The sequence below is a fragment of the Cherax quadricarinatus genome, chromosome 45 (genome assembly GCF_038502225.1).
Source record: "Cherax quadricarinatus isolate ZL_2023a chromosome 45, ASM3850222v1, whole genome shotgun sequence".
Classification (NCBI taxonomy): domain Eukaryota; kingdom Metazoa; phylum Arthropoda; class Malacostraca; order Decapoda; family Parastacidae; genus Cherax; species Cherax quadricarinatus.
In genome coordinates, this window is record NC_091336.1 from 25,810,164 (window position 1) to 26,025,776 (window position 215,613).

Here is a 215,613-nt window from a genome sequence, read left to right on the forward strand (position 1 = left end):
TTACCTCCATGACAGTGTGATGTTACCTCCATGACGATGTGATGTTACCTCCATGACTGTATGATGCTACCTCCATGACGGTGTAATGTTTCCTCCATGACGGTGTGATGTTACCTCCATGACTGTATGATGTTACCTCCATGATGGTGTAATGTTACCTCCATGACGGTGTGATGTTACCTCCATGACTGTATGATGTTACCTCTATGACGGTGTAATGTTACCTCCATGACGGTGTAATGTTACCTCCATGACGGTGTGATGTTACCTCCATGTCGGTGTAATGTTACCTCCATGACTGTATGATGTTACCTCCATGACGGTGTGATGTTACCTCCATGACGGTGTAATGTTACCTCCATGACGGTGTAATGTTACCTCCATGACGGTGTGATGTTACCTCCATGACGGTGTAATGTTACCTCCATGACGGTGTGATGTTATCTCCATGACTGTATGATGTTACCTCCATGACGGTGTAATGTTACCTCCATGACGGTGTAATGTTACCTCCATGACTGTATGATGTTACCTCCATGTCGGTGTGATGTTACCTCCATGACGGTGTGATGTTACCTCTCTGACGGTATGATGTTACCTCCATGGCGGGATGATGTTACCTCCATGACGGTATGATGTTACCTCCATGACGGTGTGATGTTACCTCTCTGACGGTATGATGTTACCTCCATGACGGTGTGATGTTACCTCTCTGACGGTATGATGTTACCTCCATGACGGGATGATGTTACCTCCATGACGGGATGATGTTACCTCCATGACGGAATGATGTTACCTCCATGACGGGATGATGTTACCTCCATGACGGGATGATGTTACCTCCATGACGGTATGATGTTACCTCCATGACGGGATGATGTTACCTCCATGACGGGATGATGTTACCTCCATGACGGGATGATGTTACCTCCATGACGGGATGATGTTACCTCCATGACGGAATGATGTTACCTCCATGACGGAATGATGTTACCTCCATGACGGGATGATGTTACCTCCATGACGGTATGATGTTACCTCCATGACGGGATGATGTTACCTCCATGACGGGATGATGTTACCTCCATGACGGAATGATGTTACCTCCATGACGGAATGATGTTACCTCCATGACGGGATGATGTTACCTCCATGACGGGATGATGTTACCTCCATGACGGGATGATGTTACCTCCATGACGGGATGATGTTACCTCCATGATGGGATGATGTTACCTCCATGACGGGATGATGTTACCTCCATGACGGGATGATGTTACCTCCATGACGGGATGATGTTACCTCCATGACGGGATGATGTTACCTCCATGACGGGATGATGTTACCTCCATGACGGGATGATGTTACCTCCATGACGGTATGATGTTACCTCCATGACGGAATGATGTTACCTCCATGACGGGATGATGTTACCTCCATGACGGGATGATGTTACCTCCATGACGGGATGATGTGGTTGCTGCCAACCAACTTACACCCAACACCTCAAATCATAGTACAGCATCTCCTACTGTGTTGCTTTCTACCAAACGACTTACTACGATAATAATTTAGTGATTTCGCTCTATTATTGGGCGTGGTTTCCGGCCACAAAGCTTCAATGTTACAACTAATTATGAAGGTCAGATTCTTATGATTTCTTCACAACTGGATTTACGCAAACTATTAACGTATGCTATTTTCGGTTAGATATAGTTAAATAATAATAACGAAATTAAAAAGTTGGTGTTTTACGTCTGGCAGCGTGGGATGTATGTTGATATTTTGAACGTGCATTTTCACACGCACGGAAGCAAATGACCTTAATTTTTAAAGGAGCCGGCCGGTAAGCCAGAGGAAGGCCTCTGTCAGATGACCAAAAGCTCAAGTGGAGGGTCATAGTTTGACTAAAACCCGCATAGTAGTAGTGATACATGTGGTAGAAAAAAGTCAGCTTTTACATGAATAAAAAGGTATCAAAGCTATTGCTTGGGTAGCATAAAAATAGGTTGAGCAAAAATTTCTGGATGAATTTGAGAAGACCTGTTTCAGTGGTCCTCCTCTTTTATGTTCTTATGTGGTATCAGCAGCAACTATGTGATGGCTGGGTTTATTGTTTTGAGGAGGATTCTTGCTGATGCTTTAGAGATGATGAAGCACTCGACATTGGTGAGAGGAACCGGCAGTCGACAGTGGTGAGAGGAACCGGCAGTCGACAGCGGTGAGAGTAACGACTGAAAGACCTCTTCTGTATAGACACATACAGTGTATAAGTGGATACTCCTTGGTCGACTGACTAGCATACTCTAACCCCCCTTGCGGTGTGTGGTGAAAGGTACACAGAAAACAGTCTCGCGCATTGGGTAGCATTGGTGAGACGTGATCCATCAACTGTGTTATTACTGCTAAATCAAAGGTACAAAATAACAACACGGTGGCGATCAAGACACGTATGAAACACCTGGATGTCTTTAATTAAGAGACTTTTCACGCACCAGGGGCTTTAGCAACTCAGTACAGACTTCAAAGGAAGGAAACTGTATATAAGTAGCAATGTAATGATGATGGTGATGAATATGGTGAAGATGATGATGACAATGATTAATGATGACTATTGATGAAGATGATGATGTTGATTGATGATGATGACGATTATTGATGATGATAATTGTTGATGATGATGATGATGTTGACTGATGATGATGATGATGGTGACTGATGATGATGGTAACTGATGATGATGTTGATACAGAGCCCATGTAGGGTTGAGCAGTGACACACCACTGGACAAGTGATTGTACCTGTCTGTTGTGTTTTATTACTTCAAGATAACCAATAGCGAAGCTTAGAAACATTAAATCTCCCTGTGATTGGCATTACAGGGTTTAATATATATAATAAGTCATTCCAAACAACAGCGTGTCTGAGGTTCTATACGAACATTTTGGCACCTTTCTCTTTCATGTATATCCAGATACACTTCTGTAAACCCTTCTAGGGCCTAGTTCCTAGGACTTTCGTGAATGCATATGCTCTTGCGCAACCGTCCACAGGATAGATATGGAGTGCACAATAAACTAGCCACTTGCAAAATCTACTCTAATCTAAATGTCGTTCATAGTGTGTTCTTGCGAACTTCTATGCACAATGCAGGCCCCTCAAGGGAGGATCCTTGACACTGGTGAGGGGCTCTTGATCTAGGGAATTGGATCTGTGCTCCGGTTCCCTGAATTAAGCCTGAATGCCTTCCATCCCTCCCCATGCGCTGTATAATCCTACGGGTTTAGCGTTCCCCCATGATTATAATAATAATAATAATAATAATAATAATAATAATAATAATAATAATAAGCACAATGCATACGTGGTTCATGTCTTCTTTCGTACATGAATGCGCGTGTTCACTGGCCATTTTTGTCCAAACATCTAAAGGTTTTCCCAATGTAATTCACATCTCAGCCCCCACATGGGATCAGTTTTAAACTTCTGCATTTTCTTTCACATGTATCATTCAGTATTACAAGAGAACGCGTTAGAAAATAAACTATATATATTTTGACACCGGGGGTTCCAGGAAGAGAATGAGTGTCATCTATGACACATAATATTGCGGATGTTGACTGAAAGTACCTTATGTATAGAAATTAGTGAAAATTTATTGTGAATAACATGTATATTGTGATTTAAGTCTTAGAGCACTTGCTTGCGAAAACAGAGGCAAGTGACATGAAGTGATGGAATCTACCAGTCATTCCACTGTGTGTGAACTGAATCTCTGGTAGCCTTCCCACAGGCAGTTAGCGTCTTAAGAGTCGACTACTGCAGTCTAGACATCGAAACAGAGATGGAGCTATGTAAGGTTAGGAGAACTGCTTGATAACGAGGGAATGCAGAAGACACGTCTCACCCTCCACGGGAATAGAAACTGAAATTTCATGGATCTGAACATGCTACATCATTTACAAGGCTGCCACCAGTGAAATCTTTTCAACTGAAACACACTAACGCAATACAACCACTTAATAACACAACCGTTTCACGTTGTGTTCATAGCTTCTTAGCCCATATGAAAGTAAGGAACACAAAATCATTACCTTTATGATTTAAATTGCTTAGCTATGTTTATCCACACAACTTACGGTGCTGTCGACAAAATAGTTGAAGTTTAGGATTGGCACTTAAGATGGCTATTTCTAGGCCTGCAAGCAACTCAGGAAAACTGTTGTGAAGTCAAATGCATCCTCGTAGGACGGTCCCAAAGGTCAGCTGATGTAGCTTTTGTGAGGCGGGGCGAGACCGTAGCCACAGATGCTAAGAGGCCCACATTATATGCTTTACCTTAATGATGTTACCAATGTGTATAGCAGAAGAACAAAACCCAGATCCTATTGTCTTTAAAAATTTCTTCAGATATATTGACCTGTTTGTTATCGTGAAAACAGGAGAATGTTGGAGATCTTTTCTTTTCTATAGCGCACTGTAAATTGCTTGCGTATCAGAACTTTAGAAGATACTTGAAGACGATGTAATCAGTCCATCACCCTTAAAGTTTTGAGGTGATCAGTCCCTCAGTCTGGAGAAGAGCATTGTTCCATAGCATTTTAATGTTCAGAACTTTAGAGCCCAGTACCTGGACCCATTATGTACCTCTGTAATCATTTAACTACCACCCACAGGGATGGGCACAGAGTGCAAAGTGAAAATATTAAATTAATTAAACTAACACACATAATATAGAATAGCTGCATTTGGCATAGGGTTTTTTAGTTAACAGATATTCTGTGTAACTAGATACACTCGTTTAAAAATCTCAGCTTCATATCTTTCAAACTTCTAATCCAAAACTCAGTCCGATTCCAAGCGAAATACATTTCTTTACTTAACGTCGCCTCCCGTCTGCTTGTTTTCCACCTGCACTCACTCTCTTCACGCCTCCCTCTCACGTTCCCTCGCATATTCCTAATAAGTTAAATCTCCCTCGGTCCACTCATGCAGTCTCTACTCTCAGTGCTAACATAAACCTCTGCTTCCATCAGCCTCAACTACCCGTCCTTCATCCCTGCTGACCCAGTAGTGCCATTCTCCTTGACATATATTAGGCACTGTCTCAGTCCTTAATTCACAGTTGCAGTGTGACAGCTTGGGAAAGAAAAGGAGGAAGTTGGACAAAGAGTAATTAAGAGGACCATGGCAATGATGATCAAGAAGAAGAAGAAGAAAAAAAAAAAGAAGAAGAAGAAGAAGAAGAAGAAGAAGAAGAAGAAGAAGAAGAAGAAGAAGAAGAAGAAGAAGAAGAAGAAGAAGAAGAAGAAGAAGAAGAAGAAGAAGAAGAAGAAGAAGAAGAAGAAGAAAAAGAAGAAAAAGAAGAAAAAGAAGAAAAAGAAGAAAAAGAAGAAGAAAAAGAAGAAAAAGAAGAAGAAAAAGAAGAAGAAAAAGAAGAAGAAAAAGAAGAAGAAAAAGAAGAAGAAAAAGAAGAAGAAAAAGAAGAAAAAGAAGAAGAAGAAGAAGAAGAAGAAGAAGAAGAAGAAGAAGAAGATGAAGAAGAAGAAGAAGAAGAAGAAGAAGAAGAAGAAGAAGAAGAAGAAGAAGAAGAAGAATGACTGTTATCTTCAGAATGTGAGGACCAGAACGTGATCTGCACAAAATTTGTAACTCGAATTTTTGGATGAGATATGTTTGGTTCCCCAAATTTAAAGATGGAAGGCAGACTTTAAGAGGTCATCATAGACTAGAAATAAGTAAATAATGTTACTTGGGTAACTTTATACACAATCCACAGTTCGGAAACGAAACATCATGATAGTGGATAATAAAAACGAGATGTTTAAGTGATCTAATGATAGTGAAACTTCCTCCTGATAAAAGAGGAAAAGTGAGGATAGGAGCGAATCACGGAACGGTTTGGGTTCGAACCCATGGCGAGTGAGTTCTAAAACTCACAGGCCAGTGCGTTAACCACTCGTCCAGCTGGCTTTAAAAAGATTCATCTAACTAGGTTAAAGCACTGGCCTGTGAGTTTTATGGTCATTGCCATGGTTCGACCCCCACCTGTTCCGTGATTTGTTTGTAATCATGTTATTATGTTACGATTTCATGAGTCAGGATATGAGCGTTCAGGGTGTAACTGGTCTGTGGAAAATTTACAAGTCAGTAATCTAATTTAACCTTCAAGCTTGGCTTGAAGGTCAGATTAGGCAAAATTCGCCATGAAACAGGACAATTGTTCCCTGACGCGGGTCTTAGTCATGTGATGACCCGCCCTCCCTTCCAACCATTCCTGAGAGCTGGCCATGGATCGGGCTGCGGGGGCGTTGACCCCCGGAGCGCCCTCCAGGTATAACCATTGTGTAGTCAAATAAGTATGAAATAGAAACCCGTTAAGTGTTTTGCGCTCTGGCTGGCTTGTTGATCATTTCTTTCTGTCTTACGAACACGTCAAGATGACAAGTTTTCTTATAGACTTCTACTTACTTTTGGTATATTCGTAGCTTTGTTATGTGCTTCTTAATAGTTATTAATCCGGCAATATTTCCCATCTAACCTAGGAGGGCTGGTCCGAGACCTGGACCTGGGGAAGATAATCCCCAGGACCACTAACAGGTAACAATGAAAGGCTTTAAACCCCATTAATACCAATATTTTGGAGTTCTGCTGTTAGCTGTACCTTCAATGGTTCTTGATCTGATTCCAGCTGCCATTCTGTGCCTGTGTTCAGCTGTACTACGCAGTTTTATTACAAATCCCTTTAAACGTTCTTAAAATAGTTTAGTATAAACCTTGGCAATAGATACCGACAAATTGGTCGAGAAAGACACGTAAGCAAAAACTAGGATATATGTATTAGAAAACGTTTCTGCCCTGAAACATTGATCACTTCTAATACACAGAGGTTAAAAAGACAGTATATATGGGCAGAGTGAGGTGCGAGTAACACATTCTGTAGGGTATTTATAGGGGCTGGAGAAAGAGGTCCTGAGGTGAAGAATGGGGTCATGAGGTCACATGTGAATAGCCAGCCAAGTGAGGCTAGGTGATTCCTGTATCAGGTATTGGGAGAATAAGACTCGCTAAATCTTCGGAGATTGTAAATGATTCTGAGTTTTGATTAATGTTATTGACTGTAAGTATTACTGGAGATTCTCTACATAATCTGCTGCGACTAACACCTTCTTATTTGGTATCTAATTCTTTGAAGGTTTCAGTGAATGACGCGGGTCTTAGTCATATGATGACCCGCCACTGGAGTGTTGGGTCATCTGACCAAATATTTACACCCGCCTTTCCTTCCAACCATTCATGAGGCCATGCCACAACCTGCTCATGGTATGGTACAGGTGGCGGCAGTGATCATTGACACAATTAAGCTCTACAGAGTGAAATATTTGCCAAAATAAAAACTGCTTTTACTACGTATGTTTTCTTCACTATTGTCTGCACTACGTCATTTAATTTCACAGATTTTATAGACTACAATATTAAGAGAATACGCAAGGGAGTGTCTTGGTTTCCATAAGATTTATATAAATAAATATATCCTAACTCTTATAGCATTCATGTATATATTTTTTTCAAGCAGAATAAAAAAAATCAGATTCTGAAAAAAAAAGATATTTATAGAGTATGACGCACGAATGTCGAAGTAATTGAGATTAAAATATTAGTTGTAAATATAATTACTAGAATTTGCTTGGGAGGAATCAACAATTTTTTTTTCATGTCATGTTGCACATTGCTTGTCACATAATCTGTCACCACACACGTCATCTGTCACCACACACGTCAACTGTGACGTCTTACGCCACCTGTCACCACACAGGCCACCTGTGAGGTAATCTTTCATAACAAACACCAGCTGTGACTTTATAAATAGTATACGATGCCAAAAACTTGATGAGTAAGACACATGTACAACTATAAGAGCGGTATTAAGGAACCTGGACAAAGAGATTCACTCAATATGCGACCATTCTTGAGTATGCAGAGCCAGTGGAAAACCCTTCCCAGCAAAACGGAGTGAAACTCGAAAAAGATCAAAAGCATTCGGAGTAACATAAGAGCAGAGAGAACTGTTTTTCTTTTTTTTCAGAAATAATGACAGATATACTTTCCATCACTGGAATAACAAGAAAGGTTGTAATAACAATGTTGCATAGGCTCTTTAACTGTTAAATTACGTGGACAAGAGAACGCAGATGTTGGAAATTACACACGTAAATGAGTCACATGTTTATCTGAGAGAAAATTCTTCAGAATATATATATATGCAATAAGATCACAGTAAACAGGTGATTTCAGAATATGCAAAACAACCACTCTGAAAGAATAGAGAAATTCCAAGCGCTTTCGTGACTACTCACATTATCAAGGAACTATGATAGTTCCTTGATAATGTGAGTAGTCACGAAAGCGCTTGGAATTTCTCTATTCTTTCAGAGTGGTTGTTTTGCATACATATATATATATGTATATATATATACATATATATATATATGTATATATATATATATATATATATATATAGATAAATAGATAGATAGATAGATAGATAGATAGATAGATAGATAGATAGATAGACGGATAGATAGATAGATAGATAGATAGATAGATAGATAGATAGATAGATAGATAGATAGATAGATAGATAACCTCAAACACGCACTTCCGAATTGGTGATTGCACACGCAATGGCTCCACCCTTTTTCACCAGAAACATGACTACATTTGATATTTATAACAGCTCGCTCTTGGGCCCTTGACGACGAGAGCATTGTATAATGGAAACGCAAACCCGGAGTGCTAGTGGTCAAGGTCCTCATGCATTTTCAGCTGAATCATAGCCATTAATCTACACTAACTAGATAGATTTGGATCTGCTAAATGTGCTATAGTGTGTTGTGTGCACTCATGTGCTAAGAAGTAAGGTGCACTTATCTCCAAAATGTACTCGTGTGCTAGGTGGACGCATATGTACTATGAGTAATCGTAAGTGTAAGCGTATGTGATGTGTGTACTCGCATTTGGTACTGTAAATTCAAGCATGATAAATGCACAAGGTGTACTCTGATGCACACTAATATTATTTATATGTATACTTAATGTACTGCATCCTTCCAAAAATTTGAAGTGGGTGAAATATTAATTTTTCATTCTAAGTTCTACTTTGCTAGTGATGGTACCTGATGAGCTAGTGATGACACTTTATGAAATTATAAAACCTTATGTGTTATGGATATAAACTTCTAAACTAGTTAAGTGTTAGTGTAAGTGCCTAATGAATTAATGAAAGTTGCTTATAAGCTAGTGAAAGTTCCTAGTTTAAACTAAGACATGTTATTTCTTTTCCACCATAGGATCACTGTTTATTTCTCCCATACCTGAGGTATCCACAGTAAAGACCACATCCCGTATAGCCAGTTTATTTCCTCCTAGCATAAATTTCTCCGCGTGTCTGGGTCCCCTGCACAATCCAGGATTGTCCACACTGCCACTCTTTCTTTGGATCTCCAAGTCGTGATTTCCTATCACTCTCTCTTGTCCTTGAAGCTCCAGTGGCTTCTTATTTGCTATTTCTTCACGCCTTCGTTAGTACCTAATATGCAATTGGAAGTACGTACTGTGATCGATAATGTCTGTTAATGTCTGTGAGGATTATGAAATCTGTTTCATTCATATCACTAATCTATTTTGCGAGAACAATCTAAATTTGTGTGACTTTGACGTCTCTATGTTTCTCAAATAACGAGTTGATTATTATTATAATCAGGGGAAAGGTAAGTCCATAGGGGATATATAGTGCCTAGGGAATTGGAAGCAATCATGTTCGATCTGTGGAAGGGAAAGGTAAGTAAAATTTCTTTATCACGAGCCTCTTGCAGTGGGCAATTTATGAAGATCGAAGACTTTAGCTTCCTTCTAAAATAGTTATCATCTCTCGATCTAAACAGGCCTGCTGCAGTGTTCCTTCTTTCTTATAAGTCCACCAATGCAACTCTTGTTCGTTGTGACTTGAAAAATCGTAATAACGCTATTCTGAACATGGGTCATTGATCAAAGCTTGCCCCAGCCATGTTTGTGTGAGATTCCTTCTAAATGTATAAATAAATACATATAGTGGGATAAATCTTACTAGGGCGGCATGCTATATGGATCAACACACTAGCCTGTTAGAGTTAGAACTGGCTTGCCATGGGTTCAAATCCAATCCGCTCTGGAAAATCTTATTTTTTTTTATCTTGCATCGATACTTGATCTGTTGATCTACGAATTTAAGGGAGTTACACGACTACCCGGCTTTCTGATAGTTGTGCTGCCTAAGTGGCTAGTTTATTGTGCACCCTCAAGCTCATCCTGTGAGCGGTAGCGCGCAAAAAAGCAGGATTACAAAGGTCACAATGGGTCTTTGTCAGAGCCACTGAGCATTGTTACGTCACTAGAAAGGAATATTGATTATTTTATATTTTACAATTACTGCTATATCATATTGTTGACATACACAGTACAGTAAGGAATACAATCTCAGATATCGTGAGCATTCATGCTTCTGTGCGTTTATTGTGTTTGTCTGTGTTTCTTACAGCTGTTATCTATCTTGAGTTTGTCTAGCCTTAGTTTTTTTTTAACAAATTTACTTAATTTCCTCTCATCCGTCTTTAAAACCTTCAGCTTATCGAGTGAATTACTTGTCGTGAGCGTAACTGCAATGTGTATATTTCTTCCTCATCCCGGGTGTTTGGAGTGGGCCAGCGGAACCTTGATGGATTTGGCAAAAAATCTGAATTATTCCTCTTCATTTAATATGTTGTTACTGTGGAAATCAACCCCCTTGTATGTGACTCGGTCATTCTGGGAGCGGTGCTTTTCCTCTGCCTATTCGTCACCTTGCATCTGTATTCTACTACTCTACACCATGTTGACGTGCATTCCTCATTTGGGCTTAGTCCTATTCGGCCACGGATGTCCAGATCTTAGTCTTCTTTTTAGAGGTGACCGAACCTTCTGCTTTTATCTTCCGTGGCTATTCAATTTACGTCACATTGGACCACAGTGGACCAGGCCCAGACTACAGCTAAGACAAAGCTAAGACATACTTCCAGCTGAATACCTGATGCTGGAGGTATGTCTTAGCTTTGATTCACTTTCAGTTTGTATTACCTTTTCATTGTTTGATTCATTCGTGTAATATTTCATATCTATTTTATACGAGTAACCTTCATAAATTTCTTGTGTCCATTGTAATTTTATATTTGTTTATGTTGTCTGATAATTAATATTTTTTTTTTTATGTTTATATTTTTCTCAGCAGGGAATGAAGTCTTTGAAACTACAAATGAGGATCGTCAATATCATTCATAAGTCAACTAAATCCTAGGCATCCATTTACTGCTAGGTGAACAAAGGCAGCAAGTGAAGGGAAACTTGCCCGTAGGTCTCGTGCACCTCAGGCATCACACAGTCTCCTTTCTTTTATAGAGTGGGGTCCCAAGCCTCACTTGAGGCTTTGTGACTCAAGAGAAGATCATGACTTCCTCTGAAGGACACTCACGCCCTCGTCCCACACCCTTGTTCGCTGCGCATTCTTTGGTAACTGGGAATAACGGCAGCTTTTTTATAATTCGTGTAGGACAGCCAAACATGAGTCAAAGATAATCTCTTCAGGGATAAAGGTAATGCATTAAATCATGTAACTAGGCTAATCAGAACCCATATAGTGCAACTTCATTACAAAATCTTTCAAACTATGTACATAATTTTGCTTTATTTTCACCGAAGTAGAACAAAACATTTGTTTTACGTTTGTTAGATTTAGATATCACTGCAGTTCTCCATTTCAAAGGGCAAGAATTTAGCATAGTGTTCAAGACATTAACCACTTGATGTTCCATACACCTGAAGCACAATGATTAAAATCCTGTTAATACATAAACTTTAGAAATGATGTTAATTAAGATTTACAATATAATATGTTTGGATTGAATCCAGTTAAGGAATTTAGGAACCAAGGTTGGCAAAAATATTACAAAAGCTAAAAGTGTTTAATCTTTAAGTTTGAGAGAGAGGGAGAGAGAGAGAGAGATCGTAGTCGTTGAAATAATCACCAAACAAACTTAAGATGTATCATTTACTAACCTATCTCTTATCAAGGTCATTGAGCAGAAAATACTGCCAGAATTATACTGCAAGAGATAAATTCCTTGGAAGTAGTTTTAACCAGATCATTACACAACAAGAAGATAATCTTGTAATTGGTAAAATGGTCTGTTATTATCTGTCATTAGCTGTCGTGTGCCCTGGATGACAGCTGCTCTAAGCAATGGTGTGACAGCTGCAGCCACACTCAGCACGTAGTGTGTAACAATATGAAAAGTTAGGAGAAATACAGCAGAATTTTTTTCAGTTTAAAAAGGTGCGTAAGCAAAGACTGGTAGATATCGGATGAATAAGACACAGATGCAACAGTTACATATCTTTATTTCTAAAACGTTTCGGCTACAGAGAAGCTTACTCTCATGGCGAAACGTGCGTCTCGCTCATCTACTTGTCGGTATTGTATCCCATTCTCATGACTTACTGTATTTATTACAGAACATTTCGGTCCTGGTGCCGTCATCACTTCTAATATACTTAGTTTTTGCTCGTGTATATTTTCAAATCACTTGTTGACATTCATTACCAAGTTTTTATACCACAGATTATGTTTATTGTTACGTGCGACCTTCCAAAAATTTCACAGTTATTCTTCATACAGAGACAGCGCACAAAACACCCACCAAAAATACAATAAATGCAAAAACACTCAGTGGGAAAAGACACTTAACGCAAAGACACATAACACATAGAAATTCCTAGCATAAAAGCACACTCTCAGCTTAAAGAGACTCTCAGTGCAACTCAGTGGCCCGGTGGCCTGGTGGCTAAAGCTCCCGCTTCACACACGGAGGGCCCGGGTTCGATTCCCGGCGGGTGGGAACATTCCGACACGTTTCCTTACACCTGTTGTCCTGTTCACTTAGCAGCAAATAGGTACCTGGATGACTTAAGAAATCGTAATGACACGATTGCAAATAAACCATACCCCCGGCCGGGATTGAACCCGCGGTCATAGTCTCAAAACTCCAGCCCGTCGCGTTAGCCACTAGACCAGCTAGCTGGTCTAGTGGCTAGCGCGACGGGCTGGAGTTTTGAGACTCTATGACCGCGGGTTCAATCCCGGCCGGGGGTATGGTTTAGGTACCTGGGTGTTAGTCGACTGGTGTGGGTCGCATCCTGGGGGACAAGATTAAGGACCCCAGTGGAAATAAGTTAGACAGTCCTCGATGACGCACTGACTTTCTTGGGTTATCCTGGGTGGCTAACCCTCCGGGGTTAAAAATCCGAACGAAATCTTATCTTATCTTATCTCTTCACACACAAACATTCAGTGAAAAATCGCTCTACCAATACACTCTCAGGACACAACACAAACACTAAGCAGAAAGAGGTACTCTTAGCACAAAATCTCAACGCAAAGACTCTTCACTCATATTTAAAACGAAAATCCGACACAGAAACACTCATTACAAACAGTCACCCAACAAAACAAAAAACCTCAATACAAAACTACTTCCAGCACAGATACTCAGAAGAAAAACCACACTCTCAGCACAACTAATAAAAGCATGAATCACTCATCGCAAGGAGTGTGGGAGCTCGATCCTCTGTTCCGTTAACGGGAAACGGAAGCTCAGCTCTCAGCCAGATTTCCACTACAAAGACTCATCATAACCTTGTGTCACCTCCCCACAGTAAGTGGAATTTAGGATATGAAATATCTCATTGTTTTGTACACTCATATAACGTACAGTGGGTAGTTACCACATAAGGAACATCAATAGTACAGTTACCACATGGTGAATATAATGCACAATGAGATAGTTACCGCATGAGAGACAGCGCACAACGGTACAGTTACCACATTAGAAACATAACGCACAACGAGTACGTTAATAACCTTAGTAGAGCATAACGTACTATAGAGCAGCTTGTGTGTGTGTGTGTGTGTGTACTCACCTAGTTGTACTCATCTAGTTGTACTCACCTAGCTGAGGTTGCAGGGGTCGAGTCCAAGCTCCTGGCCCAGCCTCTTCACTGGTCGCTACTAGGTCACTCTCCCTGAACCGTGAGCTTTATCATACCTCTGCGTAAAGTTGTGTATGGATCCTGCCTCCACTATATCGCTTCCCAAACTATTCCACTTCCTGACTACTCTGTGGCTGAAGAAATACTTCCTAACATCCCTGTGATTTATCTCTGTCTTCAACTTCCAACTGTGTCCCCTTGTTGCTGTGTCCCATCTCTGGAACATCCTGTCTTTGTCCACCTTGTCAATTCCTCTCAGTATTGTGTGTGTGTGTGTGTGTGTGGTGTTTGTTCGTGTGGAGGCACATTCACGCTCTTGCAAGTGTACAATCACATCAACAACAATCTGATGTATCAGTTAAATAGCATGAGATAATTTCCATTCCACAGCGGAACATTTTTCAGGTGTAGGAAGCAACAGTTAACAATCTTTTTTCGCCCCGCCGGAGCAGATTATATCAGTAGTGTCCCCCGGACTGTGATCTGGTAGCGCGACTCGAGAAAACAGAACAAACATCTGTACTTGACCTAGTTCAAGTAAAATCTGTTTTGCAGAATTTCATATGCATATTCAGGCTAAGTTAGGTAAGGTTTGTCAGGAAGCAGGACAAGTGTTTCGTGACGCTGGTCTTAGTTATGTGACGACCCGCATCTGGAGCTTTTGGTCATCTGATGGAGGTGTTCCGCTGGCTTGCCGGTCCACCCCCCTTTAAAAATTATATTTATAATTACAATCATTTTGATTATATATACTATACATATTTCCCACACACTGTTAATATATATACGAACTCATTTAAAATTAAGTCAAACACGACACTGGCTTTTCTGTGTATGTTAGCAACATACTGAGTGTACATTCTCAGAATCTCATTCCAGTAAGCTCTCTTTGTCCATGGATTTCTGCGAAGGAGTGCAAGATATACTGAACCTGGTCAGAATATTTTAAAGGAAACTTCAGTTGTTGAATACCACAGACTGTCAGCTACATTAGCTTTATTTCCTTCTTCCATTGTAGCTTTTGATTCAAACAATGCAAATTAATCTGAGCAAACCTCTTTTTTAAATAAATCTGTCAATTCATCACATTTAGTGTAAGGATTTACCAGACGCTAGTAGAGACTCGGGGGATCTCCGCTACACTGACGTTACCACTTGTCTTCGCTGCATTTTTTGTGTCCATTGAAACCATTATTCTCCCTGAATGTGTAGTCAACCACCAATTTGCTCGTCATTGATTGCAGAATTTACTGACCCACATGTTTGACAGTCGCACGGTTCACAAGAGCAGTAGCAATTTACCGTCATAATGTTTCTCAGAGACTTTTGACCCTCTGTTCTTAAGGGGTTTTCGTGCACCAACTATTGCAAGAGGTCTTGAATATCACGAGAACCTTAGCCATTCAGGCACAGGTGCTTTCATTGTGCTGTTTAATGATGGTGAATGTCACTCTAGTAAATCTCTACTTTGTGTTATTGGCCTCTGCAGAGGAATGGGGGTATACCTGTAGTATACCTGGAGGGTATTCCGAGGGTCAACAACCCTGCGGCCCGGTGCATGACCAGGCCTTGTGTTGGGTCAGGGCCAGATCAACCAGGCTGTTACTGTTGGCTGCACGTAAACCGACGTACTAACCACACCCCGGCTGATCAGGTACTGACTTTAGGTGCCTGTCCAGCTCCCTCATGAAGACAGCCAAGGGTCTATTGATAACCTCCGTTATGTATACTGGAAGGCAGTTGAACAGTCTTGGGCCCCTGACACATATTGTATTTTTTTTTCAGCGTACTCATGGTGCCCCTGCCTTTCATTGGAGGGATGTTGCACCGCCTGCAGTGTCTTTTGCTTTCGTAAGGTTTGATTTCCACGAGCAGATGTGGGACAAGTCCCTCTAGGATTTTCCAAGCATCTTTCTCGCCAGAATTCCAAGGAGTACAGGTCATGGGACTTCAACCGTTCCCAGTAATTTAGGCGTTTTATTGTACTTAAACGTGTAGTAAAAGTTCTGTGCACATTCTCCAGGTCTGCAATTTCACCTGCCAAGAAAGGGTCCGTTAGTGTACAGCAATATTCCGGCCCAGAGAGATCAAAACGATTTGAAGAGAGTCATCATGGGCTTGGCGTCTCTAGCTCTGACTTTTTTGGGTTGTCTTAGGTAATCTACACATATGCTGTTATGTATGATAATTTATGTAACTGTTTTTATGTGTACCTGTACCTAATAAACTTACACACTTACAGCTGGTTTTCCCCAGGGCTCTTGTCTGAGTCCTATCCTCTTCAACAACTATGTGAATGGCCTCCACCAGCCTGAATGTAGAGACACTATCATGACACAATTTGTCGGCAGGAATGACATATGCCAAGGGCGGAGTTCAGATATCTGGGTCTAGGATGGGAACATTGGCCAATGCTGTGGAGGGAGCTGTGAATGCATTCGACTCATGAGCAATCCACTAATGAAAGATATTTTCTTTGTTGAGGGCTTTAGACCCTGTATATTTACAAAGATACTTGTATTGATGGTATGTAGGGATGTTTTGTTTGCTGGCACTAATGTCTGTTGTTCTGGATTATATGCCACTAACTGTGCCTTTACTCCAGACTTGAGAAGTCTTGTGCTACCTGTGTCAACAGTGATTACCAGAGTGGGCATCTCACGAATTCTCACACCCTTGCTCACTTAGCAGAATGTGTGTATCTAGATGTCAGGCGTCTGTTGTTGTTCTCATACTGGGGGAAAGATTAAAAGACTGATTAAAAGACTTTTATGAGGCTTTATGAGCCAGAGTAGAAACATGGGGCGTGTTTCTTTACATCTGTTGTCTGTTTCCCATCAGTAAAATGGGTACCTGGGTGTCAGTCGACTGGTGTGGGTCGCATCCTGGGACATTGACCTAAATTGCCCGAAATGCTCAACATAACAAGGGGCTTCCTAAATAGCAGTATGCACTGATATCAGCTAGGCCTCTATACTATGTGCATGTACTTGTAATAAATAAATATATTAATACTACATACTATAGTAGTGTTCTACAACAGTCTACCCAGTGAGATGTACATTTTCTCTAGTGTCGGTAGACCAGAGAGAGTATATTATGAGCATATACTATTTTTTATTTTATTTTATTTTATTTTATTTAGAAATTTAGCATACAAACAGAGGTACAAAAAATACAGGTAAGAGCAGCATGCCAAAGCCACTTATATGCATAGCATTACGGGCTGGCTTAAAATTAACTTAAGATTAACTAAGCAATGATGAAATCAGTGATAAGACATTATTGTAAACAGATAACTATAAAATACAAATGAGTATTACAAAGACAGGCCCTATGCTTGCATGCATTGCATGCATAGAATGGAGTATTCTGTTAGGTAGTGTATTTAAAAAAAATAACAAAGTTAGGTTTAACATTTGTGTGATATAATGTGAGTAACATTTAGGATATACAATTTATATGGTTCAGTTACTCAGTATTTATTTGGTTTTGAGTGAGTAAGTGAACTTTGAGAAGAGACTTGAATTTATAAACAGGTAGTGTTTCTTTTATATTTAAAGGTAATGAATTCCAGATTTTAGGGCCTTTTATGTGCATTGAGTTTTTGCATAGTGTGAGATGGACACGAGGAACATCAAAGAGTGATCTGTGCCTTGTATTATGTATTATATACCTCTATTTACGTTCGCTTCTTGGAATTTCATTTTGTTCATTAGTAAGTAACTTTATTCAGGTATACACAAATACAGTTACATAGATTATCATACATAGCAGCATATGTGTAGAGAACCTGGAATAACCCATAAAGAGGTCAGACAAAGCGACTTATTTCCATTGGCGTCTATATTATATTTTTATGGTATGTATTGTATATCTAGTATAATTTTGAAGGAACTGTGATGGATAAATAGAGGCAATTATCAGTAACAGTGTGTAAAAATATGTCAGTCTCTAAACATAATAAGTGAAAATTACCTAGGATAACCAGGAAAAAAAAGGTCATTCCACTTGGGACGGGGATGGCAGACCAGAGAGGCCTAGCTTGTGGCTAGGCCTGGGGACAGTTGGTCCCGAAGATGAGGAGGTACTTGTGCCTCCTCCCATGGAAGACTTAGGTCTCAGACACTCCCTAGACAGGGAGCCAAGGCCGGGCCACCACTTGGAAAAGGCCCGGGCCGGGAGAATACCGGCGAATCTAAAAAATAATAAAATAAAATAAGCCAAATAAATGATAATGAATTACAAGAACATAAAAAAGACGAAATCAGCTGAATGTAAGTTACACGATGGATTTCGAAATCAAGGACCCCAACTGAAATAGGCCACTTTGACTTTTTTTGGGGTTATCCTAGGTAATTTACACATATGTTACTAGATATGGTTTAGTAGTTAGTTTAATATGTTTATTATGCACCCCATACCCATCCTGTGGGCGGTAGTCAAAAGATTACAGAGGTACATAATTGGTCCAGGGACTGGACTCCAAAGTTTTGATAGCTGAGCAAGTTACAGAGGTAAGGAACTCACAATTTACAAAGGTAATGAACTCACAATTTACAAAGGTAATGAACTCCAGGTAGGTCTGGTCACAATCATGACAAGTTACAAAGGTATTTACAGATTACAGAGGTACGTAATGGGTCCAGGGACTGGGCCCCCAAAGTTTTGATAGCTGAACTAGGTACAAGGTAATGAACTCACAAGTTACAAAGGTAATGAATACTGTAAGAATGGTTACTTACGTTTATACATGGCTACAATCATGAACAAATTATAGTGTAATGAGCAATTCACACTTCCACACCCGGTCACAACTGTAATGAGTTATTGGTGCAAATATTGATTGTTGAGTCACACACACACACACACACACACACACACACACACACACACACACACACACACACACACCACACCCACACACACACACACACACACACACACACACACACACACACACACACACACACACACACACACACACACACACACACACACACACACACACACACATGGTAATGCATTATTTACAGCTAGCAAAGTCAGGGTATTTCTCCAGAATGGTCTGTAATATACCACTGTGGATAAAATACTTTGCCATTTCTTGAACATTTCTGAGTGAATTGTTTCTAAATTCATTAATTTGATCACACTCCAGTACATAATGACGCAAGGTGTGACAATAGTCCATCTGGCAAAGTTTACATTTCGTTTGGTCTACATCTGGTGGTGGTGATTTAACCTGCCATAGATACTTGTAACCCAGCCGGAGCCGGGCAGTAGTGACAACCAAGAGTCTGCTGGGTGTTAGTCGACTGGTGTGGGTCGCATCCTGGGACACTGACCTAATTTGCCCGAAATGCGGAGCATAACAAGGGACTTTCTATATAGTAGTATGTCATTGTTGTCAGCTAGGACAGTATACCTTGTACATGTACTTGTAGTAAATAAAGATATTATTATTATTATTCTAGGGTAGGGTAGGAGCCAGAGCTTGCAGCTCACAAGCCTGTCATTCCCATTAGCCTCTTTGGGGCTGAGATGGCAGACCAGAGAGGCCTAGCTTCTCCCTACGAGAAGCTAGGCCTGGGGACAGTTGGTCCCCTAAGATGAGGGGGTACTTGTGCCTCCTCCCATGGGAGACTTACGTCTCAGACACTCCCTAGAGAGGGAGCCAAGGCCGGACCACCACTTGGAAAAGGCCCGGGCCGGGATAATACCGGTTAATATTTAATAATAATAATGGTTATAACTAATCGACACCATGCCCAGCCCTTCTAGAGTAGGGTAGGTGCCTGAGCCAGCGCTTGCTACCACCTGCAGCTCACAAGACTGCCATTCCCATTAGCTTCCCTGGGACGGGGAAGATGGCAGGCCAGAGACGCCTAGCTTCTCCCTACGAGCCCCTTGAGGGTGGGGAATGTGGCTAGGTCTGGAGACAGTTGGTCCCAACGATGAGGAGGTCCTTGTACCTCCTCCCATGGCAGACATTAGTCGGAGATACTCCCGAGAAAGGGAGGCCGGGCCACCACTTGGAAAAGGCCCGGGCCGGGAAAGTACCGACGAATCAAGAAGGTTATAACTATGACCATCATTTTTAAAGGGGTGGATGGTAAGCCAGTGGAAGGCCTTGGTCAGATGGCCATAAGCTCCAATGGCGGGTCGTCATCTGAATAAGACCCGCGTCAGGAACCACTTGTCCTGTTTCCTGACAAGCCTTACCTAACTTAATAAAGGAGATATAACAGGAATAAGGTAAAATAAGTTATTTATATTTACATAAGTGTTAGCTAAAAAAAATGAAAAATAATTCTCCTTTTCTGTCCCTACATTCAGTGGGCACCTTTTGGTTCTCTACTTGAACTGGTTCATACTGTGACTGGCTTTGACATGTGCAGGCAGTCTGTTCCATTCCTTTATTGCTGTACAATAAAAGGTGTTTGAAACCTGGCCACTGACTGTGGGCACTATAAAGTAGTGCTCTCTCCCCCTAGTAATGTGATTGCTTTGGCTCACAGCCATGGCAAAATTGGCAGCAAGATATTCTGGACACTGTTTGTGAGCTATTTTATAAACTTGATAAAACTTTAATTGTTTTACTCTGTGTTCAACATTCAGCATATCCAATTGTTGTAATTCAACCTATCCAATTGTTATAATTCATCCTGGTCTACATGCTCTCTTGGACTCAGGTCCGGGATAAATCTTATCATTTTGTTCTGAGTGAGTTGCAGTCTATCTTTCAGTTTTTTTTTTTTTTTTTTTTGCCAAAACAGAGTACCATGAAGAGTAAGGGTAGTCCATATGGCATTGTATAATGGCTAGACATAGCGTCCTGCGATCCTCAGTAGACAGACACTGTGCTTGTCTGTAGAGGAACTTCATTCAACAACAGACGGTGAGAAGGCAGGACAACATATTACGTGATCATCATCGAGATTGGATATGGAACACCGGTGTGGAAAGATCGTAGTACAAAGTGTGTTGTGTTCGCCTGGAATATATATCTGTGTTAGTTTACACACAGATTGGCGACGTTTCTAGTGGTCCTTGGACTGTGTTCAGTGTTTCAGGGCAGTGAGCCACGTGCGGGTGGCTACGGGCCCTGACTGGGGCACTGAGCCTCACAGCTCTGCACCCAGTGTGGGCGGCTGTGAGGTCACAGGCAGCAGCTCTGCTGCTGGCTCTGTCCCCACACCTACAGTCACCATGACAGACCCAGGAGAGCGGCCTAAACGTTCATTGGAATGCGGGGACGAGTTGGAGGACGACGTGGGGCAGGTGGGAGCCCCCACCAAGAAGGCCAAGGATGCAGTAGAGACTATTGTATCTGCCATTAGATCCGTCGGCAGCCACTACCCAAGGAGACTTGCACCCCCAGATGGCCATAGGGATTGTGGAAGGAAGCCAGGAGGCTGTAGCTCCACAATTGGTGCCCCGGTGGCCTGGTGGCTAAAGCTCCCGCTTCACACACGGAGGGCCCGGGTTCAATTCCCGGCGGGTGGAAACATTCCGACACGTTTCCTTACACCTGTTCACCTAGCAGCAAATAGGTACCTGGGTGTTAGTCGACTGGTGTGGGTCGCATCCTGGGGGACAAGATTAAGGACCCCAATGGAAATAAGTTAGACAGTCCTCGATGACACACTGACTTTCTTGGGTTATCCTGGGTGGCTAACCCTCCGGGGTTAAAAATCCGAACGAAATCTTATCTTATCTTAACTGGCAAGGATAGAGCCATCCCAGGTCCCTACATCAGTTGTGCTGGCCTCCAAAGTGGACGGGGACTGGCTGACTCCACGTGGACGGAGGAATTCCCGCTCAGCTCGGACACAAGCAACCAGGGCCTTCAACAAATTCAAGGTTCCGGATTACAGGTTTGTAAGGTATCTGGAAGGTCTACCCCACCTCAAGTTCCACTGCGAGTTCACTCTCAGGAACGAGGTTTTGGTCATTCCTCGGGATGAGGATTCTTACGAGGAATTGAAGGGGCTGGTTGTGATGCATCCCAGCATGGTGGAACTGGTTGCTTTGGAGAAGATGTACAAGGGGGTGCTCTTACACGTCCCTGTGCCCCTCCCACTGGACCCCATTTTGGAAGTGCCCAATATTGTCAAGGCGGAGCGACTCACTGCAACAGTGAACAAGGTGCCCACCCACCAGGTGCTGATCCACCACAAAGGTCCACTTCCCACGCACCTGGACCTTGGGGCCTGGGGAAGATTCAAGACCCGACCATACCTGTTGGGCCCAGTACAATGCTTCAATTGTCAGGGGTTCAATCATATTGCAGCCACCTGCCAGCGAGAGAAGAAGTGTGGTGTGTGCAGCAAGGCACACGACTCAAAGGACTGCATTGCCATCCTCAAACAGCCAACCGACAAAGCCCTTCGGCCAGAGCCCAAGTGTGCCAACTGCTCAAAGAGGCACCATGCCTGGAACCGGAGCTGTCCTGTGATTGTGCAGCACTGACAGCAGGTTCGTCATCAGAATGACCCGACAGCCCTGACTCCACCCAGCCTTGAAACCACCCAGCAACAGTCGGTATGGGCTCCGACCTCGGTTCCCCAGATACCGCAGGAGGGCAATACCAGCAAGTTCCCGCACTGGGCTCCTGGCAGTTGCATCAGGGGGCACGCACTGGCTTGCAGCAGTGCGGTCAACTACGGGGTCAGATGGTAAGGTGGCCAAGAAGACAGAATCATCGGGAAAAACAGCCACAGGCCAGGCACACTGCCCAGCAGGTCCCAGCTGGGCACCAACATTCCTTGGCATACCGCCAGCAGGCCTCTTCCCAAGGGCAGGCCCCTACTGTGAGTGGCCAGAGTCAGGCAGAGGTTCCCCGCCAGGGAACCCAGAAGCCCATGGCTAGTCAGGCCGGGCCCAGGGTGCACCCAGCTTATGTTGCTGCAGTGTCAACAGCCACCCAGACATACCCAGTGACCCAGCACCGACTTGACGGGTCGTCCAGCTCAATGCCTGCAGAGGTAATGGTCGAATCATTTCCCAATCGACTGAAGAAAACCATCGGGGTCATCTCACCACTCCTCTGTCTCCTGCTGCCGTCGGCGGAGGACAGGGGCGCCTGCAGACAGCTCCTGTCATTGATGCTGGGCATGGTCCTACTGGACAGGAAGGACTCAATGGAACTTTAAAGGCCATCATCCAGGAGTCCTTCCAGTCCGTGATGGAGGAGGCCCCGGAGTCGCCAACAACGGATGACAAGTCCCAGGCAGAGATGGAATCAGAGGGCCACTTCTGTGGCCCTTGAAGATCCTCCAGTGGAACATTTGCGGGCTGCAGCGGAAAATTCACTTAGTGATTGAAGCGCCTGGAAGGGACTGGCAGGGGCACAGCGATCTACGTCAGGACCACTATCCCTCATTCAATCTCCAATGACCCCATCAACTGTGGGGAGGGCGTAGAGGTTCAGACTGTCACCCTACACCTACTGGATGGACCTCTTGTGGTTTACAATATTTACAGAAGCTCTCGGTACACCCTTGACATTTCAGAGGTGGCAGCACTCGCCCCACGGGAGGGTCTTGTTGTGGCTGGGGATGTCAATGCCCACCACGCAATACTTTCTTCTGTCTCTCCTACCAACGCAGCTGGAAGGCACCTTGCGGCTGTGCTGGAGGAGGTCGATGAGATCGCCCTCCTCAATAATGGTGAGCCAACCCATCACTACGGTGGCCGCTTGGACATCACACTCATCTCTAGGCGGTTGCTCTCGAGTGCAAGATGGGAGGTCCACCCCCGTCTCACCAGTGATCACTTTGCAGTGGTCACCACACTGATGGTCCAGCGGTGCCCGCTCCCCACACCTACCCCCAGATGGAATCTAAAAAAGGCCGACTGGCAGTGCTTCCAGGAGGTCATTGAGCGCTGGTGGGCAGTCTCCTCTTCGGAAGACCCAGATGAGGCGGCTCAAAGCTTGCAGGTGGCCTTCACATGTGCAGCTGAGGCAGCCATACCTAAGATTACAGGCGGAGGGTCATATAAACGTGACTGGTGGTTTTACAATGAGGACAACAGGGAGCAGAACCACCGCATCAATGTCGTATGCAAGATACACAGGCAAGATACACAGGCGTAATCCCACGGTTGAGTCCATGCGTCTGCTCAGGGAAGTGGTGCGGCTGACCGAATGGTTCCAAAGCCCTTGGTGCATTACCTGTTAGACTGCCCTACTACGATGCCCCTTCGCCTTAGACACTTCCCAATGACCCCAGTGGGCCGAGAGGATGAGGCAGCACATCTTGTGTAATTAGCTGTCAGGGACTTGGAAACCTTACTTCCAGTCATTGCACGTCATCCGCCCCCGTCCCCGCTGAAGTTGCTGCGAGGGCCTGCTTTGGGCCTCCATTGCACTGCACACCAGCCGCTGTTAGTGCACACTAATGTTTGGTATGTCATCTGGCCATAGAGCCAGTGAGGTATACCCCTTCCTGCTGAAGACCTGCCACGCAGGTGCAAGTAAAGATAAACGACACTTCCCTACCCGGGGAGCCAATGCCGGGTTACCAAAATGGAAGAGACCCGGGCCGGGATACCATACTGGCGAATCAAATAGAATAGAATAAAAGAATAGAACTTCACTCCGGCATTCGTGTTCTTTACTACACTGTTTCCTATCGATCGCTAGCCAGTACGGCTGGAAAACATTAGGACGTGTTTCCTTACGACACCTGTTGCCCATGTTCACCCATCAGTATAAAATGAGTACCAGGGTGTTAGTCGACTGGTGTGGTTCGCATCCTGGGACAAAACTCACCTAATTTGCCCGAAATGCTCTGCGTAACAAGTGGCTTTCTATATAGTAGTATGTCATTGATGTCAACTATGATCTGCATACCTTGTATATGTACTTATACAGATGAAGATATTATTATTATTATCAATATTATTATTATTATTATTATTATTATTATTATTATTATTATTATTATTATTATTATTATTATTATTATTATTATTATTATTATTGTTAATCGATTCATTTACACGCTGTTGAGTTACGTAGCTGTTTTAACTTTCAAGGTTAAATCAGATATTACAAGGACTCCAATGGAAGTAAGTCACTTTGTCTATTTTTCGGGGGATATTCTAGGTATTTATTATTATTATTAAAGGTTCGCCGGTATTCTCCCGGCCCGGGCCTTTTCCAAGTGGTGGCCCGGCCTTGGCTCCCTCTCTAGGGAGTGTCTGAGACCCAAGTCTCGCATGGGAGGAGGTACAAGTACCTCCTCATCTTTGGGACCAATTGTCTCCAGGCCTAGCCACAAGCTAGGCCTCTCTGGTCTGCCATCCCCGCCCCAAGGGGGCTAATGGGAATGACAGTTTTGTGAGCTGTAAGCTCGGGCTCAGGCACCTACCCTACCCTAGAAGGGCTGGGCATGGTGTCGATCTATTCTAGGTAATTTGTTTATTATTAAAGATTAGCCGGTATTCTCCCGGCCCGGGCCTTTTTGCAAGTGGTGGCCCGGCCTTGGCTCCCTCTTTAGGGAGTGTCTGAGACCTAAGTCTCCCATGGGAGGAGGCACAAGTACCTCCTCATCTTTGGGACCAACTGTCCCCAGGCCTAGCCACAAGCTAGGCCTCTCTGGTCTGCCATCCCCGCCCTAAGGGAGCTAATGGGCATGACAGTCTTGTGAGCTAAAGGCTCGGGCTCAGGCACCTACCCTACTCTAGAAGGGTTAGGCATGGTGTCAATGGAGGCAATTTGCACTCTGTATGATAGTTGTACTTATGTGTACCTGTGCCTAAATAAACTTATTTAATTAAATACAAACTTTAAACTAAGAACCACAACATTATTCTACTTATTTTCTTTAACTGAACGCAAAACTTGTACTCAGATTTTTTACAAAGCTAACGAGTTGCTTACTATGCTAATGCCGAATAGGAATCTGAAAACATAATAATGTATACATAAACCCAGATGAGCTGAGGTAGCGAGTAAAAAAAAATACGTATACGGTTATACTGGTAAGAAAGTAATAGTTTCCCCCATATATACATAGTTTATCTGCTGTGGGATAAAAAAAAATGAACTTACATCTTTATAGTATCTGGTATCAATTGCATTGAGTTATTTATGCATTATTATTATTATTATAATCAAGGGGAAGAGCTAAACCCGGAGGATTTTCCAGTGGTCTGCAATATACCACTGTGGATAAAATAATTTGACATTTCTTGAATACTTTTGAGTGAGTCAAGGTGACAATTGTCCATAATACACCTTAAAATGTGGAATATTTTTTTAACATCTTAGACTAGTGAGCCGAAGTAAAGGTTTCGGGTAAATGATCAAAAGATTTGTAGTCCTTCATGAATATCAGATATCAGTGGTGGAAAAATAATTGATCGCTTACCAAAAAAAGGAAAAAACATTTAAAAATGCAACGCATCTTTAACTTATTCAATAACTAAATTCAATAAATTTGTTGGAAAAAATAAAACTAATATTTTACATTTCTATTGTTTGCGACTATAATTTTATAGAAATTTACATAAATATAACTGAGGAGCTAAGTTATGTTCAGTCTTATGTGGTAGGGTTAGCAGCAAGAGTCGATAAGTCAGATCGATACCATGCCTAACCCTTCTAGGGTAGGGTAGGTGCCTGAGCCCGAGCCTTTAGCTCACAAGACTGTCATTCCCATTTGCCCCCTTGTGGCGGGGATGGCAGACCAGAGAGGCCTAGCTTGTGGCTAGGCCTGGGGACAGTTGTTCCCGAAGATGAGGAGGTACTTGTGCCTCCTCCCATGGGAGACTTAGGTCTCAGATACTCCCTAAAGAGGGAGCCAAGGCCGGGCCACCACTTGGAAAAGGCCCGGGCCGGGAGAATACCGGCTAATCTTTAACTAACTCGATAAGTCATCATCGACACCATGCCTAACCCTTCTAGGGTAGGGTAGGTGCCTGAGCCCGAGCCTTTAGCTCATAAGACTGTCATTCCCATTTGCCCCCTTGGGGCGGGGATGGCAGACCAGAGAGGCCTAGCTTGTGACTAGGCCTGGGGACAGTTGGTCCCAAAGATGAGGAGGTACTTGTGCCTCCTCCCATGGGAGACTTAGGTCTCAGACACTCCCTAAAGAGGGAGCCAAGGCCGGGCCACCACTTGGAAAAGGCCCGGGCCGGGAGAATACCGGCTAATCTTTAACTAACTAACTAACTAACCTGAAGATCATACTTACCTGGCACAGGAGATACCGTGATCACGAAGGCGGTTTTCCCAGGGCGAGGCTCACCATTGCACTCCGGTGGTGCTGACCCCTGCGATTAACCCAAATGTGGTTAACTCGAGTGCGAAATTTTTGTTAGCAGGGGACTGCGTTCGCGCTATCCTCTTAATGAATTTATAATATCTGGTTTAGGGAAGGTTTTTATGCCAATAATTTTCTTGTTGATTATCCGACACTATCCCGGTCCGGGTCTTTTCCAGATGGTGACCCGGCCTTGGCTCCCTGTCTTTATGGGAGGAGGTACAAGGACCTTCTCATCTTTGGGACCAACTGTCCCCTGGCCTAGCCCCAATCAGTCCCTGCCCTCACGGGGCTCGTAGGGAGAAGCTAGGCCTCTGATCTACCATCTTCCCGCCCTACCTGGAGGTTATTCCGGGGATCAACGCCCCTGCGGCCCGGTCCATGGCCAGGCCTCCCGATGGAGAAGGGCCTGATCAACTAGGCTGTTACTACTGGCCGCACGCAGTCCAACGTACGAACCACAGCCCGGCTGATCCGGCACTGACTTTAGGAGGGCTCGTGGAAGTGGCAGTCTTGTGAGCTGCAGGTGGTAACAAGCTCTAGCTCTAGCACCTTCCCCGCCCTAGGAGGGCTCGTAGGAGTGGTGTGGCCTTTCTCCAATAATTTTTCATGATCTCAGGAAAGTATATAACACATTTGGAGTGTGCACATCAACGTAATATTGTAACAGTTAGCCGTGTTAATCTTTAGGGAGTGTCTGAGACCTAAGTCTTCCATGGGAGGAGGCACAAGTACCTCCTCATCTTTGGGACCAACTGTCCCCAGGCCTAGCCACAAGCTAGGCCTCTCTGGTCTGCCATCCCCGCCCTAAGGGAGCTAATGAGCATGACAGTCTTGTGAGCTAAAGGCTCGGGCTCAGGCACCTACCCTACTCTAGAAGGGTTAGGCATGGTGTCAATGGAGGTAATTTGCACTCTGTATGATAGTTGTACTTATGTGTACCTGTGCCTAAATAAACTTATTTAATTAAATACAAACTTTAAACTAAGAACCCCAACATTATTCTACTTATTTTTTTTTTTTTTTATATTCGCCGGTATTCTCCCGGCCCGGGTCTTTTCCAAGTAGTGGTGACCCGGCCTTGGCTCCCTATCTGGGGAGTGTCTCGAGACTTAAGTCTCCCATGGGAGGAGGTACAGTACCTCCTCATCTTTGGGACCAAGTGTCCCCAGGCCTAGCCACATTCCCCGCCCTCACGGGGCTCGTAGAGAGAAGCTAGGCCTCTGGTCTGCCATCTACCCCGCCTCAAAGGGGCTCGTGGGGATGGCAGTCTTATGAGCTGCAGATGGTAGCAAGCTCAGGCCTCTCTTGACCTTCATCTACTCTACTTATTTTCTATTCTATTCTATTTGATTCGCCGGTAATCCCGGCCCGGGTCTCGTCCATTTTGGTGACCCGGCATTGGCTCCCCGGAAGGGAAGTGACATTTATCGTTACTTGCACCTGTGTGGCAGGTCTTCAGCAGGAAGGGGGTGGGGTGTACCTCACCGGCCCTATGGCCAGATGACGTACCAAACGTTAGTGTGCACTAACAGTGGCTGGTGTGCAGTGCAATGGAGGCCCAAAGCAGGCCCTCGCAGCAACTTCAGCGGGGAGGCGGATGACATGCAAGGACTGGAAGTAAGGTTTCCAAGTCCCTGACAGCTAAGTACACAAGATGTGCTGCCTCATTCTCTCGGGTCTGCCCTACTGGGGTCATTGGGAAGTGTCTACGGCGAAGGGGCATCGTAGCCGGGCAGTCTAACAGGTAGTGCACCAAGGGCTGCGGAACCATTCGGTCACAATGGGCACAGAGCTCCTCTCGTGCCTGTTCAACAATCCGCGCAGTGGTGGGATACCCTAAGCGTAGGCGGTGGATATGCACCCTCAGTTCCCTGGATTGTGTCCGAAGACTTGGAGGGGGCACCCTGTGGGTCGCCCTGACATACCAACAGAGGCTCCGTGACTCCCCAGGGTCAGGGAATAGGCGCCTCGCCGCACCAGCAGCCAACAGCGCAATCTGGCTGAGGCTGATGGAGATCGCAGCATGTGGCTGTGCCTCGAGGGTTGCAGTCCTAGCAGCCTCATCTGCAGCATCATTGCCAGGGATACCCACATGGCTCGGGATCCAGTTGATGGTAGCCCTGCGACCCTGGGCCATGAGAGTTTGCAGGTCACCCCGGATGGATGTGATTAAGTGTATGTTGTCCTTTGGCTCTCTGTGCATAAGCGCTTGGATTGCTGCCTTGGAATCAACGTGGATGATGGGGGGGGTGCTGATGGTCTGCAAGAGCATGCCGCAGAGCATGTTGGATGGCAAAGAGTTCGGCCTGGAGGATGGTGCAATGGTCTGGGAGGCGCCAACCTGCTGTCAGATTGCTGTGGAACATCCCAGCAGCTGTGCAGCCTGCCACTGGGTCTCTGGAGCCATCAGTGTAATATGGCACACACCCTGGGCCTTCCGCACCCACAATGCTAGCCGAGGCAAGGTGGTGCAGAATGTCCCGGGTGCAATGCCTCTTGCTGTCTGGTAGGGTTGTCCAGCTCACCGCAAACAGCTCTGGTGCCCAAGGGGGTGGCACCGTGTAGTTCGCTGCCAGTCTGTCGCAGCCTCCCTCCTGGAGCAATGTCATGGCAAGAGCTTCTGTGTGGCATCTGCTACCGACCACATCCATCGGCGGCCGGGATGCAGTGGAATGACCTGTCCCTGGCGGACCCGTAAATCTCTCATCAATTTGTCAGCCCCTGGGAGTCGGAGATACTTTGCAATCCTCCTGGCAGCTACCAGTTGGATCCTGTCTTCAAGAGGCTGTAGCTGCACCTCAAGGTTCAGAGCCACTGCATTGGCCCACCTAGGAGCCCCCAGCATGGCCCGTACAGCTGTGTTCTGGATGACACAGAGGGATTTGATGTTTGTGGGTCTGGCGTGAACCAGAGCAAGTGCCCCATAGTCAACGAGGGAACGTATTGCCTGGATGTAGAACAACCTCATGACCTCGAGGCTGGCCCCAACCCTAGGGTTGGCCATGGCACTCAATGCCCTGACCCTCTGCAGATGTGGCGCACATGTTTCTGGAAGGTGAGGTGCCTGTCAATGTAGATTATTATTAAAGATTCGCCGGCATTCTCCCGGCCCGGGCCTTTTCCAAGTGGTGGCCCGGCCTTGGCTCCCTCTTTAGGGAGTGTCTGAGACCTAAGTCTCCCATGGGAGGAGGCACAAGTACCTCCTCATCTTTGGGACCAACTGTCCCCAGGCCTAGCCACAAGCTAGGCCTCTCTGGTCTGCCATCCCCGCCCCAAGGGGACTAATGGGAATGACAGTCTTATGAGCTAAAAGCTCCGGCTCAGGCACCTAGCCTACCCTAGAAGGGCTGGGCATGGTGTCGATGTCAATGTAGATGCCAAGGTACCTATAACTGTGAACCCACTCCAGGTCGATGCCCAGGACCCGCAGCCTCTGACTGGGCACCTTGGTGCGAAGGATCATGGCTTTGGATTTTGCTGCAGATATCTTGAGTCCCTACTTATTTTCGTTAGTTAGTTAAAGATTAGCCGGTATTCTCCCGGCCCGGGCCTTGTCCAAGTGGTGGCCCGGCCTTGGCTCCCTCTTTAGGGAGTGTCTGAGACCTAAGTCTCCCATGGGAGGAGGCACAAGTACCTCCTCATCTTTGGGACCAACTGTCCCCAGGCCTAGGCACAAGCTAGGCCTCTCTGGTCTGCCATCCCCGCCCCAAAGGGGCAAATGGGAATGACAGTCTTATGAGCTAAAGGCTCGGGCTCAGGCACCTACCCTACCCTAGAAGAGTTAGGCATGGTGTCGATCACTTATTTTCTATTATTAAAGATTAGCCGGTATTCTCCCTGCCCGGGCCTTTTCCAAGTGGTGGCCCGGCCTTGGCTCCCTCTTTAGGGAGTGTCTGAGACCTAAGTCTCCCATGGGAGGAGGTACAAGTACCTCCTCATCTTTGGGACCAACTGTCCCCAGGCCTAGCCACAAGCTAGGCCTCTCTGGTCTGCCATCCCCGCCCGAAGGGGGCAAATGGGAATGACAGTCTTATGAGCTAAAGGCTCGGGCTCAGGCACCTACCCTACCCTAGAAGGGTTAGGCATGGTGTCGATCACTTATTTTCTTATTATTATTATTATTAAAGATTAGCCGGTATTCTCCCGGCCCGGGCCTTTTCCAAGTGGTGGCCCGGCCTTGGCTCCCTCTTTAGGGAGTGTCTGAGACCTAAGTCTCCCATGGGAGGAGGCACAAGTACCTCCTCATCTTTGGGACCAACTGTCCCCAGGCCTAGGCACAAGCTAGGCCTCTCTGGTCTGCCATCCCCGCCCCAAAGGGGCAAATGGGAATGACAGTCTTATGAGCTAAAGGCTCGGGCTCAGGCACCTACCCTACCCTAGAAGAGTTAGGCATGGTGTCGATCACTTATTTTCTATTATTATTATTATTATTAAAGATTAGCCGGTATTCTCCCGGCCCGGGCCTTTTCCAAGTGGTGGCCCGGCCTTGGCTCCCTCTTTAGGGAGTGTCTGAGACCTAAGTCTCCCATGGGAGGAGGCACAAGTACCTCCTCATCTTTGGGACCAACTGTCCCCAGGCCTAGCCCCAAGCTAGGCCTCTCTGGTCTGTCATCCCCGCCCCAAGGGGGCTAATGGGAATGACAGTCTTGTGAGCTGTAAGCTCGGGCTCAGGCACCTACCCTACCCTAGAAGGGCTGGGCATGGTGTCGATGCTTATTTTCTTAGTTAGTTAGTTAGTTAAAGATTAGCCGGTAGTCTCCCGGCCCGGGCCTTGTCCAAGTGGTGGCCCGGCTTTGGCTCCCTCTTTAGGGAGTGTCTGAGACCTAAGTCTCCCATGGGAGGAGGCACAAGTACCTCCTCATCTTTGGGACCAACTGTCCCCAGGCCTAGGCACAAGCTAGGCCTCTCTGGTCTGCCATCCCCGCCCCAAAGGGGCAAATGGGAATGACAGTCTTATGAGCTAAAGGCTCGGGCTCAGGCACCTACCCTACCCTAGAAGAGTTAGGCATGGTGTCGATCACTTATTTTCTATTATTATTATTATTATTAAAGATTAGCCGGTATTCTCCCGGCCCGGGCCTTTTCCAAGTGGTGGCCCGGCCTTGGCTCCCTCTTTAGGGAGTGTCTGAGACCTAAGTCTCCCATGGGAGGAGGCACAAGTACCTCCTCATCTTTGGGACCAACTGTCCCCAGGCCTAGCCCCAAGCTAGGCCTCTCTGGTCTGTCATCCCCGCCCCAAGGGGGCTAATGGGAATGACAGTCTTGTGAGCTGTAAGCTCGGGCTCAGGCACCTACCCTACCCTAGAAGGGCTGGGCATGGTGTCGATGCTTATTTTCTTAGTTAGTTAGTTAGTTAAAGATTAGCCGGTAGTCTCCCGGCCCGGGCCTTGTCCAAGTGGTGGCCCGGCTTTGGCTCCCTCTTTAGGGAGTGTCTGAGACCTAAGTCTCCCATGGGAGGAGGCACAAGTACCTCCTCATCTTTGGGATCAACTGTCCCCAGGCCTAGCCACAAGCTAGGCCTCTCTGGTCTGCCATCCCCGCCCCAAGTGGGCTAATGGGAATGACAGTCTTATGAGCTAAAGGCTCGGGCTCAGGCACCTACCCTACCCTAGAAGGGTTAGGCATGGTGTCGATGCTTATTTTCTTTAACTGAACGCAAAACTTGTACTCAGATTTTTTACAAAGCTAACGAGTTGCTTTACTATGCTAATGCCGAATAGGAATCCGAAAACATAATACATAAACCCAGATGAGCTGAGGTTTTTTTTTTATATTTTATTTCAAACAATACAATACATTAAATAGATAAAAGAGCACAGTATCAATTCTTACACAGAATTATAAATTTCATTGTCAAAATCACACAGACGTTTAACTTAGTGCTGATACAAACTGTCCCTCATCCCCTAAGCATTATATCCCATGCACCTATGTTAAGCAAGATTGTATTTAAAATAGTACAGAACAGTTAATAAATAAAATACAAGACCTATCCGGCAACTGATGTGATAACCTTCCATCGCCTAATGAACCACACAACTCCGTGTGGCTTCCAACACTCCCCCCCCTTTTACCCCCCTATTAAGATAAGATAAGATTTCGTTCGGATTTTTAACCCCGGAGGGTTAGCCACCCAGGATAACCCAAGAAAGTCAGTGCGTCATCGAGGACTATAACTTATTTCCATTGGGGTCCTTAATCTTGTCCCCCAGGATGCGACCCACACCAGTCGACTAACACCCAGGTTCCTATTTTTGCTGCTAGGTGAACAGGACAACAGGTGTAAGGAAACGTGTCGAATGTTTCCACCCGCCCGGAATCGAACCCGGGCCCTCCGTGTGTGAAGCGGGAGCTTTAGCCACCAGGCCACCGGGCCTATTGACATATATGACATATTGACATATTGACATATATACATTAATATAACAGTTGTCATGCTTGTCCACAAAGTGTATTAAACGACCACAAGACTGCCTGAACAGTGTACTAACAAGATATATATCACAACAAACATTACATTGCTACAACATAAAAGGTATGTAGCACACATAAGTATTTCACTACAGGAAAGACACCTATCCTAAAAATTATCACCAACACAAACGTGTTTGAAGCCTCAACCCTTCCCCCTTGCATGTCCCACCCAAACCTATTCACAACCAAACATACAAATTATACAGTAAAGAAAAAGAATACAACATCGTAACACATTGATACAGTACATGTATATACACAACCCATTTCACAAATATCCTCAAGTAATTACAAAGGGTCTGTCCTTGTGCATACAAGAGGCCTCATAACAGCAGGTCCTGCACAAGTAACACTACCAGTGTTTTTATACATTGTGTATGCATAGGTATAAAATACATACCCAATACTTGACATAGAACATAAGAATGCTCCTCAAACCTCCACCATACAGACCCCACCCACTATCATACAACATATAGTCCAAGATTCATATACACAGCAGCAGCATACGCCACCTCAACCGCACCAGCGTACCTTAGGCGCACACAGGCGCAGGCAGCAACACCTCTAACCAGAACCTAACACTACTCACATTCCACAATTTGCAGACACATCTGAACACTGGGCACATGCCCCTCTCTCAAGGAGCACGCTATCTGGTGCCCCCAGACACACACGCCATTAACCGTCGCTGCCATCAAGCAGCAGACCTCATCACACCTTCCACGACTATTCCCGCCCCTGTCTAAACCCCCCCTCACACCTGGCTAAGGTTTTCTCCCGCGCTGCCCCACTTGTACTTTTGCATGCCCACTTGGGCTCTGGGGGCCACGTTTGCCATGCTCTCCACGCACGACACCCGTGCCACCTGGCACCACCTGCTTATAAGCTAAAGGCTCGGGCTCAGGCACCTACCCTACACTAGAAGGGTTAGGCATGGTATCGATCAGACTTAAGAGATAGGAAGAGCTGAGGTAGGGAGTAAAAAAAAAATACGTATACGGTTATACTGGTAAGAAAGTAATAGTTTCCCCCATATATACATAGTTTATCTGCTGTGGGATAAAAAAAAATGAACTTACATCTTTATAGTATCTGGTATCAATTGCATTAGTTATTTATGCATTATTATTATTATTATAATCAAGGGGAAGCGCTAAACCCGGAGGATTTTCCACAGTGGTCTGCAATATACCACTGTGGATAAAATAATTTGACATTTCTTGAATACTTTTGAGTGAGTTATCCTTGAATTCATTTATTGTATTACATTCCAGAGCCTAATGACTCAAGGTGACAATTGTCCATAATACACCTTAAAATGTGGAATATTTTTTTAACATCTTGGACTAGTGAGCCGAAGTAAAGGTTTCGGGTAAATGATCAAAAGATTTGTAGTCCTTCATGAATATCAGATATCAGTGGTGGAAAAATAATTGATCGCTTACCAAAAAAAGAAAAAACATTTAAAAATGCAACGCATCTTTAACTTATTCAATAACTAAATTCAATAAATTTGTTGGAAAAAATAAAACTAATATTTTACATTTCTATTGTTTGCAATTATAAGTTTATAGAAATTTACATAAATATAACTGAGGAGCTAAGTTGTGTTCAGTCTTATGTGGTAGGGTTAGCAGCAAGAGTCGGTAAGTCATACTTACCTGGCACAGGAGATACCGTGATCACGAAGGCGGTTTTCCCAGGGCGAGGCTCACCATTGCACTCCGGTGGTGCTGACCCCTGCGATTAACCCAAATGTGGTTAACTCGAGTGCGAAATTTTTGTTAGCAGGGGACTGCGTTCGCGCTATCCCCTTAATGAATTTATAATATCTGGTTTGGAGAAGGGTTTTTATGCCAAACTATACCGAGGTCTGGGTCTTTTCCAGATGGTGACCCGGCCTTGGCTCCCTGTCTTTCATGAGAGGAGGTACAAGGACCTTCTCATCTTTGGGACCAACTGTCCCCAGGCCTAGCCCCAGTCAGTCCCTGCCCTCACGGGGCTCGTAGGGAGAAGCTAGGCCTCTGGTCTACCATCTTCCCGCCCTACCTGGAGGTTATTCCAGGGATCAACGCCCCTGCGGCCCCGTCCATGGCCAGGTCTCCCGATGGAGCAGGGCCTGATCAACTAGGCTGTTACTACTGGCCGCACGCAGTCCAACGTACGAACCACAGCCCGGCTGATCCAGCACTGACTTTAGGAGGGCTCGTGGAAGTGGCAGTCTTGTGAGCTGCAGGTGGTAACAAGCTCTAGCTCTAGCACCTTCCCCGCCCTAGGAGGGCTCGTAGGAGTGGTGTGGCCTTTCTCCAATAATTTTTCATGATCTCAGGAAAGTATATAACACATTTGGAGTGTGCACATCAACGTAATATTGTAACAGTTAGCCGTGTTAATGAACATTAAAATGGTATAAAATACCGACAGGTTGTTAGGTAAGACACATATGCAACAGTTAGGTATCTTTATTATGAAACGTTTCGCCTACACAGTAGGCTTCTTCAGTCAAGTACAGAAAAGTTGATAGTATCTTCTGCTTCTAAAGTTGATAGTATCTTCTGCTTCTATCAACTTTTCTGTACTTGACTGAAGAAGCCTACTGTGTAGGCGAAACGTTTCATAATAAAGATACCTAACTGTTGCATATGTGTCTTACCTAACAGCCGTGTTAATCTTGAGCAAGTCGTGATGTGAAGGGTAATAATATATCTTTATTTCCACAAGTACATGTACAAGGTATACAGGCCTAGTTGACATCAATGACATACAACTATATAGAAAACCTTTTGTTATGCCGAGCATTTCGGGCAAATTGGGTCAGTTTTGAAACAGGATGCGACCCACACCAGTCGACTAACATCCAGGTTCCCATTTTACTGATGGGTGAACATGGACAGCAGGTGTTTTAAGGAAACATCCTAATGTTTTCCAGCAGTACCGGGGATTCGGTCTCCCGACCTCATTGTATGAGCTGAATGCGCTAGTGATCGAGCTACGGCTCTGTGTAAATAGAAGAGATAAGATGACCCCATGTGATAAAATTTAGTGCTGAGTAGGAGCCTACCGGGAAATTCTATACGCATTTGGAATCGGGACTCTGTTTGAGGTATCTCATAGATGCCCGGCCCATTGTAGAATATAATTTTGCTTGGATTTTATATATATATATATATATATATATATATATATATATATATATATATATATATATATATATATATATATATATATATATATATATGTATATATATATATATATATATATATATATATATATATATATATATATATATATATATATATATATATATATATATATATATATATATATATATATATATATATATATATATATATATATATATATATATATATATATATATATAACCCTATACTGCACGAATATGACAGTATTCTGAGGCAGATTTTTACGAAAGTACTTAACCTTACTCTAGAAGACGGGCAGTGGAACCAAGCTACACTTCCAGTCAGACTAGGAGGCACTGGTGTCCGCAAGTCATCACAGATTGCGTTACCTGCTTTTCTGTCCTCGTGTATTGCATCCAGAGAGCTTGTAACAGCGATTCTCCCTGAACATCTTAGGGACAAGATTGGAGTCCAGGACCAAAAATTCATTGACGGAGCAATGATCTGGGATAATCTAACGGGTAAGTAAGTAAGTAAGTAAATAAGTAAATTTATTCAGGTATACACAATACAGTTACATAGAATTATCATACATAGCAGCATATGTGTAGAGAACCTAGGATAACCCAAAAAAGTCAGACAGAGTGACGGGCTCTGAAACCAGACCTGCTCCCCCCAACAACTACAAACAATCGCACTGGGATGGTCCAATAGTGGAAAATATTGCCTCAACAATGCTTCAGAGTGTGTCAGGGAAGGATAGAGCCCGCCTCCTGGCAGTGAGAGCCCCTCATGCTGGGGACTTTCTGTTGGCTGTTCCCAACTCCAGCCTTGGCACACGCCTCGACCCACAGACCATCCGCATTGGTGTTGCCCTTCGACTTGCCGCCCCTATTCTCGCCGAACACAGGTGTATTTGTGGCAGTGAAGCAGCAGACCGATTCGGGTACTATGGTCTTGTGTGCCGTAAATCCGAGGGAAAGATTGCAAGACATGAGGAGGTTAATAACATTATCAAGAGGAGCCTCACAACAGCTGGATGCCCAGCAGTAAGGGAGCCACCCCAACTATGCAGATCTGATGGCAGCCAGAAGCGTTCAGATGGTATCACCCTTCAAGCCTGGACAGATGGGAAGCAGGTGGTGTGGGACTATACATGTGCATCTACCTTGGCTGATACCTATCTCCAATACACCAGGGAGGAAGGAGGGGCAGCTGCCAGCTTCAGGGAGTCCCAAAAGTCTAGAAAATATGGAGAACTTGCCCATCATTATATGTTTGTTCCCATAGGCTCAGAGACCCTTGGCTCATGGGGAAAGAGTGCATCTAATTTCCTTAAGGAGCTGGGAAAAATACTCATCAGGGTAACTAGGGATCCCAGGGCAGCTAGTTTTCTGTTCCAGCGGCTCAGTGCGGCTGTTCAAAGGGGTAATGCCTGCTGCATTTTGGGCACACGCCCCAGCTCTGAGGAGCTGGATGAGATTTTCGCCTTATAATCGGTGATACACACGTAACAACATGTACCGTATATGCCACCTTTATATTAACAATGTATCTCTTAAATCTTCTATATATATATATATATATATATATATATATATATATATATATATATATATATATATATATATATATATATATATATATATATATATATATATATATATTTTATCACACTGGCCGATTCCCACCAAGGCAGGGTGGCCCGAAAAAGAAAAACTTTCACCATCATTCACTCCATCACTGTCTTGCCAGAAGGGTGCTTTACACTACAGTTTTTAAACTGCAACATTAACACCCCTCCTTCAGAGTGCAGGCACTGTACTTCCCATCTCCAGGACTCAAGTCCGGCCTGCCGGTTTCCCTGAATCCCTTCATAAATGTTACTTTGCTCACACTCCAACAGCACGTCAAGTATTAAAAACCATTTGTCTCCATTCACTCCTATCAAACACGCTCATGCATGCCTCCTGGAAGTCCAAGCCCCTCACACACAAAACCTCCTTTACCCCCTCCCTCCAACCTTTCCTAGGCCGACCCCTACCCCACCTTCCTTCCACTACAGACTGATACACTCTTGAAGTCATTCTGTTTCGCTCCATTCTCTCTACATGTCCGAACCACCTCAACAACCCTTCCTCAGCCCTCTGGACAACAGTTTTGGTAATCCCACACCTCCTCCTAACTTCCAAACTACGAATTCTCTGCATTATATTCACACCACACATTGCCCTCAGACATGACATCTCCACTGCCTCCAGCCTTCTCCTCGCTGCAACATTCATCACCCACGCTTCACACCCATATAAGAGCGTTGGTAAAACTATACTCTCATACATTCCCCTCTTTGCCTCCAAGGACAAAGTTCTTTGTCTCCACAGACTCCTAAGTGCACCACTCACTCTTTTTCCCTCATCAATTCTATGATTCACCTCATCTTTCATAGACCCATCCGCTGACACGTCCACTCCCAAATATCTGAATACGTTCACCTCCTCCATACTCTCTCCCTCCAATCTGATATTCAATCTTTCATCACCTAATCTTTTTGTTATCCTCATAACCTTACTCTTTCCTGTATTCACCTTTAATTTTCTTCTTTTGCACACCCTACCAAATTCATCCACCACTCTCTGCAACTTCTCTTCAGAATCTCCCAAGAGCACAGTGTCATCAGCAAAGAGCAGCTGTGACAACTCCCACTTTGTGTGTGATTCTTTATCTTTTAACTCCACGCCTCTTGCCAAGACCCTCGCATTTACTTCTCTTACAACCCCATCTATAAATATATTAAACAACCACGGTGACATCACACATCCTTATCTAAGGCCTACTTTTACTGGGAAAAAATTTCCCTCTTTCCTACATACTCTAACTTGAGCCTCACTATCCTCGTAAAAACTCTTCACTGCTTTCAGTAACCTACCTCCTACACCATACACTTGCAACATCTGCCACATTGCCCCCCTATCCACCCTGTCATACGCCTTTTCCAAATCCATAAATGCCACAAAGACCTCTTTAGCCTTATCTAAATACTGTTCACTTATATGTTTCACTGTAAACACCTGGTCCACACACCCCCTACCTTTCCTAAAGCCTCCTTGTTCATCTGCTATCCTATTCTCCGTCTTACTCTTAATTCTTTCAATTATAACTCTACCATACACTTTACCAGGTGCACTCAACAGACTTATCCCCCTATAATTTTTGCACTCTCTTTTATCCCCTTTGCCTTTACATACATATATATATATATATATATATATATATATATATATATATATATATATATATATATATATATATATATATATATATATATATATATATATATATATATATGCAAAACAGCCACTGTGAAAGAGTAGTGAAATTCCATGCGCTTTCGTGACTACTCACATTGTCAAGGAACTATGAAAGTAATATATGTGTATATATATATATATATATATATATATATATATATATATATTTATATATATATATGTGTATATATATATATATATATATATATATATATATATATATTTGTATATATGTATATATATATATATATATATATATATATATATATATATATATATATATATATATATATATATATATATATATATACATGTATATATATCGAGAAAAGCATAAGGGAATAAGAGGAATTTGGACTACATTACAGATCCTAGAATACATATGTACATACATACATACATATATAAGTATGCAAGACAAATCACAAGGGGTGGATGTGTATATAAATTAAGCAGTCACTGTGGTAAGCGGTACCGCAGACAGAGACAATCAGTGGTGGAAATGATATTGGGAAGGGTAGGAGAGAAGAGCTGCTAGACAAGTACAGGTCAGCTATAGATTTCATTAAGTCTAAGGGAGGGGTCCCAATCATATGTAGCATCTTGCCTAGAAGGGGAGTAGGAAATGAATGGTTGTCTAGGGTAATTGGTGTAAATTGCTGGCCAGACAGATACTGCAAGGAACTTGCAATCCCATTCATTGACAACTGGAACAGTATGCAAGGGATGGGGTACATCTCTCTGGGGCTGGGGTGGTAGCACTTGCAAACTCAATTGAGAAGGCCATTGGTGAAATGCCTATGATTTTAAACTGATAGAGGATAGAGGTATGGGTGTGTGTGGGAAACAAGCAGGTTGCAACACTAGGGTTGGACACAGTAAATGTATAAAAGGCATTCAGCATGAAGTTATAAATAAAGACAATAGATCAGGTCAGCAAACAAAGGGGGGGCAGCAGAGGGCAGCAAGGGACTAGCTCCCTTAAGGTTTACTGTACTAATAGCAGGAGTGTAAGAAATAAGATAGATGAGCTAAGATTAATTGCAAGTGCAAGAAACATAGATATTATTGCTATAACAGAGACCTGGCTCAATCTGAAAGATAGAGAGATGCTCTCTGAATGTCACATACAAGGCTATAAATTATTCCACACTGACAGGGTCAACAGGAAGGGTGGTGGAGTAGCGATGTGTGTCAGAGACAATTTAAATTGTTGTGTTAGACAAGATATAAAATTAGAAGCGTCAACCACTGAATCTGTTTGGTTACAGCTTCTCGAGGGCCGAGAAAAACTAATTTTGGGTGTGATTTACAGGGCCCCAAATCTTGATAGGGAGTGCAGTAAACTTCTATGGGACGAAATTCGTAAGGCATCTACAAACGAAAATGTTGTGCTAATGGGAGATTTCAACTATAGACAGATTGACTGGAGCAATTTGACAGGAAATTTGGAGTCAGGTGACTTTCTTGATACGATCCAGGATTGTTTTTTTAAAACAGTTTGTGACAGAGCCAACTAGGGGAAATAACCTCCTTGACTTGGTTCTTGCCAGTAGGGAAACACTAATTAATAATCTTGAGGTTAATGATGAGCTTGGGGAAAGTGATCACAAATCACTCAGTTTTAATATATCATGGAATTCCCCTAATAATGGCAATCAAGTCTCCGTCCCTGACTTTCGCTTGGCTGATTTCATAGGACTGAAAAATTACTTAGGTGGGCTGAACTGGAATGACCTGACTAAGGGTCAGGTAGGTGGTGATGGTTGCCGAAATGACGCTTTCCAGGGCATAGTTCTAGCTGCTCAGTCAAATTATGTTCCAAATAGGGAAATCAGATCAAACAAAAATGATCCTAAATGGATGAACAATAGATTAAAATATCTGATTGGTCAAAAGAGAGGCATATATAGGCAAATCAAAAGAGGAGAGGGGCAATTAAGAAATCGATATATTCAGTTAAAGAGAGAAATAAAGGGAATTAGAAAAGCAAAAAGAGATTATGAGGTTAAAGTTGCAAGAGAATCGAAGACTAACCCAAAAGGATTCTTTCAGGTATACAGAAGTAAGATCAGGGACAAGATAGGCCCACTCAAAAGTTCCTCGGGTCAGCTCACTGACAGTGACAAGGAAATGTGTAGAATTTTTAATACATACTTCCTCTCAGTTTTTTACACAGGAGGATACCAGCGATATTCCAGAAATGATAAATTATGTAGAACAGGACGATAATAAACTGTACACGGTCCTTAGGCAAATAGATAAATTAAAACCTAACAAATCCCCAGGCCCTGATGAACTGTATGCAAGGGTTCTAAAGGAATGTAAAGAGGAGCTTAGCAAACCTTTGGCTATCTTTTCAACATATCACTACAAACTGGCATGGTGCCAGATAAGTGGAAAATGGCAAATGTGATACCTATTTTCAAAGCAGGTGACAGGTCCTTAGCTTCGAACTATAGACCAATAAGCCTAACCTCCATAGTGGGAAAATTTATGGAATCAATAATTGCCGAGGCAGTTCGTAGCCACCTTGAAAAGCATAAATTAATCAACGAATCTCAGCATGGTTTTACAAAGGGGCGTTCCTGCCTTACGAATTTATTAACTTTTTTTACTAAGGTATTTGAGGAGGTAGATCATGGTAATGAATATGATATTGTGTATATGAACTTCAGTAAGGCTTTTGACAGGGTCCCACATCAGAGACTATTGAGGAAAATTAAGGCACATGGAATAGGAGGAGAAATTTTTTCCTGGATAGAGGCATGGTTGACAAATAGGCAGCAGAGAGTTTGCATAAATGGGGAGAAATCAGAGTGGGGAAGCGTCACGAGCGGTGTTCCACAGGGGTCAGTGTTGGGCCCCCTGCTGCTCACAATCTTCATAAACGACATAGATGAGGGCATAAAGAGCGACATCAGCAAGTTTGCCGATGACACCAAAATAGGCCGTCGAATTCATTCTGACGGGGACATTAGAGCACTCCAGGAAGATTTGAATAGACTGATGCAGTGGTCGGAGAAGTGGCAGATGCAGTTTAATATAGACAAATGCAAAGTTCTAAATGTTGGACAGGACAATAACCATGCCACATATAAACTAAATAATGTAGATCTTAATATTACGGATTGCGAAAAAGATTTAGGAGTTCTGGTTAACAGTAATCTGAAACCAAGACAGTAGTGCATAAGTGTTCGCAATAAAGCTAATAGAATGCTTGGCTTCATATCAAGAAGCATAAATAATAGGAGTCCTCAGGTTGTTCTTCAACTCTATACATCCTTGGTTAGGCCTCATTTAGATTATGCTGCACAGTTTTGGTCACCATATTACAGAATGGATATAAATGCTCTGGAAAATGTACAAAGGAGGATGGAAAAGTTGATCCCATGTATCAGAAACCTTCCCTATGAGGATAGACTAAGGGCCCTGAAACTGCACTCTCTAGAAAGACGTAGAATTAGGGGGGATATGATTGAGGTGTATAAATGGAAGACAGGAATAAATAAAGGGGATGTAAATAGTGTGCTGAAAATATCTAGCCTAGACAGGACTCGCAGCAGTGGTTTTAAGTTGGAAAAATTCAGATTCAGGAAGGATATAGGAAAGTACTGGTTTCGTAATAGAGTTGTGGATGAGTGGAATAAACTCCCAAGTACAGTTATAGAGGCCAGAACGTTGTGTAGCTTTAAAAATAGGTTGGATAAATACATGAGTGGATGTGGGTGGGTGTGAGTTGGACCTGATAGCTTGTGCTACCAGGTCGGTAGCCGTGTTCCTCCCTTAAGTCAATGTGACCTGACCTGACTAGGTTGGGTGCATTGGCTTAAGCCGGTAGGAGACTTGGACCTGCCTCGCATGGGCCAGTAGGCCTGCTGCAGTGTTCCTTCGTTCTTATGTTCTTATAAGAAAGAAGGAACACTGCAGCAGGCCTACTGGCCCACGCGAGGCAGGTCCAATTCTCCCACTTAACCTAGTCAGGTTGTGCAAGAAAGGTATAAAATACCGACAATATGAAAGTTTAAGACACTTGTGCAACATCTGGATATCTTTATTGTAGACGTCTACAATGAAGATATCCAGATGTTGCACATGTGTCTTAAACTTTCAACCTAGTCAGGTCAGGTCACATTCACTTAAGGAAGGAGCACGGCATCTGACCTAGTAGCACAAGCTAGTCAGATCCAATTCACACCTACCCACACTCACTCATGTATTTATCTAACCTATTTTTAAAATTACACAACATCTTAACTTCTAGGACGGTACTCGGGAGTTTGTTCCACTCATCCACAACTCTATTACCAAACCAGTGCTTTCCTATATCCTTCCTGAATCTGAATTTTTCCAACTTAAAGCCATTGCTGTGAATCCTGTCTAGGCTAGATATTTTTAGCACGTTATTTGCATCCCCTTTATTAATTCCTGTTTTCCATTTATACACCTCAATCATATCCCCCCTAATTCTAGAGAGTGCAGATTCAGGGCCCTCAGTCTATCCCCATAGGGAAGATTTCTGATACATGGATCAACTTTGTCATCCTTCTCTGCACGTTTTCCAGTGCATATATATCTATTCTGTAATACGATGACCAGAACTGAGCAGCATAGTCTAAATGAGGCCTAATCAAAGATATATAGAGTTGAAGAACAACTTGAGGACTTCTATTATTTATACTTCTTGATATGAAGCCAAGGATTCTGTTAGCTTTATTGCGAACACTTGTGCACTGTTGCCTAGGTTTCAAATTACAGCTAACCAGAACTCCTAAATCTTTTTCCCAATCAGTAATATTAAGATCTACTTTATTTAGTTTATATGGGCATGGTTATTTTCCTGTCCTGTCCAACATTTAGAACTTTGCATTTGTCTATATTAAACTACATCTGCCACTTCTCCGACCACTGCATCAGTCTATTCAAATCATCCTGGAGTGCTCTAATGTCTGTCTGTTTGTCTGTCTGTCTCTCTCTCTCTCTCTCTCTCATAATTATCTCATCTATTTTTCTTTTAATTTTCTATATCAGTGAGTTAAATTTTCCTCATTCACAAATGCAGTACATATAATATGTAACTCACGCAGTTATGCCCAAACAAACACTACTAATGATCCTTACAAATCACCTGGTTACAAATCCCTCCCTGGCGAGTCTCATGGTCATTTTTTGATGGCAGGATCCATTTACTTTGACGCTCAACTAGAATATCAATGTGGCGCTGCCTTCCTCTATCGTAAACATCACAATTAACCTTTCTCTGGTTTGCCTGACTGCATTTTGCATGGTGGTTTCTTAATCAGTTCTCACATCATGACCGACATGTGAATAATGATAAGAGGCATCCGCTTTTTTTTAAGAACAATACACAAGCAACTCGCACATAGTAGAAATTTATGACGACGTTTCGATCAAACCTGGTCCATAAAGCCCACTGCGTGGGCGAAACTTTGCCAATAGAGGATCACATTATACTGCTTAAGTGTTTATATTTCCATTATGCCGGTGTTCTATACCATTTATTTCCACCGTCCATTAACTAGTTACACTGAAACGTCGGACCGAAACATTGTCATATGTTTCTTTCTTCTATGTGCGGGTTATTTGAAGGAGAATCTGGCTGAAGGAGACTCAAGTCTCCTTCAGCCAGAGATCAGTGTTAGTATGTATATATATATATATATATATATATATATATATATATATATATATATATATATATATATATATATATATATATATATATATATATATATATATATATATATATATATATATATATATATATATATATATATATATATATATATATATATATATATATATATATATATATATATATATATATATACATATATATGAATATATATATATATATATATATATATATATATATATATTATATATATATATATACAGTATATATATATATATGTATATATATATATATACATGTATATATATATATATATATGCAATAAGATCACAGTAAACAGGTGATTTCAAAATATGCAAAACAACCACTCTGACAGAATAGAGAAATTCCAAGCGCGTTCGTGACTACTCACATTATCAATAATGTGAGTAGTCACGAAAGCGCTTGGAATTTCTCTATTCTTTCAGAGTGGTTGTTTTGCATATATATATATATATATATATATATATATATATATATATATATATATATATATATATATATATATATATATATATATATATATATATATATATATATATATATATATATATATATATATATATATTACTATTGCAAACTCCAATTTAAAATCTGATAATTATATAAAGAGGGTAAGTGTTACATCTCATTAAAGCAAAGCATTCGAGTCTGGACGCACATAACTTGTAGGGAAAAGGTAATTCATTAACACAAAATTATAACAATTATAACTATCCAACAATTTGGAGAGGAAAGTTTTGATGACGTTTTGGTCCATCTCGGTCCATAATAACATTAGAGATGTAAACTTTTGGTTCAGACATTTGTGTGAATTGTTTGTGTGAACTACTCCAGCGACGGTATTGTGACTATTATTATTTATGATAGCAAGAAAAATGCAGGCTACTCGAAGACTGGTTTTTACATGTGTACACAAGGTTGGCAGCTCAACTGGGAGGAGCTCTTGGTATGTAGTGACGTCAAAGACGTCCCGTCGCTACACTCTATGACATCTCACAGTGAACCATCCTGTAGTACTCTCAGTGTTCCTCAGCTGCCACACAAGACCACTCTCAGTGCTCCTCACCTGCCACACACGATCACCCTCAGTGTTCCTCACCTCCCACACAAGACCACCCTCAGTGTTTCTCACCTCCCACACAAGACCACCCTCAGTGTTCCTCACCTGCCACACAAGACCACCCTCAGTGTTCCTCAGCTGCCACACAAGACCACTCTCAGTGCTCCTCACCTGCCACACACGATCACCCTCAGTGTTTCTCACCTCCCACACAAGACCACCCTCAGTGTTCCTCACCTGCCACACAACATCACTTCTACCTCAAAATTTACAAACTGGTTTTAGCAGAGGATTTCTAGAAGCTTAAAGTAACGACAATTGCAATGGTAAAGTATTTAGATATATTGATGCTATTATAGTCATGCCGAATCACGCAAAAGTTGCAGAGTTCCTAGAAAATGGGAGGTAATCAGGTTTGATCCGAGGAGGTAAAGATAGGCGTGGTTCTTAGGTTCATTTTCTTAGTTTTGGTTGGGAGTGCCGGCTCCTAGAGCTCCTTTTGGCTCTTCACGAGCTGACATGCTCTGTTCTTGGCTCATGTGGGATCATACCTATTTTAAAACCTATGTATGCTTATCGGGATCATTCCACTTTCAAACTACCAGTAAACTGAAGAAGTACTTTCTTGCTTATCGGGATCATTCCACTTTCAAACTACCAGTAAACTGAAGAAGTACTTTCTATCATTCAGGTAACTGATTCTCTGACCCCCGCCTTGCAAACTGATTGACTGTCTTTCATATCGAGTTCTGAGTATCTTGTAACATGTGTCATAATCAGTCTTTTCTGGTTCTCCTCTCATCTGCTGTTGAAAAGTTTAGTTTAGTTCAACAAGCTATGACACTAACTTCGAAGCAAGTTTCTGGTCTTTCTCTAGTTTCGAGAAAAATTTTCTAAAATAAGGCTTCATGCTGATGCCGTTTATTCTGTGATAAGTGATCATATGCATTATAAAGGGTCTGAAGCACTATTAAGATATATGAATGTCATTCTTAAATACAGTCTCTCATACGCCGCCATAGTAATTCTGCTGATATGTGCCTTTAGCAGGTTCTGTCCACCAAGTCTGTATTTCGTATCTAATATTCTCTTTCCTTCTCCAGTTTCTATATCTTTGCACTTACTTAGGTTGAAATCCAGTAATTACCTGTTTCGTTATTTCTGCGGTCAGTTTAGGTCTCTCACAGCCTTCCACTGTTGTCTCCAGTAATCATTCGCAATAATAAGGTAGGAGATACCTACCAGTAATCATTCGCAATATTCGCAATATTAAGGTAGGAGATACCTACCAGTAATCATTCGCAATATTCACAACATTAAGGTAATAGATACCTACCAGTAATCATTCGCAATATTCGCAATATTAAGGTAGGAGATACTTACCAGTAATCATTCGCAATATTCACAACATTAAGGTAGGAGATACCTACCAGTAATCATTCGCAATATTCGCAATATTAAGGTAGGAGATACCTCCAGGTATCTCCTATCTTAATATTGCGGTAATACTAGCTGAATTGGATGAAAGAGATCTCCAGGAAGATATCATGAATATTCTGAATAAGAGTTACCTGATTGTGTACGAATGGTATATAATACCGACAAGATGAGAGTAAGACACATGTGCAACATCTGGGTATCTTTATTGTAGACGTTTCGCCATCCAGTGGCTTTATCAATACAAATTCTAGGACATAACTTGAAGACAGTAGAACTATGTACAGAAGATGAGGTAATCAGTCCCTCAACCTAGGAGTAGGTGCGAACAGCACCTATGGTGCTGTTCGCACCTACTCCTAGGTTGAGGGACTGATTACCTCATCTTCTGTACATAGTTCTACTGTCTTCAAGTTATGTCCTAGAATTTGTATTGATAAAGCCACTGGATGGCGAAACGTCTACAATAAAGATACCCAGATGTTGCACATGTGTCTTACTCTCATCAAGAGTTACCTGAGTTTAACCCAAGAAAAAGTAGTTTATTAAGGTAGGAGATACCTGGAGGAGATACAATTCAGCTAGTATTATCCTCATAATTTAAACATCATTCGCAATGATACATAGGTATTCATATAAACACGTCATTAATATGTCATAGGAACAGCATAGAATCCAGCACAGATCCTTATGGAACTCCGCCAGTTATACGTTCCCATCCTGGTGTTTCACCGCTCACAATGTATTTTTATTTACTAATGTTCAAATATTCCCTTAGCTATGTTGATACTTTTGATTTTATCCAAGATTGTTTCTCCAATTTGCTATAGTTTTCTATGTGACACAATAGGCAAAGACTTCACACAGTCTAAGACTATGCTGTCTGTCTCTACGTTTCTTCTATCTGACTTCCGTTACTCTATAATTTGTCGTTGCTAGATTTGTAATACATTTTCCTTCATTTTTAATCAATGCTGGCTTTATGTGAAGAATTTAGCGTTTCAAAAAGTTCAGTAAGCCTGTGCTTTATAATTTTTCTCGCAATTCGGACGTTAGGCTATGTAGAGAGACGGTTTTGTAATTCATAGATTCTTGCCTGTCACCTTTCTTGAATACTGATATCAGTTTTGCTATCTTACGGTCGTATTGCTTTCCACACATAGTCAATAATTACTTAAAGATCTGTGTGAGTAGTTTGCATAATAAATAAGCTCCTCTCAATATTCATGGTGATATTCCATCTGGTCCTGAGACCTTTTACATATCAATTTTTTTCCAGGATTTCCCCACTTACCATTAGTTGTTTTCGTATTTTAAACATTTACTTGATTTATCCATTTTTTACATCTCTGGTGATGGCTCTCTCATAAAAGACTGAAATCCGTTCCGTGGTTTGTCTGCAATAGTGTTACTACGATTTTGTGAGTCGTGAAACTTTCTATTAAGCCCAGTGTATACCTATCTGTAAATATTCCAGTTTATTTTCCTAATGTTGTTGCTTGATCCTTCATTGTAATTTTTTTTCTAGTGTGGCTGTGGAACAACCTCGACTGAGTCTTTTCCAACAGTGACAAATGAACCATCGGGTCTTCCAGTGTCTTATTTATTACCCCGTCAGCTGGAAGAAATATTTCTCTTCCTATTATTACTAATATATTAATAAAACACTAAAACACCTTGTCTGTTTCTTACTTGCATTCCTGGCTGAAAATTACAGAAATTTTCTGACTGTGTCATCCCCCGAACTTCTTACCCTTCGGTACTTAAGCCAGAAAATGCCCCATTCCTTCACAATCACCTTTTTCAATTGCATTTTCACAGGGTAGTAGAACGTCATCACAACAAGTGATTACTTTCTCTAAGGAATATTTCATATTCAATTTCCTCTATGTTTCTCTCGCTGGAAGTTAAAACATGGTTCCTCTTTCCTTCTGACTCATACATTCTTTAACAAGTTACTTTAGAATGTTCCGTACAGTTAGCTGAAGCAGTTTGCTCCTCCAAATCTCTGAGCTCGTATGTGGGGTCCCTATTTTTGCAATACCGAGATGTTAAATTCTTTAATCATCATAAACAATCCTTAAGGGTTGGTATTAACCAGTCTTGTCATATGTCTAGTTTTCTGTTCTCTAGTTAATGAACTACCTTATCATTCTTAAGCTTCAATATGTTTCTGTACCTCGTTGTCATGCTTATTCCTGTGTATGTGTACTCACTTATCTGTGGTTGCAGGGGTCGAATCACAGCTCCTGGACCCGCCACTTCGCTGGTCGCTACTAGGTCTACTTTTTCCCCTGCTCCAAGAGCCTTATCGTATATGTGTGCGTGTGTGTACTCACCTAGTGTGTATGTGTGTACTCACCTATTTGTGGTTGCAGGGGTCGAGTCTTAGCTCCTGGCCCCGCCTCTTCACCGGTTGCTACTGGGCCCTCTCTCTCCCCGCTCCATGAGCTTTATCAAACCTCGTCTTAAAACTGTGTATGGTTCCTGCCTCCACTACATCATTTTCTAGGCTATTCCACTGCCTGACAACTCTATGACTGAAGAAATACTTCCTAATATCTCTCTGACTCATTTGTGTCTTCAACTTCCAATTGTGGCCTCTTGTTTCTGTGTCCCCTCCCTGGAACATCCTGTCTTTGTCCACCTTGTTTATTCCACGCAGTATTTTATATGTCGTTATCATGTCTCCCCTGACCCTCCTGTCCTCCAGTGTCGTCAGGCCGATTTCCCTTAATCTTTCTTCATAGGACATTCCCCTTAGCTCTGGAACTAACCTTGTCGCAAACCTTTGTACTTTCTCTAGTTTCTTGACGTGCTTTATCAAGTGCGGGTTCCAAACAGGTGCTGCATACTCCTGTATGGGCCTGACATACACGGTGTACAGTGTCTTGAACGATTCCTTACTAAGGTATCGGAATGCTGTTCTCAGGTTTGCCAGGCGCCCATATGCTGCAGTAGTTATCTGATTGATGTGTGCTTCCGGAGACATGCTCGGTGTTATACTCACCCCAAGATCTTTCTCCTTGAGTGAAGTTTGCAGTCTTTGGCCACCTAGCCTATACTCTGTCTGTGGTCTTCTGTGCCCTTCCCCTATCTTCATGACTTTGCATTTGGCAGGATTAAATTCGAGAAGCCATTTGCTGGACCAGGTGTCCAGTCTGTCCAGGTCTCTTTGAAGTCCTGCTTGGTCCTCATCTGATTTAATTCTCCTCATTAACTTCACATCATCTGCAAACAGGGACACTTCTGAGTCTAACCCTTCCATCATGTCGTTCACATATACCAAAAATAGCACTGGTCCTAGGACCGACCCCTGTGGGCCAGCTCGTCACAGGTGCCCACTGTGATACATCATTACGTACCATGACTCGTTGTTGCCTCCCTGTCAGGTATTCTCTGATCCATTGCAGTGCCCTTCCTGTTATATGCACCTGATGCTCTAGCTTCTGCACTAATCTCTTGTGAGAAACTGTGTCAAAGGCCTTCTTGCAGTCCAAGAAGATGCAATCAACCCACCCCTCTCTCTCGTGTCTTACTTCTGTTATTTTATCATAAAATTCCAGAAGGTTTGTGACACAGGATTTGCCTTCCATGAATCCGTGCTGGTTGGCATTTATACTCTTGTTCCGTTCCAGATGCTCCACCACTCTCCTCCTGATAATCTTCTCCATAACTTTGCATACTATACACGTCAATGACACAGGTCTATAGTTTAGTGCCTCTTTTCTGTCTCCTTTTTTAAAAATGGGAACTACATTTGCCGTCTTCCATACCTCAGGTAGTTGCCCAGTTTCCAGGGACGTGTTGAAGATTGTGGCAAGTGGCACGCACAACATATCTGCTCCCTCTCTAAGGACCCACGGGGAGATGTTGTCCGGTCCCATTGCCTTTGAGGTATCGATGTCCCTTAGCAGTTTCTTCACCTCCTCCTCATCTGTATGTATGTCGTCCATCACTTGTTGGTGTATTCCTTGCTGGTGTCCCCATCTGGTCTGTCCCCCCAGAGTCCTTCCTGTCTCTACTGTAAATACTTCCTTAAATCTCGTGTTGAACTCCTCACATACCTCTTGATCTTGTGTGTGTGTGTGTGTGTGTGTGTGTGTGTGTGTGTGTGTGTGTGTGTGTGTGTGTGTGTGTGTGTGTGTGTGTGTGTACTCACCTATTTGTGGTTGCAGGGGTCGAGTCTTAGCTTCTGGCCCCGTGTGTGTATTTGAGTGCTTGCGTGTGCGTGTTTGTTCAAAGGGCAGCGCGCTTTCGATTCGTACACAATAATGATTATTTATTTACCAAGACCATGTAAGATAAAAGTTGATTGCCTCATACAGAAAAAAATAAATATTGAGAGGAAATAAGAGAGACCTACCCATCCAAGGACGGTAGTTCCATTAAAGCTAGAGTGAAATGAACTTCCATTAAATAATAAAATAAAGTAATTCTATATAATTTCGAACGTGGGACTGGGCAATAAGAATAAAATAAAACCCTAATTTTTAAAGGGGTGGAACGGTAAGCCAAAAGCTCTAGGGGCGGGTCATCACAATATTAAGTTCCGTGGCAGGAAACTGGGGGGAATAATTGATGCACAATGCATATTGAAATTTGAACATAGATCAATGTAATTGTTGCTTGTGTATTATTACTTTCATAAACTGAAATAAAACAGAGCTCGTAATAAAAAGAATTGTATATAATTACGATAATCTGCTATTAAAATTAACATAAACTCACAGGAGGACATGTTGCCAGACCAGAATGACTTCCACTGGATGAATGATTCTGAGGGTTGTATATACGGCTACGTCCCCACCATCCCCGAGTATATTGAAGGTAAGTTATACTTATCAAATTTTCAAAATTATGTGAGAACTGCTAGAACACTAGGCTCTGGTGGCCTGGTGGTTAACGCTCTCGCTTCACACGGTGAGGGCCTGGGTTCGATTCCCAGCCAGAGTAGAAACATTGGACGTGTTTCTTTCCACCTGTTGTCTATGTTCCCCATCAGTAAAATGGGTACCTGGGTGTTAGTCGACTGGTGTGGGTCGCATCCTGGGACACTGACCTAAGGAGGCCTGGTCACAGACCGGGCCGCGGGGGCGTTGACCCCCGGAACTCTCTCCAGATAAACACCTTTCTCTTCTCCAGCTTTGCTAACAACACCAGGTAGTGGCAAGCAGCCCTAGTATCTACACTCAGATACACCAATAGCTGAACTAGCGGCACCAGTCATTGGAATATAGCCCCAAAACTTACACCCAGGATCAAAACCTGTTTCACTAGTAGCTAGTAGAACCAGTCTGTGATGATGCTCTCAATGATCCTACACCTTTACCCAGGTACGCTACCCGAGCTCCACAAGCGGCACTAGTCAGTGGGATGCTCCTATACTCCCTGCACCTACAACACTCTCCACTAAGATTCACAAACAAAAGTGCTGGGACAGACCCATCGTAAAAAAAAAAAGAAAGAAAAATAGCCGCCAGTCACAGGGAAGCGGAGAAGCTCAAGAAAAATAGAGTTACACCATCACGCTGATTCTCCCCAAGGTCTTTGGGGGGAAAAAAAGTGCTTCAGTTTTTCACAAATAATTGTGTATTTTGCTAATAAATATAACGTGAAGGTGACCCGATGCTCAGTTGATCTTTATTGCAGGTGACCTGACACTTTCATGTGATTTTTCTTGTTTATTATAAAGATCCATACTCTCGAATAATTCTTGATAAAATATACAGGATCCAGTGCATAAGAGTTATGAAAAGTGAAAAACAGTTATAATATTATCAAAAAGAAAAAAAAAAACGTACTACAATACATTAAAATTACCTGAAGAAATTCTAATTAGTTTACAGATACACCTGTAGTTCACTCGGTCATTAAAACTGGTTTAGCAATTCACGTAGGATAAAAAAAAAATACTGAAGCACTTTATACACTTTATTAAAAATACTGGGTAGCACAATGTACAATAAAATAAGGGTCAATATATTCCAGTTATTATTAAGAGTAGTAAATCATTATCGACTGGTACTTGTCAAAGATTAAAATCCAACAAGCCAGTAAACAACGAGAGAGAAATTCTGTAGTCAAAACTCAAATGTAAATGAATACACGTCATGTGGGACGTTCCCTGAAAGATCAATTACCTTATGTTTACCTGGAGAGAGTTCCAGGGGGTCAACGCCCCCGCGGCCCGGTCTGTGACCAGGCCTCATGGTGGATCAGGGCCTGATCAATCAGGCTGTTACTGCTGGCTGCACGCTATCCAACGTACGAACCACAGCCCGGCTGGACGTTCCGTGACATAGATCAGTTTCCTTATGTGGGATGCTACCTGACACTTTTATGTATAACAAAAAGGCAGCTATTGAATCACTTACAATGTATTTTCAGAATTTTAAAAATATATCGAATACTGACTGGACTGCATTTTTATAAAAGATTTTTGTTATATTATGAGTTACAGAATTATATTAATATTGAATAATTTTTAAACGTCATTATTTGTAGTCATAATTCAAACAATTTGATAAAAAAAATCTGCATATGGGGAAAACTGCACTTGAATATTGATCCATCTTGATGCAGTGTCTTGATGCAGTATCTTGATGCAGTATCTTGATGCAGTATCTTGATGCAGTATCTTGATGCAGTATCTTGATGCAGTGTCTTGATGCAGTATCTTAATGCAGTATCTTGATGCAGTATCTTGATGCAGTGTCTTGATGCAGTATCTTGATGCAGTATCTTGACGCAGTATCTTGATGCAGTATCTTGATGCAGTATCTTGATGCAGTATCTTGATGCAGTATCTTAATGCAGTATCTTGATGCAGTATCTTGATGCAGTATCCTGATGCAGTATCTTGACGCAGTATCTTGACGCAGTATCTTGATGCAGTATCTTGACGCAGTATCTTGATGCAGTATCTTGATGCAGTATCTTGACGCAATATCTTGACGCAGTATCTTGACGCAGTATCTTGATGCAGTATCTTGACGCAGTATCTTGATGTGGTATCTTGACGCAGTATCTTGATGCAGTATCTTGACGCAGTATCTTGACGCAGTATCTTGACGCAGTATCTTGATGCAGTATCTTGATGCAGTATCTTGATGCAGTATCTTAATGCAGTATCTTGATGCAGTATCTTGATGCAGTATATTGATGCAGTATCTTGATGCAGTATCTTGATGCAGTATCTTGACGCACTATCTTGATGCAGTATATTGACGCAGTATCTTGATGCAGTATCTTGACGCAGTATCTTGATGCAGTATCTTGACGCAGTATCTTGATGCAGTATCTTGACGCAATATCTTGACGCAGTATCTTGACGCAGTATCTTGATGCAGTATCTTGATGCAGTATCTTGATGCAGTATATTGATGCAGTATCTTGATGCAGTATCTTGATGCAGTATCTTGATGCAGTATCTTGATGCAGTATCTTGATGCAGTATCTTGACGCAGTATCTTGATGCAGTATCTTGATGCAGTATCTTGACGCAGTATCTTGATGTAGTATCTTGATGCAGTATCTTTATCTGTTTATCCATCAGAGTACCAAGTGCTTTCTCCACAGAAAACTAAGGAGATTTCTACACCCAACAAGTGTTTGCAATGCAGGGGAACTTAAAAGCTAAATTTATAACACTACGAGCTTTATTATTAAGCTTAAAGGTCGTGGACTGCACGAGGGTCATTAAGAAAAATGTAAACAATAAAATATGGATTAAAATCGAACTTATATGCACTTCTGTGTATATGTTCCTTGATAGTCTTCATTGTTTTGGAAGATATTGGCAAGTTGATCATTGAATACCAGCACGTTTATCTGTGACAAGATAAGATAAGATAAGATTTCGTTCGGATTTTTAACCCCGGAGGGTTAGCCACCCAGGATAACCCAAGAAAAACGCATTCGCTGCCTGACCATGGTCGAGTGAGGTTGTGCGCTGCACCCCTCTGCTGTTCAGGCGAGCTACCTTGTATCAACATGGCGCTGAGTGTGAGGAGGCGCGTAAATACCATAGGTATTGAGCTGCTTCGTGGGGCGATTTCACCCTCTTCAGTGCAAGTCTTACTCCCAACAATCATTAGGGAGACCTATGGAATCCAGGACGATGAGGTGTATGGTGTAGCCCTGAATGGGGCTTATAGAATCTTCGTCAAACTGAATTCCACGTCCGTGTATGAGTCTTTGGTGACGAGGTTCCAAGACGTGAGTCTTGACGCTACTCCAGCTGTGAAGGTGCGTTTGATCGACGTATCTCGCCACTTTACGTGGGTTAAGATACGTAATGTCCCATTTGAGGCAGATGAGGCTGACATAAGGAGTGTTTTTGAGACATATGGAACCGTACATCTGGCACAAAAGGGCAAGTGGACGGCAGGTGCTTACATGGGACGTCCGGAGGGTACCTTTTCCCTGAAGATGACTCTGAGACATCCCATACCGTCTTACGTCGTGTTGGAGGACTTCAGGACGCAAGTTATGGTATCGTATGCCGGACAGAGACGTACGTGCAGAATATGTGGGGCGTACGACCATATGGCGGCAGAGTGCGTGAAGCTGAGGAGGGCGCCAGCGCAAACTGGTGAAGCACCAGTTACCAGCGTGATAGCTGTTGAGAGCCCAGTGCGCAAGCAAGGGCCTGGGCGCTTGTGGAGTGAAGAGGTGGAGGATTCCAAAGAGGAGAATGGCATGTGTGAGGTAAGCTGTGATGTAAAAGGATCTGTTACTACTCACAGGAAAAGTACAGAAGTGCAAGTGCAGGAGGAGGTGCAGGCTCTAGAGGAAGAGCTTCAGGAAGTGTTAAGGACATTGACACCGCCTGCAGTGGACGTTGTTCCTGAGCTGGTGAGAGACACGGCGGTGCCTGTAGAGGAATGTAAGGATAAAAAACATAGCAGGGTTGACGGGCCAACTAGTAAGAGAGAGTTGTCGCCGTGTGCTGTGGTACGGGGCGTGGTGGAGGTAGAGGTTCATCGTGAGGGAACCTCTGAAGATAACATGGATGTGGAGGGCATCACGAGGAAGAGAGCGGCGGCGTCAGACTCAGATGATGTCCTGACGCCGGCGCAGAGGTCTGGGAGGAAGGAAGAGCAATGTCGAAGCAGTCACGATAAGAGGCATCGCAAAAAAGGGGGAGGGGTTGATGGTGTGAAGCCTTGTGCTGGCTCTGGGGCAGGAGGCCCTGGGATGAATGAAGAGAGGAGGAAGGGTTGGAAACTATAAAGAGGCCTTAGGTGTATGACTGTGAACGTAAATGGACTGTGTAATAGTGTGAAGAAGGAATGGTTTCGAATGTTTCTGTATAAATATAGGGTGGATGTAGTGTTCCTGCAAGAACACAATTTCAAGGAGGGAAGAGTGCTCGAGGTGGAGGGGTTTCAGGTCATGACTCTGCCATCTGCACGTCTGAAAGGTGGTGTGGGTATATTGATCAGGGAGGCAAGCCCGTTTGTGTTGCTAAGAAGTGAGGGGGGGGGAGGGGGACGAGGCTTGCGCGGGGATGGGTGGTGGATGGGACAGCGGGTATCCTTTGTATGTGTGTATGCACCAGCGGAAAATGATGTGAGGGTAAAAAGGGATTTTGTATGTGAAGAACTAGTTTTCTTCTTACGTGGTTTACCTGCAGTGGCCATCGTTGGTGGCGACTGGAACTGCGTTATTAGGAGGGCTGATGTGGAACCAAAAGGGGCGGGGCACGTGTCGGCGGCCTTGCGAGATCTTTTGAGGGATATTCAGTTGCGGGATGCGGTTGGAGGAGGGGCGTGGGAGGTAGAGCACACTTTTGTAAGACGGGGTTACGCTGCTAGGTTGGATAGGCTGTATATATCTCAAGGGGTTGGGTTGACATTTTTCCGTACAATAGAAGTAGCTTATTCGGATCATCGGGCGGTAGTAGCAGAGGTGGCGTGGGAGTCACTAGCAGGTATATCTAGGGGATATTGGAAATTAAATACAAGTGTGTTAGGTGATGAGGAGGGGATAGAGGGATTTGCGACGCTGTGGGAGGGGTTACGTGCAGAGATAAAAGGGGTAGAGGATGTGGTGATGTGGTGGGATGGTGTGGCTAAAGAACGGATTAAGCAATATTACGTAAAGGAAGGGAAACGTATCAATTCTTTAAAATATGGGCTGGCTAACTATTTGGAGGATAGATTACGGGGTTGTTATGCGAGGGGGGCGGTGGCGGGCACTTATCCAATGGATGAAATTATGGCAATTAAAGGGAGGCTGCGTGAGGTACAGGATGAGAGGTTCCAAGCGGTGAGGGTACAGGCGGGGGTGGAAGAGGTGTTATGGGGCGATAGACCTTCATCGTGCGTATTGCGTAGGCAGAAACAAAGACAGCAGGCAATGACTATTCCATGGTTGGAGGTTCATGAATCGATAGGAGGGTACAGGGAGGGGCAGGTCATACAAGCTACGGAAGGAATGGGGGCGTTTGCTGACAAGTGGTATGAGAAGTACTGGCAACGAGAAGGGGTAGAGGATGGGGTTTTAGAACAGGTGTGTGGGAGTGTGGTATGTCAGTTGCGTAACAGTGATAGGGAAGCACTGGGTGGGGAAATAACTGAGGGGGAAATATGGAGGGCTTTAAGTGGAATGCGAAAGGGCAAAGCACCGGGAATTGATGGACTCCCGGCAGAGTTTTATCAGCAGCATTGGGAATTATTGAGGCATTTTCTGGTTAGGTTATTAAATTGCATGAAGGAGAGAGGTGAGCTGGGTGAGAAGCAGGCAACGGCTGTCGTTGTAATGGTACCGAAGGGTAAGGGGCAGCATACGCTTCGGGATTATCGGGCGATCTCGTTGTTATGCGCAGATTATAAATTGTTTGCGAAGATTTTGGGAAATCGGGTCAAGTGTGTGGTAGGGCGGGTAGTATCAAAAACTCAGTTTGGTTTGCCAGGGAGGTCTATGGTGGAGGGGCATGGGTTACTTAGGGATTTCGTGGAGGCAAAAGGGGGGGGGAGGGAGGGAGGTTTGGTGGCGCTCGATTGGCAAGGGGAATACGATAGAGTGGATCGGAAAGCATTGAAAGCCATCCTCAGGGGTCAGGGGTTTGGGGAAGAAATAGTGGGCTGGGTTGAGGCGTTGTATGGAGGTGCAATGGCGAGGGTACAGATTAATGGTCGATTGGGTGGGAAGATTGTAATGGGTAGGGGACTTAGGCAGGGGTGTCCTATGTCACAATTATTGTTTGCGTGCGTACAGGACCCCTTTTATAGATTGATGGAGCAGCGTATGTGTCACGTAGAGGGACCAGGGTGTGAGGTTGCGAGGGTTTGGCCAGTTTTAATTGGGTATGTGGATGATACAACTGTTCTGATCAGGGAGGGGATGTCAATGGACACATTAGACGGGGTAGTACAAATGTTCGCAGGGGCAACTGGTATGAGGGTAAATTCAGATAAATCGATGGTCATGGGGTTAGGAGCTTGGGCGGGTAGGGTTGATTGGGGTAGTGCAGTTGTGAGGAGGCAGGTGCATTCGTTAAAAATCTGCGGTCTTATTTATGCAGACGATCTACCTGTGGCACGCATGGAAAACTCGCTTAGGATGGTAGAAAGGATTCAGGGACGCTTGGGTGCATTGCGACCTTATCATTTGACCCTTGTGCAGCGTGCCATTGTTGTTAATATCTTACTGTATAGCAAAGTATGGCACGTGGCAGCCGTGTTCCCATTAACTGGGCCAGCAATAACGAACATACTTAGGAAGGTTTTTAAATTCTTGTGGGGTTCGAGCTGTGATTGGATTAAGAGAGATGTGGTAATGTTACCTGTAAGTAAGGGGGGGCTGGGATTGCTGGACTTAAAGCGGAGGGTCAAATGTGTCTTCATTAAAAGGGAGGTGATGAGGGAAAGTGTGGGTGGGGGGGGTTTGGCCAGGATCCATAACAGATTGCAACGGATGTATACAGGAGTTGAGTTGCATGAGTGTGAAAATGTGTTGAGGGCTCTGGCGTGGGATCGAGAGCCAGCAAAGGTTAAAATAGGTAGGTTGTGTAGATTGTTAGCCGGGAGGGTTGTAGCGCCTGTAGAGGGAATTTTCCCCATGTATGCATGGGGAAGTATATGGAATAGGTTGAGTAGGATGAGGTTGCAACCTCGTGTTCGGGATGTAATGTATCGTTTTCTGCATGGCATTTTACCGTCGGGTGTGGTTCTACGGGATAGACGAGTCGTTGACGGGGGGGAGTGTGGGATATGTGGTGGGGAGGAGTCGGCTTTTCATGTAGTATATTTTTGTGATGGACTGAGGAGTGTCAAGGGGTGGTTAAATAGGGTGATAAATAGGATAGGAGGTAAAGGAATTTCTGTATTGAGAGCATTAAGTCTCGACGTGGGGGGTTGGGAGGAAAGTGTAATCAGAGCTGTGGGGTACATTATGGCAGATTATATCTATATAGTGTGGGGATTGCGGGGCAAACAGGTTACTGAGGTGAAGAGGAGGGTGTTAGCGTTAACGTTCTATAAAACGGTATGTAGAAATAAGGAAATTTATGGGAGGAGGTGGGTGAAGGATTTTTCAGAGGGATATAGGCAACTTACGTTACAGGTTTTATTAGACTTGTAATAGACGAGGGAGGGGAGGGTATGATTGGAAAGTGTTGGTGGGGTAGGGAAGTCAGGGGTGAAAACAGGGTTGCCTCCCTGGTAATGGATAACAAAAGTTTTGCGAGAGTGTTGGATGAGTGATGCATGAGTGAATAATATGTGGACCACGGGTGCTAGCACCTGTGGAGCTGGCCAGTTTTTGTGTGACTGGACTTTATACTTATTATACATATTGTGTGTGGTAATATTGATTTACGGTAATGACATTGTAATTTGGAGATTTGCTATAATAATTGCATGTATTTGCTCCAACTTGTTTTTCTGGTGCCTTGCACTGCATAGTGTTGATGCTGTGATCATGCACGGTGTCCAGAGATATGATGTGATATGTTTGTATTAATGTCTGTGCATTATTGTTCGTCACTGGTGTTCTGCAATTCAGTTTTGTTTTGAGAGTAAAGAGGTTAATGCACGTCAGATAGTGTAATAAAGTTGGGCAACAGTGGTGTTATAGGTTTTTGTGGTTAGGTGCGTGCTAGGCACAGTCTTTATGTGTTACTTATGTCATGGTTATATTTTATGTTGTATTGTACTGTTGTCAATAGTACTATGTAATGTCCATATAAGCTGTATAGAGCTTGAATGTCATAGTTGAAGCTGTGTTATTGTTTTAACACTGGAATTGCATGTTTAAATGTGTAAAGGCTTACATGTGTTGGATTTTGAGACTAAGTTTATTCTTATGATTTTGTAGTAATTTTGTATGTCTTTGTGACTTTTCTATATCACCATTGTTATGTAATACATATTGTTATGTAACTGAACCATTAGGACAATTACATAAATTAATGTTGGATCATTGCTGTGTGACTTTAGATTAAGCAACATTCATTGTTTATAGTATGTTAGGTTGTAAATAGTGGGGTGGTTGGATAACCACGGAGGGGGGGGGGTAATATGTCTGTATAATATGGTCAATGCAATGCATTGTATGGTCTGTAGTCGATTATTAAGTACCATTTCGAGGGATGTGTATATAAAAGTGTTGTTCATATCATGTAATTCTGCTGGGTAGCTCCAACAGGTTTGGGTTAAGTGATAGGATGAGGGAGCAGGGAGGGGGGGTGTACCCACACGGAGTTGTAAGTGTGGTGTGTAATATTAGCAGTAGGGAGGATTGTGTTAATTATCGACTTAAATGAGTTTTACATATTATATTTTGTAATGTCATGGTTTAAATAAAATATAAAAAAAAAAAAAAAAAAAAAAAAAAAAAAAGTCACAGTTGATTATTGTTCACTGCCTTTATCTTGTTAAATATTGATTATGTACCCATATATTTTTGTACCTTATTCTTAAAAAAAATATAAAAAAAAAAAAAAAAAAAAAAAAAAAAATCTTGATGCAGTATCTTGATGCAGTATCTTGACGCAGTATCTTGACGCAGTATCTTGATGCAGTATCTTGATGCAGTATCTTGACGCAGTATCTTGATGCAGTATCTTTATCTGTTTATCCATCAGAGTACCAAGTGCTTTCTCCACAGAAAACTAAGGAGATTTCTACACCCAACAAGTGTTTGCAATGCAGGGGAACTTAAAAGCTAAATTTATAACACTACGAGCTTTATTATTAAGCTTAAAGGTCGTGGACTGCACGAGGGTCATTAAGAAAAATGTAAACAATAAAATATGGATTAAAATCGAACTTATATGCACTTCTGTGTATATGTTCCTTGATAGTCTTCATTGTTTTGGAAGATATTGGCAAGTTGATCATTGAATACCAGCACGTTTATCTGTGACAAGATAAGATAAGATAAGATTTCGTTCGGATTTTTAACCCCGGAGGGTTAGCCACCCAGGATAACCCAAGAAAGTCAGTGCGTCATCGAGGACTGTCTAACTTATTTCCATTGGGGTCCTTAATCTTGTCCCCCAGGATGCGACCCACACCAGTCGACTAACACCCAGGTACCTATTTGTTGCTAGGTGAACAGGACAACAGGTGTAAGGAAACGTGTCGAAATGTCTCCACCCGCCGGGAATCGAACCCGGGCCCTCCGTGTGTGAAGCGGGAGCTTTAGCCACCAGGCCACCGGGCCTTCTCTGGTACTACTGTAAACTATCTTTTTTTTTTTACCTTCTAATAGGACGTTATCTGCGAATATATAGCTAAATGGTTATAACTATTACCATAATTTTTAAAGGGGTGGATCGGTAAGCCAGTGGAAGGCTTCGGTCAGATGACCAAAAGCTCCAACAGCGAGTCATCATCTAAAACCCGCGTCAGGAAACACTTGTCCTGTTTGATGATGAACCTTACCTAACCTAACCGTTATCTACGGGTATTTTAGAGTAATGAATATATTTATTGTAATCAAGGGAAGGGAACATTAAATTCGTAGAGTTCAAACAGCACCAGGTTCAGTCAAGTTCCTTGAAACAAGAGCCTCTCAGGGGAATCAAGGCACCTCCTTTGAGGGCTTACGGTAAAGAAGTGTTTAAGAAATCTCATATATTTTCCTATTTTCATCGATACAATTAATTAAACTTGCGGATGTGAAGTGCTCTGAGAATCATTACGAAAAATACTGAGTCTGATTCTTGCTACGAGTTGAATCGTAATTGACAAATGAACACACATTTGTAGGCTTTCCGTGTAAGCTGAATGTGACAGTCTTCTCGTACCTGTGAATATGAATGTCCAGAAATGGACATTCATATTCATGTGTTCTGATGCAAGAGTGAATTTAATGGATGGAAAAGAGTAATTGAGTATTTTATTGAAAAAATGAGTACGAGCGCATTTTTCGGCTAATCTGAACAAAAATTAGACCAATAGCTATGTTTAATTAGCATCTATTACCCAGGAATGTTTTTTTTTATTCTCCATCATACAGGATAGATTTTCATACAATACAATAATTAAATCAGCCGGAGCTCGGCGATGAGAATATCCTCAAGCATTCTAATATAGACTGAGTAGCTACGGCGGCTTTTATTAATATCCTTCCAGAAGAGCTGCAGTAACTTTTACGAAGCTTATTTTAGCCTGAGAAGAAAGTTGTCGCAATATTCTCCTCACCGCTTTCTAGCTGCCATCATATTCAACAGTTCCTCTGTTTTAATAATTTCCAGTATTTGGAGAGTCACACCCCTCAAGAGAGGTTCCTTGATGCTGGTGAGGGGCTCTTGATCCCCTTCCCCACAGGCGCTGTATAATCCTACGGGTTTAGCGCTCCCCCATGATTAAAAAAATAATGGAGAGTCGCAATGTAATCCATTAACAGCTGGCTGGGTCGACGAGGGACGTCACCCTTTACATGAGAGAATGTTTGTATGGCTTCAAGAACATGGACAGTCACAGTTATGCAGAACAAGCATTAATTTGGACACCGTTTCGTTAAATAGAGCTTTTTTGAAGCCCTCTAAAAAGATGTAAAAGATTGTTCTGTTTACTGGGTATTTTTCTTAGCACAATCTATTCGTGGATCAGCATGGTGTGCTGTCGGCAATACCGAAGAAAAAACACACGTTGCAGAACTATATACGATCTGAAAAAGCCCACGGAACGACACATTCTCGCAATTAACGCTTGTTTTGCAACGTGTACCTATCCAGATTATTTTCGTTTTGCCCGGATCTCAAGGTCTATCCTCGGATCACGACTCTTATTACTTAATATTCACAGCAGCGACAGTTACCTCCAGTGTCTTAATTGTCGATCCTGGGAAAGATTTCAATCACCAGTGATGACCACTGTTGCATAATGATGGAAGCCACCATTTGTACATAGCTCTATTTTCACCCTTGAGGACTATTGTTGTAATGGCGATATTTCAGGTAAAGTCTTTCCTTTGCTGGCTTACACGCCTACTGACATATATTTATATATCTTGTTTCTGAGCTATTTTTTTTTTCAGAAAACAGCAGCAAATTTGGCTAAACTTTGAGACATAATTTGGTTGAATAATATTGCATTCCTTTATAAATATTTGAATATTAATAGTTTTGTTAACATTAGCTTAATCAACAGGTTCGACTCCTGCTGTGGACTGAGAGATAGTTTATGTATATATATATATATATATATATATATATATATATATATATATATATATATATATATATATATATATATATATATATATATATATATATATATATATATATACATTTACATTCATACAGCTCTGGGGCAATATACAACAGCAGTCCATACAGTGGGTGGCCTCATCACACTGGCCTTCCTCATATTCTACTGTGAGCACATCATTTTCACCTACCGGAACACCCACACTGTCTACCGCAGGCACATTAACTGGATAGCCTGTTTCTACCCGGTAAGACCACTCAGCTAACTGAAGAGTTCCGGGTTCGATTTCTAGACAGGGCAAAGTGTATGAGAAAATATCAGTAACACCTGCAATAAATAAGTAACTGGATATTAGTCTATTTTTGCAAGTGGAATCGTCATGGTCGATGATATAAAATATTTAAGACTGAGTTGGGCTTTGAAATTAGCCGAGGTGGGGTGATAAACCTCGTAACATGTAAATTGAACATAGTGAGAAAAATAGATCTTTTTTCTGCTGTTACAAGGTGAAAATATACATTGAAAATTATGATATTTATGTGTATATCCTGTGGACATGCGCCTAGCTTAAGACGAAGTAGTAGTAGTAGTAGTAGTAGTAGTAGTAGTAGTAGTAGTAGTAGTAGTAGTAGTAGTAGTAGCAGTAGTAGTACCCAGCTGGCTAGTCACTGAAGTCATCCTTCTATTTCCTTGTCCGCCTATGTCAGACCTTTTAATTTTACTACGCCAATTTTTACTGGTATCTGTGCTGCACATGCTAGGTTATCCTGGGATAGGTTAAATTTATATATATAAAATGAATTTAACTGAATCTAATAGTACAAAAGAAAATTGTCTTACTAATTAATAAATTCTGGGGTGGGAACAAAAAACTGAGAACCAAGTAGATTTAATTCCTAAAATAGGACAGATTTCTAGTTTAGTGTCAGCCTCGCTTTTTCCTTGGTTTAAAATTACAGAAAACACAACGTTCTTTAAGAAAAGCTACATCTAACACTAAGGTTTTAATTTATTAATCACTTTTCGAAAGTTAGCTCCCTGGTAGCACATTTTAGTTTGGGTTACTGACTGTCAGGAGAAAGATAAAGAATACTAAATAATTTAATATTTTTTTTCTGCATTTCCAGACAGTTTTTTTGTTCAGGTTCTGAGACTGCATAGTTAATGTCTGTTAAAGATCTTACAGTTAATATATAAAAAAATTATAATAATTAGGTTTATGACTAATATGAAGATTGGTGTATACTGTAGAACTTGGTAGAGAGAGAGAAGCAACGTCACCAGAAAATAGTTAACTTGACTATTCATTAGTTGAATTGCTTCCAACTAGCCAGTATACGCTCCTCGTAACACAACAAATTCGTGTTTCTCTCAGGTTGGAGCCTTGATGACCTCATTGGCTCTCATTGTGCCCCGGGCTCATGATGCCTGCACAGCTATAAAGATGATGTGAGTATCCGGACAAATGTCTATACGTGAATGTTAAAATATTTCCCAAGTGGCTGCTGGTATGTATTTCTTAGCGTATGTTCCTGTTGGTGAGAAGCAGGAAACCACATGTGGGGTGAAACAGGAAGACAAAGTTAACTATATATTTCGACCTCCAAAGGAGATATCATCAGTAAAGAGGAGAGAGGAAATCATGACGTGAACCTTTTCTGTGCCATAGTCATAATATCTTTTTCTTCTTTGACCTACTGAGGAAATCAGGGATCAAAATATATGGCATACATTATTGTCCTGTTTCTGTTTACATATGGGTTTCTCTTTCTTGTATATGCTTATATTCCTCGGGGCTTTCAATGTGTAATTCAAAATGCAGTTACATAAGTCGTGAAACGTACAACAGTTAAATATTAGTTATTAATTATCCACTTGTAAACCACCGCGATACAAAATCCACATCTGTCACAACGAAAACCACACGAACCCACACCTGTCACAATTACCGCCACACAAACCCATACCAATCGACACCACCATGATAAATTCACTCCTGTCAGAAACACGTCCCAACTATTCAATAGTACACCGGTCACAGCTACCACCAAATTCATGTAGCATACCTGTCACACCCTATACCATTACAAACCTAAAAAAAAGGGGAAAGAAATGTGAAGTAATGCTGAAGCAGTTAAAAACAGTGATAAATGAGTAAATAAGAAATGCAGCGATGAGAGAGGAGACAGAGTGATAGGCACAGAAAAGCAGATGTAGTGATAGTAACGGAGGAAAAAGCAAAAGGGAGGTAGGGACAGCAATTGAGAAACAGAGGTAGTTGTAAAGACGATGTATGAGGAACAGAGGAAGATGGTGACAGAAATATAGGAACAAAGGGAGTGGTACTGACGGAAGAAGAGGAACAAAAGTGGAAGTGAGAGGAAAAGGAACAGAAGCGTTACTGACGTTAGGAAGACGAACAAATGGAGTGGTGAGAAACAAACGGACACATACAGCTCCTAGGACATTTTATCTGGGAAACGTTTTGCTCACTGGGGACATTTTCAGCCCAAAACACAGCATGAGAAGATACAGAACATACAGAAAACATAAATAAGACAGATGAGGTTAGGTGGGGTCAAGTCCGGTGGGGTCAGGTAGAGGTGCCGTTGTATAAGTCATCTGATCGTTTGGTATATTGTGGGTACTATCATTTGAGAGAGAACAAGATGTGCTGAACTACCAGGAATCAAGGCGATCAAAGCCGCTCTAAGACAACACCACTTCTAATATTGTTTTCCCCTATTAGTAATTTGGCCTTGCTTATATTTATCAAGTGTGTCTGTCATATACAATGTTTTCAGGTCGTCCCTGATACATACCGCATGACCGTCTTTATTTCAGGATCTGTTGGTATTGAGTGTAAGAACCAGAGGAGGAAGGAGGGGAAGAAGAATTAGGGACCGTGAGAAAGGGGACCACAGGGACAGATATGCTATGGTTTAAGACATCAAAAAATTAACATGTTATAAAATATAGTACATTCAGAATAAAAAGGAAGGTATTAAAAGAAATGCTTCTTAAGACAAGTACAACAGATATTGTGGGAGATATTCATTTGATTTTTAAAAACTGAGGAAGATTCAGCCCTGGGTTCAATTTTCCACAAAAAAATAAAAATGCTCCGGCAATCAAGTGCTGAGAGAAACGTTCCACTCTGATAATCTGTTCTCCAATTAGAGCGGGTATTATATGCAATTAAAGGAAATCTTTCTTACCCATACTCTTTACCACCCACCATAAGCACACGTGTAACACACAACATCTGTTTCTCCTAACAAGCTGTAAACCCTAAGATAAGATAAGATAAGATTTTGTTCGGATTTTTAACCCCGGAGGGTTAGCCACCCAGGATAACCCAAGAAAGTCAGTGCGTCATCGAGGACTGTCTAACTTATTTCCATTGGGGTCCTTAATCTTGTCCCCCAGGATGCGACCCACACCAGTCGACTAACACCCAGGTACCTATTTGCTGCTAGGTGAACAGGACAACAGGTGTAAGGAAACGTGTCGAAATGTTTCCACCCGCCGGGAATCGAACCCGGGCCCTCCGTGTGTGAAGCGGGAGCTTTAGCCACCAGGCCACCGGGCCAACTTCAGAGTTACCTGGAGAGAGAGATTTTTATCTAATAAAATTCCGACATCACCTTCCCTTTAAACCGAATTCAAAATTAAGATCTCAACTCTGTATACACAGCTAGGTAAACACATATGTGCTCACTTTTAAAACAAAAATATTGTACTACGAGAATAATCTTTCAAATGTTTACCTATAATTCTCGTTGCTCTTGCTCATTGAAAATTTATTCTCATATTTTTTTATCACTGTATGTTTAGGTTACTAGGAAGTTTTCTGTTCATTGTCCACAGCTTCTTCTCCCTGGGGGCGCGACACTTTCTGGACCTGACTGTGGTTATGTTTGGGTGTGAAAAAGCTATGTTGGCTAGGCTGAAGGACGCCTATATAGACTACCACGTGGGAATCCTGCGCTGTTGCCTCTGTATACCCTACAGAAGCATCAACAAGTGAGGCTTGTAAAAGCTACTGAACAATTTATATTTTATTGAAGCATTATAAACACACTACTGGCAATATTACTCAGGCATTATCGGGATTTTACTGGAGTAATAGTTAAGTCACTGGATGGAAATCCTTTCACCATCTAGGTACCCGACCTTTAATGGATACCAGGTATTCATTCCTCTAAATAAGAAGTTCTTTTCTCAGGACTCGCTTGCGTGTGCTGAAGTGGATGTTGTGGCAGTACCCGTATAGCCAGACTATCTACTTCTTCCTCGAGATCTACTGCACTGCCGCTGAAAGTGACAGGCAAGGCCTGGTAAGTGACTATTGCGCTTGTACTCAAGTTTTGACTACACACTTGTTTTTTTGTGTGTACAAACTGTCGCTCTGCCTCGGATCATTTGAAAGCCCAGCACTAAGATCCCTACACTCTTTCTTTTATGTTTCCCGTGAAAATCATTGCAATCTAATCATTAATAATGGTCATTCCACAAGAAATAGACGAAAATATTACTTTCGAGATATTAGAGTAAACGTTCGCGCGCCTAATTACATAAAGAAAAAATAGCAATATTTCTGGCTTTTTCTATGTAATGTAAGTGATTTCATATAGTTTACCCTGTATATTACACAGTTTTCTCTAGTAAGAGGCGAGAAGTAGAGAGAGAAAACCGTTATATGGTGTAAAACTATACTAAAACCATTAGCCGCGGCCACATGGACAGCTCTGTATTATATGACAAATATTATTATTTTGGCCGTCTTTAAATTTGCTGTAGAAACATCGTATTACAATGGGATTTTCACCAAAATGTTGCCGGATTCAGTCTTTAGTTGTCAGCCGAGAATTTTACCCAGAAGAATTACTATTTGATTCCTAGGAGGGAGCTAAATCGGAAAAGCATTCAGATTTTGTTCAAGGAAGAGGATGGTACATTCAGTTCTCTTGTCTTCAAATGGAAATTCGTCGACACCATGCCCATGCCTAGGTTCTCTACACATATGCTATGTATGATAATTCTATGTAACTGTATTTGTGTATACCTGAATAAATTTACTTACTTACTTACTTACTTAGGGTAGGGTAGGTTCCTGAGCCCGAGCTTGCAGCTCACTAGCCTGTCATTCCCATTAACCCCCTAGGGGCGGGGATGGCAGACCAGAGAGGCCTAGCTTGTGGCTAGGCCTGGGGACTGTTGGTCCCAAAGATGAGGAGGTAATTGTGCCTCCTCCCATGGGAGACTTAGGTCTCAGACACTCCCAAGACAGGGAGCCAAACTTGGAAAAGGCCCGGGCCGGGAGAATACCGGCTAATCTTTAATAATAATAATAATAATAAATGGAAATTCAGCAACATATAACTCGAGAGAAATATTGCACATATTTTGAAATTGTTAAATGTATTTATACACCAAATGAATCCAGGTTTACTTCAGGTATTGCCATATATTTTTTTTAAATATATTTTACAGTATCTTAGAACGTGATATTTACCTTTTCCTGGGTGGGAAGCTTTACTAATTTGGCCATCATATGACTAATTCCCGCTTCAGTGTAAATTTTCTGACAAATAAAAATAATCTTCAAATTGTTGTGCATATTGCAGCTTTGTAATGAATAATAGACTATATACACTGTTCAGTACCAGCCATGACACTCATCTTTCATGACGTACCAACAGATCCTTTTCAATTACTGGTACTTGGTACTGGAGGTGTTCAATGCTCTCACCTTCCTAAGTGCTCTCTACGCCCTTACAGTGCTGGGCCATCTGGTCAGGGACCATCTCGGAGAGTTTGGTTTTAAGGTACGCTATAGTGACTAGCAGGGACCTAGAAAAACATATTTCTGTAGGTCCCTTCAAATATCATTTTAAAGGGTTGTTTTGTCTGCCATCAAATGTCCATTTAAATGTTTGTTTTGTCTCCCATTAACATTAAAATAATCTTTGTGTTACAGTGAAACGCATGTTGCAAATAATGTCACAAAGTGTGTTTACATAACTCACGAAATCGTTATAACACGACTGAAAAACAAATAAGGGAACTGCTGGGATCTGAACCCATGGCAAATGAGTTCTAAAACTCCAGGCCAGTGGATTCCAGGCAGATATTTTTACGCTTCTTTTTGTTTTTCTAGCATTTCTGGAAAAAAAATATTTTTCAATTGGTTATAAAGCATTAGAGTAAAAATACTTAATCACATAGCTTTTTAAGTAATTTTCCATATCTACCTTAACCCCCTCTGACAGAGGAAATACGGAACGATGCTTGTTCTGCTGATCGTCCTCAAGACCACAGAACTCGTGATAACTGTGCTGGGAAACTATGATGTCTTCCCCTGCTATCCGCCCTACATCAACTCGATGGTCTACTCCCACAGTAAGTTCTTTACCCACTTCCCAGACTGCATCATCCATAGTCTATGTTTAGAATAAATTCTTCCTCTGCTTCCCATTCTACGTCATCTATGGTCCACTTCCACAGTAAGTTCATCCTTTGCTCTCCAAACTACGTCAACTATGATCTAGGTAAGACACATATACAACAGTTAGGTATCTTTATTTCGAAACGTTTCGCCTACACAGTAGGCTTCTTCAGTCGAGTACAGAACAGTTGATAGAAGCAGAAGATACTTGAAGACGATGTAATCAGTCCATCACCCTTAAAGTTTTGAGGTGGTCAGTCCCTCAGTCTGGAGAAGAGTATTGTTCCATAGTCTGAAGCTATGGAACAATACTATGATTTACTTCCACAGTAAGTTTATCCTCTTCTACCCTGGCTACGTCTATGGTCTATTCTAACGGTTCTTTCCCTGTTCCACACTGTACAAGTTCTTATCCTGCCTCTTTGCATCTCCTCTCAATCACCTTACATCAACTCTAATAGTATTAGGTTGCTTTTCTTCCCATTGTGTAATTGTCATATAGAAAAGACTAGCAGCACACTGATAATGCATCCAAGTTTTCTAGATTAAAAAAAAATGACTTGAAGTTTCCACAAGATTTTAAACATACTAAAGCCCTTTCAACGTTTTTAAAATCAATTATCAGTCTATTTGTGTAGTCAGTATGGACTATAACATGATGTGCCTGTATGTTCTCTCAGGTTTATATAAATCTAAATTTATTGCCACATTTAAAAAAGAGAACTTTGTAGAAAATGACAATGTATTCTATACTTTTATTTATTTATAACTGTATTTAATATACAAAATTCAACTTGATATTTTTACCTTAATATATTGCACCGTTCACAAGAATAAGTTAATAAAATTTCTTCAAGAAGAAAATATGAGAGTTACAGAACAAGCTTTGACTGTTTGCAGCTTTATCAAGCTTTGCAACGTGAGTTTTCTTCTCTGTTGTTGGGAATGCAACATTTGGATATCAAATCTCTTATATTAATTTTTTCCAGCTGTGTTGAATCTTGCTCACCTACTAGTTCTGACGATCTTCGGTGCTTTAGAGTACTGGGAGTACCACACTGAAGAGTTCTTGCAGCCCATCTCCGACAAGCACCATCAGCACTCCCATGAGCTCATCATCCATGGCCAGGCCTGTGTCTGCATCATCTCAGAGATGACTGGGTTCCAGAAAAAGAGGAGAGTCTCGCAGCTGCCACTGGTCCTGGGAGACAACGCGTCCTCAGACTTCAAGTTCGACGAAAATGAGGAGAAAAAGACAAATGGCGTTGAGGTGTCCTTCGCTGAAGAGACTGATATCGAGCAGGTTCCTCCAGCCTTGCAAGCTGGAGGTAACAATAAGAAAAATGGTGTTCAGGAGTCAGAAGTAGATCAGACTTCTTTTTGACATAGATGTCATATCTCAGGCACACATGACGTGGATCACACAGGTTTCTTACAATACACAGTCAATATCAACTGCTTACCTGCGTGTTGGTATGACTTAAATATACTTGTTGTTTATTTATATTACACTGGCTTATAGGTTTCATATATATATATATATATATATATATATATATATATATATATATATATATATATATATATATATATATATATATATATATATATTTATTTATTATCACACTGGCCGATTCCCACCAAGGCAGGGTGGCCCGAAAAAGAAAAACTCTCACCATCATTCACTCCATCACTGTCTTGCCAGAAGGGTTCTTTACACTACAGTTTTTAAACTGCAACATTAACACCCCTCCTTCAGAGTGCAGGCACTGTACTTCCCATATATATATATATATATATATATATATATATATATATATATATATATATATATATATATATATATATATATATATATATATATATATATATATATATATATATATATATATATATATATATATATATATATATATATATATATATATATATATATATATGTATTGTGTGTGTGTGTGTACTATATATAGATGGAGACACCATGCTACCCTGGAAGGATGGTCAGCATATTGCATAAGACTACACCTGTGCCTCTACGGTGGCTGACACCTACTTTCCATATTCTGAAGCTGAAGGGGATGGAACCGCCAAATACAGAGGACTGTCACCTTCCTATAACTTCGTCCCAGTAAGGTCGGAGACCCTTGGAGTATGGGGCAAGTGTGCTTTAAAATTCCTGGAAGAGTTAGTTGAAAATCTCATCATAGAAACCAAGGACTCAGTGTTGCGATCCATAGGGTAAATGCCTGCAGCATTTTTGACATGCGGTCCACCGCCAAGGAGCTGGATGAAGTATTTGAGATGTAGACTCTGAGATGTCATTTATGTTATTCTTCTTCCCAGTGTATCTTCGTTAATTTTGTTTAAAAATAAAGTTTACACAGAATATATGGGGAGGGACGTACGAGAATATTCAAACAGCTCCGGGTAGAATCTTTAGTTCTCCCTGAAGTAAGTTTATTCTAAATAACAAAAAGGTACAATACCGTGACCGGAACGATATACAAATAACCCGCACACAGAAGAGAGGAGCTTACGACGACGTTTCGGTCCGACTTGGACCATTTACAAAGTCACACTCTTGTCTTCTGTGTGCGGGTTATTTGTGTAAGTTTATTCTCTTCTCTGAGGATGAGGGTCCCAGTACAGTTCTAGATGTGGTATCTCCCTATATATATATATATATATATATATATATATATATATATATATATATATATATATATATATATATATATATATATATATATAGTGTGTATTACGTAAATTTAATTGTGTTACTTTTTCATGTTAATAAAATCTAGTACTATAATATTGTGTTCATAAGAAACTATTTAGTGAATGTATATAATAAATTTAGTAGTATTTCTAACATCTCTGATCGACACCATGCCCAGCCCTTCTAGGGTAGGGTAGGTGCCTGAGCCCGAGCCTTTAGCTCATAAGACTGTCATTCCCATTAGCCCCCTTGTGGCGGGGATGACAGACCAGAGAGGCCTAGCTTGTGGCTAGGCCTGGGGACAGTTGGTCCCAAAGATGAGGAGGTACTTGTACCTCCTCCCATGGGAGACTTAGGTCTCAGACACTCCCTAAAGAGGGAGCCAAGGCCGGGCCACCACTTGGAAAAGGCCCGGGCCGGGAGAATACCGGCTAATCTTTAATAATAATAATAATAAATAACTGATTTTGGAATGCGAGTTTCCGAAGCTTTAATAATATACTTTAAACTCCAAAAATTTTCCCAAATACAATAATATATCTTGTTTATACTTCCATAACAATAATATACGTATCATGTCATCCTATGTTCTCTGCCTCAGCACGTACCAAAAATTATGTAAAAATTTAAAAAATGCAAATAAACAATGTGATTTTGAAGCATTTTCCTTGACGAGTCCTGGTCATGGACAGGATATTTAATAAAGTACTATAATAAAAATATTGTTAGGACCAGACATAAGAATTAACTAGGTTACGAAGATTTTTAATTTCCTAAATAAAGATACATGTCGTAAATCCTGAACAGTAATTATGAACAAAACAAATGAGAAGGAAAAAAATGAGAAGTGATATGATACGGAGGAGGATCCACAAGAATGCTAATATTTGATCAAAATCAGTGTTGAGATAAGGTTAACAATATTATCTGTTCTGTGCTGCGTTATCGAAGAGGCGTCATTGTCCCTTTACACTATTCTCTCAGTTGCTCAGGCGAGGTCTGCGAATAGTGGGTCGTCGAGCACGCCACCTTGTGGTCTTAAGTTATGTCAGTGATTCATGATAAGTCGAGTAGACCTCCTTGTTATCTGAGGTTAAGTCACTGATCCAAGGTACGTAAATTAGACATTCTGCAATTATTACATTAGTTGTGTATACTGCCGACATGTTGATAAATAAGATGTATGCAGCACTTGGATATCATTATTATGAAGGCGTTTCGTCAGTCGGTGGCTTTATCGATTAAATACGGAGATTACTTACTAGAAACAGTGGAAGATTAGGTAATCAGTCCTTCAGCCTTCATTGGTTTTCATTTCATTAGCATTTATCAAGACATGCAATGCATGCATCGTTCTCAGCAGTCTGAATTCACACATCATAGACTACGAAGCAGCAGAGCAGTTATGTGAGGAGGATCAAATCAGACTCATGCTTATGACTCTATCGAACATAAGGGAGTGCACACACTGGCGGGTCCTATTGCCCATATTTTAGATAGTTTATATAATATAAATATTTCTTACGGCCCGGTCCCCTTGCTGGTATCCCTTCCTCTGCACATCGACTCTTAAAATAATCCATATTACATATTATTTGACTTAGCTCACTTGTGATTTCTCCTGAGACTGGGTACTTGTTTGCCTTATCCGTGCATCAGTTTGATCTTAAACTTACGACCAGAGCTTTGGTAAGAAGGGTATGGAAGAAGAATGGATAAGGATAGAAATATTGAAAGAGGGTGGGAGGGGGAATGAGGTAGGATATAAAAGGAAAGTGGCACAACCACTTTGGTGCGATATAAAAAGTATCTTTGTGTAATAAAAGAATATTTATTGGAAGGGGTATAACACTTACCCATCAGAGCCACACAGATATAACAAATTCCGTGCATCAGTGTTTTTGTATACTTCAAGCTTTGCTGCTAGGTCAAGCTCCGGCCTCTTCACCCTGTCTTCTACCGCACTATTCTTTCACTATCCCCACCTCCCTCGCACCTAACGTAGGTTCTTACCTGCGTATGACTGAGTGAATGACTGTCATAAAGTCCGGTACAAGATGAAACAGGGTAATAAAGGTTTCACTGAAGATATTGCTTTTCTCAGATTATGGACGACAGAATGCATATGAAAAGCAGAGGAAATTCTTACATATAACAGAAGGTTACCATGCATTGGTGAGAGATGGCCCTTGTGTTAACAAAGATTTGTTAAGTTATACCATGAATTAAAGGAAGATCCTAGACTTCATCTTCCGCAAGCAGACAAATCAAATGTGATAGTGATTATGGACAAGGTAGATTATAAGGGAAAAATAACATATTATTAGAAGACAGGGGACCTGACGTACGCTAAACTTGGTACCAGTTGATCCCTTTATTCTAATAAGTAGCTGTCCAGTGGGTTAGAGCGTCGTGAATTTTCGCTCACCATGAGGAGGGCTAAAACAACACGGGTTCGATCCCCTGGCTAGTCGCAGTGTTGTTATTGATTAAACACCAATTGTTCGTGTGTGCGTGTGTGTATGCATGTATGTATTTCTGTGAATCAAAATCAATTCTTGCTGTACAATGCAAGAGTGTTTCATTTTCTCCAGGGTACCCACCTGCTGGAGAAAATGAAACAGAACGTAACCGGTGTACAGTCTATCTCGGTTTATATTGTGCTGATTTTTTTTTTTATTCGCCGGTATTCTCCCGGCCTGGGTCTTTTCCAAGTAGTGGTGACCCGGCCTTGGCTCCCTATCTGGGGAGTGTCTCGAGACTTAAGTCTCCCATGGGAGGAGGTACAAGTACCTCCTCATCTTTGGGACCAAGTGTCCCCAGGCCTAGCCACATTCCCCGCCCTCACGGGGCTCGTAGAGAGAAGCTAGGCCTCTGGTCTGCCATCTACCCCGCCTCAAAGGGGCTCGTGGGGATGGCAGTCTTATGAGCTGCAGATGGTAGCAAGCTCAGGCTATTGTGCTGAGGTTGCTATATTTAAGTCAACTGAGAAAAGTATTGAATTATCCCCATAGATCCTCCCGTAATGTAAAGCTGTCAATATGTGGGTTGTGGTTGAAAAAACATTTTGTATATATCTTTATGTTTTAAGGCATTTAATTTTGTATTTTTCACTTTCCAGTGATTGTCGATAGTATTTGACTATGGACCAGATACAAAATCTATTTTCTCAGACTGACTGCAACAAATCTTATGTTCCAACCGCAGAGGAGTACCATCAGGGTAAGTCGTGATACCAGCGTACTGTCTATTGAACGTTTTCAGCTTAAATCCATAAATATAGACTTTGAAAGCGATCAGAATCATCCTTCGAAATCATCATCATGAATCTGTAAATTGATCTCTCACAGTGATATCTTATAACACTAAAAGGTTGAGTTTTATGCTGTTCAACATGTGACTCGTTTGACTGCTAAGTGCGGCCTGCATCAAATCTTTTAACAAATTTTTACCTAATTAGCTAATACACATGAACTACTGGGCCAGGAGTGCCTAACTACCTCCTAACGTTTTAGTATTGCTAAGTAAGTCCTATTATCACCACTGCTTTAACCGACTAAAATGCTATTTAGGTAGACAAGCTCACTCGACACTGGCTGTTCTATATCAGTCCCTCTCTAGTTAACTTGACACTGGACCCATCTCTCTCAATCTCTCCCTCGTTCACTTAACACTGGACCCATCTCTCTCAATCTCTCCCTCGTTCACTTGACACTGATTGCTTCACTGTCTACAGCTCTGGGGTCATACGGCACAGCACTGCTGGCCATCGGAGGGCTCATCACCGTGGGCCTCTACATTCTCTTCTTCGAGCAAGCCTTCTTCACGCTCCTCAACGCCCACCGGATCTTTCGTCGTCACATATACTGGATCGCATCTGTCTACCCGGTCAGTTTAAGCATTCTGTTGGTGCACTGCCCTAATCTACTACTTCCACCGCGTCCCCGCTATAATCTACAGAGAGCGTATACTCACTGTCTTAATCTACTGTCAGGTACTACAGCTTTTACCCATCTACTGTGATAAACTACCGTCTTAGTATAGTTTATTGATCTAACACATCTACAAGATGGTCACTTAAACTAGTCATTGTTTACCATCTGCTACAAGGGAATTAATCATTCGTTAACCAAAAGAAAATCCTTGTCAAAGATATTTGAAAGCTTTTAGGGTATTTTGAGGTTGTTGAATTCGAAAATGGCAACAAGTTTTCAAATTGGCTCTAGTTTGTGATGTATTGCATAACGACCCTCAATTAACAGGGAACTTAGCCATAACGCGTGTATATTACCTGGAGTTTACCTGGAGAGGGTTCCGGAGGTCAACGCCCTGGCGGCTCGGTCTGACACCAGGCCTTGTAGTGGATCAGGGTCTGATCAGCCAGGCTGTTACTGCTGGCCGCAAGCAAACTGACGTACAAGCCACAGCCCGGTTGGTCAGGTACTGTTTTTAGGTGTCTGTCCAGTGCCTTCTTGAAGACAGCCAGGAGTCTAGGGTCTATTGGTAAATCCCCTCATGTATGGTGGGAGATAGTTGAACAGTCATGGGCCCCGGACACTTACTGTGTTGTCTCTCAGTATACTCTTGACACCCCTGCTTTTCATCGGACAATTTGTATACAACGATACATTTAATAAAGATTAGAATTATATTTCACGTAATATTAATTTCTGCTCCTCTCTAGTTAAATATCTGTTCCAATTAATGTACCTACATGTCACTTTCATATCCATTGTTTACTTTGCAGTTTATGGCCCTAATGAGTGTCATCGCAACGGTGGTTCCCAGAGCTCATAACATCTGTACGTCTGTTAAAATCACGTAAGTTATATCTGAATATGTTATCACGTAATTTATATCTGAATTAGGTTATAAGCCTATCGACTTCACGACAGTCATCAAGGCTGCTTGTCATCAGTATACTTCCAGTCAAGGATGCTTGAATACCTTAAATAGGGAGTAAAGTGTTGGGGTATTTACACTCAGATATACAACTCTTGGTGTATATTGTATATCCTCTTGTACATCATTATTATTATGATGTGGAGCGCTAAGCTCGTAGGTTTATACAGCGCCTGTGGGGGATGGAAGGTATTCAGGCTCAGTTCAGGGAACTGCAGCACAAATCCAATTCCTTAGATCAAGGACCCCTCATCAGCGTCAACGAACCTCCCTTCAGCGGTCTTCTTGTACAGCTGTTACAATAATCTTCTCTGGGTGTTAGCTGCTGCAAATCACTGATTTACGAGAATAATATTATTAGTACACTTTGGAAGGAGCAATTACGTATTTCCTGATGTAACTCGGAACACAGTCGTAAGTTTAATGTGGAAAATCTTCACGGTTATTTTAGGACACTCTTGAGTAGTGATCCTCATTTTAATATGGGATGTAAAATCTTCATTAAGCCAGTGATATATATATATATATATATATATATATATATATATATATATATATATATATATATATATATATATATATATATATATATATATATATATATATATATGTATATATGTATATATGTATATATAAGTTGTAGGTTGGTAGACAGCAACCACCCAGGGAGGTACTACCGTCCTGCCAAGTGAGTGTAAAACGAAAGCCTGTATATATATATATATATATATATATATATATATATATATATATATATATATATATATATATATATATATATATATATATATATATATATATATATATATATATATATATATATATATATATATATATATATATATATATATATATATATATATATATAAAGACCTTTATCTACTCTATCATTAGGTATATGGCCATCGGAATCAGTCACTTCACGGACCTGACAGTGCTGATGTTCGGCAGCGAGGCTGTCATGCTGGCCAAGACGGAGGGAAAGAAGTTGAACCTCCAAGTGGGGCCAAGCTGCTGCTGCTGCTGCTGCCTTCCCTCTCCACCTGTCACTAAGTGAGTAGTACTCTCCACGAATCTTAGGACAGTATAGTGATCAATTTTTTTTTTTTATCTTAGATGGAAAGTGTATCATTACATCTTGAGTTAAAAATATTCAGTGGAAGGCCTCGATCAAATAACCAGAGGCTCCTTGTTATTGTTATATAACTGTATTATAATAACAGAGGTCAGGTGATGACTTGCCCAGTGACTAAGCAACAGCCTAGATCCATCCCGTTCCAAAAAATAAATCTATGAATCTCACTGTGTCATACTTTCACTCTCTGTTTATTTTTCTTGCGTCACCTCTGCAGGTTCTCCCTGCGGCTGGTAATGCTGATGGTGGACCAGCTGCCCTTCTCCCAAGCTGCGTACTACATCACAATCCTTATCCTCATCTCTGCTGATATTATCACCCTGGGAAATGTAAGGCCAGCGAAGCAGCGAGAGAAGATTGAACAAGATTATATATATATATATATATATATATATATATATATATATATATATATATATATATATATATATATATATATATATATATATACATATATATATATATATATAAATATATATATATATATATATATATATATATATATATATAGTATACATATTTTATATGTATATATAGTATACATATTTTATATATATATATAGTATACATATTTTATATATATATATAGTATACATATTTCTTTTTCTGTCTCATAAACAAGCTAGATAACAGGGATATCTTGCTACTCATACTTACACTTTGGTCACACTTCACAGACACGCACATGCATATATATATATACATACATCTAGGTTTTTCTCCTTTTTCTAAATAGCTCTTGTTCTTCTTTATTTCTTCTATTGTCCATGGGGAAGTGGAAAAGAATCTTTCCTCCGTAAGCCATGCGTGTCGTATGAGGCGACTAAAATGCCGGGAGCAATTGGCTAGTAACCCCTTCTCCTGTAGGCATTTACTAAAAAAGAGAAGAAGAAAAACTTTTATAAAACTGGAATGCTTGAATGTGCGTGGATGTAGTGCAGATGACAAGAAACAGATGATTGCTGATGTTATGAATGAAAAGAAGTTGGATGTCCTGGCCCTAAGCGAAACAATGCTGAAGGGGGTAGGGGAGTTTCAGTGGGGGGAAATAAATGGGATTAAATCTGGAGTATCTGAGAGAGTTAGAGCAAAGGAAGGGATAGCAGTAATGTTGAATGATCAGTTATGGAAGGAGAAAAGAGAATATGAATGTGTAAATTCAAGAATTATGTGGATTAAAGTAAAGGTTGGATGCGAGAAGTGGGTCATAATAAGCGTGTATGCACCTGGAGAAGAGAGGAATGCAGAGGAGAGAGAGAGATTTTGGGAGATGTTAAGTGAATGTATAGGAGCCTTTGAACCAAGTGAGAGAGTAATTGTGGTAGGGGACCTGAATGCTAAAGTAGGAGAAACTTTTAGAGAGGGTGTGGTAGGTAAGTTTGGGGTGCCAGGTGTAAATGATAATGGGAGCCCTTTGATTGAACTTTGTATAGAAAGGGGTTTAGTTATAGGTAATACATATTTTAAGAAAAAGAGGATAAATAAGTATACAAGATATGATGAAGGGCGAAATGACAGTAGTTTGTTGGATTATGTATTGGTAGATAAAAGACTGTTGAGTAGACTTCAGGATGTACATGTTTATAGAGGGGCCACAGATATATCAGATCACTTTTTAGTTGTAGCTACACTGAGAGTAAAAGGTAGATGGGATACAAGGAGAATAGAAGCATCAGGGAAGAGAGAGGTGAAGGTTTATAAACTAAAAGAGGAGGCAGTTAGGGTAAGATATAAACAGCTATTGGAGGATAGATGGGCTAATGAGAGCATAGGAAATGGGGTCGAAGAGGTATGGGGTAGGTTTAAAAATGTAGTGTTAGAGTGTTCAGCAGAAGTTTGTGGTTACAGGAAAGTGGGTGCAGGAGGGAAGAGGAGCGATTGGTGGAATGATGATGTAAAGAGAGTAGTAAGGGAGAAAAGGTTAGCATATGAGAAGTTTTTACAAAGTAGAAGTGATGCAAGGAGGGAAGAGTATATGGAGAAAAAGAGAGAGGTTAAGAGAGTGGTGAAGCAATGTAAAAAGAGAGCAAATGAGAGAGTGGGTGAGATGTTATCAACAAATTTTGTTGAAAATAAGAAAAAGTTTTGGAGTGAGATTAACAAGTTAAGAAAGCCTAGAGAACAAATGGATTTGTCAGTTAAAAATAGGAGAGGAGAGTTATTAAATGGAGAGTTAGAGGTATTGGGAAGATGGAGGGAATATTTTGAGGAATTGTTAAATGTTGATGAAGATAGGGAAGCTGTGATTTCGTGTATAGGGCAAGGAGGAATAACATCTTGTAGGAGTGAGGAAGAGCCAGTTGTGAGTGTGGGGAAAGCTCGTGAGGCAGTAGGTAAAATGAAAGGGGGTAAGGCAGCCGGGATTGATGGGATAAAGATAGAAATGTTAAAAGCAGGTGGGGATATAGTTTTGGAGTGGTTGGTGCAATTATTTAATAAATGTATGGAAGAGGGTAAGGTACCTAGGGATTGGCAGAGAGCATGCATAGTTCCTTTGTATAAAGGCAAAGGGGATAAAAGAGAGTGCAAAAATTATAGGGGGATAAGTCTGTTGAGTATACCTGGTAAAGTGTATGGTAGAGTTATTATTGAAAGAATTAAGAGTAAGATGGAGAATAGGATAGCAGATGAACAAGGAGGCTTTAGGAAAGGTAGGGGGTGTGTGGACCAGGTGTTTACAGTGAAACATATAAGTGAACAGTATTTAGATAAGGCTAAAGAGGTCTTTGTGGCATTTATGGATTTGGAAAAGGCGTATGACAGGGTGGATAGGGGGGCAATGTGGCAGATGTTGCAGGTGTATGGTGTAGGAGGTAGGTTACTGAAAGCAGTGAAGAGTTTTTACGAGGATAGTGAGGCTCAAGTTAGAGTATGTAGGAAAGAGGGAAATTATTTCCCAGTAAAAGTAGGCCTTAGACAAGGATGTGTGATGTCACCGTGGTTGTTTAATATATTTATAGATGGGGTTGTAAGAGAAGTAAATGCGAGGGTCTTGGCAAGAGGCGTGGAGTTAAAAGATAAAGAATCACACACAAAGTGGGAGTTGTCACAGCTGCTCTTTGCTGATGACACTGTGCTCTTGGGAGATTCTGAAGAGAAGTTGCAGAGATTGGTGGATGAATTTGGTAGGGTGTGCAAAAGAAGAAAATTAAAGGTGAATACAGGAAAGAGTAAGGTTATGAGGATAACGAAAATATTAGGTGATGAAAGATTGGATATCAGATTGGAGGGAGAAAGTATGGAGGAGGTGAATGTATTCAGATATTTGGGAGTGGACGTGTCAGCGGATGGGTCTATGAAAGATGAGGTGAATCATAGAATTGATGAGGGGAAAAGGGTGAGTGGTGCACTTAGGAGTCTGTGGAGACACAAAGAACTTTGTCCTTGGAGGCAAAGAGGGGAATGTATGAGAGTATAGTTTTACCAATGCTCTTATATGGGTGTGAAGCATGGGTGATGAATGTTGCAGCGAGGAGAAGGCTGGAGGCAGTGGAGATGTCATGTCTGAGGGCAATGTGTGGTGTGAATATAATGCAGAGAATTCGTAGTTTGGAAGTTAGGAGGAAGTGCGGGATTAGCAAAACTGTTGTCCAGAGGGCTGAGGAAGGGTTGTTGAGGTGGTTCGGACATGTAGAGAGAATGGAGCGAAACAGAATGACTTCAAGAGTGTATCAGTCTGTAGTGGAAGGAAAGGTTGGAGGGAGGGGGTAAAGGAGGTTTTGTGTGCGAGGGGCTTGGACTTCCAGCAGGTATGCGTGAGCGTGTTTGATAGGAGTGAATGGAGACAAATGGTTTTTAATACTTGACGTGCTGTTGGAGTGTGAGCAAAGTAACATTTATGAAGGGTTTCAGGGAAACCGGCAGGCCGGACTTGAGTCCTGGAGATGGGAAGTACAGTGCCTGCACTCTGAAGGAGGGGTGTTAATGTTGCAGTTTAAAAACTGTAGTGTAAAGCACCCTTCTGGCAAGACAGTGATGGAGTGAATGATGGTGAAAGTTTTTCTTTTTCGGGCCACCCTGCCTTGGTGGGAATCGGCCAGTGTTTACCTGGAGTTTACCTGGAGAGAGTTTCGGGGGTCAACGCCCCCGCGGCCCGGTCTGTGACCAATCGCCTGATCAACCAGGCTGTTGCTGCTGTGCACGCAAACCAATACGAGCAACAATCCAGTGCCAGCTTGAAAAATAATCAAAATAAATAAATAAATATATGCTTTTCATTGGGGGGATGTTATGCCAATAGTTCGGTACTAGTCCCTCTAGGATTTTCCAGGTGTATATCCAGGGAATACAGGTTTAGGAATCAAGCGCTCCCATATATGCGCGCCGTGAATATAAATATATATATATATATATATATATATATATATATATATATATATATAGAGAGAGAGAGAGAGAGAGAGAGAGAGAGAGAGAAATATTGGAGTAAATGTGGACTTTAAAGTTCACATCAATGCAATCTGTTAAAGACTATCTAATATATAGATTAAAGACTATAATGTACTGTCAGGATGTATGATGCAAGACACATATAGCAGAAGGCTTTCTCCCTACACTCTACTTCCTCCGGCTGCTGCTGCCGGCTTGAAATAGGTGGAAAAATGTATCATTGTTTTAAAAGTCACGTGAGCAAACACTAAGACATATTTATTATAAATCGTTTCAGTCCTGGGATCTTAATCACTTGCCGTCATTTGCCTCCTGTCTTCTCTCATATGTCTGCTATGTGAATGTGACTGATCTGACTAGGTCAAGGCACTGGCTTAAGCCGGTGGGAGAATTGGACTTGCCTCGCATGGGCCAGTAGGCCTGTTGCAGTGTTCCTTCTTTCTTATGTTCTTATGTACTACCTTCCCGTTTTTGCTTCCTATATTTCCTCATTTACTTTCTACTTTCCCTTATTTGCCTTCTATATTCCCCCATTTGCTTTCTATCTTCCTATATTTGCTTTCTACCTTCCCTTATTTGCCTCCTATCTTCCCTTATTTGTTTCATATCTTCCTTAATTTGTCTTCCTTATTTGCTTTCTGCCTTCCCCATTTGCCTTCTACCTTCCCTTATTTGCTTTCTACCTTCCCTTATTTGCTTTCTACCTTCCCTTATTTGCATCCTATATTCCCTTATTTGTTTCATATCTTCCTTCATTTGGCTTCCTTATTTGCTTTCTACCTTCCCTTGTTTGCCTTGTATCTTCCCTTAGTTCTTTCATATCTTCCTTCATTCGTCTTCCTCCTGTTCACCGTACCTGGCCTTCCCCAGGTGAATCCAAGTGGAGTATATTTGTGGTTAAGCTTGTTCAACCTGATCTTCCTCATGGGCGGAGTCTACGCCTTGCAGATCCTCACTACCTTCTCCAGGGGCCACTTGGAACGCTACAACTACACTGTAAGCATTTACATCAGTCTACCTCTGTATATTTATCTCTGGTATATATTTTTTTACATCATTTAATCAGTGTTCATTATAACCACATTTCAACCGATTGTCTTCCACAATTGTCAAAATATTTGAAAAAGTTCGGCGAATTAATAAAAAAATATATTATTATATATATATACACACCATGATTTAACACAGATTTAAAAACAAGACGTTCCTGCTTCTGTCACCCCTTAGAATGCAAAAAGGCATGGTTCTGGACACTTGAAATCAGCAAAATGTAGACTTATTAAACTCAGTTTTGCAAAGCCATCTGGCATTTGTGACAGCTTCATAAGTGTACATAATATCAGTACAAATTTAATAACTGGAAAACATAGCTGATGAGTCCTCAACTGTGCATCAAATCTTACCCAGAAAACAGTATTCAACAGTGATTTATTCTGCAATTGAAAGTTCTGTTTCTGAAATTACTGTACTAGCATTAAATTTCACTCAATGATATTTAATAATGACAAACGAGCAAATCATAGAAATTTGAGATCCTCACACATTCTGCTAAACTTACTCCCTGTTCAGTGCATCCACACTTACTACTGTGCAATCTACATCTACAGGACCTTAAATTCCATTATTAACCTTGACCTAAAACGCTTTCTTGAAAGTTGTGACAGAACCCACAGGCATAGCACCAGACACAAACATCTCTATGGCATTCCCCGTGTCCGACTAAACCTTTACAAAAATTCAATGTATGTCAAAGGCCCTAAAATATGGAACACCCTACCTGAAAACTCTACAACTGCAGACACATTAATCACCTTCGAAACTACCACCAGAAAACATCTTATCTCCCTGATGCACCCTGTCAACTAATTGCACGAATACCACCTGGTGGTCCACACTTACACTCACTCACCCATTTGACCATAAACAGAAATATCAATCTCAATCTTAAAATAATGAATCTTAACTAGTCAATAGTTGGCCTGTGATACTCCAATACTGAAACTATGTATTGTGCCAAAACAAAAGCATTCACATTGCTAAACTCACAAACTAGTATTTAGTCACTTAGCCATAATACTAACTTACCTCATAATTTTGTAATATTAAATTTAAACTTAAGATCTAATCTAAGTCTGCCCGAAATGCATAGCCATGCTAGGTGTTCTAGTGGTACACTCTGTAATTATTATTTTACTACATGTAAACCACACAATAACCAAATTCTGTAAACTCAGCATTGTAATCCTTATAGAGAATAAACTTTTGAATTTGAATTGAATTTGAATAACAAAATTTGTATGTCAGCGGCTTCCAACGTGGATAAAACCAAACTCAAAACCTCTTTGAAATTTTGTGTATCCCACGGAAAACATGGCGTTCAAAGATGTCATTTTTTTCTTACCACAATATGAAAAGAAAAAATATTCGTAAAACTTTTTTCATAAGTTGAATATTATATTATGAGACATATTTTTTGAGGTATAATTTGCGTTTACAATATTAAAATGAATGTACCTCTAATATATATTTATCGTACAGGCAAAGTCGTTCTCGATGAAGACGTTAGTACTGGTGACCAACCTGCAAAGTCTCATACTTGATATCATGGCCAACTATGGTGCCTTTCCTTGCATCTCTCCATACCTACCTCCACAGGTCTACAAGCAGAGTAAGTTTTATTTACCTCCCTGTATGCGGAACAAGTTCTTACCACCTCCCTTCATGCAGAACATGTTCTTACTACCTCCCTCCATGCAGAACATGTTCTTACTACCTCCCTTCATGCAGAACATGTTCTTACTACCTCCCTTCATGCAGAACATGTTCTTACTACCTCCCTTCATGCAGAACATGCTCTTACTACCTCCCTTCATGCAGAATATGTTCTTACTACCTCCCTCCACGCATCCCTCAAAGCCAAGAAAAGTCATAATAAACAACTGCCAATAACAAATCATCGTCCACGCCAGTATCAGACCCAACGCTGTAACCTCTCAGCCACGAGGGTTCTAATCGGATGGCTTTATAGCCCGTACTTCTGCGACTCGGTTGCCTCAGCAGCACCAATTGTTCCTGTCAGTTCTTCTGTTTATTCATATAATTTTCAATAGATTTCCCTGAAGTAAGTTTATTCTTTCCTCTGAGGATAAAGATCCCCAATCCAGTTCCAGAGGTGGTACCTCATTATATATATATGTATATATATATATATATATATATATATATATATATATATATATATATATATATATATATATATATATATATATCAATGTATTTTGAATTTAAATAAAATATATATATATAATATAGGGGGTGGTAGGAGAAAATTCTCAAACGGCTTCAGGGAGAATCTTGAGTTTTCCCTGAAGCAAGTTTATTCTTTTCTCTGAGGATGAGGGTCCGTACAACAGTTCTAGAGGTGGTACCTCCCTATATATATATATATATATATATATATATATATATATATATATATATATATATATATATATATATATATATATATATATATATGTGTGTATATATATATATATATATATTATATATATATATATATATATATATATATATATATATATATATATATATATATATATATATATATATATATATATATATATATATATATATATATATATATATATATATATATATATATATATATATATATATATATATAGAGAGAGAGAGAGAGAGAGAAGTACCACCTCTATAGCTGGAATGGGGACCCTCATCCTCAGAGAAGACAATAAACGTACCTCAGGGAAAACTCAAGGTTCTCCCCGGAGCTGTTTGAATATTTTCTTCTCCTACCACCCCCTATATTTATATTCTATGTGAACATTTATTAATAAACAAAATACATTTACAGAAAAAAACATAAACATGAATACAATGGCACAATGCATCAAAGATGATGAATTTCCTCCAGCTCCTCCGAGGCTGGACGTGAACCAAGTATGCAGCAAGCATTTCCCCTCTGGATGGCGACGCTGAGGCGCTGGAACATGAAAGTGGCTGCCCTTGGGTCCCTGGTGGTGTCGATGAGTCTGGAACCCAATTCTTTAAGGAAACGTGTGGCATTTTTTCCCCATGATCCCAAGGTCTCTGATCCCACTGGGACAAATTGATACTGTTGGCTAATGTCCCTGTACTTGCTGATCTTGTACTCCTCCCTGTGGTCAGCAGCTCCTCCCTGTCGCCCCACACTGTGATTTATATAGGTGTCAGCCAGTGTGGACACACAGGTATAGTCCCATGCTAAGAGCTTGCCATTCTTCCAAGGATAGATGGTGATCCCGTCGGGGCGGTTTGCTGGGTTGTGGGTATTGTTTGCTGCAAGTGATCGTGGCTCCCTCTCGGCAGGGCATCCAGCTGTAGCAAGGGTTCTCTTAATGATGTCGTTGACCTCATTGTGTCTTGCATGCCAGCCCTTGGTTTTGGAACAGTTAAGACCATGTAGACCGTATTGGTCTGCTTGCACTTCGCCGCAAATACACATATATTCTGTGTGAATTGGGGCAGCAAGGCGCAGAGCCACTGCAATACGGAGGGTCTTAGGGTCGAGTCGCGTTCCCATTGCCGATATGGGAACTGTTTGGAGGAAGTCCCCGGAGTGAGGTGCACTCACAGCCTGGAGACGGGCAATCTCCCTATCTGATGTTGCAGCCCTGAGCTTGTTGGCAAGCACCTTTTCAGCAATTGGGCTATCCCAGCTTGACTGTTTGTGAGCCAGTGCTGCACTAGGGTTTGGTGCTGGAGCAGCAAGAGTCTCCCATTCGGTGATGGCACTGACATAGCTAGGGTCTTCTATTCTTGCTGAGTCACTGAGGGTGTCAGGAAGAATTTGTCTTATCAACTCGTTTGATGCAATGGAAGAGGATAGGAAAGCTGGTAGAGCAATCTGGGAGGATCTGCGTACTCCTAGCCCTCCAAGCCTGACCGGAAGTGAGGCTTGCAACCACTGTCCATCGTCAAGGGAAAGATTCAATACACTCTCTAGCATGGCCTTCAGGAGAGAGTCATATTCCTTGAGTTTTGGACTGCTGAAGGCTGGGGAGCATCTCAGAAAATAGGTAAGTTTTGGGGTTGACAGGCACCTGGTGAGTAGGTAGAAGGCATCGTGTGTGTCAATGTCTTTCATCCTGCTTTCCATCGTCCGGAGGTCTGAGACTTTTTTTCCTAGGATCAGATCGATGGCATTGGACCCAAGAGGAGCACCGAGGAGAGTGCTATTGGCTGGATCGATGGCTCGTGCTCCTGGTAAAACTGTACTAATATTCTGGATCAACTGTTGATTGGTAGAAACTATTTCACATTTGGTGGGGTTTAAAGAAAGGCCCAGGCTTTCTCCCATGTCTTTATATATATTTTATATATATATTTTATATATATATTTATATATATATTTAGCTTAAATTTTCCATTTACCCTCAACAGCTGTTGAGAACTCCATCTACCTGCTGGAGATGATGGTCCTGGGAAGTTACACATATTGGCACTATCACAACCGCAAATTCCTCTATTCCAACCCCTCAGAGGTCGAGCATATAGCAACAAGCAAACATTCATCTGTCGGAAGCATGGAAGGCAGCAACGACAACAGTGATATAAACTTAACCACCAGTACCAAAAGCACCATCTTGGAGATGAACTTTGGAGACGTTAACGAGACTCATGTCAGCGACAACAACAGTAAGAGCACCTATCGTTTCTACGATGTGACCAGTGACACCAGTATCAAGAATATCAGTAACAGCAGCATCACCAATAATAATTACAAAAGGCGTCCCACTAACGTCACTACTCTGACGAATTCAGGAAATCTCTCTCCAGTAGCACTTAGACAAAAAAATATGAACACAGCCCCAGGGCAGAGAGAATATCAGGAAAGATTTGTAGTAGCTGGAGACCTTCCTTGTTTCGTTGTGCATCGCTCTAACGATGGACAAGATGAGACAGTGATCGCCCACGTTGATCAGAAACCGTCCAGTAAACATCGCAGTGTGTCGAGGGTCAATGGTGGACCTTTTCAGAATACAAAGCGACACAAAGAACGGATAACACTGAAATTTTCACCCGACAATGAACACAGGTCAAGCGCTACTCATAACTCTCAACTGAGACGAGCTTCTTACTAGCTTCATGTCGAAGGAGAGTATATTATAAAAACGTTAGTCAGGCAAGCACTGATTGTTGTTAACAAGCTATTTTGGGCTAAGGGAAGACATGATTGAAAGTTATTTTGAGTCTTTCACAAACCGTGCCGCAGAGTCCCTCTCCCAGTGTATCACAGATTGTGCTGAAGTCTCTGCAGTACTCAGGTATCTTTCTGCAGTTACATAGCCTGAACTAGTCTACGACACCTGAAAAATACAGAAGAATGTGTCTGGAATTCTCCGACATCGTGCACTTTGAAACCACTTCCCGAAACAAGGGTAACTTTCAATTAGTCAAACTTTTGGCACATTACTTCACTGAAACTGGAATAACAGGGACGTAAAATGTTTTACTCTTTACAGCACTGGCTTATATTATATATCTTAAGTCCTTTCTAAAATTTTCTCTTAACTTTTAAAAATATACTTTTTTTCATTTATGTTAATGTAATAATTAATAATTTTGTACCAAAAGAACCTTAGAAAACTTACCGACCCTTGGAGTTAATGCAAAATGAAGCTCTCAGGATTATTCTTGGCTGTCCCAGATCTACAAAAGTTCTTAACATGAGGAAGGAGCTTGGTATTTCTAGTATCAGTGATAGGATTGTTGAAATTAACACTGTACTCGGTATTAGAATGTTGAGAAACGAACCAGACACTGTCACAGTGAATCTTACCAAGTGTCTAGAGGTAAATACACACAGATCTAAATGGATTGTGAAAACGTGCAATTGCATTAAGTTTTATAACCTGCATGAACTGTATCACTGTAGGCAACAAGAGCATTTCACCCCTCCATGGAAGATGTGTTCATTTAATATCACATACCTACAAGTTCCTCCCAAGAAGCTCATTGCTAGTAATCCCTTCCTTAAATCTCTTGTTAGAGCAACTGCTCAAGAAGAAATTTCTCACCTAGCTGGTAGTAACAAGTTATCACAAGTTATATACACTGATGGATCTAAACAGGAGTCTTCTGGCAGGGCTGCATCTGCTCTTGTTGCCACCTCCCTAGTTAAGAACGATAATAAATTTGTTGAGTTAGGCATAAGAATTAACAACTGGGCGTCTACACTGCAAACTGAATTGTTTGCAATCCTAATGGCGCTAAAGCTAACCTATGACACTGAGCTTGACTCTATCATCATTACTGATTCTATGTCATCATTGAAGGCTCTTGGCTCATATAATGACTCCAACAACATGCTTATTGGGGAAGCCAGGTATAGATACTCAAAAATTAGGGACAAAGGAATTAATGTACAATTGCTATGGATCCCATCACACATTGGATTACTCCTTCATGATAAAGTTGATATGTTAGCCAAGAAGAGTATCGAGAAGGAGAATGTAGAATATAACTTTGGTATAACTGTGTCTAGCATTAGGAATAATATTAGGAGAGAAGTAAATAATGAAAATGATTGTTATAGGAATGCAGTTAGAAGCCTGAGTAGATCTATAACCCACTATGATAACATGAACGTAGATAAGTATGTTTATGGAGCAACTTGCAATGTGAACAGATTGACTGATGTTGTAGTGGCCAGGCTTAGGCTTGGTTACAAGTACTTCTGGCAGTTTGGGAGACACACAGATGATGATCAAACTAAATGTAAATTATGTGATCAGGCATATGGTCACTCTCTTGAACACTATGTGCTTAATTGTCCACTTATTGAGGAATACAGAGACAGACAGTATAATAACCTATGTGACATGTCAAGATATCTTATTAATGAAAATAAGATACCAGATATACTAAGCAAATTTCCTAAATTTGCTTGTAACAGATAAGTGAACTATAGATATGTAGATATAAATCCATATGTATTCCTGTTAACCCTTTGGGGCCTAGTTCCTAGGCCTTTTGTGTATCCATATGCTCTCGCGCTACCGTCCACAGGATGGATATGGGGTGCACAATAAACTAGCCACTTCGGTGGCAAAATTTAAAATCTAATCTTAGAAAACTTACCGAATCGTATTATAACAAGCGTAATTTAATTTAGCCTAATCCAGCTAAATATATTTTACATAAGTTTACAAAAATTTAATAATAAACAGGACTGCTAAAACGTTATGTTTGAAAATTAATAAAGAACAAATGAACGTCTTGCGCGATTTTGACGATGATGCTTGACTGAACAGGATTCAGTGTGAATGCTTTGAGAAGATTCCAGAGCAACGAGAGGACATCCCAGTACATCGTTCAGCGTAAATAATGGAAGTGTTGTACAGTTTGTGAGGGCTGGGTGTGGTGGTGAGAGTGTCCAGGTAGGGACCAGGCTGAACCTTCTTCCCCATGCCGCCGGGGAAAGCGGAGCGGGGTGTGCGGGTGAAGATGAAGGGAACACTGGTTTTGGGGAGTCACATGCCCATATCTTTCATGATGTGCTTGGGAAACAAATAAATGTTGTGTTTATTGTAGGCAGGACAGTATGAACAACAGTGCGCAATCAGTGTGTAGGGAAGTGCCCCTCACCTTCCGCCCTGGGCTTTGCCCCGTATGTAGTAAACAGTGACTTTCTCATAACTCTTCACACCTACGCCTCAACCATTCAACTCCCCCGGCTCACACACCACCGAACTCCCAGCGCCACCCCAGCTGTAGAGGGTACTTTTTTCCTCCCAGCCCACGTTAGCGATGGCACTGCAATTATGTACCTCTGTAATCTTTTGACTACCGCCCACAGGATGGGTATGGGGTGCATAATAAACATATTAAACTAACTAACTGCAGGGACAGCGCTGTGGAGTTCGACCGCAAGGCAGCTGTCAGGTTTGTCACAGGCAGTGTGCACTCAGTTCCCCCAAGCTTCAACATCCGTGAGCACGATGGATGTCTGGGCACCCGGAGGACTCAAGGTGGGAGCAACCAACAGCCCCTCCCAGCAGACATAGGTGACAGCTGCTGCACCTTCACCCTTACAGAGGGCCTGGGATCTGCAATCAACTTGGCGTCCGCCAGGACGTTGACACGTCCCCAGGGCAGCTCTCCCTTGGGCTGCTAGCAGAGTCGCTGACCTCTTGGACCTCTTAAGGAGGGTCGATGGTGCTCCTGCAAGCAGCAGATCCTGGTGTAGCCTTCTGCTGTTTGCAATGGCTGTCTGGCTGTCTTGCTGAGGAGGGAGAGGCACCTAGCAACATCTGTTCTTGAAACAATGGATGAATACCCTACAATTACTCTGTAATTTGTTCATGACTGTAACCATGTATGGACGTGTTTATGATTCATTACCTTTCTAACTTGTCATGACTGTGACCAGCTCTACCTGGAGCTCATTATCTTTGTAACTTGGTCATGATTGTGACCAATTCTAGTTCATTACCTTTGTAACTTGTTCAGCTATCAAAACTTTGAAGTCCAGTCCCTGGACCAATAATGTACCTCTGTAATTTTTTGACTACCACCCACAGGATGGGTATGGGGTGCATAATAAAGATGTTAAACTAACTAAAACTAGTGGGTAAAATGTCTAGAGAACATGAATGGGGTGATAAATTACTAGCAATCTATGCCTGAAACTCCCGAAGCCGAACACGATACAGATTTAAATGCTGCGGAATAAAACGTGGTTGAATACAATGTTTCCCCGACGGATAAAGAGGATGAGTGAAACCTCAAAATTATCTAAGTGTAGTAAAGGTATTTAGTAGCTGATTCTGCTAGAAAACCTAACTGAGAGACAGGAGTGCCTGGATCGCTATTAGCGGACGGGAGATAACGCCTCCAATACTCCCGTTACTGAAGAACCCACTCTGACTGGCTGCTTCATATAACCACTAATAAAAAAAGTGCATTGATAAATGAGACACATGTACAACATTTGGTATATCATTTATTCAACTTGTCGGTTTTCTAGAGATAAATGGTTATAATTATAACAATAATTTTTAAATGAGTAAAGGGGTAAGCCAGCGGAAGGCCTCAGTCAGATGACCGAAAGCTCCAATGGCGGGTCATCATCTAAGACCCACGTCAGGAAACACTTGTCCTGGTTCCTGACGAACCTTCTTACCTAACCTAACCATGGTTTTCTAAACCAGTATACATTCTTTTGAGAACTACAAGTATTCCTAGATTATTATCTATCCCAGAGACTTGGAACTCAAGGAGCAGCCACAACCACTTAGAGAAATTTAGGGATTTTGAATGACTGTTGATAATTCAGTCATATAAAACAGCTAAGTGCTGCTTTAAGCTCATTGTCTGATCCTGGGAAAAATAATTATTTATAATAAATTCAGTAGAGCCGTGTGGTTAATAAAGGTTCATTGCTCACAACGGAATTAGAAAAAAAATAAATTAAGAACTGAGAAGTTTTTTTAAAAGCAATGAAACTGTGAGTCAAAAGCTGGTTAATCCACACGGTGGGGTGTTAACTGCAGAGTTTAAGTGGTAAAAATTATTTTTTGGTGTGGTTAGTGTATGATATTTGTGCTACTTATGTTGTGGTAGTTATGATTCTTATGGGGTGGTGATTATTATGTTTGTAGCGTAGTAGTTGGCATGAGTAGGTATAGTTATTACGAAACGATTCAGTTATACAGTAGGCTTCACCAGTCGAGCACCGAGGAGAAAACAGAAGGGAAGATGCAGAGACGATGTATCAGTCCATCAACCCTCGAAGAAGCAGGTTTGAGGTGTTCACTCCCTCACTTTGGAGAAAACTTTCACTAGACACAGTGCTCCATAGTCTATGAAGACCTCATCACGAAGCTGAGGGACTGACTGTCTCAAAACTTATTTCGTCGAGGGTGATGGACTGATTACATCATCTTTACAACCCGGTGTGAAGATTGTGATGTTTGTGGGGTGGTAGTTATGTTTGTTTGGTGATAGTTGTGATGTTTGTTGTGTGGTAGTTATGATGTTTGTGATGTTTGTGTTTACCTGGAGAGAGTTCCGGGGGTCAACGCCCCCGCGGCCCAGTCTTTGACCAGGCTTCATGGTGGATCAGGGCCTGATCAACCAGGCTGTTACTGCTGGCTGCATGCAATCCAACGTACGAGCCACAGCCCGGCTGGTCAGGTACCGACTTTAGGTGCTTTTAAGGTGTGTTTGTTGTGTGGTAATGATGTTTGTGGGGGTAGTAGTTGTGATGTTTGTACAGTGGGGGTTGTGATGTTTGTATTGTGGAAGTTGTTTGTGAGATGGTAGATATAATGTTTGTGGGTTGGTAGTTGTGATGTTTTGGTGTGGTAGTTATGTTTGTGGAGTGGTAGTTGTGATGTATGTGGTGTGGTAGTTATATGTTTGTGCTGTGATAGTTGTAATGTTTTTGATGTTTTAGTTGTGTTGTTTATGGTGTGGTAGTCGTGATGTTTGAGGTGTGATGCTTATGATTTTTAACAGTGGTAGTTGTGATGTTTGTGGGGCGGTAGCTGTGATGTCCGTAATGTAGTAGTTGCAATGTTTATGGCTAGCAACAATGGCCACGTGTTTTGGCCAGTCTAGAGAACTTGCAAAACTTGTCCAGCTGTTTTGGCTTTTCTGGATAGCTAGCAACAACGAACAGGCTGTTGTGATTAGTTAGAGGCCTAATCACAGTGTGCAAAGCTGTTCTAGCCAGTTCTAGAAAACAGTTAGTTCTGGATTGGATGAGGTTCTGGCCACAATGACTTTGTCTCCCACAGCGAGAGGTCCTGTGACATCAATAGCCATGTTGATGCCGAAGAGAGGACTCGTAGCCCAAGCTTTGGCCAACTTGGCTGGCTCGCTTATTGTACGAAACCTAAAGCAGAAGAGACATTAAAAAATATAATCTGTGAGACTCATCTCATAACCGTTACAAATAATACAGACTAATCTAATAATATTGACTAGAATAATATTACAAATAATATAAACTAATCTAATAATATTACTAATGATATAGATTATAATACTAATATTACTAACAATATAGACTAATATTACTCAAGTGTAGGCCACTCTCCATGCTCCAAGAGCTTTATCATACCTCTTCTTAAAGCTATGTATGGATCCTGCCTCCACTACATCACTTCCCAGACTGTTCCATTTCCTGACAACTCTGTGAGTGAAGAATTACTTCTTAACATCAGTGTGATTCATCTTAGTGTTCAGCTTCCAATTGTGTACTCACCTAATTGTACTCACCTAATTGAGGTGTAGTAGTTGTATTGTTTGTTGTGTGGTAGTTATGATGTTTGTAGGGGTAGTAGTTATGATGTTTGTAGGGGTAGTAGTTGTGATGTTTGTACAGTGGGGGTTGTGATGTTTGTATTGTATTGTGTGTGTGTGTGTGTGTGTGGAGGAAGGTCCGGTGTGATGATGTGAGTGTGTGATCTTAACTGAGACCTGAGGAATAGAAATGGTACTTCACTACTTAATACTCACGAGCGGAGAGTATTGAGAGGTTCTTGTTTGGGATGTCGCTTCCCAGTGATTGGATCCACCGTCGTCAGTAAACATCTGTACTTGGATAAATAGAGGCAAACGTAAGAGCTAAATCGTCAGTCATGAGAAAACATAAATGTTAACTCTCAGAGGGAGACAAACAACATTTAATATATTGAATGAATTCACTTTTGTTCTTTTAATTAGACGACATTTAGATAATGAAAACGTGTCCTCGCTATTTATAAAATTAGTATCCTTCAGTAGCAGGCAAATATATTTAAGAAGAAAGTATTTTAAATTATCGCTTCCAGCTATAACGTCTCAGTGGTAGACATTGACTATTATGCTGGAAGGAGCGAGAAGTTAGGTAAAGAGCAGGTCGAGTGTTTCCTGACTCGAGTGCTAGTTACCATTTTTTGTCCTAGGCACATATCGATTAGACAGTGTTAATCACATGATGAGAGGCCGCACAGTATGACCTCACCTCTGGCAAGGTTTCACCGTCCTGAAGACTACACAACCAATCTTAACGTATGCCCAGTCGTCCTCGTCTGATGGCGGGGCGCCCCTGACAACAATATTAGTTCGGAATTGGCCCATTGTGACCGGCTCCGATAGGCGAGAGTTCAAGACCGCCAGTGATGACTCCGACGCAATTACGTAGGCACTGTTCTGCGCGTAGTACAACTGCTCATGGATTACATAAATCTATTACACTCTCATGATGAAGGTGTGTATCAGGAGGGAATATATTTAATGGGTATGTTACACTTACATGATACAGCTGAGTGTCTGATAGGTGAATATTGGACATTACATTCCATTTTAGTACAGTCGTAAAGGTGCACATAATTAGGTACTTTAACTCACTTTGTCAGAGTCCAGGCTCTTTGGAAAGTCGTAGTAATCAAGCCTGCGGGCTGGTCTATCCTTCACTACATCTCCCCGGTACAGTAATCTGAGTCTTGTCCTTCCTTCCGAGACGAACTGAGTGAGAAAACTGGCCACCTCCTCCCCACAGTCCACACCACTCACATGCTGCTTCCACACTCTGCAGGTCAACATAGAGGCTACACAAACACCATTGTTGTTGGATTACCTACAAGGTGCAAAATTAATGCTATAAACATCAAGGCTTTAATAATATTATTGTAGGAGTTCGCTGTGCGTGGAAAAAATTCTGTTCAATTGCTAGCCTCTTCCTGTCTTAAATTTAGTTTGTAATAGGGTGTCCTGTGGTTCGGTTGGTAGCACACTAAGCTCATATACTGAGGGTCCGTGCTTCGACCTGCTGCACCTGTTCACCTAGCAGTAAGTAGGCACCTAGGTGTTAATCGACTGTTGTGGGTTGCATCCTGGTGTAGACAGTATACCTACCCAATATGTTTCTTATATCTCTTACTAGGGAAGTTGCCTGTTATCGAGAGCACCCACCAGAGGGCCGGCACTGAGGTCTGTCCTTGTGGGTGGCTGTCGGCCTCACTGACACGCAGCCTACCGAGAGAACATCTTTTCCTCCCTTGAGCATGATCTTGGCTTTTTGCAATCCTCGGTCGCATCTGTCTGAAAGAACCCCTACGCTAATAAACTACGATCTAATCTGCAAGCATTCGTCTCTCAACCTGCGGCTGAGAGGACGCTTTCTGAGCCTGCTCCTGCTTACACCTGGTGGCGAACCGTGTACTACAGTAAGCAAGATGGCGGATCGTCATGGTAGAAGAGTAAACACGGTCTGTGTTGAATTCATTCGTGGCTCTCTCAGTGGTGCAACGATGCATGTCTTGTTGCCTACCATTATCCACGACATCTACGGCATCCCCACTGAGGAATTATATGGTGTGGCTCTCAATGGGATTTCGAGGTTTTTCGTAAAATTCGCAAATGCCGGCTTTTACTCCAAGATTGTGGAAGCTTTTCAAGAGAGGAAAATGGCGGTGAATTCAGCCGTAGAGGTATGCCTGCATGACGTCTCCACATACGTCCCCTGGGTCAAAGTAAGGAACGTGCCTTTCGAGGCAGAGGAGTATGTTATTCGGAAAGTTTTTGGTAGATACGGTACGGTACATGCAGCGACCAAGGGAGTGTGGAGGGAGGGCCCATACGAGGGGCTCCCAGAAGGCTCCTGCACCCTCAAGATGACATTAAAACAGCCAATTCCATCTTACGTTCATCTAGAACACTACAGGACCCAAGTTTTTGTTCACTATGCGGGCCAACGGAAGATATGAAGGTTATGCAACTCGTATGACCATATGGCTGCTCAGTGCTCCAGACGCCTGGTTGTACACATCCGGGAACCTTCTCCTGTGGTCCTAAGAACCGAGGCCTTTGATCTGGAGACTAGTCCCTCGCCTGAACAAGGACCAAATCTTTGGAGTGAGGAAGTACAACTAGAGGAGACGCGGTCTATGGTGTGTGCCACCCTGTCGGTGGACACTACAAACGTGCCCACGCCACCTGTGGGGCCTATGGAGCCTGTGGAGTTGTCACAGGAAAGTTTGCTGGAGAACGTGCTAAACGATCTCCTGGATGGGGCAGAGCATAGCCCAGACATTCCACCTGAGTGTCAAGAAGTGGTGAAGGATGATTTGCCAAATATGGAAGACCTGGACATGACTACAATGACACGGTTGCATGAGGTGGTGGTGGAAGTCCACCAGTAGGCTTCGTCTGGTGAGATGTGTGTGGAAGGTGGTTCCCGCAAACGGACGGCAGGAGTGTCGGATATGGACGAGGTCCTGACACCGGGACAGCGTCCAGGGAAGAAATTATGGTCGAAAGTGGCTGAGGAGCCTCTTGAAGACGGGGTTGTGGCAAGCGCCCAGCATATGGGTAGGGCACGGGGGGTGAGGGGGGCCTTGGGAAGTCAAAGGTCAAAGAAGGTCAGTGTAATGTACGTGTGGGAACGGGAAAGACCCACAAACATAGAGGAAAACCTCCTTTTGTGAATTCAAGTGTGTTACCATCAATGTAAATGGCCTGTGGGCAGAGTTTAAGTGTGTGTGGATGGAGTGGTTCTTGCGCAGGTACGCCGTGGATGTATGTTTCATACAAGAACACAATTATAAGTTTGGGTGAGAGTTACGGTTAAAAGGCTACCGAATGTATGTTAGCAGTTCTTTAAAATTAAAGGGTGGGGTAGCTATAGTAGTGAAGGAGTCCAGCCCTTGGCGTGTCTTGAGATGGGAGGAGGGGGGAGATGGGAGGGTGGTGAGGGTAGATGGGTACTGGGGTGAGGTGAGGGTTTGTTTTATTGGCATTTACATGCCTGCGGAAAGCAACACTAAAGTTAAAATAGAATTTGTGAGGGAGGCTTTAACGTTTTACACTCGGGGTTTGCCATTCATTACCATCATGGGTGGGAATTGGAATTGCGTTATCCGCCATGGCGATGTTGAGCCAAGGGGGGTGGGGTGCGTTTTACCTGTCTTACGGAATCTGCTGGGGGATGCAGGGGTTTATGATGTGGTGGGGCGGGGTGGGTGGGGGGTGAAGCATACGTTCATTTGCAGGGGCTATGCTGCCCATCTGGATAGACTTTATGTAACACAAGGAATTAGAGTTGGGCATGTACAGACCTTTGATGTGGGGTTTTCAGATCACCGTGCAGTGCTAGCGGACTTGGACTGGGATGGAATGATCAGGGTTTATCCAGGTTATTGGAAACTGAACGTGTGGCTATTGGAGGGGGAGGGGGATGGGTCCGCTTTTCAGGACTGGTGGAAGAATATCTGGGAAATGCGACGGGCAGGTGAATGTTTGTTGGAATGGTGGGAAATGCATGCCAAACCTGGGATAGCGAGTTATTATAAGAAGCGGGGAAAAGAGGAGGCGAGGTGGAGGTATGGGCTGCAAAACTATCTGGAGGGGCAGCTAAATGATTACTATGTGGGGTGCGGGAGTAGTAGGTATGACGACATTGAACATCTTCGTAGTCGACTTGCAGAAATTCACAATGAACGTTTCAATGCGGTTAGAGTCAGAGCAGGTATGGAAGAAGTGCTATGGGGCGACAAACCTTCGGGTTGTGTCTTGCTCAAATTTAGGGTCAGACAACAGGCGACATCCCTCTTGCAATTGGAAGTATGCACGGGTTTGGGTGGTTACCTGCCGGGTCAAGTACTCCTCACCACGGACAGCATGAGTTTTTATGCTGATCTATGGTTTGGGGAAAAGCTACGGCAGGGAATAGCGGGGGTCCATGTGGGTGGCCTGGTGAGGAGGGATTTCAGAAAAGTTATAAATGACAGGGATAGAATGGTACTAGAAGGTAGAATTCGAGTGGAGGAGGTAGAGGAGGCGATTTTTAGTATGAGTAAAGGAAAGGCACCAGGTATAGATGGCATTTCGAATTATTTTTATAGGGCGCATTGGAGAAGTATTAAGCATTGTTTGGTTGATGTATTAAATTGCATGCTCATGGAGGGGAGGTTAGGTATGTCACAAAGTATGGGGGTAGTTGTGTTGGTGCCCAAAAAGGGAGGGGGGAGGGGTCTGAGTGCATATAGAGCAATATCTCTTATGTGCTTGGGCTATAAAATCTTTGCAAATGTTTTAGGAAACAGAATGAGGAAGGTTATGGGGTTGGTTATTCACGAGGGAGAGCTAGGCATACCAGGCAGGAGCATGAGGGATGGACATGTACATATTAGGGAGTTTTTGGAGGAATGTCAAGGGGGGGGTGTCCTCGGGCTTGACTGGCAAAATGCTTATGACTGTATTGATAGGGATTTATTGAGGCTTATTTTATTGAAGCAGGGTTTTGGAGAGGGGATTGTAAGATGGGTTGATACCTTGTATGTCTCAGCTATGGTACGCGTACAGGTAAATGGTAAATTGGGGCAGCTGGTCCATATGGAAAGGGGTTTGAGGCAAGGGTGCCCCCTCTCCCAGCTGCTTTTTGCTTGTATGCAAAACCCCTTTTATGAGCTGGTGGATGGTGGTTTGAGGCGTGGAACTCTGAGCAGTGACCATGCAGCACGTGTGGTCGGATACGTAGATGATACCACGATTTTGTTAAAAGAGGAGGAGGATTTGCAGATCGTGGGATGGATTGTTGAGTTTTTTTGGACAGAGTCTGGCATGTGTGTCAATAAGGCAAAATCGAAATTATTGGAGGTGGGTATATGGGTGGGGGGGAGGTTGGGCGAAAGGTATGGGTGGTCAGTCATGGTGCAACTTAGAATATGTGGTATCGTATACATGGCAGATGAGAGGGAGGGCCGAAGGGTAAACTCTGAATTGGTGGTTAACAAGGCTTTAGATCGACTTCGGGGGTTAAGAGCTGGGGATGTCTCGTTGCAACAGAGGACAGTAGTGGTTAATACACTTGTTTATAGTAAGGTATGGGGTGTGGCTGAGGTGTACCCTTTAAGAGATATGGATATTCAGGAACTGCAGGGAAGGGTCTTACGTTATGTTTGGGGTTTCAGGAGAGCTTGGTTAAGCTGGGAGGTTGTCATGGCCCATGTTCGTCGTGGGGGTTTAGGTCTCTTGGCTTTGGGGCCACGGGTGAAGGCCCTCTATGTAAAGCAGCGGTTCCTCAGGGCGGGCGGTGAGAAGGGCATCCGGGTGGGTCGGGTAATGATCGAAATGCGTAAATGGTGGAGCGGCAGGGGATTAATAGAGTGTGAGGACATGCTGCGTTTGTTGTTAAAGTTGAGAAATGTGCAACAGATCCGGGTGGGGCAAATGGTCAGCATATGTTGTCGTGGGGAAATTGTACAGGGATTGTCTGTTTTTCCGCTGTATAATTGGGGGTAAATATGGGAAGGATTTTGTAAACTTAAGTTGGCACCAAGGGTTCGTGAATTGGTGTACAGATTTGTCATGGGGATTTTAGCATCAAAATCGGTCTTAAATAGGATGGGTTTGGTAAAGGAGGCGGATTGCTTGCGTTGCGGTCTCAAAGAAACAGCTTTTCATGCTGTCTACTTTTGTGATACCTTGGACAAAGTTCGTTCGTGGTTGGGGCGGGTTTTAGATTTTCTTAGTGGGGGAAGTATTTCAACCTTACGGGCCTTAACATTGGACGTTAGCGGAGTATCAAGTGAGGTACGAAGAGCAATACTGTACGTGGTGGCTGATTTCCTCTATGTCTCGTGGGGTATGCGGGAAACCGGGGGATCAGTTAGGATCAGGGCAATTGCAGCAGGTATCTACAGAATGTATTGCAGAAATAAACTCATATATGGTAGAAGTTGGGATAATAGTTTTCCTTCAAAGTATCGAAGCCTTACTGTTCAAAGGTTGCTGCAACTGGGGGTGGGGTTAGGCAACGGGGGGCTGGACTCCCCCGTGGTAGCACCAAACGGTATGTTAGAGACTTCAGGGTAGAGGGCGGGTTTTAGGGAGTGGCGTGTATGTATTATGAATGGTACCGTGTGTCTGTGTGTGTATGGTTGTGGCGTTGTGTGGCACTGAGATCTTGGATTAATCCTAAAATGGTCATACATTTTGATGATACAGATAAAAAGCAATATTTCAGTATATGTTCCAGCCTCTAACAAGACTGAACTGGTTCCCGACTATGGCCGGGATTTGGTGAAGTATGTTGGGTCTTTCCTGGAATTCCCGTTAGGTTTAGTTTAGTCATTTGTAAGCGGATGTCACGCTGATATCACCGCTAAAAGTACAACGTTATACTGGCCTTTAAGGGGAATGTTCATAAGCAGACCTTTTGGTGATGATTGTAAACTTTTGATGAAGGGCAAAAAGTTTCATTTGCCTAAGATTGTTTTTTGTATATGTAGTAGCGGTCACCGCTGTGAGGGAGGGGGTTGAGATGTATAATGTCCTATACTGTAATCTTCGGACATTCAAGTTTCTTGGGCAGCAGCTTTTGTGGGATATGTTGTTCTGTCACCCAGTGATATCACATGTATTTTTATTTTTTGTGGGTTTATAATTAGTTTGAGAAACTAAATATGGGGTTGGTCGGGGTATTAGGTGTCTTAGTGTTTCCTCATATGTAATCATACATGTTAGATCTGTAAAAGTCTTATGTTAATTATTAAAGTTTTTTTGCATATTTTGATTCCTTTTTCAGTATATGCAAAACCAAAAATAAAGAACACCATGCTTCAATTTCAAGAGTCATGTAGGTTTCTGATAGTTATTTTATATAACCACAGTACCATTGAGTGTACAATGTATTAGTTTATATGATATTGTTTTTGTATTTTTTTTTTCGCCGGTATTCTCCCGGCCCGGGTCTTTGTATATAAAATTTTTATATAATCATAGTACCATGGTGTGTGCAATGCGTTAGTTTATATGAAATTGTTTTTGTATATAAAATTTCATATACAATATGAATAAGACTGTCAGGTTTTGGTTGTATAGTTATTTTGTGGTTAAGATATGTTCCGGTAGTCCTCTGTTTAGTTATATGTTGTCCTCTTATAAGGTTTTCGCGTTTTTTGTTTTAAATCATTTATGTATGCCATCCGTGTATACTGTGTTTTTTAAATAAAATATAAAAAAAAATCTGCAAAAAAACTGGCAGGAAATGGCAGAAATCGTACACCAAATCCAGTCATTCCTGGAGTGGAACCACTGTCGATGGCCTCCACTCCAAACCAACAGATACAGATACTAATGCCGGAAAAAAGATCCCCCCCCAGTACCAACAATACCACCAGTCCGATGACATTCTTCTTTGCAAATATACAGGGTCTAAAGCCAGCAACAAACAACAAAATACCCTTCATCCGTGGACTGCTTGCAGAGGCAAAGGCAATGTTCGCGGCTTTCACTGAGACCCACATAAAGGATCACTTGGACAACGAAATATGGATCCCAGGTTACAACCTATACAGATGTGACAGAGTGAACAGGCAAAAGGGGGGGGGGGGGGTTGGCCTGTACATTGCAGAGTCACTTGTTTGCACAGAACTGCTAAATGCCTCAAATGATGTAGTGGAAGTTTTAGCAGTAAAGGTCGAGAACCAAAACCTAGTCATTGTGGTAGTCTACAAACCTCCGGATGCAACATCCCAGCAATTCCAGGAACAGCTGTTAAAAATTGACCACCGTCTGGAAAATCTTCCAGCTCCTGCACCCAAGCCCATGATGACACTCTTCAGGTCACTTGTTCTATCTAGGCTGGAATATTGCTGCACACTAACAGCACCTTTCAAGGCAGGTGAAATTGCTGACCTAGAAAATGTACAGAGAACCTTCACGGCGCGCATAACGGAAATAAAACACCTCAATTACTGGGAGCGCTTGAGGTTCCTAAAACTGTATTCACTGGAACGCAGGCGAGAGAGATACATGATTATATACACCTGGAAAATCCTAGAGGGACTAGTACCGAACTTGCACACGAAAATCACTCACTACGAAAGCAAAAGACTTGGCAGACGATGCAACTTCCCCCCAATGAAAAGCAGGGGTGTCACTAGCACGTTAAGAGACCATTCAATAAGTGTCAGGGGCCCGAGACTGTTCAACTGCCTCCCAGCATACATAAGGGGGATTACCAACAGACCCCTGGCAGTCTTCAAGCTGGCACTGGACAAACACCTAAAGTCGGTTCCTGACCAGCCGGGCTGTGGCTCGTACGTTGGTTTGCGTGCAGCCAGCAGCAACAGCCTGGTTGATCAGGCTCTGATCCACCAGGAGGCCTGGTCACAGACCGGGCCGCGGGGGCGTTGATCCTCGGAACTCTCTCCAGGTAAACACCAGGCAAGCATTTACGTATCCTGCAATGCTCCATACTTCTCTGCAACCACAAGCAAGGATGATTGTTTCATGCCAGCTACCTTCCAAGCAAACATGTATTATAGTGGTTGTAGTATACCTAGATCGGGCTGAGCTTAGAAATGAGGTGCGGTAGGATAATCTCAGCTTTGGGTCAGATTTGGTTTTCGATGTCATGTCATTCCCTTATTGCCGCTGGGCCCGGTGGTCTGGTGGCTAAAGCTCCTGCTTCACACACGGAGGGCCCGGGTTCGATTCCCGGCGGGTGGAAACATTTCGACACGTTTCCTTACACCTGTTGTCCTGTTCACCTAGCAGCAAATAGGTACCTGGGTGTTAGTCGACTGGTGTGGGTCGCATCCTGGGGGACAAGATTAAGGACCCCAATGGAAATAAGTTAGACAGTCCTCGATGACGCACTGACTTTCTTGGGTTATCCTGGGTGGCTAATCCTCCGGGGTTAAAAATCCGAACGAAATCTTATCTCTTATCTTATCTTATTGCCGCTGGGCCTTCCTTCTTATCCATGTATATTCGTTTCTGGCTCTTCGGCTAATCTCCTTATTTTTTCTGGGTCCTTTATTTTCTATACCTTTTCCACTACCTATCTTAACCTGTAAAATTGATCTATGTAAGAAAAATTACACTGAAAATTTGTATAACCCAGAGGGGAGTACCTTGAAGTAGTCTATCTAGAAAGGTGTCAATGCCCCTGCGACCCGGTCACATACCAGGCGTCCCAGTGGATGGCCTGGTTAACCAGGCTGTTGGTGCTGGCCACATGAAGTCCACTGTCCGGCTAGTCAAGGACTGGCATAGATTTCTTTCCTTCCTCCGAGATTTTGGTTTAACTTTAGGTCCCCTTATCCCACCAGGTTCCAATTTTCTATGTTAGTGTATAGTAGCTTAGAAAATGTTCAGTCAACGCTTGACTTGTACTGGTAGACTTCCGTAAATTTTATTGACCCAAAAGCGATTTTGTTTTATATGTGATAACTTGAGAATAACTGTGGAATCAAATCACTGGTATCAGAGATTCCTTTCAAGATATGATTTCGCCCAACGTTGAGCTTTATCGTAATCGATAAAGATCAGCCTTGGGCGATACGTTGTATTAAAGGATCCTCTGATACCAGTTATTTGATTCCCAGTTATTCTCAAGTTATCACATGTAAAACATAATCGCTTTTGGGTCAATAAAACTGACGAAAGTCTACCAGTACAAGCCAACAGTTGACAGAACAATGCAGGTGTTGGAGTGTTAAACACAGTAAACAGAATATACAGGAATTAGTGAAAATTCTGAATTTGGAATTTTACGAAAGGTGTAAATATATATATATATATATATATATATATATATATATATATATATATATATATATATATATATATATATATATATATATATATATATATATATATATATATATATATATATATATATATATATATATATATATATATATATATATATATATATATATATATATATATATATATATATATAATATATTTAGATGGGTTAGGCTAAAATAAATTGCGCTTGTTATAATAAGGTTAGGTAAGTTTTCTAAGTTCCTTTTGGTGCAAAATTATAAATTTTTACATCAACATTAATGAAAAAAATTTATCTTTAAACGTATATGAGAAAATTTTAGAAAGGACTTAATTTTAAATGAGTTTTTGCTAACTGACCAGTTTTACATATTCGGCACGACATATATGTATATATATATATATATATAATTATATATATATATATATTTATATATATATATATTTTTATATATATATATATATATATATATATATATATATCTATATATCTGTATATATAGATCTCTATATATATATATATTTATATATATATATATATGTATATATATATATATATATGTCTATAAATATATATATATTTATATATATATATATATATATATATATATATATATATATGTATATATATATATATATATATATATATATATATATATATATATATATATATATATATATATATATATATATATGTATATATATATATATATATATCTATATATATATATATGTATATATATATGTCTATATATATATGTCTATAAATTTTTTTTTTTTTTTTTTTTTTTTTTTTTTTCAACAAGTCGGCCGTCTCCCACCGAGGCAGGGTGACCCAAAAAAGAAAGAAAATCCCCAAAAAGAAAATACTTTCATCATCATTCAACACTTTCACCACACTCGCACATTATCACTGTTTTTGCAGAGGTGCTCAGAATACAACAGTCTAGAAGCATAAACATATAAAGATACACAACATATCCCTCCAAACTGCCAATATCCCAAACCCCTCCTTTAAAGTGCAGGCATTGTACTTCCCATTTCCAGGACTCAAGTCCGACTATATGAAAATAACCGGTTTCCCTGAATCCCTTCACTAAATATTACCCTGCTCACACTCCAACAGATCGTCAGGTCCCAAGTACCATTCGTCTCCATTCACTCCTATCTAACACGCTCACGCACGCTTGCTGGAAGTCCAAGCCCCTTACCCACAAAACCTCCTTTACCCCCTCTCTCCAACCCTTTCGAGGACGACCCCTACCCCGCCTTCCTTCCCCTATAGATTTATATGCTTTCCATGTCATTCTACTGTGATCCATTCTCTCTAAATGACCAAACCACCTCAACAACCCCTCTTCTGCCCTCTGACTAATACTTTTATTAACTCCACACCTTCTCCTAATTTCCACACTCCGAATTTTCTGCATAATATTTACACCACACATTGCCCTTAAACAGGACATCTCCGCTGCCTCCAACCGTCTCCTCGCTGCTGCATTTACCACCCAAGCTTCACACCCATATAAGAGTGTTGGTACTACTATACTTTCATACATTCCCTTCTTTGCCTCCATAGATAACGTTTTTTGACTCCACATATACCTCAACGCACCACTCACCTTTTTTCCCTCATCAATTCTATGATTAACCTCATCCTTCATAAATCCATCCGCCGACACGTCAACTCCCAAGTATCTGAAAACATTCACTTCTTCCATACTCCTCCTCCCCAATTTGATATCCAATTTTTCTTTATCTAAATCATTTGACACCCTCATCACCTTACTCTTTTCTATGTTCACTTTCAACTTTCTACCTTTACACACATTCCCAAACTCATCCACTAACCTTTGCAATTTTTCTTTAGAATCTCCCATAAGCACAGTATCATCAGCAAAAAGTAACTGTGTCAATTCCCATTTTGAATTTGATTCCCCATAATTTAATCCCACCCCTCTCCCAAACACCCTAGCATTTACTTCCTTTACAACCCCATCTATAAATATATTAAACAACCATGGTGACATTACACATCCCTGTCTAAGACCTACTTTTACCGGGAAGTAGTCTCCCTCTCTTCTACACACCCTAACCTGAGCCTCACTATCCTCATAAAAACTCTTTACAGCATTTAATAACTTACCACCTATTCCATATACTTGCAACATCTGCCACATTGCTCCTCTATCCACTCTATCATATGCCTTTTCTAAATCCATAAATGCAATAAAAACTTCCCTATCTTTATCTAAATACTGTTCACATATATGCTTCAATGTAAACACCTGATCTACACATCCCCTACCCACTCTAAAACCTCCTTGCTCATCCGCAATCCTACATTCTGTCTTACCTCTAATTCTTTCAATTATAACCCTACCGTACACTTTTCCTGGTATACTCAGTAAGCTTATTCCTCTATAATTTTTACAGTCTCTTTTGTCCCCTTTCCCTTTATATAAAGGGACTATACATGCTCTCTGCCAATCCCTAGGTACCTTCCCCTCTTTCATACATTTATTAAACAAAAGTACCAACCACTCCAACACTATATCCCCCCCTGCTTTTAACATTTCTGTCATGATCCCATCAGTTCCAGCTGCTTTACCCCCTTTCATTTTACGTAATGCCTCACGTACCTCCCCCACACTTACATTCTGCTCTTCTTCACTCCTAAAAGATGGTATACCTCCCTGACCAGTGCATGAAATTACTGCCTCCCTTTCTTCCTTAACATTTAAAAGTTCCTCAAAATATTCTCGCCATCTACCCAATACCTCCATCTCCCCATCTACTAACTCCCCTACTCTGTTTTTAACTGACAAATCCATATTTTCCCTAGGCTTTCTTAACTTGTTTAACTCACTCCAAAATTTTTTCTTATTTTCATTAAAATTTCTTGACAGTGCCTCTCCCACTCTATCATCTGCTCTCCTTTTGCACTCTCTCACCACTCTCTTTACCTTTCTTTTACTCTCCATATACTCTGCTCTTCTTATAACACTTCTGCTTTGTAAAAACCTCTCATAAGCTACCTTTTTCTCTTTTATCACACCCTTTACTTCATCATTCCACCAATCACTCCTCTTTCCTCCTGCCCCCACCCTCCTATAACCACAAACTTCTGCCCCACATTCTAATACTGCATTTTTAAAACTATTCCAACCCTCTTCAACCCCCCCACTACTCATCTTTGCACTAGCCCACCTTTCTGCCAATAGTCGCTTATATCTCACCCGAACTTCCTCCTCCCTTAGTTTATACACTTTCACTTCCCTCTTACTTGTTGTTGCCACCTTCCTCTTTTCCCATCTACCTCTTACTCTAACTGTAGCTACAACTAAATAATGATCCGATATATCAGTTGCCCCTCTATAAACATGTACATCCTGGAGCCTACCCATCAACCTTTTATCCACCAATACATAATCTAATAAACTACTTTCATTACGTGCTACATCATACCTTGTATATTTATTTATCCTCTTTTTCATAAAATATGTATTACTTATTACCAAATTTCTTTCTACACATAGCTCAATTAAAGGCTCCCCATTTACATTTACCCCTGGCACCCCAAATTTACCTACTACTCCCTCCATAACATTTTTACCCACTTTAGCATTAAAATCCCCAACCACCATTACTCTCACACTTGATTCAAAACTCCCCACGCATTCACTCAACATTTCCCAAAATCTCTCTCTCTCCTCTACACTTCTCTCTTCTCCAGGTGCATACACGCTTATTATAACCCACTTTTCACATCCAATCTTTATTTTACTCCACATAATCCTTGAATTAATACATTTATAGTCCCTCTTTTCCTGCCATAGCTTATCCTTCAACATTATTGCTACTCCTTCTTTAGCTCTAACTCTATTTGAAACCCCTGACCTAATCCCATTTATTCCTCTCCACTGAAACTCTCCCACCCCCTTCAGCTTTGTTTCACTTAAAGCCAGGACATCCAGCTTCTTCTCATTCATAACATCCACAATCATCTCTTTCTTATCATCTGCACAACATCCACGCACATTCAGACTTCCCACTTTGACAATTTTCTTCTTCTTATTCTTTTTAGTAATCTTTACAGGAAAAGGGGTTACTAGCCCATTGTTCCCGGCATCTTAGTTGACTTTTACAACACGCATGGCTTACGGAGGAAAGATTCTTATTCCACTTCCCCATGGATATAAAAGGAAAATTAATAAGACCAAGAACTATTAAGATAAAATCAAAGAAAACTCAGATGAGTGTGTATAAATAAATGTGTACATGTATGTGTAGTGTGACCTAAGTGTAAGTAGAAGTAGCAAGACATGCCTGTAATCTTGCATATTTATGAGACAGACAAAAGACATCAGCAATCCTACCATCATGTAAAACAATCACAGGCTTCGTTTTACACTCACTTGGCAGGACGGTAGTACCTCCCTGGGTGGTTGCTGTCTACCAACCTATATATATATATATATATATATATTATATATATATATATATACATATATATATATATATATATATATATATATATATATATATATATATATATATATATATATATATATATATATATATATATATATATATATATATATGTATAGTGGTCCCTCGCTTTTCGTAATTAATCCGTTCCTGGAGGCATTACTATAAACGAAATTTACGACTTACGAATCAATTTTCCCCATAAGAAATAATGTAAATACAATTAATCCGTTCCTGACACTCAGAAGTATTAAAACAAAAAAAAAATTTAACATGAAATATACATGTAGTACATAAACAATACAATGGGAAATGATGAATGAAACATTAACAGCATAACACTTACCTTTATTGGAGATTCTTCTTAGTGTATGGGAGACTGCAGGAGGAAAGAGAGTGGATTGTTTATAGTTTGGAAGGGGAATCCTCTTCCATCAACACCTCAGGTACCATTTGCTTTTCTGGGGTTGCTTCTCTTCTCTGTTTCTTAATACCACTAGGACCACCTTGAGAGTCACTGGAGTCCTGTCTCACAAAATAACTGTGGAGAGAGCTCTATTTCTGGCGTCTCTTTAACACTTCCCTAAAATGGCCCAAGACTTTGTCAATGTACATGTTGCCAATATGGCTTGCAACAACCTTGTTAGGGTTATGTTTCCCCATAAAGCTTTCCATCTTACCCCACATAGTAAAAATCTCTTTAATTTCTGAAGGCACCTTCTTCCATCTCTCTTCCTCCTCCTCTGCAGCAAGATTCTGAGCTGCGAAGTGTTGCTCCTACTGTTGAAGCTCTTGCAGCTCCTCAGTGGTGAGCTCTTCATTGTGGTCTTCCACCAATTCTTCCACATCCTCCAAACTCACATCCAACCCCATGGAACTCCCCAGTGCCACAATTGATTTTACAACAGACATAGGCTCATTAGGGTCAGTCCCAAATCCTTCAAAATCCCTCTTCTCGACACAATCTGGCCACAATTTTCTCCAGGCAGAGTTCAAAGTCCTGGTAGTCACTCCCTCCCAAGCCATACCTATAAGAGTTATGCAGTGGAGGATGCTGAAGTGTTCTCTCCAAAATTCCCTTAGGGTCAAGTGAGTGTCTGTGGTCACAGTCAAGCACCTGTAAAACATTGCTTTTGTGTAGAGTTTTTTAAAGTTTGCAATAACCTGCTGGTCCATGGGTTGGAGGAGAGGAGTGGTATTCGGTGGCAAGAACTTTACTGTGATGAACCCAAACTCCTCGAAAATTAGGTCATCCAAGTTTGGAGGATGAGCAGGTGCATTGTCCATTACTAGCAGGCACTTGAGATCCAATTTCTTTTCCAGGAGATACTCCTTCACACTAGGGCCAAACACTTCATTGAACCACTCGACGAAAATTTCCCTCGTGACCCATGCCTTACTATTAGATTTCCAAAACACACACAATTTACACTTCATAACATTATTTTTCCTGAACACTCTGGGATTTTCAGAATGGTACACTAGTAATGGCTTCACTTTGAAATCCCCACTAGCATTAGCACAGAACATTAGTGTCAGCCTGTCTTTCATAGGCTTGTGTCCTGGCATTGCCTTTTCCTCTTGTGTAATGAAGGTCCTCTTTGGCATTTTCTTCCAAAAGAGGCCTGTTTCGTCACAATTGAACACTTGTTCAGGTTTCAGTCCTTCAGCCTCTATGTACTCCTGGAACTCATGCACATATTTTTCAGCCGCCTTGTGGTCCGAACTGGCAGCCTCACCATACCTTACCACTAGTATGCCAGTACGGTTCTTAAATCTCTCAAACCAGCCTTTGCTGGCCTTAAATTCACTCACTTCACCACTATTTGCAGGCAATTTCTTTACCAAATCTTCATGCAACTGCCTAGCCTTTTCACAAATAATCGAAGTCATAAGAGTATCTCCTGTTAATTGTTTCTCATTTATCCACACCAATAATAACTTCTCAACCTCTTCCAGTACTGGTGATCTCATTTTTGTCAGCATAGTTACTCCCTTCGCAACAACAGCATCCTTTATTTCCTTTTTCTTGGCCACTATGGAACATAAGGTTGTGTAGGGTTTCTTATACATCCTGGACAGTTCGGCCACACTTGTACCACTTTCATATTGTTCAATGATGGTTTTCTTAAATTCAATCGTATTTCTCACCTTCTTTACCACAGGCTTGGCACTAGGAGCTTTCTTTGGAGCCATGGTAGCTTATTTAGTACTTGCAAGCACTAAAATAAATGGAATATTATGAAATATTTCGCTGGAGCACGTGAGGGGACCTTCGCTCACTGGTAAACAATGCCAGACTGGCTGCCGCCCCAGCTCACGCTATGGGTACGCGTCCTGGATGAACTACGACTGGCGAGTCAACCTATGAAAAGCGAGTCCATGTTTATATGAAAATACCCCTATGATTGGCGAATTTTACGATTGCCGGGAACTACGAAAAGCGGGGGACCACTGTATATATATATATATATATATATGTATATATACACAAATATACACAACGAGAAGCAATTATTACTACAGAAAAAGCGTCCTTCCTCCAAAATTTGCACCAGTCAACTATAGTGATAATATAGCATTTATTGTGGTGGAGACGGAAAAAAGAAAAAAAAAAAAAAAAAAAAAGGAGAAAAGCCAGATACAGCGATTGATAAACAAGGAGGTGACCGTTCGTCATTGTAGGAGCTGCCAGATATCACCGGCTCTTCAACACGCAAGTTATACTTTTGTATCAGTCAAATCACATATTACTCGGGTAGATAATTTCCAGTAGATCCTTCATGTGTTAGCTCAAATCACCGACCAGTATGTTTTAAAATAAGTGACCCACTGATCAGAGCAGATCGTCTGGCCCGAACCCTTGCCTGGTCCGAACCCTTGACTGGTCCGAACCCGGGACTGGTTTCAAACAGTTTCGTTGGACAATAAAGCAGACTGTAAACGGATGGGGTTGTAGGCGCCCTATAAACACAAACATTAAAAATCAGGAACGTGACGGTAAGCTGTCCAATATACAAAAAGAGTTAGAAACAGAAATACAAATAGCTAGAGCTTCATTTAAGGTTATTAATAGAATTTTCAAGAGGTTGCTAGTAGAATTGCAGTAAATCAACCATTCAAATCATTATGAAGCCCTGTGTAGTCTGTGGTCAGTCAAACAAACGGGCTTCCACATGGATAAATTGTCATTTTTGTGGAAATTGGTGTCACGCCCCTTGTGCAGATATCCCAGAACTAGCTACAAGCAGTATTAAAACAGAGAAGTGTTTTTGGGTATGCTCAAATGAGGAAAAACTGTGGACTAAAATCACAAGGGTATTAAAAGAGGACAACATCAAAGCTGCTTTCATAGAAAACCTGGAAGCTTTCTACAACAGATGGGAACATAAAATGTCTGGGCTGAATGGTACTGCCCTTGATACTGGCCATGTAGTCATAAACTGTAAGGCTGGAGGTGATGTCCTGGTAGTCAGTAAATGTGGGGCTGATAGTGCTGTCCTGGGAGACAGTAATGGTGAAGCTGGAGGTGCTGTCCTGGGAGACAGTAATGGTGAAGCTGGAGGTGCTGTCCTGGGAGACAGAAATGGTGAAGCTGGAGATACTGTCCTGGGAGACAGAAATGGTGAAGCTGGAGGTGCTGTCCTGGGAGACAGAAATGGTGAAGCTGGAGATACTGTCCTGGGAGACAGTAATGGTGAAGCTGGAGGTGCTGTCCTGGGAGACAGAAATGGTGAAGCTGGAGATACTGTCCTGGGAGACAGAAATGGTGAAGCTGGAGATATTGTCCAGGGAGTCGGGAATTATACGCAGGAAGGAATACATATAAATGACCTCATAGGGGACAGGAGCCATAGTAGGGAAACAAGTGTAGTCAAAGATAAGATAAAACCAATATTGCAAACTAGAAATACCACAGGAAATAGCAAACAAGAGGACTCCAATAGCAATAGTGAGGATAAATTACCAAAAACAACTGGTGGGAGCTCCATTGTTGGTGCTAGGGAGGATAGAAGTAAGACAGGGAAACATGCACCAACAGGGAATACAGTCACAGAAACCCAAGGCAAGCGGAAACCAAGACTGTGCACATACTATGCACTTGGTATCTGCTGGCATGGGAAATCTGGAAAAACAGATGGGACATGCAACTATGACCACCCTAGAAAATGCCATGCCCATATGAAAACAGGAAAATGCAAACTCCCTTCCTGTAAGCTTTTTCACCCTGAAATGTGTACCTCTTCAGTACAGGAAAGACTGTGCTATAACTTAAATTGCCAGGCATACCATCTAAAGGGGACAAAAAGATACAAAACATCCAGGCCAGGGGAAAACCTGGGTAGCCACAGCCACTCAAGAGGGAGAGGTTTTTTAGTGCCAGGAAGGAAAAAAAACTGGCAGGAAATGGCAGAAATCGTACACCAAATCCAGTCATTCCTGGAGTGGAACCACAGTCGATGGCCTCCACTCCAAACCAACAGATACAGATACTAATGCCGGAAAAAAAATCCCCCCCCAGTACCAACAATACCACCAGTCCGATAACATTCTTCTTTGCAAATATACAGGGTCTAAAGCCAGCTACAAACAACAAAATACCTTTCATCCGTGGACTGCTTGCAGAGGCAAAGGCAATGTTCGCGGCTTTCACTGAGACCCACATAAAGGATCACTTGGACAACGAAGTATGGATCCCAGGTTACAACCTATACAGATGTGACAGAGTGAACAGGCAAAAGGGGGGGGTTGGCCTGTACATTGCAGAGTCACTTGTTTGCACAGAACTGCTTAATGCCTCAAATGACGTAGTGGAAGTTTTAGCAGTAAAGGTCGAGAACCAAAACCTAGTCATTGTGGTAGTCTACAAGCCTCCGGATGCAACATCCCAGCAATTCCAGGAACAGCTGTTAAAAATTGACCACTGTCTGGAAAATCTTCCAGCTCCTGCACCCAACATCTTGCTCCTGGGGGATTTCAACTTAAGGCACCTAAAATGGAGGAATATAGCAAATAATATTGTTGCAGAAATAACACCAGGAGGCAGCTCTGATGAAAACTCACACTCACACGAGCTTTTAAATCTCTGCACAAAATTCAATTTAAACCAGCAAATAATAGAGCCTACAAGACTGGAGAATACACTAGACCTCATCTTCACTAACAATGATGATCTGATAAGAAATGTCACCATATCAAAAACAATATACTCAGATCACAACATAATTGAGGTTCAGACATGTATGCATGGAGCCCCAGACCGACAAAATGAGACTAGTCATGAGGGAGCATTCACCAAATTCAACTTCAATAACAAAAACATAAAGTGGGACCAAGTAAACCAAGTCCTAACCGATATAAGCTGGGAAGATATACTAAGCAACACAGACCCAAACTTATGCCTAGAACAGATTAACTCGGTGGCACTCGATGTATGCACAAGGCTTATTCCTCTAAGAAAAAGGAGGAGTAGATGTAAAATAGAAAGAGACAGGCGCTCCCTTTACAGGCGACGGAAAAGAATAACAGAGCGGCTAAAAGAGGTCAATATATCTGAAATGCGCAGGGAGACACTGGTCAGAGAAATAGCAAGCATCGAACTTAAGCTAAAAGAATCCTTTAGGAGTCAGGAATCGCGGGAAGAACTAAAAGCCATAAATGAAATCGAAAGAAACCCAAAGTATTTCTTCTCCTATGCCAAATCAAAATCGAGAACAACGTCCAGTATTGGGCCCCTACTTAAACAAGATGGGTCCTACACAGATGACAGCAAGGAAATGAGTGAGCTACTCAAGTCCCAATATGACTCAGTTTTTAGCAAGCCGCTAACCAGACTGAGAGTCGAAGACCAAAATGAATTTTTTATGAGAGAGCCACAAAATTTGACTAACACAAGCCTATCCGATGTTATCCTGACGCCAAATGACTTCGAACAGGCGATAAATGACATGCCCATGCACTCTGCCCCAGGGCCAGACTCATGGAACTCTGTGTTCATCAAGAACTGCAAGAAGCCCCTATCACGAGCCTTTTCCATCCTATGGAGAGGGAGCATGGACACGGGGGTCGTCCCTCAGTTACTAAAAACAACAGACATAGCCCCACTCCACAAAGGGGGCAGTAAAGCAACAGCAAAGAACTACAGACCAATAGCACTAACATCCCATATCATAAAAATCTTTGAAAGGGTCCTAAGAAGCAAGATCACCACCCATCTAGAAACCCATCAGTTACACAACCCAGGGCAACATGGGTTTAGAACAGGTCGCTCCTGTCTGTCTCAACTACTGGATCACTACGACAAGGTCCTAAATGCACTAGAAGACAAAAAGAATGCAGATGTAATATATACAGACTTTGCAAAAGCCTTCGACAAGTGTGACCATGGCGTAATAGCGCACAAAATGCGCGCTAAAGGAATAACAGGAAAAGTCGGTCGATGGATCTATAATTTCCTCACTAACAGAACACAGAGAGTAGTCGTCAACAGAGTAAAGTCCGAGGCAGCTACGGTGAAAAGCTCTGTCCCACAAGGCACAGTACTAGCTCCCATCTTGTTCCTCATCCTCATATCCGACATAGACAAGGATGTCAGCCACAGCACCGTGTCTTCCTTTGCAGATGACACCCGAATCTGCATGACAGTGTCTTCCATTGCAGACACTGCAAGGCTCCAGGCGGACATCAACCAAATCTTTCAGTGGGCTGCAGAAAACAATATGAAGTTCAACGATGAGAAATTTCAATTACTCAGATATGGTAAACATGAGGAAATTAAATCTTCATCAGAGTACAAAACAAATTCTGGCCACAAAATAGAGCGAAACACCAACGTCAAAGACCTAGGAGTGATTATGTCGGAGGATCTCACCTTCAAGGACCATAACATTGTATCAATCGCATCTGCTAGAAAAATGACAGGATGGATAATGAGAACCTTCAAAACTAGGGAGGCCAAGCCCATGATGACACTCTTCAGGTCACTTGTTCTATCTAGGCTGGAATATTGCTGCACTCTAACAGCACCTTTCAAGGCAGGTGAAATTGCCGACCTAGAAAATGTACAGAGAACTTTCACGGCGCGCATAACGGAGATAAAACACCTCAATTACTGGGAGCGCTTGAGGTTTCTAAACCTGTATTCCCTGGAACGCAGGAGGGAGAGATACATGATTATATACACCTGGAAAATCCTAGAGGGACTAGTACCAAACTTGCACACGAAAATCACTCACTACGAAAGCAAAAGACTTGGCAGACGATGCACCATCCCCCCAATGAAAAGCAGGGGTGTCACTAGCACGTTAAGAGACCATACAATAAGTGTCAGGGGCCCGAGACTGTTCAACTGCCTCCCAGCACACATAAGGGGGATTACCAACAGACCCCTGGCAGTCTTCAAGCTGGCACTGGACAAGCACCTAAAGACAGTTCCTGATCAGCCGGGCTGTGGCTCGTACGTTGGTTTGCGTGCAGCCAGCAGCAACAGCCTGGTTGATCAGGCGCTGATCCACCAGGAGGCCTGGTCACAGACCGGGCCGCGGGGGCGTTGACCCCCGAAACTCTCTCCAGGTAAACTCCAGGTATATATATATATATATATATATATATATATATATATATATATATATATATATATTACATGTATATATATTATCGGCAGCACGCCATTGGAACCTAAATATATACATTAAGTGCATAGGGTTTCGCTTGGTCTAGGTGTCGAGGGCTGCAGATTCTGTGTTCTTAGAAAAAAAATAGAGACAACACAGATTTACTTGGAATGGAAGACCTTGTGCTCCTTGAGGACAACCTTCAATCTGAACTTGACACTTTGGACACCCTGGGCGCCGATGGTGACGAGGTCGTCCTCCAGTGTCAGCGACACCATTGTCAATCGCCCCATTTGTCGCCCTGAGACAGCCCGGTTGTCGTCTTCCGTCATCACTAGGAATGACCTGCAGGAACGACACAAAAATAGGTACGTGTCGTGAGGAAATTAGTAAGTCCTTGAGTCACCTATAGAACACAAGGGTGCCTTAACTACAGATGGGAAACTCTAGTTGTAGTTAAAACAAATGGAAATACTCGTCACGATGAATAAGAAGCACTTGTTGCTGTGAATACTCGTTGCGATTCTTGTCACCGTGAGAACAGAATATAGAGGGCCACTTGTGAGAATAAAGAGCACCACATAACATCGGTGGCTGATGATCCAACCTGGCCAACAAGCCTAGAAAAAGAGTGCAGTGGGTAAGAGATTCGAGTCTCCTTCCAGAGCCGGTCAATAAAGACGGGAGACGTGTCTCACCAAAAGATGTGGTGTGACACTACTCTCACTTTTAGCAAATCTTTCACCCTTCGATGATTTCTTAACGCTGGTGAGGGGCTCTTAATGTCCTCTGAATCTGACCCAAAATAAATTAATACTTTATGAAACTGGAAATGTTGTCTAGTTCCATTTCTTTCACCGCTGAATGCAAATCACGCTAGGAAAGTGAGTGTTTTAATGCCTCTAACCATTTCACTACGATGTAAATGATAGCCATCTTGGAAGTCCGATTTTTTTTTTATATTTTATTTAAAACCAATACAGTTTAACATAAAACTAAAGAAACAGTATGGATCTCAATCAAATTAACTGACAAACGGATTGCACCTATATGCTCGCAAGATATTGCTGCCAAACATACAACAAGAACTTACGGCAAGAACATAGCTAAAAAAAATACATGTCACAGGGTCATGAATTGACATATACATATTCATTGATGCAAAACCTTACATATATATAAATTGTACATATAACATGACATCTGACAAAGGCTCAATACACTTGAACATAAAATATACAGAGAAGTTATATCAGTTAAATCCCATCCTTCGCATTAATCAAAAAACCAAAACCTAACATCATAATCTTACTAGAACATCTACATACGTATCCCTAACAATACAGCTTTACATATACCAACACACGAATATACAGAAAAAGAATACAGCTTAGAACACAAAAACTGAAGCTCTATACTGTTACAATAAACCCACATACATAATCTCAGACACAAATGGACTACGTCACTAAACTGTCTAGATATGTCTGTATACCATACAGACTACAACTTAACATCAAGAACTTAGCATTAACACCAAACCGGTATCAGGGTACAGACCATAATTATAAACTTTAAAAAGAATCGAATCATACATATATAAAGTATTACATAACGTCTGACCCATGACAAAGGCTCAATACAATAGAAAGGGATACATATATATATATATATATATATATATATATATATATATATATATATATATATATATATATATATATATATATATATATATATATATATATATATATATATATATATATATATATATATATATATATATATATATATATATATATATATATATATATATATATATATATATATATATATATATATATATATATATATATATATATATATATATATATATATATATATATATATATATATAGTATCAGTCATAGACACACACACACACACACACACACACACACACACACACACACACACACACACACACACACACACACACCCACACACACACGTACACACAAACAATTTCACAAAATCACATTAATCAGATGCACTGTATGCACAAAGCAAAACAGTATATATCTCATCATGCAAAAACCCAGCACGTAACATAAATACAAACTAAAACACACTTCATGTCGCAAAGAACTTATTACTCAAGAATCTTGTCATACAAGACTGATACACATCAAAATTATACATAAAAAAATCTACTATATTATACCTACATTCTGAAAAGTCTTATATCTAACATAACGAGACCTTGAGCTCTACATCCACATTTGGCTGCCATAAAGTCTCAATGAAAACCAGGAAACCATTCCAAACCCACATTCACAACACTCTCACGACCCCAACCCCCAAGGAGGCGAGCCCGCTGTGACCCCCTGACTCCCTCCAACTTATGAAAACCCCTTCACTCACTCATTATCAATCACAGATTTACGAGAATCCCTAACGTTAGCATTCTATACCCCTCTGAGAAAGCCTGATCCCACCTCCTCCCATACAAATCTCTGTTACGACACATCGTACGATAGAACGTTACCGCAAGAACCTTCCTTCTCTCCTCAATGTCCCCTCTCCCCCTCATCACCCACGACATATATATATAATCTACCATGATATAATCTAAAGCTCTTATGACACCCTCGTCTAAACCACCCATATCTAGACTTAAAGCACGCAAAACCGACACCCCACGGCCCCCCACCCTCTGTACCAACCTACTTAACCAGCACCTAACCTCCTCTAGCCCTTCACAAAAGTAAACTACATGGAACGCTGTCTCATCCCCTCCACAGATACCACACCCCCCATCCTCTACAACCTGTCTGTTTCGTAGTATCTCACCAGACGGAAGGATCCCATGCAGAAAACGAAACATCACCTCACGCGCCCGAGGGTTTAACTTCATTTTACTAAATCTAAACCAAATACTCTTCCATGCATACATGGGGAACAAACCCTCAACTGGGACAACGCACCTACCTACAAGTAACCTACACAAAACCCTTATACGAACTTTCTCAGTTCCCTAACCAACATCACATCCCTCAAAACGATTTCGCATTCCCTCAACTCCATTCCTCGATACCACATACCCAGCCTGTCGTGTATCCTTCCCATCTGCCCTGCGTTCACACCCTCACGCAACACTTCCCATTTAATAAACACACATTTAGCCCTCCGTCTCAAATCCATCAACCCCAACCCACCCTGACTTACAGGTAACATTACAACTTCCCTCCGTAACCAATCACAACGTGAACCCCACAAAAATTTGTACACCCGTCTTAGAATCCCCGCAATCGCTGTCCCTGTAATTGGGAACACAGCTGCAACATGCCAAATCTTACTATACAATAAAATGTTTACGACTATCACTCGCTGTATAAGAGTTAGGTGCTGGGGTCTCAGAACACCTAGACGCCCCATGATCCTTTCCAATAACCTATCCGAGTTTTCCTCCCGCGCCGCAACCATGTCATCCTTATAAATAATACCACAAATCTTTAAAGACACCGCCCATTCTTTAACAACATTACATCTCCCCCCCACACCCCCACCCAAGAACCCAACCCCATGCGCCTCGACTTCGCACTATTTACCTGCATACTCGTGGCACTTCCAAATAATTGCACAACCTCGTCCAACATTCCCATTGACATCCCTTCACGAATGAGAACCGTGGTGTCGTCAACATATCCAATTAAACCCAGCCAGGCCCTCCCTCCCCCCACACTTCCCTCACATGGCGTACACAAGCTTCGGTCAACCATTCTATAAAAGGGGTCCTGGAAACACGCAAACAATATTTGGGACATGGGGCATCCCTGTCCAAGGTCTCTACCCATTGCAATTTCCCTCCCCATACACCCATTAATCTGTATCCTCATTTTCGACCCCTTGTACAACGTATTTACCCACTCGACTATTTCCTCCCCAAAACCCTGTCTCCTAAGTATAACCTGCAAAGCTCCCCTTTCCACTGTATCATATGCTCCCTGCCAATCTAGAGCCAACAAAGCCGCCCCTCCATCCCCACCCTTAGCTTCCACAAAACTTCTCAGTATCCCATGTCCTTCAATCATCGACCTTCCTGGCAACCCAAACTGAGATTTTGACACGACCCTTCCCACAACACATTTGAACCTATTACCTAAAATTTTTGCAAACACCTTATAGTCTGCACACATCAGTGATATGGCTCGGCACTCCCGAAGGCTGGGCTGCCCCTTGATCTTCGGGACCAACACTACAACTGCTGTTACCTGCTTCTCCCCCAACTTACCCTTCTCCTTCATACGATTAAATAACCTAACTATAAATCCCCTTATTAACGTCCAATGTTGTAAATAAAATTCTACCAGGGGACCGTCAATACCCGGCGCTTTTCCCTTCCTCATTCCCCTTAACGCATTCTCTATTTCCTCTGCCCTAATAGGCCCACCTAAAGCCTTTCTATCACTATTTCCTAAATTACACGTCACATACGTACACACATTGTCCAGTAACGCCACATGTGCAACATCTGGGTATCACGTTTCCCCCCTTTATCAATACCCATAACACTAGAACTCATCTTCTGTACAGTACTTCTTCAAGTTACCAAGCCCTCCGCATATGCACACATCCCCTTCCGCATACGCACGTGGTTCGTATCTCCTGCCCTGCTCTATAATTCCCAACCATCTCCGTTACCTCAAAACATGGGATAGCTGTCACCGCCTGCCTTTGCTTTTGATGCCGCAAAACACACGCTGACAGCTTGTTGCCCCAAAGCACTTCTTCCACCCCTGCCTGCACCCTTACAGCTTGAAACTTTACATTTTGCAACACCCTCAACCTCCCCTTTGTTTCAGCTATTTCATCCATAGGAAAATTATTCCCACCCACCCCCCGCCCATAGCAACCTCTTAACCTATCCTCTAAATAGTTAGCCAGTCCACATTTTAAATTATTAATACGTTTTCCTTCTCTCACATAAAACTTTCTAATCCTTTCCTTTGCAACACTATCCCATGTCACAATGTCATCTACTCCCTGTTCTTCCACACTAAGCTCCCTCCATAGGACTGAAAACCCCTCCAACCTCTCCTCATCACCTAACACACTTATATTTAATTTCCAATATCTTCTATATATGTCCGCGAGCGTCCCCCACGCAACCTCCACCACCACTGCCCTATGATCTGACATTGTAGCCTCAACAGTACTGAAAGATTTCACATCCACTCCCTGAGAAAGGTACACTCTATCTAGTCTCGCAGCATATCCACTCCTAACAAACATATATTCAGTCTCCCACACCGCCCCCCCAAAGGCATCACGTAACCTAACATCCCTTAATAAATCCCTAAGAGTCACAGACATATATCCAGCCCCTTTTGGGTCCACATCAGCCACCCTGGTTACACTATTCCAGTCCCCACCAACTATTGCCACCTCTTGCAGTGCACTTAAGAAAAACACAAGATCCTAACACACAAAATCATTCTTTACCTTTATGTTATTTTCTGCCGGCACATACACACTCACAAAAGACACGCTTACCCATCCACCACCCATCCACATGCAACACCCTCCCTCCCCCTCCTCCCTCGCTTCTCTGCAAAACAAACGGGCTTGTCTCCCTTATTAAAATTCCCACACCACCTTTTAGACGGGGAGATGGCAGGGTAACTACTCGAAATCCTGCCACCTCCAACACCCTACCCTCTTTAAAATTGTGCTCCTGCAGGAACACAACATCCACTCTAGATTTATTCAGGAAATTACGAAACCAATCTCTCTTCATACCGCTACATAACCCATTAACATTTACAGACATACACCTAAGGCCTATTAAAGTTTCCACCCCTGCTTCCTCTCATCACTCTTTACAACTCCAGAGCTTGAATTTAAGTTTGACACCTTCAGAGTGTTCTCTTTCCCTCCCCCCTTCTTCTGGTGCCTCCTATCATGGCTACCACCACCTACACCACTACCTTCACACTTCACCTCAGTCTGTTTCCCAGGCCTTTGTGCAGGCGTAAGGACGTCATCAGAATCTGATGTAGCCGCCCTCTTTCTCGTGACAGTTATGTTGCACATGTTTTGGTCAGATGTTGCCTCTCGATGAACCTCCACCTCTACCTGAGAATGGTTTAATGATTCAACGGACGACTCCAAACCACCATCACGTCCCAAATTATGTCTCCGACTTTCTGGAACCGACGGCTCTCCGATGACACCTCGCTCAGATGTAACGTCCCTCTCTGGCGGTGACAGTCTTCAACACCTCCACCAATTCCTCCTCAATGTCAAGAACCTTCTCCTGTAATTGCTGCTCCTCCTTATCCACAGGAGACGATACCTGATCAGGCAGCTGGGGGAGGGACTCCAACTCACCGCCAGTCCTGTGTGCCCGATCCACTATCTCGCTCCACAAAACACCACGCCCTCCATCCGATGTTTGTTTCTCACCTGCCACCTTTGAAGCAGGGACTGCGACGTCCACCACAGGTCCAGGCACACGTCTTCGCTTGTCACAGGTCGCCGCTATGTGATCATACTCACCACATAGGCGGCATGTACGTCGTTGTCCTGGGTACATTACCATTACCTGCGTCCTGAAATCTTGTAGATACACATAGGATGGTATTGGGTGCCTCAAAGGCATTTTGAGGTTGAAAGAACCCTCTAGAAAACCAGCATAGGCCCCTGCCGCCCACGTACCATGTTGAGCATAATGCACCGTCCCATATGTCTCAAAAACTTTCCTTATATCTGCCTCGTCCGCCTCAAAGGGAACGTTGCGTAACTTGATCCACGTATAATGCCGTGAAACATCTATCATTCTTACACTGACCGCTGGTGTGACGCTAAGACTTAAGTCCTGAAACCTGGTGACTAACGATTCATAAACCGTAGCTGATAGCAGTTTGACGAAAATTCTTTGGCCTCCGTTTAATGCTACACCATACAAGTCACTATCTTGTATGCCATGTGTCTCCCGGATGATCTTTGGCAATAAGACTTGCTCAGAACTAGGCGTTATCCTTCCTTTAAGTAGCTCAATGCCTACAGTATTTATCCTGCGTCTCAGACTAACCACCATCTTGAGAATCACAGTGCACCTATGTTGTTAACAGAGGCGTGACAGCACCACTTCACACCGCTGCAGCCAGGTAACTGACAAGGGAGCTCGCCTACAAATAGCAGAGGGGTGCAGAGCACAACCGCACTCTACCGTGGTCAGGCAGCGAATGATCTAAGTCCGATTTAGGTGGAATATCCCTATCAACTTTAAAGTATAAAAAGTATTTTCCTTTACCTAAATGCGCTGGTAGAAATATTTTTTAAAATGATAAATTTTCAGATTGATTTGTAATCTTTAGGTAATTATGGACGATCGTCAACCATTTAGGCAGTCACCTCGAAGGTGACAAAGTGGAACTCATGAATGGTCAATCTAGACACTTCAGAAGTTAAATATTAGTGTCAAGGTTCGTCTAACACTGCGCCACACTATACTGCAGAATTGCATGGAAAGCGAATCTCAAGTGTTTGGGTGTCGGGAAGCGGGTGTGTGAGTCAGCACTGTCTGATAGACAAGGGATACAAGTACATATATACATATATATATATATATATATATATATATATATATATATATATATATATATATATATATATATATATATATTTGTGAATGATGAATCACGTATTGCACGCTCCCAGCAACCATGTCATGACTCTGACAAGCCGAGTCACAAGTAAAAATATAAACTCAGCACTTATCTCATGTTTTTAAGTCCGTTTAAAAAGGCATTAATGTGAGACCTATGTTTATACCGTCCACCAGTGTTTACAGCATTTGTGTACCATCCACCAGTGTATGATACACTTCTGTTGTCTACACTTAAGTGCTTGCTACACTAAAGTGTTTAGATATAATCAAAACTTTAGTCGTAACTTTTAATTTCTTAATATAAACATGTTAGGTTAGACACATATGCAACAGTTAGACAACTTTATTCCGAAACGTTTCGCCTACACAGTAGGCTTCTTCAGTCGAATACAGAAAGTAGGCAGGAACAGTAGAGATGTGAAGACGATGTAATCAGTCCATCACCCTTAAAGTCGTAGAATTTGAGGTTGTCAGTCCCTCAGCCTGGAGAAGTTCAGTTCCATAGTCAGGAACTATCTGAAGATCAAGCGAATAAAGTTTCGGAATAAAGTTGTCTAACTGTTGCATATGTGTCTAACCTAACAACCTGTCGGTATTGTATACCATTTTGATGTTAATATAAACATTTCAGAATAGTTTGCTTTCATAGACCTAAAAAATATAAATACATTTCCAATGGGCTTACATAAAATTTACTAATTCAGCACATCTTGTCATTTGATCAGAGTGCGAGGCGATACCAAATTTCTAAGATAGTTTTAACAATTGGTTTAAAATACCGACATGTTGATAAATAAGAAACTTGGGTAACATTTGGCAATATTCTGGAAACGTTTCGCCAGCCAGTGGCTTTTTCAGTCCATTGCAGACTGATGAATCCACTGTGTGGCGAACCATTTCCTCGATAAAGATTCCCATATGTTGCACAAGTGTCTCATTCTTCTATTTTGATGACAGTTTATAAGGCGCCAAGAGTCGTATTTTATTAAGGGCTGAACCCGAGTGGGTCATTCAGCCCGAGTAGTGGTGGAGGCTTGATCCTCCGTCCACTTATTCTTGCCTGGCTTCTAACCAGTCAGTGTGTTGGTGACCTTAAGCTAGGAGAACATTTCTTGGTGATATCTGAACATTCTGGTATTATAACTTAGGTCATCTCGTTGCAACCAGGCATATTGTGCTTTCCTTCTTCAAATATAAATAACTGTAACCCTTGATTACAGAAGTCTGGAAATGTATTTTTTTCTGTAACAGTAACATGGGAGGTGTGTTGTTTCGCAGTTGTGTGTTAGTGCTAATGTTTTCCTTTACATAAACACATTATATCTCGGAGACTTGAGCGGGACTGATGAAAAACCGCTATCTCCAACAATGGTCACTCAGACCAAGGTGCAAACAGCCGTAAAACAGATAAGAGTATACACGAGTAAACTTTCTCAGACAGTTAATCATGACGCATGAGTAAGACAAGCGGTTAGGTCTGTGACCAAAAATGACCCAGAAAACTAATCAATTCGCATTTAACAATCAACAAGAGTATGAGTGGGAATTAACCTGTCTTCAAGTTTTCCGTGAGCCAGGCCGTAAGAGGTGGCCTGGGCACTATTCACACTGACACCGCGACCTGATTTGAGTGGGTAGATGGTCAGTTCACTCACCTCTCCCACCTCTTCCCACCTGGAGGAGCCACAGATAAACAAGTAGTTAGAAAGCAATGATCTATAATTAAATACAAAAGTATACAAAATACAAATTTGGTGTAGGTGACTCTACCAAGGAAAAAATAAATAAATGAAAAGTACTATCTATACTGGTATATCACTTCAGAAACTACAATATATATATATATATATATATATATATATATATATATATATTTATTTTTTTTTTTTTTTATTATCACACCGGCCGATTCCCACCAAGGCAGGGTGGCCCGAAAAAGAAAAACTTTCACCATCATTCACTCCATCACTGTCTTGCCAGAAGGGTGCTTTACACTACAGTTTTTAAACTCTTCCTTCCACTACAGACTGATACACTCTTGAAGTCATTCTGTTTCGCTCCATTCTCTCTACATGTCCGAACCACCTCAACAACCCTTCCTCAGCCCTCTGGACAACAGTTTTGGTAATCCCGCACCTCCTCCTAACTTCCAAACTACGAATTCTCTGCATTATATTCACACCACACATTGCCCTCAGACATGACATCTCCACTGCCTCCAGCCTTCTCCTCGCTGCAACATTCATCACCCACGCTTCACACCCATATAAGAGCGTTGGTAAAACTATACTCTCATACATTCCCCTCTTTGCCTCCAAGGACAAAGTTCTTTGTCTCCACAGACTCCTAAGTGCACCACTCACTCTTTTTCCCTCATCAATTCTATGATTCACCTCATCTTTCATAGACCCATCCGCTGACACGTCCACTCCCAAATATCTGAATACGTTCACCTCCTCCATACTCTCTCCCTCCAATCTGATATTCAATCTTTCATCACCTAATCTTTTTGTTATCCTCATAACCTTACTCTTTCCTGTATTCACCTTTAATTTTCTTCTTTTGCACACCCTACCAAATTCATCCACCAATCTCTGCAACTTCTCTTCAGAATCTCCCAAGAGCACAGTGTCATCAGCAAAGAGCAGCTGTGACAACTCCCACTTTGTGTGTGATTCTTTATCTTTTAACTCCACGCCTCTTGCCAAGACCCTCGCATTTACTTCTCTTACAACCCCATCTATAAATATATTAAACAACCACGGTGACATCACACATCCTTGTCTAAGGCCTACTTTTACTGGGAAAAAATTTCCCTCTTTCCTACATACTCTAACTTGAGCCTCACTATCCTCGTAAAAACTCTTCACTGCTTTCAGTAACCTACCTCCTACACCATACACTTGCAACATCTGCCACATTGCCCCCCTATCCACCCTGTCATACGCCTTTTCCAAATCCATAAATGCCACAAAGACCTCTTTAGCCTTATCTAAATACTGTTCACTTATATGTTTCACTGTAAACACCTGGTCCACACACCCCCTACCTTTCCTAAAGCCTCCTTGTTCATCTGCTATCCTATTCTCCGTCTTACTCTTAATTCTTTCAATTATAACTCTACCATACACTTTACCAGGTACACTCAACAGACTTATCCCCCTATAATTTTTGCACTCTCTTTTATCCCCTTTGCCTTTATACAAAGGAACTATGCATGCTCTCTGCCAATCCCTAGGTACCTTACCCTCTTCCATACATTTATTAAATAATTGCACCAACCACTCCAAAACTATATCCCCACCTGCTTTTAACATTTCTATCTTTATCCCATCAATCCCGGCTGCCTTACCCCCTTTCATTTTACCTACTGCCTCACGAACTTCCCCCACACTCACAACTGGCTCTTCCTCACTCCTACAAGATGTTATTCCTCCTTGCCCTATACACGAAATCACAGCTTCCCTATCTTCATCAACATTTAACAATTCCTCAAAATATTCCTTCCATCTTCCCAATACCTCTACCTCTCCATTTAATAACTCTCCTCTCCTATTTTTAACTGACAAATCCATTTGTTCTCTAGGCTTTCTTAACTTGTTAATCTCACTCCAAAACTTTTTCTTATTTTCAACAAAATTTGTTGATAACATCTCACCCACTCTCTCATTTGCTCTCTTTTTACATTGCTTCACCACTCTCTTAACTTCTCTCTTTTTCTCCATATACTCTTCCCTCCTTGCATCACTTCTACTTTGTAAAAACTTCTCATATGCTAACTTTTTCTCCCTTACTACTCTCTTTACATCATCATTCCACCAATCGCTCCTCTTCCCTCCTGCACCCACTTTCCTGTAACCACAAACTTCTGCTGAACACTCTAACACTACATTTTTAAACCTACCCCATACCTCTTCGACCTCATTGCCTATGCTCTCATTAGCCCATCTATCCTCCAATAGCTGTTTATATCTTACCCTAACTGCCTCCTCTTTTAGTTTATAAACCTTCACCTCTCTCTTCCCTGATGCTTCTATTCTCCTTGTATCCCATCTACCTTTTACTCTCAGTGTAGCTACAACTAGAAAGTGATCTGATATATCTGTGGCCCCTCTATAAACATGTACATCCTGAAGTCTACTCAACAGTCTTTTATCTACCAATACATAATCCAACAAACTACTGTCATTTCGCCCTACATCATATCGTGTATACTTATTTATCCTCTTTTTCTTAAAATATGTATTACCTATAACTAAACCCCTTTCTATACAAAGTTCAATCAAAGGGCTCCCATTATCATTTACACCTGGCACCCCAAACTTACCTACCACACCCTCTCTAAAAGTTTCTCCTACTTTAGCATTCAAGTCCCCTACCACAATTACTCTCTCACTTGGTTCAAAGGCTCCTATACATTCACTTAACATCTCCCAAAATCTCTCTCTCTCCTCTGCATTCCTCTCTTCTCCAGGTGCATACACGCTTATTATGACCCACTTCTCGCATCCAACCTTTACTTTAATCCACATAATTCTTGAATTTACACATTCATATATATAATATATATAATATATATATATAATATATATATAATATATATATATATATAATATATATATATAATATATATATATAATATATATATATAATATATATATAATATATATATATATATATATATATATATATTATATATATATATGTCGTGCCGAATAGGCAGAACTTGCGATCTTGCCATATAGGACAAGTGAAAATTTGTGTATGCAATAATTTCACCAAAATCATTCTGAACCTAACGAAAAAAATATATTTGATTGTGTTTGTTTAGTATTAAATTACTGTAAACGTATTTAAAATATATTTAGTTGGGTTAGGCTAAAATAAATTGCGTTTGTTATAATAAGGTTAGGTAAGTTTTCTAAGTTCCTTTTGGTGCAAAATTATAAATTTTTGCATCAAAAATATATCTTTAAAAGTATAAGAGAAAATTTTAGAAAGGACTTAATTTTAAATGAGTTCTTGCTAATTGACCAGTTTTACATATTCTGCACGACATATATATATATATATATATATATATATATATATATATATATATATATATATATATGTGTGTGTGTGTGTGTGTGTGTGTGTGTATGTATATGTGTGTGTGTGTGTGTATGTATATGTGTGTGTGTGTGTGTGTGTGTGTGTGTGTGTAAATTGTATTTTTCTGATCCTCTTCCTCATTGTCTCCACGTAATTTTGTATGTACAGTTACTATAGAAATTATCAGTAATCTTGTATTCAAAAAAAGAAGAGCAGAGTATCGAAGAAGAGATTCACTGAAAAAAGTCTCACATGAACTGAAGATGTTGAGCAGAACGCTGCCGCCACACCCACCACACAGCCACCGCCCCCACGCCCACACTCACGCCCACACTCACTCCCACACCCACGGCCGTCTTAGTCACCATCTGAAGCAGAACGAAATATAAATTTATTCCACTTCACCATCGAGATGAAAAGAAATAATAAGAACATAAACTATTAAGAGAAAATAGAAGAAAACTAGATGAGTGTGTATACATATACTTGTGTATGTATATGTAGTATGACCTAAGTGTAAGTAGAAGTAGCAAGATATACGTGTTATCTTGTTTGTTTATGAGACAGAAAAAAACACCAATACTCCTACCATCATAGGTGTCCGTCTAACACTCATTTGGCAGGATAGTGAAAATACGGGGCCAGGCGCTGTGAATCGACCCCTGCATCCACAAATAGGTGAGTACAAAAGCTTATGCATACAAAAGCTTATGTTTCAAGTTTTTAAAATAATATACTTATGTTCTAAATCTATGCTATGAGAGACTTTTACATTAACGTGTGAATGTATGTATGTATGTGAGTGTGTGTGTGTGTGTGTGTGTGTGTGTGTGTGTGTGTGTGTGTGTGTGTGTGTGTGTGTGTGTGTGTGTGTACTCACCTATTTGTGGTTGCAGGGGTCGAGTCTTAGCTCCTGGCCCCGCCTCTTCACCGGTTGCTACTGGGCCCTCTCTCTCCCCGCTCCATGAGCTTTATCAAACCTCGTCTTAAAACTGTGTATGGTTCCTGCCTCCACTACGTCATTTTCTAGGCTATTCCACTGCCTGACAACTCTATGACTGAAGAAATACTTCCTAATATCTCTCTGACTCATTTGTGTCTTCAACTTCCAATTGTGGCCTCTTGTTTCTGTGTCCCCTCCCTGGAACATCCTGTCTTTGTCCACCTTGTCTATTACACGCAGAATTTTATATCTCGTTATCATGTCTCCCCTGACCCTCCTGTCCTCCAGTGTCGTCAGGCCGATTTCCCTTAATCTTTCTTCGTAGGACATTCCCCTTAGCTCTGGAACTAACCTTGTCGCAAACCTTTGTACTTTCTCTAGTTTCTTGACGTGCTTTATCAAGTGCGGGTTCCAAACAGGTGCTGCATACTCCAGTATGGGCCTGACATACACGGTGTACAGTGTCTTGAACGATTCCTTACTAAGGTATCGGAATGCTGTTCTCAGGTTTGCCAGGCGCCCATATGCTGCAGCAGTTATCTGATTGATGTGTGCTTCCGGAGACATACTCGGTGTTATACTCACCCCAAGATCTTTCTCCTTGAGTGAGGTTTGCAGTCTTTGGCCACCTAGCCTATACTCTGTCTGTGGTCTTCTGTGCCCTTCCCCTATCTTCATGACTTTGCATTTGGCAGGATTAAATTCGAGAAGCCATTTGCCGGACCAGGTGTCCAGTCTGTCCAGGTCTCTTTGAAGTCCTGCCTGGTCCTCATCTGAGTTAATTCTCCTCATTAACTTCACATGTGTGTGTGTGTGTGTGTGTGTGTGTGTGTGTGTGTGTGTGTGTGTGTGTGTGTGTGTGTGTGTGTGTGTGTGTGTGTGACTGGTTTTAAAACTTATGTATCTTATACTTTGTGAGAAAGATCGAACTGGTAAAGGGCTTTGTAAAATCCACTTTATGTTTAGGTTCCCCAAGAAGTACCTTTAAGTAACTGGCAGATACTTTTATTTATTTCCTGTGCGGGTATCGTTTATAACTTGCCTCTTCCAATAGCCTTCAAATTTTCAACAAAGATGGACTGTAATTATGGAGGTTCATGCAACTGTTGACATGTACATATTCATTCAGGTCTAATTTATGTAGACCATTTTTATTTTGATATCGTTGCAATAACTAGAGAAAGTCTTTTCTGATCGGCTTCTGCGTTTAACCCTGACGTGTCCTGTTCAGGACAACGCTGGAATTTATTCTGGAGTGTGTAAGTAAGTAAGTAAGTAAGTTTATTCAGGTATACACAAATACAGTTACATAGAATTATCATACATAGCAGCATATGTGTAGAGAACCTAGGATAACCCAAAAAACTCAGACAGAGTGACTTATTTCCATTGGGGTCCTGGCAACGTACCAATTTTATTTTTTAATATGCATTATTACTTTCCTTGAAATATCTTGAATATGCCTTATTAGAATAAATTGTGTCGTTAATGACTGATACTTATTATGAGAAGTATAATACTCTCAAGGTTAGGCTCTGTAAATGCAAATTCGCCAATTTAATAACATAGCAGATAAACCTGGAATATTTGGAATCTGTGCGATAACTAGACAATACATCTTCTGATTGGCCGGGCCACCACTTGGAAAAGGCCCGGGCCGGGAGAATACCGGCGAATCTTTAATAATAATAATAATCTTCTGATTGTGTGTTCTGCTCAAAGCAAAATTTGCATTGTTGCGTATGTCTCAATTTGCAAACAAGCTTTACTAAACAAAGTGGTTTCAGAGCAATTACCAAGGAATGCCTTCTCCTTTCTGATTCGCCGGTATTCTCCCAGCCCGGGTCTTTTCCAAATGGTGGCCTGGCTTGGCACCCTGTCGAGAGTGTCAGAGACCTAAGTCTGCCATTGGAGGAGGTAAAAATACCCCCCTCATCTTTGGAACTAACTAGCTCCAGGCCTAGCCAAATTCCCCGCCCTCACGGGGCTCGTAAGGAGAAACTAGGCCTCTCTGGTCTGCCATCCCCGCCCCAAGGGGGCTAATGGAATGACAGTCCTGTGAGCTACAAGTTCTGGCTCAGGCACCTACCCTACCCTAGAAGGGCTGGGCATGGTGCCTCTTCTGATCACTGTCAAAGTTAAACGCCGTCGTGACTTGCTTGGAAAAGGGTTTATGAGGATTTTGGGCTGTGCAGGTGCCAATTTGCTAATTTTATCGAATTAGGAAAATGAAAATTTTGGTTTCGATACAATTATTTGTGGCTGCTGGTGAGTTTTGGGAAATTCGTCATTGTGTAATTGCTACTGGACGCCTCTTCTGATGGGCTTTCAACTTTTAAAGCTAATGTTTACTACCTAGTCGAGGTTCAAATTGGTTTTGGGCTATATAGTTGGCCATATATACAGTGTAATTTATATATATTATTACAATGAAGGGAAGCACAGGCTCAGTTCCTTCTACCAAGAGCCCATCAACGGTGTATAGGAGCCACCTTGAGGTGGAGAGAGCGCTAGAGACTCACCTGTGTGCTGGTGTCAGGTTGGTACTGAACCCAGATACCCTGCTACACGAGGCTCCCAACCAGCGCTATCTCTTATCTCCCAGACGATCTAGCAGATGATCTAGCAGGCGTAAAATAACCAAGACAAAGAGTCATTATGGACTGATCACATCATATTGACTTCTCCACTGCTTCTGATGTCTCCACTTCTGGTCACTTCTGTATTCGACTGAAGAGGTCTACTATATAGACGAAACGTTTTGGAAATATACTTGTGGAAAATACTGTATATATTTTCCGGAAATACGGTAATTTATATGTAAATAGATGGCCATACTGTATTTAAAAGAATTATATTATGGAAAATGGGAAACTGGACCTGCGCCTGCGCAGACAGGAGACTCGCCATCTTGGTTTTGAATTGGATACAAGGTTAGTGTAATGGGAAGGAATTTTCGTGCTCTAGAGGTTAAAATTGGGCTGACACCTCTCAAATAGGAGGCGAAATTGTTGGACATGCATTCCTGCATAACTTGAGATATCAGACGACTGGACAAGACAGCTCCTGGAACCTCAGATAAGCTCTCTAGATTTGTGTATAATTCTGGCCAGTGTTTTCATAAATTTAGTCAGTGAGGTTTTTCTGAGTATGATACAACTTAATATCCAGTCAAATTGGTGAGTGATATTAAGATGACTCGACTCGACTCAAGAAATCGTAATGACACGATATTTTCCTTCTGTTATTTAATTGTGTATATATATATATATATAACCATTTATTATTTTTAATATACAGTCCACAAATTTATATATTTACCAGTATTCCTGGTGTATGTATATTTCATTTAATTAATAGGTCCAGAGCAACTTGTGGTTATGACAGTGGTAGGTATCGAAGGGGGACATTTTTGCGACCTAGGTGTCCCAAATTCCTACTTGTCTATGTAACATTGATAAATAATAATTATCTTTGTTATCATTTACTGTTATGTACATAATTAGTTACATTCAGATAAATGTAATTTTCCACAATACTAAAGTGTTACACGAGATTTAATACTCAACCAACGCAAGGATTATTATACTTTTATTTTGTGATTTTAAGGTAGTCCAGTGTGATGAAAATTTAAGCAATTCAAAGTTTAAATAATATTTAATGCACTGATGAATTTGTTCATACACAAATTAAACTGAATGGGCACTATCCTGGCAGTAAGATGCATCAACTATTCCCAACTAAATAGTGGATTATCCTAATAGTTATAATGATAACCATGATTCTTAAGGAGGTGGACGGGTAAGCCAGCTGGAATCCTCAGACAGATGACCAAAAGCTCCAGCTGTGGGTCATCATATGACTGAGACCCGTGTCAGGAAACACTTGTCCTGTTTCCTGACAAATATTTTACCTGCCATCAACCATTATGTAATGAAGCCATTCACAAGAGGTAGACACATATATTTTGACCGGGATCATTAAATGGGAATTAAAATTTAACATAATATTATACATAAAATGGTCATATTTTCACCTACTCTTCCTCCTCCATAAGCCAGGCGTGTCGTAAGAGGCGACTAATATGCTGGGAGCAAAGGGCTGGTAACCCCTTCTGTATAAATTACTAAATTTAAAAAGAAAAACTTTTGTTTTTCTTTTTAAGTCACCATGCCTCGGTAGGATAAGGCCGGTTTGTTGAAAAAAAAAAAAAAGAGAGAAAATCTTCATCTACCCACCTGAATTACACTCACCGCCGTCGGCAGTTTTATTGAACGGTTGAAGTTACGCCTGTAAAGGTTTTGGAAATTATCGGAGTCACCCCTGGATGCTGGCGGTGGGGTTAACAACTTTGGTTATAAAGCACCTGCACATGCCAAGTGATCCTCGAATTTGGTCCTTGTTACCGTACACAAGACTTCTAAATTTGAATCTAATAAGATGAGAATTTCTCGAGTTATGAGCGAAAGAAAATAAAAAAAAAGTTAGGGGAATTAAAAAAAAAGCTGGGGGAATTAAAAAAAAGTTGGGGGAATTAAAGAAAGTTGGGGGAATTTAAAAAAAAGTCAGACAACCACTTAAAGATCCCCTTCAATGATGTCTAATTATTTTCTAAGAACCTAAATTTTAAAAGAATGTTTTACGTTCTCTTAAAAATATAAGATAAAACTGGTTACTTTGTCTCTAAAATTTAAGTCAACATTTAATCCTTTTTTTTAACTCTTTTTTTTTCACCAATAAATTGTTTAGGGACTTCTTAAAATCTTGAGGCAACATTATATATTATTATTATTATTATTATTATTATAATCAAGGGGGAAGCGCTAAACCCGGAGGATTATACAGCGCCTGGGGGGGGGATGTGGAAGGCATTCAGGCTTAATTCGGGGAACTGGAGCACAGATCCAATTCCCTAAATCAAGAGCCCCTCACCAACATCAAGGAACCTTCCTTGAGGGGTCAACATTATATAGCTTATTCGATACCTTAATATTTAGAATTTAAGCTTTTCAGATTCCCATTGTTTAGCTATTTTATTACATTATTAAATTCATGGTTGGTGAGGGGTTATACAACACCTGAGGAAATGGGAGGCATTCAGGTTCGAGCCAAGGAAGGGGAGGGCAAGTCCAATTTCTTGGATCAGGAACCCTTCACCGGCGACAAGGAACATCCCTCAACGGGGGATCTATTTTTTAATAAAAACACATTTGTTGGGTTCATAAAAAAACTTAGAGACTTTTGTTTATTTTGCATAAGTTATATATCTTAAAAACTAAAAATCACAATATGTTTGAGTGAGCACAGAAAAATTACCTGAAAGCTTTCATTTGGCACTATCCCGTCAGTCACTTTGTCCATCAAATATGAGAATACACGATTAAATCACTTTAGTCCTAGGCATTTCATTTTACACATTCACAACTGTATCTGATTTACTGTACACTTTGTCTCTAGACTCATACACTGTCTACAAGCACGGCAAATTGTTTTCAGCAACTTTCATGACACGTTATAAACTAACATATGTCTCTGGTTGTCATCACACAGGAAGTCCAGAGCTATCACAAACGAGTGTACTCTTTAATTACATCCTTATCGTTGTCCATTTGAGGGTCCCTCTTAGAGAGATTTTGTTGTTGGCACTAGTGGTGAATGGTTCATTTTGATTTGGTGGTGATCTTTCCAGCACTCACTGTGAAGCTTAAGCTGAGCAAACGCTGAAGGAGGGCTACCATCCTTTAACTGTGGCTCATTGGATAAAACATCCTAATTAAAGTCAGTATTCCACTGTTACTTAGTGCATATGTGACCGTGACACTGGAATGAAACAATTTTATACGTTATTGCATTTATTGTCGTTATGAAATAAATGGAATACACACACTTTCTCACTTCGACGTTCCTCGTCCAAATCTGGTTTTGGGTGGTTGCTCGTATAAGTGTCCTCTGGTGACTTACACACGCCGTCGGAAGTGGTCCTCGGGTTCGTAAAGAGGGAGCGTAAGGGTGGACGAGTCTTTTCAGTGTTAGGATTTCTATATCCAGGGACAGGAACAGTTTGATTTGTCCGTGCCAGGTCTTCGACCCAGCTGGTGGAGGGAGGCTCCGTCGTGGTCACCCACACACTATCGTCATTATCATTGAAAGGTTCTGAATTATGTATGCTTTCCAGAAGAGAAGACTTCCGGGGATATTTTCTCGGAAAAAGTAAATTAAGTTTCGTTTGTATTCTGTCATGAAGAGTATGATAATGGTTGTAGAGAGTGTCAGAGCTCTCGCATTTACCTCGAACTTTGCCATCTTCGTCGATGTGGGCCTGGTTAACGAATCCTGCCTCCAGTACTCGTGGTATTTCTTGGGCGGATCCCGGCCCTCCAGACGTATTAAAAGAATCCACAACATCGTCAGGAAGGTACTGGTGAGTCTCCACGATGTTTCGTATTTCATTTTCCATGGCTTCGGCAGCCGTGGCGCTGTGCTCCTCCACCATCGTCTGCACTATATCCAGCAGATTGTTGATATGGTGCAGCGACTCCAGTCCATCCACACGGGCCTGCAACACACCGGCATTACTTTCTTTTGCCTTAACTATACAAAACACTGTTTTGTATCCAGACCTTACACTGCTCTAGCACTCTTGTTATGTATTGACCAAATACTACAATAACACTTTTGTATCCTGACTACACACTACACTAACACTGCTGTTGTAGCCTGACTACATACTAAGAGATAAGATTTTCTTCGGATTTTTAACCCCGTAGGGTTAGCTATCCAGGATAACCCAAGAAAGTCAGTGCTTCATCGAGGACTGTCTAACTTCAATATTTCCGTTGGGGTCCTTAATCTTGCCCCCCCCCCAGGGTGCGACCCACACCAGTCGACTAACACCCAGGTACCTATTTGCTGCTAGGTGAACAGGACAACAGGTGTAAGGAAACACGTCGAAATGTTTCCACCCGCCGGGAATCGAACCCGGGCCCTCCGTGTGTGAAGTGGGAGCTTTAGCCACCAGCCCACTACACTAGCACTCTTGTTGTATCATCGATAAATGCTGCACTAACACTCTTGTTGTATCATTACACACTACACTAACACTTGTTTATTATGACTACACATTACATTAACACTTGTGTCCTCATCACACACCACACTAAGGTGTGTTCTGGGTATGGAATAGAAGTTGTGTATGGGGATTTCACGACTGTGTAGGGTTAGTGGTCCCTATTTCAGTCATGAAATTCAGCTCGAGGCTGCTGCCCGACCCTAGCTCCTGAAATAAAAGGTACTCACCCCTATTCTTCACAGGAGGCAATGTGAATGTGATAGACCACGGCTTTACCTAGGCTCTCTCTGGCGAGGGAGTTAGTTAACCTTGACGCAGATACCAGAGAACAAGCACACACTCAATACAACTGGTATACTTATAAACAATATAAACAAGGTGTTAGTTGTGCGTACACCTGAGAATACCTATTTGGGGAGTCACTGGCGACGGTCTAGTCTGTCGTGAGCTTAATGGAACAAACCCATTATCTGTCTTAGTGCTGGTGGAAATGACATCCGGAATGGCAGGAGACAGGAGCTGCTGGGAGACAGGAGCTGCTGGATAAGTATAGGTCAGCCATAGATGTAGTTAGGTCTAAGGGAGGGATCCCAATCATATGTAGCATCTTGCCTAGAAGGGGAGTAGGCAATGAATGGATGTCTAGGGCAATTGGTATGAACTGCTGGCTAGACAGGTACTGCAAGGAACTTGCAATCCCATTCATTGATAACTGGGACATATTCTAGGGCAAGCATGATATGTATGCAAGGGATGGGGTTCATCTCTCTGGGGCTGGAGTAGTTACATTAGCCAATTCGATTGAGGGGGTTATTGATGACTTGTCTAGGACTTTAAACTGATAGATTATAGAGGTATGGGTGTTTGTGGGAAACAATCAGGCTGCAGTACTAGGGTTGAAGACAGCAGATATAACCAAGATACCTCAGGAATATGTTTAAAAGACAATATTCAAAATAAAGTTGCTAGTAAAGGCAAAGCAATTGATCAACAAACAAAGAGAGATAGTAGAAGGCAACGAGTGACTAGCTCCCTTAAAGTTTGCTATATAAATAGTAGGAGTCTAAGAAATAAGATAGGTGAGCTAGGATTACTTCAAGTGCAGGTAATATAGATATTATTGCTATAACAGAGACCTGGTTCAACTTGATAGAGAAATGCCCTTTGAATGCAACATACAGGGTTATAAACTATTCCATACTTATAGAGTCAACAGGAAGGGTGGTGGAGTGGCGATGTATGTCAGAGATAATTTAAATTGTTGTGTTAGACAAGATATAAGATTAGAAATATTGGACACAGAATCTGTTTAGCTATAGTTTCTCGAGAGTCGTGAGAAGTTAATTTTGGGTGTGATTTATAGAGAGTGCAGTAAGCTGCTATGGGACGAAATTCATAAGGCATCTAGATATGAAAATATTGTGTTAATGGAAGATTTTAATTTTATACAAATTGATTCGAACAATGTAACAGGAAATCTTGAGTCTAGTGACTTTCTTGATTCGGTTCAGATTGCTTTTTAAAATAGTTTGTGACAGAACCAACTAGAGGAAACAATCTACTTGACTTGGTTCTTGCCAACAAATCACTAGTTAATAATCTTGAGGTTATGAGGTTAAAGATGAGCTAGATGAAAGTGATCACAAATCACTTAGTTTCAATATATCAAATCTCTGTCCCAGACTTTCGCTTGGCCGATTTCATGGGACTGAAAAATTACCTGGGTGGGCTAAATTGCGATGATCTGACTATGGGTCAGATAGGTGGTTTTGGTTGCCAATATGACGTTTTTCAGAGCATAGTTCTAGCTGCCCAGACAACTTTGTTCTGAGTAGGGAAATTAGATCTAACAAAAATGATCCCAAATGGATGAACAATAGATTGAAACATCTCATCGGTCAAAATAGAGGCATATATAGGCGTATCAAAAGAGGGGATGGACAGTTAAGAGATCAATATATTCAATTAAAGAGAGAAATAAAAAAAAGGAATAAGAAAAGCAAAAAGGGATTATGAGGCTAAGGTCGCAAGGGGTTAGAAGACTAACCCAAAAGGGTTCTTTCAGGTATACAGAAGTAAGATTAGAGACAAGATAGGCCCACTTAAGACTAACTCAGGTCAGATCACTGACAGTGATAATTATATGTGTGAAATTTTCAAATCTTACTTCCTCTCAGTTTTTACTCAGGAAGATACTAGCAAAATTCCAGAAATAATAGATTACGTAAAACAGGACGATAATAAACTATGCACGATTATGGTAACTAGTGACATGGTCCTCGGACAAATAGAGAAATTGAAAGCTAACAAATCCCCAGGCCCTGATGAACTCTTTGCAAGGGTGTTAAAGGAATGTAAAGAAGAACTTACTATACCTTTGGCTAATCTTTTCGACATATCACTACAAACTGGCATAGTGCCTCACAAGTGGAAAATGGCAAATGTAATACCTATTTACAAGGCAGGTGACAGATCCACAGCTTCTAACTATGGACCAATAAGCCTTACCTCCATAGTGGGAAAATTTATGGAATCAATAATTGCCAAAACAATTCGTAGCCATCTCGAAAGGCATAAATTGATTAATGAATCTCAGCATGGTTTTACAAAGGGGCGTTCCTGTCTTACGAATTTCCTAACTTTCTTCACTAAGGTTTTTGAGGAGGTAGATCATGGTATTGAATATGATATTGTGTATATGGACTTCAGTAAGGCTTCCGATAGAGTTCCACATCAGAAGCTATTGAGGAAACTTATGGCACACGGAATAGGAAGATAATTTTTTTCCTGGGTTGAGGCATGGTTGACGAATAAGCAGCAGAGAGTTTGCATAAATGGGGAGAAATCAGAATGAGGGTACGTCACAAGCGGTGTTCCGCAGGGATCAGCGTTGGGCCCGTTGTTGCTCACAGTCTACATAAACGACATAGAAGAGGGAATAAATAGCGACATAAGCAAATTTGCTGATGACGCCAAAATAGGCCATCTAATTCATTCTAATGAGGACATTAGAGCACTCCAGGAAGATTTGAATAGACTCATGCAATGGTCGGAGGAGTGTCAGATGCAGTTTAATACAGACAAATGAAAAGTTCTAAATGTTGGACAGGAAAATAACCATGCCACATATAAACTAAATAATGCAGATTTTAATATTACAGATTGCAAAAAGGATTTGGGAGTTCTGGTTAGCAGTAATCTAAAACCAAGATAACAGTGTGTTAGTATTCGCAATAAAGCTAACAGAATCCTTGGCTTCATATCAAGAAGTATAAATAGTAGAAGTCCTCAGGTTGTTCTTCAACTCTATATATCTTTGGTTAGGCCTCATTTAGATTATGCTGCACAGTTTTGGTCACCGTATTACAGAATGGATATAAATGCACTGGAAAACATACAAAGGAGGATGACAAAGTTGATCTCATGTATCAGAAATCTTCCCTATGAGGATAGACTGAGGGCCCTGAATCTGCACTCTCTAGAATGGCGTAGAATTTGGGGGATATGACTGAGGTGTATAAATGGAAAACAGAAATTAATAAAGGGGATGTAAATAGCATGCTAAAAATATTTAACATAGACAGAACTCACAGCAATGGCTTTAAATTGGAAAAAGTAAAATTCAGGAAGGATATAGGAAAGCACTGGTTTGGTAACAGAGTTGTGGATGAGTGGAACAAACTCCTGAGTACCGTCATAGACGCTAAGACGTTGTGTAGTTTTAAAGATAGGTTGGATAAATACATGAGTACTAGGAGAACTAGTAATAGGCAAAATGAAGTGGATATCGGAAGACCAGTGGCACTAATTGACAAGGACAGTAATAGGTTTAGTGGAATAACAGAAAGGAGCAGGAATGATAAAGAGAAAGGAGGGTCCTTAAGTATATATTACACAAATAGTCGCAGTGCTAGGAATAAGATGGACGAGTTGAGACTAGTTGCTAGTGCAGGTAACATAGATGTATTTGCCATTACTGAGACGTGGTTTAATTCAAAAAGTCGGGACATGCCTGCAGAATGTCACATTCAGGGTTTCAAATTGTTCCAAGTAGATAGAAGTATCGGGAAGGGGGGTGGGGTGGCATTGTATGTCCGAGATCGCTTGAACTGTTGCATTAAAACGGGTATTAAGTCTGAAGTAACACATACAGAGTCTGTTTGGATAGAATTTTCAGAGGGGCATGAAAAATTAACTTTAGGTGTGATATACCGTCCCCCAGATTTAGATAGGGACCAGGGAAGACTACTATGGGAGGAAATTGTTAGGGCCACAAGGCACGATAATGTAGTAATTCTAGGAGACTTTAACTTTAGTCATATTGATTGGAATTTCTTGACTGGGAATTTAGAATCATACGACTTCTTAGAAGTAGTTCAGGATTGTTTTCTGAAGCAGTTTGTGACAGAACCTACAAGGGGTAATAACCTGCTTGACTTAGTTCTGGCAAACAATGAATCCCTTGTTAATAATTTAGAAGTTTCAGAAGAACTGGGTGCTAGCGACCACAAATCAATTACATTTAGAATTGAATGGAAGTATGATAGTAGGGATAACTCAGTAACAGTCCCAGATTTTCGCTTAGCAGATTACGATGGGCTTAGAGAACACTTATCATCTGTTGACTGGGGTAACGAAGAGAGCTATCAATATGACAGTTTTCTGAACACAATACATGCTGCTCAAAGAACATTTATCCCTTATAAAGAAATTAGATCAAATAGAAATGACCCAAAATGGATGAATAATAGGCTGAAATATCTACTAGGGCATAAGAAAGGAATTTATAGGCGTATCAAAAGAGGCGAGGGTCATCTTATGAATCAGTATATTGACACTAAGAGGGACATTAAAAAGGGGATAAGAAAAGCTAAAAGGGACTATGAAATTAAAGTTGCTAGGGATTCTAAAACTAACCCAAAAAGTTTTTTCCAGGTATATAGAACAAAAGTCAGAGATAAGATAGGTCCCCTTAAAAATAACTATGGGCATCTTACTGACAAAGAGAATGAAATGTGCTCGATTTTAAATAATTATTTTCTCTCGGTTTTTACACAGGAAGACACTAGTAGTGTTCCGGTAATTAATTTTTATAGTGGGCCAGAAGAAGATAAATTATGTAACATCATAGTCACTAGTGAAATGGTTGTGAAGCAGATAGACCGACTGAAGCAAAATAAGTCACCGGGTCCTGATGAGGTTTTTTCAAGGGTTCTAAAGGAATGCAAAATGGAAGTCTGTGAACCATTAACTAATATTTTTAATTTATCTCTTCAAACAGGTGTAGTGTCTGATATGTGGAAGATGGCTAATGTAATTCCTATTTTTAAAACAGGGGACAAGTCGTTACCGTCAAATTACCGCCCAATAAGCCTGACCTCAATTGTAGGCAAATTACTAGAGTCAATTATAGCTCAAATTATAAGAAGCCATCTCGATAAGCATAGCTTGATTAATGATACTCAGCATGGATTCACAAGAGGCCGGTCTTGTCTAACTAATTTATTAACTTTTTTCAGTAAAGCTTTTGAGGCTGTTGACCACGATAAAGAATTTGATATTATTTACTTAGATTTTAGTAAGGCATTTGATAGAGTTCCGCACCAAAGACTGTTGAAGAAAGTAGCAGCTCATGGCATTGGGGGGAGGGTGCTCTCGTGGATCGAGTCATGGCTCACAGACAGGAAGCAGAGAGTGTCCATAAATGGGGTTAAATCCGAGTGGGGATCAGTAACAAGTGGCGTTCCACAGGGATCAGTCTTGGGCCCGTTGTTGTTTATAATATATATCAATGATCTTGATGAAGGAATTGCTAGTGATATGAGCAAATTCGCCGATGACACGAAGATAGGTAGGATAATTGATTCAAACGTAGATGTTAGGGAACTTCAGGAGGATTTAGACAAACTCTACTCTTGGTCAGAAAAGTGGCAGATGCAGTTCAATGTGGATAAATGCAAGGTTCTGAAGCTCGGGAGTGTCTATAACCCTAGCACTTATAAGTTAAATAATGTAGAACTTAGCCATGCAGATTGCGAAAAGGACTTGGGGGTTATGGTAAGCAGCAACCTTAAACCAAGACAGCAATGCCTAAGCGTACGTAATAAGGCAAATAGATTACTGGGATTTATATCAAGAAGTGTAAGCAACAGAAGTCCAGAGGTCATACTGCAGCTTTATACATCATTAGTAAGGCCTCACCTAGATTATGCAGCTCAATTCTGGTCTCCATATTACAGAATGGACATAAATTCGTTAGAAAACATTCAGCGTAGGATGACTAAATTAATACATAGCATTAGAAATCTTCCTTATGAAGAAAGATTGAAGACTCTTAAATTACATTCACTTGTTAGAAGAAGAATGAGGGGAGACCTGATCGAAGTGTATAAGTGGAAGATAGGTATTAATAAAGGGGATATTAACAAGGTCTTGAGGATATCTCTCCAAGAGAGAACCCGCAGTAATGGATTTAAATTAGACAAGTTTAGATTTAGAAAGGACATAGGAAAGTATTGGTTTGGAAATAGGGTAGTAGATGAGTGGAACAGTCTACCTAGTTGGGTTATTGAGGCTAGGACTTTGGGTAGTTTCAAATTTAGGTTGGATAAATACATGAGTGGGAAGGGTTGGATTTGAGTGGGACTTGCACATCAGAGCTTATTTCTTGGGTAACATTGAAAATTGGGTAGGTCAAATGTTTGTTAGTGGGATGAATTGTAAAGGACCTGCCTAGTATGGGCCAACAGGCCAGCTGCAGTGTTCCTCCTTTCTTATGTTCTTATGTTCTTATGAGTGGGTGTTGGTGGGTGTGAGCTGGACCTGATTAGCTTGTGCTACTAGGTCGGGTGCACTGCTCCCTTAAGTGACGTGTCTGACCTCACTAGGTCAAGGCATTGGCTTAAGCCGGTGGGCAAATTGGAGCTGCCTCGCAAAGGCCAGTAGGCCTGTTGCAGTGTTCGTTCTTTCTTATGCTCTTATTCTGGGCAGCGGCGGCACGAGCAATCTGCGGGATCCATGAGGGGAATCGCCACTCGGCTCACAAGTAGCCTAAAGTCAGTACTTGATCAGCCCGGATGTCGTTCGTACACCGGTTTACATGTGGCCAGCATTAACAGCCAGGTATTCTCCAGGTATACTACACTATCACATGTGTCCTCATCACACGCTACACTGACACTTGTATCCTCATCACACACTACACTGACACTTGTTGTGTCCTCACTACATACCACACTAACACTTGTGTCATCACACACCACACTAACACATGTATCCTCATCGCCACACACTACACTAATGTTTTGATTTTTATGCCATAAAGTTAATCTGGTCCCTCCCTTCTCCTGCTTTTATTTAATTTTACATTGATGGAGGGTAACAAAGTTAAACTTTACCCCATTGCAACCAAACTTTATCACAGCCCATAGCAACTGAGTCTGATCTTAGCCCACGACAACATAACTTCATTTTAACTCATGACAGCCAAGCATCTTGGACCCAGAAACAGTAAAAGGTTCATCCATATTTAAATGAGTTGTACACTAACCAGTTTGATGGAGGTCACCTTGCTCTGGGTGGTAGGCTGGGGGCTTGGCACACTCACCTTGCACAAGGTGTCCAGCCGGGATTCCGAAACTGAGCGTGTGATGGTCATAGATTGGCTAGTGATGGTGCGGTAGACACTGGGCGTGGCCAGTGGCGTCACAGTGATTCTGCTGTGTAAGGAATGTCGACTGTGCAAGCTGTGAATGCTCTCTGCTGGCCGTGACTTATCTGTCTCCTCGTCAGGGTACCACGGATGTACTCCCGTCATGGCTATAGTGATCATTGCCTGTGTGGGGATTGGCGAAGTTTAATTAACACGGATTCAATGTACTCAGCAAGCAAACATTAAATTTTTTTTTATCAGAACAGCTAGGTGATTAGGTAAGGTTTGTCAAGAAACAGGACAACTGTTTCCTGTCGTGTGACTTAGTCATATGATGACCCGCCATTGGAGCTTTTGGTCATCTGACCGAGCCCTTCTGCTGGCTTACTCCTCCACCCTTCCAAAAATTATGTTTATGATTATACAGTAGACCATCATTTAACACGGTAGTTACGTTCCTCAAAACGTCGTTTTAGCTAAAGCCGTGTTAGATAAACTGAAGAACTTATGGGAAAAATAGGGTTACGTTCCTGGGAGCCCCAAAAAAGCCAAACAACATTTTTAGACCTCCAGATCTTACAAAAATAAAAGTGAAAATGTAATTGTAGTTCATTGTCGTGATGTAATATATTGTTTTTACTGCTTAAAATTACAAATGCAACAGAAATAATAGTACTTCTTTCACTAAATTGTGGGTGCTGGTGTTTGTGGATGATTGTGGAGAGTGGAGAGTTATGCTGTGGCCCTATTGGGCTGAGGTGAATGGTAGAGGTACTGGTACTAAAGTCGAGGGTTGTACTGGAGTGTACATAAATTCTGTAATGGATTTCTGTTTTGTTTTACCCCACAGTACATTATACAACTGACGGTAAGGATCAGCTGCTCTAGACACCGTTTCAGGGACCTCTTCAGTGAAAAGTCTAACTTTAAGTCAGTCAGTAAATCAATAAAGTCAGTCAGTCAATAAGTCAGTCAGTAAATCTGTCAGTAAGTCAGTCAGTAAGTTAGTCAATAAATCAGTCAAGTCAGTAAGTCAGCCAGTAAGTCAGTAAATCAGTCAAGTCAGTAAGTCAGTCAGTCAAGTCAGTAAGTCAGTCAGTCAAGTCAGTCAAGTCAGTCAGTCAAGTCAGTATGTCAGTAAGTCAGTCAGTCAAGTCAGTCAAGTCAGTCAGTCAAGTCAGTATGTCGGTAAAGTCAGTAACTCAGTCAAGTTAGTCAGCAAATCAGTCAGTAAATCAATCATCACACAAACTCATGTACCTCATTGTTTTTATGTGCACGAAGTGAGGCTTCATTACGGCCACAGGTTGTCTCTTGTCTCTTGTTAATATCTCTTATTTTCTTCGTTAATTCTAGGACTTAAAGCTTAAACCTTTTCTTACCACTTTCAGCAACACTTTTATGCCTACTAGGTGCCATGATTACTTGGCAGATTTAAGATATGTCAATTAAAAGATATAAACTCCTAGCAGAGGATGGTACGTACTACACACGTATGAACCGAAGACTGGGATAAGGGTGATGGTGGTGGTGGAGGGTGATGGGGGTGGTGGAGCATTGCTGTAGGTCTCTCTCATTGGCTCAATGGCCTAACCCACAGCTAAGCATTGTGTATCACGAGGGCGACAGCTCAAAATTTTTTCCCCTCACGCACACTGAATCGTGTTAATTTTACAAAGTGTTATATAAAGATATGCTGCAATTTTTCAATAGTGCTATAACTAAAATGTGACTTACAAAATCGTGTTAAATGACGGTCTACTGCAACTAATGCACTTATACTAGTCAAAATAATATTTCATGAAGTGGGGTTCGAACTCGGGGCAAGTTAGTCTTAAAGCTAGCAGGCCTGGTAGCTTTAAGACCAGTTTGCCATGGGTTCGATGCCAACCTGTTCTATCATTTGTTTGCAATCTTGTCATTACGATTTCATGAGTCATGAAAGGTACGATATTTCCAACACGCCAAATGAAAGCACAAGAACTGAAGCTCAGATCCCACGTAAACTCATCTAGATAAACTCTAGAAACACAAAGAGACAGAGACAGACAGAAATACAAGAAGCATTCACCGTTCTGATGCGTTTGAGGTCGCGCTGAACGTTAGTGTTGAGTTTGTTGGTCTTCCGCTTGAGCGCCAGCGCTAACTTCTTCTCCACTTCATGAACCTGCAGTGACAACATTCATTATTGCACGAAGAGTACATGTTCATGTAGGTGCTGGAGTACATTTTAGAGTCTACATGTAGCAGTGAGTTGTTAGTCAGTGGTGGGTTGTGTTTTCTTAGGACAAATGTACACATCAGAATAAAAGTGTTCGCGAGGAGAGCACAAGTAACACTTGTATTTCTTAGTGTTGTGTGAGCATATTAAACAAATTTCATAATTATTCAGTATTGAAACATATTGATCAATCACAATCATAAACGGTAACAAATATTTCTTTAAACTGGAAAAAAAAGTATAATACTGAACAAATAACGTTCTGAAGGTGTGCGGATATTTGCAGTATCAGAACGTCTCTGGCGAGACAGTGATGGAGTGAGTGATGGTAAAAGTGCTTTTTCTTTTTTCGGGTCACTCTACCTTTGTGGGAGACGGCCGTTGTGTTAAAATAACGTTCGTACATAATAAAGCGAGAAAAAATATAAGTAAAGTTAATCGAGATTCTCAAGTTAAAATTAATTTTTAACGAAATAGTAATAAAACTGAGAAAACAAAACAGAATAATTATGAATAAACAGAAAAATTAATGGGGAATCGAACCCTGGTCCATGCATATAAAAAAGCTCAAGAGCTGTAACCACTCACCCAGGGAGCTGCTATTTGTGTGGACCACGGTTCGAGTCCTCGTCCATTCTGTTTATCCACAGCGATGCATCTGTATTGTGGCGTGAGGTTTGTGATGATCATCATGACAATAGTGATACCTAAATATTTCATTTCTCTGGGAAAATTTTATCCTCTAGCAACTCGTGCATGATGGATCAGAACCTCGTTATCGTATTGTGACTCAGTTGTAAATTGTTAGAATTACGCTGCTGACTTCGTCTTCTACATCCTTGCAGGTTATTGTTAGTTAGTTAGTTAGTTAAAGATTAGCCGGTATTCTCCCAGCCCGGGCCTTGTCCAAGTGGTGGCCCGGCCTTGGCTCCCTCTGTAGGGAGTGTCTGAGACCTAAGTCTCCCATGGGAGGAGGCACAAGTACCTCCTCATCTTTGGGACCAACTGTCCCCAGGCCTAGCCACAAGCTAGGTCTCTCTGGTCTGCCATCCCCGCCCCAAGGGGGCTAATGGGAATGACAGTCTTATGAGCTAAAGGCTCGGGCTCAGGCACCTACCCTACCCTAGAAGGGTTAGGCATGGTGTCGATCCAGGTTATTGTTTACCCTCAGTCACGTTATCTTTGATATAATAGTTATTTTAATAATAATATATTAGTATAATAATAATAATAATAATAATAATAATAATAATAATAATAAATTATTATTATTATTATTATTATTATTATTATTATTATTATTATTATTATTATTATTATTATTATTATTATTATTATTATTATAGAAGTAATTAATTCAGATTTAGTATATTAGTAGTTAGGCTAGTTAAGCTTTATTATCACATCACGAAATGGGTGGGACTCGAAGTGACATTAAGATGCATGACTTCATGTAACGGTATTTTTGCCTTGGTGAGAAGAGAAAGTTGCTAGTTAACTGTTTTACTTTAGGGTAAGAGACAGAAAGTTGCTAGTGAACCGTTTTACTTTCATAAGGAGGGACGGCTATCAGTTAAATGTTTTGTCTTGGGGAGGAAGGATTGGCTTTTCTTCAGGAACTTATTATTATTGTACATTGAGGGCAGATGGACTATAAACATACCTGTTTGGACCGGAGAGCTTTCTGAATGAACGTGATGATCATAATGATGTATCCCACACCCATGAAGATCCACATTACCATAACTATCTTGTACACCCACAGCCACACCTGCTCCTTCTCCTGCAGACCTGAAAGTTACCACTACTATTAGAAGATTTAGATATTGTTACATATAAATGTAAGGAGAATCTCCACGTTTGTGGAGTTTTGGCTATTATGATTTTCCCCGAGTGACGGAATCTCCGAGCTAGATTAGGACTATTGATTTTACAGTTGAATTTTCAGGTTAAGATCTGTTATTCTACCTTAGAGAAAAGAAATATATACTAGCCCTCTCCTACCAGGTTGCAACCCATAACAGTCACTAATCACCAGAGTACTTATTTACAGCTCTATCAATGGGGTCATAGGATGTAATGTAATCACAGATTTATGTTTGTAGAGGTCGAGTTTCAGTCCCCGACCCTGTCTATTAAGATGTTTTGATAAGTATTAGCGATTTCTTGCCTCTTCGCTATTTGCCTCTGCCACGTCAGTATCCAGGTCACTCCGTTATTCAACAACCTCAGAATAAAGAAGTATTACCTAACATCCCTGTGTCTTCAGTGTCCACCTGCCTACCTTTACGTCTGATCCTATTATTTCAAATAATCTACCATTATCTTCTCTATCAGTACCTCTACTAAGGTGGTTAGGTTCGAATCCTTCCATTTGTGCCCAAGGTGCATTTTTCTCAGTTCTCTAACTAGTCTATTTACGAGCTTTTGGACAGTTTCTGTATCAGCACATCTTTGACGGGATGTGCGCTCTATGCAGGAGCCACTTCCTTGATATATAATTAGTTTTAACTTGGGTAGAGTATTAAATTCTGAAGCATTCTTGTTCAGGTTCCTGGTTTGCTAGTCTCTAATATGCGACTGAAAACATATGATTTATGTATACTTTCGGTGATATTTTTGATATGATAATCTCCAGATACATTTCTCCTACTATTTCTATTTTACACCCTTGGTTGTGCTCTGTCTCTAGTCTTCCCTTTCCTTCTCCACTCTACATACCCATGGATTTATTTACCTTGAACTCCAGTAGCCACAAATTGAACTAAGGATGCAGCCCATCTCTGTTCTCTCATTTTCCTCTCCCTTTCATTAATTTTATATCGTAAAACAATGAAGAGGGCAAGTCATTCATATGTATTAGGAACAATAGCAATTCTAGCATTGATTCTTATGGGGCCCCATTCGTTACTCTTTACTATCCTAATATCTCGTCATTCTTTGTTACTCTCTTCTGTGTTACAAGTTCTCCATGATTTTATAACAAGTAAGATTTGTCTCACCTGCGACGCGGTCTCCGAAGCCGATGGTGGTAAGGGTGATGACGGAGAAGTAGAAGGCGTCAAGAAAGTCCCAGTCTTCTTCGACGTGGGTGAGCACAGCAGACGGCACAAGCAGGAAGATCACCATCCCAGGCACCAGGTAGAGCACAGTATCCGTCGCTACACTAACCCACGAATGATATCGCTTGGCGTACCTCCTCACCTGAGAGTTCACCACCTGTACCAGAAATAATATCTTCAGAGATCGCTCTCGCCCGCGCCAGGATTGCCTGCGTCGTTGTATGTATGTATGTGTGCTCACCAAGTGGTTGTTTGAGGGGTCGAACCCTGGCTCCTGGAAGGGCTGAGCCCATGGGGGTTCGTATAGGAACCCTTATAGGAATAGGAGGTACACGATTTTCAAATGAGGAAAGGATCAATTACTCAAGAAAAATATAATTATTATTTTTATTCAAGAATTGTTTGGGTTAGAACCAATGTACGATGTTATAATTCAGCTGACGTAGGTCCAGGACTGACAACCTGGCCGACGTCCCAGCCTGAGCCTAGAGATGGGAATAGACATACGTCCACGGCTGACAAACTGACCGATGTCCAACCTAACTCTTATGATCAACGGCTGACGACCTAGCCGGAGCTCTAACCTGACTTTATAACCCTGACTAGACCTAAATCAAAATCTGACAACGAAAATGTTCAGTGAAGGTCGTACCATTCAAAAGAAAACATTGTATTATCTGTTAAAAATTAGATTTTTCAGAGGAGGGGATGAACTGATGCCGGTGAAGAGCTCATGCTTCAGAAAAATGGGGCAACCATCCTCTTCCTCGTGTCACACTTTATTACCCTCTAACCACTCCCATCCCTCTAGCACTGTGTCACATGGGTTTTGCGTTCCATGTATATGTATGTTGAATTTTGCAATTGTACTGTGTTCAAAATGATGAGACTGACCACCTCAAACTATTTCTCGAAAGTTGATGGACTAATTACATCTTTATATCGCCACTGTTCCTGTGGCCTAGAATACATTACCCTCTGTATTTGACTGATGAAGCCTACCATGTAGATGAAACGCTTCAACAGTCAAGATATCCAACTAAATGTTTCACATGTGTCTTATTCAACTCCTTGTCGGCATTTGACATATCTGTTAAGACATGACTGGCTACCTGACATGACTTAAGGGATCTTCGCTAGGGGTTGTATGAGGCTCTCACCTGACTAGGCGCGCCCTCCCCTGACTCACCTTGGAGGAGAAGAGATCTGCCAGGTAAGCGACAACGATGCCGTTGAAAGGAACGCCGATGAAGGCGTACAGGATGCAGAACACACGTCCCCACGCCGTCGCCGGGTACATGTGACCGAAGCCTGAAGGAGGAAGAACAGATAGAAGTCCAGTCAGCAGAGGGAAGCTTCGTCAGGAGAGTTTTTAAATTTTTTTTAGATTTTGCCACCGAAGTGGCTAGTTTATTGTGCACCCCATATCCATCCCGTGGACGGTAGCGCAAGAACATATGGCTACACAAAAGGCCTAGGAACTAGGCCCCGAAATTGTTAACAGGTGTACATTTGGATTTATATCTACAGTTCACTTATCTGTTACAAGCAAATTTAGGAAATTTTCTTAGTATATCTGGTATCTTATTTTCATTAATAAGATATCTTGACATGTCACATAGGTTGTTATACTGTTTATCTCTATATTCCTCAATAAGTGGACAATTAAATACATAGTGTTCAAGAGAGTGACCATAGGCCTGACCAGATAATTTGCATTTGGCTTGATCATCATCTGTGTATTTCCCAAACTTTCAGAAGTACTTGTAACCAAGCCTAAGCCTTGCCACTACAACATCAGTCAGTCTGTTCACATTGCAAGTTGCTCCATAAATATACTTATCTACGTTCATGTTATCATAGTGGGTTATAGATCTACTCAGGCTTCTAATTGCATTCCTATAATATCCATTTTCATAATTTGCTTCTCTCCTATTATTCCTAATGCTAAACACAGATATACCATTCTCCTTCAGGGTACTCTTCTTGGCTAACATAGCAACTTTATCATGAAGGAGTAATCCAATGTGTGATGGGATCCACAGCAATTGTACATTAATTCCTTTTTCCCGGATTAATGAGTATCAATACCTGGCTTCTCCAGTGAGCATGTTGTTAGTCATTATATGAGTCAAGAGCCTTCAGTGACGACAAAGTCAGTAATGATGATAGAGTCAAGCTCAGTGTCATAAGTTAGCTTTAGCACCATTAGGATTGCAAACAATTCACTTTGCAGTGTAGACGCCCAGTTGATAATTCTTATGCCTGACTCAACAAATTTATTATCGTTCTTAACTAAGGAGGTGACAACAAGAGCAGATACAGCCCTGCCAGAAGACTCCTGCTTAGACCCATCAGTGTATATGTCAGGAGGTGCAAAGAGTTTCGCCATCGGGTGTGAGGATTAGTCAGAAGGGAAAGCGAGGAGATTGACAAGCGGGTGGAAGCCTTCGCCAGGAGGACCAGGGGGTTTAGTGACCAAATGGAGGTTTCGTGAGGAAGAAGGCTTTAGTCAGAGCAATAATAATAATAATAATAATATGCAAAACAATCACTGTGAAAAAAATAGTGAAATTTCAAGCGCTTTCGTGATTTTTCACATTATCAAGGAACAGTTCCTTCATAATGTGAAAAATCACCTGTTTACTGTGATCTTATTGCAGTAACAACAAGAAGGGATGGAAACTCGATCCTCCGTCCACTAATGTTTTCAGCCAGCTAAGTAGATGAGCAGTGTTTGTGGGGAGGGGCGGGGATTTTATCAACAAGATGGAGGACTCATCTGCAGTACGAGTAGAATCTGGAAGTAGGATTCTACTTAAATTAAGTATAATTCACTCATTTAGCTGAGAAGGAGGAGAAAGATTATGTCATAACTACAAGGAGAACTTCGTGAGAAGAAGGAAGGGAGGAGAGCTTCCCGAGAAGGAGGGGGAGGAAGAGCTTCTTGAGAAGGGGAAGGGGAGGAGAGCTTCCTGAGAATGAGGAGGGACAGGAGAGCTTATTTAGAAGATGGAGTAAAACTTCCTCAAGAGAAGGAAGAGGATAAGAGCTTTCGCCGAAGGAGAAAAAGACATAGGTCTTCCTCAGCGGAAAGATAGATGGATGCCTTGTCAGGAGAAAAAGGAGGAATAACTCAAAGAAAGATTTCAAAAGGAAGATGAGCAGTAATGGAAAATCCTCAGAGTCTGAAAACGTAAAGAAAATAAAGAGAAGAGGAGTAATAAAAAACGAAAGATAAGAGGATGACTTACCGATTGTGGTGATGACAGTGAAGGTGAAGAAGAATGAATTCCAGAGACTCCAGGTCAGAGGGTCGTCCATGACGTGTTGCAGGAAGTCATGACCACACTCCTCACCCACCGCCTTCAACAGATCCTCCACCTCTCCCCGAGAACTGTTGTCCAGGCTCCACAGTACCTCTGTCAAAGGAACAGTTTATAATTATCTTACTACTGGAGAGAGAGTCGTTTCCCTGAATGAATCTGCCTGGACTTCCTGCTCATTTCTGCAACATTGCAAGCTTCTGAAGTGCTGATTACAACAAGAAAGGTTTAAAGTTATTCAATTCCCCTTGTGATTATTTTGCATGTTTTATAGCTCGTTCGCGATTATTGCATAATATATATATTTGCACATATCATAAAACTAACCAGTAAGCTGCTACTTATCATATAACTAACCAATAAGCTGCTACTTATCATATAACTAACCAATAAGCTGCTACTTGTCATATAACTAACCAGTAAGCTGCTACTTACCATATAACTAACCAATAAGCTGCTACTTATCATATAACTAACCAATAAGCTGCTACTTATCATATAACTAACCAATAAGCTGCTACTTATCATATAACTAACCAATAAGCTGCTACTTGTCATATAACTAACCAATAAGCTGCTACTTATCATATAATTAACCAATAAGCTGCTACTTGTCATATAAGTGACCAGTGATGCTGAAGGTTTCACTCACCAGTGACGTAGGTCTTCAGTGCCATCAAGTCTTCCCGCTGGGAGAGCTCATGGTCACCTTCCAGGTGGATGAAGACGATAGCTCCAAGCAACATAAACAAGACATAGATCCCCAACAACACCAGCCACTCCTTGAAACTCATCTTGATTGTTTTCTATTGTATATATCACAGATGTTAAAGTTTTCAGTATTGCAATATGTAACACTTTTATATTCTACGAGTCACAACAATTTTTTTTTTACATACATATCAATGGTTCGTTCTTTTTAAATACAACTATTTTCATGAAAATGGATCCTTGTAAAACATTAAGCTTAAGGTCGAATCGTGGAATAAAACTCAAATTGCAAATTCAATGGTGATCCTGCCGTATCTATGGTATCTGAAGTCACAATGAAAGGCACGTATTAAACTGAAACAGCGATGTCTCTCGTAATGAATGCATGTGCAGCATCTCCGTGTGCTATGACAACTGGTACACCCAGAGACAAGAGAAGTCACGTGTAGATGATAGGAGCATTTACTGGTGCCAGTGCAGATTGGAGGAGCAAGTAACTTAGCTCTGTCATCACACAGGGACGTCACGGGTACAGCTGTCTCCCTGCAAGTGGACAAGTTATAATTATAAGTCGGATATTTATAAGTGTATTCATCCAAAAAATATGAATCAGCGCTGGAGACTCACTAAGGTACTTGTGGGATTCTAATGCTCCAAGGCTCTGGACTTCAATACTTTCTTGTTATTGTAAACGTTACAGTCATAATCAAGAAAAATAAGTTGCTACTTATGTACTGGTATGTACTGCTACTTGTGTACAGTCATAATAAAGAATGATTGGAATACGTTAAGTTGCCCTGTATATTTCTGAGTATCAGGGAACACGGATAAAAAGTGGATTAGAATTGTCTTGGCCTTCCTAGACCAAGCCATGTACACCCGAGAGGTCCTTCAGTCCTTAATTTTTTTTTTTTGATCTGGTCGTTGTATTGTAGTTCGCAGAGAGAGAGAGAGAGAGAGGTCTCCAGACCTTATTTATATAGAAATTGTCATTTTTATTTTCTTGTAAACACAAAAATCAGAGACAAGAGGGACCTGGATATTTCATTAACTCAAGTAATGCAAAATCATAAATAAGTTATATTATTGCCGTGCAGCATTTAGTGACTGGATGCGTGCAACTTTGTTTAAAGGAAAATGGACCTGAATGTATGCAATTAGGGCACCTTTACTGAAAACGTTTTGCTTCTGAGACCTTAATAACTTCAAATATAATGAAAGTAGGAAGTCATCAAGCTCCTAATTGTGTGAATTCATGCCCATTTCCTTCTAGTTGTCAGTATTCACTGCTGTTGATCAGTAAGAGGTTCAAGTAAACACGAAGTTCGTGGTGATAACTTTATTGATTGACCGAGAAAATACACAAGACGTCGTAAAATATATTACACTGGACACAAGAGGTACTTGGTAAATTTATCATAGTATCTGGTGCTCTCAATACACTCGTTGCTGGAACCATTGCGTCATATACACGTAGTCATGAAATCACAGTTTCTCACAACACTTTCTCACATCATTGTATCACTGTCTCACAACACTATCAATAGTTCACTGTATCTCGCAACACTAGCACTAGTATATTATATCTCACAACACTGTATCACTGATTCACAGTCCTTCACAACACTCACTGGTTCACCACGTCTCATATAAGTAACACTGAGTTGCAGTTCATGATAATATGTCACTGGTTCACTGTGAGAAAAGGTTAGCATATTTTTTTTCCAAAGTAAATTTATACAGGAAAGTACATTGGAGAGATTAATAAGGATGGAAAACATTGACATCAAATGGATTTGTAAGTTAAGACACAGAGATCAGAGGATAATTAAGGAGGAGGGGGTATTAAAGAACTTGAGAAATATTTTGAGAAACTGGTGATCGTAAATTATTAAACGAAGATAAAGAGTTCCGTTATGGGACAGGGACGAATAAGAATTTTTAATATGGAAGAACGGGAAGTGAATATGGAATAAGTGGTACAGACAATAAGTAGGTTAAAAATGGATAACACTTTAGGATGGGATCTACTTACTGAGAGGTGTATATATTTCGGAGTTTAACCCCTATTTCAGTTATTGAAGTATTCTTGTCTGGTGTTGAAAAGGTTACCTGAGGCCTTAATGGCCCTATTGTAGTCGATAGGCTTTAATCCCCATTAATCAACCAGATAAGAGCATCAGGGGTGGATGGGATTAAGACTTAAAATACTGAAATCAGGTTTGCATTTGGTCATCGTACATACTAAAAAAAAAGGAAGAGAGAGAAGCAAAATTCCCATGTGAGGGAGAAACGAGCAAATGATAGAATAAGAATGATAGACTAATAATTCTCTTGAGTATACCAGTAATGTATATGGCAGAATTGTTCTAAAAATAGTTATGGGGAAGATGCCAGGAAATAATTACAGTGATAGAAGGTGATACTAGCAAGAAGAGGGAGTGTTGTTAGAATTAATGTTGTATGTAAGTAGCACCTATATAAGAAAAAGCGATAATTTATTACCTACGTGAATATTAAAAGCGGCATACGAACTTAATATGAATGGAAAGCGATTTGCCAGGTTTTGCAAATGTATGAAATGAAAATAAAAGGTTAAGTTGCTAGTAGCTGTGAGGTATTTTTAATGAGGAGACTAAGTATCAACGAATCTCAGCATGGTTTTACAAAGGGGCGTTCCTGCCTTACGAATTTATTAACTTTTTTCACTAAGGCATTTGAGGAGATAGATCATGGTAATGAATATGATATTGTGTATATGGACTTCAGTAAGGCTTTTGACAGGGTCCCACATCAGAGACTATTGAAGAAAATTAAGGCACATGGGATAGGAGAAATTTTTTCCTGGATAGAGGCATGGTTGACAAATAGGCAGCAGAGGGTTTGCATAAATGGGGAGAAATTAGAGAGGGGAAGCGTCACGAGCGGTGTTCCACAGGGGTCAGTGTTGGGCCCCCTGTTGTTCACAATCTACATAAACGACATTGATGAGGGCATAAAGAGCGACATAAGCAAGTTTGCCGATGACACCAAAATAGGCCGTCGAATTCATTCTGACGAGCACTCCAGGAAGATTTCAATAGACTGATGCAGTGGTCGGAGAAATGGCAGATGCAGTTTAATGTAGACAAATGCAAAGTTCTAAATGTTGGACAGGAAAATAACCATGCCAAATATAAACTAAATAATGTAGATCTTAATATTACGGATTGCGAAAAAGATTTAGGAGTTCTGGTTAGCAGTAATCTGAAACCAAGACAACAGTGCATAAGTGTTCGCAGTAAAGCTAACAGAATCCTTGGCTTCATATCAAGAAGCATAAATAATAGGAGTCCTCAGGTTGTTCTTCAACTCTATATATCCTTGGTTAGGCCTCATTTAGATTATGCTGCACAGTTTTGGTCACCGTATTACAGAATGGATATAAATGCTCTGGAAAACATACAAAGAAGGATGACAAAGTTGATCCCATGTTATTATTATTATTATTATTAAATATTAGCCGGTATTCTCCCGGTATTCTCCCGGCCCGGGCCTTGTCCAAGTGGTGGCCCGGCCTTGGCTCCCTCTTTAGGGAGTGTCTGAGACCTAAGTCTCCCATGGGAGGAGGCACAAGTACCTCCTCATCTTTGGGACCAACTGTCCCCAGGCCTAGCCACAAGCTAGGCCTCTCTGGTCTGCCATCCCCGCCCCAAGGAAGCAAATGGGAATGACAGTCTTATGAGCTAAAGGCTCGGGCTCAGGCACCTGCCCTACCCTAGATTATTAGGCATGGTGTCGATGAGATCCCATGTATCAGAAATCTTCTCTGTGAGGATAGACTGAGGCCCTGAATCTGCACTCTCTAGAAAGGAGTAAAGGCTTAAAATATCTAGCCTAGACAGGACTCGTAGCAATGGTTTTATGTTGGAAAAATTCAGATTCAGGAAGGATATAGGAAAGCACTGGTTTGGTAATAGAGTTGTGGATGAGTGGAACAAACTCCCAAGTGCAGTTATAGAGGCTAAAACGTTGTGTAGTTTTAAAAATAGGTTAGATAAATACATGAGTGGGTGTGGGTGGGTGTGAGTTGGACCCGATTAGCTTGTGCTACTAGATCAGTTGCCGTGCTCCTTCCTTAAATGAATGTGACCTGACCTGACTAGGTTGGGGCATTGGCTTAAGCCGGTAGGAGACTTGGACCTGTCTCGTATGGGCCAGTAGGCCTACTGCAGTGTTCCTTCTTTCTTATGTTTTTTTTTTCTTAAGTCTGGATCTTTATTATGTAGACTGGTAGTAAAGTGAATATTAGATGAGTGTTGTTGTTAAGATTATTTATTGATGGAATAGTAATCTAAGTAAACTGAATGAGTGGTGCTAGTGGCAGGAAGAGGTATAGACATCAAATAATGATTCCTGTATAAAGTAGTAGCTTACAGAATTGCTCTTTGCGGATGACTTCAAACCAGGCATAAAAACAGAGGCAGAGAAACAATGTTTCCTGACAATAACGACATCATTCAGAGAGCTTTCTCGTTAAGCATTCAGAGAGTTGTCTCTTTAACGACAGAGACTCTCATGGAAATCATCGTACAAATTCTCCTCTTAATCCGTTACTGGATATACTTTTGGATATCTTTTAAGTGATAGGTCTCTGTCTTGGGACCTTAGTCACTCAATCTTTATTAAATGAAAGAGCCTAATAAGAGGGTAAGACACGTAACCATAAACAGGAAAGATAGTGAGACTTAAACTTTACTCTGGAAGATCTGAACAATAAAGACAAACAAACTTTAACAAAGAAAGATAATGAGGTGTTAAAAGTCAAGGTTGCCAGCCCGCCCGTGTGTGTCCAGCCAGCTACACAGGACCTGTTCCCTTGAGACCCACAGTATCAAAACAAAAAAAAAGATTCATCTGTTGCAAATTCCCTACCGTAATTATTAACAAGGAGACGCGTTAAACCTGTAGAGAGCATATGGCGCCTTTTCAATTGGAGGTAACCTGGTTAGATCCACGCAAGTGGCGGGTAGCACCAGTTCCTTCGATAAACTTTCCTCCACTAGCATCAAAGCCTCCTTACTCCTACCCCATCTACTTCTCTCCCTCCCACTACCCCGCTCCCTTTCCCTTTTCCTTCAAGGGTTAGCCAGAAAAGTAACCTATTAATTTACCTTGAACCTTTTTCTGCGGAAATTCCAGCGTGCATGTACTATACCTGACTGACTAGCTGCCAACAGTGGAAGTGAGAGATGTCGAAAACCCGATCTTGTCCAGCATAATGAGATTGCTACTTGGCAAGAGGCTGTCATTATTTCCGTATAATGTATGAAAAACAATGACGAAGTTTCAATATCAGAAAAGCATGGAAAACCTGACACAGTTATTACTTTAGTCCTAAGGTGACGTGATCCTTCACTCTCATGACATGCCATCTGATTTTATATGAATTTCTGTAAATTCTATTCATTTCTTCTATTATATATATATATATATATATATATATATATATATATATATATATATATATATATATATATATATATATATATATATATATATATATATATATATGCAAAACAACCACTCTGAAAGAATAGAGTAATTCCAAGCGCTTTCATGACTACTCACATTAATGTGAGTAGTCACGAAAGCACTTGGAATTTCTCTATTCTTTCAGAGTGGTTGTTTTGCATATTCTGAAATCACCTGTTTACTGTGATCTTATTGCATATATATATATATATATATATGGTAGACAGCAACCGCCCAGGGAGATACTCCGTCCTGCCAGGTGAGTGTAAAACTGAAGCCTGTAATTGTTTTACACGATGGTAGGATTGCTGGTGTCTTTTTTTTTCTGTCTCATACACATGCAAGATTTCAGGTACGTCTTGCTACTTCTACTTGCACTTAGGTCACACTACACATACATGTACAAGCATATATATACACGCCCTTCTGGGTTTTCTTTCTAGTTCTTGTCCTTGTTTATTTCCTCTTACCTCCATGGGGAAGTGGAACAGAATTCTTCCTCCGTAAGCCATGCGTGTTGTAAGAGGCGACTAAAATGCCGGGAGCAAGGGGCTAGTAGCCCCTTCTCCTGTATATGTTACTAAATGTAAAAGGAGAAACTTTCGTTTTTCCTTTTGGGCCACCCTGCCTCGGTGGGATACGGCCGATGTGTTGAAAGAAGATATATATATATATATAAATATATATATATATATATATATATATATATATATATACATATATATATATTATACATATATATATAATATATATATATATATATATATATGCAATAAGATCACAGTAAACAGGTGATTTCAGAATATGCAAAACAACCACTGTGAAAGAATATAGAAACTCCAAGCGCTTTCGTGACTACTCACATTATCAAGGAACAATCACTGTTCCTTGATAATGTGAGTAGTCACGAAAGCGCTAGGAATTTCTATATTCTTTCACAGTGATTGTTTTGCACACACACACACACACACACACACACACACACACACACACACACACACACACACACACACTGTAGACAGCCTGTACTGGCAGAGCACACAGCCTAGCCGTCTGCTCTGACTAGTTCATATTTCGCGGCATCCAGTGCTGCCCTCTGTAGGCCTACCTAGGTCGGTGGGACACACAGTCCACCCTCTCTCACTTCCGCTTCGACCGACTTGAGGTACACAGGTACTCCCCCTCCACGGACTGGCTTGCGGTCACTTCCTCACACTGCCCGTTGTGTACTCACTCCTACCCGATTAAAGCCAATCTAGTCCACGGCCGTATCATTGCTACCTACGCTACCTTCATCGGCACTAAACCGCTGTTCAGCAGCAAGAACAGCAATAACAGTGGTGACAGCGGAGTCAGCGGCATTGTGAGCCTTTTCAGGGTGGAGGGGATCGGTCGACACCAGTCAACATCATCCGTCGTCATCCAACGCACCTGCTAGCCTAAAGAGTTGTCTGCTACTCCCAGCGTCTTGACGGGACCCGAGATAGATCTTCGTCCTAGATTTTTCCCACAAAATCTGGACATAGGCATCACGGCGTCATCTCCAGCCTTAGCAGTCACGTGTTCACCTCATCACCCTCTCTACAGCCCTTCAACACTCTCCAGCACCATTCTCCTGCCTCCTACAGCGTCCCTACGCCCTTCGCAGCTACAAGAAGTAGAGTTTCCTCCAAGAAGTTCTACCTGGCTTAGCCACGTGGGAACCCAGTTGGCTTAGCCCCTAAGCCAGCAAAGTTCAGCGTCTACGGCAGCTCGTGACTCATCATAGTGTCTACTACTACTCAGCGCCTACGTATCTCCAGCCAGTGCAGTTTTTTTTTGTGTTGCCCAGTTTAAATGTTTTTTTCCCTTTCCCTTGCTGTTTTATCACCAGTTCTGTTTTCCCCAGTGATCTGTTAAAGTAAAACTTACTCGTCCCAGTTCAAAGTTTCACTTAAGCTTGTTTTTAGCACGTTCGAGTAGTGCAGTAAATGTTTTGTTCTCCGTGTGCTGAAGCCGCAGTCAGGCAGCGCGCCCAGACACGCTTGCCAGTGTAAACAACCATACACCAGCTGTGGTTCACGCCGGGTACCCACGTCTAATATTTTATACCTCCACAGAGTTACTCCGGTCTTTCCTGTTCTTCCCAAGTCCTTTCTGATATTTTTTTTCTACGACATTGAAGCCCCATAGCAGTATACAAATGCTACGAGGCGTGTAGTGTCACTAGAACATCACTGAAAGTTCCAGCACCTGCCGTACCTTCGTCCACCTGCACTCAAAGTTAAGTAAACAGTGACTTACCTAGCATTTCCTAATATTTTGTGACATTATTTAACTGTCCTGCACCAATACAGTTAGTTACTGAAGCCATACTTCAGTAAATTGTTCAGTGTCATCAGTGCACATTTTGCCATTTACCTACAGCTTAAATTTTGTGAATTTATTTTTGCACTCCTACATTTTAAATTCCAGTTTTTTTCTATTCTGCTTCTTGCACCTCAGTTATTGATTTAAATTGGTCAGTGTTAACCATTTATACAATTTACCTCTCACATACAGTTTTCATGTAATTCCTGTGTGCTGTTATTTTTTTTAGTTGCACCTGCAAGTTAGCCACAGATTGTTGACACCCCTGCACTGTTTTGTTTGTTAGTTTTTTTTTAATAAGTGTAATCTTCAAGTACTTAAGTATTAGTATATTCTACCTGCAGTCATACAATCTGTGCCTAGCCCATTAAATTTTTTTTTCTGTTCCCCCATTTATTTTGCTCTACATATATTCTATGTTTTATCAGTGAATATTCACCTATGTGCATTGCTTTTTGTTATTTTATATACCCAAGTCATTGAGTGTATTTTTGGGAACCTGCTTATTTACCATTAATTACCAAAATTCCTTGTGAAGTTAATTAATTTTGACCTTGAGATTGTGCAAATTTTTTTTTCTTTTGCCAGTGTACACCCTGCTAACACCAGTTAACCTTTGCCATATTCTTGAATTTAATAATTTGCATTTTTATTAATTTTATTTTGTGTGCAATATAGCAATTCTGGTCAGTGTATTTTTTTTTGTGTGATTTTTGGCACTATTCCATACTCTGATATCTTTTTTGTGCCAACTTCCCTTGTGCAAGTGAATTACCTTTTTTTTTGCGTTTCAATTTGCTACTGCTAGCACCCGCAATCTTTTTAAACTTGCAGCACAGTTTAGTGTTGTGTAGTACCTGATTTATTTTAATTTTGTGCAATTTTTGCTACCAGTGTTTACAGTTCAGCTCCCTTTCATAAATTTTGTGCCAGATTCCTGGTGAAATTATTGACTATCCTTAGCTTCATTTTGTGCACTTCCCTGTAGTACATTCACTTGCATACATCTCTTATTTTGTGTTCAGAGTGTATCACTATTCCCCTTTTTATTGTTGTTTTGCTCAAATTATTTCTATCACTAAGCAGTTTACCTAGTACTGTGGTGCTGAGTTCTCTTTGACTCTGTTTTGAATTGTAGCCAGTGCATACCATTTCTTGCTCTGACCTGTTTACCATCTTCGTGACCTACTTGCATTTCAACAATTGACGTCATGACTAAGACACGCAGTGGCCATGCCGTTACCCCAGATTCTGCTGGTGCCAGCAATGGTGCCTCAGCCAGCGTGAGCACGCGGCAGGGCATCGAAGCCCCAGCGACAGTTGGTCAACTTGTGGCTCACGCCTCGACCACCAGTGGGCCGGCTCGTCGTCCACACCTGACCCTTATTTTCGACGGTCGTGCAAATAGTTTAGAGCCATGGCTGCAGTCAGTCGAGGCGACTGTTCAGGCTCTATTTGATAGCCCAACAGATACACAGTACATTCGTGCTGCTGTTGCAGCAGTGGATCTCACCCAGGGTGATATAGGTGCCTTTGTGCAGCTCAAGCGCGTCTGTAAGATTCAGTCTTGGGGTGAACTTAAGGAGGAATTTAGGCGTTATTTTCGGCGTAGTCGCCAACGCCATTACATTGACATCGTTACCAGCGTCTTGGCCGAATGTCAATACCGGCACGAAAGCCCCCTGGCTTGCGTTTGCCGTTTCGAGCAAGCCGCCACGGACTTTACTGATGCCGTCAACTCCACTAAGTGGGCGGATGGTGATGGCCGTATGGCTATTAAAGACATCATCCCCATGCTGGCTGTCGGCATCATGCGGAGGGATTCCGCCCCTAACCTCTGGGCTGCCATTGATGCGCTAGGACTCGGCCCTCAGCACGACGTCCTGGGTGCATATGACGCCATCGACTCGCTCAAGCCGCCTTCCGAGCAAGGCAAGGTTTGCCGCTTTGTGGATGATCCCCTACCCATCCTTGCAGCGCCGTCCGCAGTGACCCCGCGGTCGCAGCCGGAAGTCACTTTTGCTGCTGCTGTCAGACAGCCAGCTCACAAAGGTTCTAACCCCAGTCCCACTAATACGCGCCTAAGTAAAAATAGCGACCACAGTAACAACAGTCGGTCTTATACAAAAAAGCAGTCATCGACTTCCTGGACCAGGGCGAAACGTCGCCAGCAGACACCACCCCCAACCTCACCCGCTAAGCGTGTAGTGACTTGTTTTAACTGTGGCAAACGAGGGCACTACCGATCTGAGTGTTACAAACTTAAGTCCCCACAAAGTAACCGTCACAGTCCCCACGCTCAGTATCAAGGTAACCGTCACCGTCCCCATGCCCAGTCTCGCGAGGGAATCTGTGTTTACCACAATACTTCCAGTCATACCTCCCATGAGTGTAACAAGCTGCGAAGTATGCTGACAGCTGAGTGGAGCAAGCAGTCGTCGCGCAATGCACATGCTCGTAGAAGCCCTTCCACTAGTTCGGGGGAAGAGGCGCGTCCGCAAAACCAGCGAAAGACGTAGTAACCCTGTCGGAGTCGCTGTATTCCGTCCCTGTCCGCAATGCATTCGCCGCCCTGGGCAGTGATACGCTTGCCGACAGTGAGGAAACCGAGTGTCTTGACGTTGTTGCTGAGACTCTTACCGTACCTTCCAGGTCGAGCCTCGTCAACAAGTGTCGAGCCTCGAGCAGCTGTGACTCCGGGGATCTCGTCGGCCTGTCATGCCTTCATGTTCGGTATGACAACCCATGTGGACCGCTCATCGAGTCCACTGTCCACAATAAGCCTGTTCAGCTTTTCCTAGACACAGGTTCGGTGGTTAACATTGTCCGCTCCACCTTTTTCCGAGACATTGGCCTTCACGCGGCCATGTTGACAGAGCCATCTGCCATTCAGACCTTGAGAGGAGTCTCAGGTAAACCGCTGACGGTTCGCGGTCGCACAACGCTAGAATTTGTGGTCCAGGGTCACAAGCTGTCCGCAAAATTCTTAGTCGTAGATGGTATTGTTTTCCATGGTGACCTGCTCATAGGGTTCAAAACCATGGCAGATCTTAGGATCCGTTTAGATCCAGCTGAGTGGAAAGCGGAATTCAACGGAGTGGATGTGCCCTTCTGGGGCGTGCGCTTAGGATCCACTACGTGCTACTCCGTCTCAGAGTACGCACAGTGCCTAGAATCGTTGGAAACCGGTGGTTTCCATAGCACATTCTCCCCGGGGTCGGTCTCTCGTCCTGATCGACCTCGTAGTAGAGCTCGTTGCCCATCACCTCCTGGCCATCAGCGCGTAGTTACCAGTGAAACCCAGTCTGGGGACGCCCAGTCTAACCTTCACTCTAACTCTGACGCTGTTGTAGAGACCAGCAGTTGTCAAGCCGCAGTATCCCTGTCGGCAGGCGACTGTCTGACTCGTGTCATGGCATCAGCGAGCAGAGTTACTGCTTGTACAAAGTATGACGTCACTTTGTCAGCTAACTCGCTCACTCCTGTTACGGTGTACGTGAGCAGAGCTTTTGAAGGAGACCATGTGCTGGTTGACAACGACACATGCCGAGTCAAGGGCCTCTCCCTTGAACCATCCTTGCACACAGTGCAACGTGGTAAGTTGCAAGTCCTTGTTGTCAACATGCATAGTCGAGAATTTCCCCTGCGGAAGAATACCTCACTTGTTGACCTTGTCAGATTCCCTCTCCCGGTGAGAGTGGAGGGTGAAGCCCCAGCTGACTTCCTTGTGAGTGCAGTTCTCCCAGGCGAGTCTGCTGCTGACTCTTCCAACACCCGGCCAGTGCAGGAAGATGATCTAGCTTTGACAGACTATCCTGAAGAGGTTCCAAAACTTCTCCAGGTTCTCAATCGTGCACGTTCTGCAGTTGCACTAGATGGTGAGTCAATGGGTTTGACCCCACTGATCTCTCACCGTATTCCACTTGAAAAAGGTACTAAACCCATTTATGTACCTGCGTATCGCCTGCCACATGCGCAAAGAGTCTTCGCCGAAGAACTCATTACACGGATGCTCCGTGATGGAGTTATTGAGGAGTCCACTTCCCCGTGGAATGCTCCCCTTATTCTGGTTCCCAAGAAAGACGGAACCTGGCGCCCTGTTATCGATTACAGGAAACTGAATGCATGTACCATCCCAGACCGTTTTCCATTGCCAGTTCTGAACGACCTGTTGCAGAACATCGGCGATAATAAGGTCTTTTCAACTCTTGATCTTCTTCAAGGGTTCTGGCAGATCCCCCTCGATGATGAGAGTAGAGAGTTGACAGCTTTCTCTACTCCAACTGGTCATTACCAGTTCAGGAGGATGCCCTTCGGCTTGCGCGGAAGCCCAATCACGTTTAGTCGTTTGATGACGACAATTTTCCGTACCCTCCTAGGTGGCACGCTCATGGTCTACCTGGATGATCTCATAGTCATGTCACAAGATGTCCCGTCACATCTTGAGAAACTTGACAGGGTATTGGACAGGCTAGCTCAGGCAAATCTTAAGGTAAAGCTCTCCAAATGTCATTTCCTCCGGAAGGAAATAAAATTTCTGGGTCACGTAGTAACTCAGAATGGCATAAAGACGGACGAGTCTAAAATCTCGGCCGTGCAGAAATTCCCCAGACCCATGACGGCGGATGCAGTCCGGTCCTTCATAGGCCTGGCGGGTTTCTACCGCACCTTTATCGCAGGTTTCTCCACCATTGCTGCACCCCTGACACGCTTACTCAAGAAGGATGCCCCTTTTGAGTGGACGTGCGATCAGGAACGAGCTTTTGTCATTCTTAAGAACAAGTTAACATCAGCCCCAACCCTTAGATTCCCTGATTTCACCGAGGCATTTACCTTGACGACTGATGCCAGCAAAGTTGGCATCGGTGCAGTCTTGTCACAAGAATCTAATGGGAAGCAACAGCCTATTGCCTATGCTAGCCGTGTTCTTACTAAAGCGGAAGTCAATTATTCAGTGACAGAGCTAGAAGCTTTAGCCATTGTATGGGCCCTGAGTCATTTTCGGGATATCATCTATCATTATCCTATCAAGATTTATACAGATCATTTACCCTTATTGGCCCTTTTTGCAAATAAGAACCTCTCGGGAAAGCATGCTCGGTGGTCGCTCACGTTCAATGACTACAACCCTGAAATTTGCTATGTCCCAGGTAAGCAAAATGTTGTAGCTGACGCCCTGTCGAGACATATAGCATTCGTGAGTGTCGGCAATTCGTTCTCTGTTGAGGATCTCGAGAGAGCCCAACGACAGGACCCTGTGTGGTCTCCAGTCCTTCGTTTCCTTACCAAGGAGGACGTCGACTTACAGGTCAAGTCTCCCGTTCCACTGAAGGATTTAGTGGTCAACCAAGGAGTACTGTGCCGTGTTGCACAGCTGGTGGACCCCGGCAGAACCGTATACCAACTGGTGATACCAGAGTCCATGATACCAGCTACTCTTAGGTTGATCCACAATGTCCCAGGTGTGGCGCACCCCGGGAAGGACCGCAGCATCAAACAGGCACGAATGAAATATTTCTGGCCTAAGATGGCATCGGACATTGCCAAGCATGTACACCAGTGTGTTGTCTGCCTACAGCACAAGGGTACCATTACAGGTCCTAACCCCATTCTAAAGTATCCCATTACAAAGGAGCCCTGGGAGAGAACTTCTGTCGACCTGTTGACGAACTTCTCGACCTCGGAGAAGGGAAATAAGCACCTGCTTGTAATGGTAGATAACTTGACGCGGTACAGTGAATTAGTACCCATTCCTGATAAAACCGCTGAAACGGTCGCTAGTGCTTTCCGTGAGCATGTTGTTCTTCGTCATACTTGCCCACGTGTCCTTCTGTCAGACAATGGGTCTGAGTTTATAAATGGCATAATGCAGGATCTTTGCTCCAGATTCAACATTCATCAAGCGCCGGTAGCTCCACGCCACCCTGCGAGTAATGGTCTTGCTGAACGTACAAATCGCAAAGTCCTGGAGGTGCTCAGAGTAACCGTTAACCCAAGTTGTACTACATGGGATGAGGCTATCCCAGATGTTCAGTGTACATTAAATTCCTCCCTCAACAGCTCGATCGGTGAGACACCTCATTTTGCTTTGTATGGCTATGACAAGCGCTTACCATATGAAATTCTGTTTACTCCACCTAGACCTACTTACGATACTGATAACCCCAGTGTAGTAAAGATGAGGACAACGCAGCTTGTCTTCCAGCGGGTACGAGAGAACCTTATGAAAGCTACTGATAGGTTCACGTCAGAGCGCAATGCCCGCGCCAAGGAAAGCAAAGTGGAACCAGGTTGCAAAGTTATGTTGCTCAACCCAGTGCAGACCCCAGGTATGCACAAACTTGTCCCAAAGTTTGTGGGTCCTTACCGTGTCCTACGACAGCTCCGTGGCAATAAGTTCGAGGTGAGGGAGATTGCTACGGGAGCTATCAAGGAAGCCCACCTTGATCACATGAAGTATGTGGACCATATGCAGGCCGAAGTAGAGCTGGAGGCGCGTGCGTTGCAACGCCACGATCAGACTAATGTTAGGGACAAACCGTCTACCCCTTCTCCCACTACTGCTGGTACGGAAGACGGCCCAGTAAGGCTCCATACTTATGGCCTGCGACCCAGGACAACAGTACATTTCTGTGACATTGACGTACCTACTGACTTGTCCGACTCCTACGCTAGTTATGCTAATTGTTTGCTTGCAGAAATGGGTATAAATGCACACACATTGTATAGCTAGTCGATAATAGAGTCAGGGTGGACAACATCATGTAATTATGTAAATACTTTTAGAAGGGTACCCAGAGTGTAATGAATTCCATGGATATAGTATTATTGTATGTATGTGCACCAGTGTTTTTTCTACTAAAGAAAAAAAGCCTGTATTACGGTCAGGGCAGTGCTGCCCTCTGAGTTACATGTCACACCTTAGGAAATGCTACTGTCAGTCATTGTTTGCAGATGTGAGCGTGCAACAACGTTAGTAGACGAGTGGTCAACTGATGTTCAGCCCTGCGGACAACCTGTATATAGAAGATTTTAGTTCCAGTGCTGACGTCTCCCGGCTCTCTACTCGATGAAACAGCGCGGCAAACCAGTTTTCTCTTCCCCTGGATGGGAGAGTTTTTTTTTTGCCTGTTGCATTTTTTTGTCCATTTTTTATTTACTAGTGAGCGAAAGCCAGTCCCTCTCTGGGGTAGCTAGTGTAATTCCTTTATACCTATGGGCCCACCAGTATTGTCGCGTCGGGACGACGCGAGGTGCGTGGCCGAGCAAATGTAGACAGCCTGTACTGGCAGAGCACACAGCCTAGCCGTCTGCTCTGACTAGTTCATATTTCGCGGCATCCAGTGCTGCCCTCTGTAGGCCTACCTAGGTCGGTGGGACACACAGTCCACCCTCTCTCACTCCCGCTTCGACCGACTTGAGGTACACAGGTACTCCCCCTCCACGGACTGGCTTGCGGTCACTTCCTCACACTGCCCGTTGTGTACTCACTCCTACCCGATTAAAGCCAATCTAGTCCACGGCCGTATCATTGCTACCTACGCTACCTTCATCGGCACTAAACCGCTGTTCAGCAGCAAGAACAGTAATAACACACACACACACACACACACACACGCATATATATATATATATATATATATATATATATATATATATATATATATATATATATATATATATATATATATATATATATATATATATATATATATATATATATATATATATATATATATATATATATATATAATGGAGGGGTAGAGGACATCCTAGTAAAGGATGGAGGGGTGGGGTAAAGGAGGTTTTGTGTGCTATAGATACAAGTTTGAACATATTTGCTTGGAATTCCTCTCTTTTCTGCAACACTGAAAGCTCCTGATGATGTGGAAATATAAACACAAATGCAGTATAATGTGATCCTTTATTGACAACGTTTCACCCACACAGTGGGCTTTCTCAAGTCACACACGGATCTACCTGGGGTTGGAAGGTACGAGAGTATTTATATGTGGGCGAAACATCAAGAGACCTCCAAACACGCATTTCAGAACACCAATATGCAAGCAGGACTGACGATACAAGGAATGCCTGTGTACAGCATCGCAATTCACACAACCATTTAATTAACTACAGAAACTCAAGACTTATAGCCACAGAAGACAACACTCAATACAGAAGAATCCTGGAATCATCGCTTATCTCTATAACCAACAATTTCAACCAGAACAATGGCTTCTATAACATAGCTGAACCACTCGCCAAGAAACTTCTTCATCGCTATCCCACATAAGAACATAGAACACTGCAGAAGGTCTACAACTTGTCCAATACCCCTGCCAAGCTACCCAAGACTCTATAACCCCACCCGGTAGATCATCAGATGCAGCATTCTTCACCTGACCTCAACATTCTGACTATAAATACTCTCGTACCTTCCAACCCCAGGTAGATCCGTGTGTGACTTGAGAAAGCCCACTGTGTGGGTGAAACGTTGTCAATAAAGGATCACATTATACTGCATTTGTGTTTATATTTCCATTGTGTCGGTATTTTATACCATTTATTACGCTCCTGTTGATGTGTTAATTGCAACACGAAATGCTTGCGGCTATCATTCAACTCCCCCAATAGATAGATAGATAAGTAGATGAATGGTTCAGAGATCCGACATGTTGATAAATTAGACACATGTGCAACTCTTGGGTATATTTATTGAGGAAACGTTTCGCCACACAGTGGCTTCATCAATCCATACAAATTGTAATAAAGTTGGTAGAATTACCGACAATATGTAAAGTAAAAGGACACAAGTGCAACTAATGTGACATTTATTGTGGCAACGTTTCGCTCTCCAGGAGCTTTATCAAGCCATTACAAACAATAGATGGACACAGAGGGTATATAAAGGCTCAGAGTGAGGTGAATACTAGTGAGGTACCATTTCGATGTTCACTAGTGGTAGTAGTAGTAGTAGTAGTGGCAGTGACAAAAGTAATACAATATGGTAGAGCAATTAATTCGTACATGAGTAAAAGGATATAAAAGCTATTACTTGGGTAACATAAAAATAGGTTGGACAAATATAAACTGGAATGAGGCAGGTTGTTTCAGTGTTCACTCTCTGTGCTTTGTGTAGTATAACAGGAGAGACTATGTGATGGCAGGGTTTACTGTTTTCAGGAGGATTCTTGCTAAGACTTCGGAGATGGTGAAGCTGCCGTTGTTTTGTTTAATTGTATTCGAAACAGCGATCAGTGCTGATTCAAGGCACTTGCGTGTGCGGAAATTAGTTTCTTTTATCACTAATTGGGCGTCTCTGAATTTCATAAGATGATTGGTGGAATTTCGGTGTTGTACACAGGCGTTGTTTAAGTTGTCGTTCCTACATGCGTATATGTGTTCACTGAGGCGGGTGTCGAGGTTTCTTGCTGTTTCACCTACGTAGATCTTGTCACAGCCTCCACAGGGTATAGTGTAAACTCCTGCATTGACTGGTTCGTGGTGCTTGGGTTTTGTCCTGGTTAGATCCTTTATTGAAGTGGTAGAAGCTTCTACCACTTCAATAAAGGATCTAACCAGGACAAAACCCAAGCACCACGAACCAGTCAATGCAGGAGTTTACACTATACCCTGTGGAGGCTGTGACAAGATCTACGTAGGTGAAACAGCAAGAAACCTCGACACCCGCCTCAGTGAACACATATACGCATGTAGGAACGACAACTTAAACAACGCCTGTGTACAACACCGAAATTCCACCAATCATCTTATGAAATTCAGAGACGCCCAATTAGTGATAAAAGAAACTAATTTCCGCACACGCAAGTGCCTTGAATCAGCACTGATCGCTGTTTCGAATACAATTAAACAAAACAACGGCAGCTTCACCATCTCCGAAGTCTTAGCAAGAATCCTCCTGAAAACAGTAAACCCTGCCATCACATAGTCTCTCCTGTTATACTACACAAAGCACAGAGAGTGAACACTGAAACAACCTGCCTCATTCCAGTTTATATTTGTCCAACCTATTTTTATGTTACCCAAGTAATAGCTTTTATATCCTTTTACTCATGTACGAATTAATTGCTCTACCATATTGTATTACTTTTGTCACTGCCACTACTACTACTACTACTACCACTAGTGAACATCGAAATGGTACCTCACTAGTATTCACCTCACTCTGAGCCTTTATATACCCTCTGTGTCCATCTATTGTTTGTAATGGCTTGATAAAGCTCCTGGAGAGCGAAACGTTGCCACAATAAATGTCACATTAGTTGCACTTGTGTCCTTTTACTTTACAATCCATACAAAGGAGAATCTTGAAGAACAGGAGGAGAATGAGGTAATCAGTCCCTCAACCTTGAGTCGATGTGGTCAGTCCATCAATCTTGAATAGAATACGGCATACGTGCGGAGAAGGAGCTTATAAACCGTTGGTAGGAGAGGTGCAGCAGTCATAGGCGGTGTCACATTTGTTCAATGTGGAAGTAGGTCGTGCCCAAGAATTAGGCAAGCGAAGAATTCCCAAGTATTAAGATCCCAAGAAGTTGCAGTGTTTGACAGGTTTGTAGATGAATGGTTCAGAGAACCGACATGTTGATAAATTAGACACATGTGCAACTCTTGGGTATCTTTATTTATTACCTCATTCTCCTCCTGTTCTTCAAGAATCTCCTTTGTATGGACTGATGAAGCCACTGTGTGGCGAAACGTTTCCTCAATAAAGATACCCAAGAGTTGCACATGTGTCTAATTTATCATCAGATAGATAGTTAATTTAATCTTTCACGTTGATAAATATACTGCATATGTATATTAACGTGAATTACCATAGTATGCCAATTTAATATTTGGCAAAGTAACCTAACCATGAAAAAGAAGATTTTAAGTTATTTATCGTAGCTTTATCCTTTCGTTCAAATACTGACTCAGCTGCAACCAAATTAATATTATTTATCTGTAAAAAAAAAAATCACTAAATTTCATGATACTGATTGTCGCTCAATACTTTCAACAATGGCATTACGTCGATTATATCAATCGATTGATTGATATAATGCGTCTTGCTCTGCTCGAAGCACCGATATTAACACGGTTATTGCCTTGATCAGTGTCACACTTGACACCAGTTTGAGGTGACGTGAGGCGAGGCGTGTCTCTCCCTAGAAGCTGCATGTAAGAGGATCCTCACTTCACCAGATCATTGTATTATTTTAAATAAAAAATAAATCTTTTCCTACGGCCGAGTGTCTGCTAGTAACGAAATAATTCCTAAGTGTTATACCTGAAATACTGTTATTGCTACTGCTGCTACCACCACCACCACTACTACTACTACTACTGCTGCTGCTGCTGCTGCTGCTGCTGCTGCTGCTGCTGCTGCTGCTGCTGCTGCTGCTGCTGCTTCTACCACTGCAACTACTTCTGCTGCTATATTACTACTAATAATTATCATAATATTATTATTACAAAATAATAAAATGATGGTGATGATGATGGTACACTAGTAAGGTTAACAGAGACCTCTAACTGTTACACAGCTGTAAGGCTTTACAAGGAACACCTTCCACCAGTACAACCAGTGCCAGCTCTTGATCCAAATGCAGTCAACGAACAGGAAATCTGTAATAATCGATTGTTGTTGTTTTTCGAAGAGCATCAGGGATTTTAACTGTAGTCAGGCTAATGTTAGCCCTTCGTTTCCTGGTCATGACAGAATGATTTAAAAAATTAACCATTTACTTTGCTCTGTTAATATGGTTACCCCACACAGACACCCACAGACACCCACAGACACACACACACACACACACACACATGCAGTATGTGTGTGTGTGTGTGTGTGTATATCCACTACGAAGTAAACTAGGGCGTCGAGAGTTTAGCTAACTTCCCGGGAGGCTGGTTAGATGACTCGGGTATAATCCCCTGCTGGTCGCAGTATGTTATTTGCTATAAACCACTTGTTTCTGTGGATGTATTGATGTGTGTTCCGCTCGTTAGACTGAGATATATATATATATATATATATATATATATATATATACATCTATAATATATATAATATATATACATCTATAATATATATTATATATACATCTATTATATATATATATATGTATATATGCAAAACAACCACTCTGAAAGAATAGAGAAATTCCAAGCGCTTTCGTGACTACTCACATTATCAAGGAACTATGTTCCTTGATAATGTGAGTAGTCACGAAAGCGCTTGGAATTTCTCTATTCTTTCAGAGTGGTTGTTTTGCATATTCTGAAATCACCTGTTTACTGTGATCTTATTGCAATATATGCAATATATGCAATATATTGCAATATACCCGGTTGCTCAGAACTAAACGAGAACTTGGATTTATATTATTTCTGTTTGTTAGGAGGATGCAACTCTTAAGGAAATCTGGGTGTCTGGCCAACATAATATAAATCCCAGCCTGATGCTACATAAGTCATATTCGTGACTGTACGCATTATCGCCAGACACTTCACTGGAGGAGAATTTATGATGGAATATATTATTTGTTCTGCTTCTATCTTGTATCTGGACTAAAGAAAACTAGTTCAAGACAATAGTCTTTTCAAGACCAGGGCTAGTGATGGTGTTGCCCGCTCAGTTGAGCGAGACATGGTACAGTTACCCCTAGTATAGACTGTCCTGTATGTCTCTGTGTACAGCGTACTCTGTTAGGGATGGGTATACAGTCGGTGATGAGTATACCTGTCAGTGATAGGTATTCATTTAATGAAGGGGACCTAGTAAATAATGGGAAGGGTTAGACTCAGAAGTGTCCCTGTTCGCAGATGATGTGAAGTTAATGAGGAGAATTAAATCAGATGAGGACCAGGCAGGACTTCAAAGAGACCTGGATAGACTGGACACCTGGTCCAGCAACTGGCTTCTCGAATTTAACCCCGCCAAATGCAAAGTCATGAAGATCGGGGAAGGGCACAAAAGACCGCAGACGGAGTATAGGCTAGGTGGCCAAAGACCGCAAACCTCGCTCAAGGAGAAAGATCTTGGGGTGAGTATAACACCGAGCACGTCTCCGGAAGCACACATCAACCAGATAACTGCTGCAGCATATGGGCGCCTGGCAAACCTGAGAACAGCGTTCCGATACCTTAGTAAGGAATCGTTCATGACACTGTACACCGTGTATGTCAGGCCCATACTGGACTATGCAGCACCTGTTTGGAACCCGCACTTGATCAAGCACGTCAAGAAATTAGAGAAAGTGCAAATGTTTGCGACAAGGTTAGTTCCAGGGCTAAGGGGAATGTCCTATGAAGAAAGGTTAAGGGAAATCGGCCTGACGACACTGGAGGACAGGAGGGTCAGGGGAGACATGATAACGACATATAAAATACTGCGCGGAATAGACAAGGTGGACAAAGACAGGATGTTCCAGGGAGGGGACACAGAAACAAGAGGTCACAATTGGAAGTTGAAGACACAGATGAGTCAAAGGGATGTTAGGAAGCATTTCTTCAGTCATAGAGTTGTCAGGCAGTGAAATAGCCTAGAAAGTGACGTAGCGGAGGCGGGAACCATACATAGTTTTAAGACGAGGTTTGATAAAGCTCATGGAGCAGGGAGAGAGATGACCCAGTAGCAACCAGTGAAGAGGCGGGGCCAGGAGCTAAGACTTGACCACTGCAACCACAAACAGGTGAGTACAAATAGATGAATACAGCACACAGACACATCCAACAACCAGAGGGCCTTGGTGGTAACAAAAAACATGCCGCAAGTAACAATCACAATATTGCGTATCTTACCGCCACACAGCTGCTGCACCACAGCACACAGACAGCTTCACACAGCTACTGCACCACAGCACACCTGGAGTTTACCTGGAAAGGTTTTCGGGGATCAACGCTCCCGCAGCCCGGTCTGAGACCAGGCCTCATGGTGGACCAGGGTCTGATCAACCAGGCTGTTACTGCTGGCCGCACGCAAGCTGACGTACGAACCACAGCCCGGTTGGTCAGGTACTGACTTTAGGTGCCTGTCCAGTGCCTTCTTGAAGACAGCCAGGGGTCTATTGGTAATCCCCCTTATGTATGCTGGAAGGCAATCGAGCAGTCTTGGGCCCCGGACACTTATTGTGTTGTCTCTCAGTGTACTCGTGGCACCCCTGCTTTTCATCGGGGAAATGTTGCATCTCCTGCCGAGTCTTTTGCTTTCATATGAAGCGATTTTCGTGTGCAGGTTTGGTACCAATCCCTCCAGGACCTTCCAAGTGTATATTATCATGTATCTCTCTCGCCTGCGTTCGGGGGAATACAGATCAAGGACCTTCAACCGTTCCCAGTAGTTTAGGTGCCTTATCGCACCACAGTACACACAGCTGCTGCACCACAGCATACACACAGCTTACACAGCTTCACACATCTGCTGCACCACAGCACACATAGCTACTGCATCACAGCACACACACAGCTTCACACAGCTACTGCATCACAGCACACACACAGCTTCACACAGCTACTGCATCACAGCACACACACAGCTTCACACAGCTACTGCATCACAGCACACAGACACACCCAACAACCAGTCAGAGGACCTTGGTGGTATCAAAAAACATGACACGTGTAACTATCAGAATACCAACTATTTTACCATCAAAAAATATAGTTTTGTGCCTGACATTATTATTACATTTATGTGGAAGGGGCAAACAGCTGTGTTACAAGCAAGGGAAGGGTAGCCCCTGGGATCGAGAGCCCTTCACTGGGATTATAGCTTAACCTTCTTGAAGGGAACCAAGTCTGTGAAAGTTGCACAAATCGTTTACTCAAGGGACCCAGAACTAGTTGACAAACTTTCTATATGTGAAATTATTATTATCATGTTCAGTGGAGAGCGCTGCATCCGTGTGGGTCATACATCGTCTGTGGAATATTAGGTAAACAGGTTTAATCCGAGGAAGAGGTATTTACAGGGTGAAGATATAGAAAATAAAGCTAGGAAAATTAAGCTAAGAGAAAACGTAGCAAACATCGAAGAGACTCAGGGAACGAGTGGAAAATTACAAGTGAGACGGACAAGGATATTTACTCACCTAGTTGTGTTTGTCGGGGTCGAGTCTTCCCTCTTAGCCCCGCCTGTTTAACCTTCAGGTGACCGACATTAGTGCCTACTGGCCATATCTATTCACGAAACTCTAAATGGAGAGTACTTCTACCACTTTCTCATCTACCTCATTCTAAGACTGAAGAATTATTTCAACGTGTCCCTGTGATCCACCCGTTTTTACAAATTCACTGTTTTATTAATGGTATACATCATCGTGCAGTGTTCGGGTATCTTTATTGTGGAGATGTTTACATTGAATATGCACTGGAGGTACTCATCAAGGCTGAGGAACTAAACACCTATTAAGGCTGTAGAAGTGAGTATCTCAAGCTACTTCTTCCATCATTTTCAGTAATTATTCTCTTCCTTGGATTAATACAGTCACTGGATGATAACACAGTAAAAATACCCAAGTGTTGCCAGATAAGGGTATGACTAAAAATCTGTTGCCCGCCTTCACAGAACTGCAGGCTAGCCATGAACTGCAGGCTAGCCACGAACTGCAAGCTAGCCACGAACTACAGGCTAGCCACGAGCTGCAGGCTAGCCATGAACTGCAGGCTAGCCACGAGCTGCAGGCTAGCCATGAACTGCAGGCTAGCCATGAACTGCAGGCTAGCCATGAACTGCAGGCTAACCATGAACTGCAGGCTAACCATGAACTGCAGGCTAGCCATGAACTGCAGGCTAGCCATGAACTGCAGGCTAGCCACGAACTGCAAGCTAGCCACGAACTACAGGCTAGCCACCAGCTGCAGGCTAGCCATGAACTGCAGGCTAGCCACGAACTGCAGGCTAACCATGAACTGCAGGCTAGCCATGAACTGCAGGCTAACCATGAACTGCAGGCTAGCCATGAACTGCAGGCTAGCCATGAACTGCAGGCTAGCCATGAACTGCAGGCTAGCCATGAACTGCAGGCTAGCCATGAACTGCAGGCTAACCATGAACTGCAGGCTAGCCACGAAGAGATTAAGAGCCACATTAAAAACAGTTAATGGTCCAAGTCGAACTGAAATGGGGTCATAAGCTTCATTCTCCTCTGTGCAGGTTATATGTCACATTCTTTACTCACATTCTTTATGTCACATTCTTGATCACAGATGTTGTGATACAACATCTGTATTTCAAAAAGGCAACAAATTTTCCAACATTGTTAACAAAACATGTTGATAAACGTTCTCTAGTTAACGAATACAACGACAGGAATGTCTCTTTGGATGAAATAGCCAGAGCAGAAGTTTTCATTCCTGCACTTGACAGAAGACAATAGATCGCGTGACAGTAAAGTTAAACTAGCAAGATTTCCGCCTACAACAACACCTGCACTTCCGCCTACAACAACACCTGCACTTCCGCCTACAACAACACCTGCACTTCCGCCTACAACAACAGCTGCAATTCCGCCTACAACAACACCTGCACTTCCGCCTACAACAACAGCTGCACTTCCGCCTACAACACCTGCACTCATGCACTTCCAGCGAGTTTACTGTCAAACGTAGTTGTGTCAAGGTATTTAGTTACCACCCGTGCTTTGGGAATGGAAAAATCTCCGTAATGGATTATTCCCTACACCACTCATGAGGCAGCAGCTCCGGAGTTGCTCCTGGATTTAACATCATTCACAAGAATGATGTTAAATCGTAAACCTCATCATTCAGAAGAATGATGAGGTTTACGATGGACAATGCAGCTGGCACAAGGCTGGCTTAATATGGTCAAATATGCAATCAGATCACAGTAAGAAGGTGGTATCACAGTATGTAAATAACCACTGTGAAGAAATGGTGAAATTCCAAGCGCTTTCGTGATGTCTCACATTATCAAGGAACTGATAATATTAGAAATCACAAAAGCGCTTAGATTTCCTCTGTTTTTTCACAGTCGTTGTTTTGCATAATGCACAATTTTCTTTTGAAAATAATGATTTCTTAATTGATGTTTTTGACAATGGAGACAATGATGCTAATTAAGCCCATTTCAGTTATGATGATGAAGGTTAAAAAAATAAAAAAATGTTCATGAGAATGGACGTATTAATGGTTACCAAGGCAAAGAATTTGGCCATAATCTCATATGCAACCTCTAGTTGCATGTCTCCACTCCCGATGACCCTTTGTTGTATTTCTTTGTAACCATGATTGCTTGTGTGTGTGTGTGTGTGTGTGTGTGTGTGTGTGTGTGTGTGTGTGTGTGTGTGTGTGAGGGGGGGGGAAGGAGGCTTATACATAGCGAGTGTACACGTGTTGACATTTCCTCACTGACAGTAAGGCTGCACCTCTGGCAACAGTGAGTGTGGCCTTAACAGCAAACTCTCTGTCCCTGCCTCCTGGCGGTCATTTCAGGCTGTTGGTTGTCTCTCTCTTCATACTGCCCGTGAGGACGCCTTGATATAATAACGATTACTTTGATCTCTGCTTTTCAGTTCCTTCCATTACAGTCTCTTTCCACACACACACACACACACACACAGGGCCAGGGGAGACATGATAACGACATACAAGATACTGCGGGGAATAAATATGGTGAACAGAGATAGGATGTTCCAGAGAGGGGACACAGAAACAAGGGGTCACAACTGGAAGCTGAAGACTCAGACGAGTCACAGGGACGTTAGGAAGTATTTCTTCAGTCATAGAGTCGTCAAGAAGTGGAATAGCCTAGCAAGTGAAGTAGTGGAGGCAGGAACCATACATAGTTTTAAGAAGAGGTATGACAAAGCTCAGGAAGCAGAGAGGGAGAGGACCCAGTAGCGATCAGTGAAGAGGCGGGGCCAGGAGCTGAGTCTCGACCCCTGCAACCACAATTAGGTGAGTACACACACGCTACTGAGACGTATGCGACTGAGAGTAGAGAGGTATGGACTCCAGGAAACCTGGACGGACTGCAGGAGCGGTCAAACAAGTGCCTCCTGGATTTCACCTTCAGCAAATGTTAAGTTATGAAAGTAGGGGAAGGAGAAAGGAAAATAGACACCGAATATAGTTTCGGAGGAAAAGAATGAATGCCATAAATATGGAAAACTATTTAGGAGTAAGCATAATCCCGAGCATGTCACCGAAGGCGCACACCAACGCAATATCTTCGGCGACTCTTTCAAGAGTGACGAACCTAAAAGAAAAAAAAATAAAATGTAAGCTTTGGAAACATCATGTAAAGTTCTTTACACAATATATATCAGGTTTACTGACGACTATTCAGAACCAGTGTGGAGCCATCACCTTGTCGAACATATCTAAAAAAAAAAAAAAAAAAAAGTCCCAAGGTTTGGAACGTTAATGGCTCCTAGTTAGGATGGCTGACCTACGAAGAGAGAATAAAGGAACTAAACGTAACTACAATGAAAGAAGAACGACATTGTCAAAAAGTAAACAAATTACTCAGAGGCAGATAGGGACAGACTTTTGAAGAGGTACATGAAGGACAAGAGACACAGATGGAAGCTAAAAACGAGAATAAAACAGTACAAGAGACGTCAAGAAAATCTTTTTTTATTATTCAATGTGTTTATTAAGTGGAATTATATGAATGAGGAAGTAGTGGAGGCGGATTCATTAAGTAATTTAAAAACTGGCATGTATAATATAGCCCAGAAAGATATTAACCTCTAAAATCACTTGACGGCAAAGAAAAAGTGAGGCAGGAAGCTGTGAACTGACCTCCAAAAACACAACTACGTAAAAAAAGAACCAAACACACAAAAGTTGTCATGGAGCAGACAACAGTCCTGTCTAACAAAGTTCACATACAAGGTATAATGTCAGCGACTAGTGTATGGCTAGTGATCATGAAAACTGTCTTCAGCTTACTTGGTGCTAGTTTCTGTTCCTACAGACGAAGATTTCATGATCTTCTAGTCCTCATTGCCAATACTATATTAGAATGATTGCTGTGTAAAATAGGTGACAAGAGATTTTTTTTTTTTGTAAAAAGTGGTAGTCAGGAGAGAGTATTTATCTCAAACCGAAAGATCCCACTGTCACATCTGCTGCCCCACTATCATATCTGCTGCCCCACTGTCACATCTGCTGCCCCACTGTCACATCTGCTGCCCCACTGCCACATCTGTTGCCCTATTGTTACATCTGCTGCCCCACTGTCATATCTGCTGCCCCACTGTCATATCTGCTGCCCCACTGGCACATCTGCTGCCCCACTGCCATATCTGCTGCCCCACTGGCACATCTGCTGCCCCACTGGCACATCTGCTGCCCCACTGGCACATCTGCTGCCCCACTGACACATTTGCTGCCCTATTGGCACATTTGCTGCCCCACTGGCACATCTGCTGCCTCACTGGCACATATGCTGCCTCACTGACACATTTGCTGCCCCACTGGCACATCTGCTGCCTCATTGGCACATTTGCTGCCCCACTGGCACATCTGCTGCCTCACTGGCACATCTGCTGCCCAACTGGCACATCTGCTGCCTCATTGGCACATCTGCTGCCTCACTGGCACATCTGCCCCACTGCTACATCCGCTGCCCCACTGCCATATCTAGTGTCCCACTGGCACATTTGCTGCCCCACTGTCACATCTGCTTCCCCACTGGCACATCAGCTGCCCCATTGGCACATCTGCTTCCCCACTGCCACATCTGCTGCCTCACTGCCACATCTGCTGCCTCACTGCCACATCTGCTGCCTCACTGCCACATCTGCTGTCCCACTGCCACATCTGCTGCCCCACTGGCACATCAGCTGCCCCATTGGCACATCTGCTGCCCCATTGGCACATCTGCTTCCCCACTGCCACATCTGCTGCCCCACTGCCACATCTTCTGCCCCACTGCCACATCTGCTGCCCCACTGCCACATCAGCTGCCCCATTGGTACATCTGCTTCCCCACTGCCATATCTGCTTCCTCACTGCCACATCTGCTGCCCCACTGCCACATCTGCTGCCCCACTGCCACATCTGCTACCCCACTGCCACCTCTGTTGTTGCCCCACTGCCACATCTGCTGCCACATCTGCTGCCCCACTGCCACATCCCACTGCCACATGCCCCACTGCCACATCTGCTGCCCCACTGCCACATCTGCTGCCCCACTGCCACATCTGCTGCCCCACTGCCACATCTGCTGCCCCACTAACGCCTTGACGGATCAAGTACCATCGCAGCGTACACTGAGCTGAAGGATGGGATGGAAAATAACTGACAGACATAAGTGAATTCAAGATAATATGCAATCGAGTCTGACTCACATCTGCATCTGACATCAAGATATCAACAAATTATCAACCTAAACCAGTCAGTGGTCAGATCCGTAAAGGTGGCGAGAAAGGGTTGTCGACTTGGCTGTTAAATAATACAAACTAATTTTAAGAAGAACCAAGATGGATTAAGTACGATTAAGTTCATTTGTGTTCCATTACTTTTAGGAAAGTTATGTTAGGTGTATTATTAAATATATAGAGCCAAGATGGAGTCACCGTGTTACCCTAGATAGATGGTAAGCAGATTGTGTGTCTACGTTGGCTGACAGCTACTTACAGTACTCTGAGGCTGAAGGGGAGGGGGATGTGCCACCGGTTTCAGGGAGACCCAGAAGATCAACAAATCCAGAGGACCTTGGAGCGTGGGGCAAGTGTTCTTTAAGATTCCTTAAAGCGTTGGATGACAAGCTCATCACGGAAGCCAAAGACCCCAGAGTGACCAGCTTCCGTTTTTCAGAGACCCAGTGTTGCGATCCAAAAAGAAAATGTTTGCATAATTCTGCGAGCACGGCCCACCGCCGGGGATCTGGATGAAGTATTGGAGATGTAGGCTCTGAGGTGGTATTTGTCTTGTTCTCCTTCCCTATGTATATCTTTTCACGTATTTTATTTTCAAATAAAGTTAATGAACATAGCATATAGTAGTAGATGGCAGGAGAAAAAAAATACAACAGCTCTGGTAAGAAACCTGAGTTTTTCCTGAAGTATGTTTATTCTCTGCTCTGAGGTTGTCGGTCCATGTCAGTTCCAGAGGTGGGATCTCCATGTATCATGTTACATTATATATATATATATATATATATATATATATATATATATATATATATATATATATATATATATATATATATATATATATATATATATATATATATATATATATAATGTCTGAGTGCTCCTCCAACATTGTCTCTGAGTGACAAAGTCACATGCTTTGTACTTACTAATTTGTACATATCTAATTGTGTTTGTATAGTACAAGTTATATAGGCATATGGAATAATGTGCTAATCATCCACGAAGTACCTAAGTCGAAATAAAGACAATGGAATTGGGAAAATCGTTCATCGCATCCACCACTTCACCAAATGCAGGGCTTTGTAAAGCTCACCTTTAGATAAACTATTTTTCCCTGCCACCATTGTCTGTATTTTTCCTTGTCGAGTTGCGCCATTGCTGCCTACTTACCTAAGACGTGGCTTCCACAAGAAGCAGCACATAGAGCGCCTCGTAAAATTCACAAACACTCTAAGCTTCGAATTCACACTTTGCTGAAACACAGTTTAACAACCTCGGACTTACTGAATCCGCCTGAGGGACTTAACGGAAGGATAAATGGAAGGCGCTCATGGAGAGGAGGCTGGAATGCGCCGTGTAGCCCCTCCTGCACCCAACCACGCACTGGTGCTGACTGATAAGTGCATCTTGCAGATATAAGGTGGTCTGGTTGCTTCCCCATTCCTGCCCCTCCCTCCTCAACTTAGATCGTCAAGGTACAGGCCTCACCTGTTTTAAGGGGACTTTCAACCATCTCTCCTGATACAACAATCCCCCCCATCCTTGTCTTACCCCTCTTACACCCCACTCCATGCCTCGTCCTCCATTCCCCTGAAACCTCTCTCTCACCCCAACACTACTAGTCCAGGTGCAGTGTCCCTGTACCAAGTGACTCACCTGTTTAAAAACGGGAAGAAAATGCTCGCACATCAAACAATAGTTACGTCAAACCTTATTGATGAGAGATCTCCTCTACCTCCTCTCTTCCTCCTACCCCTCTCTGTTGGCATCTTTTTTTGGGGGGGCAAAATTGGATACATTGGCAGTGTACTGCCCCTCTATTCTGACAGTTACGTTCTAGGAAGATATTCTAGCTGTTTCCCTGTCATATTCCGCCACACAGGGAGGATTTCATGCAGCGCTGAAATATTTCAGCCTGAGATGGGAGACTTCACTAGGTCAATGAGGATTCTATAAAAGGTTCGTCAGCCACGACACCTTCCAAGGTTTCGTTCCAGCAGACCAAGAATTATTATCATTTGGGAATTACCATCTCTCGGGACAGCCTATCCCATACACAGGAGAAATGGAATTTTAATGAATGTACCCCCCTCATCCAGAGAAGGGCCATAAAAATTATATATGAGAGGGGGGAAAAAGGGGGCAAGGGAGAAAAATTTTAGCTATATTATATATGTAAAGAAGAGCGAGACTGTGTAGTTCCAGTGACACGTCTTAACTAAAGGAATAAAGAAGGAATAAATGTTGATTTTCAAAACATTTGAGAGAGATAAGAGTTTATATTATTTTGAAATATGTTATTGTTATTATTATTATTATTATTATTATTATTATTATTCATTGTAATGAGCTAACTCTGTAATGGTCATACACCTGAGAGAAATGTGAGGCAATCAACTTTGACCAGAGGGAAAAAAATGAAAGAGTATTTCAAATTCCTTGGAAGAGAGGCGTCTCAGCCCTACCTGGAGAACCTTCTCTGGGTGGTTCCTCACAATGGAATGCTTGTGTATATCCCTCAGCGCAGTCTCCCCCACCTCAGACCGACACGTTGCTTTCACTAAACTACCAGATTATCCAAGTGAAAGGATCACTTGGCTCTGATTTTTTCTCTTTTTTTTTTCTTACTCAAATTTTACAGGCTGAAAACTGTTATTGTTCCCCATACCTTTTTTTCCCCGTCTTCTCCTTGGCTGTCTTCCTTCCTTCCTTCCTTCCTTCCTTCCTTCCTTCCTTCCTTCTGAAGTCATTATTAAGCTGGGAACTTGGAGATTTATCCGGTGAGAAGGAATGTGAGAGGGAAGCAGCTAGCATTCGTTCTCACGATGTTACAGTTAGGGAAGAGCTCTAAATCCAGGGGATAAGTGATTGACGCCCCATTCTTCGAGGTGCTCTATGACCCACTTTTATTTAGCACTTCCCCATAATGATAATGATAATAATAATAATTATTATTATTATTATTATTATAACAACAGTAATAATTACAATAATAAAAATAATAAAATAATAATAGTAATGTGCAGCTCCTGTTCCCAGTTATATCTAAATAAAAAACTGTGTGTGTGTGTGTGTGTGTGTGTGTGTGTGTGTGTGTGTGTGTGTGTGTGTGTGTGTGTGTGTGTGTGTGTGTGTGTGTGTGTGTGTGGCTGCTGTTGGCTTCCATATTCACAAGTTTACAGATTAATTTGTCATCAGTAATATAACAGATCGACATTAACATCTGTATTTTCTGGCGCAAGCAATTTTAATACGTAATATTACTGGGTTATGATGCAGCATGTTTATGCATATAGTAAGCTGGAGTGTGTGTGTGTGTGTGTGTGTGTGTGTGTGTGTGTGTGTGTGTGTGTGTGTGTGTGTGTGTGTGTACTCACCTAGTTGTACTCACCTAGTTGAGGTTGCGGGGGTCGAGTCCGAGCTCCTGGCCCCGCCTCTTCACTGATCGCTACTAGGTCACTCTCCCTGAGCCGTGAGCTTTATCATACCTCTGCTTAAAGCTATGTATGGATCCTGCCTCCACTACATCGCTTCCCAAACTATTCCACTTACTGACTACTCTGTGGCTGAAGAAATACTTCCTAACATCCCTGTGATTCATCTGTGTCTTCAGCTTCCAACTGTGTCCCCTTGTTACTGTGTCCAATCTCTGGAACATCCTGTCTTTGTCCACCTTGTCAATTCCTCTCAGTATTTTGTATGTCGTTATCATGTCCCCCCTATCTCTCCTGTCCTCCAGTGTCGTCAGGTTGATTTCCCTTAACCTCTCCTCGTAGGACATACCTCTTAGCTCTGGGACTAGTCTTGTTGCAAACCTTTGCACTTTCTCTAGTTTCTTCACGTGCTTGGCTAGGTGTGGGTTCCAAACTGGTGCCGCATACTCCAATATGGGCCTAACATACACGGTGTACAGGGTCCTGAATGATTCCTTATTAAGATGTCGGAATGCTGTTCTGAGGTTTGCTAGGCGCCCATATGCTGCAGCAGTTATTTGGTTGATGTGCGCTTCAGGAGATGTGCCTGGTGTTATACTCACCCCAAGATCTTTTTCCTTGAGTGAGGTTTGTAGTCTCTGACCCCCTAGACTGTACTCCGTCTGCGGTCTTCTTTGCCCTTCCCCAATCTTCATGACTTTGCACTTGGTGGGATTGAACTCCAGGAGCCAATTGCTGGACCAGGTCTGCAGCCTGTCCAGATCCCTTTGTAGTTCTGCCTGGTCTTCGATCGAGTGAATTCTTCTCATCAACTTCACGTCATCTGCAAACAGGGACACCTCAGAGTCTATTCCTTCCGTCATGTCGTTCACAAATACCAGAAACAGCACTGGTCCTAGGACTGACCCCTGCGGGACCCCGCTGGTCACAGGTGCCCACTCTGACACCTCGCCACGTACCATGACTCGCTGCTGTCTTCCTGACAAGTATTCCCTGATCCATTATAGTGCCTTCCCTGTTATCCCTGCTTGGTCCTCCAGTTTTTGCACCAATCTCTTGTGTGGAACTGTGTCAAACGCCTTCTTGCAGTCCAAGAAAATGCAATCCACCCACCCCTCTCTCTCTTGTCTTACTGCTGTCACCATGTCATAGAACTCCAGTAGGTTTGTGACACAGGATTTCCCGTCCCTGAAACCATGTTGGCTGCTGTTGATGAGATCATTCCTTTCTAGGTGTTCCACCACTCTTCTCCTGATAATCTTCTCCATGATTTTGCATACTATACATGTCAGTGACACTGGTCTGTAGTTTAATGCTTCATGTCTGTCTCCTTTTTTAAAGATTGGGACTACATTTGCTGTCTTCCATGCCTCAGGCAATCTCCCTGTTTCGATAGATGTATTGAATATTGTTGTTAGGGGTACACATAGCGCCTCTGCTCCCTCTCTCAATACCCATGGGGAGATGTTATCTGGCCCCATTGCCTTTGAGGTATCTAGCTCACTCAGAAGCCTCTTCACTTCTTCCTCGGTTGTGTGCACTGTGTCCAGCACTTGGTGGTGTGCCCCACCTCTCCGTCTTTCTGGAGTCCCTTCTGTCTCCTCTGTGAACACTTCTTTGAATCTCTTGTTGAGTTCTTCACATACTTCACGGTCATTTCTTGTTGTCTCTCCTCCTTCCTTCCTTAGCCTGATTACCTGGTCCTTGACTGTTGTTTTCCTCCTGATGTGGCTGTACAACAGTTTCGGGTCAGATTTGGCTTTTGCTGCTATGTCATTTTCATATTGTCTTTGGGCCTCCCTTCTTATCTGTGCATATTCGTTTCTGGCTCTACGACTGTTCTCCTTATTCTCCTGGGTCCTTTGCCTTCTATATTTCTTCCATTCCCTAGCACACTTGGTTTTTGCCTCCCTGCACCTTTGGGTAAACCATGGGCTCATCCTGGCTTTTTCATTAATCCTGTTACCCTTGGGTACAAACCTCTCCTCAGCCTCCTTGCATTTTGTTGCTACATATTCCATCATCTCATTAACTGGCTTCCCTGCCAGTTCTCTGTCCCACTGAACCCCGTTCAGGTAGTTCCTCATTCCTGTGTAGTCCCCTTTCTTGTAGTTTGGCTTCATTCGTCCTGGCCTTCCTGCTTCTCCCTCCACTTGTAGCTCTACTGTGTATTCGAAGCTTAAAACCACATGGTCACTGGCCCCAAGGGGTCTTTCATATGTGATGTCCTCGATATCTGCACTACTCAAGGTGAATACTAAGTCCAGCCTTGCTGGTTCATCCTCTCCTCTCTCTCTTGTAGTGTCCCTTACGTGTTGGCACATGAAGTTTTCCAGTACCACCTCCATCATCTTAGCCCTCCATGTATCTTGGCCCCCATGTGGGTCCAAGTTCTCCCAATCGATCTCCTTGTGGTTAAAGTCACCCATGATCAGGAGCTTTGCCCTGCATGCATGAGCTCTTCTGGCCACTCTAGCCAGTGTGTCAACCATCGCTCTATTGCTCTCGTCGTACTCTTGCCTTGGCCTCCTGCTGTTCTGTGGTGGGTTATACATCACTGCTATTACCACCTTGGGACCTCCAGAGTGAAGTGTTCCCACTATGTAATCACTTTCTTCTCCGCTGTCTCCTCTCTCCAGCTCATCAAAATTCCAGCGATTTTTGATCAGCAACGCCACTCCTCCACCCCCCCTGTTCCCTCTGTCTTTCCTCAGGATTTGGTATCCCGTTGGGAAGATGGCATCTGTTATCATACCTGTAAGCTTGGTTTCTGTGAGAGCTATGATGTCCGGTGATGCTTCTTTGACTCTTTCATGCCACTCCTCCCACTTATTTGTTATTCTATCAGCGTTTGTGTACCATACCTTCAGTTTCCTTTCCAACACTGTGGTTTGGGGGGCCTGTGAGGGTGAGAGACCTGGTGGCATACTGTGGGATTCTATAGCTCGGTGTTGGGTGGAGGCTGTGGGTATGGATTGTAGTGTGTGTTGGGATGGTGTGATAGGTTGTATGGTTCTGAGAATAGTTGTGTGTGTGCTTGCCCTTGCTGTTCTGTTCTGCTCTGACTGACCTCTGCTGGTTCCCTCCTTGTCTCTTTTCCTAGCTCCTTTCGCTTTTTTGTCCTCTCCCTCAGCTGCTGTCGTTCTGATTTTGTTCTGTCTCTGTCTAGGAACACCCTCTTGTACTCTTCCGAGTATTTCAATCGTGGTTTCTCTTGGAGGATCCTGTTCCGCACTGTTTCCGTCCTGAGAATCAGCTTGATTGGTCGGTTTCTCCCCTTCGAGTACCCCCCTATTCTCTGAAAATTTACAATCTCGTCCATCTCTTCACCTATTTCCGTGATGATTTTCTCAATCTCCTTTCTTTCTTCCTGCTGCCTTTCAGTGTGTGTCCTTTCCTCTCTCTCCTGAAGCCCATGGATAAACACTGATTTTGCCCTTTCTTCCTCCCATTGCCTCACCCTCTGTAACTCTGGATCCTGCCTGTATGTGGTCAGTTTCTCCCTTGATTTTTCCAGTGGCTCTTGATAGCCTGGTTGTGCCTCAGCATTCGACCTATCACCCTCTCCATCTGCAACCAGCTGATCTTCCCTTTCACTCCTTGGTCCTCCTTGGCAGACTGATATGACCTTAGCATAATTCATAATTCCTTCCTTCCTGTTCGGCCTCGCAGCTTCATATGCTGTGTCTTCTCTGGTCACTGCCCCTGTAACTCGCTTCAGCCTATTTATCTCAACTTCTAGGACCCTTATCTTGGCTACTGCAGTTTCGACTTGTGCCTCCCAATTCTTTGTCTCCTTCTCCAACCTCTTTTCCAATTTCACAGAGAGCTCTTTCTCCATTTTTTCAGAAAGCTCTCCTAATTTTCTCTCCCACTCTTGTTCCATCCTTTTCCACTGCTCCTCCATCCACTCCTCCCTACCAGAACCATTCTCATCTGATCCTTGGTTCCTGCGAGTCCCCACCATTTGTGTGTGTGTGTGTGTGTGTGTGTGTGTGTGTGTGTGTGTGTGTGTGTGTGTCAGTGGGGGAGAACAAAATATTGACTAATTATTTAATATTTACACTTCCCTAACTTTAATTAAATCCTCAAAGAAACTATAGTTTCCTTGTAATTTGTCCTATCTAAATATAAATCGTCTTACGACATAATATAAATCGTATAATAAAAGTCATCTTATGATATAGTATAAATCGTCAAATAATATAAATTGCCTTACAACGTAATATGAATGAAAGTCAAGAGCTTGTAGCTCACAAGACTGTCATTCCCATTAGCCCCCTGGGGGCGGGGATGGCAGACCAGAGAGGCTTAGCTTCTCCCTACGAGCCCCGTGAGGGCGGGGAATGTGGCTAGGCCTGGGGACAGCTGGTCCCGACGATGAGGGGGTACTTGTACCTCCTCCCATGGGAGACTTAGGTCTCAGACACGCCTTAGACAGGGAGCCAAGGCCGAGCCACCACTTGGCAAAGGCCCGGGCCGGGAGAATACCGGCATATATATATATATATATATATATATATATATATATATATATATATATATATATATATATATATATAATGTATATATGTAATCATAGAACTGATGAGGGAAAAAAGGTGAATGGTGCGTTGAGGTATATATGGAGTCAAAAAAAGTTATCTATGGAGGCAAAGAAGGGAATGTATGAAAGTATAGTAGTACCAACACTCTTATATGGATGTGAAGCTTGGGTGGTAAATGCAGCAGCGAGGAGACGGTTGGAGGGAGTGGAGATGTCCTGTCTAAGGGCAATGTGTGGTGTAAATATTATGCAGAAAATTCGGAGTGTGGAAATTAGGAAAAGTTGTGGAGTTAATAGAAGTATTAGTCAGAGGGCAGAAGAGGGGTTGTTGAGGTGGTTTGGTCATTTAGAGAATGGATCAAAGTAAAATGACATGGAAAGCATATAAATCTACAGAGGAAGGAAGGCGGGGTAGGGGTCGTCCTCGAAAGGGTTGGAGAGAGGGGGTAAAGGAGGTTTTGTGGGCGAGGGGTTTGGACTTCCAGCAAGCGTGCGTGAGCGTGTTAGATAGGAGTGAATGGAGACGAATGGTACTTGGGACCTGACGATCTGTTGGAGTGTGAGCAGGGTAATATTTAGTGAAGGGATTCAGGGAAACCGGTTATTTTCATATAGTCGGACTTGAGTCCTGGAAATGGGAAATACAATGCCTGCACTTTGAAGGAGGGGTTTGGGATATTGGCAGTTTGGAGGGATATGTTGTGTATCTTTATACGTATATGCTTCTAAACTGTTGTATTCTGAGCACCTCTGCAAAAACAGTGATAATGTGCGAGTGTGGTGAAAGTGTTGAATGATGATGAAAGTATTTTTGAGTCACCCTGCCTCGGTGGGAGACGGGCGACTTGTTGAAAAAGAATATATATATATATATATATATATATATATATATATATATATATATATATATATATATATATATATATATATATATATATATATATATATATATATATATATATATATATATATAAGGAATTCTCAAGAGCAGGCGAAATATAAGCAAACACCGATCTCTGGCCGAAGGAGACTCGAACCTACGAACCTTGGAACAAGGTACGCAGTGCTATACCATTCTCACCACACTGGACAATACCTAGGTGCCTAGTACAATGCTAGACGTTGATCCAAGGCAGCCAGTTTTCAGGGAGAAGGCTTACAACTTTTTATCACATCCCCTGCATGCATCAACCATCTAGAGATTTTAACAATGCAAGGAATTCGCAAGAGAATGGTATAGCACTGCGTACCTTGTTCCAAGGTTCGTAGGTTCGAGTCTCCTTCGGCCAGAGATCAGTGTTTGTGTATATATATAATATAATAAATATATATATATATATATATATATATATATATATATATATATATATATATATATATATATATATATATATATATATATATATATATATATATGAAAGATGCACAGAGCGCAAGTTAGGTATTTTTATTCCGAAACGTTTCACCTACTGGGTAGGCTTCTTCAGCCGAATACAGAAGCCTACTGTGCAGGCGAGACGTTTACAGAAGATAACTGTTGTACATATGTCTTCCTTATCAACTTGTCGGTACTATATACCACTACCTGTATGGAATATATTTACCTACAGTCTGGGGATATGCCAGTTATATATTTATCCATTCTTTGTGAACTATAAGTTCGTTGTAAACTCGGCCCATGCTCGTCTCGGGATTATCGCTGACTGTAGTTCACCGATTGTTTGCTTTTCGTCAACATGCGGCTTCCTCCGGTACAGAGACGAATGGCGGAAGATGAGGAATTTGATGTAATCAGTCCCTCGGCCTGGAGTCGATGTGTTCAGTCCAGCAATTCCAAGACTGATGGATTGAACACGTCGACTCCAGGCTGAGGGACTGACCTCAAACTCCGTCTCATTTTCCACCACTGACCTCTGTAACGGAGTGAGGAAACCAGGTGTTGGCGAAACGTATTACACAATAAATATTCCCAATTGTTGCAAAAGTGTTGAATTCTTCACCCAAGTTACTGCCTTAACTGGCCTCTGTTGATTCTAAGACCTAATGCTTACTTTTTTTGCCTCTCTATTCTCTGGGCGATATTGGCCGGATATGACCATTGTTTCTGAACCAGTTTCTCTTTGGACTAAGTCTAGGAGTTGGTTCTAGTTCCTTTGAGCATTCACCAACGTTACTTCGCTTTGATGTGGTACTTCCTATATGAGGATTATCAATGGTTCTCTAACATAACAAAGGAGGAACACTGCAGCAGGCGTACTGGCCCATACTAAGTAAACCCAAACCCACTAACAAAAATATTCGCCCAGCCCATTTTTAGTGCTACCCAATATCAGGTGCTGCTGCTTCCTCTATTGACTTAAGCTCTACTTAGAGCGAAATACAAAGATTTGCTCTGTATGCAGTGTACATTTTTTTTGTCTTACTACCCAACAATATAATTATCATTACGATTTCGTGAGTCATATAATTATCATAATTTAAATTATGAAAATTATATTATCTGACCTCCGCCACTGTTGTTGTCACTGCCTATTTCGTTTCAAACTCAGGGTTATTCTTAAGTCCCATAGACATGTAGCGCTTTGAATATGCTTCTGCGGGACACACAGTATCCTAAATAACTGGACACTTTTTAAGGTCACAGAGAAAATGTAGAATATACCCAGTGAAAAGCAGGTGAGCCGGGGATACAATAGTAGAACACTGTATCAACATCCGTGGTCCCAGACTTTGTGACATCTTTCCAGAAAACATCATAAACAGTGCTGAAACAAGTGTAGAAGTCTTCATGAGGTAACTTGACACATACCTGCACCAGGTATGTCATAAATATACGAGCCAGAGGACCACCAGCAGCAGCAACCTGCTTAACTAGGCAAACTCCAGATAAGTTTGGCCCAGGACCGGGCTCAGGGAGTAGGAAAACTCTTGAGACTCATCGATGGTATACCCGCAGGAGACAAGGGACCCCAGTACCCCAGTTAGCTAGGCAGTTTCCGCGAACCCCCCGGCTGCCGCACACGCAGGTACTGTACCCTCGAACAAGCAACATTGGTCTAGTGATGCCCAGGGAGTTTCAATGGTCTGCGGGCAATTTCTTTTTCTGAATTTGCAGTGTTTCATTGCAAATAGTTCCAGCATGTTGCACTGGCACCTACAATCAATCCTCGAATAAAAGCATCAATAGAAGGTGGAAATATAAACACAAATGCAGTATAATGTGATCCTTTATTGACAACGTTTCACCCACACAGTGGGCTTTCTCAAGTCACACACGGATCTACCTGGGGTTGGAAGGTACGAGAGTATTTATAGTCAGAATGTTGAGGTCAGGTGAAGAATGCTGCATCTGATGATCCACCGGGTGGGGTTATAGAGTCTTGGGTAGCTTGGCAGGGGTATTGGACAAGTTGTAGACCTTCTGCAGTGTTCTATGTTCTTATGTGGGATAGCGATGAAGAAGTTTCTTGGCGAGTGGTTCAGCTATGTTATAGAAGCCATTGTTCTGGTTGAAATTGTTGGTTATAGAGATAAGCGATGATTTCAGGATTCTTCTGTATTGAGTGTTGTCTTCTGTGGCTATAAGTCTTGAGTTTCTGTTGTTAATTAAATGGTTGTGTGAATTGCGATGCTGTACACAGGCATTCCTTGTATCGTCAGTCCTGCTTGCATATTGGTGTTCTGAAATGCGTGTTTGGAGGTCTCTTGATGTTTCGCCCACATATAATTTGTTGCAGTCATTACAAGGGATTATGTATACCCCTGCAGAGGGGTATTACCTTAGAGAAGGTATTACCTTATGAGTCATCATGTTTTTTTGCTTACTTGATCCTTTATTCATCTGTTCTTCCTTCTACAAGTGGGCTCTTCCTATTTCTTTTTCTCGTGCCTCACCTCTGGCATTACAAAAGGCTGTATTCGCATTGCTAATAATATTTTTTAAAGGGGTGAAGGTGTAAACGGAAGAAGGCCTTGATCAGATAACTAAAAGCTCCAGTAACTGGTCATCATACGAATAAGACCCGCATCAGGAAACGTCCTGTTTCCTGACGAATCTTACCTAACCTAACCAAAGCTTCAGCTTGACATTGTTGAAGACTATATATACAGTTGAATACATTTCAAGGCTAAGGGACCGGCTACCTCAAAATTGCTTAATCACCGTTGATAAACTAATCACATCGTCTGTACCTTTCCACTGCTTCTGGTGTCCCCATATTTGGTCACCTCTGCATTCGACTGTATACCACACTGTCGGCTTGTAGTTTTACCCTGTGTAGTTCTTGTTGATCCCGGAGTGTGTACTGATCAGTGTAGGAAATTTCCTATGCTTGTACTGAAGCATGGAAATCTTTATTCTCCACAACCTCCATGGTCATCACCCTTTAGGAAAAAAAACTGGTCTAGCAAGTAACTGGATTTAGTGGGGAGGAGAGAGGTATATTTTGCTGGTGTGGTGGTGGTTGTGGTTTATTCCTCAAGAAACTAGTGTCTCGTGACACGTCTTATTTGCATGATGAACCGCCACAGGTTAAGCATCCGCTGGAGTACCAAAGCTATTTTTTAACCCCCCCCCCTCCAAAAAAAAAATGGTAGTGTACGTTATGATGATACCCATTTGTGTATCCTATAAATTTTTGATGGCGCGTGTTTGTGTATGCGTGTCTGTACTTGCCTAGTTTTTACCCTAGATGGATGAGGCCTGGTCACCTCCACTCAAAGATGGAGCACCGCACCAGACCCAGCAGCACAAGCTAGTCACACCCACCCACACCCACTCATGTATTTATCTAACCTATTTTTAAAACTACACAACGTTTTAACCTGAATAACTGTACTCGGGAGTTTGTTCCACTCATCCACAACTCTATTACCAAACCAGTGCTTTCCTATATCCTTTCTGAATCTGAATTTTTCCAACTTGAAACCATTGCTGCAAGTCCTGTCTTGGCGGGAAAATTTCAGCACGCTGTTTACATCCCCTTTATTTATTCCTGTTTTCCATTTATACCGCAACCAGCCAAGATTTAGATTCAGGACATCAGCTCCCAACGAGCACTAACTGCACTCATTGTGAGTTGGTGTCCTGGGTTCGAATCCTGGGTGCTGAGCTAGGTTTTAACACCACATATAATAGCAGATGATCATCAGCTAGTAATGCCAGAACGACGATTATTACCTCCAGTCTCATAATTACGGTGCACCTAGTTTAGTCACAATGCTTCATAATCTCACAGTCTTTTGTCTGACTTTCCCCTGCCATGTGAAGCAAATGCGCAAATCTTTTCCTAAAGATAATTATATACGCCGGCAGGGAGATGTTATCGTACATCAGGTCTCTCAGCTGATCTGTCACCATATGACTATCGGCTCGTAGAGCCAAAGCACAGGCTCCACAGAAGCAACTTTCGTATCAGAGGTTGCACGCATGGCCTGGGGTGGTTTATAAGCTTGCACACCAGTTGAACTGTAATGCGAAGGGTGGGAAAACGTCCTTGTGCCGGACACCTGTAAGGAGTAAGATGAAGTAATCCGACCTTCAGCATCATTATACAGGTCAGTCCTTCATAATGTACTTCAAGCTTCTAGTGCTTGAAGTTTATGCGGTAATATTTTTTCATGTTCTTTCTTGACATGAATACCAATAAAAGAAGATATCTAGCGAGAAAAAGCAAGTTGAGTAGTTTCTTGTTTAGAATTTTTGTTAGAGCGGAGTATCATGATCAGCACGCCGTCTAATTGTTACACCCATGTGGAGAATGAAAACTGTCATATTCACAAGTAAGCAGAAGACAATCTAAATTACATTATTGTAGTTTTTAGATGCCATAGACCAGATAGGGACGAACTGCGGCTGGTGAGCAGCATGCGACTCTCGAAGCTGCTCTGTGCGGCTCCCGAGACGAAATTGGGTTTCACTGCCATTTTTCCTAAAATTGTATATGTATAGTTATAGTATGCACCAATATATTATATATTATGTCTACATCTACAGCAGGACTCAAACCCGCAAACTCTGTATCAGAGTACACAGTACTTGACCACGGAGCCAGACTCAAGATTAGTATGGGCACCTAGCCGGAGTTAGATGTTTCCCCATACCCTGGGGCACCAGACTTGTTTTCAAAGTTATTTCATCAAATCCTGCCACATGCAGTGGACAACGAAAGAGATTTGAAAATGCTTAACAAATTGCAAACAGGAGGAATTATTTATAAACATTGTCTCTACGTCCACAGCAGGACTCGAACCTACAAACTCTGTATCAGAGTACACAGTACTTTACCACAGAGCCATAGTTCATGATAGGGTCAGAATATAACCCACGACACAATTAAAATATAGCCCCACAGTAGTGTTAAAATGCAGTAACCTTTTACGTAATAAATCTACATTATCAGTACCACTTGACGTAATAAATCAACATTCCCGGTATCAGTTTAAGTAATATATCAGCATTCCCGGTATCAGTTTACATAAACATTCCCAGTACCACTTTACATAATAAATCATTATTCACCTTCGTCTACTCACACACACACAAAAAGGACTTAAGTAGACCAATTGTCTTTAAATTAATGGAACCACCATCAACCAAATTTCTAAGAAAAAACGGAATACAATTTTAGTGTCCATAAAAATGTCTTCTCTGGAACTAATATACATTTATGCATTTATGAAGATATAAAGAAATTTGGCCATTGAAACACCTTGCCCATGATGCAGCTGTACCAAAGGTTGTGTTGTTGTATGTTCTTCATAAAGAAACAGTCCTTTAAATAAGTTATGCTCTGGTGTATGTTCTACAAGAAGTAACAGTCCTTAAAATAGGTTATGTTCTGGTGTATGTTCTTCATTAAGTAACAACCTTAAAAATTACTAATTACTAATATTTTAATATTACAGCAATGGAAGTATACTAACGACGCAGGGGTCATTTAGCACAAGGAGTGGCGGAGGCACGATACTCCTGTTAATGCTGATATTTCTGTTGAACAGCAGTTGGGTACCGAGCTTACTTGAGGGTTACTAGAAGGGGTAGCGTAGGTTGCAGAGATGCGGCCGTAGACTAGGTTTGACTTCATTAATTGAGACGTGGATACAAGATGGGGAGAGTGAGGGATTGACCGATAGCCAGTCCATGGAGGGGAGGTTGTTGAACCAGTGAGGGTAGGCCGAGGAGTGAGGCCGGATGGGCTCCGCGTCTCACTGACCTGGGCAGGCCTAGAGAGGGCAGCACCGTAGTGCTGCGGGATATGAATCTCTGCAAGCAAACAGCGTAGTTAGCGTGGGAGTCGGACAAGTCAGTAGGTACGTCAATGTCACAGAAATGTACTGCTGTCCTGGGTCTCAGGCCATAAGTATGGAGCCTTACAGGATTGTCATCAGTCGTAGGAGTAGCGGGTGAAGAAGTAGATGGGTTGTCGCTAGAACAAGTCTGACTGTGGCTTTGCAACGCTCGCGACTCCAGCTCTGCTTCGGCTTTCACATGGTCTATATACTTCATGTGGTCAAGGTGAGCCTCTTTGATAGTTCCGGTAGCGATGTCTCTCACCTCGAACTTATTATCGCGGAGCCGTCGTAGGACATGGTAAGGACCAACAAATTTGGGAACAAGTTTATGCATACCTGGGGTCTGCGTCGGGTTGAGCAACATAACTTTGCAACCTGGTTCCACTTTGCTTGCCTTAGCGTGGGTGTTGCGATCAGACGTAAACTATCTGTAGTATACTTGAGGGTTACTAGAAGGGGTAGCGTAGGTTGTAGAGATACGGCCGTAGACAAGGCTTGATTTTATTAGTCGAGACGTGGATTCGAGACGTGGATACAAGACGGGATTGACTGATAGCCAGCCCGTGGAGGGAAGGTTGTTGAACCCGTAAGGGTAGGCCGAGGAGTGAAGCCGGATGGGCTCCGCTTCTCACTAACCTGGGCAGGCCTAGAGAGGGCAGCACCGTAGTGCAGCGGGATATGAATCTAGCAGACAGCATAGGCTGTCTAGCAGGCACTACACTCCGTCCTCCAATCTTAAGAGACAAGCTGATTACCTGTACTCGCCTAGTACAGACAGAAAAACCTTAATGAGCTGGTTCTGTATAAACGTGTTGTTGCTGTGATAGTATAGTGACTTGAGTGTGCTGGTGATAATGTGTAATGAACTGTGAGTGAAGGATGTGCTGGTTATACTGTGAGTGCAGAAAGTGCTGGTGATGCCTTGAGTGTAGGAAGTGCTGGCGACACTGTGAGTGCGGGAAGTGCTAGTGATACCGTGAGTGTAGAAAATGCTGGTGATGGTGTGAGTGATGGAAGTGCTTGACATAGGTCTCTAAAAATAAGAGAGATGATGAAGTCAGTAGTAGTATACACTGGGTATCTTCTCTTCAAAACAACACTATTAACATTCTTGTCTCGCTGACTCAGCCTTCGTTATATATTCCAGCAAGCTGCAGAATGTGATCAGATAATGTAGATGTGCGGTAAGTAATGGCTCATCCTTGTGCAATAATGACGTGTGAGATCAATTTATACTTGCACACGCTGTCATGAAAATGACGGAGCATAATGAGTCCTTAGTGAATCAGTGCTGTTAGAGGCTGTGATGGTTGAGAGGATGGTGTTGTAAATATAGGTGATGGTGATAATTGTGGTGGTGTTGGTGGTTGAATTATGGTATCAAGGCTGAAGGACCAAACACCTTAAATCTGCTTCTTCAAGGCTGCTGTCTCCAGATTTAGTCATCTCTGTATTCGACTGAAAAAGTATACTGTGTTAGGGAAGCGTTTCGAAAATATACTGAATGTGTTTCTTACTTATCATTTTGTCGGTATTGTGTGCTGTTAATGATGAATGTAGAGGTTTGAGATTTTGGTTGTAATATTGTATTTTGAAATGATGGTGGGGGTCCTGGGCGAGGGTGAAGTGGTATTGAAGGGGTGGAAGCTGAGCTATTGGTTGTGGTTGTCGACGATGAGGTGTTGATGGAACTATAAGCAGTAATTGTGATGGTAGTGAAAGTGAAAAACGTGGTAGAGGAGGTGATGGTGTTGAAGGTGTTTAGTGAAAGTGATGGTGTCTTTGGGGTTCTTCCTTAAATTCGGTCGCAACTGGGTTGGAGGAATAAAACTCAGTTATGGTTGGTTGTTTGGGTTGAATGGTAAGGTAAGAGTGACCAGGAGCAGTAACCATGTAAGGTAAGAGACCAGCAGCAGTAACAATGTAAGGTAAGAGTGATTACAGCAGCAGCAACCCAACACAGAGTCTGCCTGGTAGTAACTGCCACAGTAAGCAGCCTAAAAGCACTTGAATGATAATCACATTTGCAGAATCAGCAGAGTAGCATATGGCAGCACTCTCGGTAAGGCTTGATGTGCCTACCTTGGGTAAGTCCGTATAATTAGTGAACACTTACTGATAGTGAAGACGACAGTGACTGCACATGGTGGAGTGGTTAACTTGGCATTAAGCCTATCGACTTCTTTAAGGTTCACTAAAGCTGCATGTCACTTGTTCACCACCAGTCAAGAATACTTTAATCCTCAAAAATGGGAATTAAATTGTAAACACACACTGTTGAGAAATGGCAAGCCCAGCTAAGTTTAAATATAGGAAAACTTAACTTAGAAAGACAGCTCATCGCCTGCACAGCCGCCTCTGCAGACGAGGTCTTGAGAAGCTGTCGAAGTCATCTCTCAACGGGCTGTAAAGAGTTATAATTTGTAAGATTATAAATTACCCCTAGGGGGTGTTATGTCAGCATATTTCATTCACTGATGGCTGACAAACTTACTTGTGTGGACTCAAAGGTCCGCATGTCACCGGGGTTTATGATAAGTGACTAACTCACGACTTTATACTCAACTGCGCAGTCAATAGTAGTACATCACGAGTTAGAACACTTACCTGGGTATAAGTATCTGACCCGTAATTATGCCCGGATATCCGTTGAGTTGATTGAAGAATAGTGTTCTTTGAAGAATGTCGCACTACACTCTGTTGGATCGCAACACTCGTTGTTACACTGTTCATCAATAATTGTTCACACAATATCACTAAGAAGTTGATCACACTTCTCTGTAAGTGTTTATCTTGTTTTGTGAGACACTTTGTTCACACTAACGCACAGATCGTTCTTTGTTGGTTATCCTGGTGTCAGTGTCACTCTCAGTAGAGTCAAAAGTAATCTGAAGACGCCACAACGCCCCATGCCGTCACTGCCCCCAGCACAAAGGAAAAGCTGACTTAGTACTTTTACTTCCTTGCCACTTCCTCAATGAAGCAAAGCAGAATGTTTGATTCTTGCTGTCTTAAGCATAGACAACAATATACACTATCTTTACCATGGTAATAAAGTGGGAGCAGGATTTTCCTTAAATGTCCTGCTAAGTTAAGAGATGAACTGTCTTTTATTAAGCTACACTTTGCAACACAGGACCGCACGGAGCGTCGAGCCACGTCACATACTGGTACTGCATCTGGGATCAATTACTCACTGTAGCAGTAAACAAGATGCTTGCCCCTTCTGAGAGGGCTGGGCCCCTCAGGGCTGAAAGGGCTGAAAGGGGCTGAAGGGGGCTGATACCCCCCTCCTGGAGAAAATTTCTCCACACTGGGGGGCGGCGGAGGTTCACTGCAGGTGAACTATACATCACTAAACATTAATTTAATTTTCTCACTCACCACCACTGCTGCTTGTCTTTTCTGAACAGCTTTAGTCTGTGTGGTTTCTAGAGAATCACTAATTTTGTTTTCAACACTGTGTAATTCTAATGGCACTAGTTTATTTATTGTCCGCTTATTCACTACACCTTTGCTCAAAACATCAACTGTCCTGATGATTCCATTTGCATCAGGATTTATGGTCACAATTTTTCCAAGTGGCCATTGGGACCTCGGACCATCATTGTCAATAATCACTATGTCACCAGGTCTTAAGGACTTATGATTTTCAGGAACACCAGCTCCATAGAAGTGTTCTCTCAATGAGGTGAGATAGTCTTCTCGCCAATTTTTTTCCCAACGTTCAATCACTTTATTAAAGTGTTTGAATTTACGTCTGAGTTGCTCAGGTTCGAAATAAGTAGGATCCTCTATGATTTCTTTATCATTCATGGGAGGAACAGGTTCGAGCCTTCTGCCATGGAGTAAATGAGATGGACTTAACACTTCTAAATTGTCTAGATCATCGGTAACATAAGTTAGAGGTCTGTTGTTGACTCTATTTTCTATTTCAGTCACAACTGTACGGAATTCTTCTAAGTCGATTCTTTGACGATGAAGAGTCTTCCTTAAATAACGTTTTACAATGCCGATCATTCTTTCATAAAATCCGCCGTGCCATGGAGATTTAGGAGGAATGTATCCCCAACGACAACTGCGTTGATTCAGCATCTGTTGTACTTCTGATTGATCAAAGATCTTGCTTATATAAGCAGCACCAGCAACAAAGTTCGTTGCATTATCTGAAATCATCAATCTGGGACATGCCCTTCTGGCTGCAAACCTTCTGAATAATTTGATAAAGGTTTCAGCAGACATGTCAGTGGCTACTTCTAGATGTACTGCTCTAGTTGTAGCACAAGTGAACAAACAGATGTACACCTTGATGGGAACTTTGTCAACTGTTTTGGTTAAAATTATTGGTCCAGTGTAATCTGCACCTGTCACCTCAAATGGAGTGATATGACAAACTCTTTCAGAGGGATATGGAGGTGGACCTGGATACTGACATACTCGCATATCGTAGTGACGACAAGTAATAGTCCTTTATTTGTTTTTTCCCACTTTGTCGATCTTGAGGTATCCAGTAGGATTGTCGTATATGACAAAGTGTGTCAGCTACCCCACCATGTAATACGTTACTGTGGGCGCTTTGCACAATCAGTTTCGTTAGCCAATGATTCTTGGGGATCAATATTGGATGTATGGCTTCTTTAGGTAGTGAAGAATTATGAATTCTTCCTCGACATCTTATAATCTTTTCTGAGTCGAGATAAAGTCCTAAAGAATTAATCATAACAGGTTTCTTTGGGGAATTATCTTGTGTTTCCAGAAATTTATATTCTGTAGAGAAAACATCTTTCTGTATTAGTTTCACCCAGTATTTAATGGGTTCAACATTCATAATCAGGTTTTATTCCTTTAATGAATTTAAAGACAAGAATTGTAACTCTTAAGAGTTTACCCAAAGATGAGTATTTAGATCCATCAATGACTCTTTCTGTTGTGTCTGCAGTATTTACACAACTTATTTCTGCTGTGTTCAAGCAGACTGTTTCTTCTGGCATAATGTGAGCTTTTTGCTGAGTCCAGTTATTTTCATTAGAGAGCCAGTTCGGTCCGTGGAGCCATAATTTATTATCCACAAATTTCTTGAGTGGGACACCACGTGACAACATGTCAGCTGGATTCTCTTGGGTAGAGACGTGGAGAAAGAGATAATCTCTCTGCATCTCTTTTATTTCTGCTACTCTGTTCTGTACATAGACCAGCTTATTCTTATTATTTCTTAACCAATGGAGAACTGCTTCATTATCACTCCAGATCACGGTTTTTTCAATAGTGAGATGATCATGTACTTTGTTGAGATAGACAGCTAATTTTGTACCTACATAGAGTGCTGTCAGTTCCAATTGTGGTACTGTTCTGACCTTCAAGGGTGCGACCCTGGTCTTTGAAGTAATTAGTGTACTTCCTTCAGCATTACTCATGTAAGCTACAGTGCCATAACCTCTGGTTGACGCATCACAGAACACATGTAATGTGTAATTGTTTCCCTCTTGACTTATTTGTCTGGGAAATTTAATTTGATGAAGTTGTTTAAACTCCTTGGATATTTCATCCCATGCTTGACTCATTTCTAGAGGCAAGTTCTCATCCCATCCAATTTTGAGCTTCCATGCATCTTGCATAAGCATTTTGCCCTTTATGGTAATTGGTGAGACGAGTCCTAGAGGATCAAAACATTATGATACCTCTGACAGTAAACTACGTTTAGTGAGTGTACTGCATGATTTATTATTTATCTTTTTGAGACTCAAAGTATCTTCCTGTGTGTTCCAATGTCCCAGCATATTGTTGCAATCAGGAATTTCAGTTTCAGGGAAATCTTCTTTGATAAGGTCCCTTAATTGCTTTGAATTTGTATTCCACATCCTTAGAGGCATATTTGTTTCTTTCATCTCCTTGTTAGCTTCTCTGTATAAGGATTTCAAATCCTCCTCTTTATTCACACTACCTTGAAGATTGTCCACATAGAAACTTTTCTTTAAGACTTCTTTGAAGGGACTTTCAGATTTCTTCAAATGTGTATTTAGAGTAGCTTCTAGTAAGAATGGAGAGGATGTTGCACCAAATAATACTGATTTGAAACGATAAGTTTTCACAGGACTTTGAGGATCATGTGGATTTTCAGGCCACAAGAATCGAGTATAATCTCTATATATTTCTTGTAGTCCTACTCTTAAGAAAGCCTTGGAAATATCAGCCGTGTAGGCATATGGGTCTGTGTGAAATTTCATAAGCACGTCTCCAAGCTTCTCAGTGCGGGTCCGGTTATCAGACAGTCATTAAGACTTGCTACATCTTTATTTGCACGTGCGCTGCAATTATATACAACACGTAGTGGAGTGGTTTCAGAATCTTTTCTGACTCCATGGTGCGGGAGATAATGAGCGTCTGTCTTCAACTTATCTTCGACTATTTCCTCAATGAATTTATTGTCCAACTGTTCTTGTATGATATTATCATAGACAGTCAGTAGCTCTGGATTCTTCCTGAGCTCATGTATTTGTGCTTTCATCTGTCCGAAAGCCATGCGATAATTGTTAGGCAGATGTGGTGGATTTAATTTCCATGGTAACCTAACCCAATACTGTCCATCTTTATATTTGACAGTGTCCAAATATTGGTTATAAGTCTGAGACTCTTGTGGGCCTGGTTTATTTACATCAATACCTATCGCGTCTAAATCCCACAACTTATCAACTGGTTCATTCATTTCTTCCAGTAATGATAATTTTTGCTGTGGTACATGATCAGAGGTTATTCTCGTAACTAGTACATTTTCCACTGAATCAATATCAGCTTCTTTCCCACTTTGAGAGGGAATGGGACCACATATCATGTGGCCTCCTGCTGTTTTCAGCAAGTGAACATCATACACAAATAACCCGCACATAAAAGAGAGAAGCTTACGACGACGTTTCAGTCCGACTTGGACCATTGACAAAGTCACACTAACCAGAGGAACGAACGAACGAACGAACGAACGAACGAAAGTTCAGGTAAGATCCCAAATGGGATGAGCGGGGAAGACTGGACAGACGAAGAACAGTGCTTGAGAGGAGTGTTCTTAGTCGTAGAAATAGAGCCAGGGCTTAACCCAGCAGCGAGGCGATCGTGGGACAGATATTGAGAAGAGAAATTCAGGCTCTTCTGTTGGGACTCCGGTGGGGTGAGCGGGAAGGAAGGGACATGCGACGTTTAGAGCTAGAGAGGAGTGTAGAACTGAGCCATGTCTTAACCCAAAGGGTAAGGCGAACGTGGATCAGAGAATGGTACCTGTCATAGAAGGTACCTCTCGGAGAATCCAAGGTTTATTTATAAATAGGGTTAGGAGCAGGATCATGCAAGGAGTAGAAAAGGTTGTGTTGGTTTGTGGGTTTGCGAATGTCTTCGTCAAGGAGAGAGGTCCAGTAGTCATGTCGTGTCACGAGTTTGTCAATCTGTCTGTCACTGAGCGTTTTCCAGTACAGATTCAGCGCAGGGATGTCTAATTGGGCATGGAGAGACTCGCTTGTGGCGAAGTCCTCCCATCTGACATCAAGCACCCAGCGCAGCGCCTTGTTCTGGACACGCTGCAGTTTAAGTAAGTTTGCTTTTGCTGCAAGAGAGAGGGCTAGAGGAGAGTAAGTTATCAGAGGACGTATAAGGGATTTGTAGAGGTGTAGTTTGGTGCGTTGAGAGGCATGTTTCAGCTTGTAGAGGCCCGCAAGGGCCTTACTAGCTATTGCATGCCTTGAGTGAATGTGTCCGTGTAAGCGTAGAAGGTAGTCAAGATTAACGCCAAGGACAGTGACAGATTGTGTCATGGGGATGTAAGTGCGGGTGTCAGCTGTTCTGAGCTCGACAGGTAATGGAGGATCATGTTTTCTGTAGTTAAAATATGTAATGCTGGATTTAGCTGCATTGGTTTTGATCCTCCATTTTTGTTCCCAGATGGCTATCCTGTCGACCTCATTTTGTGTTTTGTGTGTGAGTGTATCTATATTGGCATGAGTGATAAGTTGTGTAATGTCGTCTGCATAGGCTAATGTGATGGAGTTTTGGTATACAGGTGTTGGAATGTCGTTAGTGTATAAAATGTAGAGGGTAGGGGAGAAGACAGATCCCTGGTGTACTCCAGCATTTAGTGTGAAGTAGTCAGAGTAACAGCCTTGGAATTTGATTCTCATGGTACGGCCGTCTAGGAAGTTGCAGAGGAGTTTACGAGTAGTGAGAGGCAGGTTAAAGTTAGTGCAGAGTTTGTACTTGAGCCCTTGGTGCCAGACAGTGTCAAAAGCTTTTTCAACGTCTTTTGCAACCAGGGCTGTCCTGTTTCTTTGTTCTGTGTTTATGTGGATGTAGTTGAGAATGATGTTAATGGCATCTTGTGTGGATCTGTGTGTTCTGAAGCCAAACTGACCATTAGAAAGTAGAGAGTTGTGTTCCAGGTATCTGCGAAGGCGATGGTTGATGAGTTTTTCAAAGAGTTTACCTAAAGTTTCGAGGAGACTGATAGGGCGATAGTTTCTAGGATCAGAGTGGTCTTTTTTGGGTTTAGGAAGGAGGATAGCAGTAGCAGCTTTGAAGAGGGAAGGGAAGTATCCAGAGGCAAGGGAGGCATTGAGGAGATTTGTGTAGGCAGTAATGATAGAGTCAGGAAGGTGTTTTAGGATAATATGGTTTAGACCAGAGGCGCCAGGAGCCTTGGGAGGAAGGTGTCTGAGGAGAGTTTTAATGTCTGTGTTGGTGAAAGGAGTGTCGAGTTCTTGGGAGGAGGTAAGAGAGTCTAGATGAATGTGGCTATCTGGTGTTGTATCTTGTGTGTGTGCAGTGTTCCAATGTTCTATGTTCTGAATGTGTTGAATAACGTTAGGGTGAGGTCGGTGAGGGTGGAAGATGTTCTCCCAGATGTGTTTGAAGATGTTGGTAGCAGCCTGCGGGTCTGAGATGTGTGTGTTGTTGTGGGTGATGTGTTTGAATTTGTTGGTGGGAGTAGTGCCTCTTATTTTTTTGATAAAGTTCCAGAAGGCTTTAGTGTTTTTAATACGCTGTTTGTCAGCTTGTTGTATGAGTTGTGACCAGTGATTGTTGTGGTCTTGGTCTAGACTGTGTAGAAAGTTGTTTCTAAGGTAAGTGAGATCTAATCGAACTTGATTAAATCTGTGTGTGTTGTAGAGGAAGCGGTTGTGGTAGCAGATAATTAGTCTTCTTGTTCTGAGTGACAGTTTGAAGGAATAACGAGTGGTGTGAGTTTTCTTTGGTATTGCGTTGTTGGCTGCTTGTGTAATGGTGTCCTGGATGAGATCAAGTTGAGTATCGATGTCAGAGATAGGTTTGTTGTTATAGTCGTAGGTGAGGTTAATATTGTCTATCTGTTGTTTGAAAGCATCCCAGTCAGCATTCTTGTAGGAGAAGGAAGGTGTGGTTGGAATGAGGATAGGGTTGGAGGAGATGTGCAAGATGACTGGGATGTGATCAGAGCCTGTAATAGGGCCAGGTGAGATGTAGTGTTGAAATAGAGAACTGGCTCGGTTTGCCAGAATGATGTCTGGTTTGCCTTGGCCCGTGTGATTGAAGAAGGTATTGAAGTCTGGGCCGAGATGAATTAGGTGTTTATGGTTAGTGAAGTTGAGTAATTGGTGACCAAGTTGGTTGTTACTGGTGTGATGAAAGGCGGTGTGTTTGGCATTCATGTCAGCTAGTAGGTATGTTGGTGTGTTGGTGTAGTTGAAGACTAAGGAAAGGTCGTGTATGTTGAGAATAGTGTTTGGGCGAGCATAGGTGGTGAAAAAGATAAAGGGGCCAAGGTGGGTGTGTATTCTGACTGCAAGACAGTGTTGGTGAATAAAAGGGATTGGGAGAGATTCGTGTTTTATGTTGGATTTGACAAGGATGGCAACCCCATCGTGGGGATCATAGGGGGACTGTAGTGCAGTATAACCATAATGGCGGATACGTTGAGGGGCTTTGAGGCAGGTACTGTTTAGCAAAACAATATATGGTCTCTCTGCTTCAAGGAGCTCGGCCAGTAGGTGTCTAATTGTGAAGTAAGAACGTACGTTGAACTGAATCACTTTAAACATGATTTAATGGTTTCGTCATAGCAAAGTTAATGTCGGAGGAGTTTGGATTAAAACCCGTGATAGTGGTGCCATCAGTGGATGCGAGTTTGTAGGTGTTATGGACCCGTTTCCTGGAGGGGGAGGAAGAGATGGATCTGTTTTTATGTTCTTTTGTATGTCTGTCAGAAGTTGGGGCAGGTTTGGGTTTGAGTGGATTTTGTCTGGAGGAGGTGGAGTTGGACCTGGATGAAGTTTTGGTTGTGGTGGAGGAGTGGGCGAAGGTAGATGCAGAGAAAGTGGAAGCTTTGGTAGGGGATGAGGAAGTGGAAGCTCTGGTACTGGGTAAGGAAGCGGAAGCTTTGGTCGGGGATGAGGAAGTGGGTAAGGAGGTCAGGGGAGGGGTGGTCGTAGCAGCAGCAGTAGGGGTGTTGGTGGGAGGGGTGGAAGTAGTGAAGAGGGGTAGGGGGGGAGGAGAGCTGGTGGGTGTAGGAATTGGGGGGGTGGGAGAGAGGGAGGAGGTAGAGGTTGTAGGGGGCTTAGAAGAGAAGCAGGAAGGAGGGATAATTAAAGAGGGAAGATTGTTAGCGGACAAGATTAGGTTAAGGACATGTGAGTAGTCTGATTGGTAGGCTTGAGAGATTACCATCGCAGAGTGGGCAGCAGTGGCGAGTTGGCAGTTAGTTTTGTAGTCTAGTGTGGGTGTAGGTGTAGAAGGAGAGGTGATTGTAGTCTGTGTGTTGGTGTTTGAAGTGCGTAGAGTAGGAGGGGTAGACCAAGTGCGTGGGGTAACCCAGGCATTGGGGGTAGGGGTGGAAGGTATTATAGGAGGGGGAGGTGCAGGGAAGGGGTTGGGGAGGGAGGGAGGTTGGCTTTCTCTGAGGGTGGAGAGAATGTCTTTTCTAGTAGGGCAGGAATTTGCAACTGCAGTGTGTGACCCACCGCAGTTAGAACATTTAAGGGGGAGGTTGCAAGTGTTCCAGAAGTGGCCAGTTGCTGAACATCTGGAGCAGGTTTGTGTGGAAGTGCATGAGATTTTGTCGTGGCCGAATTTGTTGCATTTCAGACATTGTGTGATGGGGTGAAAGTTTGGAGTGAAGAGGGTGTTTGGAGGAATGCGGATGGTCTTGGCAAGGATTCCTTGATTGAAGAGTGTAGAGGCGTCAGAAGGAGTTGAAGAGCGTATTTTGAGGATGGTAGAGTTTTCAGGTCTATAAATATCGTCAACAGAGACTTTGTTCTTAGTACTAATGTCTTTAATTAAGTCTTCTTTGTCTGTGTCATAGGCAGTCAGGAGAGAATAGTCTACGTGTTTTGCGATCACTGTGCATTTGGCGCGGTGCTCAGGAGTCCAAATAATAGTGAAGCCTGCATTGAGAAGTTTTTGTCTGGTCTCGGTTGAGGTGTACGTTTCGTAAGAATGTCTGTCAAGAAGCAGTTTGAATCCAGAGTTGGTTTTAAAGACTTTATGCTGAGGAGCGCCAGTGATCTGGTACAGTAAATTTTCTGGACAGATAGTGGCATGATCAGATTTAGAGTATTTGAGGTTAAGCGAGAAAGAATTGGGCTTGGAAGAGGTGGGGGCAGGGTAGGCCTTAGAAGCAGGAGTAGACAGAGTAGAGGCAGGTGTTGGCAGTAGAGGAGTGGTAAGGGGAAAGGAGGTGGAAGGCATTGCAGGCATTGTAAATTAGATGCGGGGGTCAATCCTGTGAGAAAAATTGGCTAGGCAAGTACGTGTGAAGTAGACACACGTACTTGCCTGGTTATAACTTTAAAGTTTCTTGTGGAGTCCTTCTCTGGAGGCACAGGACACTGAGGAGGTGAGCTGTAGCTTGGAGCACTGTATGCCCTGAACTGGCTGTAAGGCGTGCAGACCACACGTACAGGCTGAGGCGTGGAGACTTCAGACAGCAACAGGAGTGCAGAGGGAAGCTTCCTGCCCTTTGGTAGGCAGCCAACGACGCACCAATCCTGATGGTGAAGACGAAGGTCCAGTAACCACCACTCGGTGAAGAAAGCAACTCTGGCTGTGAGCGATGAGGAGAGCCAACACTAGCTGAATGGCGAGCAGACTTCACATACAGGCTGAGGCGTGGAGACTTCAGACAACGGCGAGGAGAGGCAACACTGGCTGTATAGCGTGTAGACTACACGTACAGTCTGGAGCGTGGAGGCTACAGATAGCAACAGGAGTGCAGAGGGAGGCTTCCTGCCCTTGGGTAGGCAACCACCGACGCACCAATCCTGAAGGTGAAGACGAAGGTTTAGTAACCACCACTCTGAGGATAGTCACACTCAACACGGGGTAATTAGAGAGGCAAGATCGTTCGTCGATGGAGCTGTGTGTCCAATGTGACCAGAGGAGGAGCAGGACGGCTATATATAGGCAGGAAAAGGTGGTGGTAGTAGTAGTAGTAGTAGTAGTAGTACAAGAGTTATATATAATACCGACAAGATGAAATTAAGACACATGCACAACACCCGGGCATCCCCATCATAGACGTTTCGCCATCCAGCCAGCCACTGGATGGCGAAACGTCCACAACAAAGACAACCAGACGCCGCACATGTGTCTTAATTTCATCAGTAGTTGTAGTAGTAGTAGAAGAAGAAGAGGTAGTAGTAGTGGTAGTGGTAGAAGTGGGAAACAAAAAGGACGAGCCAGTCAAAAACAAAGGAAGGGGAGCACTGCAAGAGAGCTAGATGCCCACAGAGGGAGAGCAAGCGCACAGAGGTGCGTGAAAGGGAAGTGGTGAAATAAATGAAGAAGGAACAGAAACACGAGACAGGAGAGAGAAAGACAACCCAGAGGAGAAAAGGAAAGAGGAAAGGGGAAGAGGAAGAAGAAGAAAAAGAAAAAGAAAAAATGAGGATTCAGGTTAAGTCACGGGTGTTCTGAAGATTGGAGCATTTTACAATGTAGTGGGAGAGGAAGGCATCTACAGAGACGAAGCCAGGGCTAAGGTTCATACAAGGAAAGTTATGTATTAGAGAGGATTCAACTAGAAATGGCAAGCCCAGCTAAGTTTAAATATAGGAAAACTTAACTTAGAAAGACAGCTCATCGCCTGCACAGCCGCTCCTGCAGATGAGGTCTTGAGAAGCTGTCAAAGTCATCTCTCAACGGGCTGTAAAGAGTTAGAATTTGTAAGATTATAAATTACCCCTAGGGGGTGTTATGTCAGCATATTTCATTCACTGATGGCTGACAAACTTACTTGTGTGGACTCAAAGGTCTGCATGTCACCGGGGTTTATGATAAGTGACTAACTCACGACTTTATACTCAACTGCGCAGTCAATAGTAGTACATCACGAGTTAGAACACTTACCTGGGTATATGTATCTGACCCGTAATTATGCCCGGATATCCGTTGAGTTGATTGAAGAATAGTGTTCTTTGAAGAATGTCGCACTACACTCTGTTGGATCGCAACACTCGTTGTTACACTGTTCATCAATAATTGTTCACACAATATCACTAAGAAGTTGATCACACTTCTCTGTAAGTGTTTATCGTGTTTTGTGAGACACTTTGTTCACACTAACGCACAGATCGTTCTCTGTTGGTTATCCTGGTGTCAGTGTCACTCTCAGTAGAGTCAAAAGTAATCTGAAGACGCCACAACGCCCCACGCCGTCACTGCCCCCAGCACAAAGGAAAAGCTGACTTAGTACTTTTACTTCCTTGCCACTTCCTCGATGAAGCAAAGCAGAATGTTTGATTCTTGCTGTCTTAAGCATAGACAACAATATACACTATCTTTACCATGGTAATAAAGTGGGAGCAGGATTTTCCTTAATTGTCCTGCTAAGTTAAGAGATGAACTGTCTTTTATTAAGCTACACTTTGCAACACAGGACCGCACGGAGCGTCGAGCCACGTCACATACTGGTACTGCATCTGGGGTCAATTACTCACTGTAGCAGTAAACAAGACGCTTGCCCCTTCTGAGAGGGCTGGGCCCCTCAGGGCTGAAAGGGCTGAAAGGGGCTGAAGGGGGCTGATACCCCCCTCCTGGAGAAAATTTCTCCACACACACTCAAAGATACATATTTGTTGGTGTATATACTGTATATTTCGGGGGTGCAGTGATAGTGATAGTGATGGGTGAAGGTGATGGTGAAAGTGGTGGAGAATTTTGTGGTGATAATCGTAGTATCGTGTTAGACAGCAGTTACTCAACTGTGAGAGAGGCTCATAGCTATGAGGGGAGCCATGAATGCATGAGTGTGCGTGACATAGTGCCTCTCATTACCAGTGACGCAGCCAAACTATCCCACTCACGTCACCAAGAAAGCACTCCTATGGTACTCAGCAAGTGTTTCATGCTAAGAAGGGACGCAGGCACGCTTACGAGGCATTAAGAAGGTCGTCCATAAGAAGAAATATTTATGTAACACTTTAATATGTAGTGTGGGAATGTTCTTAAGGGAATGCAATTCTCTGGAAGTTTATTGTGTGGCTTTATACCGTTACGTTAACCAAAGGTAATTAACTGATTACATCAAACTACGTCTTCATTTGATGTCTTACTTATCAGAGACAGTTTGTAGAGGTCTTGCTCCTAGGGAGGAGCCACACGTTTTACACAGTCGAATCTACAAGCTGAGAACTTTTATATCTCACTTCATATAAACCAACTCTTTTTAAGAATACATTACGTTTCATTACCAGTCGTAGATACTTCAAATCCTATTTAAAGTCCACTTTGTGTATATACGTACTGAGATACACGAATAATAATAAAAATCTTTAGTTCTTCATGTACAAGGTATACAGACCATAGCTGACATCAATGACATACTACTGTATAGAAAGCTGTTTGTTATGCAGAGCATTTCCCTCAAATTAGGTCAATTTTCGTCCCCAGGATGCGACCCACACCAATCGACTAACA

The 215,613-nt window shown here is 42.1% G+C and overlaps 4 protein-coding genes and 2 non-coding genes across 9 annotated transcripts; 4 read left to right on the forward strand and 2 right to left on the reverse strand.

Moving 5' to 3' along the window:
* Window positions 1-27,315: 27,315 nt before the first annotated feature.
* On the forward strand, window positions 27,316-27,478 carry LOC128694964 (U1 spliceosomal RNA). Its single transcript, XR_008407933.1, has one exon. It is a non-coding gene; the product is annotated as a U1 spliceosomal RNA (small nuclear RNA).
* An 8,047-nt stretch (window positions 27,479-35,525) lies between these two features.
* LOC128694963 (U1 spliceosomal RNA) lies at window positions 35,526-35,688 on the forward strand. The gene has a single exon (XR_008407932.2). It is a non-coding gene; the product is annotated as a U1 spliceosomal RNA (small nuclear RNA).
* Window positions 35,689-47,183: 11,495 nt separating this feature from the next.
* LOC128694931 (organic solute transporter subunit alpha-like) lies at window positions 47,184-75,115 on the forward strand. 3 transcript variants are annotated; one of them, XM_070094373.1, is made up of 10 exons: window positions 47,186-47,408; window positions 52,301-52,416; window positions 53,253-53,349; window positions 65,285-65,436; window positions 66,565-66,638; window positions 69,060-69,215; window positions 69,418-69,529; window positions 70,895-71,020; window positions 71,465-71,594; window positions 72,630-75,115. In XM_070094373.1, the coding sequence occupies exons 2-10, from the start codon at window positions 52,390-52,392 to the stop codon at window positions 73,022-73,024; spliced, it is 1,269 nt and encodes a 422-aa protein (XP_069950474.1). In that variant the 5' UTR covers window positions 47,186-47,408; window positions 52,301-52,389; the 3' UTR covers window positions 73,025-75,115. The 3 variants fall into 3 exon arrangements, with proteins under 3 accessions (XP_069950476.1, XP_069950474.1, XP_069950475.1); XM_070094375.1 differs by lacking the exon at window positions 70,895-71,020 and having other exon boundaries at window positions 47,184-47,408; XM_070094374.1 differs by lacking the exon at window positions 52,301-52,416.
* A 207-nt stretch (window positions 75,116-75,322) lies between these two features.
* On the forward strand, window positions 75,323-94,412 carry LOC128694875 (organic solute transporter subunit alpha). Its single transcript, XM_070094372.1, has 9 exons — window positions 75,323-75,470; window positions 77,481-77,581; window positions 78,096-78,247; window positions 79,107-79,180; window positions 80,156-80,314; window positions 80,614-80,725; window positions 85,656-85,781; window positions 87,324-87,453; window positions 90,228-94,412. The coding sequence occupies exons 2-9, from the start codon at window positions 77,503-77,505 to the stop codon at window positions 90,926-90,928; spliced, it is 1,533 nt and encodes a 510-aa protein (XP_069950473.1). The 5' UTR covers window positions 75,323-75,470; window positions 77,481-77,502; the 3' UTR covers window positions 90,929-94,412.
* A 361-nt stretch (window positions 94,413-94,773) lies between these two features.
* Window positions 94,774-135,697, reverse strand: LOC128694877 (mitochondrial amidoxime reducing component 2-like). 2 transcript variants are annotated; one of them, XM_070094377.1, is made up of 8 exons: window positions 135,678-135,697; window positions 132,465-132,580; window positions 128,670-128,792; window positions 119,630-119,809; window positions 98,187-98,367; window positions 97,801-97,988; window positions 97,314-97,388; window positions 94,774-96,687 (listed from the first exon to the last, which is right to left on the reverse strand). In XM_070094377.1, the coding sequence occupies exons 2-8, from the start codon at window positions 132,578-132,580 to the stop codon at window positions 96,528-96,530; spliced, it is 1,023 nt and encodes a 340-aa protein (XP_069950478.1). In that variant the 5' UTR covers window positions 135,678-135,697; the 3' UTR covers window positions 94,774-96,527. The 2 variants fall into 2 exon arrangements, with proteins under 2 accessions (XP_069950478.1, XP_069950477.1); XM_070094376.1 differs by having other exon boundaries at window positions 97,801-98,003.
* A 2,689-nt stretch (window positions 135,698-138,386) lies between these two features.
* On the reverse strand, window positions 138,387-157,440 carry LOC128694878 (open rectifier potassium channel protein 1). The gene is made up of 8 exons (XM_053785227.2): window positions 157,137-157,440; window positions 156,413-156,580; window positions 154,348-154,469; window positions 153,099-153,315; window positions 151,760-151,887; window positions 149,947-150,042; window positions 147,831-148,058; window positions 138,387-139,711 (listed from the first exon to the last, which is right to left on the reverse strand). The coding sequence occupies exons 1-8, from the start codon at window positions 157,276-157,278 to the stop codon at window positions 138,992-138,994; spliced, it is 1,821 nt and encodes a 606-aa protein (XP_053641202.2). The 5' UTR covers window positions 157,279-157,440; the 3' UTR covers window positions 138,387-138,991.
* Between the last annotated feature and the right edge of the window lie 58,173 nt (window positions 157,441-215,613).

Coding starts and splice junctions, on each gene's coding strand:
- LOC128694877 (XM_070094376.1), bottom strand. CDS start 132,580: ATGGTGACTAAGACGGCCGTGGGTGTGGGAGTGAGTGTGGGCGTGAGT. Junction 119,810..128,669: donor CACGGAAAACTTGAAGACAG/GTTAATTCCCAC, acceptor TCGTTCCTGCAG/GTCATTCCTAGTGATGACGG. Junction 98,368..119,629: donor CACAAGGTCTTCCATTCCAA/GTAAATCTGTGT, acceptor GTTGACCTGCAG/AGTGTGGAAGCAGCATGTGA.
- LOC128694875 (XM_070094372.1), top strand. CDS start 77,503: ATGGACCAGATACAAAATCTATTTTCTCAGACTGACTGCAACAAATCT. Junction 79,181..80,155: donor TGTACGTCTGTTAAAATCAC/GTAAGTTATATC, acceptor CTCTATCATTAG/GTATATGGCCATCGGAATCA. Junction 80,315..80,613: donor CCCTCTCCACCTGTCACTAA/GTGAGTAGTACT, acceptor TCACCTCTGCAG/GTTCTCCCTGCGGCTGGTAA.
- LOC128694931 (XM_070094373.1), top strand. CDS start 52,390: ATGTTGTCCGGTCCCATTGCCTTTGAG. Junction 65,437..66,564: donor GGATAGCCTGTTTCTACCCG/GTAAGACCACTC, acceptor TGTTTCTCTCAG/GTTGGAGCCTTGATGACCTC. Junction 69,216..69,417: donor CCCTACAGAAGCATCAACAA/GTGAGGCTTGTA, acceptor TTCTTTTCTCAG/GACTCGCTTGCGTGTGCTGA.
- LOC128694878 (XM_053785227.2), bottom strand. CDS start 157,278: ATGAGTTTCAAGGAGTGGCTGGTGTTGTTGGGGATCTATGTCTTGTTT. Junction 156,581..157,136: donor ACTGAAGACCTACGTCACTG/GTGAGTGAAACC, acceptor TTCCTTTGACAG/AGGTACTGTGGAGCCTGGAC. Junction 154,470..156,412: donor CACTGTCATCACCACAATCG/GTAAGTCATCCT, acceptor TTCCTCCTTCAG/GCTTCGGTCACATGTACCCG.